At 36.3% G+C, this 288,358-nt stretch overlaps 1 protein-coding gene and 1 long non-coding RNA gene across 3 annotated transcripts; one reads left to right on the forward strand and one right to left on the reverse strand.

Annotated features, from left to right (window-relative positions):
- Positions 1-9,966: 9,966 nt before the first annotated feature.
- On the reverse strand, positions 9,967-203,551 carry KCNH8 (potassium voltage-gated channel subfamily H member 8). 2 transcript variants are annotated; one of them, XM_074861298.1, is made up of 17 exons: positions 203,433-203,551; positions 143,696-143,929; positions 126,043-126,174; positions 110,000-110,127; positions 107,138-107,378; positions 87,751-87,908; positions 85,586-85,627; positions 82,242-82,449; positions 57,487-57,684; positions 52,806-53,005; positions 50,756-51,005; positions 46,201-46,415; positions 30,996-31,034; positions 28,910-29,265; positions 25,045-25,151; positions 23,881-23,957; positions 9,967-12,035 (listed from the first exon to the last, which is right to left on the reverse strand). In XM_074861298.1, exons 1-17 carry the CDS (start codon positions 203,506-203,508, stop codon positions 11,328-11,330), a joined length of 3,369 nt encoding a protein of 1,122 aa, XP_074717399.1. In that variant the 5' UTR covers positions 203,509-203,551; the 3' UTR covers positions 9,967-11,327. The 2 variants fall into 2 exon arrangements, with proteins under 2 accessions (XP_074717399.1, XP_074717409.1); XM_074861308.1 differs by lacking the exon at positions 85,586-85,627.
- On the forward strand, positions 20,879-57,078 carry LOC141940439 (uncharacterized). The gene is made up of 5 exons (XR_012627988.1): positions 20,879-21,009; positions 40,195-40,288; positions 46,607-46,658; positions 55,435-55,506; positions 56,980-57,078. It is a non-coding gene; the product is annotated as an uncharacterized LOC141940439 (long non-coding RNA).
- Positions 203,552-288,358: the final 84,807 nt, after the last annotated feature.

Below are 288,358 nucleotides of genomic sequence, written 5' to 3' on the forward strand. Positions count from 1 at the left end.
CACAGTGAGCTGTACTCAGCATACTTCTGTAGCATGTGAGTTTGTCAGAATTTCATGTTTTATGAGTGCATGAAATAAATTTCTTTATCTGTCTTTAAGTTATTAGTGTATGACTTTTAGCCCACCAGTTTGAGTGGAAGTCTAATTCTGGTGGTTTTGAACGTTGCATATGGCTGCTTTTGAGGCACATCAATATCATCACTAGTTCAGCCTTGCAGCCTAAAGAATTACAAGTACAAAGCAGAAGAAAGATATCAATTTTCTCATTATCTGAAACAGAGGCTGTGTTAGCTTCAATATGGAAACCATAAAGCCTGCTGATGGATAGTGATGTTTTCTCTTTGGTGAGCTGGAGAACATACAGTTAAGCAACATTTTTTCTCATGGGAAACAACTAATGTGAAGGAGAAAAATGCACTGAAGGTATGGAACAGAATAACCCAGGATTTAGGAGAAAAAGTAGAAAACGCACAAAACTGCTTTTAGGAGAATGTAAGCTAACAAACTGGAATGCAAATTAAGCTTGACAATAATCTATAATAGGTGTGGATTCCCACTGAGGAGCTCCAAGTGGCCTGCAGGTCTTTCTCATTCTTGCGCTGTTTTGTGGCAGTCATACTTGCTAAGGCAAGTTGGGCTTTTCATAGAAGAAAATGGTTCCTATGAAGATTTCTAAAAAACACTTTAATGTAGATTTAATACATGTACTTGATACCTGTTCAAGGGCAATATATGTCTTATAGATATCTGTAAATATTAAACACAAATCAGAAAGAAAAAGAATACTAAAAATTGATTATAAATAGGATTTTCCTAATATGAAATGGAAGCTGAACACCAGAAATAATTTTTCCTTATGGTAAACACTACTGAGCAGTAGTATAATTCAGGTGAACATTGAAGAGTAATTATTATGGATGCCCATAAAAGCATTCTGTCTCCCATTTAGGTCATTTACGCTGCGGTGGTGATATTTATATGGCAGACCTTGTGCAAAAAAACCCAAAACCAGGGCCCAAGATCAAGAAAACTATGACCTGGGGGGAGAAGCCTTTCAGAGTAGTTGCATTTTGATGTACCCTAAACAGCAAGGCAACTGAAGGCACATCCTGGGTTTCTGTCATTGCCTTCCTGTGAGTCGTTAGCTGAAAACAAGGATGTTGGAATTCTTGTCTGTTTGATTTTTGTTACTGATGCTAACCAGGGAAGAATTCAGCTCTAAAAACTTAAACCCTGAGGTTAATTTTGTATCACAGAGAGCCCTTGTATCCACCCCATCTTCAGGATAATGCCTACAGGTTGCTGTTGAGCCTTATAGTTAGTAAGCTCTTGCAATCCTTTTCCTGGGTGGTGGTGATTCTTTCCCTGCCTTGCAGTTAGTCTCTGGCTTCGGTTGTTGTTTTACAGGTTTTTCTTGTTAAATGTTTCCCAGCCGGCAATGAATCATTGTGTGCTACTTTGTCTGCTTTCCACTGTTCTGAGGGCTTGTTTATTTATTAGTAAGAACAATAACAAACAGAAATGCACGGCCTTTTCATAGTCATTATGTGCAAAGCACATTGTTCCAGGCTACCTTGCACCTGTGTCATAAATTAAGTCTGTAACAGACACTTAACATACATACAGTGAAAAACAAAACTAGTGTTTTATTGGTTTCAATTTAAAAATAATATATTTACACTCTGTGTGGATCAGCATCTTTAATATTTGGGTGAAGTTCTGAATAGGACAATGAAAGCCTTTTATCCTGCACTTAAAACATTTATTTTATGCTGATGTTACATGACAGAATTTACACAAGATAAAACAAAACAAGCTCAGAATCAGAAAAGCTGCCCCTGCAGAAAGGAAAAAAGGCTATTTCTAAGTCACCACATTCTGGTTTAAACCAAACAATAGTGGGAAAGTAGAAAGTGAAAATGGATTCACATAAATATTAAGAATTAAGAGTTCACTCAGGAAAGTTCAGGCTGGATGAAAGTCATAGCCTGGCTGGAGAACTACAATAAAACTGTAGTTAAGGAAAAAAAGATTGGTTTCTGCCACTGACGTTTATGACTGTAAAAAAAATTAAATGTTCTTTTACTCTGTAGAACTCAGCTTAGAGCTGGCAAGGGACCCTAGAAATATTGGGAACTTGTCATAAACTCTCTAGTCTAGACTTGGATATGGCTGGAAAGTTCAGTGCTGTTATTGGTGAGAGAGAGAACTGGGAACTGTTTTCACTAAGGAAAACTTTCACTTCTCAAATATAGTTTAGAGAACAAATGCCACTAACAGTGGTAGACAAAAAACATTCCGGAGAGATGACAGCAGGCAGATTTAATCACCAAATGGTCTCTGAAAATACAAGAGGAAGGTCCTGTATCAGGTCTATTTTAGACTTTTAACAGGGGCATTGCAGAAGGTAACCTTGGACCAAATGACCACATGTAGAGAGTTTAAATTAAATGGAAAATAAAAGTCTGAAAGGGTATGCATATGACAGTCTGAAGTTAGTTGAACCCAAGTTGCTCAAGGGTATGAATACTGAGGAGGCCTTGCTTTTCTTCACATAAAAGATATAACAAAATATCTAGACTCTGTATTCCTAGAAAGAGGACAATGTTTTTAGAAACAGGCTCCAGTATTAACATCATCCATTCACACAAGCAATTGTGACTATGTTAGCCTATTCAGTATCATCTGGCAAAATAGATAAAAGGGAGTTATCAAACTCTCTTTACAATCTGAATAAATTCAATATTTTTAACATGAAGGTTGTCTGTAAATAACTGTAAAGGACATCATTGCTGCTGATTTGAGCAGAACCTGTTCCCATTCCCAAAGCTGCCAGCTCTTTCCTTACCCCCCTGAATGCCTTAGTCTATATTAACTCATACGAAGGTCATGCTGAGAGGCATTATTTGACATACTCTTTCCTTTTTTTCCCCAGTGTGTTTAGTTTTCACTACAGTGTTTCACAAGCTATAGTTTGTTTCTGGTTTCGGATAGGGCCTGAGGTCTTTCTACTACTGCTTGCACGATGATTGGGGGAAAGGGTGTAGAAGAAGGGCAGGCACAGGATGTAAAATGTCTCTCAAGGACTTTGCTTGGAAGGCTGACTGTAGCAGCATTGAGGCTTGGACAGCTGTACATGCAGAGTCAGCAGAGGTACTGTGTTGCTAGGACACATTGCCTGCCTTCTTATCTCTGAAAATACCTGACAGAGGCAAAGTTTATCCTCACAGGCACTAGAATGCATGGGTATTGTCCAGATGTGATTTTTATGTCTGATAGCTGGTTAAGGAAAAGGGCTGCTCTGCTGTTGTTGCTAACCTGGGATTGCAGGTGCAATACGAACCTTACGCAAGTCCTTCAGAGGCTACATTTTCTTCCACCTTGCACACATGAAAAGTGTAATTAATTATCAAACTGACTGGCATAATTCAAGCACCTGCTCTCAGAAACTTAACAAGCACAATTAGAAAAACTGCTGTGCTGTATAGCTCAGACCACAGATAACCCTCCCATAAGTCTTTGTAGGTAACCTATTTTTGTACAAAGCATAGTGCTGGGAGTCCTTCAGCATTAGTGCTTGCAAAAACTTTCTGCTTTCCTTAGGGCTCTGTTCCCTGGTGCAGCTGCCTGCTGCTCCCCTGCCGCGGAGCAGGTGGGGAAACTGCTTCTGCCCGGTGCCGCCAGGCTGGGCGGAGGGGTCTGTGCCCAGGCAGACAGGTGCACTGCTCCTGCCTCTCCACAAGCTGTTGCAGGACCTTGGATAAATTTTTCATGCTCGTTTTTCTCCTTTATGTGCTACTCCTTGTTTTGTTAGGTTGAAAGCTCTCTGAACTTCATATTATTCACATATACTGTGATGAATACAATGGATCCCTGAACTCTTTTAGGCACTCCAGTTTCTATCACAATGTGAATAATTGCTAAACTAAGCTCCATACAATGCCATTTATCATCAAATATAATTTTCTTATTGAAGCAAAGGGCGACCAGTGCTTCAAAAGACTGTGTGCTATGGCTGTAGTGAGGATATTGTCAAATGTCCCTGAGAGTTTTTACAATTCTCTTGTTTTATTTTTTTGCTAATAAGTAGATTTTTTATAACAGCCAGTTGCTGAAAGGCTCTGTTCTTACCAACAGTTGAAAGAATACTTATGTTTACATACTGGTTTGCAGAAATAGGCAGCTTCTCACCTTGGGTGCTCTATACTTGTCATATTGCTGTCATTCATTAAGATAATTTAGTCCTAAAAGAGATTATTAAGGATATTAAAAAATAATTAATGTTTTACAAAAGGCTACCCAGCATTTTTCTTTTTAAAAAAAAAGCTTTGCCTATTGTTATAAGGTGGTGAATAAGGAAGATTTGCCTTATGTCTGATATGTTAGAAGTATCAGTAGCTAGATATACATTCATCAGAGATTCTGTGGCACAATCTGTAGTGCAAACAGGCAGTTTTCTATAGAGAAAAATAAGGAGGTGATCATATTTTTTTAAACCTGCAATAGCTGCTTGACAAGCCTGACCCTGTAACATTTTAAAATACTGTTATGAGACAGTGTAGCATTTGGAGAATGTATGTGTTGGGGTTTGTTTTTTTTTTTTCCTCCACATCTATTAGATTTCATTGCAAGCAAAGGCACAGAAGAGGACTTTGCCATTTGTTTTTTGAAAACAATTTCAGACTGATGTGAGTAAGAAGAAAAATATTTTCATTTGTGTGGTTATAATTTTCCTTTCCTTTCCTATAAACAAGTCTAATACAAGAAACCCATACATTTTTCATATACTGTAGGCTTTAAAATTCTGTTTAACAGCCATTTGCGTGGTTACTGAAATAATGTTGAAATTTTCCTAGTAAGAATGTGAGCTGTATTTCTGTGGATCAGTGCTGTGTAGGGGTGGAAAAAAAAATTCAGCAACACTAGATATATGTGTTAAGTTACAATATCATGGAAGGAAACTCAGGAAGTAAATGATTGACAATGTTTGCCTTTAAGAAGGCATAATTAATCTGTAAAGTTAGTGGACTTGTGGTTCCAGTTTTTCTCATGGTGCTACTGTTTTTGTCCTGTGTCTGACTGCAGAGTCAAAAAGAAACTGGTGTGTGGGATTTCACTGTTTGTACATAGGGTGGTTAACACTGTTTTTCTTTTCTTCTTCTTGAAGGAAGCTTTGATTTTTAGAGCAAGAAGCAAAATCTTTAAGGTGCCTCATGAAGAAAAAATTCTCTAAGTATGTGCATTTTAAGTGACTACACAGTTATCTTGTGTTTTATTAGGGCAAGCAAAGGAAGAAGTAGTCCAACTGATTGCGCAAAGAGATCAGAGGTAGAATATACAAAAAGTAAGGTATCAGAACCGTTACCATGTAGCCCAGGACAGGGTCAATACATACATATAACATCACCCACTACATGTGAAATGTGAAATTTAAGTGCAGATAAGATACACATTTGGAAATTTGCACTGACTGTCCTAAATCCTTACAATGTGTGGACTGCTAAATGTGAAGACTTGTGAGTTTTTAATGTAAAAAAATCCTTCTTTATCTTTGCATGTTTCCCTGAGAAATCTGCTGCTTTTTGATTTACTTCCATAATTGTTTTATAAGACCCTAGGATTCATCTGCACAAACTCTAATTTTGCCTGTTTCTGAGCATTTTTTTTGTGATGCTTGTAATGCCTAAGTGTCCTTAGTGCAGTAGTTCCTACAGTTGTGATTTATGACAGTGTTAAGTAACTCTTTGCACTACTCTGGCACTTACATTTTGGCAGAAATCAACTGTAACAGGTCAAAGGCAAGTAAAAAAAAAAGAATGAATTTGAAGAGTTCTCTGAAGTTGTAACTTTTAGGGACCCTATCAGAATATTTTGAATATGTGAGGTTGATAACACAACGTCAAGGATGAGAAAATCAGAAAACTGAGGAAACGTGTTTCTTTTCAATGCTCCTCATAACCCAGTTAGTAGAAGCATTTATTCCATCTGAGATTAATTCTGTTGATATTTTATCCTATAGTTAGATAAATACTAACCATTTATCATTGTAGTACATCATTTGTACAATTTGGTGTCATTGAAGATAAAGATCTTTACTATTGTTTTGTTCTACCTTTCCTCTGTTGTGCTGAGCTGTTTGTAGTGTATAAGACCTTTGGATTTACCATGGCAAATGTTAACAGGTTCCTGAAGAGCTGTGGAGAGAGAATAAATTCAAATGACGATCTCTTTTACATAAATGCCAAGACTTAAAACACACCATCAAGACATAAATGTACGATTACATACTAAATCATGAACATTAAAACAACTTGAAAGAGGAGGGTACTGCTTCTCCTCTTGCACAATTTTTGTGGTTCTGAGTTCTAATTGAAATGAGTCTTCTAACTCTTAACCTTCATTAACTTGCTTCTTTGAGAGATTTCCAAAGTCTGGGAGACTTCTGGTATCAAGGTACATACGAAATAAAATTCTCTTTTAATCAGCCACTTTCTCTAAAAAAAAGATTCAGATCTGTGACACTTTGGTTTTGAAGCAGGAAATTGCTGTTTCTTGTGGTTGTTGCCACTGACAGTGAATGGTAGGATAAATACAGGGACTCTGGGAAGACAAGTTTATGAAGTACAGAGGTCAGTGGTTGGTCTGGGAATGGTGATATGACTTTTATGCTCATCTAGGAAGGTAGAAGACCAATTTTGTATGTGGTATCATCTAACAAACTTGCAGCTATCCATTTTTTTTAAATATAATTTGACTATTTTGATGACTTGCAGATACTGACGGACATGGGCTTAGGTTTCTTGTCATAGGTTATCTGATTTTCTGAGTCAAGTGAGGACTAAATACTATGATGTAGGCTGCTGGAATTAGTGACTACTGTGCAAATTCCCCTTACTGAGTTGGGGGATGGAGCCAGGAAACCAGGCACCAGCCTTTTCCCTTTTCTTATTGCTCACCCCATTGTTGCCTAAATTCCCAGCTGTAGGCTCATTCTTTCATTGCTGAGGTAAGTTAGAAACATTTTGCTAGAAAATGGGAATGTGACTGCACTTTCTGTGGTAGGTCCAGCAGCATGAAATATCTGCAATGTGTCCCACTGAGACGGTTGTGAGAAGCAAGTGCTTTTAGGTTAAGGAGAGAAGATGCAGAAAATGTTGAGAACAGGTTTGCTTCATTCCAAAACTTAATTTGTGAAACACAGGATTTTTTACAAGCTACCAGGTGGGGCTATTGACACAGTGTGTTACAAAATTGCCTCATAAAATAAAATGTTTTGAAATCTCATGTGCGGTTAGCAGATGGACTAATTAGAGAGTAAATTATTTGTGGTAGATAACCAACCAATGGGTCAAAGCAAGGTTATCACAAGAGATGGGTATGATTTTTAAAAAAAATGATGGAATTTTTTCAGAATTTGTGATAAGCTGTGTTTCTTAAATTGAATCTAGTAGTTATTGTGACAACACAAATACACATCTTTAAAAATAGATCTGAAGGTATAAAAACAGAAGACAGGGGAAAATTAATGGGGGATTCTACTTTTTTTTTTTTTTTTCCCCTTTTTTTAATGCCTCATTTGTTTTGGTGTGTGTTTTTTTTTCCCAACACCTTTTTTTCCCTATTGTCAATGGAGTCAACTTCAGCATTGTGAGAAGGTAATAGTGTGTGAGATTGAGGTTACAGATTGGTGATTTACTGCCTGAATCTTGACACTGACCAAATCTGCTGTCCTACTGCATGACAGTATGGTAGCCACTTAGTTAATTAGTGGCAGGCCTAGAATGTTTATTTATAGGAAAATGACCAGGAAATGAGCAAAGAAATGGCTGAGTTTGGTGGTGTTATAAATGGCATATAAAAGAGAATGGGTGAGGAATAAAAAGAGAGGGAAAAGAAATAAACAGAGATTACAGTTACTGTACAGAAGAAGAAACTAACAATGATGGAAATTGCAAGAAAGGAACAAAATGTAGCAAATTTAGGAAGTAAACTGCTGCAGAATTAGATGGGCAGAACAATCCTGAGAGAAAAATGAATTCTAGTTTTTATTTTTCTAAAGCTTAGTGCAAAAAGGAATACAGTAATTCGTCTGAGCTGGGCTGCTGAATGTTAGGGTGTGGGATGCTTGTATTGATGTTCACAAGAGTACTTTTGAGAGTAATACTTGAGTATTAAGTGGTTGTTGCTTTAAGCCCAGAAATCCTCCATGGCTATGCTGTGTGTAGAACTATTCTGCTCATAGTTATCTTGTTTGGAAATTACTGTTCTGTTCCAAATGTATGTGCCCTTCCCATTTGTCCCTATGAATTTTCATTTTACCTTCAGAACTGATATTTGCTGAATTGGTTGCCAGATATTGTCCAAAAAAAGCTGCTTGCGGGATTCTTTTCCTAAGGCTTTCATAATATAATGGTGTCAGAAAGTTTAAAATAGAACCACCATTCAAATCCAGATTTCTATTTTGGTGACCTTCTTTTTTCCTTACTTGGTTTTGGCCTGGCATGAACTTTCCTGTCCTAAGTTCCTTGAGCTTTCCCTGGAAGGCAGTACACTCACTTGTATGATGCCCATTTTACAGACTCTGCAATCCAGGTAATGGCTATGTATGTTCATTGAAACTATGGCCAATACAAATGGCACAATGTTTGCCAACTTTGTTTAGGATATATTTGACACTTGCAGAAACAAGGAACTACTTAGGACAGATATCTGGGTGCTGTTTCTTCTCAATTACCACACATGCATTTTTTTATTCAAGAGTTAGATGTACAACAGTAAAGTTATGGCTACTCAACCAAAGTGGCTTTTTGTTTCCACTAACCTTTGTATAAGACTAACACAAAAACTCCAGAACAAAAAGCATCCAGTTTTAATCTCACGACACTAGTGTTTATACTGGAAAAGAAAAAACAATGCCAAAACTTCAAAGCATATACATAATGGTTTATGTATTGTTTATAAAATGAGAAAGCAAACACTGCTCCCAATTTATATACGTAATGGAAATTATTAAATGATATTGGGAAGTAAACGTGGTAGACACATAGCATGTTTGTGCAGTCCCAGTCAGTGTCTGGGATATGGTGAGCTTAGATTAACCTCTGCATTTCATTAATGCAATAGTTTGGAGGCAGGTTACCTTGTGTGGCATGAAGAAGGTGGCAGTGAAGAATCAGGATTTGCAGACAGCTGTGCTGCATGTGCCCGTGCATCCCAAGGAACCAGCATCTGCGCTTGATGAGGAGGGCAAGAGAGGGGCATGGCTATACAGTGTGCTGGCCAGCTGCTGAGGCGAGGTGGTGCCGTATTGCCACCGAGCTTCTGGCTGCTCTACCAGGACCTCATCTCCGCTGCCCCACGTTAGGCAGCTCCTGACTTCGGGCCAGCGTGCGCCTGCCCTGGGTGTGGGGGCCAGGCAGCCTCCGCCAGTCTCATCCTCCTGCCTTGCGGCAGGGTGGCTGATGGCAGATTGCTAAAGACGAGCCAGGATTGTTTGCAGAAATACCATAGACCTTTATTAGCTAGTATTTGTAATGAATATTTTAAGATTTCTGGGTTATGCCTTATTTAATCAGCACTAATCTATTTAGCCTTAAACTAAGTAAGAACTGGAATAGAGGGGAAGTAAGAAACCCTATATATAAACGCTCATGTTGAAGTGTAGACACACTGACAAAATTCAGGCAGCTGAAAATGAGAGATGACATTTTGTCCTTAATTTGTACCAGTGGGAAAAAGGATGTAAATTGGGCACAGAATATCAGCTGGGATTTGTGTTCCCACACACATCTAAATGTTAACAATGAACTTAGTCTTTGAAGCTTTCAGAAAAAAAAACCCTCTTAAGTTAAACAAAAATCTGTGCGCTGTAAAAATTTTAATTTGATAACAGTCACCAGTTTGCATTAATTATTAAACATAACAATTTACGTCTCCATTTTAGAACATTTATTTTGGGTTGTAAATATGTTCTTTTAGAAAGCTTGCTAAAGAACATGCAAATGTGGTGTATACTGGGCATCTTTAAATATATAAATCAAAATTCCAACGCAAAGCAGTAGCTCTGGTTACACTGTAGCAATATAAGTTTCTAATACATTAAATACTGAAAAAACCCTTCAAATTTCCTTTGGGCATTAAATAATTTGTCAAACCTATAGTCTCTTTTTTTTTGACTAAAGGTCAAAGCTAATTTTTACATTTGTAAGTAAAAAATCAACAAATAAATAACGGTTTAAAACTTATTTCTTTGATTCTGACTAGACCATTGTAATTTTCTCCTTTAATATTCCTTAATTTGCTCAATGGTTTTCATCCTTCTTAATTTCCTTGTCTACATATAAAATTCCAAAACAGGGATGTGTAGTAAAATGTTGACTTGGTCTTACCAATAATAGTGCAAACCAAGGGTACTTAATGTTATCAGTATAACAATTCACTTTTTAACTAGTGATAGCTGACTTAGTATGGGATACAACATTCCAGCTGTTTTATTTTTTTTAAATAAAATAATACCTTAATTTATTTGTATTCCACCAGCATGAATACATTCATTGCAAATTGCATGCACATAAAAGGGAATCCATTTGTAAACTACATAATATCTTAACAATAAATAGTATTTGATCTAATACATGATGGTAGTGCATTTCTTGTTAAAACTGCAAGCTTTTACCAAAATGAAAACAAACTCTTATTCTCCTTATAAATATTTTAAATATTTTTAAGTATGTTTCATAACAAGTATATAAAAATAGTATTTTTAGATAAATTAAGAGGTTTCATTTACATGACAAACAACGTGCAACAACTAACCACTCTCTACCAGCTCTATTTGTTTGATTGTCTAGATGACATGCAGGGATAATTGTCCCTTTGCCTTCACAGAACTGACAAACAGATCAGCAGGACCCACGGTCACCTGAAGCAAACAGTGCCATAGACATTGTTTGGGAACAACAGTCAGACACCCAGGGAAAACCTTTGCTTCGATGAACAAAAGCCACCCAAGATAGTTCTTTTGTCCTAGACTTCCAGCTGCTCTGACCCTCAGGGTCTTTGGACTATCACAAAAGTCTGCCAAACAGACCAGTAAGTTATATTTGTATATAAAATGCTTTTCAACATGCTTCTAGAATCTAGAATTTTTTTTTCCTATAGTATGAACCAGCAATACCTTTTCTTACTTTCTATAAATCTGAATTTTCATGTTTGTAAGTTTCCACAATCGCCAGAGAAAAGGTCAAATAAATCAGTCATGCAGTACTCTCTAAATTTAAAACTGGCAGCTGTGGAACATGCTTTGAGTACTGCTTCACTGTCTCTCATTATACGTCTATGGCTTGGTAATCTTTATCTTTAATATCCCTTGTGCTTGTCACAATGTCTATTGGGAAACCTGGGGTCTGTGCAGAAACTATTCCGGCTGTTCCTTCCAGGTCCCATGATCCCGGCAGGTTCTCAAGGCTTAGTGAGCTGATTGCTCCTTGGCTAAAGCTACCTTCCTCAGATCTGCTGGGGAGCACGAGGTGTAACGATGTCTCTGATGAAGAGCATACTGAAGAAGAAAGAGTTGCTGAAATAGACTGAAGAGGAGTCAAGGTAGTGTCTGAATGGGGAGAGGTGCATCTTAAAAATTGCAAATTGTCTTTCTGAATTACCTGATACTGGGAGGGGGAATTGTGAAGGCCTGGTGTATAATAAAATTCACCGTCCATAGAATTTTGCAGGTTGGGTTCAGTTCTTTGGGGACTGCTGCCTACAGAGGACAGATCTGTATTCCAAATGTCACATAACGTGTTGCCACGGCAAAGTTGTGCTTTGGTGCAAGTAAAGTTCCCAGCTTGCATGTGCGTGCAAGGTTGTGTAGTCCAAGCCATTCGAGACTGCAGACTTTCCAGGGTGGGACTTCGAGATATGCCGTGCACAGCACAGAACCCTGGAGGCTTCTGGGATGTGAGCAGGTTCTCCAGAAGGTCCATCATGTTCTTCATATTCTTACTTAATTGAGAGACTTCTTGAGTTAAAGTTGTCACCTGTTATGGCAGGGCAAAACATTACAGTATTTATGCAGTTATGCCTGAAACACACACATACATACCTTTTTTCTTTGTAACAATATCAGCTTTGATCTGTGGTACAGTGTCTTTATTTTAAAGAAATATACTAATATATGTGTGGGAAATAGTGCATCCATCTGCCTTACCACAGCTACATGTTACACTTCCTGTGGCATATTGAAATAATTAAATTGGCTCAATTAAAATGTATGATGGAAACACTGTAGGCATAATTCACCTGATTTTAAATGATACTCTGCATATAAGGAATGGCCTTAGAGTCAGAACTGAGATGATTTCCAGTGGCAGTATGACATCAATAGCTTCTTGATCAATCATTAAATGTTTCAATGCACAAACATTTTTTATTAACCGATTTTATACTCATGAATGATACAAAACTGAGGTCGTATGAAATCTTGTTCAGAAATACACGTGCCATCTTTATAGTAAAATAAAAGAAACCCATACACGAAGTTGTCGGATGCAAGTAATGTATGGAAAATCTGGTGGACTACTACTAAAAACAAAAAAAAAAAAAAAAAAGAAAAGAAAAGGGAAACTCTAAAATCCACTTGCTACCTCTAAAAATTTAAACAGAATAAAGCCTATGAAACAGTTTCCTTCTATTTAGTTGTGTTTACACTTGAAAGGTATTCCATATAACACTGAGAGAGACAGTAATCCATACCATAGATTACTCTGATGTGTATGCAAAAGAAAGAATCATATTTTGTATTAGTGTATTAGACCTTTTTTTTTTTTTTAAAAAAAAAAAAAACAAACACTGATAGCATTCAGCTAATTACATGAATTACATGAAGTCTTTAATGTCCCCAAAACTGCTGGTTTGGGTGGGGGTCAGATTAACAAGTTCTAAATCTATGTCTTAAAGTAAATTGATATATGAACATTAACAGATATGTTCTTTAGGACATTATAAGGACATGTTGGGAAATGAAAAGCCTAACTCAAAACACAGAAGTGACCCACTCACTATTTCAAATGTGTTTGTCTTTCTTTTTCCCTTCTTAAGGAAAAGTTTGTAGGAATTTCAAATCAGTCAATTATTTTTAATAAAGAGAAATGAACCCATCAAGAGTTAGAAATGAACTTTGTCTCCGTGGTAGCTAATCAATCTATTTTAGGTCAAACCACTGTCGTTACCGTTAAAATAGAGCTTCTCACACTGACGCTGGTGAAAATACTCTGTTGAAAAAAGACATGACTGCACATTTATCTTCAGAACAATAAACCACTTGTCAAAAAGAAAAAAGGCTAATTCAGGGGGGCTTTCTTTGCCCTGAAGTAAAGACACCACGGATTAGGTGCCCTACACACATTAATTTTCATGTAATCAGAAATAGAAATACAATTTTCATTTTTCTGACAGGATAGTTCCAAAGAAGTCTGCTGGAAAGACATTTCAGGATGAGTTTGACTGTGTTACTACAGGCACAGTAATTTTAAAGAAATTCTGAGTTAGAAGGAAGCTCCAATACAGCTCCTATACATCTATTAGTTTCTCTCTGAGCTAAGAGTTCAAACCCATCATATTGTTCAATAATTTTGTTAACACTGCCCTTGGAGGGAAAATGCTTAAAGGGAGGAGGCTCTTGAGCAGAACATAACAGGATCTCTCTCTGTCTCTCTCCCCACCTCTTTCTCTGCCTTGTTACCTAATTAAGTTATGCTAGATAGAAAATAACCATGAAATCTTCTGCCAGCTGAGATTAAACTTCGAATGCCTGGTAGGTCACTTGAACTTCAGTTAATGTAAGGGATTAAAATATGTTAGAAAAGTGATCTGTGAACAGGCTTCCCATGGTGTCAGAGCAGCCAGATAAGGTTCTTGGTACTGTCAGAGTGTAAGAAAACACACTGTGAGATTTCTGGACAAATCAACCATGCAAGAACTTCTGTACTCCATTGGGAACTGGGAGATGGCATTGCAAAACCTCCAAAAGCTTATTTGGGAAGAAAGGGGAAGAAAGGACAACAAAACCCATGGCTAGCTAGATTCAGTGGTCATCAGTTCTTTTTAGGATCATCACTGGCCCCTCCTAACAGATAAAGCACCTTTGTTTTCTGTGCCTAGTTTCCCAACTTGCATCCATTTTACAGGGCTTTCTGCAGTCATGCAGAAAGGAAGATATGCTACCTTATGACTATGCATCTTTACCCAAACTATGAACGCTGTATGAAAATATCTGCAACTTTAAAATATCTTGCTTGGTTTGGTCCATGTTTTTCTCTTCTGTTTCTGGTTACTTAAAGGCTTTTTAAAAGTTTAATTATTCTTTAACATGTTTCTTTTGCCAATTCATTGAGACAAAACAGCAAAAATCAATCCCAGCATCAGTACTTGTGGCAGTCCTGAATTTCTGTTCATTACAACTTGCTCTAGTGCCCAGATACTATTTTTGATATATCAGCTAGTTCTTAGAGTGCTATATTCTCATAAGCTTGCTCTCACACAGTCATAGGAACTGATAAACCAGCCTTTGATGTATGCTTTAATAGTTTCCAGTAGTATGCTAGTTTAAGATCCAAAGTAATTATGCCAAACTTCATTAGAAATTGAGCACCATTTAGTGAGATCTATTTGGACCAATACTGCTTGACACATAGGCAAAGCAAATATGTAATTCTCTGGATAATTTAAAACCTTTTCTGGACTTTAGAAACTGTTAGTCTTACTGGATTAAACATCCAATACCTGTACTATTAATTACCATCTATCTCTATATTATTATATACTTACATAGCATACTATTACTGTTACTATCAATACTATACTGTTTATGCTGTCCTTTTTACACCCTGTGGAGATTCTTGAGCAGATGAAAATAAACAGGTGTAACAGGGACCAATTTTATCAATAATGCTAACAATTTCACAGTGCTCCAGAATGTGCAAAAGAACGAAGATTAAAAGCAAAAGAAATTTTGAGTCTATGAAACAGAAATTAAAAGCAGTGCAGTTTCGTCCCGAGTGAAAGGTCTAATTCCTTGCATGCTGGTAAGGCTATTCTCTTTTCATGAGTTCAGTGATTATCACCAGGCAATACAAATAGTTGTACAAATGGTTCCCACTGTGCTAGGCAGACAGCTTTAAAATAATCTGTTAGATCCCAAATATAATTGAAATGCTGCCTTAACAGTTTCTAGGATTTGGAAAAGATACTGCAATATTTCCTGGTGTAGAAACTGGGATTTATACAGATTTAGCTTGAATTAGCAAGAGGTACTTGGTACTAAGGCTGGTCAAAAGCAATGCTCTGGTACCTTTTTAGCAGACCTGTTATAAAGAAAGAATATATTTCAAAACAGAGGTTAAAAAAAAAGATTATTTTTTTTTTTTAAACACATGGACTTTAATAATAACACTTTCTGATGCCCTGACCAATATAAGTTTTAGTAGTTGTATTTTGCATTTTCAAATTACTTCAGCAGTTTCAGTAGGAAGAGTATTTTTCTTTACTACCAGTATTAAACTGTTTTGCAGTTTGAATACTTTGTTCCATGTAGTTAAGTATGAATGGGGTGATTGTATTTAAATCTTTCTATAAAAGGGATGAAAAGCTCTATATAATGTAAGATGATGATGGTGATTGTGGCTTTGTTTAAATAGTATTGGCTAAACAGTTTTCTTTGTTTGTCTATTACATATTCCAGCATTTAAATTTTTTTAATATTATATTTTCTACTAGAATACCTATCTGCAATAAGCATCTTTTTTTCTGATTAGAAGCCTAATACATTGGTATTTTTTTCTCTCTGTGGTTTACTCCCTTTTGCAATTCAAGATTCACCCAGACATCTTCCTACCATGACTCTTTCTGAACACCCAAAAGTGAAGAAGAAAATTTGCTTCTTGAGAAATGGAAGTTGTATTTTGGCAATGCGGGGAAGCTGCCTGGTTTGCATTGTATATGGCAGCTTCTCTGTTCCCTTGCTTGGTGTTTCATTGGTTCTTCTATTCTGGTGCTTCATAAAGTCAGGGAGACTTTCAGCCAGAATGAGTTGTCTTTCAAGGCTCAGATTAACGAGCTGCTGATACTCTGTTTCCCAGTAACTGCATTGTTGACTCAATGAATAAAATGAGAACTGAGCTGAGACAGACTTTTTCCTGATCATCTATCAGCATCTCTGTGACCATTGGTGGTATGGTGACAAACATTTCTGATTTAATGGCACTTTAGGAATAAAGCTAGTTGCAAAAGAAAAAAACCAACACCCAGTATAGCGAATCTGAGTTCAGATTAAATATATAGGATTTGTGCAATGATGTGATGGTTCAGTTTCAGTGAAATCAGAAATCTGGAAGGTTGTGAAACTGGCTTTATCCTGTAGGAGTAGAAGAAAATTTGTTGGTTTCTCTGCTGACTCACGAGCCAGCTCTCAGGTAGTTCCAGGGCAACCAGTCTGTCTGAGTAAATTAGGATGCTGAGATTACTACTGTTGCTATTAAACAAGTAAGGACAGAACAGAAAAGTATAAAGGACTAGATAATTTAAGTGTATTCAAGTCAACAGGGGTCCCATGAAATTCAGTCTAGAAAAAGGGTTGCAAAACTGCAGTTCTAATAATAATTTGTGGCTCTTCATTGTTGGATGTGGATGCTGCCTTCAGGTTGGCATAGAACCGGGACAGTGTCAGCATGATGGTGGCAATAGGAAAAACAGGTTTGGAAATTACTGCTTCAAGAATTTCAGAAAGTATCAGGGACAAACTCTGACTCTCTAGCTACTGACTGATAGCAAATGGAGGATTGTGGAAATCCCAGGTGGCTGGGAGAAGAGAAGCTGTTAAAGTGTACAGTTGAAAGAAAGCCTGAGATTGTACATATGATATCGGGCAAAAATTAAGGAAACAATTTCTATAAGCATCTAAAGGAATAGTTAAAAGAGATCAGGCAACATATATTTCTCAAGAATAAACCATGGCAAAACAATGTAATTCTCTTCTTTAATTGAAAATCTAGTTTAATAGATAAGAAGAAACTGTAGATGTAATATGTATCTTGTCCAAAGACTTCTCAGATGTTACTGTCCACGTGACGCTCTTCTAAACCAACTAAGAAAATATGACTGAGATGTAATCACCATGTGTTGGATTCATACGTGACTGGAATGATTTATGATCAATGTTTTGCTGTCATCCATGGACATTTCAAGCCATTCTTTTTAGCAGCCTATCCTGATTGTTTTCATTTAATATTTATTTTTAATGGCTAAATGGAATTCATGTTCACTTTTAAATATCAGTAATATGAATTTCAAAAAAGATAAATGTTTAACATTACATTTGAAAAGAAAATGTCAGAGACATGAATATAAGCATAATATTCTCCCTATGCAGAGTATTATAGAAAAATATCTGTGGAGTTTTGCTGAATCACACTTTGCAGTCATTGATCATGCTCCCAGGATATATCAGCATCATTTTTTATTGGACACAGGAAGAAGGTTCTCTTCACCAGGAATTACTTATGCTGGTGCAGCTTGATATCATGTACTTTGTCAGTGACTTAAAAGATCTAACCAAAGACAACCCAAAAGAAAATGCTACCAGTGAAGAGTTTTAGAAAATGTGATGAGCAAAGAAAGAAGGAATTTTGTTTATAGAGATCTGCTGGAACAGTATGCTGGTTTTAGAAGGAGAATGGCAATCAGCTTTTTCTTATATCTTGTAGGCATAAGACAAAAAGCAGTGAATTTGCATACCAACAGAGGTTTACATTTAGATGTTGAAAAATAGATCTTTTCAGTACAGGAAGGTTTTGAAATGCCTGTTAGAGAGTTAACAGGATAATTGTCATCTGTCATGGTAGTAACATTTTTTTATTCAAATCTGAAGTCAGATTTTGGTGCCCAGTTGATTTTTACACTTCATGGCTTTCTCTCTTGATTAATTTCTTTGTCTCGGGTGCCTTTCCACGAAGGAAAAGTGCAAGAGAGACACCACAGCGTGTAGGATCTATGCTATGTATGTGTCGTATGTCCTGCTTAAAAAAGAAATTAACCTAAGCTTTAGAGCATCAGCCATTTCTGTTACCTACATCTGCCAATAGCTACTAAGCTAACATTAAAAGAAAGAAGAAATTAGCTGGAAAGACTACTCTACAATCACCAAAGTACAAGAGCAGAGAGAGAGACAAAACAACAACAAGGTAGGAGAATGTCAGTGCTAAAAGGAAAATATATTTTTACAAATCTCAGTAGAAAAAAAATGTGTTTACTGGGTATTTATGGTTTAGAAAGCTTTTATTTCTTAGCACAAATAATACTAGGCTTTATGTCTTGACGTTTATGCTAAAATTACGTAGATAAAATCCAAAATGGATACATTAGTTATTATTTGTTTTCATCATCAATAAATGTCATTAGTTCATTTTTTGCCACATTTTTCTTGATTAAAGGATGTTTTCCAAAGTGAATTGTTGGGATAGCCTTGCTGCAAAATAATTTCTCTCATGTGATAATATTGTTATGATCTTGTTACAAAGAACATGTTTTCAATTACTGTAAGTCAGGGGAGTTCTTTATATGAGTTCTCAAGCTGCAAACTGAACTTCAACAGTACATCCCCTATGTAAAACTGATGGCCTGATTAAATTTACCAAATTTTCTTCATTGGCAGTGATTATAAAATGACTGTTTCCTTCGTGTGCATACATTTTTAGTATTAAGAAATATGTTTTGCCTTGAAAAAAGAATGTTTTTTTCTTGTCCTGAGAGGAGAATGAGATTGATTTTTGGCAGCTGGATGTGAAATATGTTTTAAAATAATCTATTTATAGAATTTCTTTAGGTGATTTGGAAAATAAACATATTTATTTAGGATTGTTCCTTTTGTTAGGTAAATGTCCCTGTGAATGCATTTTCTCTGTTCTGAATAAGTGCCAAATGCTTAGAGTATTTTAAGCACTTGCATCTAAAAAACCCAAAATTAAGAATAGCTGAATTTCCACTAAGTGCTCCAACATGCAGCTAAATAGAAGGCAATTTTCTAGTATGAAACCTGACCCTATTCATATTTTCTCATGTTTGTTTGTTTTCCACTTGAATGGGAGAAATGTGAGCGCTCTGTTCATTATACTGTTTTAGTACTGTAAAAGCGGGGTCTACTGATGTGGTAAAATATGAAATCAGACACCAGATTCTGAAGCTGAAAGAGGCTGCACTGGAGCTGGGTCATATATGGGAAAAACAGGGGACATGATAAAGAAATCTGAGTTTGTCTGCATGTACTGCATGAGATGTCCTGTGTATCTGAGCCTGAAATCCTGTACCTGTGTATTTGGATGGAGAATATGTACAAATTATAGGAGAAAAAATATGACTAAAATTTGGGTATTTTCTTATTTTTAACTGGTCTATGTTTTAAATAATTCAGATTTGGGTTTTGCATGTTGAATCAGAGTAGAAGTATTTCCATGCTTTTTTCATACAATTGCATTCAAATGATGGCGAAAAGCCTAGTAGGATACAGACAATGGGACAGTGATAGGCAGGTGCTTTAATCTAGATTTATGTCCATCTGTATATCTCAGAAAGTCTGCTTAGTGGTTTCCTATTTTACTTCCGGGCTCCTTAGTAGTTATGTATGATTGCACCAGATAAATGGTGCCTCTGAAAAAATGCTGAATGTTTAGATGCACTCATGTGATCAGTCTTTGCAGAAAAATGCATTGAGTTGTACAGATCTCTGCAAAGGAAGGATGCATGCTTGTAGGGCAGAAGACCTATTCCTAAATTCTCACTCTGCCTAATTAGGAGCAGGTCTTTGAATCAAGCTTCCTCGAGCTCAGAAATTGTGTCATGTTGCTGGGTATTCAGTCACTTAGTCTTGAAACTATTGCTTAAATAATTGCATTTTTGCAGGAGAACCAGAACCTTAACTCTCTTGCCTGTCACATACTGAACTATAATGAAAGTCATGCCTTTATTATTCAGTGATTATTTAGACTAAGTGGAATGGGAAAATAGGGTAGGAGATTAAGTAGTCCTATGCCACTCCACCTTGCAATACTGAACATAAGAGAAATTCCCTTTTATCAGCTTGCATCTCATTCAGGCTCAAAATGAGAAGTGAGGTTATGTGAGTGAATGAAGAAGCTGGGTAACTGGCTGAGCAGCCAAACCATGGAGCTATACAATAGGAATCTGGGTTGCGCTCAAATTTCTCTTGCATTGCCTAACAAACTGGTAGCGCTAACTTTGGAGCCTACCCTTCTTAGAGGAAGTGTGTGCATCCATTATTCCTAAAGTTAATATGTAACAAACTTTGAGAAGTATAATCAAGGCTCTGTCTTCTGTTAGTCCCATTCTTAGGTAAATGAACTTTCCTTTGGATTATGTAGGGAATGTCATACGCCTAAAATACTGCCAAGAGCTCCACTGGATATCTAAGCTGGGTATAGCTTGTTTTGTAGTTTTATCTCTGGGGAAACTATTTTTTTATTTGATTTGCTTTGCTAACAACAGACTGTATTGAATGTTTGAATGGGAAAATGCATGTCTTTGTTCCTCCAATAAACAGCTGAAATGGTTTTAAGCTAACTAGTGAACTGTTGTAATACGATTGCCTTTCATGAAAGCACTTATTTTTGCATTTGTTGATTGACTTCTGATCTCCACTGGAAAATGTATTAATGATAGTGTTTGCTGCTGTTGGCTACTTGTGACCTGTTTTCTTATATTTTCTTTTTCAGGAGGAGGCTGCATGTCTTAAAGGAGGAGTTAATTTCTAATTCTGCTGGTATTTTAACTACTGCTAGAAGTCTGCTGCAGCATCAGTCATAATCTTCCATTAATGGTCATCATCGAGTGATGGAATGATGAAAGCACTGGGGTCTACAAGTGTTGTTCAGTACTTAATGTAACAACAAAAACCCCAAGGAACAGCTAGTGTATTCCACCAAGGCTACTCATAGGCTTATTTGGGTAAGTGCCAAGTCGGTACTGTCAGTTCAGAAACTCCAGATGGAGCATGTTTGATACATGTAGAATATGCAATTAAGAAGCCTTATAGTTGTGCAGTTTTTTCAACATAAATTTTGATCCATGGGAGGACTTGGAGGATACCCATCTGTCTCTGGGATTTGAGCCCGGAATGTTAACTATGAAATCTAAATCTACACCAGTTTAGAATTGCTCCTCATGCTTTTTTTTTTTTTTTTTTTAATATCCCAGTCCAATATTTGTTCATATTGTGTGCCCATGCATTGTTGCATTGAATTGAGAATTCTTATCTATATAAATGTTTCTATGTTTAAAACTCTTGCGTGGTTAGAATGCAGAACATTGTTTTCTTTGCTAGGGGACTTAGAAAACAAAAAATGAGCTTGAAAAGTAGAGAATACTCCTTCACAGTACTGCAAGGCACCAACTACAATCTTCATCTTAAACATGACTACACTAACGTAGATGTACTCTATGTAATGTACTCTATACAGCATGGAGTAAATTAATGTTAGAGATACTGCAAAGCTGAATATAAATGTTCCCTTAAGTTCCTTGACTAAGTCTGATGTGTTTCCCAGAGTGTAGCGTTTTCTGTAGTCATTCATGTAGCCTCATGTAGCTCTGTAATCTCCTATAAATTCTATGAGGTTCTGTAATCAGAGAAAGGTATCTTTCTCTGCTGTGACTAAGCAATAGGTACACCTATTTTCAGATTTTTTTCAACCTTATCATGTTATTGTATCTTCTGGTTGCATTATTATTAATGCAATGATGTAAATCAATTCATGTGTTGCCAAAAGATGTCTAAACCTACCAAAACCTTATTTGGCTTTCAGTTTTAGTACTTAGCATTCTGTGTTGGTGCAGGCCCCAGTCAGTTATGCAGTGTGAAAATAAACTCTGTTTCACACACCCAAGACTCCAGAAGTTGGTGGTACTCTAAATTTCCAGAGATCCTCTTACTTACGGACTCCTAATATCTGCTCAACAGACAGAGACTATAGATGAGCCCTCTTCTGTCACACTCCTGTGGAAAGAAGAGAAGGACCTGCTGGGGATGACTTCTTTTTGTCTGACAACCTAATGGTTAACTTGTTTAATCAAGAATTAGTGGTTCAAATCTGTCTCATTCCCAGGAGAGACTGCAGAAGTCTTGGGAGGTAAACACCTCTTATTTCAAGTGAAGTCTCACAGGTAGCATACTATGTGGAAAAAATAGATGGATCCCCCCTCCTCAATTTGAAATAAAAGAGTGACCCATATTCAGAACAGTGAAAACTTTGTCTCTGGATTTTGGATTCTGTTTCCCTGTGTGGAAACTTTAGCGTTTTACTTCATGTGGTCGTATTCCCTTTTTTCTGTTAGTGTGAGCAAGCAAGTTGCATGATATTTTGTTCAGGTAGTGTTTTAGTAGGGAAAAATGAAGATTGTACATGGAACGAAATGACCTTCATTGTGGGTTTGTTTTTTTTTCTTCTTTTGTTTAACATACTGCCCTGCTCCAAGATTTATTTATTGTTTTTCACTAGAGAAGCAATGATAAGCCCAGAACTATTGCAGTTCAAATGTTTGGTTAATCCACAAGATGCCTGCCTTAGCACATCTGCCACTGTGATGTATTTTCTAATTGCCTCTTGCAGATAACCACGTAATGCATCTTCATATTTTAAAAATACCTGTCCTCTTCAAAGTCAAAAGGGATGAAACAATATGACTTGTCTGTTTCAAAAATATTCCATAGGAAATATAATTTTCTATAATAATAGTGTTGTCAATGAACATCTTGGAGATATCTTTGAGTTCTTTGACCAAGCCTTATAAGAAACTGTAGTCAATGGGGCATGAGACTTTTGTCAGTTTGACATACAAATGAGGTGATGCATTCATAGCGACTAACTAACCATGCATTCAGTCTTAGCTTAGGACATTTAAATTATCTGACCAAGTTAACCTGAGCCAGGATGTAAGAGATTTACAAGCCCAATACGTCGTGTATGGAAATAAAGAATAAATAATACACAATATAGAAGGAAAAATAAAATAAAACTTGACATTTCTTGTAACCAAAGAGATCAGAAAAAAGAAGTGAAACTGTGTGGTTGGACTTATTTAAATGTTTCCTCATGTGGAGAACAATTGTCTCTAATCTTTTCATACTGAAAGACAGATTATGCTGGGAACAGATTTTATTCTTGCAGTATAACTGTGAAGTTAAAGTCTGATGCTTTCATCTTGTTAGCCAAAGTACTGCAATACTTTAGCCAGAGAACATTTCCTCTTCAGTGTCAGAATGGTAGTCGATTATAGGTTTGAAGTTATTAGACGGGAAGAACAGGAAGCACCACTGAACAATACTGACCCTACATTCCTCAGGTCATACTGCTTGAGCAGGAATGGATGAACTTCTGTTTCATTCTAAATAGGCATAGGTAACGTTTGATGTGAATTTGAAGATGACTGGATTTTCATTTCTTTCAAGGAAACTCTCCAAAAGCATAGCATTCACCAAAACAAAAAGAATTGAAAGAAGGGGCTTGGAGAAAGAATGAGAGGAAAGAAAGAAATAGAAGCATGTACAGAAGGGAATAAATCCTAAGATTAAATACACTAACTATGCTAACCTCACTTTGTTTTTAGCTCTAGCACATGACACAAACTTTTATATAGCTTTCATGTAGAAAATTAATCTGGAAAGAGTTATAAGCCTCAAACTGCCCTAAAGGTAGGAACCCCATCCAGTTTTGCAAACTCGTTTGTCACACATTTATCATATTCCCAAATTTTCTGAGTTTTCTTCAGCATTTCTTGAATCACTGTTAATATCCTCCAACCCCCACAAAAGCTCATTACCTCATCATTAAGCCTGCTGATCTGCTGTTTGGTCTCTTCTGCTTTGATAACAAGCACAGCAGCACCAATTTCAGCATCTGAAAATAATTCAAATGCATGTAAATGAGAAAAGTATAATAATTTGAAAACAGCAATGCTATTATTGCACTTATCCAATGCTTTAAATTTAAACTGAGTTTGCACTTGGATAGAATGAAAATAAAATATTGTGTTTAATGTTCAGTGCATAATGTGTAAGAAAATTGTGATGAATAAATTTCATACTGCTCTCTTCAGTCTGAACCTGAAAGGACTGAAAATGACAGCCATGGTGCCAAACGTATGACATGTCATCTGTTTTTAAAAATCCTAGATATAATTAAACTTCCATTATTTTTTTCTGTTTGGCTTTAAGAGGATCAAAATGTGTCCTAATAGCCTCCATGCAAAAGGTACATAACTATGTGAGGACTGTTTACTTGTAAAAGAGGGGATGTTGGAAACAGTCTGAACTGCACTGATTGTGTCACTTCAGCATCAGTCCACTGGTCCCTCCCCTCTGTCTCTTTCTTCCTCTCTTTTTTTTTTTTTTCTTTCCACGTTGACATGCTCTATTCCTCTGTGGTGCTATTTTATCAACCTTTTCAGAGTGTAGGTCATTTAAGACTTCCTAAAACCTCTTGCTATTCAAGGTTTTCACTCTTTTACTTCTAAAAATCTAGGTACTTTCATACTCCTCCACTTCTGTAAATAGTTTTAACAAAAATTGAGAGCCAAGTTTGCATATGGTTCTTTATGATTTTTTTAAAAATTTTATTTGGTATTAGAATATTTTTATGTTGAATTTTGTCCTTGTGTTTAGTACCTTCCATGCCCAAAGGTTTGGGAGCATAAGGCTCCTGGCTGATCCTACAATACTACTAGTAAAGTATAATGCATGAAAATACAGTACTCTTTGCAAGCTGTTTTATCATGACTTTCTGCTAGCAGGAAAACAACAAATGGCCTTCAGGACCCTGTTGTATTTTTCTACAGTACTGGTTGTGATACTGAAATGGTACTGAAAGTAGGGATATACATTAAATACATTTATGCCATTTCTGAGAATCAAAGAAACAAAGGGGAACAAAAAGCAGTTATGAAAACTGTTTTCTCTAAAGAGTGATTTTTCCAGGCAAAACTTACCTCCAATTGTAGGAGATAACCTGGATTCCTGCCTGAGCTGATCAGAGCCAAAGTCAAAGTTTTGGCTTTCCTCATTATGGTTTCCATCTTCAATCCCATCAACAATTCTGTTGAGAAAAATAGGAGTGATGGAGCAGTTTCATAAACAGTTTCATAAACAACACATTCATAATTATGTTGTCAAAATTACTCCTAAAGGGCACATTTTTAAGCAATGGCAAATTTTGAACAACATTGAGTTTAGAGAAAAGTAAAAGCTATTATACTGGTGTACCTTCTTGTGAGTCACTAAAGATTAAACCTACTGTTAGAGGAAGGAATGTGAGGCCAAATAGAATTAAATTGAAGTTTCAAAATTTTCATGACTTCTGCAGTATATCCTGGGTCCTAACAAAACCTGTATTGAATACAGTTTGCTTTTCGTATCTAAAGTAATCTGTTGCCATTATTCTTCACAAACTAAAGATGCTTCACTATGGTCTTGGAAAGTTTAAACCTCCTTGCACAGAACAGTCAGCCTCTTATATTAAGCTTACTTATGCAGAGCCCAAGCCTGAACATAATGTATTTATGAAAGCATCTCTGTAAACTACAGTCAAAATTGTTGTTGCCATGCAAATAGCTATTCCCAAATTCGGTTCAAACTAACTAGCTCAGACAGAGAAGTCTTGTTTGCAAACTGGGTATAGGAAGATGTGTAGACCAGCCTGCAATGTTCCAGGTATATTGGTATTGGATCTAACTACTAGAAAAAACATTTTTGTCAGTTATTTCTACTCATGCATTGCAGCTGACCTCCAATTTGCAGTGTCAAGAGATCCAAAGAAAAAAAAAATGAAGCATTTTATACAGTAATCAAGTGCTGCATACTAAGAATAGAAAACTGGTATTGGATTGAGGAATCAATACATATTATTAAAATATATAATTATGAATACTTTTTGTTCTTATTTATCATAAATTGTGCTATAAAGAGAACAGTTTTAAAGTCAACGGAAGTGACTCAGAAAATTGCCAACTGACAGACATGGAGCATTAATTTCTTGTTTTGTCCAGGCACAAGATTCAGAATTTGTCTTAAAGTAGGCAGATGAGTTAAATACTAATCTGGAAGGGCTAAAGCAGACAGTTCTTGGCCTCTTAGTCAATAGTGATAACTGTGATGATGGAAGTTAAACTTTCCATCTAATAAGGATATTCTCAAGCAAACCTCTTGACTGGAAATATTTGGAGAAACAAAAAACAGACAATACAGAGATATCTGAAATGTATTTGGCTTGAAAGACCCACATAACTTAGAGCTCTGTGCATGTACCATATATTGTATTTCTTGGCTCTTCGTGTGGGTTTAGGGCTCTGTGTCATGTCTGAGTGTTCATGATGCTGACTGGATGTTACTAGATTTCACTCTAATCTTATCCAGTCTCTGGGAGGAAATGAGACTCAAATGTGGTGCTTGAGCTGCTCTGGCCTATACTGTTATCTGCAGCTGAAAACCTGAATGATTACTTTGTTTGAAATTTGCTATAAAACCTATTTAATGTCATCTGGCCTCAGTGCTTCAAAAAGTAAATTTTAAACACCGATATCCCTTTTGTAGAGATTTCTAATTATATAAAATGCTAACATTTTAACTGCCTTTAAAGCACATGGGAAAACCTACTCAGACGTGACTTAGAATTTATAGATGCTGTATTATTTAAAGTGTTTAAAGACTCAGACTAAAAAGAAACCATAGTAGCAAAAAGAGCTAGTTCTGGACAGCCAAAAGACAGACTTCTATGTGGGAAACATGTAACAGGCATTCATATGCTTATTCATATACAAGGAACTGGCTGTGGAGTGATGTAATCAAGTGAGTTGAAAACATGAGGGGACAAAAGTAATTGGTAAGTCTCACCCCTTTCTGAATAAGCTATTGTACAGCCCTGAATTTTCCCCTGAAGACAGACACCTCCACTTGTAGAAGCCAAAATGTCAGGAAAGATTAACATGTGACCTCTTCTATCCAGTTCATCAGGGCTAGAGTGCACTCATCCATGTGGGTCTGAGGAGATTCAAATGCATAAATGCCTCCTCCTAGGACTGCCTTTATTATCACTTACACTTCCTTCCTTTTGATGCTCTTCTACTTCATAGGTAGTACCCAAAAGTGATTGGGAAGACTGTGATTGTATCTTAAAAGTTAGGATGCTGGCTTCAGTTCCTTGCACCAAGAAGTATTCGAATAATTTACCCTGTCTCTGTGCTCTGTTGCCTTAACTGTGGTGTACAAGGAAAGGACATGAAGCACCACTGAAGAGTTCTGGTTGCTTACTCTAGGGAACATCCACAGTGAAACAAATTTGTTAAGCAGACAAAGTATGTTCTCCTGACAAATGTCGTTATACGCCTCACAACTGCACTGACTGGACATTTCAACTAGAGTCTTGCCTTCCCCTTACACCACTGTCCAACAGCAAAACAAAAGCAAGGATCTTAATTAAGGTCTTATTTTCTCTTTAATACTTAAGAAGAAATATTTAAGGGTCTTTTTAAAGTGGTTTTAAATTGTCAGTTTAAATGTTCTAATAATATAAACTCATTCTGGAACATAATATGAAAGTGTTTTGGCTGGAAAACAAAGTCTTAAAAACACATATGTCTTGGGCCAATTTTCCAGTCTAATAACGGGATTATTCTGCAGTTATGAAATTATGAATGGAAATAGGAAATAAGAATATATCTAAAAATACTTGTTTCACATTCACTTTTGCAGCCCTGGGTGCCAATGTCTGGCTGCATATATTCAGAACAATAATGAGCAAGAATACATTTCAGTAGAAAATATGAAAGGGAGCTTTTCCCAGAATTACCACTTGTTATGCAAATGATAATGACCTTTACTCATAGCTGACCTGAACCAAATTCATATGAGATCTACAAAAGAAATGAGAAAATATCCACTATGCATTTCAATTTTGCTGGTGTAGAAGGTGGTTTTCCATGCATTATCTTCCCCTGTATTGACAAAACTAAAATCAGTTTGTATCCTTGTTCTTGAACATGTAAAATACTTCAAATTATAGAAACCAAAACTTGAACTGGAAGGTCAACTGCTGCAGCTCCTCATATGTGAAGAAGTGATTGTGTTTTCTATAAAGAACTGATCCCAAAACTCTTGGTTAATAATTAATTATTACATTGCAGCAATTTAGAAATAAGGTACATAAATCATCTTACAACATACAAGTAAAAAATTAAAATGTTAAAAATTATACACTAATAATACTGTAATAATAATACTATTACATGACTTGTTTATGTTAAAAGTCACAGCAAAACAGATTTTCTCAACTTCATGTTTACTCTCTACATAACTTGCATTATCTTGTTTCTTTTCTCTAATGTAAAAAAACCTCTAAATATTTTCTAAAATTGCCAGGCAATAGTTTTCCATTATAGTCCTCTACTCCAGTAATTTTTGTATTTGCACTGCTATGCTGTATTATTATCTACTTGCTTTCTAAATTGCTGTCTCTCTGATGGACTTGGAATGTTTCATGGTGCTATTGTGGCAATGCGTATTATTATAGATGGACAAAATGATACCATAAACCCAGATTATTCAAATAGTCATTTTCGTAATTGCTCAATACTTTCCCTTTTTACTGGCAGAAATATTTTATTTTGCAATAAAGTCCTAAAGTCATAACATTCTGTGTAGCGTGTAATAGTTCCTACAATAAGAGGACTGTTCCTTCTGTGTGGGATGAACAAAAGTATCAACTATTAAAGAAAAAGAAATATTTTATATTGTTATAATCATGATATTTTTAATAGGAGTTACATGACAGAGAAGAAAATAACCATTTATAACTATTACCTTGGACTCAGGTCAGGTGGACCACTGGTGGTCAGTGCTGAAAGGTGTAACTTAAGGTTTTTCTCCTTCCTTCTGGAGTAGTAATGGAGCTCCATTTCGTGCTTGGTTCTTGAGGGGTTTGAACTGCAAGCATGGATGGGTGAATGAAAGGGCACTGCGCCTGAGGCCAACTGCTTCAAGTTTCTTCCTAGGTGGCTTTTATTGCTTCCAGCCTTCTTCTGCTGAGAACAATTTGTGCTTCTTGTATGGACTGGTGAAAGGGTGCTACTCTCTTCTTCTCCCTCCTCATCCTCGTCTTCATCTTCCACAATTGAAGGGAGTCTCTTCTTTATATTTCCATTTCCCTTGAGCTCTGTCTAAAATAGCAGATAATACATACTAGCGTAAAATTCAGAGCCTGATGTTGCAGAAACACAATTTCTTCTGGTGTTCATCCTAGAACAAATCCAGATCTAGCACAGCTTTCATTTCTCATTAGATATAGCTCTTTTGGAACTTTTCCATAGCTTCCCTCCCCAACTATGGCTATATGCGCATATGTGAGAAAAATACAAACAAATTGAGGTCACTAGTGATATAGCCAGTGAACTCACTCCAATACGTTTTGTTACCAAGAGAGATTATATGACTAGTTTTTACAAGCCATGTACCATATGTACACTTGAGTAGACAACTCTTGCTTTACTGAGGCATTGTTTGTTTTGAATGTTATGCTCTCAGGCTCCTGGTGGACCAAGGGAAAGAACTGAGGCTGGTAATTCATATAATTACACATTTTCATATAGAATCATTTATAATCTATAAATAGCATTAACACCAGTTCAGCTCAAGCCCAAATGTCCTCTGTATCCTTCTTGGTTGTTGTAACTGAAACCACTGCTGGGATAGTAGGCAGATTTTTCAGTTTATACAAAGTCCCATTAATGCACCAGTGGTGTGACAGTGTCATCTTCAGAGCTGAGCATTGAAAAGCAGAGCTATATCTGTTTTTCTAAAAAAAATACAATTTAAATGCTTGATGTTGGAACCAAGGCAATTTAGAGGCAACATAGACATCGGTTCTGTACTTTATGTACTAATTAAAGCACGTTGTAAGAGAGCAATATAGTTTGTTACTGTTTCATGGTAACAAAATACACTGGTCATGAGTGCTAAGATATGCCAACATGGAGTTCACATTAGGATCAGACCATAAATCAAAAATATTTCCATTTATTGACATGGTACAACTTACTGTATTTATTGGAAGTAGGTGAATGGACTAAGGCAGAATCAGGTTCCAGATCAAATTAGCAAATTCCACACATCTCAGTGAAGAGTACAGCCAAATGCAACTTCCTGGCTTCAGAAAAGGTTGCTATTCAGTTTTTCAGGCTACTTCTCTTAATCAAGCTTGATTAAGGCACTGTTAACTTTAGATAGAAAACCCCAGATGAACTTGTATAGTCAAATTTCACACATTCAGGCCAAGTAAGATTGTCTGGGTGGAAATGCAGATTTGGGGAGTTTATCCAAATGTTCTCAGCCCCTATTAGTACCTGCTTAAACATTTTGCAGCATGGGTTTAATTTTGCTGTGTTCTACAGCACACTTCTATTGAGTAAATTATTTTCTCTTATACATTGGCAGATTTAGTGACCTAAGTCCTTTCCATCTGAGATGTATGAAAGGGTAATAATTTAAAATAGTGGCAAAAGACCTGTCCATATAAAATATAACAGCCTTGTTGTCAACCATAATAGTCATCTGAAGGCTGTTATGATGATTAAATTGTACAGGACCTGGCACTGATGCAGCCTATACTCTACAGAACATGAGCGTTACCCATATTCAAAACTTTGGTTTGGGTAACCATGTATTTAAAATGCAGGTGCCATATTAGGATAACCAAATCCAGCACCTGGAAAAAAACATCATAAGCTGATACTCATAAAATGGACAGTGGCAGAACTATCTGCAGGATGCTATTTAAAGTCTCATTCTGAAACCACAGAAGTCAGTTGGAATTTTTCCAGCTTTGCTCTGGCCATAACTGTGTGCATGTGTCAAAGTCAAGCTTGACATATTTAAAATGTGACTAACGTACCTGAGATAATGTAGACTTGTTTGATAATTTTGATATTACCTGAAAGAAACAAAACAAAAAAGGAGTAAATATGTGCATCTGCACAGAATTGGCTTCCAAGAGCATACAAACATCTAAACCGAAACATTTATGTTGATACAAGAAAAGAATCTCATGATAAAACATCTGTATTAAATTAAATGGTGACATAACACTGAACTAAGGACACGCCTTCGAAACAGATGCTGTGAGAAAAAGAAACAAAAAGTTTTATTTTTATTGAAAAGATAGTTCCTGCAAAAATAACATTTTACTTTAAAAAAAAGTTGGGACAATTCTCCAAACCTGTGAATGAATGTAGATGGGTGAATGTTCGCCTGGTGAGTTTCAGTGCTGGTTTGATGAAAACCCATGCAGGAACGGTGCTCTGATTTGGCCCTATCTCTTTGTACCTTTAGCTCCTGTGCCAGCCTAGTCCTTACAGATGATCTAACTAACTGTAGCATATCTGGGGAATTTTCAAAGGCAGTAATAGGACTGAAGCAAGTAGGCCCCAATATATAATCCCAAGGGAGATACATGGCTAACAGCTGTTCAAGACCATGATAGTTTTCCTTCTTGGATTAAACAGAAAGCAAAAGAAAAGAAAAGGAAGAAATAAAAATCATGCAAGTTTAATGTGTAACTCTTCTAATAAAATATACGGAAACTGCTGAGTAATATCTGTTAGGACCATTCTGTTGTTTATTTGAATATCCACACCTTGACCACAGGCAAGTCTCTTGACAGCCTACATGCTGTATTAGTAGGAAAATTTTAGTCTGCCAGGTAGAATTTTCAAAAGTGATTTTCAGCTTTCCTAAACCCACACATCAGGATAAAAAGTGCTTAACACCCATCAATTTTAAATTTGAAGCATTGGTTTATTTTTATCCAAACTCAGGAAGAAGAAGTAAAGCCTTTCTGGAAGTCATTAGGATTCCAAGTTTGTTTGATAAAAGTTTTCAGAATTCCTATATACATAAATTTTAGGCACAGATTTGGAAAAAAGTAATTGTGTTGGTTTGGGTTGTTTTGTTTTGTTTTCTTCTTCACAAGTCTTTCAGGTTAACCTGTAAACTGTTTTATAGTTGCTCATAGAAGTGAAGGTACTAGTAGTGGTATAATATACAAATACACAATATTTAAGTTTGTGTAAGCAGAAATCCTACTCCAAAACAACCAAGCCAGTCACAGGTGTATCAGCAATAACACTCTAATAACTGCTAAACAGAACAACTGCAATAATTAGGCTATGTAAATAGAATAACTGCTGTGTTCTTCCCGCATAAGATAAAGTAGTAGATAATATCAGCAGAGGATGAGATCTCAGATACTGAAATATCCCAGCTTTCACTATAATCTATACCAACTGAAGAAACACCATCTCCTTCAAGATTCAGGAGAACAGGAAACTGGAAATGTACTAAGATATTAAAGTCAAAATTAGGAAGTACTAATGGCCCACTTTGCACATATGTTTAACAGGATTAATTTACAAGAGTGCCCAGAATTTTGGGGCATCGGTTTGCTTGGCTTCTAGGCACAGGTGCAGTATGAATGTTAAATAGCAGCCTTAATTAAAACTCCAAGCTAATCTCAAATATTAGCAGCTTCACAAAAAAGATCTTAGAAAGTATGGATTTGCCTGTTGAAGGCTTTAGAAGTGACTTGTCATTTGTAGTTTGTAATGTGGGTGAAGATTTCTCACTTTTTTTTTTTTTTTTTTCCTGAGCACATGTGTTAATCCTGATTGTACATCTTGAAAACAGAGACAAAGAAAACATTATATGGGTGTCTCCTAGATGTCCTGGTTGCATTTCCCACAGCCCTGCTGGGGTCTTTCAGCTGGGCTGGGCTTTCAGCTCCATGACCAGTTGGTAGCACTGTGCCTGGTCTGCAGGACCTCTCTGCTGCCCATCAACACAGCAGCCACAGCCAGCCACCCATCCATCCTTCTCCGCTCTCAGCATTACCCTCGCTGGTCGCTGCAGCAGTGAGAAACTGGCTGTGGAAGAAATGGGGTTACTGGCAGCACTTTGTAGCCTTATGACCTTATCAAGAAAAAGATAAAGGGATTTTTGAAGGCAGGTTGCTTTTTGCAAGGAGGGGATGGAGTGTCCTCAGCAGAAAGGGTAGCAGGGAAGGAGGAAAGGTATGAACAGGGAGCATGTGACATGAGAAACTGCTCATCAGACTTCTTCCATTTCCCCAAACTGACCCCTTTAATCCACTGGGGACAATTTCAGTCTGATAAACTGAGATTTTTTAGATAAACTCTGGACCTAGAAACTGTCTTTTCCATAGCACAGAACCCACAGTAAATAGTGTTGTAATTGCTTCTATATTAATACACTGCAGCCATATTTATCATTTGTAACTTTGAACACCATATCTTGCACACATAAAACAGGGGCCTGGACTTTATGGCTTGGTAGTTGAAAGCTGGTAAAAGAAACTATAATTAATCTGTGACCAGAGAGAATTCTCAAGAGTTTTGCTTTTAAACCTTCTCCAGCAACTCCACTCTCTCTCTTTCTCTCTCTCTCTCTGCAAAAATACCATTCTCAAAGAGAAAAGATGAACAAGAACATTGACAAGGCCAGTCATAGAGCAGTAAATTTGAAGACCTCACCATGCACATAGCTTTAGCTCTGTCAAAATGTAGTATCAAAGTAAATAATTACGAGGTGCTGTCCTAGCTTCTGATCTGCTAAAAATCTTTTATTTAGAGCAACACAATGGTGTAGCCTTCTATAAAATGGTTTGCTTTCTTATGCAAAAAGAAAGAGGATACAAAATAGCTCACATGCTAGTCTTTTAAAAAGAAGTACAACTCTTAAAGAATAAGGGCTGCTGAAAGAAAAACAGGTATTTCCCCTGCTATGCATTAGGAAAAAACCAGGAAGACTAATGTTAGCATGAGTTATGTGAAATACTGTCAAAGAGTCTAATTCAATTTTAATTTCAGCCCTGGTGGCTCTTTATGTCTTGTGAAACCAGCTATTAAATTTAGTTTCACAAGACAAAACAATAATAGATACCAAAAGCAGATTCATATTGAATTCTTCTATGGATGTAATCTCAAATCTATAATCTTGTAATTGTTTAATATGTTAATATATACATCTTAAAAATTCAATAATATTTATCATTGCTTATTACAAGCACAGAAACAACATTTCCCTATCTGAAAACACTGGTGGTTTGCTGTTGAAAATCAGTGATCTGAAGATTTTTCCAGGATCAAGAGACAGCAGTCTTTAACAGAAGAATTTGTACCAGGAATTGTGGCCAAACCAGTTAATTAGCTGTACAATACTTCAAGATTAATTCCAATTATAAAACCCTAAAAAGAGAAATATAGATATACAGCTAAATTTGAGATTAATACATTAAATGTCCAGGTAAGTAAATTTGCATTTTGCAGCTCCAAAGAATGTTTTTATTGGCCTAATTCCTGTTGCCTTCACAGGAAGTAAGAACAAGAATAGAAATATAATTTCACTGATTTGCTTTTAAGTCTTGAGTCCTAAAACATATGAATAATTCTTTGTATCTGGGGAGTCAAAACAATAAAATACAGATTCAGGAAAGGATTTGAAATCAAACTAGAATATTAATGTTCTTAGTCAACATTTGGAAACAGGAAAAACCCATTTAGGAGCATTGGCAGTGTGGGGGAAATAACACATGCCATATGTTCTATTCTTTGCAAATTTATTGTATGGTAATGGAAAAGAGGCAAGTACATAACAAGGGATTATTGTAGCACTGAAATGAGTTGTAGCACTTAATGCTTCATGTGTGTTCAGGCCTCAGTTTTCCACAATCAGAAATTTTTCAATGAAATATCAGAAATCCTTTAAATCACAAAAGACTCAATCAGTCACAAAGAGTTTATCAGGTTAGATATAATTGTTTTATATCTACATCTACTGAGCAATTTACCCTTTCTTTTTTTTTTCCTATATTTTCTCAGGTTTATTCTTATCTCTTCTCCTTGCTTAATGAACAGATAAAGAAAATGTATTTTGTGGAACAGATGCTTTCAGCATTCTCTGATCCCACTTAGAGTATAGAGTATATTGCATTAGCAGCAAAAGTTGAACAGCAGATCTATCACCAGTATTTTATTCTAGGTGACCAATAACTGTGAATTGCCATGAGCTCTGCAACCTTCTGTTAAGTCATTATCCTACATCATGCCTATCTTTTGAATAAATTATTGTAGCCTGTGAAGTTAGGACAAATGTTCAGTAATTGGCTGGTTGTGGTTAGCTTTGGATAAGTTTTTTGCAAACAAACAGTTTCTTGGATTCAAATTTCTCACATAAGCTTTTATATTTAGTATGAAAAGTTTACTTTTCATATATTTCTTTAAAACCTGGATGTTAATTTCACTGCACTCATTAGCAAAAATTTTCAATTATACTTCGATTGTTTTGTTAACAATACAGGATCTATTGCATTTTCTGTTAAAGAGGTGTCACAGAAACAAAACCAAACCCCTCTGTCACTTGGTCCAAATCAAAGATCGAATAAATAGTGAATGTGGATGTTATAATTTGTCATATTTACTTCTATATTCTTACTTACCTCTCCCCCACCCCAAAACAAGAGAAGAAAGTAGGGTCGCAGACTGCTCTGAACATACATTTTTCATAGCAAACGTGTGCCAATAAGAATTAAAAAAAAAAATATTAATGAAGAGACTGTCAATAATGTCAAAAGACAAAAGGAGGAATTGTTAAACTAGACCTGGTACTGACTTTACATTGGTCTTGAAGGTTGCATTTTTGGAAAAGCTTGCAGATTACTACAGACAAAAGATATAGTGGAGAAAACTTTGATATTCCTACAGTTTGATTACAGTCATGTAAAGATTTACTTAATATTAATAGAAATGACAATGAATGCTAATAGCTTTCAAGGCAATAAAACTTATCTTAACTTCATACAACTCTAATATTTCGGAGAGTCATAAATATTTGCAGGACTGGCCCGGTGGATTGATATCCAATTACACTTCTCAACTGGAGGCTATAGATACTGTGGAAGAGTTGTTTTTAAGCATGTAGTGTTAGCTTTATCTTTAAATGGAACTCCATACTACTTCTTATGTAAATATGTTTATCTAACTTCAGAGAGGCTATTAAAAAGAGAAGAGGAATGCAATGAATTGGATCTTGAAAAATATTCTCCTATTGAGTTTTATTACCTGCCAATTGCCTACTTTCAAGCATCCCCAATGTTGCCCAGCTATTTTGCCAGCACTCAGAGGCTGAATCAATGGGATGAATGTTAATAAGTGAGGACAGGAACACGTCTGTGGAGAATTTGTAAGGAAGTCAAGCTTTATCTGGCTTTCAGGGTAAACGTTACAAAGAAGGCAGGGACAAGCACAACCTGTTTCCTTATTTTAAAATCTATTGGGTTTTTTTTCCTCAGAAACATTGCTTCTAAATAATGAATATTTTGCTTTTTGGGTGGCAACTTGATCAGTAGATTAATCTCTAGTCAATTCTCCCAGAAGGAAGAAAAGTGCAAATTGAGCACACATTTGGCCCCTAGACATATTCAGAGCTAAAACTTTGGGGAAGATGGCAAACATACAGTAACTGTGAAAGTGATTCACATAATTTCACCTCAGGGCAAGAAGCCATGTCTTGACATGTGAAGATGTCAGCAGAAGTTTAAGTATATAACATTATTAAGTAAGAGAGCCATCATAATTTCCTTCCCCTGAGATGCAATTTGTGTTTTCTATATACGTATAATACAGAAAAGCTGAAGGCGTAGCTTTTTGGAGCTCTTGGAAGCTTTGTCACTCAAGAAGTTCTGCATGGGTTAGAAACTAAGACACCATGGACTCTCAATAAGTGAAAAAAATTGCTTCAGTTTTCAAAGTACTGTGATATAAAACCAAACACAGTGTTAGAGAAATCCAGTAACAGTTTTCCTGAAGGAATGAACATAGTGTGATTATCAATGGTGCCTGTCCCTGAACACTTACTATATATGTAGTACCATACTGTATGTACAGTATATATGTATATACTGTATGTATATATTTGCTACTACAATCATGTTATTATTTATCACAACACTGAAAAAGTGATCTATATGTCTTAGGTAGGAATTGCATTTTCAGCAGAACTCTAGTTACACTTATGTAGGCAGGTTCTGTAGCTCTGGTTTTACTGAGTGAAGCTATAGATGATTAAAAAGAACAATATGCTGGTATATTTGGTTTTATATCAGTAAAATCTTAGACTGAATTTGTACATAAATAATTTATGGTTTTCATTTTTATATGCTTTCATATCTTTGAGCAGAAGGGTGGGTCTAGATGATCATCAGAGGTCCCTTCCAAGCTCAGCTATTCTACTATTCTATGATGTTTAAAAAAGTTACACTAGAATGTTACCAGCTCAATAAAATTGAGAACACATACTTGTATTCATGTAGAATGCCAACTTGATACACAAATTGCACTGATTATAGTCAGTTTGCTTAAAGACTACATCATATTTAATTTCACACATTTCAGCACATATCCTGAGGTTATGATGACTCTGTAAGTGATATAGTAACTTTACCATATAAGCCAGTCTGACATGCTCATTCAATCTCAAGGTAGTCTGTGCCTCCAGAACCATTGTTCTTATAGAAGAAATTGTGATAAGTATTATCATTTCCGTCATAAGTTAGTCTTTTCACAGAATAATAAAAGGATAGGTTACTGCAAGAATGCTTCTAAATTTAAGGCCACTATCTGGTCATTAGTTTATCAATGCAAAATAAAATCCACCCTCTAATTCATATTTTAAGGTTAAGAAATAATAAGATTAATTTCATTTTCCATTTTTTCCAATCTAGAGACAAAAATATAATATTAATATTGTAAAAGTTACATTATCATATTTCCTAAGACACAGTGAAGCATATTGGAAAAAGTTATCATCTAGCATCCCTGTGTAATTAAAATAGAAATATGTTAGATTCCAAGGCAATACTCTCTGAAAGCCAGGAGCTTTTCCTGGCTAAAATTCTGTTTGACACAGTGTTCTATACCCTCCTCATACCACAGTATAAAAACATCAATAAGCTGCTTTGCTAGCCTGGATTTTTTTTACAACATGTAACCCTCTGGTTAAGCTTTATAATCTGATGCAGAAAGCAATAATCCCAGGAACTGAAATGAATGAGAGAGTGTTCAAAAGAACTCAAAAGCTAAAATTAGAAGCAAAATTTTGTCACTTATTTAAACATTTTAATTCTAGTTACAATGAAAATTGTTTGCATTTGTCAAGAAAGTGCTACGGTCCAACTGTGAAAATCCTAATTTTATACATGCATTATATAGTCTTGTTATAAATAATGTGTGACTAGTAATCATAATTCCTGTCCCATTCACAAAAGTAAGAGTGACCACAGGGGTGGGAATTTTGGGATGGGTCACATGTATGTAACATATTTCCAGACAAAACTAAATGGGTTATTTTCCTCTCCTCTCCTTTGGCCTCTTCCACATCTCATGGGATTCATCCTTACAGCCAATTGTCTATTTGTTTTAGGTGAAAAATGGAAAACACTTGTAAAACACAAGAACTAATGAAAAAACAATTAATGAATAAGATCAATAAAAGTTGTGGAGGGATGAATATTCTAACTGGAAAATGACCACAAATCAGAAGAATAAACTATAAGAGAGACAAAACCAGACATTATAGGTGGCTGTGTGGTGTTATTTTGAAAAAATGTTAGAATAACTGAAGGCTACAGAAATGAAACAGGAACATACCAGCAAAAAGAATTCTTCAGGTAAAGATACTAGGAAAGAAAATGAAAAGACCACCAAGCCTGCAAGAGAACAGTCATACCAGTCTGTCCTTTTTGAATTACATGTTTCCTTATTGCATTATTTCTCAGCGGTGTACCATATTGAAGGATATATTAGAAACATGATAGTAAGATGATTATCTTGAGGGTTACTGAGTGAACTGATGGCTCAGAGGCACCACGCATCATGCTCACCAATGACTGCAAGTAAACAAGCTTTATGAGTTAGCAGACAACAGAAAGGAGTGAAACCTGGCTCGCACTATAGCTCCAGGTCAGCACCACTCCGGTGCTGAGTGAAGCAGGTAATTGCCAGGTTGAGGGAATGGAGGAAGGACTGACTGTAACACTGCATGGGGAGGAGGATATTGCAGCAGAATCAACTGTCTGAAACTAGCATCCGCCTTTAAATAGCAAAGATCCACCAAAACCTGCTTAATGTCATGAATACAGGTAGGAGACTGTGAAATATCTTGCGGAGAGCTAGATGACCAAAGCTCATTACCAAACTGCTTCTCATTCATTTAAAATCAGAAATTAAGTGTAAAACAGGTGAATGAACTGCTCTGGTTTTTGCCAGTAGTCACACGCTTCTACAGCTTGCAGTACTGTTACTTGTTCCATAAAAATATAGATGTTGAGCTGTGTAAGTGATGTTGTATGAGTGCTGCTTTGTTCAGCAATTGAGTAATTTATTTTGAGAAGATGGATAGGGGGAGAGAGAGGGAAGAAGGAAAAAAAAATTCCAGATGGCCCCAGATGCATGGATAAAAATCTGAGTTGCTTGTAAAATGCGAAAGAGCACTGAGCAATATTTCACAGCAGCACTGATTGCAGAGTAGTCCATGTGCAGAGGCAGGTAAGAGACCTACTCCCATGAACGCATCAGGGGTCATGTCTCAAAGAGAATTATATGTACCCAGTTTTAAAATTATTTTACTTTTTGATAGCATGAGGAGCACCTTCCTTCCTATTCTATAATTGCCGAGATGAGACTTTTGCAGACTCCGTCTCATATCAAAAGAGGTATAAAGAAGAAATGGAAATATGGTGGCTGACTGGCAGAAAGCAGTGGACGCACAGCCATCAGCCACTTAGGGTCTCTAATAGATCAACGGGAATTTGTTGTGTGTTGCTGCCAAGTGCACATGGACTAAAGAAAAAGATGATGAATGGGAATCTAAGGTGTTTTGTTTTGTTTTCAGAATAATCATGCAGATAAAGTGTTAGACTTATGTTACTTTAGGTGATTTATTCACTTCTATATTCCACCTGTTGTAGTAATTCTTGTAAAAACACAAAAATTGTCATCGACTGACGGTCTCCTGTTTTGCAGAATTTATACCTACTGTGCCACAGACAATAAACACCAGTGAGTTACAGCTGCAGTAATAGTACATGATCTTCTGCCAGATGACCTGTTGACAAAGGTGGGTGCTTAACTGCATATAAGTTTGTTTAAAAATGACAAGTTTTCCTCATAGTTATCCAACCCCACTTGAAGTGATATAGTGGAGCTTTTTAACTTTTCTAAGGTAAGCCACTTTTTTCTACACAGCTGCTGGGTAACGTGGCAAAACCCTCTTCTCTATTAAAAAGGTGGTTGGAATTATTTGGGAAATCTTCTATGGAAATTATTTATTATGAAAAATATTTTGCAATCTCTGATTGTCCTGCAGTGTACACGATGAGCTATGATCTAGGCTGGGGTAGAGGAATTGTGACTAAGTGTAGCAGTGTAGTAAGAGCTGGTGTGGAAATTAATTTTTTCAGTGCATAGGTTTTATTATAAAAACATAGGTAATACCCAAGATATAACATTTTTTTGGCTCTGAAAGTTAAACACATCAATAAGTAATTATGTGACTGAAGTTTCTATCAGGTTTTCTTATCTTACAACACTTTCCAAAATTAAAAGCAACTATTTTAAAAAAAATGCTTATTTTTTCCTTAATATCTATAGAATTGCAAATAGGATGACTTTGATTTGTTTCTTTAATGCAAAATACTATTTATTAAGCAGACAATAAAGATGCATTAAAAAAATCAGAAATGTCATGCTATTTCCATTGCTGATTCATAATAGATAATCAAATATGTAACAGATAGAATTCCTTCTGAGTTATTACTATATTGGAAAGCAGCATTCATAAATTCAACAGACCTATATTAGAATATTTAGAAAAAGCATGACTAAAGAGGCAAGAATAAATGTATGTCAAATACATAATCTACTAGCTGAAAAACAGACAGTGGCTAGGCAGACTTTCAGCTGAATTTTGTGCTGCATTCAAAAATTCCTGTAGGCATTTTTTCTGCCTACAGGAGCAATACCACCAGTTGGCACAAAGAAAGATTAAAGTATAGAAATAAACCAATTAAAAAGAAATAAGGTGGAATTACATTATGGCCTTAAAATACTTGTTTAATGCTTAGCTGGAATGAACCAGAACACTCAGCATATTTTAGATTAGAATTTGTAGATATTTTTCTTCCCAAACTGTGCTCTCTGTTTTATGCTCCAGAGCTTAGAGCATTTTTCACCTTTAAGAACAATTGGTTTGGCCAGTTTTCAGGTTTCCCAGTAGAAGATGAGGAACATCCCTTGTAATTTATTTAGTATTGCTAATAGCAACCTGATCTTTATTATATTAAAACCCCCCACAACTCAATCATTAAAATTTAATAAATTCTAAACACCAGCCTCTCTAAAGGACAAGAATTAAACCCTGTTTTGTCAGACAATGTCTTTCTGGGGGAAAAAAAAATATTCTTTGTTTTTTATGGCTTCTTGGTTGCCTTTTAAAATTTCTCTATTTATTTTATTATCGAGGAGCCCGGCTAAGCTACAGTAAGACTCAGTGTTCCCAACTGGAGGAAGAATCTACTACTTTTCTTGTGCAATCTTTATCATTATGTTTCATTTACACTGCAGATGCACTGAAGGAAGCAGTCCTCCCCCCTGCTTCAGAGACGGAGTATTTTAATTTTAAAGAGTAGCTTCTCCTTTGGGGGAAGGGAAGTTCTTGTAAGAGGCAGAACACTACTTTTAAGGCTACAAAAGGAAAAGTAGATTCTTATTAATTACAAGTCCTGTCTACAAACACAGATATTTGAATCTTCAGTCATATAAACTTTTCTTTTTGAAAATGACAGGTATTGATAGAGCTCTAATGAGTCAAAGATAGTGCCTGCATGGGTCTTATCTTCCTTTGGGACTTCATTACAACTTGAGGGATGGCATAGATATCAAGGAGGCCTCCTGTTCTTTGTATCAGTCTGGCTGTAACCAACCCTTGGGGTTTTTTTGCTGAATAATGATGTCTACACTCTAGACATTTCTGTGTGGACACAAGAAATAATCAGAAACAATAAACTGTTACCAAGCCCACAAAGATATTGTGCAAATATTTACCTATTCTGAGTTTCTCATAGGATAATTCAGAGTTATGAACATCTGCTACTTCTCTCTAAATATATAAAATAGTACATTTTCCAGGGCTAGTGGATAGCAAAATAATTTTCTTTTTTCTCATATAATTGTATTATGTGTTGTAAGAACCTTCTTATGAGTGCCTAGCTTTATCAAACCAGATATCTGACTCTCCCACTGCCTGCTATATATGCAGCCTGTATATAGTGCAAAATGATATAGGTTGGGTGAGGCGAGTGTCAAAACCTGTGTCACTTAGCAAACTCTTTAATGGCTATGACATCATAGTCACAGATCTAGAAAAAGTGGTTGAAACACCTGAATGGCTGAATTGTTTTAATGTCACAACTCCAGCTACAAATTATCTTTTTCTAACTGTCCTCAAATAATTGAGTACATTTACAAAAACAGTTACAAGTTTCTTGAGCAAAATGCAGCCAAGAAAGCAAAGGACAGAATGTATATATATAATCAATGTAAAGACATTTTTCCTAATTCACATCTCACTGTGATAGGAATATATAAAAAGATGGCATAATAGCACTGCCAGTGTGATTGCTCACACATTAATGGTTATAATCATAAATCACTTAATGATTGCTGGGTTTAGAGCTGTCATGAGGAACCACCGAAGCTTTATTTCCCTGGTTTCGTGTCTTTGCGTTTCTCTATCTGTTACTCATTAGAGGTTGAAATAGTTACATGATTGCCAGCTCCTGTACTTAAAATCTCCTGAGTTTTTCTTCCAAGATTGCTTAAGCAACACTTTCAATCTTTTTGTAACCAGCTATAAACAGCTACAGTTTCTACTTGTTACTGGGAAATCTCCTTACAGATCCTCCTTGTTTACTGAAAAGTGGCATGGCTATGGAAGTCCTGGAGCCTTTTCCACCATTACACCTTACTTGGATTTTAATGTAGATGGAGCACATCATTATATATGCTTTTAGACTTGCAAATGAACCAGGAAAACAAATTTTGAAAGTTTTCCTAGAGATTTCTGTGTGGGTAGGGTAGTTACATGATCTAGTGCTTAAGTATCCAACTTTGACACTCCGGGATCAGGAAACTCTTGATGACTTTTGGCCCTTTTTGATCCACTTAATTTTAATTCAGTTCAAATCTCTCATTCAGTTTTGTGTGCAATGAACAGTTCAAACAGCACAAGGAAGGGGATAATGGATCATCAGGACTGCATCTTTCTGCAGCTTCACTTTTTTAATGCTGGCTTAAAGTGTTAGGATATCTACAACCTAAGGCAGTTTTGGTAGACTGAAAATGCAATAATTTAAGTCAGGACTGAAAGGCACCTGGCAAGTGGAGAAATTCATGCTATTTCAATCTGTAGTTTTACCTGACCCTAAACTGAAAGGCACTTGACAAGTCATAGTGGGGAAATGAATGCTATTTCACTTCACCTGACCCTAAATACTGCTGCTGATCCATTTTCAGAAGCATTAAATTCATATTCAATTGCAAATTTGCAGTTATTTAAAACATCCAAGGAAAAAGAGAGTGAGAAACTGACTTATTCAAATGAATCAATCTCCTGTTTAACTATGGAAGAGCTCTCCAAACCCAAAATTTCCATAAAGCTGCAGAAGTCATAGACACTTGCAAAAATAAAATCTCCCTGTTTTAGGAAGAGAGAGATCAAGATACAGTGTCACAGCTGTCAAACTCTCCCATAGCACCATTCCCAAGAAATAATGCTGTATTAAAAAAAATATTTTTTTTAATGTTCATATTTTCATACCCACAAACTGTACTTCTGAAAATATTCTTACTATTCTATGAGAGTAAACCACCAGATAACTCTGAAATTATTTCTGCTTGCAAATTATATTCATGAAGACATGGTATTTTCTAGGTGAAGCAGAGAGAGTGGTTGACCAGGCACACTTCCTACTGACATAGATATCTTCTCTCATTTGTTGAGCCTTCTTTTTGGCCACTTTATTCCTGCTCTTTATCCTTATTGATAAATAAAATAATTGGATAAGAAATGAGAGACACATGACTGAGGTTGGTTCTGCTGCAAGAGAAATACTAGTGGAGGGCATAGTTAACCCAAGGATGTAGAGAAAGTGACACTATGATAATCTGTCTTGGGTTCTTGATATTTGCCTGTGACATTGGATGCTACTCAGTGTCAGGATCTTTTTTTCTTTTTTCCTTTTAATTTTAAGATAATGGATTATACCATGACAGTACAGTGTGTATTCACAAATGCTGTAAATATTTTCCTCTTTAAAGCAGAAAAGGTGCTTGGATATGTCCTGCACTGCTTTAAACCCCATCCTCCACAGTGTGTGTGAGGATGTTCTTTTCCTGTCTGCACACTCACCTTTGAGGCTGGTGTAGATTTGCTCCCAGCAGGAGAGTCTGTACATCACCCAGCTGACTTTAATTGGGAAGAGTTGTCCCTGATTTTATAAAAGCTGAATGTGTATGCAGCTGAGATGGTGATCCTCAGATTTGTCATACAGAAAAGCATGAAGCAATACATTGTGGTGGTTCACCAGGGTCCATAACAAAAATGGAGAGGAGCATGCAATCAGCTTCAGACCCTATCTTTACATGGAGTTATACTCCTTTTCAGATTAAGCATTCCCCCCCAAGGAAAATGCGTTGGTTATAAAACTAATCTTCATGTTCTCAGAACAGATGTGTACTCTCTCAGCTGCTGTCTTCAGCAGCAGGAAGTCTGGGGACATTGCAAGAGGCAAACAAATGAGATGCCCTGATAGTTTTCCTTTCTACAAGTTTGCATTTATATCTTTACACCTTTCTACTGCAGTTGTTTATAGAGCATTGCTGTGGAAACACTGGTGCCAAAGTACACCTAGTGAGAAGCTTTTTATAGAAAAATCAGCCTATATCTTGTGTTCACTGGGTGTTTGAGCTGAAAAAGGACACATGAGTGGGCATGAGCAGGGAAGACATAGTGCTGGAGTGGTGTGCACACAGGGCATCCATTGACACTTCTTCTCACAAACCAGCCAAGCAACAGGCCACTCTAGTGAGTGCTTGCCTACACTACACAGAGGACAACAGCCACACAGGGTATGGAGTTTTTAAACTCTGCAGCTCTTTGTGGTGTCTGCCCAAACAGATAACCTTTTTTGCCCTTTACGGTTCCTTGGCAGTACATTCATCTCCTGACTTGATAGTGTGTTTTCAATGTTACTTCTCTCTGTGTATAAGGAGAAGCACAATACAAGGACAAATACCTGAACTGTTAAATACCAACCTAAAAGTTTGGCTATCACTATCTTCATACACTCATACGGTTAAGTCGGAAAAAGAAAGCTGTCATAAAGCTTTTCATTATTAAAATCTGAATATATATATATTACTACATAATATCAGTAAAAGCACTTTGGTAAGTCTATACTGAAGTCTTTTGTCAATGCTTTATCTGGAATTTCTTGTTCACATTAAACTGCTCATTTAAATGGAAAAACACATTTTAGTTAGTGTGATGAAAAACAATTGTTTCTCATTTTCAATGTGTGTGACGACATTCTTAACAACGAAGTAATAATCAGTGATCTATGAAATTAATGTTCATTAGGCTGGCACACAAGCTTCTAGAAAAAGTATAAAAATAACAAAATATTAAATAAGAATGTTCTCTCATAGGTGATGTTTTCTATGGAAAAATGAGAAGCAGAGAACATGCTCACTGTTTATGATCTGATCAGTTGATAAACAATTCATGTTTATGAATTGTTGAATTTTTGAATTATGCATTATGAATGACTGAATTATCAAACAAATTGAATGAGTGGTCCTTTTAACATAATCTGTGTATTTCTTTACCGTAGCAAAATTATGAGAACTGGCTAAAGTATGAGAAACATCTTAAAGTTAACAAGAGCTGCAGAGACCTTTAAAGATACTTACATCACTTTCATGGCCTTCTCTTAGATTGTATGTGAGATCATGCTGTATATCTTCAACAAACTTGTGAGCATACTCTGGGTAAAGGTCAAGCACTTCAAAGAGGCCTTTGAGGATAATGCATTGGAGGTCACAGTACGTTAGAGCTTTAACATCTGCATTTGTTTTAATAACTTGATCCCTAATGGATAGGTTTGCTCCAATTAAATCTCCTTTACCTAAAAGAAAACATGAAAATAATCATCTTCAAAGCACAAATTCTTTACTCCTTTTTTGAATCATAACTCTATTTCAACATAATTGCTAAATCTTAAATCCCATTGTTACCACTGTATTGTTTAATTAATAACATTCTAAAGGATCTTTGACTAAAAGCTGTCTTTTTTTTTTTTTTTTTTTTTTTTTGCAGGTGCAATCTTATATGTAATTAATTGAAGGTACAAAGACTAATTTCCAGACAGGTAACTACCTGATTTAAGGGAGCAATCAAGTAAATACGCATAAAATTAAGATTTACACTGGTAATTAATAGCAGGTGAGACTTTGTTTTCCAAAAAGCAAACATTATAGCTACACTTCATAATATATCTTAGTTGTATAGGCTATTAATACATGTGTAGCTCAATGGCACTTCTCCCAAGAGAAAAGAATGAATTCTTAAGCTATTATATTTTCATTTATGGGCAAGAGTGCCTTGGAATACTGAATGTATTAAAACCCACAACTGACCATATATTTAAAAGCACAAAAATTGTATAATGAGAAGCTTTCACAAACATCTGATCTGAGGTATAAAGCAGTCATTGAAGGAGAGGTCTTCCCCAAAATTTAAGGCAGATGGTCTTTGTTAAAGACCCAGACAGTGTGATGGAGTGCATTCTTGGCAAGTTTATGGGCAACATCAAATTAGGGAGAGTGGTTGATATGCTTAAGGGCAAAGCTGCTATTCAGAGGGACTTCAATGAATGAGAAAAGGACTAACAGGAACCTCAACAAAAACAAATGCCAAGGCCTACACCTGAGATGGAAATCGTCCCTGCAACTGTATGGGCTGAGGACTGACCAGCTGGAAGGCAGGTCTCTGGGAAAGGACCTCGGGGTCCTTGTGAACAACAAGCTGAACATGAGCCAACAATGTGCCTTTGCAGCAAAAAAGTCCAAGAACCTCTTGTGCAGCATTAACAAGAGCATCAGCAAGTCCCAGGAAGTGACTCTTTCCACCTATATGTCGCTTCTCATACCACAGCTGGAGTACTGTGTCCAGTTTTGGGCTTCCCAGTACAAAACAGAATATTGACATAGTAGAGTGAGTCCAGAAGAGGCCACTAAGATGAGCAGGGACTGGAGAACATAATCTACAAGGAAAGGCTGAAAAAACTGCATATTGTTCCGCCTTAAGAAGAGAAAGCAAAGGAAGGGTATTATTACTGCCTTCAATAGCCTAGGGAAAAAGTGTAGAGAAAACAGAGCTAAACTCCTCTTCAGGGTGTACAGTGCGACAGAATGTACTGGGCACAAGTTGTAACAAAATAAATTGTGATTAGAAATCAGGAAATGAAAGTCACCGGGAGGCTGGTCAAACAGGTTGCCCAGAGAGGCTGTGGAATCGCCATCCTTGGAGATGTTCAAAATTTGCCTGGATGTGGCCCTGAGGAAGCTGAGCTAAATTAGCTTTAAGCAGGTTTAAGTTAGCTGGCTTCCAGAGGTTCCTTCCAAACTTACATTATCCTGTGATTAATAAGACTGTAAAATCTGAAAATCGACCCAGCATGTGATTCCAACTGAATATTACACAGGAAATGGTGAAATTGAAGGGTAAGTTAAACTAAGCAGCCAACTATACCCAAAGCTGCTTAAATAAGACAATTTTATACTTGAAAATACTACTTGTAATTTGTTCTATTTACAAGGATCTTTAACAACTTTCTCAAAAGAGCTTATCATAAACCCAGAATAGGGAGGGATTTTATTTTATGCTAGGAATATACATACATTCATGCTACTTTGGGGTTTCTTAAAAATTGCAATTGGTATAAATGAGAACTCGTATTAGTTTAGGGAAAGATAAATCTGATAGATGGCAATAACATTTGTCACTGCTCTTGAAATGATGCAATTCTTACATAATCAAATACAATGTGAAGCTAAGCATTAATTTACTTTTAGTAAAATTAGTAAATTTAGATTTATTATACTGAGTAGAGAGCTGGCAATGTTAATCTGTTGCTGGCTGTGTAAATATGGACAAGAGAAAAAATATTTCAAATATGCCAAAACCGATCTTTAAACACCTTAATTAGAAACTTTTTAGGCATATGAACCTAAGGCATTAGTATCAATAATGCATAAATAATTCAGAAAAAATGTTAGAGTTGTATTTGATTGTAGTTACAGTGTTTGATGAAATGATGTCATCCTGAAAGACACTACAATTGATCTGGTAATGCTAATGTATGTTTCTTTCCAAATGAAAATCATGTAACAAAGGCTGTAGGTAGTAAACTGAAGTTTCATGTAGAATTACAGCAGCAGTAAAATTATTGGACCTTGAATATCAACATTTGTTACATAAACAGAATCATGTAAGTTATTCTTAGTAGCTCTTTCTTTTTCATTGGAGAATAAAGTCACTTATAAATGTTTATGCAGACACATCTATTTGCTAATATATCTGGGACATGTGGTCAAAGTTATACATTTATTTTTATGGATATCTTTTAAATCACTTATGGCTAATATTTTTAAATAAATCTAAGATGTATACTGAAATGGTACATAACTTATATTAAAACATATTTTCCTATAAAAGATATTCTAATCATCATTATTAGATATCAAGTAATAGTCTCAAGGGGAACCAAACAGCTGTATTTAATCAGAGCATTTCATTGTATTTTTGCTGTATTGCTTGTTAGTGAGAATGGTTCAGTAAACAAAAACTAATCCACTAGAATTATAATCATGACAGAATTATAAAATAATGGTCTGGGAACTGTAAGTAACCCAGCATTGTCAGGGAAAAAAACTGCTCTCGGATTTACATCACATCAGTAACACAGTTTCTCATAGGGACCTACAGGTTTGATGCATTCACCTTCTTCTGGTGTTAATTAGGTTTAAATGGTGAAGCACCCATCCACCATAATGAAACATTATTTCATTGTATTATGTTTATGTTTTTGCATTACAATTTCATTAACTTTTCTCAGAAATCCATGAATCTCTTTCTTCTTGTTTTCATTGTCACCATTACACAATGGTGCTTTCATTAACATTTTCAGAAGTACCTGAAAATGGAATCATTAATGAAATCATAATTCCAATGGGGGCAGCTCTTGACCTTTTGCTATATTTAAGCTTAGGCTTTTTCTAAGCCATATTTTATAGCTTTGCTATCTGATATAATAAAATCGAGGCATTCAAAAACTTCCTAATTACAAATGAGTGATAGAGTGATGTGGGCTGTCAATCTAATGGAATTAAGGAGTTATGAAACAAATAGGACATGTATCACATTTATATTCTAAAAAAAGACCAATCAAATGCATGCTGGTAAAATAAAGGAAATTCAATTACAGAAGACCAGAAGCTTGCATTATCAACAGTCTAGTGCAATCCTACAAAACAGGAAGGAAAGAAAAAAGGAAATGTTCTTTTTAACTCTGCTTTATAAGAACATTAAAAGTTATTAGAAAGAACAATACATTTAAATCTAAAGAGGTATTAAAATCATAATAAAATAATTCTTTACGCTTAGAGCAAAATTTTATATTTTACTTTAGCAAAATACTTTATAAGCATTAACTCAGACAAGTCTAATCATACTTTAGCTGAAGATAAAGGGAATCTGTTTCATAGGCATTAGATTGAGGCCAATCACTGAAATTTACAGATAGAGATGCTTAACCCTAGATAAGTCAAAGCAGTCATCTAGCAAACAAATAATCAAAATTTATTAGAACAGAACTTCTGGCCTTTCTCTGTTCTAATATACTAGATGACTGCTGGCAGCACCAATTAGTGTCAAGAAGTAACTCTGTGGGGAGCAGAGCCAATAATGCTTGGTTTTCATCACATAGATGTCCTGAAAGGGGTGTTAATATACATGCCTCAAAGAATGAGAGTAGGCTCACATTGCTTTCTTTCATTTGGGAGCATTAGTGGGAGCACTGCCTGGCCACTAATTTTCATGAAAGATTTAGGAACTAATAACCTCTGAGGCGTCAATACTGTCATCAAATTTAGTTGAAAGCAGCAATTTGTATCAAAAGCTAGCAAGTACCTCCTTACATGCAAAGGAGAGAGATTAAATATAAGAAAACCAGGATATAAGTGAAATATTGCACAGCTAACACTTTAGCAATTGAAATCTCCTTAGGACAAAAGATAGGAAAGTTTTAACTAAAAAAAAAATAAAATCAGGGATGTCCATAGAGTATGAAAAACAGATTAAAATCAGAACAAATTATTTCTCATCAGACTCTCATCAGTTAGTAGTGAAGGTCCTCCTACATTGGAGGACCATTCTTTTTCTTTGAAGCTATGATTAGGAGCATACCAAGAATCGCCAGCACCGTGCTGTCCTTCAGGACTTCCATGGAACCTGAGCACACAAAGTAGATCGCTTGCAGGGCATCTCCCTGACGGAGGAGGTATTCCCCAGGAGCACAGAAGGAGGTTTTGATATGCAGAGACAGAGACCTGAGGCAACCACGGCTGGCACACTCAAAAAGAGAGAGCTGAAAAATCTCCTTGTTCAAGTGCATGGTGATGTCTGAACGTAGCTCATCTGGGAAGTCTTTTAAAAGCTGTCCAAAAAAAGAGACAAAGGGGTGAAAAAGAGAAAAAGTGTAAAGTAATTTGTTTCCTCTTTTGCAGAAGTGATCCGATTTAGTAGTGCTGCACATGTCATACTGATGCAAAGATTTTCCTTTGATGAGACATGTGCTATGTCTTAATAACTCTTTATGCTGATAAACACTGATAAATTCCAGGAAAAACATGAATTAAAATATGCCTTTATACAAAAACAAGGGAAAAACTTCGACACCACTGTGTATAGGAATTCTCCCTAATGCACAAGTTCTTCTCAGCTGTTAGAACACAGTAGGCTGTTTGTGTGTATTACTACTTCTTCTGTGATAAAACCACTGGAAGAGGAATAACTCAGAAAAATTTCTAAGATCTTTTTTTTTGTGGGTTTTTTGTTCTTTTTTTGATGATGCAATTGGACAGTGAAGGAGATGTGGAAAAGGAATGGAGACAAGGTGCATGTTTAGTGGGAGAAACTATAGAAACTAAAAGACCGTAAAGTCTTCCTATTTTTCCTTTATCTTAATTTCAGGGAAATGCAGCCTAGCCAACACATAATGATATCTATATAAGTTTTACAGAAGATCTGCTGCAGGATGGCAAAATTGAGAGAAGACATGTAACTGATCAAATCATCTTTCCTTTTGTCAAGGCACCACAAAAATTTCAGGTGGAGCTTTTTAAAAAAAATAATGTTTAATGGTGCTCTGAACCGTGCAAGCTGCAGGCCCACAATCATAGTTTTCTTTGTAGTTTGAGGGGATCTGGCATCTGAGCAATGCAATCAGCAAACACTTGACCAAGTGAACTTAGACAAGGCAGTTTGTGGATGGAAGGCAAATCATGAAATACTGATGTTCTCTCCAGAGGTTGCTGTTGTAGTACGCCAGTCACTCACTTTCAGTGCAGCTAAAGGTACAGAAGCTGAAGGTGATCCTTAACCAAATCTGGGAAAGCTTTGACATCTAAGTGGCTTTTGTACCTTTGTAAATCTTACTAGACTACTTGTGTTGCTAGGATGCTGGTGAAAATCTCATTCTTTGTGCTGTGCACACCACAAAAAGAATTTATCAGGAAAAGAATGTTCTCAAACCCAAATCTTTCTGCTTATTTCCACATTATCTTTAGAGGCCACTGAGTTTTATAATGGCATATATAACAAGAACTCTGAAGGGAATGGTTCTTTCAAATAACACTCCAGCTGAGAGAAGCTGTTTTTTCTTATGGAGTATAGTAATATATAACCTGGATAAGTCATTTAAAACAAACAAGCAAAGACACAACCAGAAGTCTGTCTTTTGAATTCACTCGTGTTACATTCTGCAATATTTTAAAAAAAAATATAGGGAAATGAATAATAAAAAAATTCAGGCTAAACCACTTGTTTACAGTATTGCAAAGAATAAAAGAAAATGAAGGAGGTAGGAAAGGGCAGTAAAGAAGTGCCTCCTTTAAAAAAGACTGAAAAAACCCAGTAGATTTTTTTTTGGTGAAAGGCAAAACTGCTCACTAGGGTGTTTCTGCTGGCATCATCCAAAAGGTTTCTGATGAATGCTTCTTCAGCATTTCAGAATTATGGAGGACTTTGAATTTTTAATATATGATATGATGTTCTAAACCGGATTTTTCAACAGTATGCTCTCTTCCTGGGATAACGCAGCTTTATTTTTAAGCATGCTCTTTTTTATATGTAACTTCACACATAATGCAGCATCACAAATGGAAAACTACCCCCCTCCCTGACTCTAAGTCCATAGTCAAAACCATCAAACATACAACCTCCCTGGTTTGGTTACCTCATTGGAATCAATTCCATTATTGACAGACCACGTGGTTTGGAAATATTCAAGCATCCTTTGCTTTAGCTGCTGTGGCAGGTGATGGACACGTATAAAGTCCTTCAGATCCTTGGTTCTTGTGTGATAAAGGGACCATCTGGAGTACATCCTCTGAATTATGGCAGTCACATTGCCAAACACCAAGGCATGCATCAGAGCTAGGGAGGACAGAAATTATGTGCAGTGTGGAGTGACTTGTTGATCATTAAAACATAACACAGAAAATAAACAGGATCTTCACAGAAAACCAGTTTGCTGATTGAGAAATAAAAGAAAGTTTTTGAATATAAGGCTCCACGAGTAATATAAAGTAGTGTTCATATGATTATTCATTTCTATTTTTTGTGTCACTAGCAGTCACAGTCATGGGACAGGGTATAACTACGACTTATGCTATCTAGTCAGGGTATGAAGCAAAAGAATGCCCAAGTCAAATTAATTTCATAGTCTAAGAAAAAAGGAAAACAGATGAACATATGTAGGCAGGCATGTTCAGGAAATAATGAGAAACTATTAATCAGTATGTAAACTAGACTGAAACGATCAGTTAGCAACTACATAGAATGTAATAAATTTCAGAGAAATCATATAAATAAAAAGTTACTGATGGGGACCATATGTAGTGGAATGAGATTGCAAACAACATTTAGAGATGTATCATATTCTGGGGAATAAGATGTTAAAAAGAAAAGACAGAAAAAACCCATTGTAAAGCAGAAATTCAGGTTAAAAAAAAAGATACATTCAAACTGACAAGCTAATTTCTTATATTGCTTGAGAAGGTCGAATGTGGTGTGAAATTGTTTATCAGAAAGCTCTGACATCCTGGAGCTTGTCTACAATTAGAGACCAGCTTGGGAATAAAAAGACCAGAAGCAAAATTGAAGAAATGCTTACAGATACAGGTCGTTTGGGTTTGTCTGTGCAGAAATGTTCTTGCTGATTATCAGTGGGAAAAATCACTGCTAGATTGTCTGTCATGTGGTATTGATCTGAGGTATATAGTACACACATTTACAAATTGTTTATTGAAAAAACTATTAAAGAGCTTGATCACTACTCTTAAGGGACATCTATCTTTATAGTTCTTGAAAGAAAGCAGACTCACTCCTCAGAGTGGCAAAGAAATTGGTTTATAAACAAGAGAAACAAGATGTTGACCGTGTATAGCAATTTACAGAAGTCCAGTGTGAATGAAGAGAGACAAGGGGGAACAGTAGGAGGAAAGCATGCGTTTTGGTGGTTAGTAATGTTTTTACATGATAAAAACAGGCAGAAAATTCTTTAGTTTGGAGTGTTGAAAATTTTTACAGGGTGAGTAAAACCCAAAGGAGCTAGTGATAATATCTATGTCTTTATTGTGAAGGGAGTTCAAAAAAACAGATAAAGCACTGCAGTGTGATGTAGTTTCACAGTACAGTATGCATCCCTATAGAGGTGATCCAATGGTATGATTAAGTCACTGCAAGTCCATTAGTAAAGGAAGGTAAATGAAAAGCAAGGCAGAAAGAAAAGGCTCAGATATGAATATTAGAAAAAAAGTAAACATAATTGGAAATGTATTTCTAAGAATAATCAGCTGGATTAACCAGGTGTTGTTCCTGATGGTGCAGTGAATTGTTAAGTCATTAATGTCAGAACCTTGGACAACAAAATGTGAGGGACTGGTATAATGCTAGATACAGGATATTATAATAAGAAATATGGCAGCTAGGGCTGAAAAAATTCAGCTAAATAGACTAAAAAGATACTGTAGCCTCTTTGAGGATGTAATAATTTAAAAAGCGGGAGGGAGGGGGTATAAAGCATTAGTTGGAGTATTGATACATATGTAAAAATCACATGTGATAAATCTCCCAACAGGGTCCAAGGTTAGGAGCTGGACAGTGTAGAGGTCTCTATGACATGATTGTAGGCACAAAGATCATCAAGAATTTTATTATTATGGGAGAATCTGTCTTTGCATATGTACATTGGAAGACAGCTCCTACTGATGATGACAAGTTGTTCCTGGCTGTGATAGGCATTAGATTTCTTTATCAAATAACGACAGACCCACCCTACTTTCTGTAAGAAATCCATTAATCCAATCCTATAAAACCAAGTAGGACAAGTTAAAAACTTCTAGGAACTGTATTTCATAAAGTGGCCTTGATTTTAATGGATATTTTAAATTACATTTTTGTTGCTTAGGGGGAACAGAGGAACACCTCTGATACCAGAAAGGACTTGAGCTACTAGAATGGGCCTCCAGTCTCATAAATACAAAACTGCACATTCTTTGCTCAAAAAATATGGAGAATACAAGACAGCACAGGGTATGGTCATCTGCAGGAGGACAGATTTGATTAATATTTTACAGACACTGGGTATGCTAGGAATTCTGGTTATTTTAACAAGTAACTTTTCTTTCCAACTTGAAGAAGAAATACTGTATAGAATAAGATGTTTTATCTTCACAATATTACTTGTCTTAAATTGTAATTTAAAATTCATGCAAAATAAAAATTAAAACCAAGAGGCAGGTAAAAATCAAACAAGAATATTATGTTATCTGTTAAATTAACACTTTTTTTTTTTTTCCCAGCTTCAAATTTCTTTAAGGTTGCAATAAATTCACTTCATTCTTTCAACTTGCAGTGACAGTGACATTAAAGAGGTACAGACAAACTACTAATAAACTAAATCACACTGTCCATTACACCTGAAATTTTGTAAAGTAATGGCTTATTCTAAAAACTGTAAAAAACCTTGATTTTTCTCAAGACATCACTTTCTACTAGTGATTTTTAAAATTAAATATCAGTCAAAACTATCCATCAAAACATGTTTTAAGAAATGAAAATGTATTATGCCCTAAAGTATACAGACTAGTACTTCCATTTCTAACAGAGTTTTCTGAGGCGTGCTCACCAATCTGTGCTGTATGATGATAACTCTTTCTTCAAGTTTCCTTGCTCTCCTGATTTTCTTAGAGTGTCTAAAATACAATTTCTGAAGAAAATACCTGCAAACCAACCTGTTCTGCTTTCTTACCTGGATGTCTCTTGTTCACCGGACCCTCCCAAATGTCATCTGGTAGAAGTCATTCTTCTACCTGCTTGCCTATGAGTAATTTTCCCTTTAAGTTTTCAGTTCCCTCTTACTATATTCAGTTGACTAATTCTTCACAATTTTTTCAGGGCACAAGCATATTAGTTCTATAACTCAATAATATAAGAAATGAAAAAGAAACTGCTACAACTGGACTATTAAGTTTGTGAAAGCTCTGCCATATCAAAGTGAATTAAATATTCATCATTGCCTTACACAGGATATCTCTTGATTTCTTGATAGAAATGAAAACCCCTTCCTTCATTCCAACAGATTTTATGTAGAGGTCACATTGTAATTTAAAACTATAATTTTGTGCTACCAGCAAAAGCAATTAATGAGCTGCTTGTGTTTTTGTGACATTGTCAAAATCAAAATGATATCATTCGTGGATGATTCAATTATTGCCACTCATTTTCAGGACTGGGAAAAATGACAATAATTCATTGATGCTGCAAATATATAGTTTACGATTCATTCATTGTGTTCCTGGCTTTCAAGTGTCAAGTTGCCAATTTATTTTTTCCCAGAAAAATTTATTCTGCAAAGCTGACAACCAGTGCCTTACTGACTAGCCCTGGAGAAATACCTACTAGTATTTCCAGAACAATTGGACAAGCAGAAAAAAAAAGAATGAGTGGGGCAGTGATCTAGCAGTGATTTGCTTTTACCCTTCACACCTACTGTGACATCGTTGAGCTGTTTGATGTACACAATATGACATAGGACAACTGATTTATTTGGGAGAGGAAGATGAAGGTAAGGAGAGAGCTGCAGGTACTTTCTCTAGTGGCCTTGATTTACCAAACTCTGCAGGTGCCACCAGCTGTCTGGTTGTGCCTGGGTGCCTCAGCAGAAAGGAGGTGACCATAAATGAGCACTTGGCTTTCTCCAACAGTATGACTAGGTAATTAACATAAATAAAAATACTACTAAGAGCTCCAAATATGACAAAAACATTGCATTTTGATTCTAATCTGAAGCAGTGATGTGGTAAAATTTACTTATTGATAATTAAACTGCTTTTTATTCATGATAGAGTCACCTATGGTCCACCAAACAGTCCTCCTGGCTCTGTCCTGTCTCTGTTGCCTTCTCTCTGGTCCGGTCTTTCAGATGAGGATACGCACCAGCTCACAGCCAGATTCACCTGTGGGCTGCCCGCCTTTCATCGCCATCATTCCCAGGGATGCCATGGAGACTGAACTGGAGCTGAACATGCACCTATTACCTGTCTGAGTGGAAAAGCGCCTGGCATGTAACCAAAATCCCCTGGCACATAGCTGGGCCGTACTCACCAACAATAATGTGAGTTTGCATTTTACTGGGGGACAACTGTCTTTTGTCGCCATAGTGATCAAAAGGTTAGAAATATGTCTGCTTAAGAGAGTGTAAAGCCAATAAAATTATTTCCTTCTTTGCCATTTTAAATTAAACTTTCTGTTGTGTTTTTTCTTTTAAAGAAAGTTAGCAAAATTTCAGCTCTTGTTTTACTTGTGCTTACCCTCCCAAAATGTTTTACATGATGCTTAGCATTTGTACCTACCCCCAATCAGCATTGTGCAAATGGAGAAGATCTTTTCAGCATCAGTATTAGCTGAAACATTTCCAAACCCAACACTGGTGAGGCTGCTGAGGGTGAAATATAGGGCAGCTATATAGGCACTTCTGATTGATGGGCCTCCTAGTGTATTATTCTCATAGTAAGGAGACTCAATACGTTTTCCTAGCTCATGAAGCCAACCTGAAAAACAAAGCATAAAAAAACCTATTAAGGAATACTGACACCATGAAAACTACACGTTCTGTAAAACAGAATAATTCTAAAAAAAAAAAAAAAATTATTTAGAAGACACCATATTCTTCACACATTTCCAAGAATAAAAGAACATTAAACTGTAGGAATTTATATAGCATGCTATGAATTGTGTCTCTGGAGTATTTGTTTTATTTCTGATAAGAACTGTATTTCTGTATGGAAATCAAGTGGTTTTGAATTGCATATTACAGGTCTAATTAGATAATTCACAAAATCCATTAAGGCACTGAAAAGAAAAAATCATCACCTAATAACACTGCAGCAAGAATGCAATATCATTTTGATTCTTTCCATTAATTAATGTTTGGAAAGATTTTTGAGACTCTAAGACTAAATTGTTATAATAATTACATATTTAGAGCTTTTTACATGTTTCTTTTTACAGTAGAAAAGATTCAAATAACTAAACATAACTTACAAACCAGAATTAATTTTCAAAAGATGCTTCAGTAAGTATTTTCTAAATTGTTCATTTAATCTTTCCTTTCATTATGCTAAATGAGTCTATGTGTGCTAGAGAAAGTAGAATTAGTTACTGCCTCATAGATATTTAAAAAAACAATAACAAGCCAACAAAAAGACCCCAAAGCAACAAACCAGGGAAAAGCATGGAGTTCCTCTTTTGGAAAAGGAAAACAAACAACCTGAATGAATTGCATAAACCCAATGCTTCATAAAAATCAAGATAGGGGAAAAAAAAAGAGATAAAAATCCATTTGCATGCCCGGTTTTGCCTGTTAAGCAGTTTGCTTGGGAGACTGGGAATCTTTCCTGGATATTCAGGGAGAACTGCCAAACCAAAATATTCCTGGTAGGCAGAGTTTTACTTTAGAAACATTGGTTGGGGGTTCCCCTGTTGTAAGTTGAGACCTGACAGACTGAATCACCTCATGAAGCTTATTCTCTCTCCAGTTCAGTCAGCATCCATTTCTTCATTTTGGATGAATCCAAGTATGAACTGGGGGAAACCCCCTTGTGCAGAATATCTGCAAAATTAGGGGGCAGATTTAAAGTATCTGTCCCAAGACTTCCAATCAAGTTGGAGAAAAAGTCTGTAGGAATTTAGCACCTACAGCAGACTTGTTGACCATGGCTGCTGCCATCCTCAACTCCATACTCTCTTGCATGCTCTCCTACAGAGAAAGCTAAGCCAGGAGGGCTGGGTAATGACAGCGTAAGGTCTAGCCATGACCCTGCTGACCCTATGCAGCCTAGTGAATTTAATCAAAAGCATAAATGAAAGCGTTCTGCATTGTCATAAGATGGCTGTACTGAGTGGGCTGGTTTACCTTGCCAACAGACAAGAAAGCATATGAATATCTACTTGATTTTGCCTTGATAGAAAGTATTAATCATGAAGCTATTTTATATTTGTGGCTCCCAATTATTTAAAATGAAAGAAAAGCAAAACCAAAAAAAAAAAAAAAAAAAAAAAAAAAGCCTAACTGAAGCAATACCAGTTCTGGCAGAGAGTAGATGGAGTTTAAAAAATTCTACCTAAATCTAATGTTCATTCAATAATAAAGTTATAAAGTTCAGTGACAGTTCTTGAAAATATTCTAGTCCTATGAAGAAGTGTAAAGCTGAAACACATAAGTTATTTTAAATACTTGTATCTTATGCGTGAATGCTGAAATAATGCCTCTTAGGAGAAAATCTCTTTCCTGAGCGCATTCTAAAAGCCACTAATTCTTGGCCTCTTATTCCCATTTTTCTGCCTTTTGTTATCTGAATGAATTTCACATTCATTGTTCCTCATGGTCATATTGCATCTGACTGCAAGTTTCTCTACCTCAGTTTCAGCTATCAAACAACAACAAAAAAATATTTACCTATTGTAACTTCATATAAAACATATATGGCCTCACTTTTAGACTAATATATATTCAATGCTATCCAGAAAAGGTGGATGACTCCATTCTTTAATTGATGTTTTCTCCTTTACAACACACTTTATGTTCAAGGTTATCAAACAAAACACCCAACCCTACTGAAAAATCATTGCTTCTAAAGGATGCATTACTGCTAATAAAGGTAAAGTACAAAAAATAAATGCCTACATTGTATCAAACAATAGAAGCCCCTATAATATCTCTTAATATAATTCTACTACCAAACTACCAAATACAATATTAGCATTTTACAGTTGCTAACAAGAACTTCTGCCAGGGTACCAGTATTTGAGATGAGCTCAGCACTCTGTGCCCAGTTCCATGGCATAACTGAGGGTCAGACAAATGATCTCAATCAGCAAGATGAATGGCTTATCACTGAGCTACAACAGTAGCAGTTAGCAATTATTAGCAATTGTTAACATTTGCTAAAAAAAATGTCCACTATATAAAGAAAAACTATTAGGAAACTTTCTTTAGAGATGGACCGTGAGATTTGGAACAGAAAATGTATATCTGAGAGTGAAAACCTAATAAATATATTCCCCTGATTTGTAGATAAGGACATGTTTACAGCTTCTTATTTCTATTCTGGTTTTTAGAGATGATCCTAATCAGGACCTTTTGAAGAAATTATATAGGATGAGGTTTCAGCCAAAGTATTTAAAATGCTGCAAGATCTTCCAGATCAACTATACTTAGATTTTTGTTGACAGCACTACATCTTTTTCCATTTGGGGGTAGAGAAAATATACTGTTGGCTGTAAATACTTTCATTAGCCAATGGAAACAGTCTTGAGATAGCACGATTGACTAATGCCTTTTACTTTTTTGGTTTCTGTAGGTAACAGCTCTCAGCAGATTTTCTGGCAGACTTGAGTAATTAATTTCTGCCCTCAGGGTAGAAGAGAAAAATAAATATACCTTGTAGTCAGAAGGAGCTTCCTAGAATTTAGCCTTATGAATTCTGTCTGGTTCTGAATTAACATTATCTAGATATAGCTCTGTGACTTTGAAAACGTTTTAAAGTACCAATTAGCGTAATTAAGAGGAAGACTTTTCAATGGGAAAAAGAGCACTTAAGTAATCAAGTCCCATTGGAAAAGACAGTAGGAATTGGATATCTAGCTCCTTTAGGCTACTTTGAAAAATGCTGGAAGAATTTGTATTGAGTTTCATTTACCTGTATTTGGGAAGATCTCAAGTACCAGCATAAACATAAACAAGCATTTAAGCATCTGTAGATGTCATACTTTATAACTTAATGTAAAACACATTATCTCATCTTACTGGACAACCAGAAACTCAGTCTTCCCTCAGTCTGGTGCTCGCACTTCACTGAGCAGGCACATTGCTCCCTATAATTTGCAGATTCATTCTATGCTACTACTTAGATTTTCCTTATATGCCAGACACTTAACATACCAAAATCCTGTCTGGTGTTTCAACAAGTTAGAAAATAGTTGCATTTTCTAATGCATTAATTACCTACAGTGTTTATTCTATAAAACAGCCAAACATTTTTTTCCAGTTAAAAAGTAGACCAAAACTTTCTGGTTTACTCTGGACTACTGCATCAGGAAGTGCAAAGCAGTATGGATGAGGAGTATCTCTTAGAGCATCCCTGAATGCCTAAAAGCAGGAATGGTTCTCCAATAGACCAGTGGTGATGATGTTAGAACAGAAAGAATGGGACAAAAGCCCACCTTCTCTCAGCTGTTGTTACGTATCAAATTCAGGGACTTTAGTTACTCCCTGGGGAAATGTGAAGGTAGAAAAGCTTATCTGCTCCCGCATCGTCACCTTTTTGTGTTTAAAGAGTATTTGAACCTCATTTAGGGCCAGACCATACTCAGCTCTCTCATGCTAGTGAGCAAAGAGAGTAATCAATGTTATGCTGATAGTAGGGAAGAGAATATGTAGTTCTGGGGTAAACTAAAGGACACTGTCAACTGTGCTTTATCTATAAGGGCTATGTTTCAGGCTGACTTATGTTTTTCTGGCTTGACTAAAAAACTTTGGAGCTCTAAATGAAAGCACAAAAGATGGCAATGTCTTTATTACATGCCACATCTTCTTTATACTTCTTCAAAACCTACAACTCTACCTCATGAAATAGCAGGTGATACTAAACCATCTAAAACCACACAAAACCTACAAATACTGGAAAACAAAAGGCAAAAACTACAAAGAAATCACCAAACACTGAAAAACAACAAAAAAAAAAGTACTGAACTGGAGCATATACAGCCTTCTGATATAAATAGATTACAACTTTTAACACTGAAGTCTATGTTTTATGCCTACTAATGTGTGTTACAGTGAACAGTTTAGGGTCATCAAGGAAAAGATAAAAACTATACAAGAGAAATTAGATTCTTTGTCACTGGAATGCATTTTTAAATGAAAATCACCATGTCTCCTGATTGCTCTGTTGGCTCCCACTGCAGCAGTCCCTGGTCACTGCCGATTACTCCTCATTTCAGATATAGAGTCAGGCAGCAAGGAGCTGTAAATTTGCATGGGAAACCACTCCACCCTTTCATTGCACAGCTGCACACTTCCCTCTGCAAACGATCATCCCATATTTCCATTTTTAATGGGGGAAAACTGTTTCAAAGATCCCACTGATCTCAATGAAACCAAGATTTTAGCTTTTATCTCTCTCTACTCTATGTCCGTGAAATATTAACCTCCAAAAAATAAACCTTAGGGCAAAACAGTTGCTAAGATAGAACAAATAGGCAAATTCCCTTCTTTTCAGGTAAAACCAATTGTGATTACAGTCTCTGTGAGATACATGTCCAAATCACTTCCATCAAGTGTCCGTGTTGCTTCTTCAGAAGAGCATTTGAGGAGGGGAGAACAGAGCTAATATATAAGATAAGATGTTACCATCATTTTGTATAAGAGTATAATGAATATATTCTACCTTATCAAACCCTAATTATAATTCATTAGACAGTAAAACATTAGCTTTGCTTTTAAGACTGCTTCCAAAGAATTTTGCACAGTTACTCTCTAGTTGTTTCTGACTGATACAATGCATTCAAAATTTAGAGGTATACAAGAAGACGGAATCATTTTACTACTTCTAGTGTGCGTGACTCTGCATTATCAAATAATAGTTGCCTCTCTTCTCATGGTGATTACTCATTTAAGGTATTCAATTTCTCAAGATCCTGAAAGCCTTTTTTATCCCTGCCTAGCCAAAATGTTTTTGACATCTGAAAATTTTTCCTGCCAAATCATTTGCATTTTTTCCCCAGATTATTAATACACTAAACAGCACCATCCCTACTACTTAATCCTGTGGAACATCACTGTTACCCTTTCATTGTCACAAAACCTGACCATTTGTTTACAGGTTTGATCTATAATGGAATTTTACCTGTTATGTTAGAAGGGGCTCACAGGTACCCAAGCAGATGGTTTAAGGATTAAAGACCCCCAAGAGATGACAGGAGTAATCATAATTTGAAGCACTGCTTCTCGAGGACTGTAAATGTGGCAGACCTTATTGCACCAGGTCACAAATAAAACATGAATCAGGCTTTTCTTTCACACAGATTATAAAAAATATGTGCTAAAAATAGAAAACCACACAACCCTGAAGATGTCGTACAGCTGCAGGTTCTAGGAGTGTGAAAACACAGTTCCATCATGTATGCCCAAATGCCACAATTGCACAATAGTAAAATACAGGACATGAGTTTATGCGCTTTTCAAAATGAAGATAATAAATAAATGTTATATGTGTAAGAAGAAACCCGAGGTGCATCTATATGATGTGTCAACAAATACAGGCTACAAAAGAACAACTCTGTCTATATTTGAAGAAGAGAATTAGCTGGCATTCAAAATAAGTAAAAGTTAAGTGACAGTGCATGAAATTTAGACTAGAAAGACGTCAATATTAGTACAACAGACACAAGCATAATAGCTGCATGACAATGAAGAAGCAATAGGATTAATCTACTCCCCTTGCTCTTCATTTTGCTAACACACTTTTCTGCAAACAGTAGACACCCAAAGTTACAAAGAAAACAAATACGATAAAGGAAAGACATTAACATTTTTCTCAAGCACTGAAACTCTGCTTAAAAATATTAAAGCCATTCCCAAAATAATTTATTCTCAAAATATGTTTCTTATTTTTGCATTCTAAAGTATGGTCCTTAATGGAGTATATTCTTTATTATGATGTCTTTATTTATTTATCTTAAACTAGAAAGACACATAACACGCATATGAATGAGACTGATAGTGTGACAGAACTAGAGGAACATCTACTGCAGTCAAATCAACGTGGTCAAATTTTGTGGAGGGAAATTCTTGACATGGCATAGAAGAGAAATAGATTTAACTTGGACTATATAAACCAGCTTTATCTCAACTGCCTGCGGCTGGACTCCTTGCAAACAATGTCAATAAATGCAAAATTTTAAATGAAAAGAAAAATGGTCAAGAGTTTCAAAACCATGCCCTTCTCAGAAACAAACCTTGATGAGACGTCTCTCCAAAATTATACATGAGGATTCATGAGCAGCAAATTTTAGGATCCTTGTTGTATTAGAAATTAAGTGGACACTAGGAATGGATAGATTCAATAAAAATGCCATTTGACTTCCATTTCAGAGAAACTGGGTAGAATTTTTATTACATCTCTTCCCAAATTAACAAATGAATTAAGAAATGGGCATGAGCCAAAATCCAAGGTACAAATGTGCTCCTAATAATGCTGAGATCTGGACCATATCTTTTCATCTAGTTAATTTCTTCATTATGGATCAACTAAAAAACTCAGGATTTGACCATATGTCAGATGAAATTGTAATTCTCTGCCAGACTTTGGTAATTCTACCACTGATTTTCTAGCATCTGTAACATCATCCAGAGAAAGTTTGAACTTGGGTATAGTAAAGTCAGAAAAGAAAAAAAAAGATAAAAATTGAAGGCCCATGTATGCCCCACTGCTCCATGAAGCTTGCACACTCAAGATACATCAGCCTCTGCAGTCAAAGGCACGTAGCTGAAATTGTTACTTTCATATCTGGTTCCTTCTGAATGCGTGCCTTAAATGACGGAGTACCCTTTGCTGATACATTGACTGGTGTTCTTCTTGGACACTGATCTAGAGGAAACTGTATCTTTCTATAGATCCTTAGGGAAAGTTTTTAACTATCTAGAGACATACAGTGAAGCAGATGTTTTAAAGAATTTTAAAATCCATGGAGTTTTTCAAACTAAATGCATACTCCCTTTGGTTAGAGCATTTTTAGATACAAGCTTAACCTTTCCCAGGTTTACCAAAAATTAATTTGAAAGGTGACATCCTATGTAATTCTTTTGTAAGACTGACTAATACCCTTTGTAAATAAATTGGCTGTTGTATTTCTGATTGAATATATACTTAGAAGCTATCGTAAAAATAATTACATTTTGTAGAGCTTTAACTCATGTAACTCGACAAAGTCATAACAAGATATTGACCCATTGTGCTCACTGAAAATGAAGTTTTCATGGCGCAATAAATATTCAATGAACTAAGTAGTTTCAGTAAGGAGAGGTGCTCAATCAAGGGATTAAAAAAAGAAAAAAATCTAAAATCTAATTATAATGTTGCTGATAACAAAAACACAGCTGAGCCCACAGAAGTGCTGAAAACGTGACAATTAAGCTTTAATTATCTGACAAAACTCAACTCTAAATTGCAAGTATCCCTGCTTAGAATAAGAAAGTAAAATTTTTGTATTCTCATGGTAAAATGTCCCCTTGAAGATACTGACAAAATTCCTTTGTGGGGAGCATTTAATTTCTTGTCATCAGCAAGGTGTGGTCTGTTAAATAATTTACATTTTCATTTGGAAGGCCATAAGTGCAAGGAGAGATGCTTTTTATCCTATAGGAAGCTTGTAATCCACTCCAGTGATGGTACTATAGGTGCATGGATTATAATGTGATTTCCAAAGTCTCTATGGTTGATCACTCCTGGACATGTTCATAGCTTGTAAGTGGTAGAGCAATAGGACTGATATGAAATACTTGTAATGCTATAACTTTATTAGAAAATGATGGAATGATATATGTTAAAAAATATTTGGTTAGTCATAAGTAAGAACAGGATAGAGTTTTGCAGCTCTTCCACCTAATGCAAAATGCTACATAAACACTTCACAAAATACAGCATACATGAATTACCAACAGCTTCATACGTTTCAAGTCCCAGTTTCTAGCCAGAACCTATGTTTATGCATTAAACATTTCCAGATGAAGTCCTATCTTCTTTTGTCTGCAAAGTAAGGTTTTGCTATTTTTACTTTTTCTTCTACTAGGCTGGACAAATCCCTGAGGACCAGCCCAGACACAGTTCAAAAGTCAGAGCCCCAAATATTTCTTAAGATGGTAGATAGTTCATGTGAGTTAGCTACTTACATTTCTCCTTCACCATGTGGCAAAAAACTCTCTTTCCAGGTAAGTTATTTTATGCCTACAACTACAGTATATTCTAGTGAGAGGAAAGAAGGGAGTGATATGGGGGGAGACATGTCTTTTTGAGTGGAGCTCCAAGACAGTCTCCAAAAATCTAGCTGGTGTTCTGCATGACTGTAGAGATTCTCCAATATACCTTCTCAATAGTCTCATAGTATAACAGAATAAAGATTTCCCTTACAGTAGAGATATGTTTATTCCAAGGTAGAGACCTGACTATATTACATATAAGAACTATGTACAAGAATTTTAAGAACTAGCTCAGCAGATCTGCAAGGAACACAGTCTTTTTGATATTTTATGATAATTCTCTAAACATTTATACTTACTGTTACATAGAAGCTCCAGCGTACATGATAAGTGCACCTGCACTCCTGCAGAACTAGGTCATAAATTCCTTCAGTCTCATTTATCAGGCAGTAGGTAAATTTAGAAAAGAAATGTACTGGAAACTCTTCTCTGTGGTAGGCATATACAGCTCTTCTCAACAGTAATTTATCAGATGGCTATATTTGGATTTGTGGGAGATTTAAATCCTTGCTTTTGCCAGTCAGCAGTTCTTTTTCTCTTCCCCACATCATCGAAAGGACAAGATAGGGATATTTTCAACATCCACTTTCCATGACTTTCCATGACTGTGGCAGTCAATACTAAGAATACCCTATAAACAGCTCTAATGCCATTAATATTTTTGTAGTGAAGACAAATGCCTTCTAGATTTTTTTAAATTATCCTGGTTTGTCCCTCTCCAAAAAACCCCAACACTTTTTTTTAGGGTTCTTAAACTGAAAGAAATTAGTAACATAAGTAAATTAACTGCTTTTTTGTAATATTGTAAATGTTCATTTAATTTTTAGATTACAGGTAAAACATACAAGTCTAAACATATAACTAATTTAAGAAATAAAATTGCAAGCATATTAGAAATATATAAATCATTTGCAAATCATCCCCTTTAAGGAGATGGTCACACTGTCACTTCACAAATAGTCTCAGCATTTAACATTACTGCTCCCTAGGCAAACTGGCTGTTACTGTCTTTTTCCAGACTATCAGATTTCCTGCAGCTAAACTTGGAATTATAAATGTTAGTGCTTCTAGTCCATTCAGTACAAAGAGCATGTCTATCTATGCCCTCTTTGCTTCCCTGGGCTCCATCAGTCAGTATCCATCTGTTAGAGTTTGTCTTATCTTATATTTAGAGTGTAACACCCTTTTGGGCAAGAGCAGCCTTTTTATCCTGTGTTAATTCAGCAATGAAGACAAGAGGGTCTTGACCCATAACTAGGATCCCAAGTGCTGTTGTAATAAAATTAATGATAATGACTTTCTTTTTATGTGGTCAGCTAAAGTGTTAGAAACCTGCTTTGCATTTTTCTGTGTTTGGAGTTCAAATCATCCCAAAAAAGGGTTTGAGCTTCTACAGGTGATACATTCCTGTCTTTTTAAAGAAATAAATACCCTAGTCCATTAGCAATACAGATTAAATCAAAATAAAACCTTTATTATCAAAATATGCAAAAAAAATCCCACAAACCAAAACCTTGAAGAACATCAGTTTTAAGGTTGCTAGCAAAACTTTTGGACTGTATGTGTGCAGTATGGCATAGCTGGTAAATTAATCTCACCTCTGCCCTGATGTTCTCACCTGCTCAGGTCTCACCATCAAAAAAACTCAGGCTAAAGTCATTCAGTACTTCATTTACATCAATTTCTCAGTCCTAAGAGTAAGTATATTAACAGTCCTGAATCAGAATCTGCAAATAGTTTGTCCTGGGGGCAATAACAGTGCTAATCAGTACCTTAAAATCTCTGCAAAAGAAAGTATTATTTATTTGCAAGAGCAAGATATCAAGAGGACTATATTTCTTATAAAAGCAGTGAAATATGCTACACATATTTTCATACTGCCTGTTTAACCACCAGCGATCTGCGAGAGTGGAGCTGTTTACTTCTAGACTCCTCTGTAAGAGTTCTCTCTCCTTCTCAAAGCTGAGTAATGCAATTGGGGGTCCCTGACAGTCAATACTTTCCCCTCTCCTGCCATCTCCCCCAGTCCAGCAATCAAGACAATTTTCAGCAGCTTCTACCCATTCAAATGCAGCCTCACAACTTGGTGAAACAGGGGCAGATGCCTCAGCATATCAGCCATTTCCTTTAGTAGGTCTAATTACAAATGAAAAGGTAATTGCAGAATTGCCACAAAAACATGTTAGTTTCCATCTGACTGGCCTGCATAATCACACAGGGACATAGGACATCACATAGGACAGTATGGAGTTCAGTTCAGGTCAACATAGACTGTTGCAGTCTACATGACATGCATTTCTCCTTGTCTTCTATGCTAATAACACCTATGTTAGTTAGAGAACACTTAAGTATGCTAACCCTCACTACAATTCTCTCATTGCTTGCTCCATAGATTTCACAATATTGTCTTTTTCTTCTGCATTCTTAACTAAGGAGCCACTCACTGTGTTGCTTCCTGGACCAGGACGCTGCCCCAGTCACACAGCCATACAATAAACAATATCAACAATTTATCTGCTCTTGTCGTGTCTTAATTTCCTAGTCCTTGAATCTACAAACTAATTAATATTTTTCATCATAATTTTTTCTGTATCATTTGAATCAGGGAAGTTGAGATACAAACATATTTGGCTTTTGTGAGGGGAAAATCAACAAGAAAATCAAAAAAAAAAATCAACAATTTTACTCTAGATTTTATCTTAACATAATAGCAAACCAAGAATTTGCAATGTAATGAAGGATTGATGTAAAAAAGGAATAAAAAGTAAAGAAGAAAGCTGGTGTCTTAATGGGAAAGCACACTATGTATTTAAAGTTACAGCAGTTCTGAAATAAAACATCTGTGTTTGCAGATCTGACAGGTCTTTTTTGAAGTGCGTGACATAAGGAAATCCTAAGCATTAACATTTTTATCTATAGCTATCTTAGATCTGACAATGAAAAATTATTTAGTGTAATTAGATATAATTAGTTTTACAGAATCTGGCTTGTGTAAAACTTTATAGACTGTAGAATGCCATGACATACTCTCACAACTCCATATCGGTTTCTTTTACTGAAAGCAGTTCTAGTTAACTTTAAGCATTGTCACCTGAAAGTACAAAAGAAGCACAAATATTTTCCAAGGTATGTGAAAATGGAAGAAAGTCTGGAAAGAAGACAGTCTTGATAATTTCTCATTTTTATATGGAAATGATTTTCTATTCTATTAGCAGGAAAACCTTTCTTTTATCAAGCACCTGCTCTGTTAAAGGGCAGAGAAAAGGATAAATAAATAGAAAATAGTAATATACACAAAGGACATTTCTACTTTAAAAATGTAAGGCATGTTTGTGCTACAGAAGTAAAGAAAAGCAGTTTTAGTCATTATGGGATGTCTATGGAATGTAATATGGCATTCTAACACCCAAGGATCTCTACCTATGTGATGGGGCTGAAATGCAGTCCAATCAAATATTGAATCAGCTGCTGAAAAGATTTCAAAATATATAGCAAAGGCTTTGTGGGTTTAAACTGGATTGAGACACTGTAACTTGAACAGCCAAGCCATGAGCTTTGAAACCAGAAGCAGAAATCTCTGAGAAATCCTAACAAAACTTCCTATTACATCCATGTGTAAGAAACACTGATGTTTTAGCAAACTGGTACAAAGCTCTCCAAGGAGGGTAGTGTAACCCTAGAACAAGCTACCCAAAGAGATGGAAGCCTCTCCAGCCTTGCTAGTTTTCAGGACTTGGAGGGAGCAAGCTGTGTCTGACATGATTTAGTACTGATGATAGTCCTTGCTTCAGCTAGTTGACTGGACTAAATAAACCCCAGAGGTTCTTTCCAGCCAACATTTCTACAATTCAAAGTATAGCCGTTAAGGGTTAAAGACTCTGATGTAATTTCTAATTGACTGAGCAAGGCTTTCACGCACATTTGCACCTTTCAATAAATTATACTCTATGGTATTCCTATTACAGAAGCCATGTGGAAAGATCATGGTGTTTTACCTCTTAGAAGTACTCCCTTTTATTGGGTGTATACTGAGCAGATTTTCCCCCTACGTTGTGGTACTAAGAATTTCTATTACGGCTGTAGAAATTGGTCCAGATACAGCTTTTCCACTGAGATAAAAACTGCTTTGTGGAATTAATGAACAATATGTAGGTAATCTGTGGTTAGACACAGCAGGACACTTTCAACTTTGTCAAATCTCAGGGGCTTCATCCACACACCAGATTTTTACTTTTCACTTAAAAATTGTCCAAAATTTTTGTCCTAGGTACAAAATCTTGGAAATGTATTAATAACTACATAAAAATCTCAGACTCCCTTTAATAAGGTACTTTCATCCCTATTTTTTTGGGGCTGTAAATCCAATGGGGTATCTCAGTCCTGGGGTATTTTATGATTGCTAGAACGGTTCAATCAGAAGGCAAAGTACAGTGTATAAAGGAAAATATATTTTAATCAAGAAACTAAGCCTGTAGAAAAGAACAGCAGGAAAGAATGGCAGAATAAAACCTACTAAGGCCCAAAGTAGCTGAAATACAAATCAATGTTAAACTAAAAGCAAGGGAAATATTTCAGTTCAGTTCAAGAAATGACACTTTGGTTTGGCACAGCTCCATCATAAAAATAGTGTTTTGGATTCTCAAATACAAAATTTAATGATTTCCACAAAATTAATTTCTATAGATATTCTAAAATTTAAATTTATATTTTAAATCCTGACAAGGTCTGGTATACACAGGTCTGAAGTGAGGGATGTTTATAAAGAAAACCTTTCCTAGAAAGTATGTTTTACATATAAAGCAAGCAGAAAAATAGGGCCAGATTTTCACACAAGCATTTACAAGACCTTCATTTGTAAGTGTAGGTCTTTACCACGTGCCGACATGTTTCCACACACACTTCCAGCCCATGTCTAGGTGATTACAGCTGTGTATATAAAACCTCCTTGCAACAGTTCAATTTCTCTGTGTCTATTCTAACAGACTGACAAACAAGTAGAAAAACTACGTGCCTCTGCTTGTATTGTACTAAAAATTGTGCATAATGGATCATCTGCAAATAGGATTTCCTCTTCAAAAACTAGGAGAACTTTCCCTCCTCAATTATACTTATGCAAAAGTGTAACCCGATCAGATAAAAGAAAAATTTTTCTTTCATAAATATTTCACACTACAAGCTTCTCCAAACTGGGCCTCATATATAGTATTCTACACCAGAATTGTTTTAACCATTCAGGTAAGGTATTCAGCAGACTTTAAAGAAATATTTTTGGTGGTTTTGAAACAAATAAGCACATTTATTCACTACAATTTCTTCATGATTTTAGTGAATTTATCTATTTTGGTTCTTATAAGGCTGGAAATTTTGTACCTCAAACATTAATGTGTGGAAAAAGTACACATTGTGTATACAATAAAAGCATTACTTTTACTGAGGGATAAAACTCAAGAGGATTCAAAAACATTGAAAATACTGAGAAGCATTCTAGTGTAAGGCATTCTCCTGGGGTTTAAAATTTCTGTTTCAACTGCCTTAGAATACTTCATCGCTGTGAAATGCTTCACTGTTGCAGTACCTCCTTGTCTTTTTCAAAGGATATACAATGTAACAAGTGCAGTTTGTAATTATGTTTTGGAAAGTTTCATAGTTCAAAGTAATTGTCTTATTTTGGTCATTTATTTTATTTTTATTTATTATTCATGTATGACAGGCCAGGGGCTAATTATTTAATGTAAGTGCTGCAAGATTTTAACGCTTAGTGATATGGTGTAGTTGAGAATGATCAGTGTTAGGTTAATGGTTGGACTAGATGATCTTCAAGGTCTTTTCCAACCCAGATGATTCTGTGATTCTGTGAAGAAAGAATCCAAACTAGTTGACTGAGTCTTTAAAATACTGATGTCCCTAAATGCTTCATAAGAGTGGTAATCATAAACCATTTCCTTCATATATTAACTAGAAATTATTTTTCAGCCAGATTAATTCACTTCCCCTCTCCCAGATATCCAGAATAGACAGGTGAGTATATGGGAGTGTACGTTCTACATAACACTGGACCTTCAATACAGACACCCCAGGTCAACAAAGCATTATAATTCATTTTACTAGTTTGAAGATGTCAGCACTCATGTGTGACATAACTGTATTTTTTTAGTTCTTTTTCTTAGAGTTGTCTCTTAAAAACCAGAAAGAACCATAGTTCCAAAGTAACTGGTTTTGTTATTACCAGTGGCAAAAAATTAAGAAAGCTGATAATCAAAGACATAAAGTAGACTGAAAGAGAGATTAAAATCAAACATTCAGGTACAGAGATGACAGATTGAAATGAACAACTGATCATGGCTAGTGAATGATGTGCTGTGCAATTTAGTGAGCATGAAGTTCTTTCCTCCCCTGCAAGGATTCATAAATTTGCACATGCCAGTTCTAACCTGATGGATGTGTGCATTTGGAGCGGTGAAACTAAACTAATATTTTGTAGTAGAACATAGTTTTCTTGGCCAAGAGCCTTGGAAATTTACAAGTACTCTTTCTGGCAGTGAAGAGGATCCACTTAGTTCTACCAGTGCAACAAACAAACTGAACTGCTGTTTCCACCCTCAACAGAGGTGATGAGAATGGACCAGGTTGTGCTGAGGATCTGGGCTGAACCTTGCCGCCTAACTGGCAACACCAGATCAGGTGTCAACTGAAGACTTTCCCAAAACCCCATGAGTAGTTCATTACTATGAGCTCTTATTAGGCTGAACACTTGTTGAAATTACTAGAAGCTGTTTTCTCATAGGTCCAGACTCAGACTCCAAAGGGTAGGTCTGGAATCCAGAAGTATGTACTTGTACCTGCATGCACTGACCATGTACATGACCTGGGTTCAAAACTTGATCATTCCTTAGCATTATAATTTTGCCCCATGTGTTTTGTTAACTGATCTACCTGACAGCCCCAGTACCTGGAGATCTGTGATCATACAAAATCTCAGCTTTCATAACTTCTTAAAATTATGTTCCTGGTTGTCAATGTTGCTAAGAATATGTTGAAAATAGGAATCTCAGAGGGTTCAAAAGCAGACTGACAAATACACATTTTAAAAATCTCATTTTTTTTATACTTCTTTTCGTTCTGTTTTTTGAATGCTTGGATTTGGTAAAAACTGCTCATGTCACATTCAAAACCAAATTTATTAATTCTCTAGCAGAAGCAAATGTTGTACAGAGACAGACTTGGGATGATCTGGGATCATTAGTAATTAAGAGAATTCATATATGAAAAAGAAAAATAAAATCCAAGCCTCTATCTCAAATTTGATACCACCTCTTTTGGCACATCTAGCCATTTAAGTCATTAAACTGCTTTGCAAAAACTTCACAATACCTAAATATTTACCTGCTTCTACAACACATTATGAGGATTAATGTAATATGAAATTATTAAGAGTTAACTAATTATTGCTTTAACAAATTAGATATTATATTAACCAAGAACGGGAGTAATGACACTGATTTTTCCAATATGACTTCTACTGTTACTTACTCCATGGTTATGCTGGGTCCAAGAGCACCAGAAACTTGTGTTTGTTCACTAACATACATTATTTGAGGAAGAACTAGCAGATACACATACCTAAAAATAGTCTTTTTCCCAAAAAGAGGATAGCCGGAGTTTTAACCTGAATAAATGTACTAATGCCACAAGTATCTGTTGTCAAGGATATATATACTTAAATCTGCAACTTCAGAATTCCTGGCAGAATTGCTCAAGACCTTAAGAAAACTAACAAAGACTGCCTTAGGTTTCTTAGCATAAACTTGGAAAAACCTTCCTGGCACCGAAAACTTTCCAAGCTGTTGAAACTCAAGAGAATTACATTGTCAAGAGGGCAATGACTCTACATGGATATTGCAGCTTGATGCTGACTTACAAAACTCTGACAAGACCGAAGCTACCAGAGGGCCACAGAGGACTTAGACAGAATTTAGGAAACCAAGCTCAAGAGTCTAACCTAAAGTTTGCATCTAAGTCATTAGACACCTTCATTTGGATAGTATGTATCAGCCAACTTCTGCATCAGGCCAGAAATGCTACCATCTTTGCATAATTAAGACACACAGAGCATCTATCCTATCTGCACCCCATGGGGATCCTTCAGTCACCTTGCCCCTTCATCTAAATCCCCTGAAGGACTCAATAGGGAAGGTAGTTGTGAACTCTTGTTCTTCCTCTCTCACCCATCACTGCATAGCTCTAGGAAATTTAATTGCAAAAGAGTATGTGGATTGTCATTACACCTATTACCTCACTGGTAAAAAGAAACATGAAAGACTTTGTACCTCTGTTCTTCTCATCCTTGAAGAGTCCAAGACTTCATCTCTAATTTCACCTGGACACTGGAGACTCTGAGTGGAGACTCAGGCATTGGTCATTCCTCTGTTGAAATCACATCAATTTGGGAAGAAAAAAAACCAACTAGGACTCAGGGAAGAGAGCTGCCCAGGAAAAATGCTGTGTGAAGTAACCCATATATCAGGATATGGTGCTCTCTTAAATAGATTTGCCTTGTACCCGTATCTTCCATGTTTTAGACACAAGTTCCAGTGCCTGAACCCCATGCTGAAGAAAAGTGAAATTCAGTAACAATGCCTCTCCCTCCTTCTGTGGCCAAAAGAAATCAGCAGTCTCTTGTTTTGTTTTTCACCAGAACAACATACTTCATATCTGTGCTCTGGATGGAGACAAACCCCAAGCTGCTTGCGCAGACTCAGAGGAGTGCATAAACTTCTGCAGAAAGGGGCAATCCTTACTGGCACAGGTACAAACACAGGTAAACTTTCAGAAAACTAAACACTGCTAGATTTACCAGTTTGGATCAACACTATTGGAGGGATTCCTATGTTAAATTCCATTATGTGAAACATACATGTTCTTCGGTACCTGGAAAAGGACTTATAACTTCCCTGCAGCCCAACATAAGGCATACAAAACTTGAGTGAAAGGCCCTGAAGGCAAAAGCCTATTTTCAGCATTTCCTACTGGTTCCACCCAGGTGTTATGCAGAACCTCATTCTGCACCTAAATCTGCCACCCATTGCCTTGAGAGTTAATTCAGGGTATAAATCCTTCACTGCGAGCCAGGCATCCAAGTCCCATTAAAGGCTCTGACTGCAAGCGTGTGATAAACAAAGTGTGTGTGTGTGTGTGTGAAGTTTTCTATTGCCATGTATGTGAAAGTACAGTGGTTCAGTCATGACTGAGTTCTTCACAGAATCACAGAATTGACTAGGTTGGAAAAGACCTTGAAGATCATCCAGTCCAACCATCAACCCAACATTAACAGTTGCCAACTACACCATATCCCTCAACGCTATGTCGACTCTACTCTTAAACACCTCCAGGGATGGGGACTCCACCACCTCCCTGGACAGCCCATTCCAACACTTAACAACATGTTCTGTAAAGAAATGCTTCCTAATATCCAGTCTAAACCTTCCCTGGCGCAACTTGAGGCCATTCCCTCTCGTTCTATCACTTTTTACTTGGTTAAAGAGACTCATCCCCAGTTCTCTGCAACCTCCTTTCAGGTAGTTGTAGAGGGCGATGAGGTCTCCCCTCAGCCTCCTCTTCTCCAGACTAAACAACCCCAGTTCCCTCAGCTGCTCCTCGTACGACATGTGCTCCAGACCCTGCACCAGCTTCGTTGCCCTTCTTTGGACAAGCTCGAGTAATTCAATGTCCTTTTTGTAGTGAGGGGCCCAAAACTGAACACAGTAATTGAGGTGTGGCCTCACCAGCGCCGAGTACAGGGGTAAGATCACTTCCCTGTCCCTGCTGGCCACGCTATTTCTGATGCAAGCCAGGATACCATTGGCCTTCTTGGCCACCTGGGCACACTGCTGGCTCATGTTCAGCCGGCTGTCAATCAACCCCCCCAGGTCCCTCTCTGACTGGCAGCTCTCCAGCCACTCCTCCCCAAGCCTGTAGCGCTGTTGGGGGTTGTTGTGGCCGAAGTGCAGCACCCGGCATTTGACCTTATTGAAACTCATACAGTTGGCCTTAGCCCATCACTCCAGCCTGTACAGGTCTCTCTGCAGACCTTCCCTACCCTCGAGCAGATCAACACTCCCACCCAACTTGGTGTCATCTGCAAACTTACTGAGGGTGCACTCAATCCCCTCGTCTAGGTCATCAATAAAGATGTTAAACAAGAGTGGCCCCAAAACCGAGCCCTAGGGGACACCACTCATGACCGGCCGCCAACCGGATTTAACTCCGTTCACCACAAGTTTTTGGGCCCGGCCATCCAGACAGAGTTTTACCCAGAAAAGTCTGTGCCCATCCAAGCCGAGAGCAGCCAGTTTCGCCAGGAGAATGCTGTGGGAAATGGTGTCAAAGGCCTTATTGAAGTCAAAGTAAACAACATCCACAGCCTTTCCCTCATCCAATAAGCAGGTCTCCCTGTCGTAGAGGGAAATCAGGTTTGTCAAGCAGGACCTGCCTTTCATAAACCCATGCTGACTGGGCCTGATCATGTCCTGCATGTGTTGTGTGATAGTACTCAGGATGAGCTGCTCCATCAGCTTCCCAGGCACCGAAGTCAAGCTGACAAGCCTGTAATTTCCCAGATCATCCTTCCGACCCTTCTTATATATGGGTGTCACACTGGCCAATTTCCAATCTGTCGGGACCTCCCCAGTCAGCCAGGACTGCTGGTAAATGATGGAAAGTGGCTTGGTGAGCACCCCAGCCAGCTCCTTCAACACCCTTGGGTGTATCTCATCCAGTCCCATAGACTTGTGTATGTCTATGTGATGCAGTAGGTCACTGACTGTCTCCTTATTTTCTTATTTTCACAAGTACTGTAAATTACAAAGCTAATACAAAATGAGTAAAATCCTGAGATGAGAGTAGAGGTATTTTATTGAAATAAAGATTTAAATAACTAAAGAATAACCTTTACAGACCTGATGTTAAAACTTCTCCCAGAGTAAACACATATAGTTTATTTTCTATAAAAGCACAGTTGGGTTTTTTTTATTTTAATTTTTTTTAATTTTGCTTTGATAACAACTCCTCCATAGTCAGAATGTAATGAGTGGTACTGTGCATGGACTAATAAAAAGTTACAGCTGAATTTCTGGTGGACAGGAAGGAATTTTTTTTGAGACAATTACACAAATTATACCTGACAGCTTTGACTATCTAAGGGAACCAGCATCTTTACTCCTGGCCTTCTCCTAATCTCCTCACTACACTCAAGATAGCTGAGTTTCAACAGCTCATATAGTTCACAGAATGAATGCCTTTAGCAACAGGAAACATTTTCAATACTATGTCTTTCCCCTAGAGACAGATCGAAAAGTCATTTCTCATATTTGATAAGAACTTGAACGGGAATTGCATGGTATATACTAATTCAAAACAGCAGACAGCAAAAAAAAAACTTATGCCTAAATCTGATACCAGTTAAACCTATAGAAATGAGAGCCAGTGTCTTGAAGTCAATGGAATTAGGGTGGTAGGGTCAGCCAGGAACCTCGACACAGTCTAGTCTCTACTCTGTGTCAGCTAAAGGAAAGTTAATCTTATTTTTACAGATTGCTGAAAATCATGCCGTGTCTCAGGGAAACATCTGTTTCACCAGTGAGGACAAATGAGGGGAACAAGGTGGAATGTAACAGAGAGGGATCTGAAAAAGCTAGAAGGAAAAAACAGGACAAGGACTGTACCACTGTCTCAGGTGGGTGGGAATGACCAGTCCAGGAGTCATGTTTTCATCAGATGTTAAGAGTCAAGCTGTTGCACATGGAACAATTGTTTCCTGAGATAGGAGAACTTGCTGAGGTAAAGGTTTCTAGCACCTGAAAACAGTGCCCATACTGGATATCTTCCAAATACCTCATGTAATCAGTTAAAATAGCAGTTCTAAAATTAAGAGATCCAGATTTTAACATTATCCCAATGCCACCACGCCATGACCGTTCATGAATAATATTCCCAGACACTACATCTTTCTCATCGTGCAACCATGTGGCTAAATTTGTGAATGTAACAATGTTTGAAGATTATTTGCAATAAGAATGTTGCCTGAATAAGGAAAAAAAAAAAAAAAAAGAAAAAAAAGAAAGAGTTATAATTAGTCCCAGCAAGAACTAAGCAAATACAGTTTTCGGTTCTGGGTATTTTCATAGGGAGAACTTTATCACTCCCATTGCCCCAGTCGAAAAGCAAATTAAGCACCTCATTTGTTTAAATTAGCCAGAGAAATAGATACACAGAAACAAATGCTACTCCCACTAAAATCAATGTTGTGAGATCTGGGCTATGGTGCATATCTGATGGCACAGCAAGGTCCAAAGTATTATGTTAACAGTAGTGCAGCTTCAAAACGTTTGCTTTAAGTGTTAGCAAAACCGTGGTCTTGAAATCTGTGCCGCAGGCTTTCTGAGCAAGCACTAAATGGAGTAAGGAGGTTGCTAAAAGCTTTTTTCTCCCTCTGCCTCTCACCCCAAAAATAGAAGAAAACATAAAAAGCAAAGAAATCTTTTCATTCCAGGCATGGTTTTCCTTTCTTAGAACAAACCCATCCCTGTATGTCAGCTATTGTATGCATTGCAGCATCCATACCCAGGGTACCAGATTTTCAAGCGGACACCACCTGAGCCACTCCAGTGAAGAATAAAAAGCATACTTTCCAAGGGGAAGACACACTCCTTTTAATAAAAATGTATAGGAATTCTATTTTTTACATTGTATTTTTTAATGCAGCCAGTTAGGAAGCCTCCTAATGCCTGGAATGAACTTTGTATAAGATCTACTGATGGAAACTTGAGTCTCTAGTTTTGGTATTAATGTAATAAAATTCAAAATCTAAAAATTAAAACCTGTAAATACAAGAGTAAGGTTCATACTCTACTGCTTTGTCTGCAGTAAGAAATCTCTTTTACATGCACTCCAAAACTGCACAAAAATTTCCAATTGAGGCCTTCATACAGAAGGAACAGAATATCCTCTGTCTTACAATAATACTACCTTTATTATACCCCAACCAAGATTTCTCCTGTGTGCATTGTTTGTGATTTAATATGATCTCCAAATCTCATTTTACTTTGCTTAATCACTCATACCCTAAATCTCATCTAACGTTCTCCCCTCAATATATCACCTACATGGATGCCGTGAGGTGTAGCAGACTGGTCATTTAAAGTTTTCTTAATGTGAAAAGAAAGGCTAGTTAAATATTATGAGCTGAGTATCACCAGAGCGAACATTATAACACACAGAGGGCCAAGACTTAACTTCATCGTGTTTCACCAGCAAGTAGTTTGCATGTGGAGAGCAATAGCATCCACACTGATTGAAGAAATTACATAATCTTATTTTTCTGCTCATATGTGTGACACGTAAGCTTAAACAGAAATTTTATCAGCACTGAAGTGGTCTTTACAAAATAATGGTTCATACCAGGTATATGGAGTTTTCTGATCTCTTTTTTTAAAACCAGTTTCTAATAATTTAATATTTTAAACCTCTTACCGTTAAAAACGTAAAGCAAACCCAAACAAATCCCCAAACCATAAAATATTTAACTTAGTGCTAGAGATAACTTTAGAAATAACCATTCTGACAGATAGAGAACTAATATCTATAGAAGTTTTGCAGGAGTCGTTGCAGTATAATTTTTATTATACATTTGCATCATCTAAATATTTTAGAGACTATTCACAAAGGTGGTAGAACAGCTTCCCAGAAAAAAATGCAAAACCACACTTTTGGAAAAAACTGAAATAAAACCAGGCTGTAAGCTCAACAGTGAAGTCCTTTTGCCAGGTAGGACGCTAAAGTCTAAGAGTACACACCGCTAAGAAGTGCCTTGGCCCATCTGATGGGGAGGTGCATTGCCTGCACCTGTCAAGGGAAGGTCACCAAGTCTCACGTTGAGATGAGCCAGTGCTGAAAGGCTGTTAAGGAGCAGTTCCTGCTAGAAAGCCTGCTAGAAGATGATCAGTGCATGATAACTCAGATACAACACTCTTCACTGAGATGCAAATGGGACTTCAGTGAAATGGCTCTGTTCTAGATAAACTGGGATTTGCTCTAATGAGGTTGTTGAGACACTTGTTTACTACTGCCATTGCCTAAGAGAGGACAAAACGGAGGGGTGAAAGTCAATGTTTTTGTAGCAATAAATGCCAAAAGCCCCAGGGGACGTGAGGAGAATTTCCTGAATGCAGCCTTGGCTCAGGGAAAAGGAAGAGGAACAGGCTGCATGGGGAGCTCAGCCGGGAGCCCCACCTGGGGAGCAAGGATGGAGCCCATCTTCATCATTGGGACTGCAATGAATGCTCTGAAATCAGCTATCATTTATGGCCTACATAAGCTAACAATGTGTCTTAGCTACTTCCTGCCAGAGAGACTCTTCTTTTTGTTATTATTATTATTATTATCTGGATTTGTTTTTCTGTTAGCAGTATTTGACCAATTTGTGCACAGTGGGCTTTCTTTGTATATTCTTGCCTACAGCTGCAGTCTTTTCTTTGAGAGGTTTACACTCTATGAGGAGTTCAGCAGCTGGTCACAGACCTGGTTTACAAAGGGAAGGAGAAATAAACAACCAACTAGAAGAATAAAAAGACTCCATAAAGCTTTCAGTAACCTATGAACAAACTGGAGAGATGTATTTATTGGGCTTTCTTCTTTTCCTCTTCCTGACCCAGCATCCTCACCTCATCTGAAGTCAGGCACCTTTAACATACTTGTCATTTTTCCTTCAGACTTATTGTTATTAGACGATATTTAGATAGATGACAATGGGGTTAAGAGAGAAGAAAGAAATTAAAGAAAATAAGAATAGGGAATACTGCAGTCTGAATGCACCTCATTGAGCCTTCGTTCACAGGTATTTGCCTGCCTATATCCCCCACACCAAATTTTTTCTGTTGGGAACCTCTATTTCACCATTAGATACTCTTTTTTTTATGAGAGACACATGTGTGCATTCTTTTCTTCTCACAGATAAGTTACATACTCTAAATCATTCATATGCTTTTAAATCATGTCTTTAGTGTCTAACAGCATAAAGAAAACTAGCAGGGCTTCCCCCTTCCAATTAATTTTATCACTGTCCTTGTTTCTTCTCCTGCTTCAGTGAACACATAATAGATTTAGGCTAAGATAAATACAAGTAGAATTAAAAAGATAGACCACAAGGAACCAGAAAGAAAAGGGAGAAAAAGGGTTGCTTGACGTTGATATGACATCTGAGAAAGACAGCAAGAGAAATGCACCTCTACAGTAAAGCCAGAATGACTCACGTGGGAAGATGTGGAGTATCAGCTGTTGCACTAGTGGGTAACACACCTTGAACAGTGTACAAGTACCTGGTGATGCCAGGCTCTTATACAAGGTGTATTGTTTCCCCATTGTACCACCACACATGGGTACAATCCTTAGAAATAATAATAAACCTTAAACAAAAAGGAAAACCTTAAAATCTAGAGTCAATCTGGAACACTCAATGAAATCAGAATGAAGGCTGGGGTGGAAACTAAACATTGGATCAAAATTGAACTTTCGAAAACCATCTCTCCATTGATAAACACCTCGTCTGCTGTGCAAAAGACCAAAGCTTGCAAACCAGCCAGACAATATTTCCAAAGGGAGTTCTTAACTTGAAGGCATTTCAGGGCCTATCTTTCAATGTACAGTAAGGAATAATCAGCACACTCGAGGGAATGCCTCTGTTGAAGAATTTGCCTAATTTGCAAAAACAGGATGAACTTTCTCATCTACTCTTTTACACAGTATATCTAGCCCTTTCCTATCCAGATCCTCAATTCCCCAAACATTGAATCACTCTTAAAAATCTTGTTGTTTTCTACTTTTCCCATTTTCTTTTCATTTTAACCCTCTTTTTAGATTGACCTGAAATTCAGACCACCAATCTCTTCCTTTTTTCTACAAACATCACTAAATAATTGTATAAGATTAAACAAAAAAGGAAATATTGATTGACTTATATATGTGGTTTTATATATTTACATACATATATATGTGTATGGTGGAAAGAAAACTTACCTATGTCCCAGGTAAGGGGGTTATTCTGTTCCATCTCCCTTTTCCCTATGACATACCAAATGCAGGCCATCCAGTGAGCAAGCAAGGCAAACATGGACATGAGAAGCGTGAGAACTATTGTGCTGTGCTGGGAGTAACGATCCAACTTCTGAAGGAGACGCAAGAGACGTAGCAACCGCACTGTCTTTAGGAGGTGGACAAGGGAAACCTAGGAGAACAGGGAGAGAAAGCAACTTGTCAGCAGTTGACTTCTATCACACAGTTCTCTTGTTTCAATGAAAGGAAAGTCTATCTTCTAAAGCTCTATGAATTTTTGCCCACTCTTTATTCAGTTACATAGCTGCATATTATGCTTAGATTAAAGCTTAAGACAGCAGAGAATAATACAGATGGTTAAAAAAAAAAAGTATTTGAGTTTGTTGTGTACATACATATTTACTACTCCTGACTTAAACCAAACAAATTTAAAATACTGGGAGATCTTTCATTTTGTCTTTTTTTCATGCAGGCTTCTTTCAGATTTAATTTAAAAATCTGTGTTTGTGAAAAAAATGGATCCTTCCCTGCTCTAGAAGAGAAGCATAATTGTCAAACTGACCAATGTTCATTTGATTCCAATATGAAACTACAAAATAAACATCTTCAAGCACATGATGATTTTCAGTTTCTGTTAACAGCCAAACAGTAGGCCTAATTCAACTATATATGAGATGAAACCAGCTTAATAATTAAGCCTGGAAGAGACAATAACATATAGTAGATATTTTGCAGAACAAGGAAGCAGAGAAGTGAGTGGAGAATCAGATTTGTTCTTCAGATTTAAACCTGTGTTCAGGGGCCTGGGCACATTTTACTGGTTTGTATTAGAACTTCTAATACTACTTCTGAAATTTCTTACCTAAAATATTATTGCTTTTCAAGTGTATGGGGTAAAAGCAACACCTAATCTGCTCAGCACGCTAAGTGTACATCAGTTTATGAAGTGCATAGGCTTTGGCCTCAGGGGAGGTGCAGCAATGCACAGAGTGAGCAGTCTCTGGATGACCTCATTCCCTCCAGAGCATCCTCTAACCTACGCCCACACCAGAGTGTGCACAGCTCCCAGTTTTGCACATCCTTTTGCTTTTGCTAATCCAGAATAACCTGAAATTAAGCCTTTCTGTTTATGTTACCAAAACTAATAATCTGAAATATAAATTTTATGTGTGTGTATTCACTAACAGGTTGACTGATAAATTCTGTAACATGGGGTATTTTAGATTTATTCATGAAGACTTAACAATTCATTGATTTTATTCCAGTCTCAGGAATTAAGCGGGTGGGAAACCTGTAAAAGAGAAAATAAAAAAAAAACTACAAACATTCTTTTTTTTTTTTGCTACTACAGTTTTGATAGTGCATAAGTAATTCTCCCACAAGCTTCTTTATGCAGCATTTACTGTCCTTTATGTCTTTTTTTTTTTTTTTTTTCTCAAGAACCTTTACATTTCTTCTCATGTACATAGCAGGGGAAGAAAGAAATCAACAAAAACATGACACTTATTTAAAATACTTTGAAGTTCACTGCTGTCAGGAATAAGATTTGACATTAGAGCACACAAACAGTTACAAGGTCTTCTCTTTTTGCATTTCTTTTATCCATCTTGTGTCATCTACAATAAGTCGGTGAAATTAGTTATGTCTGTGGCTTTAAGCACAAGGATATCTGCAATTCTGGGGCAGAAGGCTGTAAAATATTTGAAGGAATTGCCATGTTTGCATTAATATGATCATATAACTCTTAAAATATAATTATTCTAATTGAATGCCATAGCACTATACCAACTGCCTCTTTTTCTGTGGTAATTCATTTCCCAAAGTCTCCTTTTCTTCTCTCACATCAGCTTGCTTGAATCAAACATGGTTCTGGTTGCACTCTTAAGATAAAGGGGTCCCTATTCATGACTGACTCTTCCAGGTGTTTTAGTAATATATAAACATAGTTATAATGATTGTATACATAATGATTGTATACGTGCTATGGAGCCTTCATCTTTACATGGGTGCCTATGTTCTACTACATCACAACCAAATAATGATGACTTAGGTGAAATGATTTTTTTATTAGATTTTCACAAATAAGAAACTTCAAAAGGTCCATTACAATAAGTGTGCCCTGCCACTTATCACTTGTGACTAAATTCTGACAATTTTTAGTAAGTTACAGAACATTGATAGATACAGAAACAGTGAATCAGATATCATAATGTTCTTTTTAACATGGAGACATGTTTCATTTTAAGGCCTAAAGACCACCTCATTTCAAAATAATTTCTGCATAAATTTAAACATAGTTGTAATTAATCTTATGTAATTACACTGAATTTTCTCATTAGTCATGCTAAACACTCTTCTTGTATTGTGTCTAATCTGTCATTGCAAGACCTGAAATGCCATCAGGCAGCTTTCTTTTCTATGTCACAAATTTAGAAAGACAAAATGAGGATTCAGCACTCTTATTTGTGCCTGCATAGGTTTTGCTTTGCCCACAGATATAAAACCATATAAATTTTCCATTTGGTTAATCATTTTAGACTAGCTGGGTTAACCTTTTTCTGTCAAAATGACAGAACTTTTTCTAAACCTAACACAAACTCAATCATAGCATAATGTTGAGAAGTACTGAGAAATAAAGTTGCTACAAACTAGTGATGAAATTCTCTGCTTGAAAGAATCATCTCCCACAGCAAAAAGGAATTAATAAGGAAACGTGATACATTTTAAGAAATTACTAGTGGTAGGGATCTTTAATCCTTTTTGTCTGCTTGGTTAATTGGTTTTCCTCAAAAAATTATACTCTTGCTCTATAACCACCAATAGTTACTCAGAGAGGAGCAGGTTCAATCATGATAACTTAATGGGCTGTTTTTCACTTTGGCAGCATTTCACACCACATTTCCACAGATTCAGGGATTCTTTACGTCAAATGAATACACGGATGGAAGGAGCTGGGGTCTCAGCAGGCACTGAGGTAAGGCAGGAACGTCTCAGACCTCCCAAGAGTCACCCATTTAGTGACAGGGCAAAATCCCTGCAAGGTGTAAAGGCAGCAGAGCCAACTCATACAGTTTCACATTTTTTCTTTCAAAATATCTCCAAGGATGGCGAGAGACTCCACAGCTTTTTCACGCACTCTAACTCCACAAATCTCCAACGGGAGGATGACATTTATGTGCCATACATACCTATGTATGTATGGCACTATACCTATAGCTTGCAGAATTTAGAGCATCCCTAAAGGTTTGGCCTTTGTGCCGGGGCCTGAACAGCAAAGGAGTGAGATGCTCCCTGATGCCCCTTCTCACCGTTCTGTTGAGGCAACATCTGAGAGTCGATGGAGTGAAAATCTGAGAACAGACATGAGGAAATGGCTTATTAAATCATAAAGTCTGAAAACAGTGGAATGTGATTAACACCTCCCCCCATTCTTGAAACAGTTGATAATCATTGTTATCTTGAGGATTATATTAACAGTTGTCAAGTTTTGCCTCGATGGGAAATATGATATAGTAAGGCACTGTGTTCCCATCAAGGAATCATATAGTGAACAAAACAACTGAGTTTGTTGGGGTGAATGCAGAGTGCAGACTCCCAAACTCTGGATTTGCTCTGAGTTACCAGAGGTAAGAGAGGGTTGGCCCTTGACTCTCTATTATTTAGTGGTCTTTACATATAGCAGTTAGCTCTCAAAGTTGGGCCAAAGCAAATGAAGGAAGCAGATTGGATCTTGAAAAAACTTTTAACAAGGTATTTCACTCTTGGAGCATTCAGGGAGCTATGCCTGTCAGTCAGTCTTAATTTTGAGATCAACATGGCTATCTATTGTTTTTTAATTGGGGCTTAGTGTTAGGACTTAATCTAACATTAATTGCCTCATTAAGGATCCACTGCTAACAGAGGGACATTTTGGTGCCCCTGGATATTCTTAGTCACCATATTAGTTATCTTATTCAGTAAAAAGTTTAAAAGTACAACAGACAGGAGATGTGTATTAATCATATTATAGTAGCATTTTTGATATTGTGACATTTTAACTGTAAAAATAATAATTAGCTAATACTTTCTTTTCCAGAATTCAGCATGGGACATATATCAGTCTTCCCAATGAAAAAAACAAAAGAAAAAAGAGCAATTTTGGTTTTTTAATTTTCTCCTTGAAGGAAAAGATCAGACCTGGTTCATTTAATGAAAAATACTTAATGGACATTAAACCAATACAGTTTGGCTGTTTGGTTTTAATGTAAGGGATAAACTGAGATAGTAGTATATTTAAATAAATTACCCAACAGTTATAAAAAACCAGTAATTTAAGAACGTGGAACTCTTAACTGTCTGGTTTTAAAAGCACCAGATTGATGGTTCTTAATGTAGCAAATGGAGTGAAAAGGAAGATCATTGAAGGCAATGGAACAAAATGATAAAATCAAACATACCTTACATGGGAGGCTTCCTGACTAGTGTTTTTCTACGTTTTGTTTTTGATATGTGTCTATCCTATCATCTATGTACTTGTCTGTAATTCACATTTAATGAAAATGGGATTAAGTGCATCTGTTTACAAAAGATCAGAATTCTGAGAATTAGAAAGTGACAGCTTAAAAGCCTAAGTCTGTTATGTGAAAAATCCACAAAATTGAGAAACCTTTGCCAACATTTTTTCCCAAAATTAAACTTTCTGATTTGGAGGGGGAGGGGTGTTTGGGATTTTGTTTGTTTGTTTGCTGTATTTTTGTTTAGTAGATTCTTACTCTACCAAACCTAATAGGGCTATCAGAAGAAAAACCTTTGACTTAGCATAAGTAAATCAATACAAATGTAACCCATCATGACTGTGACATCACCAGAAGTTAGACCCACACATTTTGCAAAGCACCTTAAGCATTTTGTCATTATATTCCTAAAAAAGATGAGTTGAAATCAAAGCCAAAGTTAAATGAGAATTGTAAGTAATAGATGTTAGAACACACAAAAATTAATGATCATACTGTAATTTTTTGACTAGAATGCCCAGAGGTATAGAGAAAGAAGATCCCTGGATGAGTAAAGAATGCTGACCATAACAATAATTTACTTTGCCACAGTAACAATTTATAAGTCTTGAAAAATTAAGGATTAAATTTATGCAGCATAAATAGCAAAAGCCATAGGGAATTGTATTTCAGTATGGTAAGTAAACATGAAGCTAACGCAGGTCCAACTGTTTACAATGTAAGAATAATTGAATAAAAAAACCCAGTACATATGTGTCTTTCACGATAATAAATGGCCACTTTGACACTCAATCTTGCAATACTTTTAATTAAAATGTATAATACATTGTATTCCTTCCTTCAGCATCCATTGTGAAAATACACTACAGAGCTGAAAAAAACACCAAAGTTAATTCAGCTTTAGTCTTCAGATCTGGAAAAAACCCCCAATGAACCCCTCTTGAAAAAAGAACAATTAAAAAAGACAGGTTAGTACTTACCACAGTGACATTGAAAGCATAAAGAAGATCGAAAGGAAGTGCAGCAATTAAATCAATGATAAACCAGGTAGTCACGTAGTGGATACAAATAGATCTTGCTTCAAATATAACTTGGCCAGACTTGCTGACATATGTTGTTCGGAAATTTAAAATAATATCTGCTTGACAAAGAATGAACAGAATCAGAGACAATGATTTCTTGATTCCTGGGGATAACACCAGGAATTGTTTCTCTTATGCATGGCAAAAAACCAGATGAAGAATCTAATACAGAAACAGATAAAATATAGTGGTAAGAGATCAACATACACAGAGTTAAACTAATTGATGCACGAAGTTTTTTGTAAGGAGCAAAAAGAATGTTTAAAGCATTTAAAACTCACTGATTTCAAAGGGAGTTTGAATTAAAAAAAAACCCAACAGTCACATTGCTCCTTAAACAGCACCAAATATTTGTATTTCTCTTAATGAAAAATGAGGGTATGACTGCTGTGCATAAAACCTATTTACATTTCTTTTAAGATAAAAAAATCATTAATTACTTTATTTAAAAGGTGTAATTGAAACTTTCTTTTAGTCATAACTGTCCAGCATAGAGAACAAACGTCATGCTCAAGGATAACTGTTTGTTTATCAACAGAAACGTGCTGAACTCACTTGAAAAAAAAGGCTTTTAGACTACAGTGGAGATCACAGAAGTGATATGAATTGCTTGGTGGCTTGTGCATTTTGTATGTTCCTATCTAACATTCCAGGATGAGTGTCTTTCAATACGAGATATACTTTTGACATGTCTTGCTAAAGCACATTAACACTCAAAGAAAAGCTCAGGTCTTGACAACAGAGTCTCAATTATTTTCACGTCCTACAAGACAAAGACTATAATCTGTCCTCGAGCTATGCACCCAGTTTCTACTAACATTAGTGAGAACTATGTGTATAACTTTTACAATGTCAGAAAAGAGTGCAGCCAACCATCAAGACTGGTGTTTTACAGCAAGATAATTAGCCTGCTGCCTTGCAAATTGTAATGCCTCATGCTGAAGACCATCTCATAAAAGAGAAAGAAGTGATCCCAAGTGTTAGGAAGACATTCAGAGTGTGATTGACTTTTTTCCTCATTAAAAACTAGCAACGGCAGGGTGATGGTCTTGGCAGCCTGAAAGCCAGTGGACTCTCTTTAATATCCAAGTTATGAGAGGCAGCTTCCTAGATGCTAGTCCAGTGTGTAACAGACTTGTCAACTGTGTTATCTGTAATCTAGGTAGCCTATTACTAAGCGTTACAAGGAGGGAACTGCACTCCCTGTGACGTCTGCCTCTGTCTATGGCAGCAATGGCAGCACTGACTCGATTCTGTCTGCTAGATGATGTCCAATAAGATACACCTTCAGCTGCCTCTTCTACACTCTGCTCTTGTAGGGAGGTAACAGCAGCAGCTGCTGGGGGATGGCTCTGCATCATATACAGCATGGAGCATGCAGATGTTTGGGAAGTGTTTGCTGCCCAAACAGATGTTTCTCACAGTCTCTGGGGAAGGGGACACAGAAATGACAAATGGAAGCACCTACAACTGAAATTCAGCCTCTTGCCCACTAGCAGGCTAAAGGTATAGGAACATGAGGTCTGTCTTGCAAATGGAAATAAACACAGAATATAAGAATTTCATAGCCTCAGTCTATTCAAGGGATTTTTTTTTTTTTTTTAATCTTTGGATGCAAATATCTCCTTTCCTCACAGCTAGTTTCTTGTATATTATATAAACTTGCTCCAATTCAGCACATACCTGGAAAAAACACAAGCTATGAAGTCCTAAAAATCAAGCATACCTCAACTTTTGCCTCTTCATAATTAAAATACAATGAACACTAACAGTACTGGTATTGTAACTTAGTTTTGATGCAAATGAAGTTAGATCTAAAAAGTGGGAAGTAGTAGGAGTAGTAGATTCATCTGCTCTTGGTTTTGTAGGTAAGTTTCTGGGACTTGAGAACTACTTTTTCTGCTATACTCACATGAGAATGAATGACTAATTTCTGATATACATTTTATCCTGCATTTTTCATTCAGTGTATGAGAAATGTCTGCAAAAACCAGCACGTATGAACAGACTCCCCCCAGAAAGCAAAATTGGAGGATAGATTTTCCAGAACATGAGACACAAAGCATTGCTACCACTAGAGCCATAAAAAGACCAGTGGGTGAGCTTTGTCCCATTTGCAAGCTTTTGTACAACCTAGACAGCAAAATGCAAAAATGAACATTAAAAGATTTTTTCCCCTATGATATATTTGAAAATCAAAAATCTGAAAATTGAAACTTTATGCTTATATAGAACATGTACACTGAAAATGGAATAAATAAATATTTATGCAGCTCTCTTTAAATGAAGCAGATTTTATTAGGTTCTGATTGTTAGGTATTTTTCCCCTTTCCTGAATTTTCCTGTTTATCAAGAACATTGTTTTTTACCTTTCCCGTGTTTTCTCTTTTTTTATTGTAGCTTTTTTCTGTGCCGTACTTCTGAAATAAGATGGCTTTGCAAATGACACTTTTCAATAATAGTCTAGTGAGGACAGCCAGCACACAGACTTACAGTAAAGGAGAGTACTGTAAAGCAGAGCAAAAGTATCTGACCAGGTTCATCTTAACTGAGTAAATCAAAGATTTAAGATGATCTGACACATTATAAAAGCTCAATGGAAAATGCTGCCTCATTGAGAGGGCATGGATTGCCACTAGTCTATATTAAAGCATTCTTTCACTTCCAGAATTTTATTTTAGAATCTTCCGGTACTAAAAGAACATTAAAAATAGAATTTGTTTGACTCTCACTGCACCAGGATAGCATTGGAGAGTGTTACCTACATGACTCAAATGCTTAGGGCTAACATTGTCTACATTAGGACCAGGCAGATCCACTATTTTATAACTTCTTTTTCATGTCTTATGAACATAGATACTCAAATAGAGCAGCCACACAATCCATGGAGAAATTACTGTTGAAGTCCTATAATAGAGTTCACACTATTTTTCTTACAAAGGAGTTTGAAAATTAAATCCATCCACCTATTAATTTTACTTAGTCGCTTACACTTAATTTTAAATATAATGGAGTAGCTGACACTCAGACAAATTACTAAGTCTTATCCAGGTTTGACCAGGAGATCTGTTGATGTCACTTGATATCCATGACAGCATTTCCATCTTAAGAACAGCAATATCAAACTTTCTTTCTTTTAGTGTACTTGTAGAGATGCTTTCCTCCATGTTTGCTGTGATGTGCTACTTGCACATCATGATGATGGAAGCTATGAAGAATTGGAGTTAAAGATCTCTACATATCTGGGGGACAAGGTATAGAATGTTTGCCTAAAGCACTGCCAAACATTGGTATAATGTTTTACAAAGTGTCAATTTTACCAACTTGTTTAATTCTACACAGATTTTCATTGACATACACATTTTGTGAATTTATATTATGTTAGATGATGCACTGAACCATAAAAGGGTCTGATGAAATTCATAGCTGCTATAAAACAGTCATGTTTCATTATATACACTTGATATTTTTTCTTCTTAACTGAAAAAAACCCAACCAGGTTTCAAAGTTTCATCTCCCTAGAGTTTTTCTTAAAGTTTTTGTAACCTAATCAGAGAAGCACTTCTGTGATAGATCAGCTTCTACAAAATATTAATTAGACTTTCAATTATCATGCAGTAAGACAAATGCACGTTTAATCATTTTCACTGCCATATGCATATTTCATATATGTATTCCTCACCCTTAAAGAAAGGATAATTCTGTTGTATACGTTTAAAATCTTATAACAAATAGATGTTAATAGTTCCAGTTCTAAAACATTTTGGTATTTCATGTACTAATTTCAAGTTCTTCAATGTGGATAGTAGAAATTATTTTTCAGCTATATTTGATCCTGTCTTTCACTTTTATGCCTGTTCTACTTTGGCAGTGAAACAGGCACAAACAAAAAATGTATGCATTTTTGCAAGGACAACTTATGTCTACAAAGGAGAGATCAATTACTGAAAAACATTGTCTATTCATATTATGTAGGATGCTAAACACAACATCACAGGTGCCTCCAATTTCAGATATATTATGGTTGTTCTATAAGCTTAGTAATAAAAATTCCTGACAGTTTCTAAAAAATAATAACTACGTAACATGAGATTAGACAAAGGTCTTTTCCAACCTGAATGATTCTATGATTCTAATTTGGGATAAATTAGTGTTGCAATCTATTGTAATGGGGGTTAAAAAATTTATTACTGTTTGGATCTGGAGAACATAATCTTATCATATATTGACACTGTGAAAATATGACATAATCTAAGATGTGCCCTTGAAAGTGTAAAAGAAACTTTTTTGAAGACCCCAAGGGTTTTGTCAACATATATGTTTGGAACAAATTTTGAGCATGAATTAACATTCAAGACATTAAAGAAAAATAATAAGGCTTCCAAGTTAAAAAAAAAAAACAAACCAAAACAAACCAACCAAACAAAACCTCACGAAGTTTTAAGATACAAAATAACCCAGAAAATGTAACTGAAATGCAGAAAAGATCGGTGACCATCAAAATTTCAATTTTGAAAGTGAGAACAAAATGTAATTAAATTTAAATGACTAAAAAAACCTGAAGATGTATACAGAGTATTATAGTCCACTTCCCTCTTATTTTCTAAAAAGAAGAAAACTAAAACTCTGGTTTTGGAATGAAGTAGGAAAATTTATCACTCAAAATGATGCTGTAGATGGCACAGAAGTTTATCATATAACAAAGGAGGCATTGGACATTTCAAGGAGATTTTGAAGACAAAGTTCCACCTAATATTCTAAGTAGAACTTGCTGAGAGCAACTTTCTGAATCACCAGTATTAACTTCTAATAAAATCTCTGAAAATTGGAGAAATGCCAAGGAAATAGAATTTGGCACGATAATTTTAATAATGGGGGGGACACAATGACACAGGCCACTAAAAGTGATGATCCAGAAAACAGTTCATTTGTTAATCACAAGAAAAGCAGATCATTCTATCATATATGTTAAATATACAGTAATAACAATACATTTTAAAGTGTAACTAATGCCGTAAGTTCATGGAGAGTGTGAAATCAACACACTGTCTTTTGCTAAGAAAATGATATGGTTTTGATATAGCTAGCAAGTTGATTGTCACAGAATACTTAGATGTGATAAATTATTTCAATCTGTATCATCCTAATTTGAAGGTTTGCATTAAATAGAACGTGGGACACATAAAACAAAAGAAAAATCTGTCTTTCTGTTCAGTTTCAAAATGTTGTTACTATGGGTTTGTTTATAAACAAAACTGTTTCTAGATGATTCATCTTGGCTGATTAAGTTCACACTGATACAGTAGTTTTTAACAAAGAAAATGGATGACTATGGCCAATTCAAATCCAAATATAAAATGGGTCAAATATCTCTGTATGATAGGCAAAACACATCTAATACCCAAGAAGGGAAAAGATATCTGTAGAAGGGGAGATTCTGGCTTGGAAAACAAGGACACCAGAAGAGATTTCTAATAGCTAAGAGATTTCTACTAGGTAAGAGTGTTGGTATGGGCTTAGTACAAAGAGGTGGCAAAACCAAGAATATCACCTGTGAATAGAAAACAGTTCATGATTTTGGTGAAACAACTACAGCCATACAACTCTAGCACCCACACCTCAAGACAAACGAAAAGACAAAGAGAAGAATTGCAAAGAACTGCCTGGACTTCACTTTACATGATGTTATAAATTCAACTTTCTTGGATTACTCAGCTCCAGAATTCTAACAGAACTGACTTCTACTTGTTTTCATCTACTGATAGGCTTCTTAGGCAAAATAGACTACACTGGGCAGACATTGACTTTAGGTAAATTAATTTTGGAAATCAGATGTGGCTTAGCAAATGAGGTGATGAACTTGCATCATTTGGATTCACATCAAACACTCATACTGTATAACACAATGTACTAAAGATATCTAATTTATGTTCAAGCACACAGCACTTAGATATATGGACTCATATAACTTATTTACGTGAGGTGAAAATATATATATGTAGATGTGCTAGGGAGAAGAAAGGCAGGTTTGACTGTCATGATCATCCTCTGCAGCATTGGGTTACTCTGTTTTCTCTTTCATTTCATAGCTTTAGGGGGAAAAAGGACTGATTTGCATTTCTCCCTACATGTTCTTTAGGTAGGCTACACTAAGACTGGGTAAAGATCTTCAAGAATGTTAAATATTATACTCAAGAAGCAATTCTTCCCCCCACTGGTACACTACTGAGGCAAAGAGAAGAGGTAGAGAGAGCACAGAGAGATCATGTTGGATCATTCCCTTGAGGTGTCAGAAAACATTTCTTTAGGATGCTTTTTGATCAAATGCCCAGTTCTAATGCCAGATCTGGGTCTAGAAAAGAATTACTTCCCAGGTTTCACAGGCAGAAATGTTTTGTGCTGTTTCTTGCAGTTTGAAGCTAGACAGTCTGCTGTGATAATTTGAAACATACCAGTTAACCTATACACTGCTAGTAGTGGATCTATGGTATTTCTGACAGCTTGATCCCTGCCATTTCCTCTCTTTTACCCATTAGAGTTGAGTCTCCTAAATTAATTAAATCTTTGGGGGAGTTCTTGTTGTTTTGGCACAGTGTTGATCCTTCAAATTTTTCAAGCTTTAGTGCATAAGCCTTAACACGAGTGACCTGGACACATACCAGAGGCTATCTGGTTCCATGCACTGTCGTCTTGCAGATTATAGTTGGTTCATGTTTTTAGAACTACTGTTTTAATGCAACAAAATCCTCAAGCTGAATAGAACATATAAGTAAAATTGGAGATATAGAGTTAGTTGGTTACTATACATGTTTACAGATCAGTATGGTAGCACCAGCCACATACATAACTTTCACACAGATTTGCTTGATATAGGTAAGAAAGAAAGATAAGGATATTTGCATCACTAGTACTTTGAAACCTCTCATTCTCATTTGTTTCAGAAACCTCAGTGTGTAGTTATCAAAGTTAGAAAAAGGATTTTCTTACTTATTGCACATTAGCGTTTGTGAAACATCTAAAGCTTTAACAGAAAAAGAGATAACTACTTGCTTTAAACTCCCCTAAGCCATCCAGTACACCAAAGGCTTATCAATGTGCATATGGAATTCACTGTTCAAGATTGAAGAGATTAGAGGGTTTTCTGCACCCTTTCTGCCTTCTTATCAAAGCAATTTAGGAAAACATCCCCAGACAACATTTATATACATAAAATTGAACAGGAAATGCTAAGTGCTTCTTTCTGCATCCAACTCATTAGATAAAAAACCAGAGGGAGGTAGGTAAGTGTGATCCATCTTTTATTTCTTGGCAGTTTTCTGAGCTGTACTTGGGTATAAAGAGTTTCTTCATCTGGGCAACCTTATTTACAGCTTAATTGCTGTGCTAAAGTACTTACCAAGAAAGCTGTAAAGGAAAAAAAAAAACCAAAACCAACCAGAGCTCCTGAGGCAAGATACTTCTAAAAGCACAAAAAAACCTTTAACTCAAATTTAGAAATATCTGTTTCTCCTGAGACATTTCATTATTTTTAGGAATTACATGTTCCAGAGTCTTCTGGGGCATGCTGTTTAAAAAGTGGAACATTAACTTTTTTTTTTTCTTTTTTAAAATAAATGTTTTCTTATCATTAAGACTTTGAACAACTAGAATGGTAAGCAAGTTGAGGCAACAAAAAGTAGTTAAAGATCAAAAAATGGTACAATAATCCATTCTGAAAGTACGCATGGATTATGTAATATATATTGGAAATTGTTTGTGAATTTTACTGAGCACTAGATCCTACCTATAACAACACTAACTTATCAAAGAACAATTTGAAATTCAACATGAGCATCAATGTTGTGAAGCTTTGGGGATTCCAGATAACACCACAGCATCAAAACTAATGATTTTCATTACTGCTGAATTTGTGTTCCAAATGCCCTGAGATGAGGTGGGCTTTAACCTTTTCCTACAGCATGAAGGGCAACAATTTTTTAGGTTACAGCTGTAAACCAGGCAACAGGGACATGTAATCTCTGAGCTGATTACTAAATTGTACATAAAATGACTTCAATATCTTTGGACAATTAGTGGGTCAGAAATTTTCTACAAGAGGTATATTTGAATATCTTTAAGTATGCTCTAACAACAAACTTCTGTCTGTGCAAGCTTCATATTTAAAGCTGTGTTTGATGTTTGTTTTAGACTGGGACAAGAACTACATACAATCTCTTTTCTGTTTTAGCAGCTCTCATAACACAATTAACAAATCATTAACAATAAGCATTATTACTATAGAAAAAAAATTCTGAAGTTATCTCACTGTGAATTTTTTCCATGTAAGCTGCAAAAGCATATTTTAAATGATCTTGCAAGCTACATAGAACATGCCACATGCTCAGGAAAACAGAATAGGGGACATAAATAATGTCTCTGACATGAGCAATGTCATTAGAAAGTTACCTAAAACTAAAGCAAGAGTAACAGCAGAAAATATAAACTGGCTCACTTACTGCATTCTGTGCAGAAACACAGCACACACATATCTAAAATATCATCTTTATACTTGATGCAGAGAGGAAGGAAAGGGTGAAGCCTCTCTATTCTTGTCTTCATTAGGAAAAAAAGCTGTGTTCTTATTTCAAGTTAGATAATTCAATTTCAGTTAAAATTAGACAGCAAAAAGTCAAAGTTCAAGAGAATTAAAGCTCAAGATAAAGTTTAGACTATCCTATTGACTTTAAGAAAGGCCATGAAGTCATGTATAAACTACAAGGTGCCTTTTTTTTCCACAGATTTTTACTGTGTTTTAGCATAGATACACCTGGTTTGTTAACAAACATCCATGCATTTTAAGCCAGCCCTGACATGTGTTGCAGACTTTTGCTCCTTTACCACTTACTGCTGTGCAGGTGAGCCTGTGAGTTTAACAGAAGCAAAGTGTGTCAGTCCGCAAAGCAACAAGTAATTTTGTTGCTATCAAACCCAAAGGTTAACTTGACCTGACAGCACTCAATAGGGAGAACCCAAGATCTCCAATTTTAACAGACTTGGAACAAGCAATCATATCACCCATGCAGCTCCCTTGCCCCTCACTTCCAACGATTTAAATAGAGCTTTTTCCCCAGTTATTTCAGCTCTAATTTCCACACCCAAGTCAGGCAGAATCACTTCATATTAAGAAAAATTCAATGGCAAATCAATGGCCAGCCACCCTCAGAAAGACTGCTCTGCTTTGTCTGCCTAGGCAAATCTCTTGCCTCTCTATCCCCTCATATTCTCTATTACATGCCTACTGCTTTCACCCTACATCCTCCAGCACTGCTCCGCTGTTATGTCCAAACACAGGTTTCTGCTTCATGCACCCTCTGAACACATGTGCCTGTTGATGCAATTCCTTTCTGCTTTTCCAGTCCTGCTCCTCATTCTCTCTAGCCTGCAGATCCAATCACCTTCCCCTACCAACCCCACACAAGGCAAACCAGAAGCTCTGTTAGGCACTGAGTCCCTAAGGTGCATCCAGAGAAAATAAACAGTGAATCTCATAAAACCATTTGGTACAATCAACCTCAAACTTAAACCTTGACTCTGATTTATCTTCTGGTGGGATCCCATGGCTACCTAGCTCAATCTGCATGGATTCTCTCAGACTATTATTTCCACTACTGATAAGATATGGGAACACATCCTTTTCTTTTAAAAAATGAATTCTTGTAAGAAATGTGATATCTCTAAAACTTGTACAAAGTTACGCTGACAGATTAAAGAAAATGAATTTGTATAAAAACAAAACCCAGTTTTTATAGCTATGAAACTGTCTACATTAAATAATGCTATCTATATGCAGTTGCAGTTCCTAATTTATTTATATATTTTGCTCCAATTAAACTCTTACACAGTATCCACAGCAGTGACCATCAGCAGGCTGAGACCAACATTAGCCTAATGTCTTCCAAGTTTTCAATTACCATGGATACATGCTTTTGTTATATTTTCATTCTAAATTTCTGAAGCCAATAGCATGATCTAACTGAAAAGCTCTAACATTCCTTTCCTTATTTGAGTGTTCTAATGGATTTTACTCACCTATTTGTGACTATTTCCTTTTTCACAAGCTTCCACTGTGAAAATCCATGCCCTAGCGATGCTCAGTTCCCATGAAAAGACAACTTCATTCATAGTTGGGCATAAATGAACTAGGAATTCTTAGCAAGTCTGTAGAGTTTTGGAACCGTTTGGTGACCTCTCTTGAATTAAAGCTCTGCAGGACATGTCACATCCTTTACCAAGCCATCCTTTTCTAGATTTCTGTCATGTTCACATTCACACACAGACAGTGAGTAGTATGAAAACACCAATTTAAACTGGTGCTCAACAAAAGGCAAAAAAGATTACATTACATAAAAAAAAATGGAGGCTCTACTCAGTGTATAATGCAGATTGCAACCCTAAATTATATAAAAAGAGAAACCTATAAACTGATATTCACCAAGCTATCCTACTAATCCTTAAGATGTTTTCCAGAATAATACACCTTTTCCAATTTCAAAAGCACAACACATGTTTAGTATAATCTCAATTTCTTTGCCTATAAACAGGATAATTTTACCTGGAACAGCTGATTTTCCTGTGCCAACATTTTTTTATTCTCTTGATTTTTTAAAAATAATTCCTGATGGGATTAGACATATTATCAAACTACAGCAGAATAACAATTCAGGATTAGTCAGATGATTCAATAACTGTCTGTGGCACACTTTTGGATTGCAGCAAATGCTAGGTAATATAACTCAGTTTACCTCTCTTTTACTGTGAACTAAATGAAGCTGAAAAATCCTGCACCTTTAGGGCAAGTAGTATACATATAAGCAGTAACTAGGGTATTGGGTGTGCATGATTTTTTATTAGACTACAGTAATTCAATCCTGTGCTTGAGACCTAGATGATTTAGGTATATTAACCCCATTGATTTTCAGAGCAGACAGTTTCCTACACCACCTCCCTCTCCTAGATGGTACAACTGTCTCTTCTGTTATATCTTCTATTTTTTTCATCTTCCTTTATGTGATTTTACATTGATTGTCTTTAGCTAGCAATACTTTCCCCAAAGGCCAAGCTCTTTGATCTATCTGATTATTTGAGCCAATGTTATTTAATTATATATGGATAATGGTATTAGAATCTGGCCAGAGAGCTTTAGAAAAGATTCCAGGAAATATTAGTGCTACATTGCTTGAAGAACAATTTATCTGTCCCTATATAAACTCTTATTTTTTCTTTTCTACTGCTGCTATAACACTAGATGTTTCTAGTAAATCTCCTAGGAAAAATTTATTCAAATGGAAGTGTGATTTTTCAACTCAGCATATCCCCTCAAAATGTCTATTACCATGATTAGCTTGATGATTTTCTTTTTGATGCTGACATGATAAGGTGAGGGAGATGATATTGGTTTTATATAGGAAAGGAAAGTAATTCTTATTTTACACCTGTTGCTTAGGAATCCGGGCTATTATGAAGTCAAATAAAGTTTACAAGAAAAAAAAACAACAGAGATTAAGTAATAAAAAACCTAAATGTAGGGAGTTTATATAATAAATACATAATATATAAAAAAAATATAATCTATAAATAATAATATATAACAAAATAATGAGTTTTTATAACAGCCTGTTGCAGCTGCTGAAGGAAAAGCATTTTTTTTCCTAAGAAAGGTATAACAAATGGTGAACAGATACTAAATAAAAATCAATCCTAATTAAGAATCAGCAGGTAGTAACATTTTAAACCATTAGTACTGAACACTTAAGATGCACTTCTGCAGGTAGATGAAAAAAATACAAAAAGAAATATGTCATTTACAAGCCATAGATGAGTAGAGTTGTGGATTCTCCTTTCTCTGAGGTCTTTGAAGAAGAGCTGATGTTCTTCAGGAAAACGTTTTAGTCAAACACAGTTTATTGGAATTAATATTAATACCTGGATTAAACATAATGTCTATTAAATATAATGTCTTAGGATTGAACTAGATGGTCAAAATTTTTCTTTCTTATCAGAATCTTTACGAACTGAAAGGTCATATAAAACTACATATAACTGAAATCTCAGATGTATTGTGTTGAATATGTAAGAGTGAGAAGGAAGCAGCCAGCCTAAATTTTATAGTGTTAGAAATTAAAGAAAGTATCCCAGATACAAAGTGTAGGTCGCAGTGGACTTGAAATCTAAAAAGGAATATCAAAAGCCACCATTGTACCACCAGGATGGTATTTTGTTAAATAGAAGAATTTGTTCTCTTCCATAGTTTAAACAGAAAAAAAGTCTTATTGAAGAACATGATCATTAAAGAAAATTACGTAAAAGGATTAGAATAAATCCTTAAGCAACAGTACATTTTAAATGATAAAACTTGACTAGCAATTATACCTCTCCCTCCTAATTTTTCCTTGGGTGCAACACCCAGTAGCATTTTCTCCTGGGCATTAGCACCTGGAAATAACCCGGTTTGATTGGTGTGGGAAGTCACAGAGGTTGGGAACCTCATTTCAGAGACACATTCCACCTCCATTCAAAGAAGCTCTTTTTTAGAGGTCTTGTGGCTTTAGCTGGATGACTAACATTCAGGTGAACATCAGAAACATAGTTTAAAGCTACAGATTCTTAAAATCCTCAGCACAGGGATACCTCATTCATGTAATATGATGGACCTCTGGAAAAAAGCTCCTGCTAATGTAGAATCAATATAATTCATAGGCTTTGTTCTGTTAAACTGACCATTGAATACACTAAGCTGTTTTACCAGTCAAATTTCTCCAGTGAAAAGAGCTTATTTACAATTGGACACCAAGTTGCTTGTCACTACAGCACATGAGGAGTGACATGGTCCCTATTCTAAGGCAGTGCTATGACATATGTTCTCAGCCTTGCTCCTTTACAGTTTGACAACCAACATTATCTTTAGTGGTTTCAGTGGAGCAAGATCTATTCTCAGGTATTGTGGATCATAGCAGAACTGATTCATAAAATCCATCTGTAACTGACAGACTGATTTGCTCTTCCTTACTATTTGTTCTTACAATGGAATGTAATGGAGTATTGAAGTCACACCCAAGAGGAAGTACTGTTTTACTTGGGCAAATTATCCATTAATATAAACCCCTGAAATCTGAAGACATTAGTAGTTTGGATGGCTATTGTGGTAACAAAAGACACTCCCTCCAGGAGTGCAGTATGGTCAGTGTTACTGCACTAGCATGGTATGCTCTACCAAACACCATACTTAGGCTGCTGTAGCCATTATGGTGGGCGTGCTGGGACACACAAAATGACCAGCACACCAAACTTAAAACAGATGTTTTAACTGCAACCTTCTGCTGTGCTGAGAGCCCATGGATTCAAATCCCAATACCATGAAATTGCACAAAAGGCCACAAACTTAAAAAAATAAAAAGTCACATTCTTTTATCTGCTTCCTTGATTTTCAGCCCTTTGGGTTCACCTTTTCAAGTTGCTCTCCTTAACTATGAGGGTGATAAACAGGGATTAGCTAATCTCAGTTTTATAGTAGTTGGTACTCCAGAAAAGCATCACATATTGTGACCTTTACAATAACATACTGGCAAGATTTTCTCTTTTATAAACTGTGCTCTACCATTTAAAACCAGACTCAATTCATGAACATATTGAGTAACTAAAATATATTATGCTGACTTTTCTACTAAGGAAGATACAGACTTTGGAGTCTTGAAATAAAAGCGAAGAACTAAAAATACTTCTGAAAAATGGACTGCTACCTCTGCTTTTAAAAGAAGCTAGTATTTGTGACTGCAGAAGTGTGACAGTTTCTACATGTGTAATTTTCTTAATAGAACCTGCAGAAATAGGGCAGAAAGAAACAATTCCAAACAGTGAAGAAACATCAGTCATATGATTTAACTTTTAAATAAATTCAATGTGTGTGAAGTAAATGTAGTTGTTAGGTATTTCATGAACACAGTTCACTTTACACAGATGCTGGAGACAACAATGAAAAGATCAAACAAGTAAAACATTCAGTGGGCAATGGGGCAACTGCTTCGTGCGCTTAAAATTTTTTTACCAATTCCAAGGGGAAAACCTGAAATATTTTTCTCAGAAATTCCCTCATGCAGCTTGACAACAATTCACATAGGACATTAATCATAAATCATAAAAAAATATGAAGAAGACCACATGAAAGCTCACAAAAAATATGTAAACTATATTAAGCTTCTAAGCATTTCCTTAGAAATTACCTAAATGGTTAATTAAAAGACTTTAATCTTATTGAAAAATATAGTGCTGTTTCACCATTGTGTTATAAGATAGTAAACCAAAATGCAAACTTTGTCTGATTGTAGCTGTAATGTGAGTCAGTCACACTCTAGAACAGGGGAGTTTTAACTCTTCATACCTTTTGAAAGAAAGCATAGCAGAGTGAAAATTATGTACAAAACTATTACTACAGCGTTTCCCAATGTGTGGATTGACTATTGGTGAAATAAATGATTTGTCACACTTTTTTTTTTTTTACAGTAGCACCACACTTTAGCCAAAAAAAGATGACAAGTCAGTTCTTAAGTGATTTCCACTTGTAAGTACTCAGAAGCCTATCACTCTGATGTTACAAGCCTTATTGTGAAATAGGAAGTAGGAAAGAAAAACAATCTCTCTGAAGGGATTCATTTAGGACAGACGAGAAGTGGAACAGTGACTATATTTGCCAGAAGCACAGATGCAGAATATCTTGACCCATCTATAAGCTGCCTACAGAGCTGTCCCCAGAATAGTAAGGAATTACATATGGCAAATGCTGCATATTTCAACCTATACTCATGAGGCTCCCATCATCTTACATGTGTTTTTTAAAAGGCCTTTATCCTGTATAATCTACTTGCTTTGTATTAGGTATTCCTTCACAACAACATATTTCAGAATGGAGCCTGTTCAGTACTTCTTTAAGTGCTTGTTTCTTGGATTTTGCCTTTAACTTTGATGGTACATGGCACAATACTTAGGATCCCTTCTTGCAACCAGTGGTTTAAGTCAATGTCATTCATTTTGGCAGCAGGAAAAGCAGGAATGCTCAGACGAGCAGCTTTCTTGTCTTAAACGTAAGGTATCTCCCAAATTCAGGAGTAGTAAGCAACATTTTGGGGCAATGATTTCTTAAAACTTTGGTTAGATCTACAAGCATCCATATTTTCATTCTATGATAAACTGGCTGATGATGTGTACAATGACATCACATCTCTGCAAATGAAGAGAAGGAGTCATCAGAGCTAATACAAGTCAAATTTTCAACGTGCCTCCATTATCATAATATTTATCTTCATCCACCTGAAGATACAGAAATATTTCCATGGAAATTATCACTTCTAAATTATTGTGGCTAATGCTTGTCCGATTTATGTCCAGGTGAATGTTCCTGTGCTTGGAAATAGCATCTTGTATGCAGACTAGCATCTGGACTCCTTACAATGTTATGTAAGGAAGGCTACTGGAAAAATTTCTATCAATACAGTGGTCTTGCCAACTTCAGTTTGACAGTTTGAGTGAGAATCTTTATGAAATGTATTACTGCTTTCAACATAAACATTTTGTACTGTTTATTACTAGGTAATCCATAGTCCATGAACAACTTATTATGACCTCCCCTTCTTAGTATTACGTGTATGAACAATGTCACCCTATCCAGTTTCATGTTTTGTTCATATTTGTTCACAGATGAGACCATCTGGTGCTCAGAGATGCATTCCCAGAGATATATTCAAACCACTCCCATGGTGTCTACTTGAATTTTAACATATTAGGGTCTGAAAGCACCCATATTTCTAAAATATGGTTCAAAACACTGCCATTTCCTTTCAAAATGCACAAGTCCTCTTAGATGTGAGGTCGCCTAGACACAGATATTGATTTACATGACCTTTTGTGCACTTACAAAGACATGAAATGGTAATCATTATTATAATGAAAAAGAACATGACAGAAAAAAATAAAACAAACCTTTGCGTTTAAAACAACCTAATAAAATCTATAGCGTTTAATATTACGTCATCTGAGTCCAACAAATTTTGTTTAACATATATTATTTTCAATACAATAATATGCACACTTGAATGACTGTGTAAGTCATGAATGATGATACTAATTTTTACTGGGTTTGTACCATATCTTTAAATCTCTACATATTAAACATCTGAGATTCAAGGGCTTCACATCATTTAAGACAGTTTTGGGAAGATTTTGAGTCATTTACATTTGTGATAGACACTAATGGGCCAAGTCATCTCTTTAATCTACAGTATCGTGCAAAACAAATCACAGCTTTAGGGCTTCTAAACATGCTACTTTAAAAAACTGAAATTGCTGATAAAACACTTTGTAAACGAGAGAGAGAGAGATACATAGGAAGAGAAGCAATCTTAGTAACCATGATTAAATTTCTCTCTTGAAAGTGCAAACCATAGATAAAGTCTTCAGACAGGAGTGTCTGTGGGGAGAGTGGGGGAAGGGATGAGTATGGGGTTTTTTCTACAGGTAGGCAAAGGAGTACATTGCAGAAAATCACTTAAAATTACTGTTACCAGTATGTTTCTGAAAGTATAATTTTATAGATATAATTAGTATCCAGGGTTCTCTGTCTTCCACTAGAAACTGGATGATCCACAAATAGAAAATTAAAATTAAAAGTTAAAGGTCACTTATTTGTATAGCTCATCTCTCTATAGTTGTACCTTGCTACCTTAGGAGACAAAATACACAGATGTTTTTGGTCTCGTCCAGAAAAAAATGTATTACCATTGCCCCAAAAGCCTATACATACTTTCTCTGAACCAGCGCATTGATCTGAACTCCTGTTGAAGACATCTTATTCAAATAGACCTGTGAGTGAGTCTGAGCATTTAGCAGTAAAGCACTGATAATTTTTCTGGTAATGTTACTTTCTTCAGTTAAGGTGTTCAATAATTTAAAAATGCAGAAGAAAAGAAAAAGAAAGGCAGTATCTGAAAACTGGAATGAAACAATTGCAGACAGAAAAGCACTATACTGGATAGTTACGGAAGAGTAAAAGTCATGCAATCAGATTATTACTAATAAAGTAGAATGAAATTAGAAAGAGATTCTCCCAGATTTTCTCTCCAAAAGAGAGAAAACTTTACAAATATTATAGAAAAGTAATCAAGATCCATTATGCTTAGAAATATGGAAACTTTAGCAGCCCAGACATACCTACCTACAAATGAAGAACTTAGCTACTGCCCATGTATATTAAGGGGCATAAACTTTGAAGTAAATAGTGCAATAAAGCAGGTAATATCACTCACCAGCTGAAACATTTTTAAAGATTTTTTTTTATGTGTTTACTTAAATAGACTAATGTTAAAAGTTTTTCTCTCCACCTCTTAATGATTTTAGGGTATTGAAACAGTGAAAAATTTCTAAAACTAAACTAGTATTACATTATAATTGCATGGAGGAAGCAAAAGATTTATTTACAGGGGTATTTTAGAGAAAGTACACTCAAACATCACATCACAGAAGTTATCAAAGCACTAGCATATACAGGATACATCAAGTGAAAAATATTTTAACTTAATTTGAGAAGCCTTAATTATGTTCCCTCTCCAACCTCTTCCCCAAAGATAACACAAAGTGGGTTATTATCATTGTTTATCTTCTGTTTATGTTTTAGAGAACTTTAAAGGCTAAAGCAGTTAAACCTCTAGTTAGATGTGCTCTTTTCTCATAAATAATTTAATTCAGATCAACACTTTTATAAGCACTCCAAGTCAGGAGAACACTTCCATATGTATTTTTATCATGCTTAAGCATATGCTGACTCATAAATTGGATAAGCCTAAAAGTTTTTTTTTAGCTACTAGATTTATTCAAACTCTTCTACTTAAAGGAAACCCTTAGCCTCTACCCTATTTTGTCCCTTGAACTGATGTGCAGACATCTCTCCCTTTTATTGTCATATCTTTGCTCCCTTTGCTAACACAGTTAAAAATGAAGAGCTTGTCAAGTCCAAATAAGATTTTATGCAAGTTATGTGTTTATTCTATGTTCTGAGAAATCAGACTAAAATCAAAGCAGACTCTTTTTCTCCAATCCATGATTACAGAGTTGTGATACCTCAGTCCACGATTACAGAGCATAATACAGCTGAAGGCCCCATCTCAGATAGATGTCCCCACTGACTTTGAGGCAGTAGCATCATAAAAAGAATTTGACTCAACACTTCTCTTTGACTTTTCTCAGAGCACATAGATCAACCATCAGAGATGCTCTTGTCAGAGCCACAGTGGAACAATGCCCTGAATCTTATGCTTGAATTTACGTACGCTGTCAATCTTACGACTTTCAATATAGTTACGCATGTTCTGAGACATATTCATTCAACATTTTAATAGAAAAGGGAGCATTGAGAGGTGACTATAAACACACTATTTTCTTTAAATTCACTGCAGAGATTTAAATCCAGTGTAAGAATGTCTTAAAAATACTCTATAAACCTTTCCCCAGAGCCACGAATTTAAAAACAGATAACAACTTCAGAAACAATTATTTTGGGGAAAATTGATCCATTATTAAAGCTATTGGGGAGGAATATTGGTATGCTAGAGTCCAGTTTCTTACACAAAGAAACAGAAAAAAGGTAATACAAGGCTTTACTACAAGGCCACTATAAATGATGACCTTGTTCTTTCAGTTCTTTAAAGGTATAAGGATTAAATGGATCATTGAAATAAAACGTTTAGAGAATGGACCAGATGATAAGCTACAATCTCTTAAATTCTATCCAGTTATCAGTATAGCATATTCATATTGCACTTTTGTATTATTGTGGTATGAATTTTAATCTTATGTCATCAGTGTTTAAAATCTAGTGATTTTCAACTTGTGGTCCATGGGTCTTCTAAGCATTTGTGAATGATAATAGAAAAAAAAGTACATTATGAACAACACTGTAGTAAATTCAGGGCACATCCCTACATTGGGAAAGTTTTAGGCATCCACAGGGTGAAACAATGGTTTTCAACCATTCTTGAGATCAAAGGTCCCTTTTGAGTAACAGCAGGACTACCTGAATCAATTTAAATTAAAAAGGGAAAAAAAAAGGTGATCTAAAGTTCAGATAAAATCTCAAACTATACAGCTATAATTGATTTTCTTTAAAATCATGAAAGTGATGATTATTTCCTTTTCTATATTATATATTCTGTGAAAGCCTTAAATGTCAAAAAGAATTCCCAAACAAACCCCAAGCATATCTTACCAATGATAAAAAGAATTTCCACTGCAATGTCACTGACAGTTGTGCTTCGAGTTGTAGACAGCTCATCATGGCCAATAAAGCAAACGTTATAAGGTACAGTCACAGCAACATAAAACGTTGCCAGTAAAATAAGCCAGTCCCAGCCAGCTTTAAAAGTGCTAAAATGCAACAGTATGAATTTGGATTTTTTTGCATCTGAAACTTTGTATTCTGGAAATGCTGGTTTATCTACAAAAACATTCTGAAAAAGAGAGAAAAAACTGAAATGAGACAAAACAATAATTTGATCATACAGACACATTTCTTCCAATACAGCCATTAGTTTTGGGGTTTTTTTTAAAGCATAATGAAATATGACATCGTCATATTCGGGCAAGAACTAATGCTATTTTTTTTCTAATGTGGTCCTCACACTCACTTAGACAGATGGTTCTGTTGATGGAATAACTTTTGTGAATGTTGGGGCAGGAAGAGCATTAATAAGGAACATATTAAATAGAATGAGGAGGGAACTGAATCTGGCAAACTATTTCTTCCTCTGCTGGGTGAATTCTGACTAAAGAGCAGTGTTTTTCTGCTGGACAGATAGGTTAAAGTTTTGTGTACATAGGACATAGTACTGCAAAAGGGAATAAATGCATAGAAAGGAACAGATGGTGCTGAAGACAAAACATCCTTCGTGGACACATTTTAGAGCTGTGAGAAGGTTGTTTCATACTAACTCTAGCCTGGTTCTAGAATACCTCTCAGTACTTAGAGCACCTCTCCTGGTTTAGTTTTATCTGAGGGAATCCAGTTAATGTGCCTGAGACTGCTACGAACCAAAGTACAATTAGTGGGAATAACTTTTTGATTCTCTTTAAAATTGCACTCTTAATCTAAACCAAAATACTAATGTAGACCTACCATAATACAGCTCCAGAACTACCTACCTTCACTGTTAGACTATACTTAGCTTTGTCATGTGTCTCAAGTCTTTGTCATCTAACCAGCAAAGGTCTTTGTAACAAAGACTTCAGTCTTAAGCATGTTTTATAAATTCTTAGCTTTCATCTTTCAGTTTTAACAAAAACATCTACCCTCCTGAAAAGCAGCATGTGGTACATGAACTGTCTTACATTATTTACTAAAAAAATTCTTGCTCACTGTCATTGTGCTCCTTGTTAATGCTGTTCCAATAATGAAGAACCTCACAAAATAATACTGTGTGTTCAGAAAGCTAAGATTACTATGAATATAAAGACAACAACTGCATGACCGCAGACTTAATTATATTTGCCTTGCCTGTCACAGCCTTTCTCTTTGTGTGTTTCTTTTGAAATACTGATGTCCTTGCCTTCTCCATTCTTGATTCTCATTCATGAATCTTAGGAGCTGAACTCTCATTGTTGTTATCATCAGCCCATTTTTAATTGCAGAGAAGAAAATGTTCCTCTTATGACTTCCAATTCATAGCTCTAAAAGTCTAGGCACTAAAGGTAGTAAATTAGTCTGACAACAAATGTTTTAAACCAGTATAAATTCATCTGCACTAGGATTTTGACAGTACAGCAAAGTCACCAAAAGCTATTTAAAACTCATATTCCTGAAAAATATTACTATACTATGAAAATATCACCAGAAGATGTGGTCATATTTTGCAGATTTTTTTAAAAAAATTATACTTTTTAAACATTTAACATTTTAAAAATTTGTTAGCTTTTAAAACTTTTTCAAACATTTAACATGTTTTAACATTTAACATTTACATACAGTGGAAGTGACTGTATGTCCTTTGAGGCATATACCACCTGTGTATTTTCATGTTGTTAATCTATACCAAGATTTTTCTGCTTTTAATTTCTAATATAATAATATCTAGGGGAATGTATCTGCACTGCTACATTATTTTGGTAACCAATAAAAGGAACATGCCCAGCGGCAGATCATCTTTTCAAGGGTGTTCATGATCTATACCCTTTGGCTACTTTTTCCATTGTCTGTTTTCCATCCTCCCTTTAACCACAAAAAAACCCCAAACCAAAACTAAAATAAAGACCATTTTCTTCTTGTGGCCCTGTCAAAGATTTTAGATTTTTGATGCTAATGATCTACAAACAAGAAACTAAATACTGTTTTGAGATTTGAAGAAAAACTGTATCTTTTTGCCATCACTGTCTAATAACTATAGGCTCTCACTGTTGGAACAGGCTCTCAGATATTATTCTAACATTTTTATATGTACATACTGATTTCATATGCATTTATAGTTTTCTTCTGCATTAACTTTTCTCCTGAAACATAGTTCCATGGAACAGGAGAGTTATCCTTTCTCCTGAGCATATTTCTTTATAAGTCTTTCTGCTGCTATATTTTTGGGTTTGTCTATTGTTTGATTTGGTTTTTGCAACATTCACGGGGTGTTTATGAACTTACTGATTAAAACTGGAGAAATTCCCATGAAAAGTTGCCTAAATGAAGTGTGACCTTCCAGAGCTTACACAGCATAGAGATTTTCAGCTAGAGGTAATACCTTGAGTTTCTTCATTATTTTTTGGCAAAGAGTAATTATTGAAATGAAATAATTGGGATTATAATATAAATTGGAATCTAAAATTAAGTTCTGAGCAATTTTATAATGTGGCTTTCCTGGGGTTAAATATCTGTTTACAGTATGGCTAAATACACTGTCTTGCTATATGAAGTGTAACAAATACCATAGTAGGCATGAACTGCATTTTACTCCTTTTGTTACCATAAAATTATGACTAGGATATTTCTCAGGTACTCACTGACCTTCTACAACACACTTTTGGTTGTTTTTTTTTTTTTAAAAGACAGTACGAAGAGTAAATTTTTGAAAAAGAGAAGAATTACACCTACATTATTTAATTTTAATTTGTTCTTCTCTCTTCTTTGTAGATGTCCAGAGATATGATAAAGTACAGCTCTGCTCCGTCTTCTTGCTGACTCAAAATGTGACCCCGCTCTTCCTCTTCCTTTCCATTTTTCTGCAGAATAGAAGTGATAGTCCATTAAACACTGGGAAATGGCACTTTAACCTTTGTGAGCTGAACTACTGACATTTTAGACTTTGGTAGAAACAGGGCTAGATGTAAACATTATACACGCCTTTCTTTAGTTTTGCTTAATCTTTTGCATTTAAGAAAACAAAATTGCTCTCCTGAAGGGCAAATAAAAATCACTATAAAGCTTTAACTGTCAAATGCCTTCACGCAACTCAGAAGCAATTAATTGCAACATATGATTTCATAGATCAGAAAAATGTACTCTCTACTGTTTCAGAAAATGAAATAGTGCCTACTGACCAGAGGTAAGCACGACCACTTAAGGTGTTCCTAGTCTCTCTTTTATTTCAGGGAAAGAAAAACAAAAATAAATTTCATGATGTACTTTTTAAAAACTATCTGACTTGTACTAGGCTTCCATTATGTCACAATATGCTAATTTGCAAGCTTGCTCATTAGTAATATCCAGTTCTTATATTCACATGTTTAGATTTCTTTTCCTACCACATGGTCACTGGCATAATCACTTGACACATTCTTTGGTGACATGAAATCCATTAAGAGTAAAGACTGAGCACTGTTTTGGAAAGGTCTGTGGTTTTTCCATCTATTCAGATGTCTGTAATTGTCAGCCATGGGATCAAATTTTGTTCTTGCTTATACAGCGGTAAATTCAAAGTACCTCCAGTGACTCTGATGGAATTACAGTGAATTGATGACAGAGTAAATGAAAGCAGACATTTTGTGACGTGTCAGGATTAAGAAAAAAAAGAATTATGGGAATAAAGGAAAAAGCTGTCTGTCAAACAGTTTAATTAAAGTCAATTCAATGCATACAAATTAAGGGGGGAAAAAAACCCAAAAACCAATTAGCAGAGCCAGAAATTAACAAGCAAAATAGCTACATCTTGACACCTGCCTAGAAAAGCAAGAAAGATTTGAATTACAGAAGACTGATGTATTTTTGGCTCTGCAACACAAAACCATACATAACAAAAAGTGTAGGAAGCTAAACTTTCCAAACTTTTCAGTGAAGAATGTTTCATGTAATTAATGAAAGAGCTCTATCCAGTTGAGGATTTTTTACATGTCAGTAAGGAGAAGAAGGGGGGGGTGGGTGGGGTGTGAGAAAAAACCCACCAAAAACAGGAAGGAAAAAATGTTGCACTGCAAAACCAAATAGGTACTCGAAAGTTGGAGGAGGCAGATGAAGAAGCCCTATACTTCCCCATCTCCAACTTGGATGCCTGCAGGTGGTTTAAAGTGCTACAACACCTACAGGTGCCAGCTACAATGAAGAAAGATAAAACAAAAGGGACTATTTCAGAATATACTCAATTAAATGAACATTTTTTAAAAAAAAATTATCTCTCAACCATTAAACCATTTAAAACTCAAACTAAATTTTGAAAGTGTTCTTAAATTTTGGGTGAGATTAAAGTGCTTATCTGTTTCTCGAGCAAAAATGAATTTAAGTCTATTGAATTGGGTCTCCACTGTAATATTGGACAGCTGTAGTAGCCTGTTTTTCTCATATGACTTTGAAATTCCCTTTAAAGCTATTAACAGGCCTCTCTTTCTTCCCTTTCTCAACCTAAACTGCCATTTTGGATTAGGCCATTCAGTTTACTGCCTCCCAAAGTAGTCAATAAAATATGCTTCATATCTGCTGTGAGGAAGGCTGAGAAAGTGGGCAAATACCTTTTCCAAGTTTCTGGCCAGCAATGCTTTCACGACTCTTTAGCTAAAGGCTTCATTCTCACAATGTCTCATATCTAATACCTCTCCATGTCCTCAGCCTACAAAGCACAAGATAGTCCATCCTGGTAGGTGGTAGATATAACAGCCTAGGCGATGTGATGTGTTGTGAGACCCACAGTGAGCCATGTTGCAGAAGACAGGCATGGTGCCTTCAGGTAGAGTTTCTTTGAGTACTTTCAGCAGCCCCAACAATACAGGGCTCCTCCTGTGTGGAAGCGGAGCTCTCTACCTCTAGTCAAGCTTGAAGGCCTTCTCTTTACCCCTTCTAGATCTCCTGCATACTTTTAAGTAGCTCCTTTTTTGAGAATAGCATGTAACCTTCTAGATATGGATACACAATTGCCTGACCAATAGTGTAATAATGCCTTCAGTTCTTTTCTTAATAACTCCTAACCTCAGATTTGTCATTTTCTTATATGCTGAGCAGTGAGCTGAAAGCTGTCCATAACTCCATCTCTTTCCAGAAAGGCAATAATTACTATGGAGAGAGTCAATTCAGTTAAAGTTTCTTTTTTTCCAATATATTTATTGAGTTTTCATTTTCTGTTCACTCTTTAAATAAAAACAAGTTCCTAGTAAGATTTTAAATTTTATGTGCCAGCATTCTGATAATGTTTTGCTTTAGATGGATCCCATCTCTCCTACACAGGTTTAGCATTCCAGCCACTAAGGATTCTGTAGTCATTAACTTGCTCAGGCTGTGGGGTTTGATATGGTACTTAGAACCATAGTAGTTGCATATTTGCACAGCAAGTGACTTCCATCACATGCTGATTCCAATATTTGCAAAGGATTAATGCCACTTCTATGCTAATATTGGAAGTCACTCAACTCCTAGAGACTGAAAAGCGTGGATAAAAAAGGAAAGCATGACATTCATTATGAAGTAATAGTATTTTTCTTTTTAAACAGAAATACTAAAGATTTTTTATTGTAGTTATTAGCAGTGAAAAAAATATGAGTGGCCTGTGCACATAAGATGCCATCAGACAGTGCCATCACTGGAGCATGTGAATAAATCAGTGAATTTGTGCATTGTCCTGTTTTCTGATTTTCACAGTACCTTTAGGAAAAGAGGCAATCCTGATCCTTAGTAAACTACGTTGTTCACCAGGTGAACCTTTGTATGTGTGAGATTATTGTCTGTAACCTTCATTCCTTTCCTGTCATACTCTGTTTACAGATCACTATTCTGAAGGAGACAGTTTATTTTTTATAAACATCCAATTGTTTCTTTCTGGTTCTTAAAAAAAATGTAGGTACCCAACAGACTTGGTTTTGTCTTTCCATGGCTGATCTTAGCTAAAATTTACCCTGTGCTTAAAATCAAAAGGATTTATCATCTCCCCAAATACTGTGAAAATTCATTGTTCTAAAGAAATCTCAGATTTTGGGGTCTATTTCCTGGCACTTCTACACACCCCTTCCTGTGTGTGGATAATCCCCCACCCCAAAGAGCTCTTAAAAAGGATGCTTTGCAATTTAGTCTTGACCCCCATTTTCTTTGATCAGAAAAGTGATAATACATTTTTTAACTCTTCTTGCTGTTCTTCCATGTTGTATTTTCTTTCAAATGAGATTAGGTATAGCACCACAACCATCACACATGACAGTCTCAGAATTCTTTTCTAAGAAAAGAAACTAACAATGCCACCTCTTTGTCAATCCTTACATTAGTCTCATAACAGCTTAAGACTTCTTACAATCTTGTAAAGGAAGGCTGCAGTGAAAAAAAGCATAATCAGACACAAATGCCTTTGTAACAGTTGACTTTCCTGTTTGCGTTTTCATAAGAACATGAGGCACCATTCTTACACTTAGAGTTAATAGCAAGTGTAGGCATAACCCTTTTCTTGTCCCTTTGGAAAAAATAAAACCTACTCCTTAGGTATAAATAAGAAAAATAAACCCCCATAACTTCTGATAAGCTCTACTAGGTATATGCTGCCCTAGCAATGAAGAACTGTAAACTCAACTTTACTGACCAAAGTAAAATGAAATCTATGTCTGTTCTCCTTCAAAGCATATCAGAGTAGTCAGAGCATAGCGTCGGATATAGTCCAGAATACTTCATGGTTTATAATGTTCTCATTCCCCAGATAAAGTATGATACATTTAAACCCTTGAAATGTAAAATAATGTGTTTAATCATCAAATGGGACATAAGGCTTATACTGTTCTTTCAGTCATGAAGTTCAGGTGGCAACAAATAAAACATATCACAAGTCCTTCCTGAGGCAGAGCCAGAGGGGTGCTCAACTCACGGTCAAGGGAGCCCATTGTAGCCTTCCAGCTCCTAGGGATCTTCCTTCTCAGGACAGCTGAGAGTGTGACAGGAACTGGCTCATGGCCCAGGAACTCTTCCACAGGCACAGGCAAACTGCACCTGAATAGCACCCTGCTCTTGTTCTAGGTGTCCAGGCTCATGCTTGGCTGCAATTGCACAGGCATAGGAGCTTCCTTGGAAAGTAAATCCATCACATACAAACAGAACCACCATAATCTTGTATAGTGCACTCAAGCTGTCTACACTGAGTAACTCTGATGTGCCTCAGAAGCATTATGCTCACTCCATAGCAGACAAGCTGTGGCACGAGAGAGACCATGAAATGCATCGCTTTACAAATACTGAAATAAGCTAACCTTCATTGGCCAGAAAGGTTGTACATTATTGACAAAAAATGTCTCAGCCTTGGTATGTTTCTCAATTTTTCACTTCATTAATTTGTATCCTTTCAAAAGAACTACCTTCACTTTTTCCTCAAGTTATACATTATCACAAAGAAATATGCATTAATTACTACTTAGGTTTTCCTCTGGCATGAATACCCAACACACTCTTGTAAGCAATCATGTCCCAGTCTGATCATGGATCATTACCACAGTAAGTTTACTGTTCAAGTGTGTATGGAAGTGAAAGAGAAAATTAATGTCTAACATTTCTTTCATAGTACACAGGAAAATCTGAGAGATTTACCTGTTTTTACTAAAGCAATCATAAATTTAGGGAATGAATAAAAGCAAGCAGCACCTCTCAAATTTAACCCAAAACACAATATACAGACAATATGTGAATGAGGTAGAGAAGGGCGAGGTAAAGTAGTTTGAGGGATTAGTCCTGGAAATACATGCACACCTGAGTAACTTTATTCGCAGAAATTATTTTTACCAAAAAACAATGTGACAGTTATCCTAAAGGCTGTGAGGCTGCAGACTTGGACCTCTTAGCAGTATTTCTGGAATTTTTTTCACTCCTTTGAGTACAGTAGCCATTGAAAAGATGGAGTTCACTACTAGGGACAAGACCATAACCTTTCGCAGCTTTTTCACATGTTCACAACCACATTGGCTCCATGCTCAAGGTTATGCGCCAGCCCAAACTACTTGATTGCCAGGGCTGTCCTGTTTGCTTGCCAGACTTAGGGTAAGACACATTGACTGTCCTCCCTCTTCAAACAGCATAAATATGACTATTTCAAGTCATGACATGCAGCAAACCTGACTGTCCATGTGGGCAAAAATAGGAAAGATAGTACAAATGTAGCTATCTTTAAATGTTTTGCAAGGAAGAGTTCTGAAGAAAAGCAGAGAGCAACAGTCAGATGGCTCCAGATTTACATGGACAGTCACCACTACAGTGTCTGTTATCTGGAAAAAAAATTATTTTTTAGCTTTATTTAATAGTGTAGTGCATATTTTTATAAATAGATTTGCATAAAATAATGAGATTACTTCTTCTTAGCTCTTTTAAAATAATGAGATTATTTCTTCTTCGCTCTTTTGAGGTCCATGAGCAAGTATGAGGAATAAATAGTTAACATTTTTATTCTACTAACATTTTACTCAGAGGACTGGATAAGTTGACAGAGTAGCTAAGGACATTTTTGTTTATTTCATTGTTTACAAAGCTGAAGTCAATCATAAGATGAAACAACAGGTAATGGCAGCTCCCAACTAAGAAAATTTACCACAGAAATAATATCCTTATGAAAGTATGAACTAGATTTCCTTTTGAACAACAACAAAAAGTAGAACAGGGTAAATGGACTTTCTTCATTGCTAAGAAGTATCCAGATATGGACAGACTTGGAAGAGATCCATGATGCTGCTCCATGTACATGCTGGAGCACTGTGAAAAGGCATAGTAACCAGGTTAATACTGTGACTTCACACTATTGCTGGTTGGACCCTTCCGTCCTCAAAACACAGAGGGAGCAGCATGTTCACGTACCTGCATGATCTCTCCTACTGCTGTATTCTGAAATCAGGCAGGGAAATAAACCTCCCCCATTACCTTTCCTGTGTATTTCTCTAGGATGTCATAACCCAGCACTCGACCCAATTGCACAATGAGATGTTGTTACCTGGGATATCTTACAAGTACTGAACTGTTCCTTTTTGGTCCTGGGTTCAATGAACCGTTCACTAAAGAATTTCTCCATCATTTATTAATCTTATAACTCTAGCTATAAAAGGCATCCTGTAAGAAGTGGAATCAAGATTTTTTTATCCTTTTAATATGTCTTGGGAAACCCTCATCACTTGCATCATAAGGTAAGGAAAACCACAGCAGAAAGTGTGACCTCTGCATAGACACCCATCAATAGCCCGCATGCCATAAAATAAAAACAATGATGTCTACAGAAAACACAATGTTACTTAATCATATCCAGTATCATTAATGCAAAATACACTTCATAGTCAGGCCTCAAAAACACCGAAAAAAACACCCAAGGAAATTCCAACGGAGGCAACTGGGGTAAAGCGATACAAAAGGACTCTGAATGAACACAAAAAACCCTTCAAAAACAGATTGTATGGAAGCCTGGTATAAATTGTTCTAAACTTTTTAAAACCTTTAGCTAACTTTCCGATATTATTCTCTAGGGGACAGCACACCAGCAGTTGTCAATAAAGAGAGAACTGATAAAAGTTCTTGCTTTGGTATTAATGACAGAATAAAAGCACTACCATGGGTAACAGGCTGCAGGAGGTCTGTTGGTTGCATGACACACTCTTTCTGTCAACAATCACCAAATATTCACAGAACTGTTAGCTGTGTGGTGCATCCAGGCTATCCTCTAGCTGCTTTTTCATTCTGTTGACTGATTAACTGATTCAATAAGATGTACTTAATGCACATAGTAGCTGAAAAGCTGTAAACATTATTACGGAATATTTTTTAAAGGGACCAATTTTACACAGAACCAATTGTATGATTTTCATAATTTTAATATTGTGCCTTCAAAGAAAATTCAGCTTTGAACAGGCAGAGAAAAGAAGCAATAGTATACATTACTACTACTGTTTCATGGATCAGAAAGACCTTTAAACAGTAGTATGCTTATGAGATAAAAAAGTCTTAACCACATTTTGGGTTGATGACTCTTCCATCATTACAAAAACGAGGGTAGGGGGGAAAAGACACACACAGACCAGAAGAAGGGATTTTTCTCCACCTCCATTTTGATGGTTGATGGGTGTGCACTCATAAATAAATAAATAAATTTTCTTTTTTAGATGCCAGTATTTGGGCCTATCTCATAAAATTCAGAATTAAAAAAAAAAAAAATTCCAAGTAGACACACCTTTCTTCAACTACTTCTAATAGACTGAGAATCAGTAGAAAACTCTGAAGGTGAATTGACTTTAAGTTATTTCCCCATTTAAAAAACCTTCTCCCAGGTTTTACCTAAAAAGTTACAGAATCTCTTATAATGAAGTAAAATATTCCAAATCAAAAATAACTATTTGATAATTGTGTAAAGTTTATTTACCAGCTTATTACTACACAAGTAGAGTCACCTCACAAATGGAAAAATTGTCATTTTTATTACGCCACCAAATCTGAAACATGTCTATTGATTTAACTGAAGTGAGTGGTCATATGTAGCTCTTGCAGAACAAAATGTAGTGTTGAATTTGCATCTGTATCATCACTTATTCTTTCAGCTGTTTTTTGATGTGACTCATCTCCTGGAACAGGTTGTATTTCCCACAGTGAATGCTAGCTTATGGCAAAGTGATATGCTTATTTATCATTATGAACAAGAACATGACTGTAATAATACAGAGAATGTTTGAAATATTTTTTTTAAAAAAGCCCTAGATCTTAAATATTTCCAGTTATGGATGTAGTATTTAAGGACATAATCCCACTTAACCTAAAGGTTTTATTTTTTTCTTTAATTCCATTAATTAAATCACATACTTTATTTACTGATATTTTGTCCTCCAGAATATTTGAGGAAGGTTATTTGTAATCTGAGGTGATCATAATGTCACAATCATTGATCTTTGCACAAATTAATTAAAAAACATTTTTCAGAGAATTTGGCGATAAACTATAACTTTGCTCATTTAAGTGAAAATATGAATATATACACCTGAATAATTTCTAATTTGTAGTGAAAACAAGTCTTCTGTCTTGTTTTCTTAATATATCTATCTGCAATTCAGAACCATATCAGTCACCTATAAAAATGTTTTGTGGTCAGTGCAACTTGCCCTGAGTTAAAACAAGGAGGAAAAACAGCTTTTAAAAAAAATTTAGTTTAAAGAGCTAAGACATATAAAAGTTCAAAGACCTATAATGTCTGTGTATACGTTTCATGCAGTCATTGAAACATCCAGAAAGTATCTCTGATTATCTCTCAAAAAATGGTATTTTCAGACTATGAAAGTGACTTGCCATAAACCAAAACTGTTCTACGACCTTAGTTATGCAAGGTAGGATGGATGGTTGGCAGATGTAAAACTGTCTTTGCTACAGCTAGGCAAAACTCACCTGTAATAAGTCTTATTTGCTGAGTCTTTATAAGACCTCAGAGTTGCTCTGAGGAGCTACGGCATGAACTACATTCAGTATAACTGCAATTACAGGTGAATTCTGCAAATAATCCAGGTCCCCTTATTTGTGTTTCTGAACACAAACTACATACGCACTATTCATTTTAGTCCTCATGGTCTCTTAATAAAATGTAAGATACCAGGCTGTGCCTAGGCATGTGAAAATCTTTAAAGATATGTCTTCATTTTCAGATTTTTTCCACAGCAATAAGACATTTATGTACAAAGGTTTGCAAACCCTCTTCCTCCTCAAAAATCCCTTCCTCTACCCCTCAAAAACCCACCCCCCACAACACAACTCTGAAGAGCTTTTCTAGTTGACAACATACATACTAAACATATTCCCTGTTTCTTCCATGCTTTCTGTTGTCAGTCTCATATTGTTGAGCTAGCAAACTCTAAAAGGAAAACCTGAAGATATTTTCCACTAAGTTTGCCATCAACTTAGTCCAACAAAAAGAAAAGTACCAAAATTAGAAACAAAACAAAAACCCTAAACAACTCTACTCCCCCCCCCCCCCCCCCCCCCCAGTTTGATAACTTGGTTTCTAGGAAAATCTAGAGGTGATTGCATGAGTTTATCTAGGAACTCGTGAATCAATGAACTATTTGGTTGTTAATGCATATATTCTCTCATCCTTCCAGGATATCCCAGAATATGGTCTGCTTCTCTGCATTTGCTCAAGAATCAGAGTTTGCTTTTTCTCATTTTCACTCCATACATACCACAAAGGACAATTTCCCCTCACTTTCAGAGCGTACCCTGTTCCTCTCTGAGAGTTGCTGGAATGGAACTGCCCCTCAGTTAACACTTGGAAAAAAGGCCATAAAGATTGATATGTCTCAAAAGGCTCAGGGCTCAAATACAACTTCTCTGCTTGCATAAGATGATGGAAAGGAGAGAGGGAGAGCATCTATGTGCTCACATGTATCTGCAGGAACAGGGAGTAGAAAGGCAGCTCTATTTTCATCCCCTAAATTTTTAACACTCATGCACTGACCAGGAGGAAAGAAATTTTTCTATACTGAGGGCAGAAGAGATGCAGACCCTTCCTACTCTGATGGTCAGCCAGCAGTAAAGTCATCCTACAGAAGATGTAACTGAGTCATTGAAGAATATAGGCATCTCCAATACATTCTTCCTTCAGGCAGTGGGAAAATTGGACTAAAACGGTGCTTCTATCCCACCTCCTCCATCAGTAGAACTTCATGGTACCTGATGCACCCTGAAACAATTTATCTGCTTTGAATACTGTACATCTAAGTGACTGTACATCCTCTTCTCAATATCCTGCCTCCTGACAGGTGTAAGGAACTTTAAACCAAAAAGTTGTGCCCTGAATATTCACTTCTGTAGCTTGAACTGAGACAGTAATTAAACAGAATAAATCAATGTACACATTGAGAATTTCTTAGAAGAAGAGCTCATCCCTGCCCCCAACAGACATTTTTTACATAAAAATCTGGAATCCAAATGTTTGGCACATGTTATTTCACTTCTGGCACACTGAAAAGAACAACACCTCCCTCCAACAAATGATGCATAATCAAAATAAATCTGTTTTCTTAGAAATTTGTATAGACCTAAGGATTAATAAGAAGCCAGAAAAAGCTAGCCAGTTAAACCATAACACTGCACGTTAGTTTAATCCATGGTGGGAAAGGGTGTAGTCCAACTTTTAATTAATATTATTAGAGTAAAAGTGTCCTTGCCAATAGGTAGGCCAACTTGGCAAGGAGCTCTTCAAACTAGGAACAATATGGGAAGAAGATGACGACCACATAGAAGTGAGGAAGCGGTGAGATGAACTGATAAGTGGCTGGACTGCTGGACTCAGAGGGTTGTGATCTGCAGTATAAAGTCCAGCTGGATGTCACTCAATAGCATTATGATTGGGGCACTGATGCTATGGCAAATTCATTAATGACCTAGAAAATGGGAAAGAGTATGCTCTTGGCAAGTTTACAGATGCTACAATTTGGGAGCGAGGAGTTGTTACATCAGATGTTTGTGCTGCAAGAAGCTTCAGAGGGACCTTGACAGGCTGGATAAATGAGACAACAGGAACCTGATTGAGTTCAACAGAGGAAGGTGCAAAGTCCTGCACCTGGGAAGAATAAACCCATGCACTAGGAGAGGCTGGGGGACAACCAACTGTCAAACAGATTGCCGGGCAAGGACCCGAAGGTCCTAGTAGACACCAAGTTTAACATGAGCCAGCAATGCCTTGTGGCAAAGGTGGCCAACGGCATTGCAGTTTGCATTGGGAAGAACGCCGATAGTAGGTTAAAGGGAGGTGATTCTTCCCCTCTACAACACTGGTGAGACACATCTGTTGTGCTGGGTCTAGGTCTGGGCTCCTCAGTGCAAGAGAAACAGGGACATATTAGAACACATCCAGTAAATGGCCATAGAGATGATCAGGTGTTTGAAACATCTGACATAGGAGGAGAGGCTGAGAGAGCTGGGACTGTTCAGCCTGGAGCAGAGAAGCCTCAGGGAGGGATCTGATCAATGTGTATAAATACGTGATGGGGGGACATAAAAGTGACAAAGCCAGCATCTTCTCAGTGGTGCCCCATGAAAGGACAAGAGGCAATGGGCACAAAAATTAAATATGTGAAATTCGTTTAAATATAAGAAAAAGATTTATTTACGTTGTGAGCAGTCAAACACTGGAACAGGCTGCCCAGAGAAGTTGATTCTCCATCTTTCTTGATATTTGGCACCCATCTCGACATGGTCTTCTAGTTGACCCAGCTTTAAGTAGGGGGCACTGGAGCAGACAATCTCCAGAGATGCCTTCCCACCTCAACTGTTTTGTGACTCTGTGTTTACTATATATTGCACACATTTTTATAATAATAATGGAATAAAGTTGAGTAAATCTGTCCTAAGATAATTGTTTTCAAAGAGATAAAAATTTTCCCAAAGAAAAAAACAACAAATAGATTAACAATGAAGGCTGAAGGAAACTTTTCAGAATGAGTCGAATTCAACAGGGGAATTTTAACAATAATTGTAACAGTACTACTCTACTCCTATATAACCCAAATTATTATATATTTGCATACAGATTAGAGATATAAAAGTAGTCACAGACTAATTTAATTTCTTATTTCCCTACTTGGATTCTTGTAATCTCACTAACTTCCAGCACATGTCCAAGTGCACTATGGAAAGTTCATATGCAGAAATGTAGAAACACTGACCCAGCCATACCATATTGGAGTCCAGATTTGGAGGCTGGTGTTTTCAGTTTAATCAGTTTTCCCCCAAAAGGACAATGGAACTCTTAACCTGTTTACTAAAATATAGCTCATTGTAAGTTAGGATGCTAAAATAAATCTCCTATAAAACTGATTAAGAAACAGTTTCAGAAGGAATAATTGTATTTATAAAGAAAGACTTTTCCTGTATGTTGGAAGACCATCAATTTGATTCAAGAGCCCAAGTTTAGGAAGAAAAGCTGTTGAGTTGTTTTCCACAACAGTAAATGATTATAGGTATTATTAAGCAGATGGAAAGCAGAGTGAATTTCTACAATAATTTTATAGTTAGGGGAAACCTGTATTGTTGAAAGCATATTACCAATACTGAAAAGCTGAGGCCCCTAAGAACACTGCAATTAAAAGAGGCGTGAGGGTGGAGGAGGGGGATAGTAAATTAACTTAAAAAAACCCAAAACCAAACCAAACTGAAGAAGCCATATGAGAGTTGGTGACTGTCACAACACTTCTTAAAGACTGCCAAGTTTCTCAGGCATGTGCTTTTGCATTTTTCTTATATGAAAGTCTTAGGACAAAGTCTGCTCTTCCATTGGTTGATAGGGCTGATTTCACTGGAAACTTTTATACAGAAGAGGAACAGAAAAAAATTCTGTTAAATTTGTATTTAGAATGAGACATTCAAAAGAAAAGGTCACAGACAACATCTGACATTTGGTCTGGGTAAAGCAAAATCAGGCAAAAAAGTGGATTTTTGCAAGGTGCATTGACACAAAGGAGCAACTGAAGTTGTGTGAACAGATGAGATAAAATAGATAAGAAAATGCAGCAAATCAAAGTAGTATCAACTCCTGAGGTCTGCAAAAGTAAAAAGACAATCCACAAGAAAAGACGTGCCATAAAATCAGGAGATAACTGAAGGTGTCATTGTGAAAGTGCAAGGAGAACGAGATTTTACAGAAGAAACAGATGGTATCAAAGGTAGGAAAGAAATGAAAAGAGTGAGTCTGGAGAAGACTTTTGGAGGCACAGCCAGTGCCAGTGTATTACCATATAGTGTTGGTGGAGTGCCAAGGGGTCCATGGAAGACTTAGGAGAAAAGCGACATGAAGGAATTTTTTTAGAAAAACTTTCTAAAAAGTTTAAAAATTAAAGGGAGATGGAATATGACTATTAATGTTCCATACAAATTATAAAAGTCTTTTATGGGCAGAAAAGATGAGAGATAGACTGAAACAAAACCATTAATACAACAGACTTGCATGGGCAGAAGAACTTCACACTGAGCATGTTTGTATCTAAGCTCTCCTTCTCATACACAATCTAACTGCAAAAGATATGCCAAAAAACTCAATAGAAAACTACACATAATGGCAATTATCTTATAGCAAGAGCTGGCTTTCAACTCCAAGTTTACAAATTAGCTGATGTTTGAAAGGACAAATTCAGTAATCTTAAAAAAATATAAAATTATCTTTTTTGCAATATTAACTGTGAAAATAATATCCAGCAATGTGTATCAATCACTTTGCAGTGGATGTTAATCACTGAACATTAAAAAAGTTCTTTAATACCTTCAAGTAAAACGCAAACTCAATTTTCTGTTAGTATGAGGAGCATCCTACATGCCTGAAGGTAGTTGTGGTCTAAGTAAAGAAGAACCAGTTACTTCCAGAAGTTAAACGCTCTGAATTTCATATACTGAAGCAGTTGCATAGATTGTACTGGGAATTCTCTCTTGACAATGATGGGATGATGTTCACCACTGGAGGACTAGTGAATCAACCTTCATAGGAGGAATTTGAATGTTACTAGACGAGAAAACATACCATTATTTTTATATAGCCTGGTACATTTACATAAAATTAAAATGCTGGAATTGTTTGTAAATATTTTGAATAAATGGTTAAACCTTGTTTCTTATCTCACTATGTTATATGAAACAATGTAATCTGGTAAAGCCCCACACTAAGTGCTACTTTCTGTTGCCATGATGCAAACAATGATTGCCATGGTTTTAAAATTAGTATAAAGGGAAGGTACAACCAAGTTTCAGGATTGCGCTCTAAAGAGTACATTATGAAATACAACCAAATGCCAATTTCCATAAGCTTATTGAATGGGCATTTGCTGGTGTACTGTAGCTCTGCATAGGCGTGTTCCTCTGTCAGTACAGAGTAGGAGGAGTATTAATTTTTAAATGTGCAACAACAAACATGAGTTAAAATATGTTTAGATTTACTATTTGACACGAACCCACATCAAAAGCTGAAGATCATTTTAATCCACCCTAAAATAAGCACACAGCTGTAAAATATTTATTAGATAAACAATAGCTGTCATTTTACAAGTAATCAGTGATATACCTATTTCAAGTCATCACTGGCATACTAAATGTGATTTCTCACTGAGTGTATCCTGAAAATTTGCATCTCTCATAAGGTAAATCATTAACCTTGATAGCACAGATGTTCTGACAATCTCTCTTCTACATGGCTCCACATATCATGTTTTAATAAATTAATTTCTTAAAACTTTGATAAGAATAAGGTTTTTTGAGGCTTAAGGAGAAACTAGATAAAATATATTTTATGTTTTAACTATTTTACTTTGAGATGAAGTAACTGGTTGAAATTGGATGTAAGGAAAAGCTGCAAAATGTACTTGTGTGCTACTTCAAAGTCTTTCTTCAGTCTTCCAGCTCAGAAATTCTCAAAAATGTTCAGTGCAAAAAGTGAAGGATGTAATAAAAAACGCTGCAGCATTCAGGGCTTGAAAAGTAAGACAAAAGTGAAACTGTTTGTGCAAATGTACAAAAGAGGCAGAGATTGTTAGCATAAACTTGATTTATGAATATGCAGAAGCACAGGGAAGCATAATATTTTCTGGTTTAATGTACTAAAATGTTGTAAAAGAATGCTGAATTACATTTCTCTGTAACTGAATATAACTATTTTATTGGAAAGCGAGTATTTAAAATCAGAAAAATCTGAATGTTAATTGTTCCCCTACTTCAGAAACCCACAAGGAGAAAAGGAGCCATTAGGCTGTATCTATGTTGCTTCTGAGATATGCAGACATCATATGGCTATCACAGGGTAAAAAATTTAAATAAATCCCAGAGTAGTACCAGACTGGAAAACTCAACAGTAATGAAATTTTACAGAATTCTGAGTTATTCTTTCTGTCTACAGATAAACGTTTTCTAGACAGTTTGTTTGACACTGAAAAATTGCAAACCTAAAGTCTTGTTTCATTATACCTTTACAAAATCTAAACCTGGAATAAGTTCACTGCCTTTGATACACAACACAGGCCAATACTGACTGCATAACCTCCATCCTCCCAAGCTGTCTTTGCTTTGTGTTAGCAGAATTTAGTAAAACTTGACTATACTATACAGTCAAAATTATTTTATGGCAGCTATGAATCATTATCATACCACAATCTCTTTCCAAATTCATGAAAGAATCCTTGTGTTCTTTCCTTTCAGAAGCAAATAGATGTGAGAACGTATTCCTTACACTATTGGGTATTTCTAAAAACATATAAATCTTATAATTTCATATAATGTAATGAAAATTAGATGACACAAGAATAGTCATGTTTCTCAACAGGTAAAATAATTTCTAAAGTTGCATGCTTTTCGCATGAAAAAATGAAAAAAATGCATTCATTCATCTCTCAGACATGCTGAAATCAGATTCACAGAAGGAATGGTTGAAAGGTCTAGCTTTTCCAAAATGTACCTCCGTAAATCCAGAAAGTAAATAAATTAAATCATAGTGCAGTAAAACAAATTAAATTTTGAGGACAAAGTACTTTGTCCCCTGAAGTCCATGTTTACACAATGTGGACCAGTATGTAAATAAAAAAAATTACAAATAAGAACTTCAACAGATTGATTATTTATCCTTCTATGTCATGTATTAATTTATTCTTTGGAAAGCTAGGAGGTCTCCATATTGAAAAGTGTACACAAGAGTGAGATTTCATATAGGTGTGACTCTCAAAAACTTATCAGTGTTGGTTCTTATCAATGTTGCAATTCACACAAACCTTCCTTTTTGTCTTCTGCAGCAATCTTCACTTTCGTGTCTGTTATATCTTTGAAAGAGGCCAGAAAGAGTACTACATCTCCTTTTTCATTCTTTATAGGAACAATATCCAGTAGGCACCAGAATGAAGACCCTGCAAGGATAAAGAACAAATTTAATTCAAACAGCTGTCTTTTTGCACAGAGATAAAAAAAAAAAAAAAAAAAAAAAAAAAAAAAAAGTGAATTACTAAATCTACAACTAATGTAATTCTAAAAAATTCTTATTTAGGAGGTCAGTAGTCAGGGAATCACAGATGTTCAGCTCATGTAAATCTCTTTGCATCATTGGCTGAAGCTCAGTAATACTGCTTTCTCTAGAAGCAAGGCATTAATTTAAATGCAAAATTTATCTACAGGGATCATTAATAGAGTTTAATGAAGCTGCTTACTCCCCTGAAACCATGCTCTTCTTTGAATTCTCAACTGATGTTGCTTATTTTACTGGAATAGCTTTCACTTTGTTAACTTGACATCTGAAGCTTACATGTTTACTATAGAATCATTCTACCTTAATCATCTGACTTGATACTCATTAAAACCTCTTGACAGAAGACCTGATAGTCAGAGCATCATCCCACTAATTCAAAGGTATTTAAACTAATCAGACATCAGATTTAGAATAGAAATAGAATTAACTCCTTGCATCTTACAGATGGTGTGGTTTATAATACCACACATCATCTGTAAAATTAATATCAGCTATCTTCCTTACTGTCTGTAAAGTTCACCTTGCTAAGACTTAGACAATGCTGAGTTTGCCAATATTTTTAATTCATGTTAACCTTTCTCTGCCCACACCTGCTACATAATTATACGCCTTAAAAATAAATTGTTTCTGTTGTCACTGATTGTGTCATGTCCTGTTTGCAAGGTATGTTGTTCAATTCCAAGTTTGCTGTTAATGCAGACCACTCAGAAGAGAATAAATGCCTAGGTGCTGGTAAAGCACTGGAAGTATAACAGAGATCTCCGCAAACATCCTAGATCCCAATCCCATCCGTTCTGGGATAATTCAGCCCAGTGTCAGGCTTTTGTCTTTTTCAGGTTTTTTGTCTATCCACACTAATTACCTTCACCCATCGTCAGCTGACTAATATTATTTATGAGATATATAAGTACTGCTACAGAATTACTTTTAGTTTTAAATTTCTTTTTTGGACATGTCTTTACACTTTGACAATCATGTTCCTTTCCAACATACTATTTTTGGCATTCATTTACAAGCACAAGTCTATTTTCATTCATATACAGGAGCAGGAATAGTTCCCTGAATCACTGAAGCCACAGCTGACTACTGGCAAATGATCAGCTAAGCTTTGGAGGGGTCCTTAGGAAGGAGCAAGTAGATTAGTCACTTCCTACTCTATTCTCTATCTTCTGAACTCTGCAATTTTGAAAATGAACTGGACACACCAAGATCCCAATTCAGCTTTCTAATCTAAATTTCCAACTGGAAGTTCCCTGACTGCCTGTTGAAGGATGTAGGCAAGCATGGCAGGTGAAACAGCAGCTTCCATTTTGAAGGACCACCACAGTTGAAGGTAGAAAAGTATGCTTCAAAGGAAATTCATCTGGGCCTCTCTGTCCTGGTCAAACTTTCCAAGAGTCAGTCAGGCAGCTTTGAGAGTAACATTACTAGTTAAATCATCAGGTAAAGCTTCCACTTAAGGTATTTAAAAATGGGACATGGAGAATTGGGAACAGGAGGAAAGAAGACTGGAGAAGGAGAGAAAGATCATGGGAAGAAGCAGACTGGCTTAATATTGGGTTTAAATATTCTCATTTTGATGTTGAAGACAGAGCAAGCAAAGAAGCCCTTCTTTTAAAAGAAGGTAGAAATTATATCAGAAACAAGATATTTTATTGTTCCTTCTTCCTTTTTAATTTTCCATTCTTAATTAATTTTTTGTGCAGATTTGACTCTTTTATCAAAACTTATGGGAAAACCTGCTCAGTGGTGTTACTGTCAGAAATGTTAGAGAGCGCCACCACCCTACCCATCTGAAGTGATATATTCAAAGATAAGAAGCATTAAGAAATTTTACTTTCCTGTTTAAAAATAGAATCACAGACCTCTACAGAATATCATTATACTTTATATACATTATAATATCTTATACTGGCCAAATTCTTACTTGTAAAATTACATTCTGCCTGGCTGCATTCTAGCAGTAGTTTCAGTTGGACAATAAGTCACTCTCAACTCCTTCTTCTAAACAACACCAATAGCTGCAATGTTCTTTTAAACAGCTGTTTTAATCTCCTCCAGAAGTAGAGGCATATTTTACCCTTTTCAATTGTTTCATGTCTTTTCTACACACACACACACACAAATTACTCATTAAGACTGCTTCTGGAAGAAACTTGTAGACATCAGCCACGTTCAAACAAACCTAACTCATTTATGCTAAGAAGCACATCTGGTAATATTATCTGAAATGATAGATCTGTAGGTTTAAGGAAGTTATTGTAAAATGGTTCATCATCAAAAATTGAGACAAATCCATTTAACATTTCATGTTTTAATGCATTCACTCTTGTACAATGAAGTGCATTTGAATTCTTTGCAGGTGAACACAGGTCACTGAAATTGTTCCGCATCCTGTCACCATTTAATGTCATTTGCTGTTTCTCTTCGATCATATTTTCTCTCATTACCTGTCCTCATTCTCCTCCTCTGTAAATATGTCTGAAAATATTTTGAATAGGCAAAGCAAATATGCATAAAAAATTGTATGCACCACTAAAGAAAAGACATATCCAATACATGCACAGGCTACTTCTCTCCTGAAGAGTTCCAGGCTATGGCATGGTGGAGCTGCCAGTCTCGGCATTACTTATATACTCCATCTTCAGAAGACCCAATCTGAGCTTGTTGGTTTGTTTTTTTGTTTTTCTACCTTTACTCTGAAAGGAGTAAATGAATATGATGTACTCTTCAGGACTAGAGGAGATGATCCAGTTTAGGTCAGGATTAGGTCAATATGTGCTTGCACTCTGTGAAGAACAGAAGGGTGGTATCTTTCATTATTGAGGAGCATTCTTGGAAAAATACACTGATCCAGTGCAATCCATTGCATAGCTTTTACTGAATGCCAGCATCATATAATAAGCCAAAAGGAGAACTTTCTACTCATTTAAAAAAAAAAAAAAAAAAAAAGAAATGCCCTATTTTGTTACAGTTCTTTTGAGTGCGCTCATCTGTGAGAGAGAAATTCCTGCCTTGCTTCAGATGGTGCAAACAAAGGTCTTCTGTATTGTCAAGAGTTGTCTATCAAATAAATTTGTTTTGGAGGTTTATTTATATACAGACTCTCTTTATTGCTCCAAGTCACCACTCTTGAAGAAAGACTCTAATCTTTATACTGCATTATGAACTGAAGGTTTAAAATATATTTTAATATCCTCAAGGCTTATGTAAGCACATCACAGGGAAGGAGAAAAGAGACCAAATGAAGCATAATCTTATCACAAAGCAATTTGACTATAGTCCACCTTTTATATATACATAAAAAAGAGAGTGGTTTATGGTCACTCTTTCAACCACGCTTTCTACCTTTCCTCGCTCCGACAGCTAGAAGTCTGTCCACAGAGTGAAATCAAAACAAAGGTCAACAGACCAAGGAATTTAAAAGGCACATTTTATACAAAACCCTGCCATCAAAATGCCAATAGCTTTCAGAGCCACTCATTCCTTTCACTAGAAAATAAGACCTGCCTAAATGAAGGAACAGACTCAGACCATTAGCCCTATTGGTGAGCAATGTGTACTCACCGTACAATAATACTCACTCAATCTTTGGTCATGCCCACCCTAGACAAAGCCCAATGAAATACTCGGAATGGAAATCTTTAGTGGATATTTGGGTATTGCAGGGTCATCATAATATAGAAATGGAATGGGATTATTGATAACCAGCTAATTTAATTATTTAACAAAATAACTATGTTCTGCACACATCTAGTCAAAATTTTAATTGAGCTTTTCTGCAGTAAGTATCTTCTTAGCCACACATATTCCTGTGAATTACTTGGAACCAGTGATACTGATGCAAAGCTATATTCTCATTTTGCTCTTGACAGTCTGGGAGTAGTTTTGTTCAGGCAGACAAGCCTAAGGCTTCCTTTTTTTGCCATGTGTCAAACGTCAGTGGTTATATCCACTTCCAGACCTTCACTTCCTCAGGATCTTGCTTGCCACACCACTCTCCAGACAGACACTGAACCAGCTTGTATTGTGTCTTCCATCACTCAAGGGCAGGAAATAACAAATGAACAAATTCCTGTGATTTATCTCCACCTCTCTGTGGTAAGAAGAGGGATTAAGGTGCAGAGCTCTTTCACAAAGCTCTACATCTGCATTTAATATTCCAGACTAACCAAATGTAGTGTTTCATAGTCTAAGAAACCAAGTACCTGAAGAAAAAAATGAAAGTTTAAATGTTTTGCATATTAGATACGCATATTAGTCTTATGACACCAAACAATCACTCTTCAAGGAATAATCATGATGATATATATGCATAAGAGGGCAGAATTAGGCTGTACAAGGCGTCATAAATCTGGCACATTTGTTTGTTTCAGTACTTGACTAAGTAAACTAAATGTTCTTTTAAATAGATGCAAATCAAACCTTAAAAAAAAAAGGAAAACACACCACCATATTTCCAGGAATTTACTATGTAAAAGGCAAAGATAAAAATATTTTCACATAGATAGCTCTAATAACTTGTCAACAAGGTTGATGCTAAATCTTCAGCATTGCAACACAGTCTCATTGACAGAGTTACTTTCAGTTAGCAAAATAAACCGGCTGTTGGATACATGATATTGCCAGAGAAGTTTTAGCCTCATCATTTCCACTTTCCCACTGCAGACTCTAAGACTGACAGACCAGGATGACAAAGATTTTGCCTAGGGAAACCAGACTCTCTCTTTCATTAGTTTACCCAAAGTTTTCCAGCATCACTGATAACATTTTGTTTTGAATGTTCTGTGGTTTTGACAAGGTGTCAACAGTTTGTTGAGAAGTACAAAGTGCAAACAAGAAAACAATGCTTTAAAAAAAAATGCAACTGAACTAAACAGAAAGGGAAAGGAGATGAAAGAAAAAGTATAGCTATAATTAGAGTACTTTCTCTCTTGTAAATATCCCAACTTTGACAACGATCAATTAACACACCTAATGAAAATTTTTGCTGCTTTAAGCAAATGAACACCTCATTCTTCTCCATCAACTCTGCAGAAATCACATATATGTATTAACAAAATCTATCATTTTTTTTTCCCTTGAATTCTGCTCCTGTAGATGACAGCCTGTGTGCTTTAGCCTAGTGACAGTTTTTGGTCTGACAAAATTGCAAGAAAACTAACAACACATAAGGGCTATTAGGTAATTGACTTATATGGTCACTGATGGTTGTGTTAACACTTTCATAGGACTAGTAAAGAAAGCTCAAGAACTTGTTTCCCCAGGCTCTGTACGGCCAACAGATCATGCCTGTATCCTGCAAGTGACTCTCCCTACAATTTTAACAGCCAGTGTAAATCCATTCCAAAATATCTTAAACCAGAATACAGCGATATCCCAAGAACGAGGTAGAAGAAAGGTGATACATAAGATACCTCAATAACAAAGCAAAAATTGCATTTCAGTATGAATTAGAAGGTGTTAATTCTGCAGAGCTGATTTAGAAACTTCCATAAAAAATATGTCTACATGCCTCTGTATAGGCTATGGAGTACTACATGAAATTATTCAAATTTATTATATCTCATCAGAAAATGGGCAAATCCCTCCTTCATGTGTTTCCACCCTCTTTTTTTGTGCCCAACTACTTCAACCTACGCTGTGTCCTCTCTACTGCCAGGTGACTCAGCGACTCGTATGTCATGTTACCCATCATGTCTAACTTCTGCCATCACTGCCATGATGGAGAGAGGGAGAGAGGGAAAGGATGTTCTAAGAGAAGACACTTTTCAGCACAGCAATCTCCTATCCTTGGCTCTCCTGAAAACTGCCATTGTTAAGCAGAGAGAGGCTTAACTTGCCACCTCAAAGTCTCCGTTTATTACTATGTGAACACAGAGTACCTCTATTACAGCAGGTCCTAGTTTGAGTGTGTGACTCTTCCAACCTTAGTGTCCTGTACATTTTTTGTATGCAACCACTAAGTACAGTCTGCAGTGCACATTTTATGCAAACTAATTTATGAGCTCCAGCACATCTACATTTCAGCTTGGTTTACTCAGCTTTCCTGTCTCTCTTTATAACTCCACTATCTTTCCTACTTAATGAAACTCCGTTTCAAAATCCTCTAGCTACATTTGAGTTTTCATTGCACAAAAATAGAGAAGCTAAGCAATGCTTGTTAAAACCATGTGACATACATTATCCTTATGTGTACTACTTACTTTTTGTCTGCTCTAATTTCCTTTTCCTATCTCCATCCAGATTAGAAAAGACAACTGCATTTAAGGAGATAAATACTTCCCTGATGTAATACATTTACCAGGTTAAATTTATAACAATTAGTAAAATACACAGGATTATCTAAAAACTCAGTTAAATGAATGAAATGCATTCTGTTTAAATGCAAAAAGCTTCAGGGCAGATTCATATCAGACTGCAACTTGCTTTTCCTCCACCTCCAATTATCATTACTCTGTCATAGTCATAATAATACAAGGCATTCAGCATTTGTCAGCTAAATCCTGGGAAAGTACTAATTGAGACAGTCTATGTAGATGAATATCCAATATCTATAGTTAAAGTGGGAAAAAAACCTCAACAAAACAAAACAAAACCAACAAAAACCAAAACAAAATACTGTTTCTTCAATATCTTTGTATGGACTATTTCAGAAAAGTCAGGCTCAATCCTTCCTGAGCAGTCTAGTCTTTACTGTCTTCAGCTGAATTCTGCTTTTTTCATTGCTTTGAGTTGAGCAGTCCCACAATGAATAAAGTTTGCTTTCCCTTGATTACTATATTTTTGAAACCTATTGTTAAAACTGTGCTTACAACCTATGGTCCTTACTCCTTTTGGAGTTTCAGAGATTCTAATCCAACATGTAGATGTAATCACAGTAGTAAATATGATTTCTCAGTGTACTGAGGGATGTACTTCTGTCCCTTGAAAAAAAAAAGCAAGAAATTTTCTTAAGCTAGGATGATCTCTCGTATACATATATGTATGTATATGTGCATACATATTTACATATATACACATATATATTAAAACCCACATATTTATACACACATTTTTTTTTATGTCTCTTGGTTTCTTCCCGTAAGCTACCTAATCTTTTTGAAACAGTGTCTGATATTTTGGTATCAAAGGAGTTGTAGCCCACATTCATCTAAACACAACTATGTTTTCAAATGACGTTATTTTGCTTTTAAGCTCATTATTTTATTCTCTTAAAGAGAAGCTTCAAAAATAACATGACATTTCCTGTAAGCAAAAACACAGCAATACCAAAACAGACCACTACATTCACAAAGAAAATTTTCCACTTTCTAGTTTCAAATAACAAGTGATAACAATATAAATAAAAATATCTTTGTGTAAGATATTTTCATGACCCTGATTCTGGTGTCTCTGGCAGTGGCAGCCCCTAGAAACAGAAGGTCTGGTGTCTGCAGAATGGGAGGTCTCCCAGCGCTAGGAGAGGTGCTGGTCAAAGTCTCATGCTTATTCATATAGCTTTCAACAGACATTACATGGAGAAAGGGGATTCTGCTGATTAGTTTTCCACTTACGTTGCAAAGCTCTACTTTAGAAACCGATAATTTATTTTCCACTGTTTTTTCCACGAGGTTAGGTCAGAGAAGTTTTATGTTTAATAAGACCATCAGTGCCTCTATAGTTGCTGTCTATTATATTTTAGCTTTATTTATTAATATTAATCAGCAGTTTTCAGCAAGTTTGAGGATTTTCTGTTGAGCTTATGATTCAAGAACTTTAACTTGCACTTGACATGCTGCCCACTGGCACCTTTCTGGAAGGAAGGGGCTAAAGTTGGGACCTGAGAAGGGGTCAAGTCGTGGATTGGGATTGATTCCTCCATCTTGTCAGGTTCAAGTTTTTTGTACAGAAGGGTTTTGAAACACATGCTGAGTAATTACATAACACTGTAGAGAGGATTAATCTTCCCACTTCACCACTTGAATCCATGTAAGCACATGCTGTAAACAGACTCCGAGCCTGCCCACTGAAAAGAATTACAGTAACCCTGTCAGATTCTAACCTTTTAATTACTTAACTGCTCTATAAAATCAGACTGCTTTTGCAATTCCCAAGCCAAATTAGTGAGAGGGTTCAACAGACAGTGCTAATATGAGCCTCCTGCTGCTCTTTCTAAAAACTATGGACCTAATGCAAGAAACTCACTGCAACTGTCAACACAGGAGATGGCAACTAGTCTGCACCATGATCCAGTATGTGGATTTGGGGATCATGAAAAATATAAGGAAATGTCAGGAGGAGGGAGGCAGATAGTCATCAGGAGAAATGATCTTTCTTTAACCAAAGAACAGCCTAATTCATGGTGAAGCACAGGGACACAAGTCAACTTTTAGCTAAAGCTTGATTTAAACCTCATAAAAATAAAAGGCAGTCTATCAGCAGCCTCAGTGTGGCCATTAAATTGTGAGAAAATTTGAAGAGTGACCAGTCTGATGTAGTACAAACATCCCACTAAAAAATAAATACCTACATCTCTTCCTAAAAATGAATGTGTAAAAAGTAGCATAATCAAATATATCCTAAAAAAATTAAAAAGTGCATACAGCATTACTAACAGTCATTCATATTAAGTGCAGCTGGAAGCCCAGAATGCCTGTGTGGACACACTAATCTGTAAACATCTGTAAGCAATGAAGGGTCCGTCACTTTGTAACAATGCAGTAAGCAGCAGGAAACTCTCATACAGATTTATTTACTTATCAATGTGTTTCTAGGAGAACAAATCTTTTCTCAGTGAATTACGCTTTTAATAAATCATGTTGTTATTGAAAGAAGCTATTAGTCAATGTCATCGTGAGTGCCACCAGAACAAAGTATCACCGCTGTCAGTTAGTAAGGAACAGTCTTGTTGATGTCTCATTAAATTACAGCAAAAGATCTCAGCTGTTTTAGATCACATTGCACACAGGGGATTTTACTGCTTTTTTTTTTTTTTTTTTTTTTTTTTCCTTCTTCTAACTGAAGTTCATCCCCTTATTTGTCTCCTCACAGGCTTTTGCTGACTGCTTCACCCATGGCTCTGCAGAGTTTACGTCAGGGCTCTCTGGAGGAGCAGAAGTCTGCCCAGTCTTCCTCTTCTGCTGCAGAAGCTGGGACTGTCTCTAAAACATTTACACAATTCAAGGCTACATATTACCTTTCATCAGAGGATGTGGGTAAATCAGATGAAGTCTCTGAAGAGGAAAGGAGCCAAAAAATTCCCTCTTCTGTGAAACAGAGGAAAATAAGGACATGCCTTCTGTCTACATCCACAACCACACTGCTTTTTTAAGAGAAGGATTTCCCCAAGATCAATGAAACTTCCTCATGCCTACTGAGCTATATGGAAGCGGGGAAGAAAAAAGAAAGAAAAAGGAAGAAGGAAAAATGAAAAAAAAAAGATGATGTATTTATAAATATAAAAATAATTGTTTATGGCTCATGTAATTGCAATTAGATATTGACTAATATTAGATATTCTGTTGGAGGGAAAACACAACAAGGCATAAGCAATCCAGGAGGTTCCTGGAATGCATCGATGATAACTTCCTTCTCCAAGTGATAGAAGAGCCAATAAGGAGAGGTGCTATGTTGGACCTTGTTCTCACCAACAAGGAGGGTCTGATGCAGAGCGTGAAGCTCAAGGGCAGCCTTGGCTGCAGTGACCATGAAATAGCAGAGTTCAAGATCCTCAGGGCAGTGAGGAGGGCACACAGCAAGCTCACTACCTTGAACTTCACAGAAGAGCAGGCTTTGGCCTCTTCAGGGATCTGCTTGGTAGAGTACCAATTGGTTAAAGACCTGGAGGGAAGAGGGGCCCAAGAACTTTGGTTTGTATTCAAGAATCACCTTCTCCAAGCTCAGGAGCAATGCATCCCAACAAAGAGGAAGTCAGGTAAGAATGACAGGAAGCCCGCATGGATGAACAAGGAGCTCCTGGACAAACACAAACATAAAAAGGAAGCCTGCAGAGGGTAGAAGCAAGGACAGAAAGCCTGTAAGGAATACAGAGAAACTGTCTGAGCAGCCAAGGATCAGTTTAGAAAGGCCAAGTAGAACTAAATTAGTATTAAATCTGGCCAGGGATGTCAACAAGGAAAACAAGTAAAGCTTCTACAGGTAAATCGGTGATAAAAAGGAAGGCTAAGGAAAATGTGGGCCATCTCCAGAAGGAAGCAGGAGACTTGGTTATGGGGATATGGAGAAGGCTGAGGTACTCTTATGACTTTTTTGCCTCAGTCTTCACTGGCAAGCACTCAAGCCACACCACCCAAGACACAGAAGGTGAAGGTGGGGACTGGGAGAATGAAGAACTGACCACTGTAGGAGAAGATCAGGTTTGAGACCATCTAAGGAACCTGAAGGTGCACAAGACCATGGGACCTGAAGAGATGCATCCGCAGGTCCTGAGGGAACTGGTGAAGTGGCCAAGCCACTATCCATCATATTTGAGAAGTCATGGCAGTCTGATGAAGTTTCTGCTGACTGGAAAGGAGGAAACATAACCCCCATTTTTTAAAAGGGAACAAAAGGAAGACCCAGGGAACTACAGGCCAGTCAGTCTCACCTCTGTGCCCAGCAAGATCATGGAGTGGATCCTCCTGGAAACTCTGCTAGGGCACATGGAAAATAAGGAAATGATGGGTGACAGCCAACATGGCTTCACTAAGGACAAATCGTGCCTGACAAATCTGATGATCTTCTACAATGAGGTAACAGCATTCGTGGATAAGGGTAGAGCAACTGACATCATCTACCTGGACTTCTGCAAAGCATCTGACGCTGTAGTGCACAACATCCTTGTCTCCAAATTGGAGAGACATGGATTTGACAGATGGACCACTCGGTGGATAAGGAATTGGCTGGATGGTCGCACTCAAAGAGTTGTGCTCAACAGCTCAATGTCCAAGTGGAGAGCAGTGACAAGTGGCATTCCTCAGGGGTCAGTATTGGGACTGGCGCTGTTTAACATCTTTGTTGGTGATGCAGACAGTGGGATTGAGGGCACCTTCAGCAAGTTTGCTGATGACAACAAGCTGTGTGGTGCGGTCGACACGCTGGAGGAAAGGGATGTGCCATCCAGAGGGACCTGGACAGGCTGGAGAGGTGGGCCCGTGTGAACCTCATGAAGTTCAACAAGGCCAAGTGCAAGGTCCTGGACAAGGGTTGGGGCAATCCCAAGCACAAATACAGGCTGGGCAATGAGTGGATTGAGAGCAGCCCTGCAGAGAAGGGCTTGGGGGTATGGGTGGATGGAAAACTGACTATGAGCCAGCAACGTGTGCTTGCAGCCCAGAAAACCAACCATATTCTAGGCTGCATCAAGAGAAGTGTGGCCAGCAGGTCGAGGGAGGGGATTCTCCCCCGCTACTCCATCTCCTGAGACCCCACCTGCAGTGCTGTGTCTAGTTCTGGGGACCCCAACCTAAGAATGACATGGACCTGTTGGAGGAGGTCCACGAGGATGATCAAGGGGCTGGAGCATCTCCCCTATGAGGATGGGCTGAGAGTTGCAGTGGTTCAGCCTAGAGAAGAGAAGGCTCTAAGGCCTTCTTTAAGTACTTCTTTAAGTGCTGGCCTTCCAATACTTAAAGTGGGCCTACAGGAAAGATGGGGAGGGACTCTTTATCAGGGAGCGTCATGATAGGATGAGGGGTAGTGGTTTTAAACTGAAAGAGGGTAGATTTAGATTAGATATAAGGACTAAATTCTTCACTGTGAGGGTGGTGAGACACTGAAACAGGTTGACCAGAGAAGTTATGGATGCCCCCTCCCTGGAAGTGTTCAAGGCCAGGTTGGATGGGGCTTTGAGCAACCTGGTCTAGTGGAAGGTGTCCCTGCCCGTGGCAGCGGTGTTGAAACTGGATGATCTTTAAGGTCCCTTCCAACACAAACCACTCTATGATCCTATGATTATCATTATATCAATTTTTCAGTATTACTTGCTCTTCTTATTCCCCTCCTCCTGTATTTTGTACTATAATTTAGATAATGTGAGCAACCCAGCCACAAAAGCTTTTTAGCTTTTTTATTTTTAGGCCATGTTTTCAAGGCAGGGCAGGAGTGAGATCACATTGCTATGAACTATCCTGTCAAGTAACTTCTCAAGGGACTTCCTCTACATTGGTAACTAGACGTCACTAAAAAATTGATTTTTCCGTATGGAATTTTTTTTTTTTTTCAATTAGAAAATTCTATTAAATGCCTCTTCTCTAACTGCTGGGCTTGAAGTTTCCCAAAGACATGGTGGATTTCAGGAGATTGTTAAAGCAGGAAGTCAGTTCATATTAAAAAGGTACCATATGACTTCCATGCTTCAAAATGCTACAGGATATTTTCAGACAACCATTAAAAGTAGGTATTTAAATTTCTTGTTGGAAAAAAGGGATACAATTTCTGCAATGAGAAAATATTTTTTGTAAAGAAAAGCTTTAAGAAAACCCAATTTTGTTTCATTTTAAAGGAAATTAATTTTCCTTAAATTTCTTTAAAATTAATTAAATCTTCTATAATTTTAAATAAGATTAAACTCATCATCTAAAAAAGCTTGCTTTGTTTGCTTAGCGCAAGTCATGTATTAACTGCAAATAATGTAATGTAGTCTTTGTTATCCTGTAGCCAAATTATTCAACTGCAACTGTGGCAGAAGCTATAGATGATGCCTCATGGCTTGAGGCTTATTTCATTTGCCTGTGCCTGTCATTGCAGCTTATATGAGAACGCTATTACACCAAGACTTCAAATGGCCTTTTGCTGATGATATCCAGTAACTCAATCAGAGGCTCTACCTTTCACCCTTTCTCCTCTCATATTCCACTCATCTGAAATAATACCTTGGTGTTGACCTTCCAGATAAGGATACACAGTTATTAAAACACATATTCTCCTACACTGATGAAAAGAGCCCAAATACCTTGATTTAATTCTACTGACTCTTAAATTCGTGACTTTGTAAGTTACTTAGCAAATCTTTAAAGGCCAAGAACTACAAGACACATGCCCAAGACATACCTCAGAAAGTGTTTAAATTGGTTTACACATAGAAAGTGACAAAGAGTCCCTTGAGTCCCTGTTGTCTACCACAAATCAAGCAAACTCTGCTTGCAGCCGAGTCCTAAGGCAACTTGTGATGGTGGTCCCAGCAATACCCACTTGCTCCAGTCCTCTTACAGCAGAGATTTTTAATTGCCCTCAAAAGCCTAAGCAAACAGCCCTGTTGCTGGGGTGCACAGATACAATGGAGACCACAGTAAAGCCTCTCAAACATCTGTAAGTCAGAAGTAGCCATCGCTGATTACATAGTCTTTCACACAAGTTACACATACACAGAAAGATGTCAATTTCCTTTCAATGAAGGAAGGTTGTAGGACTACTGCAGGTCTTAAGAGCATATGTGGAAGAACAGACCTCTCTTAAAATACTACAAACTGATTTTTGAGACATAGGAAATGAGTCTGATGGGGTCATAAGGGAACCAAGGTATGACCTTCTCAGCAACTGAAGATGAAGAGCTTAGACTGGACTAAGTCAATGATTATAGGGCTTATTGTAGCATGATTTTAGGCTGTAACAGAAAAAGAAAAAATCCACACTGCTGCTTATTTGTACATCAGTTTGGGGAACTGTGAAGACCTCATTCTACATGTACTTGTTATTGACAAATTTCTGCAGTGGTTTGGCACAAAGAAAAAGAATGGTTTCTCTAATTGCAGTTCCTCAGCATAGTGTCCATCTGCTTTTAGATTACTCTAAAAAAGAGATCCAGTGAGTTCTTTTCTCACAACTCACTTGAATTCAAAAAGTTTACTTTGTGTTTTCATTATCATAACTGACAACTTTAATTTGTTGCAGGTGTTTTAAAGAAAGTGTAGAAATAATAAGAGGAAAAAAAGTTTACATAGCTTAACTGATTTTTTTAATTTTAAAACTTTCTGAAGATGGCAACAATCATAAAATTCCTTGTCTCTTGCTAGTTTCCTTTTGTATTTGCCTTCAAAAACCCAATATAGTTCTGATGAATGAAAATTTAGAAACTGAATGAGGAATCAGATTAAATGCTGAAACTGTGATGAAAAGTGTATTTTGAGTGGGATTTTCAAAAGACATCTCTCTCTGAAGCTGCTTCCATAGTTCTGTGCTAATATGGTAGAAGATATCCTGGATGAGAAGGTACAGCCAGCTTATCCTATTCTAAGGATTCATTAAAATTTCAAAAGGAAAAACACATATAGAGAAAAGTTCCTACCCACTACTAGTTGTTCCAGGAGGATTGTTTTCTAGTTTGGTCAGAACACAACCGCTGAAGATCATCCTTCTGTTAAGATCCAAACCCAAATGACGACGACAATGAAATCCTGCATTTTATCCTCCAGACAGGTAATCCGTTTTATTCAGCTTCCTACCTAACTCCTTGCATGCCACTCTTACTTGCTGCAGTGTCAGCTCAGAGTAGTCTGGAACTTCCATGAAATTGCATGTGGGTTGCTGGAGTTGCTTTAGTTATAACAATCATTCCTTTAACTAACAATTACTGAGGAGAAGTGCTATGTGGCTTCTTTAAATGATGGTTAAGTAACTGTGAAGGGCCCCATATTCAAGCTTACTAAATTCAGATCAAAACTAGTAAGAGCTTTAAGTCCCAAGCTTGAATCACTGCTTGTTTAGAGTGAATAATCTAATTTAATGTTAAAAACTAAATCAGTTTTAAACTAAGTTTAAATAAAATTCAAAATACTAAAAAATGTGACAATTAAGAAATCAACCCATATTCGGTTTTGGAAGCTTGAATTTCTTTCCAAAAAGATAAGACACAGACAGGGGAAAAAGAAGAAAAAAAGATTAATTACAAATTTCAAGCTTCTACATTTTAGATCAAATACAGAAGAAACTGTGAATAAGTTATTTTGTTCATACATCCATTTCCCTCATAGTTATTTCTTATCATAATGTTGTACTCATTATTAAGTTTTAAGAAGTATGCTGAGAGACGTCAATCTTTTCTGTGAGCTCAGAATTATCCCGGAAGCTGAACTTCTATCCCTGAAGATATCCGTGAAAGTGTTCATTTGGTCTTGTAGTTAGGCTTACAGAGCAAGGCTGTACCTCTGAAGTGTGGACTAAAGCCAGATACCTAGTTTCACTCTAAAGTCCTAAAGGGGACAGTGAAATGTAACCTGGTGATGAATAGACATGGTTAGTTATTTGTCTCCCACTGACCCATGATCCTGGCATTACACTAGACACTAGCCTAACTGACAATTATTTTCAATATCAGGTAAGCCCGAACGTATCCACACAGTCATTTTGGGGCCATAATTCCCAAAGTTCTTACATTTTTAAAACATTTCTCTGCAACAAAGACATTTTATTTTTCTTTTTTTTCCTGTCAATGTTGAATAAGCCTAACAGCTTTAGAAGTTCAATTTTTCTTCTAAAAAAACCCAAACTCAAAACATTTAGCTAAAATGGATGATTTACCAAATTTGGTGTCTGTACTTTGCAGCTCTGTTGAAAAAACAAGATTATTTTTTAAGATAATTTTTTCTTCTATTCAAGAACAGTCTCATGTTATTTTAATACCTATTTATTTCTGTTTCCCAGTGGTACAGAAATACATGAAAATGAAAAACATAATAGGCAGTCTGGGAAATTTATTCATACTCAGAAAATGTCTTGGAATGGCTTCCAGTCAAATTATACACAGGGATGCAAATAGGATGGATTGTGGGAATTCTTTTATCCTAAACAATTTCTCTTTATCTATTTATCTGTGGTTCAGCTGCTTCACTGAAAAGCAAATTGACCTGTAATCTCTTTCTGCCTGCATTAATCATATCTATTATAGGTTTGAAACACCCCTTCATAGTGAAAAGGAATTACAATTTATCATTCAGGACCAAGACAGTTAAATAAATAAAAGAAGTAAAGCTAAAACATACACATACATTGAAATATCTTCTCGCCGTGCCCACTTATCATGATAAAATACTGGAGAAAAACAGCTCATCTTTCCAGATTAAGATCATTTTTTCCCTATATTCAGTCATGATTTACAAATTTGAAACTACTTTCTTTGAATATCCTTCCTGAAACATGAGTTCAAGGAACTACGGGAGTATCTTCTAAATTCTAAAACCCAACAAACAACAAACACACACACCCCAGGTCTTCCCAAAAAGACAAGAGGAGGCAACATTTAGCAGCATCTTCAGAGTCACTTCAAAATTTCATACTGTGAAAAACAGAGGTCATGAAGACAAGCCAACTAAGCAACATTTCTATGTATGTCAGGGAAAGTGAAGCTGCCTTCTCTTAACACACTAGATCACTGACTACCTTCTTGTCAATACACAGTTATTACTTTTGGAAAATAACTTTTTAAACTATTTAATGTAATAGTAATAATATTTGAGACGAAATGTTTCATTAGTAAAGAAGAGCACAAGTAGGCTCTATGAGGAAAACATGTGGCCTAAACATATGCCTAGAAATTCCAGCCATACAATGAAACAGAAGGTGATACCCCACAGGCACCCATGGATCCATTGAGCCCATGGATCATTAAGCACATGTGAAGGCTCCTATGGCACTGGGGTGGTTGCAATCCTGTCAGTATCTCACAGTTAGTGTCACCTATTTGAGGATCACATGAATAATAGCAGTGTAAATGCTTACCAAATAGATACACTGAAGTAGCCCGATATAAATGAAACAAGTTGATAAGTGTGCATCATGGGGTGCTTTCTTCCATGGCTCACTCATCCTGACTTTGAAATGGTCCTTATAAATGCCTTACCACAAGAGTGAAAGCTTTGGCGGTACAACTTGAAATTTACCGAAGCCTGGAAACTTTTTTATGTGACAACACATACGTAAACATAAATTTTACTTAGAGTACTTAACCACTTTTGAAATTCATTATTATTGTGTTTATATATAGTGACTGTGGAGAACAAGTCACTTGGATCATTCAAACCTCTGAGCATTTTATTTATGGGACTGAAAATTTTACATAGCCACTGTCTACCTTATGGTGAGTATTTTTTAAATTACAGTTTCACAAGAAGGGGTAAGAACTTCAATATACGAAAAAGTAGAAAATGCAACGTCATACTGAGTGCAGGTAATACAGTGTCTCACAATGCAGTTTAGGAACCTGAATTTCTTTTATGCGGCTTTATAACTTGTCATATACCTATGTAAAATCAGTAACACTAACATAAACATAGTTTCAATGTGTACACAACTGTCTTTATTCAAATCTAATCTTGTAGGTCTGATTATGGACATAAAAAATCATTACACAGAAATGCATATTGTATATTATATGCATGAATACTAAGTTTCATTCTTTGGGACTAACAAAACAGGAAAGAAAATCTTACCATTCTTCTTATAGAACATGATTTCTCCTTTGAATTCTACCTTCTCCTCCAATGATTTCTCAATTTGAAGAATCATCTGCTCATTTGTTTCAGCACCAAGTAAAAATTTACAGCTGCAGCTCTTCTGCATGACTTCAGTTCGTGCAAATCCAGCAAGCTCACAGAAGCCATCTGAGCAGTAAACAATAGGGAATCCCTTAGCCACCTGAGCATTTGCAAGAATGAAGTTGCTATCTGTAGAAGAACACAAAAGTAAAACATGAATTACAGTCTGAATTCTATATCATTTGACATAAGACTTCCTTTAGCTCCATAGGAAGGCACAAATGGACATACATTTAAAAGCAAAGTCCCAATTGCCTGCAAACAAGAATGTAACTTCTGTTTTTAGACCATTAGTCTAAAATGAAATCAAGTCTAACAGTCCACGGAACACCTTGATACAATGGTTCCTCATGGATATGTACAGCTTGCCTCATTACATCCCCAAGCAATAATTTATAACTGCCTCTGAGATGGATATTAGCACATTAAAACAATGACTTGACCAAAGACTGGTGTCAAACATGGCAGCTTTTGAGAAATTTCAAAGGTGCTGTGTTATGTTGCCACTCAGACTACTTTGCAGTCTGAACAGACACAGCTATATCTTAAAAAAAATCTAATCCCTCTATGCTCTCAATAAGCTAAAGCTAACCTTTATCAACACTCAAACTAATTTCTATTATATAATTTTGCAAGGGAATCCTTAAAAGTAAGGTTGAAGGACATTTGGAAGCTACATGGAATTGTTTGTCCTTTGTTTTCTCTTTTTCTTTTTTTTTTTTTTTTTTGTGTGAGGGAAAAAGATTTAATCTAAAAGCACTATCAGCTGTCTTCCAGAGCCCCAACATACTTCTCCCCTATGAAAGAGGCATATCAAACATTCACCATCCTGTTACACCTTAATGCACTTTATAATTTTCCAGTGTGTGTAAGATGCAACTATCATGTATGATAAATTCAAGAACTGACACGGACATCAATCAACAAAAAACAATGTTCTAAATTGAGTTCAAATCTTTGCCAAATTTTGCAGCCTAATAGCTCATTTCCACCCCTTTCTGAAGTGTCTTTGAAGGTTTTGTGCCTTAGAGTCTCATCTTCAGTTTACGTCAGCAGCTCTAGCACTTTATAGTTTTTTTAAATTAGCATGGAGATCCTTTCCAAATAATATATGAAGTTTTCACATAGTTTTTTTGTGCATATTTCCTTATCTTGAAGTGAAAAAAAAAAAAGTTTTATGGTAGGAATCTGTCTACATTTCACATTGACAGAGGAAAGACTATTTTTTTGCCTATTGCTTATTAAGGAATGTTTACCTTACAGCTTGCTAGCGGGAGTTTAGGAGCAGTCTAGTCCCAAGACAGATACCTCTCATTTTTCAGAACTATGTGCATGTGGATTCATGTGTATGTATTAAGGGAAAATACTATTAACTAACTGAGAATCCGCTGATAAATATTCATAAATTTAAAGAGAAAAAATGAACTATTTTAATGGAAAACTCAGGCTGATATGCCTAATCCCCATACAGGGATATATTATTCATGAATGGGGAAAGGAGGAACAGAATTCATAAACTAAAATAGAGGAAAAATAGGTCTGTTTCAGCCTTAACTGTCACAAGAGTTCTACATCCATGAAATTCCAGCAACTTCAGCTATGTTACTCTTTATTTACCCAAGGGATAAAATACTATGGCTGATACTGCTAAGATTTCAGTATTTTAAAGGTAATGCTGAGGTTTATTAAATGATCGATTTGCTCTTCAGACTTTATTTCAATTACTCACCTTTTGCTTAAATCTAATTAAAGTCTTTCAATAAATGATTGTTATATTAAAACAGATTTTTCTCATTTACAAAATAGTGTGATTTAAAAATGCATTCTGGTTCAGTACAGAGGTTGACTTAGCCTATCATTTTTATTTGCCTAACTAAGGAATAAGTATTACCATTCATGCACTGACATGATACTCCCCCTGTCAACACAAAACAAAATCCCAACACCACCAGAAGAATTAAAATCATATGCTTGCAGTGCAGTTTAATGACAGTGTTGCATCGTAAAACCTGCGGTTCATACTTTCCAAATGCATCTGTAAGCTATCAAATGAATTTACTCCTGGGTTTCTTATTGTTTAAGATATAATTATGTGACACAAAGACTTTTTTTTTTTTTTTTTTAAATTCTAATTGTTGTAAATTGCATGAGACAGAATATGAAATACCAAAAGGACAGAAAGGGTAAGGAGGATGTTCTCAGAATGCAGGAGTGTTTGAATATAATCATGAACAGGAATACACTGGATCTTGCAAAGCATATCATGATTTTATGAAAAATTTAAGATGGCTAAACTCTACTGTCAGAGTTTGTACATCAAAACAAACCCAGAATACTTTTGGTTACTTTAACATTCATAGAAGAAGATAATTTACTTTGAAAAGCCAATCCAGTGCCAGCTAGAATAATTAACATCAGCAGATGTCTGATAAGGCTTGTAAGACTAATTTTGCTGAACTTTGAGTACAACAGTAAAGCACCATCTTCAGGAAAATACAATCAGAAATATATTTCTGTTTTTCTTGAGCTTGAAGTTCAAATCAAATGATGAAAGATGTGCTTACAATCCCAAACTAGTAGACTAAGGGACATATTTAAATAATATATTGAAAAAATTCCTTGTAATATTTAAGGATCAAGCAACATAATTTTGTCCAATAATTACCTGTTTCACCAAATTCTTCAGTATAATATTTATTAAGTGATAATTAACATTTACCTATTACACAAAACATTTGAAAAAAAAATCTTAAAATATACTGGTTAAGTTTATTTACTTCTGTAATTTATTTTCATAGCTTGGAATCTTTTATATCACTTGCTATTCGTAGTGCACATGAAGCACCATAAAATATTTCAAAAAACAAGAAATGAGAGTGAAATTTTATCATTCAGGCTTCAGTGTGACACAAATAAAAACCCCATCATTTAATTCTATGATCTTCAGTGATAGCTACCTGGATCTTAAAATCCAGAGTAGGAAGAATGAAATTTTTTTTAGAATAATTTATTAGAAATCCATGGACTGGAAGACAGCACTTTTGCTTATCTTTGAACTTACAGTAGGAAAGTTGCAATGAGTGGTACAAACTTATTGGTCTGTATATTTTGGTATGTTTATGTGTAGATTGTGACACTTCCATTATAATAAAGATGACTTTGAATTCCATATTATTCCTTTCAGTATATCAGCCTGAATATTAAGCTCTTTTATTCAGGTTGATTGATCAGGAGACAGAACTAGATTACTGATAGGGTGTTTTGTTGGTTGTTTTTCTTTTCTAGAGAAGAAAACACATTCAAACTAAAATTACGATCTATTGAGAAAGATGTAACCTTGAGCCTCTGGGACTGTTTCAGAGTACAGGGCCTTTGCAACAACAGAGAACTGCTGCAAATCTGCATACGATCTAAAAGAACAGATTTTGACAAAACCATGAGTAGCACTCTTCAGTTCAGAAATTAAGGGCTGTAGGTCTGTGCGAAATAAATAAAATTATTCAAATTATGTATTTGTATATTAGCTTTCGATAAAAATACTTGGATGTATGTTCAAGCCTGCATGTGATGTGTAAAGGATGATTTAAAAGTGCTTCTGAAAGATGAGATAAGAAGCCTAGACAAAAAAAATCCAACAACATTCACAAAGTTTTCCTTCAGCAGTAAATCAGCAGAGATGGATTAATATTACAGAGGTATTGCACAACTCTTCAGCACAATTTAAAAGCAGATTTGTTTCAGCCATGCTTCTTTTCCTTTAAGCTCATTTTCTATGAAGATCAAATGACTTTTTCACATGAAAATTCGAAGGAGGACTATTAGGAGCTTGCATGCCTGCATTTGCTTTGGAAGCAGGACATATTGGAGTGGATAGGACATTTATCAACAGAAGACTTGCATGGTTTCCAGAAACCTCTGCCAGACATATAGCATAAACTTGGAGACAATTAGAGGAGCTGAACCAGAACCATGCTAACTACACCTTCAATCACAGGCTTACACACCGTCACCCTGTTTCAATGACCTCATACCCAAAAATTATAACCTAAGAAACAGAACAAATTTATATCACATGCCATCTGATACAGAGAGATAGGTTTGTTAAACATCCCATGACAGAGTTTTAGAATTGAGATAATTAAAGGGAAAAGGCTATTATGCAATTCTCTCTTCATAATTAATGTACACAATTTATCTGACTGTTTGTAATGAGACCATGTTACAATTAAAGTCAGCACTCCCTTGATAAATCTTGCTGTCATCTTATTTAGTGAAAAATTACAAAAGGGTTTTTTCTTTAATACTGTAGTTATGACTGCTATAAATCTCATCGTCGTGCTTCCCCAGCTCTTGTAACAGTTCTTTTCAATCAAAGCCTAGATGGTTTCTGCAAGTCTTCATCTTTATCAGTGAAGAGAACATCTGAGTTCTTGTGCAACTCAGCACAGCCAACCATCATTATAATTTTAAATATTAAATTACTTATGAATTAAAAAGGAAGAAAACCTACAAAAGAAAAAAATCCCTAGCAATCAAAGAAGCTGCATTAATTAAACAAGTGACTCACATAGTTACTCTATCAAATAAAGAACGGTCCGTAATTCTTCTGGATCAAAGGTTTTACTACATTTAGGTTTGATTCCATAGTTTCTACATGGGCAACTTAACAAGAGAAGTCTCATCCCAGGTTCATGCAAATTACTGTTACAGAGAACATGACCACATTAACAGTTAAGATTGCCTAATTGAATGATTAAAATAGCATATGAAAACATTTAGCTTTATATCAGCACATTTATCTGCAAGTGAGTTTAATTAGAGTTCAAGCTCATTTAAAAACTACAGTCCTTTGAATCTGATTGAGACCAAAATGATTTTAAAATGCATACACTTCCAAATATTAAAGTTCCTCTTGAAAATCTCAGTGTAGTCAACTGGGTCACTAGTGTGAGGTTAAGATTTATCCAGATCTGGGTGAATCAGCAAAAAAAAAAAACGTTGATTATACCAGTACCTCTTCTCACTCTTCACTAAAAAAATACTGTATATTCCAGTGAATTTACAGTAGTACAGTAAAAGGTAGAATTATTATGTAAGAAACTACAAGTATGGACTGATGAACAAAGGACCCATCAGTGTAAACTGTATAATTGATTTAATTGGCAAAGTAATTTCAAATAAAGGCTGACACTACAAGGAAATGTATCAATAAAATTGGGTAACAGTTACAAATTCAGAGTATAAAACAATATTTGAAGTACCTAGCTCTATGGACTCAGTTCAAGGGTGAGCTGCCATAGTTCCCACTTAACCAGCATTGATTGTCAAAATGAATTCCCATTATGTAGAAAAGTTCTGAATTAATCAGCTAAGAAATCATTTGCATTTACAATAATATTTAGTCTGACAGTGAAAATGCTTTCCTGCATACAATATTTATAGCTATAAAAAGAGTTAATCTCTGATGTAGTTCACCATAGAGACATTCAAGCAGAACTTGGGCATCTGGATGCTAAATCATCTCCTAGTCTTGATAAACACAGATCATAAGCCGTTTAAGAGACTGAGTGTTAAACAAACTTGAACCCAGCCTTCAGTGCCGTTACTGCATCAGGTCAATACTGGAAAAATGATTGCAGCTTTCTTTATGAACAAAGTACCTATTCCTAGAACAAAGCAGATCAAAAAGCCAGACAGTATCAGAGGGAAACAAAATAAAAAACAAAAGCAAAAATAACCCTCATGGTGAATAGACTCCTGGGATTTGGGGTGGGGAGGAGAAGAAAAATAAATAATTTGCTCCTTCATTACAAATCTCTGTACATGTTCCCATTGCTTTTCTAATCCCAATTTCATTTGCATCCACCTGAACTCCAAAGTATAAGGAATGAGAAGGACTTTGTTCAAATAGTGGCAACGCTGTTACTGCTCATTTAACAATAAGTGCAGTTGTAATGGATGAACTATAGTAAAGGAGAGGAACTTTTAGCAGAGATGGCTTTGAAGTTCTTCAAAATTAAACTCCACTAGCAGAAGCAGACATCTATATCTTTTCCTCAGGAGGAACTAGTCTAATATATGTCTTTTTACTTTTTTCCTGATATTTGCCAGGAATTACAAATTCACATTACATATATTATGTGCAACAAAAATTTAAATCCAATATATGAAGTTGAATCAAGGTTGCTATAAAATATCTATTTTCCCACCTTTAAGCTGCGTTGATTTTGACAAAATGTAATTTTTCAGTAAAAAAAATTACATTCTATTTGACCAGATTTATTTGCATTATTGATTGTGCAGTGACTGCCAGCACACAGTGCTGATATAACTAAAAAAGCTATATTGCAGTTGTCAAATATTTAAATGCTAGCATGCAGTTTTATATGCATTGAAATGTTGGAAGTGAAACAGCACTTGTCAGTGGAAAAGACAGAGAAAAGAAGACATTAGCAGTGAAGAGAAACTGCAATTTATGAGTCGTCAGCACATTGTAACCACGCGGTGTCACCCAGAAGTTTCTCAATGGGAACTGAAGCTGCTTGTTTACCTGGCAGAACTGAACCCTCTATCCCTGACAAGGGAGTTCAGCTGTTGTTTGGTGTTTTCTGCAGGTGCCCACTGGAGAGCAGAGTGCACAGATTCCCACCTCCAAAGGAAACATGTTTTGCAATTTCTCCAGTGAAATACATGGAAATTTTAAGTTCATCCACCAGGCAGAAGGGCCATTTGTGTAACCCAGCTATATTTAATTTGCTGGTTTTTTCCAGACTGTTCTGTTGATTTAAAATTCACCTAGAATGGTCGAAATGGAATTGCTATAAGTGAAACGAACACATTGCATTCTCATACGCTCAAATCATATAGCCTAATGACTTAGGAGCCTGGGATCATGACTTGGTTTCAAGCATTCAACTAAGAGAAAGGTTTGCAGATGAACAGTCCTGAACAAAAACATTTTCAAAGACAGGAGCCACATCCTTGTCAAACATTTACCAATATGATTCTGTCCACATCCTTTATCACTTGTCTGAAATAGGAATGAAATGAGGAGTTGAAAGCTGGTTTGTTTATAGCTGTTTTAAGCACTATGTCACCTACTCACAACTGGTGCTCAGTTTACAGACATACCAGACTTTCACCATTGCATAATATTTTGTGGGTTTAGTGTCCTACACATGCCTTTAAAAAGTATCATGCCTGATGAACCTGTTTGTAATACTACTGCAGTGGATAGCCCTTTGTGTATTTGTCTTCAATGTATGTACTGCTACTGATGTTGCAATATATCTGAGCAGCCACATGTTACGGATGCTGTTAACAGAGCTAGTAGCAGAGTACAGGAAATAGATTAATGAGCTGTTATTCCTGCACACCTGAGGGGAAGAACTTAAGCTAGAAATTTTGAACCTAGTGTGAAATGCCTTTAAAAGATCATGTTCCTGCCTCTTTGAAAGCTGATGCTCCTTTCACCTTATGAGACTATGTTGGTTATGGAGTGGTAGCTCAGGGGCTTGGAAAATATCCTGATGCCAACTATACTGGAAATAAGGAATTGGATTTCCTTACAATGTGATGATTTGGGGTTGAAGAACTATTTACCTACTATTGAGAAAGTTTCATCTTATCACTTGAAATGAGTAGATTCTGTGGAAATTTGTTTCCCCTTTGGAAGTGACCATGGAAAAAACCACTGTGGTACAGCAGATGATATACACAAAAGAAAGTTGCAGTAATTGCATAAAGAAAATATTTTCATCATGGAAATATAAAGGGATCCGAGTGCAAAGAGAGTGCAAAAACTTCATGGTCCTTCCCTTGCTGCTACCATGTAAGGCCAGTTGAATCTGCTTACTGTCCACATGTTGAGCACAGGGAACTTTCAGCCATTATTTGCAAAAAGAATGAAGGACAACAAATTACACTTGAAGCCCTGGAAGTGGCCATGGAAGAAACTGAGAACAGGCTATGGCCTCTGGATGCTAGAGACTCCAGTGAGACACAAGTCATAAATGTACTAATTCTCTGGCAACAGTGGGGCATCTCACACCACTGTTCCTCACCTGAACAAAATGATCTGTGCTCAAAACAGACCCAGACCCAGCTCTGGGTTTAATTTTAAGGCAAAGGGACAGTAGTCATCCTTCCTCAGCACCATCTATATAGTGCAGCACTTGCACTCCACAGGGAGTGATGCAGCATCCTCAACTTTTCACCCATCACTATCACAGATGCATCTGGTCCTGCACATAGTAACAGCACAGAGCTTTTGCATGCAGTTTTCATTTCCACATGTGAGATACCCAAATAACAATATCCATACCTTTCTTATGTCAAAAACTACTGGCTGTGCAAATATCCCATGTTGCTATTATATTCTCTGAATAAGAAACATTCATCATTTCATACAAGCGCTGTACTACCCCAAAGTTGTTACTCAAAGAAGCTCAAAGCTTCTTTTCATGTATGTTAGCTCATACACATGATTTAGGGACAGTTCACTGTCACTTTAACAATCCTCTATGACCCTCATGACAATTTCATGCCAGCTTGTGGTGACTTCTACTGTATTGACAGAACCCTTTTGTACTGTATATGCAGGTGGATTCTAATTGTTGAGTAAATGTACCTAACCTTGTCCATGTCTTTCCTTCTTGCAAATAAAGGGCAAAGAACATCTGTAGGTGAGATACTGTAGAACTAATTTCTTAGGTGAAAATTATACTAAGGAAAGAGAGAAAAGGTACAGGCTTTTGTTGCTGGTTTTGTTGGTTTTCTTTTTATTCCAACAAAATAAGGTGCATGAAATAAGAGTCTGACCTCATGAATTATACTGTGGTGTAGCAAAATCACTCCATTTCAGACCTCCCTGTATGTGTAAATATGAGTAAACAGGGTCATCACACATATTGTGCACAACAGCATAAATAAACTTTCTTAAGTTACAATAGCAATAATGATAACTCTCTGAAAGATTTAGGAGAAAACTTCACAAAATCTACAATTGCTGTTTTAATATAACAAACAAAATGTGTGAAACCTGGCCTGTTAAAACAAATATTCTCACACAAGCAGAGAAGACATACGGTATAGTGGATTTACATCGAAATAGTAAAAAATATGCAGTACTTTAAGCACCACGGTACCTTATTCTTGGTAATGCTATGGGACTGCTACTTACAGCCCTGTAATCCTTACCTGCACTGTTGAGGCAGTGTTTTCAGAGCCTCTGTAGTATTACTTTTCCTTTATTCTTCTCATATCCTTGATCTTATATTGTCATTCTCATGGCCATGCACCTGCAAGCCTGAATAGTGGTTCTCACAGGAAGCACCTATCACTGATCTAAGAATGACCCCTTCATTCCCCTTGTCTCCTTTTCTCACGTTGTAGATTTTGTTTATTAGAGAGAACCAAAACACTGTGCACAACCAAGTAAATAATAGTAATTTAAGTATTCAGTAATTATTAACCTGTAATAGGTGTACACACAAGCTTAACAAACAATAAATACACATCACTGCCAGCTAATTCATGTATCACAGTCAGCGCTAATGATATCATTTAACGGGAAAAACCAGTGGGGAGTGGTGGTTAGAGGAGATCCTGGTAAAAGTGTATAGCACTAGGGGAAAACAAGGTGAAAAAACCATCTTCCTCACTGACACCTGCTGCACTGGAGTAATGCCCAGAGCTCTTCTAGGGATCCTGTCACTGCTTCTCCCAGCTGGCCACTGGAGAGAGTTTTCCTTTTCCCTTTGCACTCTCTCTCTCCTTTGTTGTTTTACCCTTCTTCTAAATCAGCTTTTCAGAGTCAATATATGGTGTCAGCTGTGGGCTCCACTACAAAACCTCTGTGTACATAAGCCTGTCTCAACATCTTTTGTGCAACACAAAACTTCCTACCCATTCCCTACTCTCATCCTCTGCTCTTGCCTATGCAGGTTTTCTCAGTCCGTCATGCTTTTTGTGTCACCCAGCTGGCCTCATCAACTGATGCAGTAAAGAAGTGTTCTTTTTATTTTATTTTATTTTTTTTTAAACTTGCATTAAAGTCCTGCTGGATTAGCAGGCTGAATCCTATGGTCATATGAGCTCAGAACTTCAGTGCAAGGGACAGCGGGGAGAGAAGCATGGAGGAGGAGGAGGAAGTGACAGCATGGGACCTCTCCCTTTAGAGGTCAGTAGGTGGTTGGCGAATTTTGCTAATTCTTTGTATGCTAACAAATGTAACCCAGTTTGTGTCACAGTGGCCTGTGGTAGGGAGCAATCTGGGGAGCAGTTCAAGGACGCAATACTCCAGAGAAAGGGCTTCTTCTAGCAAACATGTCAGAACATGAGTGCTGCTGCACTGTTTTCTATATTAATGTGGACTCCTGTGCAGGATTCACATCAGTGGAAAACTGAGAAGCCACAGCAGGAGCCAAAAAGAAAATATGTTTCAGGGAAGAATGAAGTCTCTCATCAAGGCAATCATCCAAGCACTAAATAACAAGCCAACATCTGACACAGTAATAAATTGGGATTCATTCAGAAGAGAGGAAAAAGTCTCCCAACTCTTTTAGAACACTTCCAGGCTTTACTTTTTAAAATTTTTTTCTCTTTCATAAAACTTTCAAATAGTTTTTAACCTTAGCTTAGATGGAAAGACCCTTCAGAGGCCTGCCCAAGAACTTCACTTGCTTCAGGAAAAGCTAATCAGCCTTCTCTCTCTCAGGAAAGACAGATATTGCCTATTGCCTGAATTTCCCACTCTCCTAACAAAGGCTTGGATATTAAAGTAAGCAAGACTCACTTCTTTTCACTCCAGGAGATGGAAGAAATGGAGAGGCAGAACTCTGAAACTTGGTTCTGTTCCCCTTTTTAATTGTTATTTATTTCATTCCTCACTAGTTGGAGGTGTTAGCATACTTCTGTCAGTATTATCATCTACTTGCACTTTGTTAGATTCTTCTGTTCTATGGCATTTTATAAGCCTAAATTGTAAACCAAAATGTAACTTAAGAGACAATAAAGAGTTGGAGAGGGAAAAAAAATAAAAAGAAGAGGAATTCAGAAAAGACAATTGCTATCAACATAATTATCTTGACATTTCTAAAGGATGCTGTGGGATACAGTTGTCTGCACTGGTCAGATCATTAACCTCTTTGGCCTTACTTCCTCACTCTACTTCACTAAAGAAATTCCAAGGGGAAAATTACATAAACACTATTTTTTAAATAATATTAAAATGTTTTTAGTATCAATACCATCACAAGAAGTAATCTTTTTCAATAATATCTTGAAGTTTATTTTTCAATATATAGAAATGTTCAGTTGGTTATACTCCTTCAAAATTAATTGGAATACTGTCATAGGATTAAGTTTTGGGTTTTGCAAACCTGACCAAGAGAAGCAATTCCCCATCTTTCTAACCCACCAATTAATCCACTATATTTCAAAGGGTTCTTCAGAAGCAGGAAATATATTGGTTATTTCTCTGAAAGTACTACTAACTTTCAATTAACATTTAAATTAACTTTTAAAAATACCTTTTTCATACAACCTCTGCTTCAAGAAGGGCATGTCTTAAAAAAAATTAGTTGAATAACAAAACATGTATGAAATGCAAAAATTTAAACTGATATAATGAAGTTTCAAATAAAACGATTTTCACAAAGTTTTTTTGCGGCCTTATAAAAAAAACCTAAAAGTAATAATGATAAGCTATTTCTGTTTACCATTTCATACGACATAGTAATAAAAATGTAAAAGAGTACACAGGGAAGAAAATCAATTAAGAAAAGAAATAAAGAAAACAATTTCCCAAAGCTTTTGTTCTTCTCAGGATAGAGCCTCAATAATAGACTGACATTTTTGCAGCATGCAAGAAAAGTAAACATGCTTGGACCTCTGGAGAGTAATACACTGGTGATATTTCAGGAAAGGATTTTCAGTGTGGCTTTTTTTGCCCCACACTTTTCATAAATTACTAGATTGGTAAAGTATGAATGGCATTTAGAGGACAAAAATCCATGCCATAGTCCCTACATTTCCTTCTTCAGAGGCACTCTCAACAATTTCTTTTAGGTATGGAAGTCATCCAGGTCCTCTGCTTTAAACTACTGAGAAGCTTATTTCTCATCCATTTACCCATGTTGTGGCCTCCACTGCTATTGCAGTCCCCAGAACTATCACTATTTCTTTGAGCAGTCTGAATCCCTAAGAAAGGGGATTTATGTTGATTTTTATGGTAGCTGTCTCTGACTGGATTTAGGAAATAGGAACTAATTAGAGTGGAATAGAAATAGCATTTGCCTCAAACTTTAATTAAGCAAGGATCTGAGATTCACATATTCTTGATCTTCATTTTACTATGAAGTACATGTTGTACACATGTACTATGTTGTCCACACTTTTACTATGAAGTACACATAACACACAAAGGTTAATCACATTGACCTCTGCCTTCACAGCATTTAACAACTACTCTTCCTGAACAATTTTTTCTTCCGTTTAGGCTTTCCTAGAAAAGAATGAGTAGTCTTGTTCACAGTTTGCGCTCCTTGATCTTATCCCGGTCTTCAAGAGATACAACAAAAACATAATCTGCTATCAGATATATGCCCACAGTTGAAAACTGAATAACCTAGCAATCATCTGTACAAATTTCAGCTTCCACAAGAAAGGAATGTTTCATATCTTCTTTTGTAAAGAGAGGTAATCTTAGGGATTTAACTTTACAAATATATTCCTGTACCACGTCACCATGTTTTCGATTAAAATCTTGTAATGTTCAAATTTTTCAATATATTTTGTATGCAATAATTTGAATGTTTAAAACTTCTGTTAATTAGTTGTTGCTCCATTTCTTACTAACATGATAGGCATTTTCAGGCACTGCTCTTAGTTATGCTGTTTCACACTTGAAGAAGTGGGAGCTGATGCTAATTGAGACAGTCCTATTCAGCTGGTAAAACTAATGACTCAGTCTTACTTCACTTTCTGTAACTAAAACTAAATTAGAAGAGACAAATGACTCATTTTTTTTTTCGTTTCCAAACCCAGTATGATTTGTTTCTAAAAAAATCTTTAAAAAAAAAAAAAAAATCAATATTTAGCCAAACACTTCTGTCATTACATGGCATGTAGGCGAGATTTGTATTGATCATGACAAGATATTTCTGTAACTGAGATGTTTCATTTCCTAAAGGGTTTTCTCTCTGCAAAATGACAAGTAAACAGAGAACACATTCATAACAAGATTAATATGCAATTTATAAAATATTTCAAGAATATTATAATTCACAAGAAGCCTGTTTCTCAGTCATGAGACAGATGTGTCCCATTGATGTCTCGCTGCGTTCAGCACCCCATATCTTAGAACGCAGAATTACTGATGGTTAACTGACACCATTAGTGATGTATCGCCTGGTGCTTTCACCCGGTGTGCAGGCCAGCTTTGTTTTGAAAGCAAGATGAGGTGCATGCACGCTTACTGGTTGGATTTGTGTTTTCTGTATTTGGTATCAAACTTTAGGAATATTTGCATGGAAAAAAAACATAAGTAGGCCTTTCACAAAACAAGTCTACTATAGAAGCTCCTTAACTATTAGCTGTGAGAGAACTAAAATATGGGGTTTTTTAAATGGCATTTACAGTTCCTAACCACCAACTTTTTTACTGCATTCCACTGCAGATCATATTCATAACTTCTTTCCTTATGCTACAGAATTTAAATCCTCTTCCTTCTCTACTGCAGTACTCCTTACTCCTTGCATACACCCCCTCACAGTTCTCCCAGTTCCTCTCTTTCTTCTTCAGGTCCCTATCTATTTTACTTTGCTTTCAGATCCCACATGAAGAGTCAGAGCACATTTTCCTGGCCTGCCAAGGTGTGCTTGCTGGTTGGTCTGCTGGCACAACCGGAGCTGGACACCTTCCACCTAAGAGACACGGGTAAGCCAAGTGGAACTTCTTCCCAGGTGCTGAGAGCCAAGCAAATGGCTTGAAATATTTTATGTGGGTTCTGGTTGTTTCTTCTGCAGGCCTATTGCGCAAATTTACTATTTCTTAAATCATACAGCAAGTTCCCAAGTTTATTTTCTGGGGAAGGGGGAGGGGAACCGACAGACTATAGTACAGCAAACATCTTGTTTTCTTGGAACCAGGACAAAAAGAAGTACATGCCATGACTATATTAATTTCAATCCTCTCAGAATTTTAGGATGATGCAATGGTATTGCATCATGAAAATAGTGAAAGTGAAAATCTCTAAACAAACTCTGTTTTATTGATATAGATTTAGATCAGTACAGAATCAGTAAAAATAGCATTCTGATCCAGAGTATGCATCCATACTTTTTACTGAGATTGTTAAAATATGCTCAGTTTTTGCTAATCTGAAGGCTTTTATTTTAGTTCACCACTGCACAGTATTTTTGCATAGTATAAGAATCCAGGGTATATACTTTTGTAATTTTGCTGGCCAGAAGAGCCCAGATCAGATGTGACTATCCTCAGAATATTTGTCTACAAGCGGATACTTTTTTTTCATATTATACTTGTAAACTATTTCAGTCACTGGGCTTTTAGGGTGATTTATCTTTTTTAATGTTTAAAAGTTGTGATTTGTGATTTTTCTTCCCTTGGGATGCTAATCTGCTCAAAATCAAGTGCCACTTTTAATGGTTAAAAGACAGCATATCCATAACTAGAAAGTAATAGCTAAAATAGAAACTCTCAAGCTTGCTATTGACTGGTGATGTAAATTCTGGTTATATTCCTTCATAGGATTCATGCAGCAGCAGTGAGAGCACTGGCATCGAAGCACCCCTTTGTTCCCATCATTATTATTATTTCCCCCTACCCCCCCCCCCCTTTTTTTTTACTTGATTTTCAAACTGCTCCAAAAGTTGTCTCTAGACCTATCATCTTATATTGTCTGTCACAACATACATTTAAAAAGGTTATTCTTGTGAATATGATATTAGAAACCTAGGATTAAAGTCTACACTTTCACTTCCCACAATTATTTATCATGTAATAGATGCTGAGTGTGTCTGAAAATCTTCAGTAGAATGGATCCTAATAAAATCTTGTTCAGGTGCAACCTGTTTGACCTTTCATGATGTTTCTTTGGAGTTTGCAAGCATGCACAGCAAAATCAAGATATAAAAAAGAGAATAAAGCTCTGTTATTGCTACTTAAATTTACTTTACTACTTAATGTAAAGGAGAGAAGCAAGCTGGGAGGGGGGAACCAAACAAAAAACCTTTCCTGATATGCATCATCATGACCTCCCCTTGATTTCCTAAAGAAACAAGTTAATAATGAGAAGGAATGAATGTCATTTTAACCAATATATGTTTTTTCCTCTTTCAAAAAAGGGTTTATCATCTTCATCCTTAGATATATGTATTTAAAATCTCATTTTTCATGCTCTCAGTTACTCTGGTACATCTCCAGGGCAACTCATGTGACAGTAATAAATTTACCTTACTCTAGAAGAGATGGAAATCTGGAAACTTAAATTAAGCTTCAGTACTTTTGAGAAGTATTTCAGTTGAATTCAACACTTTTTCCCTAGTAGCTGGAGATTAGATTTTGATTTTAATAACAATCATTTTCATGTCATAGAAAATATTTTCTGTGCAGACTCAAGAAGAGACAATAATTTTAGGATCACAGTCTAACAATTAGCCAATATTATTAAAGTATAATATTGTTATCAAAGAGAAACAGCAAAACAGTAACTAAGGCAATAATAATTTTAGGTTGCTGTTAATTTGAATGTCAATAAATAGAATTTGTTTCTAAACTTCCATATTCTCTCTTTTCTAAACTGTTTTATTCCATTTTAGAACAGATGTTACATTATTTATTCTCTTTACTATTTTTAGCTTGTTGTTGTTCATTTTTTAAATTCCTTCTCCCTGCAAAACAATGGTGCCAAACAACATTCAGATGTCAGTCTGAAAATATCTGACAAGCTTAAAACATGCGTTGATAGGTTGTCATCTTTATCTGTTTAGGGGAGAAAGTACAACAGTATCAAACAGAAAAACTGTTTGGTAAATTAATAACCTTTGAAGATTTATAAACTCTAAAAGAAAAGCAACACCAGTGACACGTCTAAAAGTGCATTAATAGACTGTTAAAACAGATAAAAGCCTTTTGTAACTTTTGCAATTCCATTTATAATATGGTTTTTCCAATAACTAAGATGTCAAGCATTACATAAATTTTGGATTGGAATGTTTGTGTCTTTTGGGATCTCCTCTGCAATTGCATGCTGAATAATAACTCTCTTGTTTCAATTTCTTAAAAATTCCAATATTTTGTCTCCAAAACTGTAACTAAATCAACATTTTCCCTGACACCAGAGCAGAAGTTAATTCAACTTCTTCACTCCTACAGGTGTCAAACCTCTGCAATATTGCATCTTTCTGCAAATCACTAACAGCAGAAAAAATAAAGGGACTTTGGAGAGCTAGGCCATATCCTTCATTACTACCAATGCATCCTTTTTACAAGAAAAGAGGTGGCAGGACTTTTGATGGGTTTTGTTAAGTGACCTGTGTCTGGATGAAACTGTGCTGTCTGAGCTAACTGTGCTCCACCACACAAGGTCTGCTGGATGAGACTGGTTGTTTAATACTCAGTCCACAGGTCTGATTATTAAAGATTATTTTGCAGTTTTAGCAGCTGTTCTTTCACTAGAAATTAAGTAAAACAGAACTGAAGTAAACAGAAAATTCAAAACTAATCAAAACACAATTATAGTAGATTTGTGCTTGAGAATCAGTGCTCAGACTGAATTACATCAAAATGGGTTTCAGTCTTCCCAAATAAATCACTGGATTCCTCTGGATTATTATATTTGGTGTGGGGGTGTTTGAATTTTTTTTGCTTTGGGGGTTGGGATTTTTTTATTTCACGTGGGATAGACTGATACTTCTTCTTTCCTTCTCGTGCTTATTTTACTGTTCTAATTTCTAATATCTCCCCTTCATTCCACACTTTCTCACTAATTTTTCTCATTTATTGTTTCTTATTTATTTTCTCCAGCTCCATATTGCTAACTCAAGCCATTTTCCATTCCCACATTCCCAGTCAGAAGATTACTGAACAAGGATGCAAAGGCACTGCCTGCAACTGAGCTGAAAACTAGAAGATAAACACTGAAGTTAGTGTTTGTGGACTATATTTGAGCTTGGAAATTAATTGTTTGTGACCTATTTCTGCAGCCAGTTATACTGTGAATTACAACATTTTCTGAGAGCGAAGAGTAAGTAACCTTCCTCACAGCCAACTGTTTTATCCACTAATAAAACAACAGTTCTGTGTTATGCATACAGGATGTGAGACAGCTTTCCTTACCAATAATTACCCACTCTTCTCTCTTGCAAGTAGATTGTCATCTTGAAGAGATTCATCAAGACTGGAGAAAGCTGAATGAAGTTAATACCTTGCTTTAAGCTACAGGAAATGAGACATTGTGCTCAACCTCAAGATTAAAAGAATAAGTAGAACACCCTTAACTGAAGTTGGGTCAAACAGAAAATGTGTTCTTACATTTCATCAAACATAGAAAGAAATAAGTTATAATTAAACAGTCACTATATTACTTGCAACAACTACTTACCAATTATTTAAGAATATTTACCAAGTCAGCTAATAAAAACTTGTAGGAATGCAACAATTATCTGCATTAAAATGAGTGATATAAGCAGAGGTATCAAACTGGCAAAGTCTTGACCACAGCAGCCCATTTCTGAATGATCAGACTGCCCGCTATGTATGAAGAGAAGTAGAGGACAGGCAGGACATCCCTACTCTAAAACTGACATCTTTTTGTTCTAGATTTAATTCTATGAATGAATGAAATTAGAGTTGTTCAGTCAATTAAGTATGCATTTATTACATATTCTACCTTGTCAGTTCTGATTTAAAAGCAATGCTTATGGTGGGGCTGCATTTATTAAGTGTGGTTTGAAAGCGGTCTCTAGACACAGTGTGTAATTCAAGTTTGTTACACCATAGAAGCATAAACCTGAGTGGCAACAAGAGGCATATGTAAAAGAGTCACAGTAGTGATTGTCAATTATAACTCCAACAGCGAGCTTGAGACAAGATTTAAACTGGAAACTCACAGAAAAAGCCCTGTACCCCTATGGAATGGAGCACCCTCAGAACAAAGAGCCAATTTTGTAAGAAATGCTGGAGTCTGGAAATACAGATTTTGTTCCACATGAGAAGCCTCCCTCCGACTCCAAAGTAAAAAATAAGACTTGCATATGTCTTTGCCCTGATTGCCTTCCTCCTTTTTCCCCATAATCAGAAGCTGAGAAGACGGGACACTCATCTGACATGCAGGATTTGATCTCAAAGAGGTTGTATCTGTAAATACCTGAATTATCAGTGTATGTATTCAATTTCTGTCTCTCAGTCTTGTCTGTTCCACTTAAAAAGTAATATTCACTGAGTTAGAGAGCGACTGAACCACAGTCATCAATATCCCAGGGTATTGTGCATTTTGGGTCTGAGTCACCCCTAACTCTTCCGATTTCTCCAGAAATTTTATGTAGAGACTAATGGACTGACTAAATTGTCTCTGGGAGTTTTCAAAGCCCAGTATTCTTTAAGTCATTCCATACAAATCTCCTTCTTTCAACTGGATTTTATTGTGACTATTATCCCAGTAGCAACACCGTAATTCAGGATAGTAGACATGGGCATTTTTCTTTGCCGAGGTCTCAGAACAGAAAGTATTCCTTCCAACTTCAACCACTTTCTAATATTCAGACTTGTTGTAAAATGCTAGCTACATTTAAAAGAAAACTAACCCCCCCCCAATCTTTTACATCTGTAGCCTAACATCACTCAACTTTTCCTCTTTGTTTTTGGCTGAATATTTTAACTGGAATGAAACAGGGATCACTTATTCTTTTTTTTTTTTTTTCCTCAAAGATACACAAGAAGCTGTCTTATACATATAATAGCATTATTTTTAATTAACAATGACATCACCATAGCTTAAAATGTTCTAATAATTGGAACAAAGGACAATTTTGTCTGCCTTTTAAATGATGTCCTTCTGTGGCATGGCTGCTACTGCAGACTCCTCTTTATCCTGCACAAGTCTGACTCTCCAAACTTCTGGACCACAATGGAATATTTATTAATAGATTCCAGAATTAATTAGCTTGTATTTATACAGTGTTTTGAAAGAGAAAAGCATTACACAGATATTGATGCTACAAGTAATTATGAATAAAACCCATCTTTCTTAAGATTTGATGTTAATTCCCTGATGCCTGGCATGCAGCATAATTATTTCTACAAAGCTCAAGCTTTTTGTAGTCTGGAGAACAGAAAATGTTACCAAAACCAGACTTATATAGTACTGTATTGTTTATATCTTCTAGTTCTATTCTTCTAGACAGAGTCACAGATGAGCATCTCCTCAGACTTAATAAACACAGGATTTTAGAAAAAATGAAGGCAACAGTTAATCATAGACCAAACTTTCTTGCTCAGCTTAGCAATGAAGCAGATCTCGGGGCTCAGAGGTCAATGGCACAGCACATTTCTTATTCATACAGCTACCACCTATTCATTTAGCTTCCACCCCAAAAAAAGAGCAAATCCACAAACAAAACAAAACAAACAAACAAACAAGTGAAAGCCCTAAGCAACAAATGTCAAGGTAGTCGCATTCTTACTACCTATTGAGAACAAACCTTATTCCTGTATCTTTCTTTGGCACTACATGTGAAAACAGAAGTTGGTTTGGGCCAAAACAGTATCACGAAGCATATTAACTATCATACAGTATAGGATAAAAGCTTGTACCTCGGCCATGTTTAGGAATTTTGTCTAAGTCTATACTGATAAATAAAACAAACCAATTAAAGGTACCAATGCCAAGTACTAAGCAGTCAACAGTAGTCACAAAATCATTGCCAAATCTATCAGTTTTTTGTGTCAACAACCATTGATTGCAGCTAGTTAGAGGTCCCTCCGCGATATGAAGATTAGCTCTATACATACACTATTTATTCTATGGTATACATTCCATAAATACTTAATGAGTAAGGCAAATCTTTTACCACACTGCCTTGACCTTGTCTTGTTCTATCAGAAAGGTCTAGAAGATCTGAGTAATGTTAGAGACACACTGTGAGATTTTAACAGGGAATTTTACACTGCGTTAAATTTATAAAGGTACAAAACTAGGAAAATCGAGGAAACTGTAGGAACAGAAAGAGCACTATTTTGTCTGGCAAAGTAAAGACTGAGAAGACATATAGCTTCTGTGTGTGAGAAAGAGCATGTAAATGGGGTAAGGAAAGATAGGAACTATAAAAACATTTTATCTTTATTTATGTAGTTATGCATTGGAAAATTTATCCTGATTTCCATCAAAAGTCAGGCTCAGGAGAAGCCTCAGAGCGTGTAAAGGGACAATACCCTCTCTGAAACAGAACACCACCTCTCTCACAAACCCAGCTTGAAGATTAAGCTGAAAAAAATTTAAAGAGATTACATGATGTGTTGTCTGCAATAGTAAAATACTTTGTCCAGTGACTCAGGAAATCCCTTCTAATTCTAAATTCCTATTCCTTTTGAAACTGCTAAATACAAAAAAATTATGAGCTCAAATCCTAGTCCTGCTGAAGTAAATGTGACACAGGACAGAGGTGCTGGGAACATCAGCCCTGAGATGGGAAAATTGGGATGTTTCTACCTGTCTTACCAAGGTGAATATTGTGGGGATCCAGGCAGTACTCTTCTAGTACCATATTTTGATTGAGACAAATAAAACATTTTAACTAAATATTTGGGGTTGTGCTACCTGTTATTTATGGAAATTTGTTAGAACATTTTCAACAAATTATTGCCAATATCAATAAAGACTTTCACATTTTTAAACATATAGTCAGTGTTTTTCCATTTCAGATTTCTTATAACGGCAGATAAAAACATTCCTTTCTTGTCCCTAGTTGCCATCAAAACAGTGAAACTTCAAAAATATTTTCTTGGTAGTATTTTACATTAGTATCTGCTAATATCTGTTCCATTAGCACCTGCTCTAACATCACTAATTTTAGGAAAAGAATGAAAAAGGACAAAAAAGGACTACATCATGTATTAGCAGCTTTGGAGATATATATAGTCTGTAAAAATACATACAGTAAATTTTTATCTGCTTCACCTCTGAGTTATCAACAGCCTTAGCTCTTAAGACTGTGAATATTTAATTTCCATCATGTCCATTGATCTCTTTTCATTAATTGCTGTGTAAATTTGCATCAACAGTACATTTTCATTTACAATGGCATTTGGAGATGATCTATAGGGTGAAATAGTTCCATGCTACTTTAGTCACATGCTAAGAAAACCAATAATAGTTATCATTTCCCTTCTTCCAAATGCAAAAATAGTTTTGCCAACTTAGTCTTCAAAAGCTGCTATGATAGATTATCTTTAAACTTTGTAAACTCTTATGCAAGAATGACAGATAAATTGCAAAGCACACATGTGTAAGGTAAATTCCTATCTTTAGGAAGATAGAAACGAATAATTTTGAGAACTTGCTAGTAGTTCAGGTATGGTCAAACCATTAGGACTGATTTGAATCCACAAAAAAAAAAAAAAAAAAATTCCTACCACACAGTATTTTAAATCACTAGAGATTAGGGAAGCAAGAATTTAGCAGTCTAAAATTTTCAGTTATGGAGAACAGGAAAGTACAAAGTAGCCTGCAAAAATACTTATGGGGTTTTACATTAAATGCTTCAAAGGTGAAACGAGCACACTGAAAGATGGAGAGTTCAATTTCTATAAAATTTTTGATAGGAATGTCTCTTTAACAACATAAAAAAGAGAAAAAGCCTCCTAAGTACCCCTTGACAAATGTATCTATTGTACACTTAAAAGCAAGGGCAGGAGGCGTCATGAAATCTATTGCAAGAACCAAGACAGTAACAACAAGCATTTAAAAGTTTATCAGTTTTTATATGAATTATTTCCAATTTCTGTCTTATGAAATGAATATTATAAACAGAGACTTCAGGATTCCATGTGCTTGTCACCCATATTACAGTATTTTCTGACATATTTGTATATCAGAATCTGTTAAGCTATTTTTTTCCCCTAATACTAAGGGGAAAAGGTACTAAGTCATATACCTGAAAGAAAAGGCAGACTATATATATTCACTACACTTCTAAAAATGTCCATTCCTCAAACCATGGTTAAATCTCATCTGACTAAATGTACTTCATATCTGAAGTATACATCTGGTCTCCTTTTATAGTTGGAAGGACAATGGGTGTTTCCTGGTCATGATTAATCTCTTTTAATGTAGATGTCAAAAATAAGTCAGATAAATCATGCCCTGAAGTTGTTTATTTCTATCCGTTAACTACAAAGATAGAAGATGGCTCAACTGCAGGTGGGTAGTTGGGTCAGAGAAGCAGCATACTCCAAAAAGTTATGGAAAACCAGAGGTCAGCTGCCATTTATTAATCCACTCCACTGTTTGAGAAGTTAAACCAAGGTCTATGAAAAGCTGTATAATGAATTAAAGTAAGGTTGATGTGGTAGAGGGCATTTTGTTTGTTTTTTTCTTCCACTAAGCTCCTTCTCTCCCATAGGATCTCACAACTTTTACATCAGGTAAAATGTCATCATGTCATAATTTTAAAGCCAAATATTAAAACATGGTATTAATACCAATACCCAGGCATATAAATCCATTATCCAGAAATGTTTCAAAATTTTTTGTTATGAAAAACGACTTTAAATTCCAGCCTTTGAAAAGTTAAGCTCCATTTTGTGCCTTCTCATTCCAAATGTTTCCTTACAGAGCATACCTGTCTAAACATTTCAGTATTCCTTTATTCCACTATAAATTCAAAAGGTGATTCAAACACCCCCTGACTTGAGGCCTCCTGTGACTTTGTCCTGGAACAAGCATTCAACACAGGACCCAGACTCTATTGAACAGCACCAGCTAACATGCATGGTCGTGCTTGCTGGTTCATAGTAATTGCCTCACATGGTTAACTGCAAGGAAAACTCCTGTCCACCCTGGACAACCAGTTCCTCTCCTCCAGGGGACTCCACACAGGCATAGCACTTCAACATCACATTGGTAAGGAAGTATTCAAGTAATCTCCAAATTAGGGTTTATTCTTGAGCAAGTACCAGTGGTCGAACCTTACCCAGTACAGCCCTGCTCTTCTATACACAGTCATTCTCACGAGTCATCTTCCATGATTCATGTTGTTTATAAATATGGGTAGAAATTCTGAATGTGCCGTTGTGTAAAACTATTTGCAGAACAGGCCCTGAATAAAATGTTTTCTTACAGACACTACCGACAGATAGTATCTACTAGTCAGATCTGACAAGTTAAAACACTAGTTATACATGGCCTTGTTTGTTATGTACTGTGACTTATCTTGACTAAGTTTTCTGAAAATAAGTTAATTTAAAAGGTTGACTTGAATGAAGCTAGGGATTTTGATATATAAATAAAGGGACTTTTCCTGTATGTAAAAAACAACATACATCTGAGAAGTATGAGTACAAGAAGTTAAACTGATAGACAGGCTGGACTTGGCAAAGTTAAGAAGACTGGAGAAAAAAAAAAAATCTTTTATTTGGTTAGCATCACATGTTCTACTAGTAACATAAGATCAAGTTTCTGCCTTGACTTCCCACTGTGTCCTACAGGATGCAGTAAACTTCAGGTTGTGTCGCATGGACCATATCTTGGCTTTCCCAACAGTCTAGAAAGTAGATTGGCTATTGAGAACACATTGGCAACACATTCCCTTTTCTGTCCTTAAATACTTTTAACACCTAAGGCTATTCCTGAGATACACCAGCAGCCTGAAATTCTAAAATTCACTCAATTAAAGAGAACACTAAAAATAACGGGTTAAATAATTTAAAACCAGTATATAGAAGGTACAACTTTTATGTTGTTTATAAAATAATCAAAATACCATACAGCTTGAAAGATTTCATAAGCTTCTTCTAAATTGCAACCTTTACATTCCAAGTTCTGCTACCTAACCTTGTATCTCACATTGCAATCTCCAACATACTAATAGCCTCTGGAGACTAAGACGTGACCACTTTGATATGTATTTGCAATTCTCCTTGACAGAGTCACAACAATAGTTTTCAGTTGTTTCTTGGCTGCCTATTTTCTCATTTAGAGAAACAGAATTTATGGCCACAATTATGTCATGCACTGAAGCAGCTTTGTAGAGATGTAGCTAATACGCTTAGGCAGCCATTAGAGGCACTCCCAGATCTCTAAAAGATGACTTAGAGGTAAAAGAATAAACTCTAACTCTCTCTTGCAGTTGGTGCAGGCACCACTTCAGAAAAAAGAAAAACCATTGGCAACTCCCTTCTGTCAGGCCTAATGCAACTTCATAGGAATATGTGTACGATTTATTAGCTGTTAATACAAAACAGAAACTTAAAAACTATTTGGATCTATTATAAGTGGAAAAAACAGCACCCCAAAATTCATGAGTATGAGAAACATACCTTTTATTTTTACAGTCCTTTAACACATCTGAACAGCGGCTGGGTATCTAGAAATCTTTTAACTTTGTAACTATAAAATTAGGACAGAAATTAAACATCTATGTGCATATTTGGTATAATAATAACATACGCATTATTTCTACATCTATTCACAAATAATCTCTAAATCAGTTTTGCCTTTTAATCCCTTTCATATTTCATCCCCCTCCAAATACTTACTAACTCCTCCCTGCCACCAAAATAATCAAAACAAAAACCAGAAGTCATGCTCAGAAACCATATGCAATTAAAAAAAGCTACTAAGCGTAATATACATCTTTTCTAGCACAAACTGCACCTACAAACTAACACCTACAAGCCAAAGAGGAGGGAAAGCCTGGATGAATCACGCTCTGGAAACACCTAACTCAGAACAGTATGTACCATCCTTTGAAAGTACTTCTCACTTTTCACTAATGACTGAGCTTTATACTTTTTAGATATTAGGGTGAAATAAGTTACATTCTAAAGTTCTAATAGATCAACAAATCTTGCAGTTTGACTAAAATATGGGCAGGGTTTTTTTTTTTTAAATCTGGAACACAAAAAAAATTAAAATAGTGAATGAAAAACTGGAGAACTCATGATTCATACACAATTTTTGGAGATAATACTTCAAATCCATGAAATCCACGTTGGAAAATTTCAAGGCAGTTTCAGCAGTTTATGCTATTATAGTATGAGATTGCAATAAAAAAAACCCCTCAAGTCTTGTCAAGTCTTGTTTTAATGTCACCATGAGTCAAGATTTATAGGGAGGAAATTAATTCACTGCAAGTCCACACTCGCTGACAATTCTTGTTGCAATGTAAGAGTACAATAGCAATAATAATTTCAGTGGAAGCCTATAAAGACTCCTTTATAATGAAATGAAATGTCAATGTAAGGTATATTACAGTTAAAAAATGCAAAGGAAATTAAAGCAAATAAAATCCATGTAAAAGTTATTATTAGAGTTCACAGGTAAATCTGCATATATAATCCATCCTTATTCTTCTGGTTATATATCACAAAGCATAGATTTACCATAATCTTAAGGAATACACCAGCTGAACAGGAACCTTCTACCTCACCCCTCTGAACAGGGGCTGCATTCATGTATATCATGTGTGATACAGCCTATATAGTGTTTAACTATGAAATTTGTGTAGATCAGCATGATGGGAAAGACTTCAATGTTATCTGATAATCATTGAGAAGACATTTTCTAGTTTATGATTGAATACAAATGCAAGCAGCTTTCAAAAATTAACTTCTCAGCAAAAAAAATATTTATAGATGATCATCACCTGTTTTTGTTTGAATGAAATTCCCTTCCTATTTACTTAACATACAGTCTACAACTAGATGCCAGATTTTGCCTGCTGCTGCCCAGGCAAGATTTCCTCTATTGACTCTGAAGCAAATACTAACTGGGTCAATAATGACAGCCCACAGGCTTCTATCCCAGACAGAAAAGGTGCTTGAAGGGAGCATAACAAAGTGGAAGATTATAGCTATGTGATGTAAATTTTCAGCAGGTGTTGAACAGCTAACATAAACATCCTTTAAACTGCTCTGATTTACATCAAGGCCATAACAGCAGCACTCTAAGAATCCTGATTGACTGCATATGGCTTTTAAATTGTGATTAGGAGAACAGTTGTCTTGGTCCTGCTAAACTGGCTATTTAGAATTCAGGTAGTAGTCACAAGACCTAAAGAAACAGTTCAGAAAAGAGACAGCACCTATGTGGCACCACAAAGCAATCCATAATGGCATGGTAACTTGATCTTAAAGAGAAATGTCAAAAAAGGATAATGAAAGAGCAACCCAGAAAAAAATACTAATGCATTGAAATGAATATGCTCAGACATGTCAATTCTTATCCTATTTCAATAATTTTTTAATTTTAAAAATGAAAGATTTTATTCAGTATTATATTTTCCTACAATATACCATGCCATAATCAGAAAAGCAGTAAGTGCACATAAGGAGAAAAATAAAATACTCCTATTAGCTTCAACTCAGTGGAATTATGATATAATTAATCTAAAAGTAGATGTAAACAAGATCCCATAAGCAAGCATCTGCAGACCTGTATTCCCTTTCCTTGGAGCAAAATGGTCTGAAAACAAGAGAAGATTCATTAGAATCAGATGCTGAAAACTGAACATGGAACTTGGCAGGTCTTGAGAACTCAGCAGCATCCTGAAGACTTTACCGTTCTATGGCAAATGAGGTATGAAGGGGAAGGGTGTTTATTTCATATAAATAAAATGCAAGAGTATTACAGCAAATGTTATAACACTAACACAGAATACTGAATACATAATAATGTTGAATAGGATTTCTATCTATTTTTAAAAGGTTGTTTATACTGTTCCAGAAGAGAAACTTATTTTTAGACACAGTGTTGATGAATGCAGCCCGACTGGCAAAGCAAGACAAGGACACCCACTGTCTCATTCTGATCACTATGACCAATTTCTTTCAGTGTCAACACATGTGGGTAAATTAATCTTTTTATAATATTATTTCTTTTCCTTCCAATTGCTTAAACTACAAGTTTCTCAGGGCCCTGCCAGTCCCTTAAGACATGCTTGGATTGTATTTACCACAGTGGGTTGTCTTTCCCATTTTATTATGTGACACTACTGCAGTATATCACTAGTATTTCTGTCCAGAAGACTCATTTGAAGATATAGCAATGTCATAGCTTCCTTATTCTCGTATTTCAGAACACCAATGTAATCTTATTTCCCTCTAGAGTTGGGAAAAATGCTTAAAACAATTATCCCTTTGGAAATGCCTGTCTAGTCACAAATTATCTACCCATAAACATAGTTATTTAAAACCACAAAGAAATTAAATAATTCATTGAAATGTAATTTAATTTCATATTTATGCATTGTTCATGAATGGCTTTCTGTGACTGCATAGCTGCCACTTTTATTAACATATCTCAATTCTATATTGAGATATCCTAACTTGCTGCTAAGGACACGAGCATAAAGATACATTGTACATCGATACTTGGAAAAACTTAACAGTTTGAAGAGAAGTTTAAATTAGGGATGAAAGAATAAATTTCCAAACTCAAATTCTAAGTTTCCTAATGAAATAATTTTTAAAAAAATAAAATAAATGGTCTAATTTTAACTATTCAGAAACAGCACAGAAAGTAATTTAACAAATGTGTAAATCACAACTGATATACAGCAAGGGTGACAGGCAGCATTGCAACTTAGTGATGCCAACTCAATACTTTTTCAAAACTACTCTTTGGCTTTCAGTAGGACACATTAATAACTTATATCTATAGACAGAAGTGATTTTGTGATGTGCTTTAAACATAAAATTTTACTTCTAATATTTGTATTCTTGAAATCTGACATTGACCTTCATGCTCAGTTTCATTTTCACTCTCTTGACATAAAGACAGACCCATTCACATACTGGACCTGCAAAAACTTACTCATTCCTCTTTCTTACAAAAATTGAGTGTTTCTCTTTTTCCCTTTGGCTCCAAATTGTTATTATTCAATGTGACAAAAAGGCTCGTCTTCTCAAGTACATGCATTGTCATAAGTAAATATTCAGCAGTTACACAGGAGTCTTACCATTCACTTTTCAACCTGATCATTGCCATCAAGAACCAATGTGATAAGGTGACATGAGAAGCCTGTCTTAGAGAGGTTTGTGGTATGAAATTAAGTAAGGAAAAACAATCAGAAGAGGAAAAAACCCAACTCTCTTCTGCTGTGCCGTTTATTAGTGTGTTTATTTTATTTGCAAGTAATTGTCTTTAAAATAATCACAAAAGGCGCCTTAAACTTAGGCTATTTAATCTTGCACACTTCCGCAAAGAAGCTGCTAATAACATGTACAAATGAAGAAATGTGGGAGTTTGATAGACACCAGAATAATCTCCAGTAGATTGAACTGAATGCTTTTATTAAAAGGGTCACATTTTATTGAATTTTATATTTGAGATGTGGATTCAGAAGAAACCTCTTTTTATACCTTTATAAGAAAGAACCTCAAAGACATGACTTGAAACTACTGCCACAAAGCTTATCCCTAAACCCAGATCAAATTCTATTGTATATGTCATGGAAAAATCCATTATTGGTAGGTGAAACACAGTGAAGGAGTTTGCCTTGAATTAATAAATTAATTAAAGATTTAATTATGCAACAATTTCCTACAGTCATGTTCCCTCCTGAGCTGTGATGTTTTTCTGACTAGAACAGGAGTGCAACATTCAGTTAGCCTGATCCAATCCTGTTCTCCATGTTTTTTAAACAAATATACCAGGACTGTGCTCACACATTTATCTCCCACATATTTCCTTAAAGACACCGAGGAATAAAAATAAAATCCTCATAACAAGCTGCATATTCAGTTGTTTGGGCTGGTGGAGTATGGCCTTTGGTTCACAGACTAACCCCAGGTAGTGATGAAGGGATATTTGCCACAGGCTGAATCAATCTGTTCCAGCAGCCACTGGAGTATTTTGAAATGGTCTGGTCTTTTACAAATCAAGCTAATCCTTTTTCTTTTGAAAAGTCAGCACCTCTTTTCCAACAAGGTCTGTTATCCTAACAGAAAGACATTAGGGAAAGGCTTGACACTTACAATCTGATCTAGATCAATTACTGCAGGGCTTTGAGTGTTTACGAATCTCCAAGACCACTAAGATCTCTAAGATCACTTTAACACAGTCATCCATAGCACTTCATCCATTTTCCATGCCTACATGTGAAACGTATCCTTTTCTGAACAACAGCTAAAATTGATCAGGCTATTTACAATTCCTGAAAGAATGTCTTTGGACCAAAGCCTCCACCTAAATATTTCATTACACAGCTACTTCTCTAAACATGGCATCAAATGTTTTATAGTAGGTAAGAGGCAGATACTGTTGTTTTCTAAACATTTATTCTCCTTACAATGAAGCAAATCTTCTATCCACATGATATTATTTCTTTCTCCTGCACGACATAACCCCTTACAGTCACTCTTGAATTTTTTCAAAGAAAAACATACTCTCAAAGTCAAACCCACGAAATTTTTATATAATGTGAACATTTTTGAAGGGAGTTTTCCTCCTTTTCAATATAGTAAATCTTCCAAGAGATCATTTAGTAATAAATGTGGTAATTATGGAGTTTCTCAAAATCTTCACTATCCTTCAACTACAAAGATACATCTTCGTATATCTGTTTTTTTAAGTAACATTAACAATAGCACCTCACAAACACACCTCCTAAAGACTGGTAGCAAACCTTACCTCTGCAACAGGCTGTTTATATTCTTTGTAAAAGTTAAGGCTACACAGTTATTTATTTGAATCCTGTTCATATAGCTTTTGTATATTAACTAGTCAGTGCCAAAAGATAAAAACTTCATACAAAAAGGCATTTCATACATTCATACATAAGAGCCATAATGGAGTCGTTATGAATGCCTGCAGAGTTGGAAAGGCAGTGCTTGAGCCTACTGAACTTCTGAAAGGACCTGTATAAACAAACTCCAGCACAGCCTTGCCTGTTGCTCTGTTTGGAACACAAGATCTCCTAGTGACACCATCACAAATACACATTTTCTGATACTATGATGCAAACTTCACCAAAAATAACGTTTAGCATGTCTATTCACTGTCTCTCATGTCTCAGCTGCTACGATGCAAAAGTATCTCTTCTACCTTGGAGTTCAGCACTTCCTAAATACTTGACTGCCCAGTGGAAATATTAATGTCTTTTACTTTTTTTTTTTTTCCCCTCCCTCTTTCTACCTGGTTCTAACAGCATGGTAGAAGATGTAGAAACTCAAGGCTATCTATTCAGTGTTCCTTGTACCAGCACAACCCATTTTTCATACCAAACTGGATAAGCCATATTTTTATGCCTCCAAAGCGTCTCTACGTGAATTGGCTGATGATGTTGTTGATTAAAGGATGAGGTTTATGGATTTATATTTACCTTCCTTATTTAATCTTGCATGCTTCAAGAAGATGACAGAAATATATGAATTTAACAATTTCTACTAAATAAAATCTAACAACCCCCCTAAATATTAATGCAGTTATCTATAAAACCCCCTAAAATCTAGCTAAAATGTAAACCTAGTAATTTTTACAAACCTCAAAATGCCAGACCTTTCAAACATCTTTTAGAAAGTCAATGAATGCAGTGATTATGCCCTAATCTTAAAACCTCAAGTATTACTTTAGGCTTTGCATGGTGCTTTTCTGCTCTGTGTTTTACCAAGGCAGTTTCCAGTAGCTGTTTTCCTATCCATGCCAGCCAGTGTAGGACCATTCCAGTTGCTGCTCATTTCCTCTACTTATGCCAGGATGCAGAAGCACAGAGCTTAACATTTGAAGAGAAGCAGAGACAGATTCCACTGCCAAAAAGAAATTAAATGAAATCTGAACAGACTAAATCCTGCTCCTAACAGCAGACATATTTCCCATTTTCTTCAATGGAACTGTGAATACCTGTGCTTTGTCTAGTGCTTACATTCATTATATTTGTAATCATTACTGCATATGCTATATATCTAAGAATATGTGTAGGGACGTTTACTGGGAACTCAGAGACACAAAATCTTGTTTGCATGAGTATGCATGACTCTCTCACATGTCAGTTTGCAGATTTAAGCTTTTTACTAGGTACTCACAGAAAATTTTAAATAAAATTTATTTGAATCCCATGTAAACAAGTTCCACTGAAAAATAATTAAGTTGTACCAACATAAAACTGTCATGAAAGCTTAATCAAAAGCCACTAATTTCTAATGTGTTTTTCCATTGTTCTGACTTCATCTTTTGCATTTACATCATTGCTGACAGTTTGCTATTCAGCATAATAGATATGTCAGTGTCCTTATTTCCACCTTTTCTAAACCAGTAATTTGAGAACAGGCAGATCTAGAAGAATCTAGTCCTTAAATTTACATTGTGTACATGTCTGAAAAAAAGTCCATTTGGGATAAAATGAAGAAACAATGAAAGGAAGTAATGAAGGCAATGGAACAAATCATACTTTATTTCTGCATCAAAATGACTATGTTTAGAACATATACAAAATGCTTTTTTTCCTTTTAAAACAGAGGTTTACTCAGCTGAAAATGACATAAACAGTTTTGTTTGGTTTACCAAAATAATTTTCAGCAATATTGTTTTAATTCTAACATATCTTTAAGTCTAAAAAAAGTGTTAAGATTTTTAAATACCCTATAGAATCTAAATAGAGATACTGTTTGTTTATGACTTTCTACAGCCACATTCTTCACTGTGACCATACATCCAAATGTCTGAAGGGAAAATGAGTTATTCCCTTACTTATCCTTTTAAAATTAATGTGTTCCTTACCATGTCTTTCATTTCATTTTTTCAATTCCTTTAAAATAAACTCTTACGAGTTTAGCTCAGTATGCTGGGACTATACTTTCTTCAGAAACTCATTTTCTTAACTACGCTCTTCAGTTATTAGTAATCATTGTGTCAGGTCACAGATTTATAGCCTTTCTGCTCAAAACTAACAAAGCCAGAATGAAACATTTTACGTACCTTCCCATGACTTACAAGCATGATGTGAAAAAGTAACATCAAGTTCATAGATTAATATTTATCCATATCTCACTCCTGGGACCATAACACTTCAGTTTTAGGCAACATGTTATAGTAAGAAAATGAATACTATATTCCATCTATTTTATGATCGTTTTACATGTATCTTGACAGATAATCAGGATGATTACTTTAATTTACACTGAATATGCAAATAGATCTGGCAATAACTACATTTGAAGTGTTCTGTGTTGCAATTAGAGCAGGGTGAAAACCACAACAAATTTGCTTTGATTATTTCCTCAAACTTAAAAATAAATGGGCCATATTCTGCATTCCTCCTTCACACTGAATTGGATTTGCACCTTGCAATTCTCAGTTCCCCTTGTGTAACAGGCAGCAATAACTACACCAAGCAGGTCAGAGCACTTAGTATGTGTTCCTCCAAGATAAACCTGGTTTCCATCATCCCTTTTATCTGGGATTTATGGAAGAAAGCAGAGGATAGGAAAGAAAGATGTGCCAACCCCTTTTCTTTTTTTCCTCAGTCACAGTCAGTGATATATGATAGAGAAAAGAGCTGTCAAGGCTTCAGTTGCTCCTTACTATTTTTCTCCAACTACCTGCCTGCCTCTACACCAGAAAAGCAGTACCCCAGAAGCAGCTGCTTTTGTTCCTCCAGGATTCTAATGGGAGTAATGGAAGAGACCATGATGGGTAGAAACAGAGCTCCACATAGATTATTTACTACCATCGCCCATCCTCATAATTTCTGGCTTAGCGTACGTCTGCTCTGAAAAAGACTTCACTGAAATGAAGGGAGTTATCAATGGCATAAGGTAGTAGAGTCATTATAAAATGATCAGTACCAAATTGTTGCCTTCCTTCCAGAATCTGTCTTTACACAGCAAAACCATGACCTCTTGTCTCAATCTGCAGAAAAAGCACTTGAGCACTCCTCACCACTTCCCTACAAAGTTCACTGAAGGTAGATTAAAATACGTTGGCTGATTTTGCACAGAAACATATCAAGAACACTAATAAGATCCATTATGCTGGCTGCACTGTGAAGATACTAATCACCCCCAAGAGAGTACAAACACTGTAAATCAACATGGCTGTTTGTGCAATAATCATTAGACCATGGCTTAACGGAACGGTTGCAGACTCTGGCCCTGTTATTATTTGTGAAACTGAAATTCATTTAAAATTATTCTCCAGCAGAGTTAGCTTGCTGGAATTATACATGAAATACAGACTCCCTTGACCTGAAAAAAAATTTTTGTCCCTTTCTACAGAAATGTCATGTGTGCTTCAAGTAAACATAGCTTATCTCACCCTACACAGCTGGAACCATGAACATAATGACTGAGAAGCTGTGAATTCCTCAGTCACACTGGTGATCAGGTACTTGGGCCCTGCCCTGGGACAGAGACAAAAATTGCAGATAAATTAGGCCTGATCTTGCTAATGGCTATGCCTGTAAGGAACCTTCCCAAAGTCACAATCAAGGTCAGGAAGATAAACAAAATAGGCCCAAGTGTGGAACTTCTCAAATAATGTGTGTACAGTATGATCTGATCACAGGTGTTTCACATGCAGTTAAACAAAAAAAAAAGAAAAAGTTGTATTTGATGAACATTGGTTTTACTGTGAATTGTTCATCCAGAGAGTTGTCTCTGTTCTCACAGTAATCCAGAGAAATAAAATATCCGTTTACTAAACTGAAGCTGAACTGGCAACCAGCAGTGTTCCAAGATAGCTTCTGTCTCTGCATATTGCCAGGGAAATTTCCACAAATAAGCTTTTAAAAGCTATCTTGAATGCTGAGGTAGTTAGCTATGACAGTGGCTAGTGTGTGACTCAAAACCTCAACTGTATGGAAAGGAAATGAAAGAAACAAAACAAAATAATTGAAAATTAACTCCCATAAACAAGTCTTTTTTTTAAAAAAAGCAACTTGACTAACGTAAGTCTTGGTTTTTTTTAAAAAAGCATCTTGCTCTAAAAAGGGAGAGAATTTCACTGAATTTCGAGTATTCAAAAATATAATGAATCACAGCAACATATAGACAGATTAGAAGCCATGTTAATCTCCATTAATGTTTAGAACCTACTCAAATCTATGTATTTATAACTATTAATAATTATATTCCTTAAAGTGTGTTTTCGCAGACTTTTTACCTTCTTCAAAAGATTATATACCAAAGCAGAATACTTCTGTGATAAATTACTTTCTATTAAACTTATTTTTAAAAGTATATTAATAGAAATAAAATCTAATCCAAGTTATATATTCATAAGTACACACATTCACTTTCTGAACAAATCTTTGTATCCATATCTAAATGAAACAAAAATAACTATATACAACATGGACTAAAAACTATCATAATAATTTTTCTTGTTTGGAAACTCTTTTGTCATTTAGGACTCTCTAGTTCTAAATCTAGTAGATGAATCTGAAGCAGAAAATGACCATTCTGTTATCTATTTATCTTCATTTTGACACAGATTCTTAAACTTCATATAATTACTTGTATTTATTATGACCTATCTACCATCTATACAGCTATCACAGAAACACTAACACACCACAGAAGGCTGCTCTGTTGATGGCAGGGTGTCTCCAATTTCCACCTGCTATACTGTATTAAAATAGATAAGAGAGTATTAAATACATCAGCAACACTACTTACTGTAATTGCCGTGGGGATGTTATTCCATCATTACTGAGACATACCACAGTGCAGAAGATAACCCAGCGTATGCCAGAAAAATGTTTTTGACATGTTCTGTAACTGAAGCTAAGCCTAGCAAAAACTAAACTACAAACAACAAGAAGAACAATAAGTAACAAGTGCCCCTGAGCCACTTTGCATAAACTTGAACTAATTCCATATACTGGTTGAATTTTGTGGTTGGTGTCATCCCAGAGACTGTGACCATAAAAGGGAAATATTCTTGAAAACAGAATTTTCATTTTGAAGGTGAAAGGATTTAAAAAGACACAAGTTTTTTAAACTTTTCCATAAAAGCCTTAAACAATGTGTTATAACTCTCCATTTTTTTTTCTGTTTTGTGGGGGTTTTTTGGTTTTTTTTTTCTTTTTAAAAATCTGTTAGGCTCCCAAAATTAAAGAATCTATTATTTACACAGCCTCACTTCAAATATTTAATACAAACTCCTTTATTTGAAATGAAGTTATAAATTGTACATATATATTTATACATACATAAACAATAAAGATCTAGTCATCAAATTCTGATCTTGCTGAAAGCAGTACAAACCCTGAATAACTCAAACAGCAAAGTTTAATAATATGGAGTTAAATAATATGGAAAAGTTAAAAAGACAATCAGCCAACTATATTAGGAAGACCATCTTTTTTGGGGGTAAAAAAATACAAATTTAACTGCCAAAAAATTAATATCTAATATCTTCTAATTGAAATAATGGGAAACAATATCTATATTACAAAGCTCCACATTTCAAAAAACAAAGGTATGTAAATTGAGTACACATAATCTAGCAAACCAAAGGCTTAGGCCACAATCAGGAAGGAAAAAAAATCTCATCCCTTAATGCAATGTCCTTCCTCTTCCACTCAAGTAGAAATTAAAGAAAAAAAAAAAAGACACAAAATTTTGACATACACTTTCTGTCAAGGTTTTGCTTAAGTCCTTTCCTAAATCAGGGCTTTGGTAAGCAATTTAAGCACAAGAAATGTGATTTATCATCCCTAAGATGTCCTTTTTCCCTTGGGATCTGAAATACATACAGAGACCCATTGTAAATCTCCCTGAAGACAGATGAGTGGGAAGATGCTTGGTCTGATGATAAAGCAGAACAAAAAGAAAAACAACTGTGTGAGAGATGTCAGTGCTGATAATAAGGGCACTTATCAAAGGAACCAAATTGCTGAACAAAATTTGAAAACCAGCATTTGGGATATAGAGTAAAGGATGCACGTTCTGACAGAATAATCATAACCCTACTTCATTTTTTAAAAATGCAGGATTTTGCTATGCTTTTCAATGCAATCAATCCCCCCATTTACCATGCATATAGCACTATCTGGTAGAGAAATATTGCTATATTCAAGAATCTCTTATACATCTGGATATTTTTTACTGCAATTTGTGGAAACACTGAGAAGGATAATTTCAATTTATTGCAAGTTCTTGTTACTCCTTTCAGCATTGAAAAACTCTTAATAAATAGAATATCTTTGTAATGGTTTTTCTACACTATAATTAAGCTAAATATATAATCTAACTGCACAGAAAAGTAGAAGGTGCACAGTGTTGCCTTAATTTCCAGAGGCATGTCTTACCTATCACATATAAAGACACACATGACAATAAACAGGAATGATTGGGTAGTGACAAACAACTGGAGTATTTGGAGTCCTGCATGTCATTAAAGTGAAAGGTATGTCACAATCCTGGTTTTCAGCAGTAGTGTACCATAAATTAGACATGGCATTATTTGGTGGTAACTGCAGTTTATTCAATAAAAGCATAATATATGCATCCTTAATGACATGCGTGCTGCAAGATATTTCAACATTTTTTGTTCTCTACTAAAATCAATTTTCTCCATGCCATTTAATGGGGCTGAAAGACTCCAGAACATAATCATATGTGATATTTAGGAAAACTTGACTCACAGCTTTGTGTGAGACTTTCAGCTATATTTTCTGGGATCTTTTTCTGACTATGGCATAATACACCCTTCCAATTCCATTATTTCTAGTCAAAAATTAAAAAATAAAATTAAGGCATTAAATGGCTGGTCAAGAAGTGTCAAATGGCTTTATAAATATCTGACAGTACACATAGATTTAATCATAGACTCATAGAATGGTTTGGGATGGAAGGGACCTTAAAGATCACCTAGTTCCAACCCCCCTGCCATGGGCAGGGACACTTTCCACTAGGATCATAGTAAAAGATAGACACAAATAGCAATACACACTAAAAATAAGCATGTGGTCACAGCAGTTGACATACTTCATTACCTCTACCTTTTCTTCTATCCATCACCTTTTTTCCTTAATTCTACAGTATCTATTCTAGGCATCTTGTTTTATTTTCCTCTGCCTATGTTGTTTATAATAATTTGTCATACACCTTTTTGTCTCTGCTTCTAGTTTGAATTGTTTTAAATTTTGTATCATTTAAAACATGTAAACATGAAGAGAAACTATTGAAACCATCAGCATGTTTTCAGGGAGAACACGTTACAGTCTACAGAATTTCAGAAGTGAACGGAACTTAATATCACTGGAAGAGACAACAAGGGATTTTTTTCATTAAGAAGTTCTCCATATAAAATATACATAAGAAATCTAAATAGTTAGTGACAAAGAAACGCTCAGGATTCACATTCACAAAACAAAATGAAAACTATCTTCTATGATAAGTTAATAAAGTAAGAAACAATTAAGTTACATTTTTAATCAATATTTGAGCAGAATGATTTTTTTTTAATGCTACTTTTTGCATTTTGATATGTGTATCATCTGGCAATAACACACCCAAAAAAGTTTGCATGAAATATTGCACAAAGCACTGCTAGTCAACAGTATGATCTTCAGAAGTGGAATATATATCAATTTTTTCCTTAAGTTGATTTACTAATAGTGTAGTTATATTTTTACCTAGCACCCCAATAGATTGAAAGAGCAATTATAGTTACGGTCTGCATTTACAACTAACAATGCCTGAGAATACTCTTTTGTTTCTGTTTATTAAACTTCCATTCTGTCTCGTTACTACATCAGCTTGTAGGTGTTGCAAAGGTGGGTACAATTTTTACACATTTTTGTTGCATATATTTATCAATGTTTCAAAATGTTACTCTGCAAGTTATGCATGCTCATTCATGTCAGACATGCATTATTTATTAAAAGTCTGTATAATGATAGATTATTTATACTCTGATATTTATGACACATCTTGATCTGAAAGCCTGTATGAAATTGTCCAAGAAACAGCAGAAATAACAACACTTAACATGAAAGCCTATTATTAAAAATGGATGGCAAACAAGGCTTATAGTATTAAGTGATTAAAAAAATAAATAGGTATTTTCTCCTACTGCCTTGCAAATAGAAATCTGACTTTCAGGTTCGCCATTCAGGGTTTAATATGTATTTTTCTGGCTGCACATGGACATAGGAGTTTTTTAATATTTCTGTGTGAACAATAAGCTATTGCTGAGCTGCAGTGTCCTGTGGATACTTATGCTTCCTCAGAGGCTTTAAAGGTTAAGATCTAAATAAATGCGAACTTCTGAAATTTATCCCCAGGAAATAATTATTTCCTTTACAATTCAAAAGATATTTTTCTTGGTAAGATTATGCAAAAGCTTATTTTTATGTGTTTTAAAGATCTTTTTAGTGAAAACTTAAGAGAAAGTGAGAAAACTTGGTGAGAACATATTAAGACAGTCTTCTAGTGCCAGCATTCACATGGTTTATACACAAACACTTAAAGAGTGGGCTTGGACAAACTTATACAGCTCAAAAGAAGTGAAGAGCCTAAGCCCCAGCCCACAATGAGTTGGGAGTCAGCAGGGTTTAGTATGCTTCTTTATCAGCAAGTAACCAATTAAGTTCTTCCTAAGCAAGAACAATGGATGTGGTAACTGAACAACAGCCGGACTGACAGTTAGATATGTGGGTGGAAAGCACGTGGGTCACAGAAAGTAACGTTTGTAATCATGCACTTCACTGTCCATGTACACCCATGCAAAAGTGAAAAAGGCATCATACATATGGAAGGATACACTGAATAGTATGAAATAGTTTCAGAAGTATGAAATACTTTCACAAGTCAAAGAAAGGAAGAAAAAAGAAAATCCATGTTCCAGGAACAGGCCTTCTAATAGGTCAATCATAGCAGGATTTCTTTACATTGAGTTTCTGGAAGAGTAACATGCATGCATTTTCAGCTTAAGCCTTGACAATCTTTAGCAAATAAAAGGCTCTGGTCTTCCATCTATTTACTTCACTGATCTGTCCCATCTATCCATCACTGACTCCTACAAAGGGAGTGTGGAGTATTCACACAAAGAGATTGTGGCTGGCTATATAAGTTAGAAAGAAAGAAAACATTAAGTCCTTTATAAGTTTAATGAAGTAGCTAGAAGCAAAAAAGAGAAAGGAAAAAAAAAAAAAAAAGAAGTTACAGGATAGTTTGTTTCTTTTTGTGATGTTTAAAAAAATTGCTTTGCGTTCAGAAAGAATGGATAAATCCAATTTGAAAAAATGTAGAAGCAGACAATAAAAGAGTATTTGAGGCACAAAATGGTAAGAAGTAATAGTAACACCATGGATAAAATCCATCAATGCAACATGTGGATTACCACCCTCAGAAAACACAAAGTCTCCTGTGCATATTACTCTGGTCTCACTAGACTAAGCTTGATATGTTGCTACAGGATGTCAACACAGTCTTGCCAATGTTTCCTGCCATTCAAGGCCTGGTGAGCACCTGCTGTACCAGATCTCCATGCCCACTCTGTCTCCTTTGCAGATTATGTGGACATGGAAGGTCACCTTGGTTAGTGCAAGGCACCCATGGCATGTGAAACAGACTACAGGTACTATAGAGTGCTCACATAGGCACATTAGGTTTTGACTAAATTAAAGGACATATAAGAGACCTATTCAGACCACACCTCGGTTTTTAATGCACACTCATTAATAAGAGACATAAGTTAGTTTGACTTAAAGTAATAATAACGTTACAAAACACAGGCATCAGATACTCCCTGTGAACCTACTGGCTATGTATTTGCACAATATAAATGAAACACCTACACAGCTGCAAGCAGTATCAAAAGAGAGATGAAGAAGACATTCCCATGGAAAATATTCTAGCTTAGAAAGATCTTATCTGCGAGCTACATTTTCAGCTCTCTTACCTTTTTGAAGGGTGCACTTGCAAGTTCCTGAGAAACAGTGATGGAGAGCATGCAGTGACAGGCAGGTGGTATTTCAAACCTGACAGGGCTTACTCTGAAAAGGCATACGGTTTATTGGGTGCTCAGTGCTCCTTCTGTTTTTCTGGGAAAAGAGGTTTTTCTTTCATGATTAATACTATGTGAAGCATTGTTACAGGACTGCTCTGTTCCACTGTAATCTCCCAACGGCCTGTGGGATTACAAATTAACATGAGGTAAATGGTAAACAACAACCCAATCGCTCCTGACCCACTTACACTTTCTTGTAACCTACAGTGTGCAGCTTCCTATGATCATTTGTTTCTACATCCATTCTATTTAACTATCTCTGCACTGAAAGACAAGGGTAATACTGGGGTTTTGATTTTCAATTTAACTTCATTAAGAACTGAATCAAGTTCATACCTAGTGAAAATCAGTGCAGCCCTGTGAAATACTTTCCCCAGTTTTAATTTGGACAACAGCTTTCAATACATCTAACTCTGCAGAAGTTAACCAGTAGATTTAAGTTCAAATATCAATACTAACTTGGTTTGTCTGAAACAGCATGTTATACTTCAACTGTTTTCAAATTGTATCACTGCAGGGGTTAGAACTTGCTGTAACATTTATATATTTATATAAATGCAACATTTACAGAGAGAGATTTTTTTTTTTGTAATAGATCAATATTCTTTAATGATTTAACTTCACAACTACCTTCCTGCATGCTCCCTTTTGTCCCATCAAACTTCAGGCATTTATTCCTTACTTCCCTGCCCTAATCATTGGAGAGAAGGACACTTTTCAGATGGCAAAAACACCATCTGGAGCTGCCTGTACCTTTCCCATGTCTGGCAATCCATTTAGGAAGTACGTTCATAATAAAGACACTGAAACATTTGGTCCTCCAGAAGTTTCAAATTTTAATTTAAAATTGACTTCACTCCTTAGACTTATCTGAAAATTACAGGTGAATATTCTCAAGAATGAAGTCACTTCTAAAAAATAATTCACTACAAGCTATAAATTGCATGCTGACTCATCAGAGATGGATGATCATGTATAAACTTTCTATCGGTGTTTTGAGAACTGACAGGAGGGTTTGTTCCTTATTATTCAATTTCCACACATGGAAGTATAAATACAGGCCAAGCCAATCAAACTCTCCTATTTTTACTCCCTATTAATAAAGGTCTGGCATTCTACAATCATCAAATCTGAAGGAAAAATTGGAACCCACATCCTTATAATATTAACAAGTATTTTTGTGATACTGATTTTTATGTTATAAATGCATGTTATAACTACATAGCTTTTCCTAACAGTGGATAAAAGTATTTTAAAATACTTAATGGTATACAAGGTGGTTCAGTTTACGTGGAAACTACTTCAATAGCATTTTTAACATTGCATGGAACAACAGACTGTAGTAAGTACATGATGTTCTGACACTGCACACCAGATAATGTTACTATCTTAGGAAGAAATGATTTTTATGGGGATAACTCACTAAAGACTGAATGATTGATTAGAAGTATCTTACAATGTGCAATTCACTGGTCATTAGATTAGTAGTTATTTTAGTATTTAAGAAAATACAAGGAGAAACCAAACTAAGATCCCCATCACTAAACCAGTTAAGTTCATACTCCTTAAGTATATTTTTAGGCAAAAAGAAAACACTACTCAGCAACACTAAAGACATTAAATAACTGAATATATAGTCCAACCTGGTTTAATTATCAGAAAATTCATTATGTGCATATTAAGACTGCTACCTATACCACACATACCTAAAAAAGCCTTCTCATACTCACATGGGTTAAATTTATGGATACAAATTTGCCTCCTTTCTCAAGTGTCACAGCTATCACCATCTGCTTCATTTTGTGTACTAATATATGATTTAGCTGGAACTGTGTAAAAATGAATGTTGCTAGATAACTCCTTTAAGCATCATTTATTTCTAAACTGTTTCAAGCAAATAAATTATTCCAGTTAACTTAGGCAGTAATTTCTATTGATGAAATTAGCTCAAGTTCCATCTGCTTCAGGCAGATGCATGGGAAAAAAATGCAAGACAAAACCCAAAATGGTCTTGCTTTTGACCACTCTATTCCACTCTCTACATCAGTTCTTTTGAGAGAAAGAGGTGTAATTCTGGAGGTGTTATACAAGATCCTTCCATAAAAGCAGAAAAAAGGTAACAGAAAAATTGGTTCCACTATTTCCAGATGTGACAGATTTGAGAGAATCTGTTAAAAGATTCTTATAATAAGTTTTATGCACTTATGAAGGGTAGTTATACTGTCTATTTTAGATCTCTAATTAAAATGCACCCAAGAAACACTAAAGATTAGGAATACAAGATTCCCTCTGCAGTCAAAAGAGAGAAAAGCACTTTCCCCTACTCCATTCTGTAAATAACTTAAACCAGTTAAGGAAAAAAAAAAAAAGACTTCCAAATTCACCATACCTTTCAGAGTTTCTTTCATCAGGAAGGTGAATCCAGTGAAATCACTCAAAGCCTACTCCTAAATATCCAATTGACACAACGCCCATCTTCAGTTCTTCTACTCACACTTGTGAGAGGGGCATTGACTGAGAAATTTGTTAGCAAAAAGGGAGTAAGGCAGTTCTAAGAAAAGGCTCATATCTAAAATAGCAAGAAGGACAACTAGCATATATGACTATTATACATATTCTTGGTATTTCAACCAATTAATTTCTTCTCTCACAACAGTAGATTCAGAATTACTGTATCAAGCATTTCTTTCAGGATACTGAAGGCAAATACAGCTGAATTTGGAAATCATCACCACAGAGTCAGATAAGGGTCTATTTCAGAGTGTTATAAAGGGTGGTACTTAAGCTGCTGTGGATTGCCTATGTTTGCTGAATCTCTCAAGAAAGTTTTAACCTGTTGAGGCTTTTTGTAATAAAGAAAACAGAACATAAGTGAACGTGTTCCCCATGCACATCTGATTCCCCCAGTCTTTTCCCTTCTCAAAGCTAAATCCTTGTTTTCAGGGGGATCCCCTGAACACCTGTTTTCATCAGTATTTAACAGAGAGGAAGAGATCTGAAGGGTGTTGAGATGTTATAAGCTTCATAAAACAGCCAGGAAAGAAATGATTCATGCCTCGTTTTTGCAAGGCTTCAGTGTCATCTTGACTTTATTGGATTTCAGAAAATTCATATAGGAGTTCAACTGCAAGAGGAAACAAGGCTTCCTTGGTTCTTTGGCACACAAAATCATTTATTCCCCCTTTCACATGCTTGCAAGAGATAAAGTATCAGATACAAAAATCTCTCTTCAACAAATTTTAAATGTTAGAATTTCAGCACCTTATGAAATTAAGCAACAAAAAATATTAATTAAAAAAAAAAGGATTATACAATTTACTAGATGCCCCTTTGATTTAATACCACTATCACTGCTTATTAAAAGTGACCAGTTCAGGGCTAGGGTCTAAAGGTTCACATTTCTCCTCGCTGAGTTTATATTCCAGTTATGGAGAAAAACCCAAGCTATTGCTGTAGTTCCCATAAGACACCTAGAAAAAGTCTCAATATTCAAACAGTTAGCCTGGTGAACAAGTAAGCAACTGAACTTCGAGGACAGCTCTCTCATACTTTACAAAAGGAATTTTCCAGCAGATCTGAGCTGAGTCAAGAACTGTCTTGGGAGAAAGGCACGTTGGGCTGCTAATGCCTAGTCTGAGAGGAGGAACCACAAAAGATACTACCTTGAAGAAACAAATTAGATAAGGTAATGGCTAAAGTACTAGGAGGTTCTGATCTTGATGCTTTAGAAAACAGGAAGATACACCATGACACTTTAGAGTATTCATAGAAGTTATATTTTTGTTTTCAGTAGATTGAAAACAAATTCAGCTGTGACTTAGGAAATTGAGTCAATACTGGTAAAAACCACTGTTGACTCCTCATGTCCTCCTGATGCTTCACAAAGTGTGCTAGAACACAACATAGCAATCCTGAAGTTATGAAATAACAGGAATGTCAATGTGATATAGAAATTAATTATTGCCACATTTTTATTGATGTTAGGCGTGTTTGGATTATCTTCTTTTAGTTTTGGGTCTTCTTTTTAAAGATTTATGCAATTTTCTTTTAAATTTTGGTCTGAAAGTTGCATTAATTAGAAAAACTTTTTGGAAAGTAGGAAGTACATTTTTATAGGATTGTTTTTTTCTTCTAGACATTTAAAACAACATCTATATGAAAAGTTTTTGTCTTGCTGACTGAGCATTAATGTTGTGAAAGATAAGCGTTGCAAGTAAAGATAGAATTCCTCTTCACGGACATGCTGTTTCATCATAGTGTAGGTTGTTACAAATCCCTTGTCGTGAAAAATCCTCTTCCTCCAAGTCTGTGATTGAGAACATTCCAAGATTAGAAAAAGAGAGATATTTTGTGTTTCTAATGCAGGATGAGTTTCTGCAACCTAGACTATTTAGCTCTGTGCTTTGTTGCTTCAGGTTTGTCACCAGTATAGTTTAAACTAAGTTTAACATTTTCTGCTGGCCTGGACTTGGTAGGATATCTTTTGATGAGAGTAATTTTGGAAATACAGGATAAGGATGGAAGCACACTTCTTGTGTATAATAACCCATTCACATAAAGTAACTATCCTACAAAAAGAATTAAGAGTGTGAAATACACCCCTTTCATGGCAAGAATGGGATAGATACGGTGCAAGGGTGGCTTCTGGTTGTGGAAGTCTCATAATTGTAACTCTGGAAGTAGTTTGCACTTGTGGAAATAAGATACATCCCTCATTTTTCTAAATTCTCTATTTCCCTTTTGTTGCAATTATCCAGTCCTCTACCACTGTACTTGAGCAACTGAACTACTTAGGTCCTGCTAGAGATCCTGAAACAATTTTGATCGTCATGACCTTTCTTGAGTAACAAAATATAAAAGGTTTCTAAAATTTCCTTCTTTTAGCTTAAAAGCTGATAATATTGCAAAATTGATCCAAAATTTCAGATAATTAAAAACCAAAGATAAATGTTTTGGTTCAGAACCACAGGAATTTTTTTGGTTTTGTTTTCCATAATAACTCCATATGCTTGATTATAAGTGCAAGTATAAATTCATTTGGGAAGCACTGGGAATTTAACAACAATAACAAACATATCCCTTAGTTTGTAGTAGCAGTACTGGCAGAAAGGAATAGAATTTCTATGGATATCATTTGTATTATTTCTGGGGACTTACCTTCTTGGTAATACAGAGAACAGCTATTGGCTCTTGCCTCATAATCTCAGCACACAGGCCTGAATATCACACAGTGCCATACTTCAGACTCCTTCCTGTCAGGTGCCCACATTGTATATGTAGCTGCCTGCCCTGATATTTGATCTGTTAATCACGTACTAATCTGGCACATGGGTTCCTGGAACAAAAGAGGCATTGGTGCTTCCCTGAAGCGGAACAGCATGCTACGCAGTTGGACTGAGTTTGTCTGGAGAACACTTCCCACTTTGCATCTTCAGCCCGAGAGATATTCCATGTCATGTGGCCCAAGATGGCATTGTCTTATGTAACAAAGAAGATAGTGGTGAGGTCTGTCAAAAAGCAAAGTTTTGGTGTTTTTTCACAGCCAAGCTATCAGAACACTTACTGCAGCATTTTATTGCCACAAACTTTGCTTGCCAAGCCTGTAAAGCTATCAGGAAGCACCTGCTTTCAAAAACAAACTATTCTGTTATTATATTTAGTTTATTGTGCCATTCACAAACTCTCCCTCGAAGCCACGAATTAACCATGATAAATGAACACCAAAACATTCAAGTGCTATGCAAACAGCTACAATATTCTGAACATTAAAACAGATGAAATAAAGTCCCTGTGCTCTGCACAGCAATATGTTAAAGTTTAATAGCTAGAAAAACAGCAACTATCAAACTAAGAAACACCATTACAAAGATTCTTTCTCATTAACTTCACTTTAGAAAAGTATTTTCATTAGAATTACTATGTACATTTTAATTAAACATAAGTAATCAATTTTATGTATGCCTGAGCATCAACAAGGTTAGGAGACAATACCTTCATGCTTTAAATATAAAAAAACTGTTTCTCTCCCTTAATTCTTTCTCATCTTCTAAAGTCATCCCCACACAGAATGTGTAAAGGTGGCTGAAAATATCTCATAACCTTTAGTTTTACCCCTGGAAGTATTTTTTTTCAATGACAGTTTGTATAAAAGGACATATCATCCACATCAGGCTGGGGAAAAAACCTACTGTAATTCCCCCAATTAATTCTAACCTCTTAGCTTTACTTGTACTTACTTCACTCATCTCCCAAAACTTGGCTTATTAAGAACTATCCATTACGGTGTTGGTCACACAGTATTTCTGTTGTTGGGCTTTCTGGCCTTTGTCTTTCTTCCTTTCAGTAGGAAGACCCTGCCTACAAAGAATTCATAAAAGGGAAATGTGTTTTAAAAAGCAGAATAAGAGTAAAAGGTGAATGAATGACTATAGTTCCAGATTATTTATTTATTTATGTGGCTAATAATTCCCTGAACTTGGTTTCCTGGAAGAGACATTCCTTGTGCTATTCATTTGTCACTTGTGAGACTGTCAGTTGGACTATTTACCTATACTTTGCACCTTACTTAACGATGCATATATTGACTGTTTTTCTTTCCCCCCATGACTGTTTTCTGCATTGGAATAAATCTTTTCCTTGTCTCGTGATTTCTGTGAGTGATTACACCTATTTATATAAAGTTCTTACTTCAGTAATTTGTTATATCTCAGGTGAGATTGATACCACATCAAGTTATGATTATTTATGTTTAAAAAACAAATTCAAAAACAGACATCAGGAATTAGTAATGTTAAAATTATTCACCATAAAAAGACACAAACAGAAGGCCTGCAGCTGCCCTGACAGTTCAAGCAATCATCCCCAGAAGACTCTCTTCAGCAAAAAGATGAATACATGAACTATTTCTCCTAACTAAAGCATGATTTCTTCTGTAATTAAAGCAGGTTATCACCTGCATACATGTTTCTGTATTTATAAACATGTTACATACAAAGTATTGAAAGGTCTAGATAATTGGTTTTCTGAATATACTGCTGGGGTCAAAAGGAAGCACATCTCTAATCCATAATTATTTTGTTTAGTTAGTACAAAAGCGGTGGAAAAAGAGCAATTCAGAGAGCTCCAACTGGATCCAGGCAACAAAGTCTGTGCATTTCTCCAAGAGTTACTGCTTCCACTATCTGCTTCGCTTATTAGCTCTGAGTTGCAAATGAAACCAAAACCCCAGGTCCCCATCTGGATCCTGCTCATAGCAGTATGAAAACAGCTCAACAGCTGCCTGTTTTATTTGTATAGGAATTATGACTAATGAGCTTAAATGTTTGAAGTAATTTCCACCTGTCCATCCTGGCTCTTGCTGATCGCTGCTTCTGCTGCAGGGATCGATCAGCTGCCTGGGGAAGCAGCACTGAATTGCTGGGATTCACAGCCCCACGCATGGAGTTAAGGTGGGACTGTTCATTGCCAGGATGCAATCTGCAGCTGCTTGGTCAGATCCAATCCACCCCAAGGGTACAGGGGGGAAATTCTGGGAGCAAGGCAGGACAGACGGCAAACATGAGAAACACATCAGACTTTCAGACATACTATAAGAAAGTTTATGAAAAATAAGATCATGTGCTATCCAGTCATCCACATGTAAAAAACCTAAAATCAGTTAAAACAAAAAAACCCCCAATGCTGGTTCCTCATTACCCTTATAAAATTAGTCATTTATACAGGTAGTCTTTTATAAAAAAAAGTAATAACAAGTTGCCATAGTCAATTCTCACTGTGATTTTTCACTACGTCAGCTACCTAACTTACTTCTAGTTGCTTCTTTCCCCCATATCAACCAGCTAGAAGTGACAATATGTTGAAATGAAGACTTTAATTCATTGGTTTTAGTGGTTAAACATTCACCAAGAAGATAATGAAGACATGTTGGTCTATGACACCCAAGAACTGCCAGATGGCCTAGTGCTAGGTAGGACCACAGGTAATTTGTTCTCTGAGAAGAAAGAAGACAGTGCTTTTAATCCTCTTGTGACTATACTCATTCACAGTAAGCTTTCCCTGGCCACATTCTGCACCGAAGTGAAGCTTCCTACAGTGCTACTGCCATTTAGTTCATTCCAAAGCACTACCTGCTGCTCACTCAGCAATCCCATCAGTCAACCACTGCTTCTCCACAGCTGCTCCCTCCCTTTCTCTTTCTTGGCCAAAGATGACTTGTAGATTTTACCACAAAAGACTACCTCTTCCCTCTGAAAATCAATCACCACTCCATCTCATGCTGGAAGTAAAATTAAAAAAAACCAAACCAAACAGTTTTGTTTGGTTTTTTTTTTTTATTTAAGGTCACTTATGATCTATTTTTTTCTTAAGGCTTTTAATACATCTTAAAGGAGAATAGCCTGCTTTTTCAAAATTCACGTCACTTACGGCTACTGGCTACTAATATGAAAATGAGTTAACAAATAATTATCTGTAATTGCTAATGAATTTGAAGGCAAAAATCACAGATTCAGAGAGAGAAAAATTACAAGCTGTCATAAGGATGTCAAAGCTATTGGAAATAGTTGGGTGCAAACCTGCACCCTACCAGAAGAAAATCTGAAAGTAGGCTTTAACCAGTTGTGCTAGTTTTGGCTGGGGTAGAGTTAATTTTCTCCATAGTAGCTAGTATGGGGCTATATTTTGGATTTGTGCCGAAAACAGTGTCGATAATGCAAGGATGTTTTTGTTATTGCTGAACCGTGCTTACACAGTGTCAAGGTTTTTTCTGCCTCTCACACCACCCCACCAGTGAGTAGGATGGGACTGCACAAGAAGCTGGGAGGGGACACAGCAGGGACAGCTGACTTCAACTGACCACTGGAATATTCCATACCATATGACATCATGCTCAGCAATAAAAAACTGGGGGAAGGAAGGAGGAGGAAGGTGGGGATGTTTGGAGTTCATGGCATTTTGTCTTCCCAAGTAACCTTTACACATGGTGGAGCCCTGCTGTCCTGGAGATGGTTGAACATCCGACTGTCGATGGGAAGTGGTGAATGAATTCCTTTGTTTGCTTTGCTTGGGTGCATGGCTTTTGCATTACTTATTAGACTGTCATTATCTCAACTCACAAGTTCTCACTTTTCTGATTGTCTCCCCCATCCCACTAGGGTGGAGTGAGGCTTAGTTGCCAGCTGAGGTTAAACCACAACACCAGCACAAACTTTAGCACACCTGTAAGCGTGAAAAGGATGAATCCTCCATTTTTTGTCTCATACTGCACTGCAATGAGTTCACATAACTGATGTGGGGCCATCAAGCCTACCACACTTTTCCTTAGAGAAGGACTCAATGTAGTATGATATAAGAGCCATTGTCTGCCTAGTTCCAGGCAAGAATTTGCTGGTAACAGATATATGGAGCACATTGTGCTCTAACCACTCTTGGATGCATGTTCTACAAGGCAGTATCAGCAGAACCATCCTCCTGATAAATTCTAAAAATCTCATATAAGTCTACTTTCACAAAAAAAGTTTTAGGTAAATATTTCTGTAAAAATATATAAAAATAATTAAGATATTCAGGATGTCTAATGCATCCTGCTTTCTGTTTCCAGTGAAGAAGCAGCTCTTCAACACAACTAAGAACTGACTTGGCCATATTGTATTGTGGCACAGCTCTGTTTTTAAAAAGGCCATTAAAGCTGCAATATCTTTTAAAATTGCAAACACCAATTTACAGTAAGACTTTGAATAGCCCACAAAATATAGTGTCTAACTGCACTATTATCTCACCCTTTACCTTCCATGATGACCAACTTCTATATTACTGAAACAGTCACAACATTTACCTATAGATTTTCCTCTGAAATTCAGTGATCCTGTCAACTTTCTTTATTCTTGGCAAATGTGTAGCTCAACCTCTACCATTTTTATTAATGGTGCTTTTCTACTTGAACTTTTAATTACTGAAATATCTAACATTGTTCTATAACAGCAGGTTTCATGAGGTGTGTGCTTCTTCCCACTGTTGAAGTGGAAAAGTCCAAACTCCTAGCCTCAAGACCTTTCAAATCTATAAAGAAACAATCCAGTTTAGTAAATGCAATGACTGTCTTACCTCATAAACGTAATTCATATATACAAAAGAAAGACATAGATTAAAATATTGTGTATTTTCATTTGGTTCTTTAAAAAAAAAAAATCAACTTATTGCTGATATATCATGATTATTATTGACTTGTTGAAGTTTTTACCCACCAAAGAAGGTGGTTTGGTCTTCCTCAAAGAAGTTTGTTTTTCCTACAAAAATATTTTCCTCTAAAACAACATAGTATTCCCATTATGTTTCTTATCATTGTTAATTCCAAAATGTTAGAAAAGGCACAATTTATGCAAAAGCATACTCTTTTCATCTCAAGAGATATCTGACATTTAGGAAAAAAAAAAAAAAAAAAAAAAGCTTTTTGTCTTAGGACAAGTTTGCCATTCTAAAAACATCCCATAAATGGCAAAATGACCAGGTTAGAGTTCTCTTTCATACATTTGGAATAAGATGTCTAGTCACGTATCATAACAAGCTCTTGAGGGAGATAGAAGGCAAAAAGAAAAGGGCACCATAAAAAGCTGTAGTAATGAGTTTCAGGTCCATGTCGTCCAGATGAATCTTTCTGTATTTCTATAGATTCAAATCGAAGGAAAAGCAAAGTAACCTTGGTAACTTTCAACCCTTAAAAGTCTCAAGAGCTGCAACCTGGACTCCTGGAAGTCATAAGTAATGCCTAAAGAAAAAGCCAATTCAGTGCTGGCACACTGGAAGCTGTTTTCTCTTCAAAAGGGAAAAATTACAGCTTTGTATAATACAACCTCAAAACTGCCTACATCCCCCCAAAGGTAATACATCTAAATACTGACAGTTATTTCCTCTATTGATCTCGCACTAATTTTTCTTTATGGTAAAATTAAAAAGGAATGATATGTTAAATGTCTTTATTAAAGAAAATTAAAGTTAGACTGTGTCACAGTTGTTTTTCTTCCATTTCTTCTTTTGACACAGGAAAGGTCTAACTCAGATTCAATGCATCAATGTATTTACATCTTTATTACTGACCTATTTTAAAAAATAAAAAAGAATCATTTTGTGACAACAAATTTTCTTCAGGTTCTTTTGCCGATTTGTTGGATCTATGTGCAGTTTTCTACTTTAAAAGTTGTGTTAACTTCTTTTAACTATATCACTAAATACTGTGAATTCTAAAGGACATAATTTCCTGACATTTCATGTTTTGTCTTTAAGAGTATATAAATTCATATTTCCTGAAAGATAGATGAAAACTTTAGTATTTCTATTTTGTGCTCAGTACTAAGGAAAATCTTTCATACTCAGTGCATTAATATTTTTGGAATGCCTGTACTAGAAAAATAGGAAAAGATAAGGTGCTACTTGAAAAGGTCATTTAAGGTTTTGGACCAAACTCCTCATTCTTTTGCCTAAATGAACTTGCTGAAATTGTATCAGTATCTTAAGTGGAATACATCTACAGTCACTCTAAGAAAGAGGCCAACTTTAGTTGCAAAAACGTTAAAAGCCATTGCAGGGATTTGCAAAATTCTGTAACACCATGGTAATACTTGTACCTAAACAATTCTCACTGAAGTCCAAACTTTGATTATCACAGGAATAAATTTCATATCGGCTTCAATGAAAGTAGAGGTAGGCCAAAAAAAAAAAAAAAAAGAAAGAAATTGGCTTATTTTCTTTCATTTTGAGCAAAAAAATGACTTTGCATGTTGTCAGTTTGCCATTACAAAATTCTGTGAAAAACCTGAATGGTAATGGCTGTTGTTTTACTTGTATTTTCAATACTTTTCCTAATGTCTCAAAGATGGACAAACTCAGCTATAGAACCAGTTACCTCCTTCATTCCATTTGAGAGGGAACATTTTGGAAATCTTTTAGGACAGTTCCCATGGCTACCCTCATTATTGCTTATTTGCATTCTTCCTTACACAGAATAAGGGTGTTCCCATCAGAGTTCACTGATCTTCATAAAAAAGCAGTGCTTCTTTAAGGATAAAATGCAGCAGATTTCTGAATGTTTTTTATATAACCTGATGAAAAACATTAATGGAAAATAATTAAACTGGCCATGAACTCTCAAAAATATGTTCTGCTGAAAAACATCTCTTGAAGACCCAGGGACAACTGGCTCAACCTAAGTTTCTCTCAGGAGATCAGAAAGCTCTGGATCTAGTCTTAAGCAGCCACTGAAAATAGAACAGGTAACTTGTGAGGAGGGGGAAAAAATCCCAAGCCAATCAACCAAACAAAATCCAACAACAAACAAACCACCCTTCCCTGAAAAGGGGAAAACCATTGTAACATCATAAGATAGCGGACCACGTTTCTTAAAACAAATCCTGCATCTAAGATCAACAGGGAAGACAAGGTGTTTCTCCATAACGCAACTGTCTTCAGCTGTCCTTCAAGTGATTGACAGCTCAGTCTTAAGCTTTACGGATGCTCAGAAAATATTTAATGTCAAGTTCAATGTTGAATACGTTAGTATTTTAAGAACAACACCTGTTCCAAAGCCTTTGAATACTATTATCAGTCCCAGAAAACAGAAGGAACCATAAGCACTTGGCAATAAAAACTCCAAAAGAAGATTTTTCTTACTGTTGAGGATGTCTGTCTCCTGTCTGCAGTTTGAGAATGCTTTTTTTGATTCTTTATCTCTCTCCCCTTTCTTTTTATTTTCTTTCTTATTTGTTTATTTTTAGACTGAGTGGGCAGGAAACAACATTACTTTCGGAGCAGGTTGTTCCTTAATTGCTCTTCACTTCTAATCACTTTAACAAAAGGTAAGGTAAGCTAGCTTGTGAAAATGCAGAACTACTGTAGCAATTGCCTGCATTCACCTTTTCCAGGCTATAGCTGATATAATACACGCAACTTTCCTTTCAAAAATATATTACATCAGAGTGGTACTAACAGTAATTAATGCTCTGTAAACCCATACTTTTCCTGATTTATTGTAAAATATTCATGCATATATATTTGATTACACTTCTACATGTGCTTGAGGCAGTGGTTTTGTTGTTTCTATTCTGTTGCTCTGAACAATAATCTGAGAACATTTTCTTTGCATCCAAAAAGACTGGGAATGTATATAAAATTGCTACCTGCATAAAAAGATAAACCCAGGATAAAATAGAAGTTGAATATATAGCAATAATAACGATGAATCTATTTTCAGAGCAAACCTATTTACTCACTGAAATTTTATCGGAGAAGAAAATAGTATCATACATTTGGAGAAGAAAAAGAAGTTAGACTTACAGAACATCTCCAGTAAGAATCCTGGTAATCATCCAAGATTTAGAAACCCTCTAAAGAGTTGCTTCTGTAATCCATTGACAAAGTATACATTCATTCAAATATATGTCACTTCAAGTATACAGATTTGTTTTGATCACTGCATTGAGTCTGAGGTTTCTTAGGCTCACATATAAAATTATACCCAGAAACAATAAAGAGGATAATATTCTTGTATTATTAAAAAATCCCTTATTTAATGGCTGTTTTCCACTCTTAAATTTCAAGTGCTCATCTTGAATTCAAATACAGAGTTCACTTCTGAAATAAGTGTGGGCCACCAGTCTAACTTTACATTTACTAGCATTAATCTAGAACCTTAGGTTTAAACGTGGTGTGCTTAATGAGTTATAACCTTCTGAATGGATGCACTGCAGGATTGTGATTCTAACTTTTTTATGTCTAGCGAAAAACAAGAGAACACCACCTGACAGTTCAAATACATCAGTATTTTCTCTAGCAGTAACATCATCTCTGATTAAAACATACAGTAATAATGATTTTTCATGATTTTAAATAATAATCCAGTGACTGGATATTAAAAATGGTACCTGCACACTTTTTTTTCCTTGAACCAGATCCTTAGGACCAGAACTCAAGAATTAGTTAAGAAATGTGGTCTTAAAATTCTCTGAACCCCTCCAATTCTGTGTCTTTCTGGTCCAACTTCAGTTCAAGTTAGAATCAGAAGGTAGTACAGCTGTTGAAAACAAAGATCATCCAAATAAAACAACCTTAAATTATGACGTTCCACACCCCCAACACTTGTGCCGAAAGGAGAGGAAAAGATTTTTCAAGTAGCTGCTTAATCTAGCCTATGGTTACTTCCAGTGAGGAGCAAGAGTACAACACAGATTCCAACATCTGACCCCTGATTTATATTCAAAATCACATTTGCCTTTTTTTAGTAACAGAGCTAGAGTGAGCTGTGACACAGGCTATGTATTATAGAGACAAGTACAGAAAGGAAAACACTTGCTTTCTTTGTGCTCTGAGCTGAGCACAAGCAAGATTTTTTTCTTGTGTTGACAGTATACTTTTGCAGTGACAAATACATGATTCATTCAAAACAACACATTATTTGCTTATCCAAGGATATAAGCAAAAGGGCAAAATGAGTCTGCATGACAGAAGACCAAGTATATATGTATCTTTGAAAATTTTCCTCTGGCTGACTAGCAATCTCTAGCAGAAAGAGCTAGACCACCCTCACTGCATCTCCCCTCCTTCAGAGGGAGTTTGACAGGCCACCAGCTTTTCCACTGTCACTGCTTGGAAGTCTCTGATGTTGATCAGTGTCTATCATAGTTTGAGTCTTTCACCCTTCTTTGGTCGCAGGTTTTTGTCTTTGGGAGGTGGACCATTGTGATCCTAGAGTCTGATCATAACATCCTCCCCCTGGGAAAGCTCAGCTGATGTTTCCCTACGCCTGACACTGCTGCAATTCCTTGAGTCCATTTTGGGAGAGAACCACTTGAGTAGCATCAGTAGCCAAGAAGTATTTTGCTGCTTTTGAAGTTTTTACGATAACCATGTTATGGTTAAGCAGCATACTGACTAGTCTAAAGAGGATAAAGTTCAACCTAATGAGACACAGAATTTGACAACAAAGTTCCAGAAAGCGTTAGTGCACTGGCTCAACCTAGCAGACCTCACCAGTTTGTTTATGAGAGATAAAAGCAAGTGATGGGGGTGGGGGCGGTGGGTAGAGGGAGCAGGGGAGGAATCTGCCCCTGCAATCTGGGAAGATCGCTGCATACAAAGGCTTTCAGTTCTGTACCAACTGCTGATTATGCAAAAGAGACAACCTGGTTCTACCCATGATGCCAGTGGAAGTAAACATCTCAAATGTGATGACAGCGTAAATCTGTATGTTCCCATCAGGTACCTTTCAATCACCCCTTAAGGGCAACTAAAGCAACTGGAAAACTGAATCCATCTGAACGGTAGGCACCAAAAAAAAAGTTATGAAAATTGCTGCTTAGGTACAAAGTTCTGTTCGTTAACACTTGAGCAAGTTTTTAATTAGAAAACATATCTGAATGTAGTTGTACTACAAATAGAGAATTATCAAATTATCACCATTGACAGTGAGCAAGAAAGAATTAACTCGGCTTGATCTTCAGATTAGGCTGATCATACAAGATTGTGTTGATAAGGATGTGGAAGTACACACTTAATTTGGAAACTGATCATATTTGATAGACAGAAGAGATAATTATAGAACTTCAGCTGTCATTTTATAGCATAACCATACACAAAATCATTATACTTTTAAAAATACAAATTAATGAGGCCATTTGCTAATCTCTTAGCTTTGCTCTCTGAGCAAGTGCCACAAATTTTCAGAAAAACACACCTCTAGTGTGGATTTAATCTATTGAAATAAATAAAGTGTACATATAGAATATTTATTTTTACATATATATATATGAAAGCAATAGGACATAATTTCCTACCATGCAACAATTTCTGAATGCTTCGCCTTATCTAAGTAAGAATGATAAGTAAAAATGTGCAAATTTTCCATTCAAAAGATTGAAGTAAAATTTAGTTTCATAATATTGTGGAGGGTGGGGGGAAGGTGTTAACTATAGGCTTATATTTTAAATAGCTTTCCCAATTTAAAATAATATTTTGTCTTAAAAATCTGAAAAAAACCCCAACAAACCTCCCAAAAACCCCAAACCACAACCTACTGATTTGAAAACATGTACATTTGTTTTCTGAATAAGCAATAACTACATAACCACATTGCTAACAGAGATGGCAAAAAGTGTTTGGATGACCTGATGCGTAGTTATCAAGGGGGAAAAGTGGTCTTTGAGAAAGCATTGACTTAAATTACGATGTCAGGAACACAAAAGACAGTTCAGAGTTGTAAGAAGGTGAAGGTATAATAGCACATGGGCAGATCTAAGAGCTCTATCATGGAAATCCAGATAGGCAAACCCTTAATGCTGTTCTTCCACATATGCATCACAGGTAATGGAAACTTTGCAGGAGATCTCCTGCACAGCTAAGAGTCACCCCAACAGTAATCTAATTCTTTGTTTAGCATATATTCTCTGGTTTCATATGTAAAGAATATGTATGTGTAACATACATATAATAGAAAAAAATCTACTGTGAGAATTCCGAGCAGTTGAAGTAACTGTCAAGCAGTTCTCTATGTTTTTTTGAGATATGCAATTTTTCATAATGTGATTTATAGTTGCTAATTAGACATAAATCATTGCAATAGTAAAATTAAAAGACTTATGTGAATGAATTTTTGAAAAGTTCTGTGCAAAGCAAAGCATATTTTCTAATATTATCTGGAATCCCTTCTTGCACTGTTGCCCAGAATCAGAATTATCCCTCTTCTGGATTAAAGATGCATTGGTGGATTAGTCTATCACTGATGACAACATAATATATCCTTCCCAGAGGCTTAAAATGAAAGGTCTGTTAACTACAGACTATGTTAAAACAACAACCAAAAAAAAAAGAAATCCCTTTGACACAAAACCGTATTTTAACATTTAAATATCATCATGTGTGAGGTCAAAGTAGTTTGTGAAATACAGCCTCAGGTTCAGTGCCGTGTATCAGTTCTATTCCTTTCACAGACCGTACCACCTATAAAACTAGTAAGACAAGGGACCAATTCCTGCAAGGATTAGCCATCAGTATTCTAGCTTTAGCTACCTGAACAACCTCAGGAATACTACCTGGACAATATAAATGAAAACAAAATTTGCTTTAATGTTTCTACTTGATGCTCAGATATGTATACACAAATTACAAAACTTCTTTAGCTGAAATTTTGTTGTCAGTTGAAGAAGCAATCATTTTATATTTAAATTTAGCATTTTTAATGAAAAAATATGTTGTATCAAAGCAGCAAAAGAGGTGAGCTATTTCTGAAGATTTTCAGTTGAGCTATGGTGTGTATTCTTATACATAACTTTGTTTCAGAGAACATTGAGTTGATTCATTGTTTTACTCTAACACTCTAAAAGAGATGTTATGTTATTCTGTAAATTAAGAGACATGCTACCAGTTTTCCACAGAATAGTACATCCTCCAAAGTTTTATTAGATGTAGGACCACATAGTTCATAAAAAGTCTTCCCTTGTGAACTTCTGGGAATATTTCACATGCTGATAGTCATACAATGAGGACTTCCAGAATAGGGCTGTTTAATATTTAAGCCAAATTCTGAAACACTAGCTAAAAAGAAAAATTTCACTGCCTGTAATAAAATATAGTGTGCTGTATTTTCTGGAAGTACTTAAATACCTAATTGCGTTCTTCTTAAATTACATCCCAGGAAAAAGTATATGAGTTGTTAGCATTAGAGATTTCAAAGTCAGACCCTGGGGTCTGTTTCTTCTTGTTCAAGAGAACATTGGCCCAGTTGACTTCATGAAGGTTAGTAGAATTACTGGTTTAAAAAGGTAGCTACGTTTGGCTATAGAATTCAGCTAAGCAATAAACTTTCTACCACACTTGTCTGTTGGTGTCACTGAAAACACAGGGATTAGACATTTTTCTAGTGTTTATTTAATAAAAGACCTGCATGTCATCATTAATGCTGCTTGCTAAATTGAATTTTTGAAGAACAATATAGAATCTACGAAATGTTTGTGTGTACTGCTCGCAGGCTGTGTGCTCCATCCTTTGGAAGGAAGCCATTGTAAAGGAGGAGAGTCCTGAGCACAAAGCAGGGAAGAATTGCTTTTCTGGCAAATGACAGTGTCAGCAACAAAACTCTTACTAGAGCTGCATGCTTCAATATGCAGTAAATAATACTGATATGCTTTATATAAATAAAAGGGTGGAGGATGAAGGAAAAGGACTCTGAGCTCTGTAGTCAAAGGAATTTAAAGGTACATCTAAGTAATCTTAGGAAGGATTGCTTTATAATGAAGTATCAGTTACATACAGCCCTGAATCATAATTAGCTACATATCCTCAGAGTAGCAGAGCAGTTATAATGCAGTTCTGTGCTTCTCCGCAATTGATCTCAGTGACTATATCATTTTCTTGGCATTTTACAACTTACTGATCCAGTAATCACAGTTCCGTTGTCTTAACCACACACTAACTGAACCATTGAGAAAACGCTAATAGATACTCAGTCAAGAAGATGTCAAACCATTAGATTGCAACCTTTTCAGTCAAGAAACAGCAGACAGCAACTCAAATCTGAGTTTGTTTTTCCTCCACGCTGGATGTCTGGCTTTTTTTTTTTTTTTTTTTTTTTAAAGGGAATTAAAGGGAAGGGAGTTCGTTTCAGCCCAAATCGACTCTCTCTCCCCCCTCCTGTTATTTTCTTTAGTATGTGTGAGCCCCATTAAGGAGGAAACAAAACTCAAGACACGGGCAACCCCTAACCGCCAGCCGTAGGGGAGCAAGACAACTTCCCGCAGGGGAGGCAGCGCCTTGCGGGGCAGCTGCCGAGCGCGGCCGCGGGCGGCGGGACCCGCGTGGGGCCGGGCCCCGTCCATGGTGCTGCAGCCGGACGCCGCTGCCAGCGCCGCGGCCGCTGAAGGGCCCGTCCACCCTCCCTCCCTCAACACCCGGCAACAGCTGCTGCCACTGCTGAGCCCGAATTACAGCAATTCGGTTTTTCGGGAGGTTTAAGAGCGGGGCTGGGGGTAATAAAGACAAAAAACCCCCAAAAAACTCCCCAGAGCTCCTGCCCAGGCTCTGAAGCCTGCCTCTCCCGGCTGCCAGGGGCGCGGGGCGGGCGGGGAGCCCCAGCCCAAGGCACAACTTTCCTGCAGAGATCCTGGCTCCAGCAGCTGCCCCGGCCCTCCCGGAGCCCCCGCGCAGGGGGTCGGGAGAAGAGGGGACCCAGCGCCCTCGTCACCTGCAGAGCTGTGGAGGAGCCAGGCGGGAGAACGGGAGAGGCTGGAAGCTGCCTCGCCTCGCCTCCCCCTCCTCACTGCCAGCTTCTAGTGCCACGGAAACCCCCGGAGGGCGAAGGGGAGGGGAGAGGAGGCTCCCATCGCCTGCACAGTGCCCCCCGCGCATCCCCCTCCCCGGGCGCCCGCAGCCGCCGCCCGCCGCCCAGCCCGAACTCACGTGTGCCGTCAAACCGGGTGGCGATGGTGTCGAGGAAGGTGTTCTGGGGTGCCAGTAATCCCTTCATAACCGGCATTTTTCCAGCCCGGTGTGAGGTTCCCCATCAAAGTTTGCCTACGAGGGTGGTTCGAGAAGAAAGTGCAGAGGGCGCCCGGGGGAAGGGAGGGAGGGAGGGAGAGGGCGGAGGGAGGGCGGGAGGGAAGGATGGAGAGGAGGAGGAGGAGGATGGGGATGCCGCCGCGCCGCCTCCGGCGCCGGGAGCCCCCCGCTCGTCAGCCCCGGTACCGCTGGGCGCTCCCGCCCCGCCCAGGGGCGCCGCACCCCTCCCTCGCCCCCCCCAAAATCAAGGGGGGTGGGGGGCAGGGGGTGCCGGCAGAGAGCAGCCGTGCGAGGTGGGGAGCTGCGGGGAGGGCAGGGAGAGGGGGGAAAGCGACCTTCAGCTGCCTGCGGCGGGAGCGGGGGGGGCAACGCGGGATCGCGCGGCCGCCCCGGGGCTGCCGGTGCCGCCTCCCCCCCCCAGCCCGGCCCGGCCCGGCCAGCTCTCGGCTCTGCACGTCAGAGGCTTCCTCGGCTGGAGGCACGGTGAGATCACCTGCACCCTGCTTCGTGAGCAAGTTTTGCAGGGTCAGGCACGGGATGTGGCTTTGCTGGAAGGAGTGGCACGGGGCTGGCGCGGGTAGCAAAGTCCCCCCGTAGGTGCTCACCGGGGAGCGAGACTAGAACGTGGAGAACGTTCCACCGGGTGTGTGGTCTGGCGCCTTATTTGCATGTTGAGGCTATTTTGTTTACTAAAGGGACTGGCATTTTCAACTTCATTGTGAATATTTCCTAGATCCTTTTTTTTAGAAATCCCGCCCTGAAAAGTTCCTGGAAGAAATAAATTATTTTTTTGCCAACCAAAGAGAGAATCAAGACTTAGATGCTAGCCTAGGAAGTCTAAATAAGGAGGTCTGTGTAAATTAAAAAATAATTAAAAAATTAAAATAAAAATGAAGAAGCAAGCACACCAGCTGCTCCCACATTGGGATAACTTGCTCAGGCTGGTACTGTGGCTTTTCAAATGCTGCCAAATAATGCCCCATGGAACAGTCATTTCACTTACTGTAGCAGCAATGCAAAACTTCGCTATGGTTTTTCAGAACTAAAAGACACTTGAAAAGAAGTGTGAGTACACTCCCTAATATACAAAGACACTGTGCATTATGGAGGGGAAGCCTGTTGGTCTCTTGCTATTTTACAGTATTGCTATTCTTATTTCTTGCTATTCACATTTATTTCAGGTTCTCCCTTTCTCCGGATGGATAGAGGGCTTTGATTTCCACTTTTTAGGATAAGCAGCACAGAGGGAGACTCCAGGAAGGACAAAAGAGGTATTTCTTTACAACAGATAATGAAAAGGAAAAAAAAAAAAAAAACAAAAAAAAACCAACAAATCAAAACCTCAGAAAATGCTGATGCATAGGTTTTACAACACAATATAAAATCTACCAACAGTAACCCCACCTTGGCTCTGAAGAACACAGCAGTATTTTACTGAGATCATGAATCTGTCCAATTGTCCTTGTACTGGAAGCCTGTACAAAATAGTTGATATAGAGCTGCTAGCTCAGTTTTCAGAAGTGGCATGTGAAAAGGGAGTCTGTCTTACAGTCACTATTGTTTTGGAAGTCTCTAAGATCTCACAGTACTATGAGTTTCTTAGCTGATAAACGTCAAATTCATGGCAGGATTTTAACTTCATTGGGAATCACTAGACTTGTCCTTATAACATACAATTTTTGATGCTGAATGCCAGGAATTGTTAATTTTCTTTTTCAAAATTATTCTCACATCTTCCAGTTCAATATAAGCAGAACACCAAAACTAATTTTCTTGATAGCTTTCCATTTCGTCTCAGTGGCAGGTATGATACTCGTAGTTAGGTTTGATGGTACAGCATGTCCCTACTGGTGAAATAAAGAAAATTCTATTCCACCACTTGCAAAATCCAGAAGAGCATGATCAGATTTTCACTCTGTCAAAGTGCAGCAGAGGTTATTAAGGTAAATCTGAACCTTTGAAATCTGCCAAGGGACTTGCATATGATGTAGCCTGTGCCCTGTGGATGTGTTTCAGCTTACATTCTTTTCTATGACCTGCCCCAAACACTATTTAAGTAGGGATACAGTGAAGGAGAAAGGAATATATTCTCAACCCTACTACGGGCATTCAGGAGACAGTAACCTGTGTATACATTTAAAGATAGATATATATTTCTCAATTTTGACTCACCAAAAACTGTCACAAAGAGGGGAAAAAAAAATTATACCATTTTCCAGGGGAGTCAAATTGCCATCTAATGTGCCAGCCCATAAGTGGCTAATACTATACTTCCTCACACACAACACAAAGTCTGATCTGTAAATAGAATGTTGTTTTGAGGGCTTTGTGACATAACATCTTCAGTTCTTTATTAAGAGTCAATGGAGATTTCTTAGGAACCATGACGGAAAATGTTTCAATAAAGCCTTAGGACTTACCCTGGGTCAAAACGTAACCCCAAACAATTACACAAATACACACCCCAGAAAGGATGGATATCTGCCAGAGGAGTTATGTGGCATGTTTCATGTTGATAATGGTGAACACAAATTACAGTTATTGAAATGTATGCATCACTGGTCAGGAGGAGGTGATAGCAGCAGCAGTGAAATCTCTACCAACAATGAACACCTAGTGATGCACAAGAGGGAAGAACAATACCAAATTCCTTATAAGGAGATCATGCTGAAGGTCTCTACAACTGTGAGAATTTCAGGAAAGAGGAAGTTTGCTGTGCTTTACAAATACTTGCAATCATGGCATACCATTATAATTTGGTTATGACAATAGCTGTGTACTATGAACAATTAAGCATTTAAAAAAATTATGTTTGTGTTCTACATACCACAAAACCCCCAAACTTTTCTGAAGTAGAACTAATGAAACATTTTACAAAAATTATGCACACAACAAAAAGCCTCAAACTACAGAAGAAGAGAAACTGAAGTGTAGCATCCATTTTGCTCTTGAATTTGGCATATTCTACAACTTTTTACTCATAAGAGTAATCCTCCTTAATACTGACTGGTACTTAACTTCAGAGAGTTAATTGCAAAACACAGAAGCATTAAGTCTGGAGCAGTTCAAAGCAGACAAATTTAGCAGGTTAAAATTTCATTTTGCTGAGAACAGAAAGTTCAGGAAAGCAGAGTCAGAACAGCTGAGAGTATTTAAAAGAGAGGTGAAGGAGCAGCTGAAAATTTGTAGTCAAGTCCTGGAAAATTATTTCTTAAGATTTTAGCAAAATGCAAACTAGGGACTCTGAATAGTCTGAAATAGTTGGTGGGGGGGGTGGGGTGGGGGGGGTGGGGTGTGTGTGTGTTAATCTTTTTTTTTCCTCTTTTTTTTTTTATGTTTAAGAAAAGGTAAAATACAAAACCAGATGAATTTTAAACTTGCTTCAGGAAATCAGCTTTCAACTCTTCTACATTAATTTAGAATTTGAGTATCTGGGATATCTGGACACTGTCTCTAAAAGATTATGTGATTTTGCTGGCAAGGACAGATAAACAAGAGTTGAAATCTAACTTTGATTTTTGTATATAAATCCATACCCACTCCCTGTATTCCTCTCTGTTTACTGTGGAGCATTTTGCTGAATTCAAAATGTAAAAAATCTATAACAAGACAATATCAAAGCTGAGAGACTAGGGACTAATAGCACTGCTTCTATACTTCAGGTTGCCATTAACATCTACATTGAAAACAAAATTTAGTCATGGGTTTGCAGTTTAGACTAGAATTACGGTCTGAAAAATTAAGGTTTGTTGCTCCAAAGCACTCAACAATATGTAAAATATAATCTCAGCCATACGTTTCCTCCTACTTATCCATAGCTACTTGGGCATTCAGCGTAGCACATGACATTCTGAGGCACTGTATAATCTTTGTAGATATTGTTTATCACCCAGAAATGAGAGCATGGGCAGTGAGTTTTGCACAGAACATATGCAAGGAGCAGCACGTTGTTACATTTTCTGGTCATAACTGCACACCTCCTTTTCTTCATTTTTAAATTAACCGAAAACACATTTTCCAAGTTTCTGGATTAATATTCCACACTACCACAAATTATCTCATAATACAAGAAGTTAGGAGCTGCTTATTTCTTCCCTGACATAAGCAAGTAACCTCAGTTTACCTGCTACAGTTATGTAAATGAAAACAGTTAGTGAAAAACAAATTAACAATCAGAAAGGACTGCCTGCAGTTTACTTTTGTACTTGAGATTACCACCCACTTATTTGTTTGTTAACCTGGGCATCCAATGGAAAAAAAAAAAAGGAATTATGAAAGAGTCTGAAAAGACTAGGAAAGGGCAAAGAATGGCAACCTGCTGTTCATCCGCCATGAACAGGCTAATTTAGTCTGAAGTAGTGTGTGTTAAAGAGTATTATCCTAATAAATGACCATTGAGCATAAAGAAATGCTGGACCCTTTCTTTCATTGTGCATAAGCCAATGGAACTTCTCAAGAATAAAGCTGCATAATTGAAGCTCTGCCAAGTCAGGGACAGTCTGGGTCAAAGTTTAAATACAATGATACCACCTCTGTCTCAGGAGGTGACTAAGTTGTTATAGACTGGGAAAGCTTGTGAGAAAAAGGGTTACAATCCTTGCCTCGTTAGTATGATCTTCCCCCACTATCTGCCATTAGTCACAGTGAAGAAATTATATTGGGTTAGACAGACCCTTGGTCTGACCCAGTAAAGGCTGCTCATATATTATGTGGGTTACACAGGCCTACATGTAATTACATATCTGCCAGCAATTCCTACTACAAGAGCATCTTTTCTATTGTATAAAATTTTACCAAACATGACAATCTGCTTCAGAGAGAACATATCTCTGGAACGTTTCAGCTAAAATAATAATTTAAAAAATTCTGCCATTTTCAAGATTCAAGAGAGGAGGAAAAGTACAGGTCAAGAAATCTCAGCAAATAAAGGACCAACGCACTGGAACATAACGTAAAGGAGGAGGCATGCTAGGCAATGGGCCTGGGACACGATTAGTAATTAGGATGAAACAGATGAGGGCAAATGGGAAGTAGATGTTGGAGTAAGGAAAAGCCAGAGCTCTGCAGGGAACCTGGAAACCCTTGAGGCCTTTGACAGAAAATAAAATTCAGGAGAAGCAAAAACCAAAAAGATCATTAGGAAATATATCCCAGCTGAATTAAACTCAATGGGAACAAGATAGAAGATGAGCAGCAGGAGATGAAGCAGAGCAGCTCTGAAACAATGGGGCAAAACACCAGGAACAGGGTGAAAAGTCAGAAGGGAAATGAGCTGACTAGCTAAACAGAAAGACATGGGGGAAATACAGGATTGGATCAAGGACAGTTTGGCGAGGAAAGGGTCAAACATGTGAAGCACAGGGGAAGAAAGTAGAATCCATACATCACTACTTGGAATGAAGTTAAAGTTTCAACCTCACTTTTTCTCTGTTGCTGGCAAGCACCTATGAAACGTTTCGGCAAAAGTCTCCTTTCTTTTTTGTGCTGGTGTAAATAAAGGATGCAAGTGTATCAATGTTCACAGACATGTCATTCACTAATGTACTGAAAAAAATCAGTGTAGTAGATTCAAAAGGTTCTAGTTGTACTGATACCATCAGCATGTTAGCCTGCAATTTACATTATTATAATTACTTTTAAGATGTATAGGAAATCACACACATCATAATGAATAATTCCATTATTCATACTGTTCGACTACATAGAATGATTATGGTCTTTGTATCGTGATTTGGTCTTTGTTCAGTTAGAAATCTCATCATTCATTCATTCACATACCAAGGTCTTGAGTGTACATCAGATTTGTATAAAGAGGAGATGCTGCCTCATTTCTTCTGGAAAGTAGAAGGTGAAACAAGACCTGAAAGCTAATCTTGTTGTCAAACAAAAAAAAAAAAATGAGTCAAAGGTGAATAGACTATATCAGATCTCAAAATTAATAAGGTTATAAAATTTCTGTTTCTGTCCCCACTTTTCTATCCATAAAAGCAGGATTATAGCTCTCATCTCTAAGGACTGTGTGGCTATTGCTAATTTTGTTACACAAACAAGTTCCACAAAAACATTCAATAAAGCTAGAAACAAATTAACAGTTTTCATTCAAGAGATGTTTGGACAATGTTCAGAAAGTTATGGAACCACATTTCAAATAAGGAATTACAAGACACTGAATTGTTCTATCATTAATTGAGCACCATCATGTGGGAAAAAATAATAATTGTTGTTTATAGGAAAAATATTGCTTAAAGGAGAAAGGTACCTCTATGCACAGAATTAGCACCCAAAGCTGCATAAGCAATATCTAGTTTGAATCAAGTTTGTTTCCCACCAGAAAACAAAACAAAACCCCCCACCAAACTATGCCCAAGCCCTCAAAAACCCACCCCCAAAACAACCTACACTTCCAGAGGTGAAGCTGAAGCTTATTGTTAACTAAATGGGAACGGAAGTTTTCTTCTCAAAAATCTATGCAAGAAAATAGAGATGAAGTTGGATTTGGACGAGACTGGAGCACTGCAATAGCTTATTTGTGTATTTCTTGGATATGAAAGACATGGCATGCCTGTTTACCTCACTGTGGCACTGAAGGTAACATCGATGTTAAAGGATCTTGTAGATTATTCTACAGCTCAAAACAATGTTGCTGTTTCTGTTCTCCTGTTAAGTGTTATTTTTGTTCCCAGTTCTTTCCTTTGAATAATTAGTGAACACAAATATAGCTGCTGAGAATTTTCTTTATAGTATCACAACTTCATTTATTTATGATTTGGAGTTTAAAACTACTTCATTATAAAAAATAATCTGTTACCTTTTGCCTGTTCACATTCAAAGAGTACAAAACCAGAATTATTTGCAAGGTAAAATTGTGCTCAGTGAAAGCAAAGGAGAATTCAGACTAAAAGTGTAAGAAGTGATACTGTTTGTATAGGAGCTATAGTAGGATGCTTTGAATAAAGACAGTACTTATAAGCATAGCTCTAGCTATGGGATTTTCTCTTAAGCCTTAAGCATGATCTTCCTACATGCAGATGTAAGAAGTAGTTCTTCCCACAGATCCACAGAAGTTAATTAGAAATTATGCTTCCACGGAGATATCCCCTGAACACTGGGAAATAAGCATCTAAATTTCCTGTCAGTGGAACTTCAGTTTAGTATGATCACTTTTCAAACACCATTATTAAAATACAACTCAGAAGACAGCACAAATTCCTTCACAAGTACACCTATTTTTAAATGATTAAACTGGATAAGTGGAAAATAATTTCTTCTGTTCCCTAGCTGATATTTTTGGAACAAAATTCATATTGGGCTTAAGCTTCCTCAATATCACTAAAATAACTCGCATGATTCAGTGGTATTCTTCATGACTTACAACAGTGGAATAAAAAGGAGGTTCAGACCCACCAACTGTTTTTACTTTAATAGTATTTCTGACTTGCAAAACACGCCAGGTAATGCTTAAAGTAATAAACAGTACAGCTATGCTAGTGCTTATCAGTGTTGTGGTGCTAATTCGAATTAAGATTTTGATCGCCATATATGAAGTAACATGAGACCAGTAAATGACAGCAACATTGTTTTTTATAAATCACTGCAAATCACAAAGGACTAGCAAGACACAGAAAACTCAAAAGGAAACAGAGACTAGTATTTCACTAGGTGTCATCTTCAATTTTGTTTTCAGTGAAATTGCTTTGACAGAGGATTCATTAATAAAAAGCCTGGGTGACTACTGGTTTTTATTCCCTCTTATCTCTTGGATTTTACTACATTTAAAAAAATGAAAAATCTCATATTAAAATGTAAGATTAATAGCTAAAACCTGTTAGATAACATTCAGGAATTCCATGCTTGTAATGTACAAGTATTTCTATTGCTTCACACAGAAATTAGTGCTATGATGATGAATGTATTTTTAATAGACATTTAAAATTAATACATAAATTAGACCTGACAGTTTTTCTACAAAAACATCTTATCAGAAAGACATAGGTCCAAGTTCTTAGACATTGAAGTTTTTTATGGTAAATATGGATACCACTCAATTATATGGCTTGTTTTGGGTGTGAAGTAAACAGTAAAAATACATTGTCTCAAAGCTGCAATTAGCAAGCTTCACAGAAATCAACAGCGATAATTGAAGTCAGATAATAAGTTTTACTTTAGGAAGTTTTCAACAAGGAAAACTAAGGGGTTTTTCCCCATTATATAGTTATAGCCAATGTATTTTGTAGTATCTTTCATAACATCTAAACAATAACTGGACTATGTTTGTGAATTTCAGTTCTTTTAGAATTCAGGGTTAATACTCGTGGCAGGTCAAATGCAACTTCTACCTCAATACAACTTGTATGTGACTTTAAAGGGCATATACTTTAAAGGTGTCCTGAGGTCTTTAATCTTTGCCATAGAAGACTGTAAATACAATGATCACAGAAATAAAAAAAAGCGTGTTTGATGTATCTTTAAAATGTCATAACTAGCAGCTTAAAAACTTCCATAAAATATTAGAGAAAGATGTGTTTATCTCCAAAATATATTTCCATCAATCCAAAATACCTGTCCGTGAAGTGTAAATGCCCTTTAAAAAAAAAGGCAATTTATTAGTAAAAATACAGCGTCACCAACATCAAATATTTTGCCAAGAGTTAGTTGCAAGTTATTTGCCATCTTGACATCTCTACTGAAAACAGAGGGGGTTGTTTGTTCCTCTTCCAACCCCCACCCCTTTGCAATTTTCAAATACAGCCTGCAGTTTATTTTCCATCTTTTTATCAGACATCATTATTGTCATTCTTTATTCAGGAGTCTGAGTATAGGTACAGTGGTATGGTTACCAAAGAGAGAAATCCACAAAAAACTAATGATCTATCTTAATGGCTAGATACCTAAAAATAAGTAATACCGGTATTTCAAGACACACAGCAAAAAGGATTAACTACAGCGTGTTAAAGCTACATTAACCAGAGCCAACTATCTCCCAGTACATACAAAATTGTTCTTTAGTCTTTCAAATTTACAAGCAAACCTATGAAATTTTATTTTACATCATAGCTGCTTTCTTACTCCCCAAACACAAGTATCTACACACATACAAACCCCCTCACACCACAGGTATTATATGTATGTATGGTACCAAAAAAATATTTACAAATATATTTTATGAATATATGAGAGTGTGTGCGTATAGTCACGTATAAAGCAACTTGCAATCAGAATGGTGTAAATAATTTATTACTGGTTAGTTGGTCAAGCTGAAAAGTTTGAAGACAAAGCAGGGAGGGTTGTCCTATGATAATCTTTCATGTCTCATTTGACTAATTGAGGCAATAGTAAATTTGTCAGCACTCTGAGTGTAATAACCCCTTGTCTCCTAGTTGAAGAATGAAAAGAGGATGAGAAAAAGAAAAATACTAATTTTAAAATAATTGAAATGGGTTAGTCTTATTTCAAGAATCCTTGCATGAACTAGAATAGGTGAAATTAGTACAGATATTGCAATATGTATGTCCTTTCTGAAAGATGGGAAAATTAATAGGAACCATTTTCCATAGCTTTTAGAAAAAAGTTAAGTTCAGGTTATATGACTATTATACCAATGATCATCACATTTTTCTTCTCACTTAAGTCAATTACATGATAGTTCAAAAAGAAAAAACCACAACCCTAAACTAAAAACACAAATCCCTTTGAATGCGCATTAAATCCTATTTCTACATTAGAAGTACTTCAGAAGACAACAGATAAACTGTAAGTAATTAAGGAACAAGATGGTAACCTGATCCACCAAGAGTATAACAGATCAGCCTTAATACTGATTAATCTGCTTTTTAATCTTCTCTAACTCATCAACTACTTTTCCATCGTAATAAGAGTTTCATTAGTTGTTCTCCTCATGAGGCCATTTAAACATGAGAACTAGTAAGATACTTCTTCAGTCAGACTTCATGTTTTTCTACTTAGAATATACTCTATAACTTTACAAATAAATTACCTCTGTTTTCATTATTAGAAAAACTCTTCTGTTAGTTTGGAAAGATTTTCTGAACTATGTGTGTTCACTAAATACACACTGAGTTAGACATTTGTGAAGAGAGACACTGCAAAGGGATAGAGAGAGAAAAGGAACATTGCAGGAAAAAAAGCACTATTGTTAGTTTGGAGGAAAAAAAAAAACACAACAGGCATTATTGGCAAAGAAATCCTAAGCAGGAAGATAGAGAAGGAAAATTAGAAGGAAACTTCCAGTAGTTGAAAGTTACCTTGCTTGGCACAGGAATAGGCTTTTAACTAAATCTGTGGTGCAACATATGCAACATAAGGCAAAAGGGGTCTAAGTAGGAGGAAATAACATCTATGGAGAGAGGAGTGAGCAGCACACCAGGTCTAAGAAGGAATAGCAGGAGATTCAGGCAATGCTTAGTTGTGCAGAGTCCAGGAACAAAAAAAAAAAAAACCAAACCAAACTACCACCCCCACCCCCCCAAAAAAAAAGGGAAAATTGCAGTATTTTTGTCTGTAACTGAACTAATTTCAAAAATATGGAATTCAGGATTAAGATGAGTTTTATGCTGTAATCACATCCATTTTGTTTTTGTGTGTTCTTCGGGGCTGAAACAAAAGGTTATTTTTGGACTTTGGCTGAAGAAATCAGTCTTAAACTCCAGTCAGCTCCAAAATAGGTTGTACTAGTACACACAACACTTTCATCTTAGAGAATCCTTGCTTTTATTTAGATTTTGATCTTTCTCAATTATTTCAGTATTTGCAAGAATTTCAGATCTCAGGTGTGTAAATCCTCTGTTAGCTTATCTTCTGTATAAAATACTTTATATATTTCTACACGTTCCATCTATATACAGTGCCTCTGCTCTGATCCTACAATAGATCCAAGCAAGTAAAGCCTTAAGTATGCACAGCTCTCTGTGCATAGCAAAATTAGTATAGTATAATAGCTAAGTGTAAGGATTAGACTGGGGATCACATTATAGGATTAGGGCAAATATATATGCAATGGATTTTTTAGGAAATGACCAGCCTTGCAGTAGATGCAGTCTCAGAGTCCTATTTATAGTATAATCTACTTCCTAGTCAGGTTAAATTAATATCCTTATCCTTTTTGCATATACTAGTTGGCATATTCTTGGTAGAATTTTCAAGCAGAATTTTTTATGTAGGATGGCATTTGCTGTTACAGTGCAGTTTAAGACTCGATACAGAATTTGTGTCAGCGCTTTTTTTCCCAGGAAGAGCTGAAATTAAATCATTAAAACATAGATAATGCAGACATTGTCCTGAGAAGACTCACAGCTTCTTCCAGTCTCATAACAACAAGCAAGCACACTAAAACCCATGGACACTTCATAAGCCTTTTTGGGAGGTTTTCTAGCCATGTAAAAGATTTTTCCATGTTCTTCTGAAACACATTTATTTCCCAAGAACAAGAAGGTTATTTTTCTGCTTGGACTAAAAACCTGTTCAGATTATTTAATCCCAAACCTTATTTTGTTTCACACCAAGTGACAGAAATCTATGATCACCTTCGTATTATTTGATCTAGCATCAAATAGCAGAAGATCATTCTACCTTTAGCAATACAGTGGGAACAAATGATGTGGAATCAAATCCAGGGTGAGCTGAAATATGCAGCTTGAAATTCAAGATTTGAACAGAATTCATTTTCCCACCTTTCAGTACCATTTTTCTAGTGAAGCTGGTCTACCAGGTTACCCGTAGAACTAGCAGCAATCAAAAGTCTTACAAAGATTAAGGATCACAACTTTACTCAAGTGAACTATCAAATATATCAGTGTTATGAGCAGGTATTTTTTTATATATCCCCAATATCTAATCATGTGTCAGAAGAAGAGGAACTTTCACAATTAAGGCCTAGGTATTGTGAATTTCTATATCTATCATCTGCTTTGTTTGAAGCTGAATATACATGTAAACATGCAGCTGCAGTTTATGGTGTGTATTTTATCTGAATGGTATTACCTTACGATTTCTATAAGTGAATTTAACATTACTAAAATGTATTCTCCAAATAAACTCCTAAATTCTTATAATCTAAACAGCTGTATTCTCATTAGAAATTGTGGTCAGATATTTACTAGACAGGGTAACAAACAGATATTATTTATGCTCTGTAAGTGGTTGGATAGAGATTTTTCTAGCTAGAATAGCAGAACATCATAGAACTTACTACTCTGGGCAGAGAATAACTACAATAGTTTTGTTCTGACATTACAAAGAATTTTAATTTGTTATATTCTTTTAACAGTTGAAAGAAGCACTTTGTTATTTTCTCTCTTAAATTCAAACTATATAGTTTGTAGCTTATATTTTATGATAAACTGTATGGAAGATGAACACTTGCACAATTTGTAAAGAACTGACACGTGATAACTGTTGCAGAAACTGTGTTCCAGGAAGTTTATTTCAGTTACAAGAAAAAAAGGCATTATTATAACAAAAAATGAGTGATTAGCCCACAAAAATGCCTGCTGATAAAGTCCAAGGATTGTACTGATATATCTGGTAAACTAGAAAATCGAGCATTTGGAAGTCAACACACCAATAGTAGGTTATTAGGCAAGTAAAATGAGAGTCTAAATGGCTTATTCTATTATCTTCTTTTAAGCCTCATTGTGGCAACTGAAGCTCATTTCCTCAGTGGGAATGCAAGACCCCATAAACAACCATCAGTCACACATTCCCAAGATTCATGGCTCCATCAGTGTGATATCTTGTTCTCCTAATTCTCGTCTTCACAATTCTCTTTACATCTCTACCTGCCCAGCCTTTCATGTGAACCTGAGACCAAACACACTCCGCAGTGTTGGGATAAAACAAGAGTTCACCTATCCCTGACATGGTCTAAGAGTGGAAGACACTTTATTTACCCAATGTGGTTTCAACAGTTGTTGGAGCCAACATTACCCCAGAGTACCTGCTTGTGACCAACTAATTACTTGTCTGAAGAACCTCAGCAAGAATTCATGGTTGGTTCCTCCTCCCCTCATTCCAGCTACACTTTTCCTTTACTTCTCTATGCCTCCATATTTTCCTCAAAATCTAGATTGTTATTCACAACTTCCTAACTGTCTACAGAATTAATCTGCCCTCTTTGGCAAGACAACTTGGTAAAGTTGATCATTTGAATTGATAAAGTGGTTCTCAGAGAGATTTATTTTAATAAGTTTTGACTAATCCTGTTGTTCTTCACAAACATTTAATTCAAAACACTGAATGCATCTTCCAAGTTTGTGATATTTGCATATTTGAGTACATTTCCAGACTCTGGTATGAATATTCTATATTTGTCATAGCTGCTAAATACTGATGTCCTTATCTTGATAAGTCCAACCTCCTTCAACTTCACATAGTAACAAAGTTATTCTAACACCTCTGATTTCTGGACCTCTTATGCTGTCTAAAACAGGACAAAACACAAGATTGAATTTGGACTTTAACATCCTTTAAATCAGAACAGAGGCCACCATGACATTTTGGATTACATATTACCTTCTTATTTTCTTACCGTGAAGAAGATATGCAATAATTTTTGCAATTTCTTTTTGCTAACCTTTGGAGTATTTGTACCTTCATTAAAGCATTTTGTGACTAATAGGAGAGAATTATTAGATGGATTTGGATTTCTCCCTCTCCTTGTATCACTGTTTATTGACTAAAATAAAGTGCAAGGATCAGCTTCAGCCTTTTCAAACTTCAATTAAGTTCAGGTAAAACAGAGTTCAAGGTACTAACAGCTAAAGACCAAGTTACAACGGTTTTTAGTGGTTTAAAGAGGAGGTAGGACAGGTACAGGATTTCCAGAAATGTTTAATTACCTGTGTAATTTTGCCTCCTCTTTTTGCTGTAAATGCCATCATATGTTTGAGAAGGTGTTCTCACTTTCTCTTCCCCTATGCATGAGGGAAATTATTTACAGCCATCAGGACCCTTCTTCTCTTTCACCTAGATCTTAGTATCTCCCCAATTCCCCTACATAATCCATTCCTTCATCTTTACTTATCCAGCCCATTTTGACAAAGATGGCCGAGATGGGCTGCTCTCGGGAGCAGCTTTCAGGGCAAGTCTGTTAAATGTAAAAGTTCATTAGATAGCAGGAATGAGGAGTTAGGGGCAGTAAACTCTCCAGCCATCCAGAAGCTGAAGGAGGATGCAGTCAGATGCTAAACAGTTTGGAATTCTGGCCCCCAAGTCATATATGATCTGGGCCCTTATTTTCCAGTATCATAATGTCACTAAAAGAGCAGCCTTACCATAGGTAGCACATGAAACACTTTCAATGAGAATAAAAGAAGCATGTGGAAGAAGATTGTGGAAAGAACTTAAAAAAATAAAAATCTGTGAAATATTAATTAGCACAAACTGTTTCCTCAAGTGAAAATACAACCTGCTGATTGATATCTTTCATATACTTTTAGATTATGGAAGTGTGGTACAAAAGGTAGGAAATTAATTTTACAGCTAGCTATACCTCCATTTACATAGTTTAATCGGGCAATATGGTACTATGAATCTTATAACTAGCTGAAATGTATTCAAATTAATATTTTCACTGACTACAGTTTGAGTTGCAGGAAAACACCTTAAATATGCATATTTTGTCCCAAACACTTCAATACAGTGATATACATGGCTGTTGCAAGTATTCTGAGTACAACTCATGCTATGGTAAGTGCAGGGGTTTTTTTAACTGATTTTTTTAAAAATTAGCTTGAAATTAATGCTCTAGTCCTTTGGAATCAATGCTATAGTCCTATAAGCACAAGCTTATGTTCTCCAGAGCTGATCCAGCAGAACACTTAAAACATATACTAATATAAGACTGGTAATATGCTTAACATTAAGCTCTGGTTTAGTGAAATGCTTTTAGCACTTGTTCAAGTGTATTTTGGAAGATAAGCATACTGAAGTATTAAACTTTCACCACATATTTTTCCAGGACTGTGGTCAATGTTTGCCTCCAGCCATAGCATGACCTGGTTACTGACATGTTTGAAAACTCCTGAATAGACAGAAAGTCCAGCTTCTCTGCTGGTGAAATTGCACTGATGACACTGGAGTTACAACATAGCTTCCATCCCATGGCTTTAAACATTGCACAACATACAGATTTTGTAAATTTGCACTGGATCTATATACAGCCACTGTCACCTCAGGTGTTATGGACTTGAATCAAATGAATGTTTAAAAGTTTAGGATCTGGGTTTAGATGGGCTTTCAGAGCCAGAACCAAAACTCAAAGAAAAAAAAGAAAATAATTTTTTTTTTTTTTTAAAAAAGTAGCTGCCCAGACTTGCTTGATATATTAAATTTCTGCCTAGAATAATTATGATACATCAACCTATCTGTAGTTTATCTGGCTTTGAAAACTAATAATTTTTAGATGTACATGGAAATTTTTTTTTAGAGAAGGATACATTTTTCTTAGCAGTTTTATTTATATGCTGTTAATCCAACAATCCATTCTGTTTCCTTAAAATCTTAAGGAGGTTCTTACAGCAACTCTTATGTAGCAGTTTAATTTGGTAGAAGATAAACACAATACTTCGAACTATGGTCTGGACATAAAATTGACACTAATGTTTTTTCTCCCTTATGCACTTCATAGTTGGCCTCATGACAATCCATTCCATGTTTCCTTCATTATTATTCTCACCCTTTATACAGCCTAGGTATATTGAAATTCCCAGGCCCTGTTTCTAACTATATTTTATCTTATTTCCCAATTATGTTATGTATGGTAAATTAGTAAAGACTAAACATGAACAGGAAGGTATGATTATAGTTGAGGTGTGCTGTTCTGATTCACCAAACACTGTTTCTAACATTAGCAAGGCTTCATCTGCAATACTGAACAGCATGTAACTCAGTGTTATTGTTTATTACTGAATGTGCAAGTGATATATTTCAGAGGCATCAGTAATGAAGCAGACTGGAGAGACAGCAACATCCCAAATGCATTGGCCCAAGACCTATCAGCTTACAGCAGCACTTTCCTTTCAGAAGTATAAATACTGGGATAAAACTGTGCCATATAAATTCTTTCATAAAGCTGTTTCTCCATAGCCCAAATTCAGGTGGTGACATAAGTATGTGAATCACGTTAAGCAAATAAGTTATTATAATGAAGTTAAACACACAATTTATATCAAACTAGTGTTTAAACACCCTTTATGTCTTTGTATGTTTTCATGTAACATTTAAAAAGGCTTGAATTTTAACCACCTATTAAGACAGAGCTGCTCTCATATGCAAAATCTAAGCAATCAGCTTAAAGAGAAAAGATTAGACAGTAAATGAAATATTTTTATGTTGAGCACCCATGTGATTTTGAATATTACAAAAGCTGCTTATTTGTATCACAAGGGCCAGATACACAAAAACATTTAAGCACTGAGTATTCTTCCTTTTCAGCATGATACAATTATCATATTAGAAAGAATGAGCAGCTGTTAGGTAAATCTGTCCTGGCACAAATCCATACAAATAAATAGATACTAAAATCAATAAAAGAGGTACCTCACCCAGTCTATATCACTGAGTTTCAAATGTCACCTACTGATAGTAGTCCCCGTTCAAACCTGAGTGAGCACAGGTATTTCACAGAACACTCTTCAGGGTCCCTGAGCAATCTATACTTAAATTTTACTGAAAGTGTATTTCTACACACACCCCCCCACCAATTTTAAAAAAAATAATAAAAAAGTAGATGCTAAAGGAGTCCCTAGAACCTTTCCTGAGTCTGAAATAAGGACCTCTACTCAAAGTCAGAGGGATAGTGGTGAAGTATATTAAAATCTTACAGTAACAGCTTCAGTTACTGATCCAATTTCTCTGTTATCCACTCCAAGACTTATACCAATCAGTTTCCTTCTGCATTATCACTTTGGACCATCAGTAACTCTTCTCCTTTCAAAAGTTTATTTTGGATTCTTTCCATTAAACACATCTGAGTTTTTCTGACTTGTTTCTACCTAAGCACATAACCTGACACTTTGTGATACTGAATGAGATGACTTAAGAATAGTGCATTGATGTTAATGATGAATTTCCTTCCTTTTACTGCTCCAAATCATAACTTGAACAGCTTTTCAATCTAATTTTCAGGATTAATTATTTTTGCTTCCCACTGACACTGTAGGCAGAACACGATGAGTGAGAGATCTGGAACCAATCCAGCTTCTAAGAAGAGCCTTCAATAATTTTTTTTCAACTCTCCCGGTTTATAAATGTCTACTTCTAGTCTTACAAGACGAATTTGAAACTCAGATTTCAACTAGCACTTTCACTATATAGTACTCACACACATTCCTGTTTACTTCAAGCAAAAAAAGTCCTTCCTTGCTAATACTGCACATGAGTACAAGTAGAAAAGAGACTGTAAGAACTTTCTAGACCAAGTGATAACACATGTTAATGAGCCTACTATTCACTATGTTAAAGTAGGATGCCACCTACTGCTTAATACCAGGAATTAAAAATAAGATAAACTAATGTCCTAACGTCATAACCCAAGAACACTCATGACTGTTTTGTAATGCTGTTGCACTAGTCCAGTTCTCACTAAAAAGCTTCACATCTAGCTTACAAAGTAAAAATTCGTAATGTATGACTTCTACTGCTGGAGGAGTGGTATTCTTTATAGTTAATTGAAGAACACATGCACAAAAAAGGCAGGTTTTTCCTTATGGAAAGTAGCATTACTTTGTAACACAAAACCAGTTTTTAACTGCAAGTTTGGTCTTCAGTTCACTGAAGTTAGTAGAGGCAGTCATTGGCTTTGTATCAAATCCCTACCAACAGTGGGCAACTCTATGACGCTTGCTTTGATATCTAAAAGTTTGATACTGTTTGAAAACAAAACAAAACAACAACAAACAAACCCAAAGAAAAAGATAGCTGCAGTCTATCAATTCAGCCTTGGGAGTTTACTTTAAGCTTCAAAAGCCAGCTACCGACACATAGATATGTACATAAATGTTTGCAGTGTTCCTAACTGCACAGTATTCTGTAAGTCTTTACTCTGCCTTTACTCATATAACATAAGAAAAAAAAAAAATCCGTTACTACTATAGCAAACAAATTAAGAGAAAACTAGCCAAAGCAAGCAAAACCAGCTTAAGAAGTTCTTGACTTGGTGCTCCTTCCAACCACTCTGGAAGAGTTTCAGCCTCCTCAGTTTTCCCAATAGAATTTGTTGAGTAGCTGCTCAGTAAATCAGATCAGAAACTCATCTAGATTCAGAGCAATCTTCCAACACCAGGTTTCTTTTCCTACTCGTATAGCTCCTCTGATCCACATTATATTGTAACCCTGACAACATCTGTGCCAGAACAGTGCCGGGGCTGGGGGGAAGGATCCGTAGCACGAGATCTGGTGGTGCAGGGACTTCTGAAGACAGTTTTGCTGCCAGAGGCAGTGCACAGTGTAATTCCTCAAAGTTCTCCTCTGCTTACAAATTGAAATAAAACAGACGTTTCCATGCCATTTTAATTACATGCTACCTCTTCTACTCAGGAAAGACCCACGGTAATTGGACAAACATTTTATATCTTTTATGCGAGAGGGAGTTGTTGAGCAGAGCATGGGAAGAACACAGACTTCCCGCTTCCACTTGTGATTGAGTGCAATTCCTCAGCACAATATTTGCATATTTGCCAGAGATTAAGGTTTATAAAGGAAAATAATTACTGATTTAGAGGATGGAGAATTAAATTAAGAATTTTCCTAGGATGCTCAGACCATTTTGAAGCTTTTTTGTTGCTGGCCTTAAGGGATGTGTGTGTGCAGGAAAGTACTTTGCCACTGACTTCAACTAGTTTTAAACCAGGTTATGTTACATCTGTAACAGAGTCAGATAACATCTCTTATTTAAATAAAAAAATTAAAAAAAAAAAAAACAAACAGAACCAAATAATGTATACTGAAAGAATGACTTTAAGCCACTTAAAAGTTCTGATGCTCACTGCGTGAACTGACTTATTAAGAAATACAACAGGTTGAAATTTTATTAAACTTCACAATGCAAAAACATAGCCCATTTGTTCTGGGTTATTAATCAAGACCTTAAGAAAAGGATGCAAAGCCTCTTTTGGGGGAAGCAAGGCATTAAATTACAGCTTCACTGTAATGTCAAGTACATCTTAGCCATCCAACAGCTTGGTCCAGAGAATCCAAGAAACGACAGTTCTTCCTACGTGATATATAATTAATTTATTAAGCACATCATGATGACCTTCCATCTATCACATGCTTTAATTACGAAGCACTCACAAAGTTCCAAAAAACATACCACAGCTTGTAAATTCTCCAACAATGAACCCTATGTCTTTCACTTTGAAATTATTGGTGCTCTAATGAGTCAAGATATCGTCATCATTAGTCTACCATCTAATCACCTACCACACTGAATCCTCAATCCCTCAGGTCATTTAGAGACCTTTTTGTTTCAGTTGCATAATTGCAATAATTAAACTTCATATTTCTGGTCCCTTATAGTGTTGCTTTATCCTGCAGTGCTTTCCTTCAGGGGTAAAGTGGGAACACTTGCATAACTGCATTGCTTTGTCAGGAGCAGTCTTCTCACTGTTGTGTTGGATGGGGTTGACCATGCATGTTTCCTCAGAATCTACCCAAAAACGTGACTTCTGATGATATTATCAAGAGAATACCATTATAAACACATGCATAAAGGGACCAGAAGTGATATACCAGAAAACACTGCATGAAACTGTTGAGTGAAACAACCTTACTGCTCAGCTGTTTGACAGCAAGAGTTGGCTGAAAAGACACACTCCTGTGAATATGGGAGTTCAAAAACTCAGGGTAGGCCTCCTGTACATCATGCAGTTTTATAGGTAGTTATGTTTAATCCAAGGAGTGAGCTTTAGGAGATTAGTAGTGGAAGAATTCCAAATACTGACTGTCAGATTGAAAACTACGATGAAGAAACCTAGCAAGCAGCTTAATCACCCCATCCTAATTACTGAAATCAATAGAAATTATGACAATGAACTGATGTATTTACTTCCGATGGGCATGAATCACAAAAACATTTCCAGCAAAGCCTTTTTTTTCTGGTCGGGAATCTGAATTTATGGGGGGAAATAACCCAAACCCCAAATGTTTTGCCACATTACCTCAACAATAATTTTGTTTACCCCCTAAAAACCATTGTTTCAGAAGTGAGAAGTTTTCCTATATCTAGTGCTAGATGGTTTCCCTTGTCAAAATTAGGAATTTTGAACATTGAAAATATTCCATTAAAATCTTATCTACGGCTTAAAATATTTTCATCATTGCCTTTCAGAGACAGAGTATTTAACTGGCATTTATACTTTGAAGGCTTTATTCATAACCTCTTTTAAGGAAGAGGTCAGAGGAATGGTTTTTTTTCCAGATAGCTCTTTATTAATTCCCTCACTGCTTTATTCTCTCTCACATCCACCTTACCCTTTACTTAGCATGGCCTTTCATGTGTCCTGCAAACAGAAAGGGTGACCCTAAAACAGAAATCCACATGTGGACTTAACTTAAAGAAACAGCATCCAAACACTTTAAAACATGCTTCGACCCACTCCAGGCCTAAGGTAGTGCTGAGTTAACCTTGCCCAAAGGTACAGCACTGCTTGAGTTTAGATCAGAGGGACAGACATTTCAGTTGGTTTTGTCATATCATGTTCTTTGTATGTGGCATCTGATGAAGTGCAAGTCTTACTTATCAATCAAGAATTAGTAAGTCTTATTTCACACTGTAAATGCAAAACCAAGCCAGTAACAGAAACAAGCTGTTCAATAGAGAATTAGCAAGTCTAGCACATATTCAGGTGCCCCACTTGGAAAACTTGGGTTATATATTACAACTCCAAACTATTAACTTTCTACCACACATGTCTAAAAGCTTTTCTTAGCTAAATTGTTGCAATACTTATGGTTTAAGTAGGATTAATGGGGTTCAGGAAAAAAACGCTACACACAGATTTTTATAACACCGCTTCTACGGGTGTTCTTTCAGCCAGACTGAAGACTTCCAGCGTTTTTTTCCTGCTGCCCATAGCTCCTTCATGAATGACGATAAAGACTGATGACACAAGGATTTCAACTAACCCGTCAGTGAAAACATTTTCCACGTCCCGGCCGCCGATGTGGCGCGATCCCCCCCTAGCGCACCCTGGGCCGCACTGCAGCCGCCGGCCGCGACACGCCCCCGCCCCCCCCCCCCGCTCCCCCCGGCGGTGGCAAAAGGCCTTTGCCCCCCTCGGGCCGGGTCTCGGCCGCGGTTTAACCCCAGGCAGCGATTCGGCACCACGCAGCCTCTCGCTCCTTCCTCCCCGCTCCCAGTGCGATGGGGGGATAATGGGAAAAAAAGTAGAACTCGTGGGTTGAGAGAAGAATATTTTAATAACTGAAGTAGAATATAATAATGATAATTGTAACAAAAAAGAACATAACAAAAAGAGAAATAAAAACCAGGAGAAGACAAGCTTTCCTGTAGGTCCCATTTAAGTACTGGAAGGCCGCTATAAGGTCTCCTTGGAGCCTTCTCCAGGCTGAACAACCCCAACTCTCTCAGCCTGTCCTCACAGGGGAGGTGCTCCAGCCCCCTGATCATCTTCATGGCCTCCTCTGGGCCCACTCTAGCAGGTCCATGTCTTTCTTATGTTGGGGTCCCCAGAGCTGGACACAGTACTCTGGGGGGGTCTCACAAGAGCGGAGTAGTGGGGGGAGAATCCCCTTCCTTGACCTTCTGGCCACACTTCTCTTGATGCAGCCCAGGATACAGTTGGCTGTCTGGGCCACAAGCACACATTGCTGGCTCATAGTCAGTTTTTCATCCAGCCGTAACCCCAAGTCCTTCCTCTGCAGGGCTGCTCTCAATCCCCTCATCGCCCAGTCTTTATTTGCGCTTGGGATTGCCCCAATCCACGTGCAGGACCTTGTACTTGGCCTTGCTGAACTTCATGAGGTTTGCATGGTCCCACCTCTCCAGCCTGTCCAGGTCCCTCTGGATGACACATCCCTTCCCTCCAGAGTGTTGACTGCACCACACAGCTTGGTGTCATCGGCAAACTCACCGAGGGTGCCCTCAATCCCGCTGTCCATGTCACCAACAAAGATGTTAAACAGCACCAGTCCCAATACTGACCCCTGAGAAACACCACTTGTCACTGCTCTCCACTTGGACATTGAGCCAGTGACTGCAACTCTGGGAGTGCAACCATTGAGACAATTCCCTATCCACCGAGTGGTCCATCCATCAAATCCATGTCTCTCCAATTTAGAGACAAGGATGTCATGTGGCAGGACAGTGTCAAAAGCTTTGCACAAGTCCAGGTAAATTATGTCAGTTGCTCTTCCCTTGTTCACCAACACTGTAGTCCCATCATAGAAGGCCACCAAATTTGTCAGGCATGATTTGCACTTAGTGAGACCATGTTGGCTGCCACCCATCACCTCCTTATTTTCCATGGGCCTTAGCATAGTTTCCAGGAGGATCTGCTCCATGACCACAGAGGTGAGACTGACTGGCCTGTAGTTCCCTGGGTCTTTTTTCCTTTTTTAAAAAGGGGGGTTATGTTTCCCCTTTTCCATTCAGTGGCAACTTCACTGGACAGCCACGACTTCTCAAATATGATGGATAGTGCCTTGACCACTTCATCCACCAGTTCCCTCAGGACCCACAGATGCATCTCCTCAGGTCCCATGGACTTGTGCACCTTCGGGTTCCTTAGATGTTCTCAAACCTGGTCTTCTATGATATATACATGGTATATTCACTGCAGCTGCCTTGTGACAATGCAAGAGAGGAAGTTGAAAATTCAGTCTAATTTGGCCTTTTAAATGTCATTTCTAGCAACTTTATCTAGCACCTAAAGTGTAGGCATCAGGTTATCTTTCCCCTCTTTATTATGAGAAGGATGAAGGAGTTGTACAAAAGGAAAATGATTGATTTTAAGGTAGGATTAATGCAAAGAGTGACAAGAGAATGGCAATGAAGGGACCTCAACATGCTGGAGAAAAGGGTTGACAGGAACATCATGAAGCTCAGCAAGGGGATATCCCAAGTCCCCCATGAAGGGAAGAATAACCCCATGCACCATGACACACTGAGGGGTGGCAAGTATGTGCACCAGCACCAATCAGCTGGAAAGCAGTTCTGCAGAGACCAGCCTTAGGGTACAGGTGGACAACAAGCTGATCATGACCCAGCAATGTGCCTTTGTACCCTGGGCCAACAGTATCCTGTGCTGTATTAGGAAGAACATTGCCAGCAGATTGAGGGAGGCGATTCTCTCCTTCTGCTCAACACAGACCACACCTGCACTGCTGGTCCAGATCTGGACTCCCAAATGCAAGAAAGTTGAACTTACTAGAGCAAGTCCAGCAAAGAACTACAAACGCAATCAAGCTTGGAGCATATGATACGTGAGCAGAGGCCAAGTGAGATTATACTGTTCATCCTGGATAAAAGAAGGCTTGGGAGGTGGGGAATGGAAGGGCGGGGAGAGAAAAGCTTGTCAAATGTGTGTAAATACCCAATGGGAGGGAATGAATAAGAGGGAGCCAGACTTTTCTCGGTACGCAATGACAGGACCAGACACAATGGGCACAAATTAAAACACATGGAATTCCATCTGAATAGAAGCAAAAATCTGGTTTGTTTGGGGTTTGTTTTGTGGTTTTTTTATTATTTTACAGACGGCCAAACAGGTTGTGGAGTCTCTATCTTTGGAGATATTAAAAATCCAACTTCATGCTGTCCTAGGCTAGTCTGCTTCCCTTGACCTTGCTTGAGCAAGAAGGTTGGACTAGATGATCTCAGGAGATCACTTCCAATTTAAAAGATGCTTGGATAATTGCTAGCTCCAACTGGTACTGGCTGCTTCTAAATTCTGACCAAAAAAAAAAGTGGCACCTCCCCCTTTAGGAGGCTGATTATGTCTTGTACTTCTGCACATAGGTTATCTATATTGGGAAAACTGGGGGGCTTGGGAGCCAGAGAGAAGGTGAAGGTCCTGACTGGAGAAAAGAGCCTGGAGATCAAGGAATGAATGGAAACAAGTGCCAGCAGAATGGCCTCTGGGACCTTGGCCAGTAATGTCCAGGGCTGGTAGTTGTAAGCAGCTGCACAGCACAAACCAACAAATCTTTCTCCCTGACCCACCTAGACCTGCAGCCAACTCGCTGATGAGAAGTACAAGTCAAGACCTAGTGAATATAACATGGGATGGGGGGAAAGTGAGTGTCTGAGATACTAAGTAGGGTAAAAGCTCTAATCTCATTGTTTCTTAATCTCTTTGCATCCACAGCACTGCTTAGAGTGTTCTACATTGGTGAGGAGTGGCTTATGACTACATATCTCAATCACTACCATACAGCAAGCAGTATCTGCCTGGGACCTAGGAAGGTCTCTGGTACCTTGTGGTCATCTTTCCAATCTGATGCCTATACTAAAGGAGCAAAGGCAGGCCTAACACCTCCACATGACAGGTAAATGAATCTGAGGGCATCACCCTCAGAAGAACATGCGATTAACACAGAGTTAGCCTCAGCCAGCCTCCCACAGGCAGACTATGTTTACCTGTGAGTCTACCCTAGAGTTATTGTGCACAGAACAGGAAGCAGAACACCTGCCATATTTTTCTGTCATTTCCTACAGCCAAAGGAGGCCCAACACACTACGCAAACCTTCATTTACCGATTCTACAAGTCTCTCTCTCCTCTGCAGCTCACTTTTTTTTTGTCTCATAGTACCTCTTGTATTATTTAAGCACACTTGCACATATTTGCTCCTGAATTAATGATGTCCATCTTGGATGCTCCATTGACAGCTCCTCCAACATTTCCAAATTTTTCTTCTGTATTTTCTCATGATTGTAAAATACTTTCAACTTAACCACAAAACCATTTCCTTCAAAATTAACCCCTTTTAAGCATCATGACAAAGGTAGGTCTAGAAGCCCAGACAACTACAACAGGTGTGTTTGTGCAGCAGTCAGAAATAACAGATTTTATTTATCAATTAGTATCTGACAACTTCAGAATTAAGCAAAAATATAGGAACACAGCAGCAAGATTCCATTTCTGTTATCTACAGTCTCCTTTCTCTTCTCTTTTTTAATGCTCTCAAATACTTGATTTTTTCCATATTAGACTGTTTTCCTTGGAACAAGAGTCTTATTTATCTAAGTACTTATGAAATACTTGGACATTCAGATAAGAATCTTTATGTGCGCATATGAAAAACAATTCAGATTATAATGAAAACAAGATTTAACAGGTTCCTGACTTGTGGGCAACTAAGATTGGTGGCCCATACTTTCAATTTAAGATTAATAAATGCTGTAAGGAATTACATAAACTTCATAATTAAAGGGTTTTTTTGGGCAAACTGGCAGATTTAAAATTTTTTTAAAAGTGCTGTTTCTTATTATTTCACTCATTGTGGACTTTTGCCACCTGTAAAATGAATTATTATTCTTTTGATATAAAGACTCTATTCTCAGAAAAAGCTACCTCAGGATGTGTACATACAAGTCTTACCAACTAAGAAAAGGTACTATAAATAGTGCTTACATTTTAGGGGCATGAAGTAGCTCTTGCAAACTCAGCCCTGATAGTTGAGTGGTTACTATGGCTACTTCAGGATTGATTTTAAGCATGAGTCCAACCTTATGCTTGAGCTCACACTCATCTCATACAAGTTATTTGGACATAAGCCCAGACTGTGGTGAGGAACAAATCCTGTTTCCATGGTACCCTTTAGCACAGGTCCAAGCATGCATTTGTCTACAGTGAAGAGCAGTGGCACAGGAACAGTAGTACTTACTCAGTCCATATCTCCCATGACATCCTAAAAAATGCCCCTGTATGACTGAGGTAGTGGAAACAAGCCCAGAAACCGCACATGACTAAGGCAGTAAAAACAAGATTGTCTTGTCTTCTCACTAGAAGCATGTGCCATCAGGTCCTTCCAAAATGGCACTCCACAATACTTATGCCACCATGATCTGGACACCTGTGGGTGCCGACCCCAGAGCAAATCATACTTCCCCCAGTCTTGTGCCTGTGCCTTAACAAATAGACATACTGATTTATCAAAATGAAGTTGCTCAACGATTGCCTGAAAAGACTTTGTGGAGAAACTATGAAAGAAGGATTTCTGGAAGGTGTGCAAGATAAGAGCATGAGGGAGTGAAGTGTTAAAATATATTTAAATCCAAGGAAAGTTTATGAAATATATACAGTACCAGTACTTATTCTGACACTAGTGGCAATTAGGCACAATAGGAATTAGTGGGGATAGGCACAAGCAGGAAACCACATTTGTGCTGGAACACATTGAAAACTGTAAAATGAGGCTTTGAAGGTCTATAGGACAATGAAAAGCTTTGCCGTTGTTTCTTCCTATTAAAGGCTTACCAGCCTTCCACCTTCCCTTTGCTGCTAAAGGGATGCCAGGACAGTTTTGGCACACTTAAAAATACATACACATATGTGGAAAAAGTCTATGTGTAATTTTCATTCCAGGGAGAGAAAAAACCCCACACTATTAGTGACATGTGGCCTGATAGGAATCATATTGTTCATGACTGGAAGGCACACAGAAACAGGTGCAGTGTGAAAATAAATATCTTGTTTTCTCATTTCACAGCTAAGATAAAAAGGTAAATTTCACTGTTATTTTGAAAATACTGAAATTTTTTTTTTAAAAAAAACAACTTCAGCAGCCATGAAAAGTGGTGGGTTTTTTTTCTCCCCTCCTGTCTTTGCCAAGCTTAGAGTTTGATTCACATGAGATAATTGCAAAACACAAAATAAAATGCTACCTGAAATATCTCTTTGAATGGCAATCCATAAAGTTACAGGGAGAAATTAATCTCTAGCTACTTCAAGTAAAACACATATCTTCCTAAATGTTAATCCTTCTGTACATCGATAGTAGAGTGGGTTTTTCGGTGATCATTTTAATCACAGTGCACTCTTTAACACGTGGCATACACACACCTAAATATTTAATTCCTACTATGATCATGTCTACACAGGTGTTTTTAAAAGAAATCTATCTTACAGCATTATAAAACTGAAGCATTAGTTTCCAGAACAAGAATAATAAATATTCATCCTTTAATAAGAGTCCCTGTGAAAGTTGTGAACGAATTAGTTAAGCCATGCCAGTTTGCTGTATCACCTGCTTCTCCCCAATAGCTAGCTGAAGGAATTTGGAAGAACTGGTTTGACAACATTAGCACAAAGCAGGAGTAAGTGCGTGAGAGGAATCAATATGAATTGCACTGACAACAATTAGTTTTACAATCTAAATCCAATAGTTCCTGCATAATGCTTCAACCCAGCTTCTAATAGCTCAAAAAAAGCCAAAACAAAATATCCTTTTGCTTCGCTATTACAATCGAATCAACCATTTATCACAGTACCCTGCTAAACTGACAAAAAAGTTAATCTCACCTTTATATGCCTTCATGATGTTAAAATATTTAAAGCTGCTGTCTGTCTGCCTCTGTAACACTGTCTCTGCACACGCCCAGCCAGATCCACAGCTGGTGGAAATCAATCCAGCTGCACTGAGGCAAATGGAGCCTTATTGATCTGCACCAGGTGAGGACCATTACAGCCAGTGGAGCCACACTGACAAACTCTGCTGAGAGGCCATATCTGCCATCACACTATAACCACATGCAAGAAACATGTGCAAGAACACTCTCAGTCCTGTCTTTGGCTCAGAAGACTTCAGTTACTGAATGCCAATCAGATAACAAAAGTGATGCGTTTGCTTTGTCTGAAATGAAGTATTCTGAAAAATAGATTTTTGATATGTCATACCTTCTCAAAAATAAGTTTTACTTCATTCTTAAGACCTTTCTAAAGGCTGACATGACAACAGTATGTAGAGTGAAACATCATAAAATATTGCAAGCACTAAAAAAAAATATCATTGACAAGCATAATTCTTGAGTAAACTTCCATCTAGGAGTATATTGAGGCTTTAAGTAGTATTTAATATTACTTAACTCATTTTTAAACATCTGAACACAAACTGTAAATGCAGTCTAAAAATCTTTAGAAAACCCACAACTGAATGTTTTCCATAGAGAAGAGACTTTCTACTGCATGACAGTCAATTTAAATGTCTGTCTGTATTTTTTTTCTTTCATTAAGTGGTAATTCAGCTCTTCATCTTTTCCGATTTTCTTTACTCACTTTCAGGCAATTACTGTTAGGGGCTCTGATGTTAATGAGTTATACACAGCATATTTAGAAATGAAATACGCTTTTAGAGTATGAAGCTAAGTTAATGGAAGCATCAACCTGAATAGATGCAAAAGCCAGACATCTTTGATATCAGTGCTTGATTGATTTTATAAGTCAGGTGTTCATATGAATAAGTAACCCTTACTTAGCTCAAGGAGCATTTTGACAAGAAATTTGCACTGATGAGCTATAAAGGCAGCCTTTTTATAAGACTCTGCTTTGCTTTGTCCCTCATATTTTTGATCTTGTTTGCTTTCACTCTTAAGTAATATAAATCCTTAATATCATGGCAGATCTATATATTACCATAAAAGCTTTTGTATAGCTACTTATAAAATCTTTACAAATTAAGAAACATGTGAAACTATTGATGTGAAAAGCATGACCCTACTTCTGAAAATATTAGACTTTATGTATAAAGGGTTCTTTATCATCTTCTCTTGATTGTTGCAATGAAACACAGCTAACAAGTGTTGACCAAGTATTTTCCAGTGAGTTCAAGAGTTTACATTTAAAGTCATCTCATTTTTAAATAGTCTTCTGTCCATTCTTTATTTAATTTGACTAAAGGCATTAGAAAACACTATTTCAATAATAAAATACAATTTATTGTAAGCAACATAATACTTAAAACCAAAAGCTTGATCTATATTACTAAACACGTAAACTCTCAGAGTTTTAACTACATCAAAACTAAGATAACCAGATTTTGCAGCTTACTCCCTTGTTTGTGAGCTTCATCTTCTTCTTCTGATTAAGCTAAATCCCTAATCTGAAATTAAATTAGTATATTAAAGACTTAAAGTCAACTGAAAATTGTTACTCTGTCCCCAAATAATTCTATTTATTTATCACATGGAAGAGACACATAAGGACGTGCTTTGGGTGTACAGCCACAGAGACTGAATGTGAACAGGGAAAAAAGCCAAAATTTCATTTTATTATAAAATATTTTCTCCTACTGTGAGCAGGAAGAATTCTAGTCTTCACTGCAAATACTGAGTAAGTTCTTCTCCTTCCCCATCCCAGGTCTTTTTGAGGAAGCAATATTATCCAAAACACTCACATAATCATGTCTATGTTCTAGAATTATTAGCCAAGATCAGAAAATTTGTGGAAGGAGAAACTAAATAGATGAGATACGATCTTGTGGTTAACAATATATATAAAAATACCAAAACAACTTACCTATAGAAGTTGTAGACTTTCTACCCCTTGAGATCTTTAATCCAAAATTATCTGTAAAAAGAAACCACAGCAAACAAACAAAAAAGTAGAAAAGCAGGGAACAAAACAGTCACCTAAACATAAGGCCACATTAATTCAATTTATAACTTTTTACAGAAACACTTTCACCTGTTGAGGACTCCACTGTCTTTTGAGGCAATTAGTGGCACTGTTCACTAAGGGTGTGTTAGGCAAGAATCACCTGATGAATCGATAAGGTCTGTGCTAATGTGCAGGTGGCTCACATTAATAGAAGAATCCCTCTGGTTTGCAAATCTGTTAAACTATCACAATGTGTGTTACCAAGACAATATTCTATGTAGCCATCAGGTGTCACTCTATGTAATCAAACACAAAAAATAAAAATTAAATCTGTCTCCTGGCTTTCAGTTTAAAAATGTTGCTTTTAAAAAATATTTTAAGAAATTTCCCTGAGCCCGGCTCTTGTGAAGTGAAAATGGTTTTTATATGATATCAAGAATGCTTGAATTTAGCCTGACTTCTGGCAATGGTGGGTTACACAGCCAAGACTGGTTCATTGCCAGAGGCAGGGAAGGGAGACTGACTTTCTAGATTATGGTTTTGCCTTTGAGTTTATTTATTTTATTTTATCTTATCTTATGTGATAGAGTAAATCAGGTTTCAGAACACTTCGAAGTAGAAACACCACAATCACAACATAAAGTATTAATCTAGAATATGCTTTTTCTGGTTATTCATGTTTGTTCAAAAAACTGTGTAAGTATCTGCTAGGCAGACTTCTTCCCTAGACTAAGTAACACCAATCTACAGTACTTCAATGTGATGCTAAATGTGATTTTACCTGTTCCCTCACAACCAATATTAACATTGATTTATGTACTCTAGGCAATTTAACCCTAACTTCAGTTAAGTGTATACTGTGAAGTAATCCCACACCTCTGTGAAGTATTCCCAAATCTGTGACCATGCAACTACAGCTGTAAAGCATGTATAGAAACTGGGTAACATTAAGTGAAAAACAGTATTTGATCTACTAAATGGCATATCATCCAAGATTTTGCAGATAAACACCTAGGATTTCAGCTCTGTCTGCAGCTATATTATAAAGAGCAGAAAAAGGCTTTAAGCACTCATGCCATTTCAATCCATCCAAGCTCCATCTCATGAAACAGAGGTTCATCTGCAAGATGCAAGTTGAAAATACTTTGATTGTTACTTTGGTAATAATACTAAGTAGTGCATTGAGTTATAACACTCAATTCCAAGGTGTTTCTTTTTCTGTTTATGCATCAACCAATGAATCTTACCCCAAAGTTTCAGATAAGCAGTATTCATGCAGTGGTCCTAGTATGGAAACTAGCACGCCCAGCAGACTAGCTGTTATGCATTTGTAACAGGTCAGGACCAAGAAGCATGGTTATTGGCAGCCACTATCAACTCTACCTGGTAACAGCCCCCTTACACCTCTGTCCTTCTAATGCAACTTCAGATATTAATAATCTGGAAGACTTTTCTTGGCAGAAAAGAAATCTCCAGAAAGGGGAAAATCTTCAGAGTCCAGGCATAGAGAAGTCTGAATTCATATATATCCTCTGATGCAGGAAAGTCTACACAATATCTGTTCCGCAACTCCAACATGGAGAACAAAAGGGTAGCTGAGCATTACAAAGAGAGATTGCTTCTCCATCTGCACTGCCTAGCAGCAGCACCTGATGTAGTCTCTAGAGCAGCAACATTGCCACAATTCACCACTACAAACCAGGGTGAGATGCTGGCACATCTGAGTCTAGTGGAGCTCTGACTTTAGCAAGGCCAGAATTCAGCCCAGGTTCTTGCTGCCTCAAGAGACATGAAAGTGTGCTCACAGATATGAAGTACAGACATTTATACTACCACAAGCTGTAGTTTGTATTTTTATTTTGAAGGCAGAGTCTTATGGAAACCTATTGGATGCTCATGCATTATTAATTTTCTTCAGCTATAAAAATATAAAATGGAATGTACAATAACATGTTGTTTATTGCTTATGCCTGTGTGATGCTCAGAAACTCGGATCTCCTGCCAGACACTTACAAGCAGAACTGTTCCACTTCATGCTGATGACACTGCTCCATCAAACAGCACTAATCAAATTGCCCAGGGCCTTCCAAACAAACTGTTAAACTGCATCATCAGAAAATAGTCAAATGGTACTGCCCATCTTAGTTTTATACTGACAGTGTGAATTGGAAAGTCTCCAAATATATTATAAAAATATAATAGGTTCTGCAGATTTGCTTCTGAAATTCCAGCCATGTTACATCACTGTCCTTAAATGAATGGCAGCTGATAGCTATCACAATATTTAGAGGTTTATAAAGAAAAATGTTCCACTTTAAAGGTAGCAATGTGTTAGCATCAGATTTTAACATGCTTAATGACAAAGATTCCTGCTTATCTAGAAAAGTTGCTAATACCGATCTGCTGGTTACTCTAAACATTTCACAGTAATTAAAAAAATTACTTCATTCCAAAGAACAAATGCACTCTGGTTTTCTCAGTTCAGTACCACAGAAATATTAGGTTTTGTGCTAACAGAAGATCACCTTTGTACTGTTAAGTTTTGGATTTGTTTAGTTTCCTTTCAAGCAAGTGTTTCAGTTGATACCACTGATGTAGAGGAGTAAAGCTGCCCTTATGCACCTGTTTCTCTCATTGATGAAAAAAGGCAGGCTTTTTTTTAGTTAGTTGATCATCTCCTTCTTGGTAGTTGTCAGTCTTACCTGTGTCTTCTGCTTTGCCTCACAGCTTTGGCAGTATTTTCAAGAAGATGAAGAAGGAGCAGCTGGTAGGATGAAGCTGTCAGAGGCAGGCAGCTTTCAGACGGGAGAAAGGCATCACAAGCTGTACTCCAGGAAACTGGGAGGTGTTAAAACAGAGGAGAGATATTCGTACATGTCTTCTCAAGGATCACTAATGACCTTGAATAACAGGAGAAGATTAAGAGCCTTTCTGTAATATAGATTTCCCATTTGGAGTGGGTGACAAGGTTTTGTGAGGATGGTATTCTTATTTCATGCAATGTATGTATCCAGTTGCTAGCAGAACCTTTAAGTTATACTGTTGGCCAAGCCTATATTAACGAGTAGTGTCATACTTTATGAACAGACCTGCAGAGCCAAACAGTTGATGCTAAACACCTGACATCAACATTATATGTGTCCTATGCCTGAATACCTGTTGAGAGTGCATGAGATGTACATTAGGGATCACAGCTTCCACTTTAGTTCCAACCGAAAGCATGAACCACTCCAAAATGCAAGCAAAAGCCTGGTAAGTGGGGATTATTGGGTGATTCATTGCAAAAGCATGCTCCTGAGCTGAACAAAAATGCTACTGTAGTTGTGCCCTTTGAAAGCCTTTTCATGTTTTAGCCTCCCAAACTCTATAAGCACTCAAGAAACAAACTGATATCTCAAAAAAATGAAACAAACATATTCTATCTTTCAGATTCACCATGTGTCATACACATTGCCAGGGATGACTTCCCAAACCTGAACTTACTTGGCCCTATCTAACACTCAGTTCAGAATTTTGCTTGAATGTGGTCAGTAAAACAAGTAAACATACCAATATTTAGGTGTTAGAAGTGTGTTACATGCTGTAAAATAGTTGCAGGTGCATCCGTATTTTTCGCCATTTTATTTGTCACCGATTTTCCTAGGTGAAGATAATGAATGCAATATAAGAAGCGGCAACAGAGAAGTCTAGATAGGTCCTGGCATACTGTGGGCAGGTGTTGTGTATACTTTTGCAATTAGCTTTGACAATGCACCTTGATCCTTGTTTGCAGAATTTCCGTTCTTCTAGGGTTGTACATCTCTGAGCACAGGCTGCCATCTAAGCTACTGTGTTATCATGGTGTGGATACATGAGGAGTGCTGGGAATCACTTCCTGGTAGCAGATAGTGATGGATCATCAGTTTTAGCACATGCAAATTAGTCTTTTTTATTATTTATTTATTTAGGCATGCAGGAAATAGATGCAATTATAAAAAAGCCATGGGTAGCAGAATGATAGACCATCAATAGCTATTTGCCCTGAGCCATGGAATATTGCACCTGGGCTAAACTCTAATCTGGTAACTCCCCTAACATATCTTTAGTATCTCAGATATCTTTAATGAAGAACACATAATAATTATCTTTGCTATGCTTACTGAAGTTTTTTAAAAACAAACTATGCTTTTAGACAGCCTTTTATTTGAAAATAAGAACATCAAACTATATATATATATATACTAAGAGGTTAAATAGAAAACTTGACTTCTCCTTCAGTACCAATATATCAACAGTTTAGCAGAATCATTGGGAAGCGGGGAAGAAAAAAATTTTTAATTAATTGCAATACATTTTAAAAAATTGACTTACCAGGTCTCTCCTAGATTTGTTTTGAGTGTATCTACAAATGTCATGTGTTTTTTATGTACAGGCTGGTATGGCCAGACTCCCACAGAACGGAGTGAGGTTCCACAAGTTTTAAGTGTCCAGGAAGAGAATGGCTAATATTAGTGTCTGCATATGTGTTTTCTCTATTTCTGTCTTTAGATATGAAATATGAAAAAAAATAAGAAATACAATCTGCTTTCCCAACATGGCAAAGACAATAATTTCTTCTTTGAAGGAAATTTGGTCAAAATCTTTGAAAATTAAAGTCTTTTCTCACTCGATAGACATGGGCAAAGACTAAGTAAGAATGTCCCATAGTACTGTTATGTGAAGCTCTGTTGTTTCCCACATACATATGTTATCTTATAGACTAGGTGCAAAGATCTGTCACTGGACATACACATTTCTCTGGACAGCCACAGTTCAGCAATACTGTAAAACTACAATATTGTTGCAAAAATAAATATATATAATGCAAGTTTATTTTCATTGTGATTATTATTTTCCCTCATTCATCAGTCTTGTTTTAAGAGAAATCACAGCCATTCTCTTCAACAACTGTACCACTATAGAATGTTATTTACCTGATATTAAAAAAAGACAGATAATCAGAAAAAAATGCACCAAGAAAAAACAAAACACTAAATTTTTTTGTTATCTGTACATGTTCTTTAGTAAATACTTATATACGGATAAGTGTGTATATCAGGACTTATTTGTAAACAATTATAAAGCAGAAAAAAAGGTGAATTTGCAATTGATATCATTCACAGGAAATAATTAAACATCCAGTTTAATAGCATAAGTAACAATATGTAACAGGCATTATTTCAGAACAGTCAAACAAAAATAATCCAAAAAAGCCCCCTGTATTCATAGTGGCAATTCTCTTATGACAACATCACAGGAAAAGGTTGTAATTAATGCAAAAATAAAGCGGACAATCTATTAACATAATCTGAATAAAATCCTCCACAGTTAAATGCAGACACTAAGTGCTAGTATAATACTTTATTAATTAACAAAGTATTTATCCACTGGGAAATGAGGATAAAAGACTGTACACTTTGTCAGACTGCAGAAAAATGTGTTAGCTCTTCATAAGAAATGCATAAAACTCAAACAAAAGAATGATTATCTCTTTAAACCAATTACATTTAATCTCAGAAGAAAAAATGAATAAATCTGTTTCTTCATGTTACTGTGATACACCACTAAAATTACAGACATCAGAGTCTTTTATAGGTTTCAAGGCTAGTATCAAGCTATTCTCTTGAACTGTTAAAAGTATTAGTACACCACACGGAATTTTAAGTTTCAGGATTTATTTAAGTGGAGGAATAGTTTTGTAAATGCATTACTTTAAATGGAGCTGCTTTCTAGGTGAATGAAAGATATGGTGCTTTCTAAAGAGTTTTTGTCACATAACACAGCCATCCTGGTCAGACAACAGTACAGCCTTATCCTAATTACACCAGTAAAATGGCTTACACTTTCCATGTGCTCTGGAAATTTCGCTTTTCCTTCACTTAAACTTCGCAAATGTTACATTTTTAGATAATCAAATTTTAACTAATTGTAAATAATTTCTTACCCATTTTCTGTAAAATACCCCAGGCCTTCCAAACTACAAAGGATTTAAAAATTAAAACAAACACAAGTGAACAACTTAAAAAATCGTAAGAGAAGTTTTACAGAAAATGGGGGAAATTAGAATAGTAAGATAGAAGAGTATTGCTCAATGGGAGACTACAGTCATTAAAACCTTGTGAGTATATGAACTAAACTGTTCTACAATTATTAGTGAATGATTAACAAGATTCTAACATGGCTACTTTCCAGCGCAATTGATTTTCAGAAGTGAAATGGTTTGAGTCCCATTATATACCCTGCTATTCTGAAGCTAATCATCATGACTCTTCCTAGCAACTTCAGAAAGTCCCATCTCAATTTCCGTCCTCTAATCCAGCTGAGAATATTGGAGCTTTGCAAATAAAGAATTCTCTGAAAAGCTGAAAGTCACTTCCTATACATGCTTGCTCAAGGTCCTGCATTGTCCCAGGAATAAGGAAAGGAACAGATTGAAATTTATTCCTGTGCAGATAGCCACTGCATCATTTCAATCTTCCTAAAGCCTTTCATTCATATTATATTATCTTGCATTTACATATATCACATTATTTTAATAAGAAATGCATGAAAATTACCATTTGATTATCCTTTGGAAAAGAAAAAAAAAAGTCTTTTGTGCAACTAATCCAAAAGTTTCTACTCTTGTGTAAAAACTGGCAAATGTTTATTTGGAAAAGATGTTAACATTTTCTGTTAGGAGTTCTAGGTTTGATCCTTCACTCTTCCAGACCATTTGTGGACTCATGTCTCAGCTAGACTGCATCTCCCTTACTGTAATGAAACATCACAGAATTGCATTGTAAAATGCAAAATCTGCTCACAGCGTAAATACTTCAGGGAATAATTTCATCATCAATTTCTGAACCTTAAAGTGTAAAAATAGTCTTGTCATGGAGATCATTTCATCCTGAATGTGTACTGTGAGAAATCTTATACCTTCCTCCAAGGCACTTCTTTCTACCTGGTGGGGCACTTTAATACTACTTATTGTGACAAGATACAAAGCATCCATAATCGATAAGAGATTAATAATTTATTTTCTATTCATGACTACATCTTGACTACATATTACTATCATTTCCCCTTTATGGGATAAAATTCTAGAAACAAAAGGATGAAAAATAAAGACATTCAGATAGGAAAGACAAAACTTTCCTTACAATGAGTAAATGCTGATTTTTCCATTAACATTTCAGTAAACTAATCAAAATTTATTTTTACAAGGGCTCATTGAAAAACTATCAGTGAAAAACTCAAGTAACCTCAAGTTTCTCAAATTGAATGAATTTCTATGAAATTTGAGGTTGTCTGAATTTTTTTCTCATTTGTATTCATAAAAATGCATATATTTGAAATTATCAATCTACTAGATAATTTGAATTTTTCTGCTTTTTGTTCATCTCCTATTATTACTATTGTTACATTTCACAGAAGAAGAAATAGAAACTTTCCCAAAGTTGCAGAATATCTCTTGCTCAGAACCAGAGCTAAAAGTCAGAAAGTCCTAACTGGTCTCAGTGCTTCACATGTAAAATCTTCCTGTAGCAGCATCAATAAATTACAAAAGAGATTCTTGGAAGTTCAGATCCTTATGGAAGGAATGAAAGGATGACTTCTTTTGCCTGAAGCCTTAATACAGAATGGAAATCTCTGCCTATCAATACCTGTTTTGTGTAGCGCACAGTCACAGGCGTGTGCTACTGTCTTTCTCCTAATGTCTTTGCATTTTCAATATCCTTCTGATGCACTTTTATTACATACTTAATGTTGTTACAGGTGCAAAACTGTAATTTCAATATTGAATGCTGTTGCACATGTGCCTCAAAAACACTGAAGGCCAAAACTCTATGCTGCTAACACAGATTGTGGGTCAACAACATTTTTCTTTGCTTGCTAATGCTTTATTGTCTCTTAGTATACATTGAAATAATAATGGTAATTTATGCAGATATTTTGTATGCATAGTAAATAATGAGAAACACCTGCAGAAATTTCCCTCCTTCTCTGAGTTCAGCAACTAATTATATTTTTAAATAATGGCTACCATTGAACACAATTATCCAAATCACTTTAAGTAATGGATTCTTTTAAAGGTGTTTTTGAAAATTTTCACACAGTTTTTAAACAGTCTTTTTATATACTGGATAGGAGACAAAGAACATGGTAAGCAGCTTAGTAACCCAAAAATGTTTTGGCAGCTATAAATCAGACTGTGGGTTTTTTTCAGTCTTCTGCAGTTAGTACTTTGTTGATTTAAAGAAAGGCTAGGATTTCCCCAATACCTTTCCCTCCTGATTAACATTCATGGGTGCTATATATTAAGAACAAACTACAGGAAAAACTAAAATATTGAGCCACTTTAGTTAAAGTGACTGACTCAGCAAATCTCACCTTTCCAAAGGAGAGATTTGAAAGCAGAAGTGGGGATGGAAAATAGCAATTTTATGAATAAGGAATGAGAGTCTAATTTAAGGAGAAGAGTAGACCAAAGGTCTCTGAAGAATAAGGTAACGTCCATTTGTCTGAGAGATACTCATATCTTCATACCTTGCATGTTGAACATTCCTTCCAACTCTCTAAGTAAATGGGACAGAAGTGCTGTTTCTTGCTATACTCTTCTTTGCAAGTAAATAAGCGAAAAAGTGTAAAAGAAAATCACATGACAGCTACAGCAATCAGCTCAGCTCCTGGATTTGATTCTCTATGTCTGCTTGTAAACTACAGAAATGGGTCAGTTTTAATTCAGCACCTCTTTCTCCTGTGTTTCTTCCAAGCTTTCACAAATGATAGAACAAAGAACAAAGCTGTTTTAAATAAAACCGAAAACAGAACACCATCACCCCAAAACAATAAATGAAAACAAAGGATTACCCAAAATCTCTATAGCATTTTCTGCCTCATATTCCCATGTCTAACCAGGAGTTTCCTATATTTCCCAGCACCTGGATAAGCATGTAACTGTAGTTGCCATATTATTCACACCAGACCCACCACCAGGCATCTCAGCAGTGAGTTAATACTGAGTTTTGCAACCCCAAAGATGACAGATCAAGATTAACTCAAAGCCAGGATGCTGGACTATGGAAAAATAATCATACAGGTAAAGGCAGAGGTGGCCCAAACAGGATGGGGAGAAACCTGCATAGTCACAGCTGCAGATTGACTGTTGCTGTGGGGTAGAGGTGGTTACCGTAGAAAAGTCCACCCTAAAGACACTATCTCACAGGTCCTAATCTAATTCAAAGTCACAGCACAAAGGCAGCTCAGTTTTCTGCGGTGCTACTGCTGCTGTTGTGGATCTGTGACCTATGTCTACTATGCTTCAAGGCTTAATAGCCAGTCCCTGACTGTATAGCTCACACTTTGCTGTTCTAGTTGTGTGACTCCAGAGTTGATGGAATTATGTTTTGTGCTGTAAATACAGCTTACCCTTCAACAACATAATGCGCATGAGAAATCTCACGAAACACCCAAATTTCTGGCATCTAACAGACAGAAGTTGAAGAAAAAACAGTAACACCCTAAATTTGAAACACCAGACAAGTTCTGAATTTTAAAACTGTTTGAGGTCACTCCAGCTTGGTCACTTGGACAAGATCATGTCTTACATAAGGCATGGGTGCCCCAGGTTTAAGATTCATCTTTTTAATCTTCTGTTGCTAGTGGAAACAGATATGATGCTCCTGGAGGTGGACAGGGATGACAAAAATTACCATTACAGCCTCAAAGAGGCCTATTTATCCCTAGTATTCCAGGTGCATAGTACAGTGAAAAGGGACAATTAGAGTTAAAAAGCAGGGAAATTAGGATTCAGTTATATGTATGATACTCCTGTATGAAATTAGTTGTTACTCTAACTTATTTCCCTGAAGCTAGACATCCACATCATATAAACGTGGGTACTGATACTTACAGTTTACCTTCTGAAAAGAAATGAAGAATTAACTTCTGAGTTAATCAGCACAAGGATAAAACAGTTTGGAGAAGTATTGACACACCTTCTTTCAGGCTTTATAGTCAGTCTATAAACAGAAATAATTCTTCAAGCCTTTGAATCTGTATCTTGTACCTGCACAAAGCTCCATGGCGTGACTTGCAGAATCATGGCTTTTGCACAATTATTTTCTTATTTTGTACATGCAATATATTTTTACAAACATTACATGAATTCAGTAATGACATTATATTAAAAATGTCAAAAATATTAGAGTGACTCTTTTAAAAATTATATCCATTAATTCAATTTTAAATTTACATTAAAAATCACACCTTATTTTTTTGGTGCAAAATTTCTTACAGTTTGGAAAAGTAACAAAATATTCCACAATATGCCACAATGGAATCCTCCTTTGTAAACAGTGTTAAATTCATTTTAATAGCTGCATTGAATATTTAGCAGTTTAAACCTTTTTTTGATAAATGTGGAAGATTTCATTTCTTGAATTTTATTAATTTTTCTAAAAAGTCTGATCATTGTGCTCCAGACTGAGAGCATTTAGCACAGGATCTTGTCTCTAACAATAGTCAGTAACAGGAGCCCAGAAAAACTGTAAGGATAGGGCAAGCATGCAATGGTACTTCACAGGATACTCCTTCAACTTCCAGGAATCTGTGTCTGAAGATCTGTGTTTTCTATTTCTTAACCCCTAAGCAGTTGTTTTTTTTATGTAGTAGCCTGAACATTTCATTAGCATTTCCATAGTCTTCCACCTGCAGAATCTTTCCAAAACATTTTAAGATGCTAGGATATACTAAAATAATTAGACAAATATTTTTGGTTTCAAACCTAATTCTAAAAATTTCATTATGTCTTTTGCAATTCTGAAATCAAGGCTGATTTTTGTTATCATGTGTGCAAGAATGTCTGTACCATGATAAATTTGGAATGTAAGGGATAACATATCCTAGTTGTCTTGATGTAAGTCAAATACTGAATATCATATCCAGGAAAAATGCCACTTGTCATCTGTCCTCAGTCTTTTTTATATGCATTTGCTAACTGGTTGATTGAACTACGCTTTCTGAAAGAGAGATAACGCCGGGCTTTTGAAATACATCTCTGCAAGAGTGCAGCTCCAACCTAGTCTTGATTTCCAAAAGGAAGCAGGAGAATGTTAAAATTCAGAGCTCAAATAAATTTGCAGTTTAAAAAGAATTTACTTGGGATGAATAGATACAGAAAATACACTGCTAAGTTCACTTCTGTTTTATGTATAGTGTTTTGTGTGGTACTGTACTGACAGGAGAGGGAGAAAGCAACATGATTTTACAGTGGTAGTCAGCATGAGAACTAAATAACACCACTTTAAGGAAGATAAAAGTAGATAAACTTTTCCTGAAATATAGCAGTGGACATTCAAGAGAGATGGAAGGTGCTGTGGGAATAGAATTCCCACACCCACTGCAGGGTACAGGAATTACTTTCCACTTCCAAATCCCAAAACAGGAGACAGGCTTTTATGTCTTGCAGGATTAAACACAATCTCAAAGCTGATGTTAAGTATAACTACAAAATACATGATCCATCATAATCTCATTTGACCATGTTACTTATGTTAACTTGTACTTTAGTGAAATAAAATGCTAGGTTTTTCAGTTAGGATGAGGACTGAATAGGATATTTCAAACAATACATAATATTATTATAAACTGCCTGATAAGTTTCTATCCTCACAGTTTAAATACCTTAAAGAAAAAGAAAAAAGAAAAAGTGCATCTCCTTGCAAGGTGTTGTAGAAAAGACCTGGCATTCCCAGTGCATTTGCAACAGATTTTGATAATGGTGCGTTTTGTAGGGACCATTGTTTCTTCCCTCTGTAAGCAAATATCTTGTGGCTGGTACATGGAAGAAGTAAAATGTATTTTTTTACAAATGCTGTGACTCTCCAGACACATTTCACAAACTGCGGTAGTCCACAACGTCCATGAGAGGGAACTATTGTTTAACAGTTGAAGATTCATATCCCCACTTCAGTTCATTCACTGCAATTTCTCTGCTTATCTGAACCCTGCCAAATGGGATGTTCAGAAAGTAAAAGGACAAATCTCGATCCTCATTAGAATGCTATTTTTGAAAGCTAAACTGTTTTAACTTTTAACAAGAAGGGTACTAAAGATGGTGCTACTAATGGGATTTGGTGTGCTGTGCAGATGGAACCAAGTGACAGGCGCCTGATACCAAACCAGAGACTTGATAGCAATAGACATCATAACAAGAACACATTTGCTGTGTTCAGTGCTTTCTAAGGAAAAAGAAAACTTTTCCCAGGAATATATAAATTTTAAAACATGTCACTTTAAAATAAAGGAAGAAATAAAAAGAATAGCTTGGTATTCATCAGATCAGATTCCTGCTTGACAAGTAACAATAATGATCCGTAACTGTTACAATGTAAACATATGCTGTAAAGTGTTCTTTTTTACAATCTCCCAGACCATTGCAACTGGCAAAATAAAGACTACTGCAGCAGAAGATACATAGAGTGGACTCCTGGAGATTGCAGAGTCTCCTGCTGGATTTTGCCTAGCCCCTACAGTGGCAGAACTACAAAACAAGTTGGAAATATATATGCTTCTTTAGGCTGTTTTTTTTTTTTTTTTGGAGCAAAGAAGACAAATATCTTCATTCATCTCCTGATTTATTAGAGCATTGATGTCCATACCTTTTGTACAATTTGGTAAATGATCAATAGAACTATCCTTCATGCAGGCAGTCTCAGATTGACAGTGGCAGCACGCACAAAAGGCATAATACAAGATTAGGGTTTGGGGTGAATTGACAGTGTAAAGGAACTTCAGTTTTACAGACTAGATTGAAAAGCAGTAAGTAGGTTGATAATGTGGCTGAAATTCAAGAAAGTGAAATCTGTTTGTGAAACTTGTACTGTTAAAATTTTCATTACATAAGCTACACAGAGACATATAAATTTATTTATTTTTTTTTTTTTTACTAACATTGATAGGAAAATTGGTAGGCAAAAAAGAGGAAAGAAGGTTATAGAGTCTGTCCTTTCCTGCCTGCCTAACTTTACATGTATGAGTAGTCCAGCTGAATGTAATTGGTGTAACTCGTATTATCTTGCCTCTAAAGTTAAGAAAAGCTTTGCAGGTTCCAGTTACAATTTTTGTGCATTTTGATTATGCAGCTATTTTTCTGGTATATAAAATGACTCTGAAATAAACACAATAACTCCAGAATTATTTAAATATATGTTGATTTAAAATTCCACACATTTCCTGGCCTTAATTTTGCCCTTTGTCTGAAACTAATAGTCATCAAAATTGCAGTTGCTTAACCGCTGTCTTTAAACAAGAAAACATTCCGCATTTGATTAACAGAGAAACCTCCTCATCAAGATTTTTTTTCTTTTAATATTCTATTTTTTATTCCTTCATTAAAAAAATGCAAGAAAATAGGATGTCTTATAAGTAAAAAAACTAGCACAATTAAGCCCATTCTTAAATTAATTAAATAGCACTGTCCTCCAAACATTTTGTTCAAAAATGTAAAATATCTCAACTTAAAATGCTGTGAATTAACATTTATTTTTTGTATTAAAAAGACTCGGCTTCTCTCTGTGCTTCAAAACTGACATATTGTGCAATAAACAGCAATCAGCCTAAAGATGCTATATTAAACAAACCAAGTTTTGTTTTGCTAAACTAAGCAAAATTAGTTGAATGCCCTAAGTAATAGTTGCTGGTATTTTTTTGTAAATTATTTCTCCACTTGTTTTTGTGTCTATGCATAAATTAAAAATCTGCTGAAATTTATTATTCATCTGAGATGTAATTAATATGCAAAAATATGCAAATTAAGATGCAATTAGGCTTCAATTCTCTAGTGGAATTTTCCATTATAATTTAATACAAAGTAATAGAGTAATTGGTGTCACGTGTAATTACGGTTACTCACGTGTACTTGCAGACGTGAAAATGGTGTGGTATATGTTAGTTATCCTATGCAAATGTACCGTACAGGCTCTTAACACATGGGAACTAGGTAAACAAAGATTGTCTTAAAAAAGAAGTGAGCAATAGTGACCCTTCTTTCTTGTCATGTACTGTCATTTTCAAGAACATGAATAATTTTAATTAATTTTTGTTGTGTTTTTTCCTTAGAATTTATAAACAGGTAGCATGATGCAATACTAGGCTTTCTGGTTTTAATGTCTTCTTTAGGAAATTGTCTTCGGTAAAACAAAAAATGATTATCAAACTGACAAAGATTTGGAGGATCAATGATACACATAACATCAATTTGTCAAGTTTGTAACACAAAATATATTTCCTGTCTTAATGTGATGTACAAGAAGTTTCAGTTATTTTATAATTTGCTACTTCTTACTATACAGCTTTGTACTACAACCTATAATGCAGGCCAGATTAGTATGGTTTGGCTGGAGGTAGAACCTACAAAGAATTGTGGACATGAGTACATAGTGGGTGAGCAAATCATACTGAATTCAAGTTTTCCGAAGTGTTAACATCTGCAGGATCAGCCTCTGAGTTCATATGAACTGTCAATGCAATTGGTTATCTGTGATACTGCAAAATAATTCACAATGCCTTTTAAGTAAATTTTCTGTCCTGAAGTTTAATTCTTGCTTTGCACTTACAGAATTTCAGATATAGCAACAAACTTCTCAAATCACCCAAGTAATCCAAATTTCATAATTTGCCTGATAACTACATATCCTGTAGTATCAAAGCTGTATCAAAAGGACAGCTTACCATGCACTTAAATTCAGAAAAATGATAAAGAAATAAGGAAGGAAAAAAAAAAAACAAAAAAAAACCAAAAAAAACCCCACCAAAAAACAGAACAATGCTTTCCAAATTTTATGGTAACAAAAGAAGAAAACTGAACAAATACAACATGAATTTGCTCTTAGCTCTGACTCTTAACTCATCATTCCCTCACAGCAGCATACACCTTTCATTTTGTAACACCCTAACAGCAACACACATAAGCCAGTCGCACGCGTGCAAAAGAAAAAGAATGATTCCGTTCCAGGTTTTTTTCCTGAGTGCTAAAACATTTTGTACAACCATGTTTTTGTTTTAATGCTATCATATTCTCAAAACCTTTTTTTTCCCCCCGCAGGTTGGAACTTTTCTGTTGTTCATGTTGTAAGTTTAATGCGGATGGATCAATAGGTAGGTAGGTAGGTGGGGTGAAGAGAGGGAAATTGGAATGATTTAACATAATGAGTATAGAGCTTCAGCGTGCCAAACTGGTCTCCTTCTCTTCCTTTTCATTTGCTTCTACTGCCGCTGGCTAATTATTTAAAGGAAAAGGCATCTATGTGAGAAAATAAAATCTACCATTAGTCTCTTGTGCTGCACCCTTCCCTGGCCCCACCCATTCATCCATATGTAGCTTTTCCATTCACTCCCATAATACCACCAATTACTATGCAGTCAGGACCATTCATATTCATATTCACATCTCACTGTGGACATTTAAGCTACACTCTGAGCAACACTCATACCTTAAACTACACCTATTATACAGCTGTTGTACAATTACTGTAAATGAAGTATACAATATGGGTCTCAGCTTGTATAATAATTTGTAATCAGTGATAGGGGAAGAGGGTTTTGTGTACTTCTGCCCTGCGTACCTTTTGGTCTCCTTCTTTCCATCATTCTTGTCTCCCTTCCTCCCCTTGGGCTTGGTTCAATAAAGGCTTATTCTGAGAGACACAATAAAGAGATTCTCATCTTGGGTAAAATAACTTAGCCCTCCTGCAACTACACCAGTTTCTGCCAGCTGAGACAGTCAGCCTGTCTGTCTCAGCACATAACACTGATCTCTTTTGTATCATTCTTTACTGAAATGGACTTACACTTGATTTACACCAAAGATCAGAACAAAATGCGTAACCTACGTGTGATAAGATGATCAGAAGAAAGGTCAAACAGAATCACTATTGGGAGCACTACTAACTAAATTAATGGCCTTTTGTTTGGCTAGTTTTAACTGTTTATAGGGTATTAGCTGCTCCCAGAGGCAAAAGATTATAGACTTGATGGATCAATGCTCTGATCTAGTGGCAAATCTCAGGTTGATAACAAAGGAGAGGAAACTTGGTAGAATATGATGTATGTAGGTCAGCTATCTCACTGGTGGGCTAAAGTTTTCACCACTTTTTCTTTGCAATATTGCCATACTTGTAATTTTATCACTTGAAGTTAGGATGGATTTATCACTGACAAGATGAAAGCCACGTGCACAATGTCTTGAAACAGTTTTGCACTGCAACCTGGTCTATGGTCAACATGAACTGTATTTTGCAGAAAACATAAACCAAGAATTGTTATGGATGGTTTAACATAATTTATTCAGTCTTGGCTAGTTCTGGAAATGTTCTTCAATAACGTGGAAAACCATTTCAGTATCAGTGGATATTTTAAAACTATAGAAACAATTTAAGACTTCCTACTTTATTATGTGCAATGTAACCCTCAGATTCCATCCAATATTTTCCTAAATATTATATTTGTAATATGTGATCCTTCTTCTACACTTACCGCTACATTGTCCTGTCCTCCTGCTGTGCTTATTCTGACCTACAAATCCTATAGATACGGGTAACTTACTCTTCCACCTGTTTTCACAAGACTGTGAATTGACTTTATGGCGACTAGTCACATATATTCTCCTTAGTAACTGTTTGAAACTGTGTAGCCTCAAGATAGGTAATCTGTCTTACTAGTGTTGTAAAAGTCCTGTCATCTAGCATGTTATGTTATTAAATAGAACAGCAATGCTAACAAAATTTTAATAACATTTTAATAGACATTACTATTGCAATTAGAGCAAGCTTTCTTCTTTTCTCCCTTAAAGCAAAAGGTCACAGTCAATATTTCTGGTGCCATCCCATTGGGTACCTTTTAACTGAGTTCTTGTGACGGGTTTTCAGCTGAATAATTGTTGCTTTCCATGCTAGTGCTTCCCTTGTAAGTAGATTTACTGATAGAGTTACTGTAGGTCTTTCCTCCCTCTTGTGTGCCATGTTACAGGGAAGAAGCTGCATCAATGCCCTTTCATCAGCATTTTGTTTATGTACAACTTTGTCTCCCCTCCCCTTCTTTCTCTTTCAAGACTCCTGCTGTTTGCTGTCATAGGAGGGAACAACTGTTTTCCATCAGAGAGTAACCAAAAGATCAGCCTTTCCATTTGTTCCTTTCACACAAGATATTTATTGTATTTCCTTAGGAAGGTGGTTTCTACCACAACATAAAGGACCAAACAGAGATTATTTGCTTGTTGCTGCTGAGGTACTTCTTCACTGATGCACTTGCACAGTGACTGTCATTCTGACATTCATGCACTGATACCAAAGAGTTTAACCGTTTCGTACAAACCTTCATGTTTCTGCAGTGAGGTGGGTTAGTTCAAACAGTTGTCAGCAAGACAGAGAACATTGTCACTTATGGGAAACAAGAACACATATCATTCAAGCTGTTAATGGTTCAGAGTTGTTGTGTTTGCCAGGTATATAAAAAGATACAGTATGAAAAGGGAAAAAACCTCATTCTTACATAACCTTGTAGAAGACAGGTGTTTCAAACGTAGTACGTACCACTGCATCTGCTGCAGTTCAACTATCTCAGATAATTAGAACGTTGAATGTGGCTAGACACCAAACTATCTCCTATGCCTCTAGTAAGGTCTCTCTAGCCCAGGATCAAGATACAATTATACAGAAGCTTTGCTCATTCTGTAGATTAAGAAAGGGCTTCAGATAAAGAAACACTGCTGGTTAAGATAACTCCTCCACAAGTACCAAGAGAAACATTAACATATAATTTGTATTAATAGCTTTTGATGAGCTTTTGAAGACCTACGGTTAATCGGTAAAATAAATGTTCTTAACTGGAGGAATGTTTTGGACCCCAAGTTCTCATCAAGTGATTTACCCACTCCAAACTGATTCTGTCTCTCTGTGTAGGTGCTGGGAAGGAACTGTTTTTAGCTGTTTGATCACGGAAAGAAATGTGGACTGCATCATGGTGCTTAGAAAAGTCAGTCTGATGAGCCGTGGTCTTGGTAGCAGCACCATTTTAAACAGCCTGACTCTTCCCTCTTATCCTTCTGGTCCCCGGCTTAATGTTCCCACACCATCTCTACCCTTCAGCTGTGCAGCCAGTAGCAAGGGAATGTGATGAACTGACAAGGATTAAAAATAACCTGTTAAAAACAATTTGGTTTAACCTGACTGTGTTAGTCATACTGCTGCTAAAAAGAATGTCTCAAATTATATTCCTGCTTCCCCAGGCTCTGCCCCTTTCTACTGTGTCCTCTAAAGAAACCTAGATAGTAGACTTATTTCGTAGTCATTTCAATGGAATCCAGAAGGTGATCCAGATCACAACTGCCACTTTCCTCCTTCCTCAACAGCACTACATCTTGTTGCTCTTCTATTCACATTAACAAATGTCAGGTGTTAAAATGTGTTATCTGAAATATTCCATTTTTACTTTAATGATCTCCTACTCTTATTTTCTGTCTAGGAAGCACTGACTGTCTTGTTAGTCATTCATTGCCATAAAATCCCTCCCTTCATCTTTCCCAGATTCTGCAATAGTCTACAACAGAATTGTAATCTCTGCTTCCAAAGACTATGCAGGTTTGTGTTATGGCCTCACTGACTTGTTTTATATTGCCTTATCTTTTAACTTGATCTTCCTGTTTTGACTTCCCATGAACTGTCCACAGTTTAGGACTAGAGTTATGTAGGACTCTAATGCTGTAAGATCTTAAGTTAAAATTTCCTGGAAGCTTCTGTGCATTTTTAGTATGGGAAAAACAGAGAAAAAAAGAGAGAGATAAAGAGAGAAGAGACCTCAGGTACCAACAGAACAGCCAGCAACCCATGTTTGCAATGCTGAAACAGGAGGGGAGACTGAACTTCAAGTACAACTCCAATCAATATTTAATTACTGATATAGAGTGGAACAAGTTTCAATAGGAAATACAACAAAAATCTGCCCTAGATCTGCTGGGTTGGTGGAGCTCCCCTGAAGACAGAATTTCAACCTATGTCTGGTGTCAGCCCATAGGAGGTTTAACTTTGATGTATTGGGTGACTGCCTACTCTATTTTGTTAGTTTCAGTTGCAGAGCAAGGCTGTAGAGCAACACCTTTCAGAAGAGAAATCCATCCTTACCAAAACTGAAACTTGCATTTCAAGTGAAGAAGGGAGATTTAGAAAGCAAAATGCAAACAAACATAAAAGCAAAACCAAAAAGGTACAAAAAGCTTTCTCAATTGAGAAATTTCTAGTCTGCTTTACGTAAGAACTTTCTTCCCTTCTCCACCCATAACTAAATAGTATGTAACATCTATCTGAGGCCATTTTACTCATTTATTCTGCTGAAAATCTTTATTTTACCACATGCTCAAGACTATTTCCTCTTGCCCAACTGCTGATCACCACTACTACTCTAACAAAGATGCCTTATAACAATTAATTGCTTTGCTTTGTATTATAGCTCATCAACTTGTTGGGAGCTAGGAAAAATGAAATAATGGGGGTCACTTCTGGAAAAATGAGTTTATTTTCATGCCAGCTGCAGAAAATGAGCAAGGCTGGCTTCATGCCAGTTAAAGGGATGCTGTAAGAGGTTTCCTTCTGTTTGCCTGAAGCAAAAATGCCTATCTAAAGAGCTACACATGCACATATACACATGCATGTACATGCATGCAATCTAAAAAAACTATTGTTGTGTAAAATAGGCTAGGTTTTACATCTCTTGCTATATTTTGCCCTCACTTTCCCTCCTTTACTTTTTAACCTTGCATCAAAAACTCATTTTCTCATGTATTTATGCTTTTGAAAATGGTTTATTAATTTAACATAAATACTGTTGCCTTACCCGCCAACAAGTCTTTACAGCTGCTTGACCTGGAAACTAAATGTAATTGAACTAGTCTAGAGTTTGTTTAACATTTTTAGCCTTTTAAAAGCAAGTTTGATCATCTGCTTCATCTGTTTGTGAAACATTAAATGATTAAAAGTTTAGTACAAATGGAAGGAACCACATAGATATTTTCAAGCACTCAGCACCTGTGTACTGATATTTTGACTAATGTGTCTTAAATCCCCAAGAAAGCTGAGCTCTATAGACTTAGCACATTACTTAATGGCAGTATATGTTAAGGTGCTGCCATAAGTCAGTTTGGGAGTAACTGATGACTGGACTCATTATTGAGGAGAGAGGATACAACCTCCTTCTAGCAATGATACACCCTTGAAAATAATTTCCTCACTGAGACGAAAATATCTGTGCAGCAATTGGACACTACACATGCCAATGCCCTTAACTTCCAGTTTTCTGCCATGTATGAAATGCCTGTTTCTTCTTATAATTTCAGGAAATTTGAATCAAGAAATGAAATTATGAGAAAAGAAGAAAAACCTTTTTAATATTGAAATGTGTGAGCCTTAATAACAAAGAAAAAAATAGAGAGTGTAACTGATAAATAAATGAAACAAGGTGTAAAGAAGTATTAATGTTTTCATTATTTCATACTATTTCTGTTCTGTTGCAACTGATTTCCATAATAATATAGTTAGCTCAAAATCTGTCTTTGCATATAAGGTCTCCATAGAAAAAGCAAATGTGAAAATGGCAATATTTTCTACACTTCTTTTCTTTAATAAAACTAACATTTTCAAATCTGCTTTTATTAAAACACAATAAATACCATCAATTTTTGACATGAAATCTCATTACACACTGTAAATATTTATCACTTTGCAGAAAGAAGATTATACATTAGTTCTATTCATTCAATTCAAATCTGAGTAAGAATGAATTCATGTTTTATTTTTCTTCATCTATTTAAAAAGGCCCAGTTGCTGAAAGAAAATGAAAGAAATACTTTTTGTTGCTGCTAACAGATAGGCACAGAGAAAAATCTCAGAGGTAAGTGCTCTGACACACTGTTCCTTGACCCTGCAATTACTCCCTGCAAATGCCATTTATGATTCTCACAAAGTCCCATTGATTTCAAAGGGAGTCAGTTCATGAAGACCTCATTGGAAGAAGAAGATACTAACCTTTCTGCTTCTGGAATTTGGCTTCAAACATGGACTGAGGTTACAAGTGAAAAAAGAAAATCTGATTATTTTATTCTCCTTTTACCTTTGTAACAGAAACACTATTATATTAACCGGTAGAGTTCAGAACACAGAAAAACCTCTGTTCACAAAGCTCAAAATTGGAATAGCAGTGGTGTAACACAGCAGGACAAGGTGAATAGACAGAAAAATTGTGCAAGCCTATGTTATGCCTGTCTGTACTAACCAACACTAGGACTCTTCATTATTCTTTTCATTAAATCTAGTCCCAGGTATTTTAAATCAATGTTTAAGCTTCAAATTTCTAAGTCATGTAAGTGGCATGTTTTCTGAGAAAACCATTCTTGCAGACCTGTTGCTTTTTCAGTTTATGGTTTTACGTAGGTAACAACATAAACCATATCCTGTTGCAGTCTTTGAAAGATTCTGCAGCTATCATCATTTAGTTGCACATGTCCCACCAGTTTCACTCAAATCCTTTGAAGAGTGCTTTTGCTAACCTACATACATGTAAGAACAGAGAAAGTGGGCTTCCTCCCCTTTTTGGGGGCACAGTCTTGCAGAATAAAACAATTTAATTGCATAAAAAGAGCATTTGACACATTGCTCAAGCAATTTCAAATTCTGCAAAAGCCATTCAACCACTCTGATAATAAACAATCAAACAAATAAATAAAATTGAGAAGCTTTCAACCACAATTAAGTCTGATGCCAGCCACATATATAAATCACCATGCATAAGTATAAATTGGGAGAGGAAGGCTGGAGAGCAGCCCTGCAGTAAAGGATCTGGGATGCTGGGCACCAGCAGGCTCAACGTGAGTCAGCAGCACCCTGGCAGCCAGGAGGGCAAACCACATCCTGGGGTGCATCAAACAGCATAACCAGCCAGTCAAGAGGTGATTATCCTGCTGTATTCAGCTTTGGTGCAGCCTCACCTTGAACACTGTGTGCAGTTCTGGGACCCACAATTTAAGAAGGATGTGAAGGCCCCTGAATGCATCCAGAGGCGGGCAACAAATCTGGCGAAAGGGCTGGAATGCATGTCCTGTGAGAAGCAGCTTTGTGTTTTGGGTTTATCTAGTTTAGAGAGAAGGAGTCTGAGGGATGACTTCATTGTTCTCTATGGCTTCTTGTGGAGGGGATGTGGAAAGGGAGGTCCTGATCTCTTCTCCCTGGGATCCAGTCATAGGACATGTGGGAATGGTTCAAAGTTGTGTCAGGGGAGGTTTAGACTGGACATTAGGAAGCATTTCTTTACTGAGTGGGTGGTCAAACACTGGAACAGGCTTCCTAAACAGGTGGTCGATGCCCCAAGTCTGTCAGTGTTTAAGAGGCATTTGGACAATGCCCTTATGTCATGTCCTGTTCAGACAAGGGAGGCAAGTGACTCAGATTCATAAATCCCCAACGGAGTGGAAAATAGTGTGACAAGTCTCAAAGTCCAGACATTTATTAACTTCCCACAATGTACTAATTGGATACACAATAATTGGCTAAGTATATAACCAGTTGTGGCAAGCAATACAGTATGCCTTGCCTTGCTTGATGGTAGTGAAGGAAAAGGGGAAAAAGGAGGGAGATGAAGAGAATAGAGAAATAGAGATCACCAATCTGTGTTCCTGTGTCGATCCCACCAGTGAGGGTTCAAGGAGGCATCTGTCTTCTTCACTTCACTTCACTCTTCAGACCACACCCCCTTGCCCCACCTCGATTTATACACACTTTCCTTGGGTCCATCCCCTAGGTTGACCCACATACCTATGTATCCCATGTATGGAGAGGGGTAAGGTGCTTCATGGGATGATGTAATTAGCATGATCTTGTTAGTCTTCATTAGCATATTCAGGGGTGTTAACTTTAATATGCATTTCATGGATAATGAAGCAAAGGTCATTCACCGGACAGATGGCCCTTGAAATTTGACCAGGTGCACCAGAGCAGAGCCGTTCTGTCTCCACAGGGGTCCCCCCTCCAGCTGCATCCTATGTTATTCGGGCAGCCTTATCAGCTTTGACCTCCACACTATCCACCCATGATTATAGTTTCATTACTTGTGAGTGTTTGAGACATTCCTTAGCTCGGAGGACCTCCACTTCACCTGCTGTCCTTTATCTCTTTCTCAGGCTGTTTTTCTCAGTCTTTGTTTCTCACAGGCCTGTTTCTTTCAGGACCTGTTTTTACAAGTTGTCTCTCACACCTTAATAGCATGCTTTAACTTTAGGTCAGCCTTGAATTTGTCAGGTAGTTGGACTAGATGATCGTTGTAGGTTCCTTCCAACTGAAATAGTCTATTCTACTCTACTCTATTCTATTCTGATAATAAGTTACCTATAATCAAAAGATGAATGTCAAAAAAGAATATATTTCTGAAAGAAGGCTTGAAGTAACACAGAACACTACTAAGTAGAATTTATTTATTTGATAATCATGTGAGAATCTAAAAGAACTATGGATTAATTCAGTCAGAAAGATAACAAAATCTTTTAGCCCATGACTTCATGAGGATTACAGAACTCGTACAATGAAATGAGCCAGGCCTTTTATAGGGATAGCAAAGAGTAAAGGACTTTTTTTCAGTCTTGAACTTCAGTCCTCTGTCTGGCTATTTAGTCTCATAAATTTGTCAAGTCTGTCTGCGATTTGTTTAAGTCCTCTTTTTCTGTTGCTCTTTGAAAGACATACAAACACCGGAGCTATTCCTGTCTTTTAAGAATAAGTTGCAATGAGAAAAGAAAGAGTAAAGGATAATTTAAAGCTTAATGGCATGAGGATTGAGATACTTCCAAACTCCACTTTTGGACTAATGAGAAAGTGAAAACATTTCATCATAGTTTCACCTCCACTGTCCTTTATCTTAGCAGCCTTAGTGTCAGCTATACAAAACATGACTATACTTTCCTAGACCCTAAAAAGCTTAAGAATTTCTTTTTTGCAAAATCAGGAGGAAATGTTAAAAATTATACATGAGCAATCTTAATTCATGGTTTCTCTACATTAAAGTTTCCCTAAAGAGTTATCCTCTTGCAGTTCTGGTCCACCTAAATGTACACAGTCGTGTTATTTCTATGACTTCTGTTGCCATCAATAAAACTTTGAATACTATGTATGAAATGCAGACTTTTGCAATTCACCTATCAAGCAGTAAGAACGTCGGAAAAACACCTTTGACAGATACTGAAAATATGTAAATTCAAGAAATTTTTATGTTCTGATGGGTGTTCCAAATGAAGAAAATAATTTAACTGAATAAATAACCTACAGGTATTTGTTGTGGGCTATTTAAAACTCAGTACCCAGTGTTTCACTATATTTAAAAACTATATTCAATATAGTAACCGGGTAATCAGATCTGCCATTACCATTTGAGTATTTCTTTGAAATGGTGTTTTTTTCATTGAACCACAAATTTCATTTCCAAGCAAGCCTTAGCAATGCATAAATAAATAAAAACTAATTAAAAATAATAATTTAAAAAAAAAACCAACAAAACAACCAGAAATGAGAATATTAGAAACTTCAAATTTAAGTTTCAGTTTTAAAAAATGGATGAATATTTATGTGTAGATGAGTGAGTTTGAATTTTATCTGAACAAGTCTGTCCATCCCTAGTTCTTACAGGCTTGGAGAAAACCCACCTTCATTATTCATATACCTAAACAACTATGTTAACAAGTACTTCTAATTGCCATATGGAACTAGAGCTCTGAGAGAGATATTTATATGAAACAGAAACTGTAGAAAAGGATATTCTTTTCTTTATTAATCTGATGCCAACATTTTGCTAATTAAACCACCACATGTCTCATGTCACTTCCTACGTAGGTCACTGGAAGAGGAGATACATTTGGGCAACCTTAAGGATGAATCCCAGGGGAGCATCCCACAAACGCATGGTATTTAAGCTTGCAAGTTTATTAAACAAATCACAGAATATATTCCAGTCTAAATCACAGACGTGGCATGACACAATTAGAAGATTTATTGATTCTTTGGGCTAGAGATCTCACAGCTTGCACTGGGGGCTCTACACCCACCAGAACCAACAGATTTGCTTCATCACAAGTAATCTTTCTAAACTAGTGCAGGGAAGTTTATAAAGTTGAAACTGCCTGACTTCAACTTTGCTTGTTTTCAACTTTGCTTCTATTTTAACCTAACTATAAACTGAACACATTTTGTATTAGTCCCATGTGTCACCACCCTGAATTATTGGCACCCAGCCTGCAATAACAGAATCACTGTATGAAGCAAAGAAAAAATAAATTGAATAAACAATATTTTCTTCAGACTAGCTACCATCTGCCTGTATTAGAAGTTCTTACCTCTTTATGTAGCACTTCTTTGCTTATTGAGCAACAGTGATCAGAATAATCGTCAGGATCTGTCCACAAATACAAGTTTCTAAAAAAAGGTTGGCTATGTCCTCTGCATTGTATTTCCAATGAAAGATGGTTGATTATATCTGAACTGTATGTTTCCTAGAACTCAATTCAGGTATGAAATGGCTCTTTCCAATAGTTTATTGGAGTTGGCTACTTTCTAGAAAAGTATACAGACATTTCTTTTGAAATTTTTTTTTTTTTTCTTTGTGGCATGCAAAGGTGCCACTGTTTCTGTCAACAGAAAATTTATCTTTATTCAACATTCTATGAAGTTCAGTGAAGGGCCACAACAATGATTAAAGGACTGGAGCACGTCACATATAAGGAAAGACTGAGAGAACTGGGACTGTTTAACCTAGCAAAGAGAAGGCTCAAGGTGGAATCTTATTAGTGTATATAAATACCTGAAGGCGCAAACAGGACAAAGCCAGTCTCTTTTTGGTGGTGGCAATGGGCACAAAGGGCTCCATCTAAACATACGAAAACACTTATTTACTGTGAGAGTGACTGAACTCTGGAACATCTTTGGAGATATTAAAAAAACATCTAGACATGGTCCTGGGTGACTGGCTGTAGGTGGCCCTACTTGAGCAGGTGGGGGTTGAGCCAGAAAACCTCCAGAGGTGCCTGTCAACTTCAAACATTCTGTGATTCTCTGATTCTGTGATTGCATGCTAAAATCTGTCTGTAGTAGAACAAATTGGCTTTCTTAGGCTCCTTCTTTGGATCAAGAGATCCCTGTCAGTTACTCACAGGCAAACAAGTAACATTATCATCAATTTGTCAGCTGAAATATAAATGTTAAAGGCTCACTCTAAATCTGCAGACTGGTGCATGGTCTCATCCATACCAGTGGTCCATGATCACTCTAGCTCTGAGAATAGTCCCTGTCATGGCTATAATTTAACTGAAAGAAACCAATCTTGGCCATCTTGTTTCTCTGATGCAAAAAATGGAAGTCATAATTAGTTAATGTGAACCAAGGTCACATAAATGGTAAAACTTTGTGGTTTAAAGCTGATACCTGTCAAATACCTTTGTGATGGCAACTGACATCACATATGGCTGGAGTGCTTGTGCTGAGGTCTTATTCTCTTTATATAGAGTTTGTGCATTGTGAAAAAAGGTCACTGGCAAAGGCAAATCAGAAGTTCCAAGGACAATAAGAAAAGAGCTAAGGAAAAAAAGCATCCTTCCTTTTACTTTCTATTGCTGTTTAAAAGTGAGGCGCCCTAGAATCAGAGGTAGCTCTAGGCAATTTGGAATGCCTGACTACCCGATACATTTACATCAGCTTTTGACCTCAGTCTCCACAGGATACTAATACAAGGAATAGCATCTTATTTTTAGGCATAAGACACTCTTTTGACTTCATCAGGGATGAAGGGATGTTGCTCTGGATGGAGCAAGTACTTGTGAGTGTGTTTAACTTTAAGCACACAAACAATTCAATTGCTTTCATTTGTGTTCAAAATTAAGAACATTCTGGAGTGCTTTACTAAAATGGATTTCAACATAGAATTTCTGATGGTTCCCGAAAGTCATAACACTGGAAATTCTGAAATGGGGGTACAAGGAGAGAAAAGACACTTTAACTTGATATTTACTTTTCTTGAACTGTTCTCTGAAATAATTGTTAAGCCAGTGTTCTTTTGTTTTCTTTTTTTAAAAAAGAAATATAGCACATCTGCTACATCAAACCAAAATTTTATACATGTGTTTGGAAGGAGGGACTTAACAGATATTTTTTTTAAATTAGTGGGCCTTTTTCATTACATTTCTTTTTTTGACAGTGCCAATCTTCTGAAAATGTGAAGTGGCCATCATCACAAAATTCATTCGAGTCTTTCCCTTTCAAAGTGCTCAATCTATGCAACAAATATCTTGCTTTCTCCTGGGAAGCATTTCCTTTTAAGATGTCAAATTACATGTGAAGGGCTAATTTCCATCTGGAGACCTTATCAGCGAGGATCTTTCTTCTTCACAACCTTGGGAGGGAAATGTTTTCCTCTTCAATAACTTTTTTTTTTTTTTTACATCGGGGCCAGCCTCTAGAGCTGTAAGGAACTGTAAGGATCCAGGCTGCAAAAGCATTTGCACTCATCCTAGGTTCCACTTTAAAGCAAATCTGCAAAAGTGGTTTGTTCATCTTCTCTGAATATTTGAGAATTCCCTCAGGGCGTTTCTAAGTTTTCATGACACATTTTTATGTGGGAAAATTATCAGCCAGTTTTTTATGGTATATGGTATATATGGTTAAGCTACTTTTGTCACAAAACATTAGTTAAGCCATATGGAAGAAGTCATGTCGTATTTCTTCTCTACCCTCAAATACTTAAGACAACATGATATATCAGCCGAAATCAGAAAAAAATTGTGGTTCGTCAGAAACAGAAGCTGCATTTTAGTAATTCTCTAATCTGAGCTTGTATAAATAACGAAGCATACGTTCTTTTAGCCCCTCTGTCTAGCTGATTAGATTGTGTTACAAAAGTATTTTAACAAGTGATTTTGCTTATTGGATTGACAACTAAGTTATGTTGACTTCTAGAAGTCACCTATTCACCAAAATTTTTGAAATCAGCACCTCTGTAACTCCATTTACAGTACAGCCTATTCAGCCTCACCATCTTCCTTCTCTCGTATCTCTGTATATTGCTAGAAAAACAACCCCCACGTGGTCCCCTGCTCTACAATCAAACTTAGTCAAATTCATTCACAGCAAACTCTCATTCTATGTCCCCAATAAAATTAATTCACTGTATTCAGGAGCAAACATAACACATAACATCACTGAGAGCTTAAGTACTGGTCAGAATATTAATTCTACAGTGCTTTCAAAGTACACCTAAAAATGCAGTTTGAAAATCAGTTTTCAACAACAAAACTATCTTTGTGCAAACACTATGATGACTGATAGGAAAAAAACCAAGGAATTCCTATTCAGCTAGCTGTTTTTACTCCCAGTATAATGTCCCAGTTTGATTTTTTTACTTTTGGTCCACATTTTTATTTCCTATTAATGTTCTACAACATATGTCTTTCAATTTACAGCTACTACCTCTGGTATTTCAAATAAATATGTGACAGAAAAAACTGTAAAGTGACTTAGCTTCTTTCGGTACAGAATTAACATAGTCATGTCAAAAAATGACAAAAAAGAAATATACTTTTTCTTTTTATATTGATAACGTGAAGCCAGAAAATTTTGAGGCAATTTTATGACAGCCATATTTTATGACATTATTTTATGTTTTTCTTATTCAAGTCTTTAGAAAATATCTTAAGTGAGGAAAAACAATCAAAGGATTTTCTGTAACACAGTTTCCAGCTTTGAGCTTCTAAAACTAGCTAATCAAACAGTGACCTTATTTTTTAATAGAGGGGGCAATTGAAAATCATTGAACAGACCTACCCCCTAATGATTTTTTTCTCAGACATAATTATAATAATTAGCATTATAAAGTGCTAATTATCTTTGGACACCAAGGACTTACACACCAGAGACAGAGGTCCACATTAAGTAAAGAGGATTTTGCTTTCTTCTGTCACCAATTTTTTTCCCCTTTTGTAAAGAGGTAGAGGACACTTAGTTTATCAGCCCTCCTTTCTGAACCTTCACATTTTATTACTGCTAGATGATTGAGCCCAGTAAAGAAACAGATCTGTTCTTAAAACCAGTGTGGATTCGTCCAGCAGCCAGCATGTCTAGTCTATAGATCTGAACTAACCCAAGCTTATCTCCTCATTTTATTGCACCTTACATTTTCCAGAAGCATTGCAAAGACCTTGGATTATTGTAAAGGGTTACTTCCATCTGACTCAGCCCTGAAGGGATTGGATTAATTTTGTTAGTAGGCAGTATCATTTTCTCATAAATTCTTCCTTATTGATACAGCAAAAGGAAGGTTTCAGTCCCCTCAAGAAGTACCAGACTGATGTTTTTAAGAAGGACTGTATTGCCAACTGCATATGTTTGAAAATCAGGAATGAGAATATCATAATCATGACATAAAAAATAAAAGATTGAGAGTTACTTTTTTTTACTTCCTGTACTGAATCTTACATCTGTCCCTGGCTAAATAATTCTTCTCCTATCCCTTGCACTGGATATCATTGCCTAAAGCATGAACCATTTATCTCTTGCCAAAATTCTCACTCTCTTTTGCTCCAACAGGCTATAAATATTGTTTTATCTGGATTTTCTCCTGCATGTTGCCAGTTCTTCTGCAGTGAGCACTGTTATTTCATTCAGGTGCTATGTTCAGTCCTTCATCCCTCTTCCTCAGACTTTTTTCCAGTGCCTGAAGAGAGACTTTGAGACATGCTTTGTTCTCTCTCATTCTCCCTCAGAATCTGAGCCTCACAAGTATCACATTAAAAGGTGATATTCATATGTGCATATTTTCTTAGTGTCTTAGTGTCTCGCTTAATCATCACAGACGTATTTAAAAGGTTATTCTTGATATACGTACATGTGAGCTGTCTTTAGTGATGACTTTCTGCATGACATATATATAGAATATCTTCTCTTTAAACATAAGCAGGTTATGTATTCCAAAGAAACTGGCAACAGCTCATAGCATGTGTGGTATGGATAGATTGTTTTGGGTATTCAAGGTAGCAAAGAGAATGACTGAAGATGAGTTTGCTCTTGAGAAATATGTTCTGTTTCTGCTACAGAACACCTACTATCCACCTCTCATAATATTATCTGGGCTATCAGCAAGGAGTCAACCTTCTTCTAGCCAGGATGGTATGAAACCTCTCTCTAAACACCAGCTGAAACTTTCTCCAAAAGTATTCGTCAGGCAACTTTGTCTAAATTCCTTCAGGAAAGACTACTTATTCTTCAGACTGTTACATTGTTTCCTTGGGTCTGAACCAATGAACTCAAATTTTGTCTGAATGTTAAAAGTCATATCTGGACTCAGATGAGGACGTCTTTCTTTCCGGGGCTCTGGCTTTTCTTCTATTCCTTTTTTATTACAAGTCATTGTTCAACAGTGATCACATTTGAAAGCAAAGCTGATGAGGAGTTTAATTAGGAGCTCCTGTGAAATCGTATAAAAAAATATTCTCATACTCTCCCACGGTAGGCCTGGCAGAATAGTTTTGAGTACTGTCATACAGCTCTTCTGCTCGTATTGCCTTTGAAGTCAGCTGCACTGGTCATTTAAATTCACTATTATAGCTTTTGATTGGATGACTATGTAAGTATTTTTGGTATATGTATTTTTGGTATATATATTTGTATCTTGAAATTTAAAATTCAGTTTTGTTAATAGCTAGATTTTCTCTAATATAAAATCTTTCTCTGACTCTTCTGTGTGAGAAACAGCTTTGGAGAAAATAAATGGAACAGTGAATGGAGTATAGCCAAATCAAATTTGTTAAAGATCTACAAAATCTCTGCTTAAAATGTATTGCAGTATGCTCAGATCGTCTTTAGCATATGCATCCACTTTTAAGTTCCTTATTCTGGATGTCTGCTGAGTTTGCAAAGGAAATTCATAGCAGTTATTAGGAACTTTGAGTACTGATTGTATGTTGGATCAAGACTTAATATCACCCAGTAGAACAGAAAAGGCATCTTCTAATAGCTAAGACACCCTTTCTTCATATCTGTGTCAAATTTTTTTTTTCCTAATACCTTACTTTTGTCTTGTTGGAAAGGTTTCTTCCTTTTAATAAAAATATGTAAGTACAAACTTAGGGATAAGAGGGAATTAAAGTAATATGATATGAATAGAATACATCACACCAAGCATCTCAAACTGTATACACTCACAGGAGTAATGAAAATTAAATATAACGTCATCATCTACTTCCCATATGAACAATCAAGGGAGTCAAAATCTAGCTAAACCAGCAAGAGTAAATAGTTTAGTGATGAAAAATTGATATAAAAAGTTCACTGAAAATATAAATATCCTCTGGGCTGTCAAAAGCAATCCGTTCAGCTCAATCTGGTAAATCTACTTTTAATGATAATGGCAACAACTTTTCCTTTTTATTACACTTTACATAAATTTATGAGCTTTATCACTTCAAACCAAATAGAATATATTTGTCTCTGCATCAGGGTTTAAAGTTACCATGTGTCCTGGAAGCCTACCTAGAAATACAAGAATACAATGGTGGTTGTAACCCATTTCTGCTAGGAATTAGACTTCTTGTATCATACAACTGCTGCTAATTAAAAGGAAGGAAATGAACATATAAAGACTGCAGCACTTTAAGTGGTATTTTATTTTTCTTAAATAGTTAAAAATACTTATTCATCATGGTTTGTATTTATGGAAAAAATTGCAGTTTAGAATGGTGATTTTTTTAAATTAATGCCTTTTATACTACATTATATTTTTACAAATGACCACTGGTGAATTGGCTGGGACTGTGTTAGCTCAATTCTATAAGTAGTCAGACTTTTGAGGCCTCTGCAGTAGGTGCTGAAAGGTTATTTGTGGTTATTATCTTTCAAATATCTGATTTTTTTTTTTCCATGAAAACTACTGAGGTCAATGGTATGTATCCCAAAATTGAGGACCTATTAATCCATAACTATATATAACACTGCTGGGAACACTTCTAAAGATACTTGGTTCTACTAAAACACAAAGAAAAATATTGGTAAATGTTACATAGCAATAACAAGCCAATGTTCTTAATAACTATGTGTAGTACTAAATTCAAGCCTATTCACATAATTTTTGTAGTTATTTATCTTTTAACAGTGACATTTTGTCAGGACTTGAATTAAAAACTGATCTCTTCATGAGCTCATTTATTATCACACCAATATATTATAGAAAGCATCAGCTACATTTAAGGCTGCAGATGTTTAAGGCTGCAGATATTGCATCACATCCAGCCTGAAAATTAACCCTAATTTCCTTTTTGTATCACCTTTGACCTGCTAAGCTTCACCTACTGATGTTTCAAAAATGTTACTGTTTTGCTCTTCATAATGTTTCTACTCACAAAGCAAGATTACTCTGGTTTACTTATTATCTGGAAGAATGAGAGCATGCATTCCTACTACATTTCTGTCACTATTTCTGGAAATTACAGGTATATCATACACACATTATATTTCATATAGTCATAGTTTATGAGAACCACTGTGATGTTTTTCTGCTTCTATCTTGTTTCCAATCGTTGTCAAATCCAAATGTGCTTAATCAGAAACCTATGTTGCAGTACTATGCAAAATCTGTTATCTCCATTAATTTCTCACAACATCTTAATTTAACCAGCCATCAGGTTTTCCTTTACTTGTTCTATTTTTATCCAGAAATCTTTTGTAATAAAACCCCCCTTCTATTCAGCTACATATTGTGCAGCTTCTCTCAGAATAGCCTTCTGACTTTCCTTTGTATCCAGAATATTTACAGTTAATTTCCACTCTTGAGATAGGAACCTCTTTTTCTTGCTTGCTAATTGTAAAAATCTTTGTTCTGTTTATAGATCTCTGAAATTAATTATTATTGCCCAAGGTCTTCTGTATTTCTTGGTTTTAATTGACATGACTTATGAACTTCTTCAGCTTCAAAATGATTTAAACAAAAATCCCTACTCAGTGAACAGCAAACTTCACAAAGTGTCAGTTTTGACACAACCTGTAAGACAGATACATGGCAAGAGTAGACAAAAGCTGTGGCTGTGGTCACACCAAGCATAATGAAGTTGGTAAATTTATGTTTCAGGTAGACATATGAGCGAGAATCCTCATTCAGTATGGCATGGGACAAAGATTTCTCCCTGTTTTCATGTTCTGAAGCTTATCTAAAGCTGTGCCTGAGTGCAGGCTTGCATCACAGTTTGACTCACAGTCAGCGTGTTTAGATTCATGTTCAGATTCATTCAGCTCAACAGTAGTCCAGGAGAACAGGAGCATTTATTATATGAGGCTTTCTTTCATAAGAAACTTAAGAGTTTGATGCCTTGAATTAGTTACCAATGATGTTCATAACTTTGTAGAAGGCAAAAAAATGAAAATACAATGTGAGACAACTTTCTAAAAACACAGTCAGGGTGCAGTGACTGCCTGGGAGGAGAACTTGAGTAAGAACTTTGGTATTAGAGGAGGTCAGAATGTGCCTTCAAGCATCTTAGCTTTAGGTAATAATTCTGCTTCCACATCCTGTAATGTTGAGACTTCAGGGATGTTTTAAGTTTATCCATAAACAAATTTTAAATATTCTACACCAGGTTAATTTTAAATTAAGAACCAAGAAAAATAAAGACTCCAAGAGACTATAGCTTTCTCAGGCATTAGTCTGATAATACATAAACACACCTGTTGTCTGTGCAGAGTCCTTATATTCAGAAAATACAAAACATCCTACGTAAAATTTGCCACTTTCAGTATTATATATAACACAGAACACAGATTCAGAATCTGTAGGACTTTCACTGTGGCAAACCGATACTATGCGTTTCCCCATTTTCTTTAGCTTCTTTATAGTGGGATTACAAAAAATCAGTCTAAAAATACCCAGGATAGGCCATTTTGGTAATTCCTTTTTCAGTGTTTGTGGAAGAGTGGAGGAGTAGGTGACTGGAAAATAATGTTTCTATTTTTCTGGAATTGGTATTATTTGACCTCAGCTATCTTCCTGGTGGACTGAAAATAAATTTTCTTATTATAAATCTCATATGTACCAAGACAGCCTGAATAGTTATTTCAACAGAGTATGGCAAAATGCCTCAAACGCCCATAGAACTTAAGGATTATATTTGCCAATTAAGGATTTAGGAAGCAAAACCCAAGTAGGAAGTACCAAATGGAATTATTTTACATAGTATAAAAACCATTATGCAATATGGTCATCCTAGCATTGCTCATGGTTCTTTGTGAGAGAAGAAGGTTTTTTTCTAAATATAGATAAAAATGTGCTGCACTTAGCCAATAACTCATGACAGAGAGGTAACATATGCTATCATAATACAGTGGGAGTTGCATGACACAAAGAAAAGATGAGCAATACCACCTTCTAGAGTTACAGCCCCTTATTGCCATTATAAAACATCTTTATTGGAAGGGAAATTGCGTTATTTTGGTAGAAAGAGGAGATGAAGTACTAGAGCAAGTGAAATTTTGCACGGGGAACATTCAAATTTACAACTGAGCAATACCTTTCTATATGTAGCCTTCTGTGTTCATGGTCCATCAGAAGACAGCTGTCTAAGGGTATCCTGCTTGATATGCAAGGCAATGATGGAGTGACATTTTTAACCTCAAAACACAGCACGGTTTTTAAATAAGAAAATTCTTCAGTGCACAACAAGCACTGAAATTCCTGTTTTTATCTCATCTCTCACTTCCCTCGACAGAATTTTTACGAGTGTTTAGTCAGGAAGGATAATTTTACTGTCTGTCACATTTCATTTCAAATAATATAAACTGCTAAAATAGACTCTAGGGCCCAAACTCCCATTGACTTTAAAGGGAGGGGGATTAGGCCCAAGCTGTTATTCTTTTGTTTGTTGAGCAGGAAGCTGAAAATTCATGCCTGGCAATGTTCTTTTGAAATAACGTGTGCCTTCACTTTTAAGCTCTTTGGTTATTATCTGGCTCAAGGCAACTGTACTCTTGCTCCCAACTCCACTAAAGCCCATGATAAAAATCAGTTTTATAATGTGAACCTGAGTACAGCACATGAATTCACTGGTACTCAAGATCAGCCTCAGGGAACGGCACTAAAGTATGCTGGATTTTTACTTTTAACTAGCATACCCAAAAGAACACTAGCTGAAAAATTTTCAACTCTGTCAATGGGTTGGGGGTTATCTTGGCCATTCCTACCTTTTTTCCTAGGTATAAGACTCTGCAAAACTTTAAATGAAGTTTCTGTTGAACAATTCTTTTTTACTCTTTTGCATTTAGCCTCTGAGACAAATTCAAATGACAGAACACAAGATTGCGTAAGAGTAAGTGTGGTGAAGCAGGTTTAAAAAAAAATAATTTTGCATGCTATTAGGAAGGTGTTTTTTATATTGCCTATGCACTTTCACACCGTACTGCCTAGTGTTCAAGGCTAATTCTCCTTTCTGAGTTCTTCTGTAGCCCAATCAGGCTATGCAAATCAAAGACAGACCTAGTGTCAATGCTTGCACAGGCTCTAAAGAACACTTCTGAATAGAGAGAGGTTTTTAAAAAAAACAATGCAATGCTTATCATTTTAACAATTAACTATATAAAAGAAATTCTATTTTAAAAAAAGACAAGATTCAAAAACCACATTGATCTGTGGTCTAGAATTATCGTCACATAAACCCCAGTACCGAGCTTCTCAGCTCTGTACTTTGAATTGTTAAGAGAAGCAGTATTAGCAAATCAATTTCGGCAGCAACAACCTGCCCTCAATTTTTCCTAAAAATAATTAAGGCATGCCACTACACCATCAGGAACCAACACGTTCTCAAGTTCCATAAAAAACAGTGGATCACAAAACCTTTATTTCTGCAAAATCATGAAGACTTTTTTTTCATCAAGCTTTTCTAAACTGAAAGAATCAGAAAAACAACAAGCTTTGTTGAAAAAACAACCTTTATTGACTAGCACAGAAACACCTGCAGCTTGACACATATAATTTAAAGCAACTTACATGAGGATTTATATAGGTCATTTCTGGTTATGTAGGCGTGTGTGGGAGATACTGGCCCTGATACAAATGATAAGCACATCTCACAGTTTTATGTGTACATTGGTCAGCCAACCCATAGAATGACAAAAAAAATGTATAAGAGCAGAGTTAAAAGGCCCTGAGAAAACTTGCAAAACCCCAGGTGCTACATATTTAGGTTACCGTGCCATCTACTTAGGTTTCTATGATCTCTCTAAGTATGGGTAAGTTGTAGGTGTGCGTAGGCTGCAGTCTTCGTAAATCACGGGTATGACTCCAAGCCTCCTCACAGACTTGGTGTGAACCAGCATTCAGCACTCTGAGATATATAATCTCAGAAAGCAAGTACTGAACTCTCTACAAAACTCTTGTTACCACATATGAACGGTAGGATAAATGCATGTTCTACCGCAGATGTGAGATAATACCCATAGCGTGCAGTCAATAGAGACAATATATATAGAAAGCAACGTGGGATGAGTGGTAGGGCGGAGATGCGTTAATTCCGTGTAACGTTCAAGACAAGGTGGTGTGCCATCTTTCCCTTTACCACTAAAAGAACTCAAATAACACTTTGTATTATGCTTTCTATCTGCGTCATGAAGCAAAAGTTTGAAGCAAAAGTTTGGTGAAGGCTCTTTATTTAGAAACATCTCATACTACATATTAAACACAGGCATCTTCTTCTCACAGAGACATGCTCTATCCTGCATTAATCAGAGTTTGTGTATTTATACTCACTTTCACCTGCTGACCTTGTGGTAGATATTTTTGCCCAGTTGTGGTATTCTTGCCTTCAGAACTTATCATCTGCCTGCGGAATTTTGCTCTTAGTTCCCAGATAGTTCAGCTGGAACTCCAGATACTCATCAGAGAGCAAAGAGCTTAAAGATTCATTCTTGGATGAACTGACTAACATGGACTTCCTTAATAAATATTGTTACTACTGTTACATACTATGAGCCAAATACAGCAGACTTTATTTGCTTTTTAGCTCTTGTTCTTGGAAGATGATAGAGGAAGAGAGTTATTACTTATACTGCAGTTGACAGTAGAAAGATTTTTTACCAAAGACCATTTGGGGACATAAAATTATGCAGATATGTATTACAAATTACTTTATTTGTATTTTTATGTGTGATTTATAAAAGGACAGTCTTTTATTATACTGGATTTGATTTTGCTTCATTTAAAATGTCTCTGTGTAACCTGTATGAAAACGTTGACTATACTAAGTCCAAAAGTCCTCATCTCCTATTCCTTATTTAGAAGCACTCCGTATGCCAATCAACAGATTCAAAACAAATATAGTCTCTTATAACAAGCTACATATGAGGGGTCATTTTTTTTTTTTTCTGAAGGGAAAGAGAAGGACTAGAAAGACAAGTAGATTCATGGTCCAAAAGAAACATTTTTTTTTCTTCTCAACCCTTACAACAATGAAGTAATGAACCTGAAGGCTTTTTTTAACAAGCAAGAAGGACGAAAATATAATAAATACAGTGGCTACAGAACTTTCTCATAGTACTCATCATAATGACATAATGGTTATCAGCTGAAAATGTCAGATGGGATATTTAAATGGCAATTGGTTCATGAACACAGATGTCAGCAAAGAACTAACAGATCAGTTCTTAAATGTTGCTAGACTGACCTTATTAATGGCCTTAAACTGAAGTGATTTCATAGTCAGCGCTCCAATGTAGTAATAGTTAATATAAAAATGCTCTGCAGAAATAAGATTGCAGTAGCTCAGACTAATATGAAAAAGTACTGAGCAAGAGAAAAAGCACAATGATACTTCATGCATGGAGCATTCTAGTAAGTAAACTTAGGAATCATGATGGGATTTATTACTCTTTCACGTTCAGCCTGGATAAGTAATGATGTAGTTTCAGGTTACTGCTTCATGTAACAGGAAGCTATCCATGCAGAAAGCATAGCCAAGAATGATATTAAAATGTACATCAGTACAGAGATGGTCAGACTTTTTCTGGATAAACCAGACCATGTGTATCTGCAGTATGTTGTCAACAATGCTAAGACTACACCATTCTCAGTGTTGACTCTCATCATCTGTGCACACTTCCAGTTCCAAAGTTAGTTAATGTGGATCCAGCTACAGACTGGCACCACACACTGTAGGCACATGCTAGCCCAACACATATTTTGCAAACAAATTTTCAGCTGGGGATAGATTTGAGCTGTAAGAGCCAAGTCAGCTGCTCCAGACTTAAGCTGGTTTTAAAACTGTTGCCTTTAAGCATCTTTTTCAGATAATTTCCTTAATGTTTACGATATTTTACATTAATTTTATACTCACAATTTTCAAGTTTTGATTAAAAACTGGGAGGAATATGAAAGTGGAGTAGTTCTCCAAATTGGGACTTTTTTCTGAGATGTCTGAATATTAATTTATTCTGATAGGGCAGCTAATTCAGAAAACAGATATGGACAGACACTGCTAAAAGGAAAGAAGAGACTTTACTGTCATCCTGTCACTTATATATATTGTTCGTATATTTATTCATAATATTTAATATTTAATAATTTTTATTCATAATAAACAAATAAGCAACATCCCAAACAGAAACACACAAAAGTATATTTGTTTGCACTCTAAATTCTAATATCAGAGAAAGAATTATTCTAGTGTTTGAGCTTATTCCATGAGTTTGTGTTTTCAGGGCCAGATTAAAGATACGATAAAGAAGCAACATTTGAAAGTTTCCCACTAGTTCCTGGTTTGGTCGCATAACATAAGACAGATTTCCAAGTCTGCAATGCACATTGCAAGAACAGTTTTAATCACCATTGCTTCTGCTTCTAATATTCAAAAATATTATGTGCAATTGAGATGCTATTGGTGTGTCCAAAAGCTCCTCTCTTTTAGCTGACTATATCAAATGGCCTATTACAAGGACAGATCTCTCCCAATTGGTCTTGCCACTCTTATACTGTTTCTGTCATTTTGGGCTTGTCAGAAAGCCAGTAAACCTTAAACAAGGATTAGTATTAGACATAGAAAAAATATTCCTGGTTTTAACAAAATCAATGTTGTGAGGAAAGTGAGAAATCCCAACTATAATAAATCATATGCTTCTACAGTTATCTGCAATCCAAAATGCCCAAGGTATTTCAGAAACCACAGTGAAATAATCCACAAGGAGTCCAACATCACAGAGAATTAAGGTGTAATATCTCTCCCATTTTACAAATGATCAGTTAGCTCTTATCAGAAGAAAATACAAAATTGACTCAAAATATCCTGGCACGTATTGATAATGCAGTGCTAAGACCTACTACTAAAGAAATGTATGTACTGCTATTATGGAAAGAACAGACAATGTAGGTGCCTGATAGAAAGCAGAAGGGGAAATATTTGCCAGACCCAGGCAGAGAACTCATGGAGTCCCACCTCCAAAGGTAATATTTTGACATACATCCTTTCCTCCACCAGAGATCCTGGGCCATGTTCCATTCTCATGTAGATGTTCCTTGATCTGTGTGAAGCCAACAAGACAGGTGCTCTTGGATGTGAACACAGTCCTTCGTTCTCAAATATAGCTCTCAGTTCATATATAAAGTACTTTTCTAAAGATTCAGGAAAATAGCTGACATTTTCTTTTGCTATCTAAGCAAATGACAATTTATATGTATACTAAGAAGGAAAGGATAGTCTTCTGTCAAAGGTGTAAGCAGTTTCGCTTAAATGTTTATGGTGTCTCAAGACTTAGTAATATATTTCTGTGTTTCCTGTACAGTGATAAGTCAAAGATAAAAGAGACTTTAAGCACTGTTTTGCAAATTCTCATGTGCCTATTTACTCTTCTACCATTGTAAGGAAACAAGAAAAAGAGTAAAGGGTGACACTGGACAAACCTGATCATCTTTAGTGCTTTATTCCTTGATGTATTTTGCTAGAGTATAACAAGGTTTTCAAGAGCAGTCTGTTTCATATTCACATACATTTCAAAATATATAATATTAATTAAAATTAAGAGTGAACACAAAGAACACAGAGCTCATCCATTTTTAAATCAAAATTTACTGACAGTCTTACTGAAATAAATAAGATGATCCTTTTTAACTAGGGCTAATTTGGTAGGAAAAAAATGATAATGAAACAGTTAAACACCAAATGAAAGGGTCAGCTGCTTGCAAGATTAAATGTTAACTGATTTTTATTTTTCTCCTGGGCCTCCACAATGGCAATTTGGAGCAATGCTTTAGAATTACATGCCTTTAAAACTCTGGGCCAAATTCATAGAATCCTAGATTCATAGAATGGTTTGGGTTTGAAAGGAACTTAAACATCATCTCATTCCAACCCCCCTGTGATGGGCAGGGACACCTTCCACTAAGCCAGATTGCTCAAAGTCCCATCCAACCTGGTGTTCAACACTTCCAGAGATGGGATATCCAGAATTTCTCTGAGCATCTTGTTCCAGTGGCTCACCACAGTGAAGAATTTGTCCCCAATATCTAATTTAAATCCACCCTCTTTGAGTTTAAAACTGTTACCCATCATCCTATCACTACACTCCCTGGTAGAGTCCCTCCCCATCTTTCCTGTAGGCCTCCTTTAAGTACTGGAAGGTTGCTATAAGGTCTCCCCAGAGCCTTCTCTTCTCCAGGCTGAACAATCCCAATTTCCTCAGTCTGCTCTCATAAGGGAGGTGCTCCAGTCACCTGATCATCTTCATGGCCCTTCTCTGGACCCGCTCGAGCAGGTCCATGTCTTTCTTGGCATCCCTTCCCTCCAGCATGTCAACCACACCACACAGCTTGGTGTCATCGTCAAACCTGCTGTGTGTGCACTCAATCCCACTGTCCATGTCACGAACAAAGATGTTTAACAACATTGGTCAGAATACCAATCCCTGAGGAACATCACTCATTACTAGTCTTCACTTGGACATTGAGCTGTTGACCACAACTCTTTGAGTGCGACCATCCAGCTAATTCCTTATCCACCGAGTGGTCCATCCATCAAATCCATGTCTTCCCAAATTAAAGACAAGTATGTCATGTGGGACAGTGTCAAATGCTTTGCACAAGTCCAGGTAGATGATGTCAGTTGCTCTTCCCTTATCCACCAATACTGCAACCCCATTGTAGAAGGCCACCAAATTGTCAGGTACAATTTGCCCTTAGTGAAACCATGTTGGCTATCACCGATCACCTCCTTATTTTCCATGTGCCCTACCATAGTTTCCAGGAAGATTTGCTCCATGATCTTGCTGGGCACAGAGGTGAGACTGACTGGCCTGTAGTTCCCTGGGTCTTCCTTTTTTCCCATTTTAAAAATGGGGGTTATATTTCCCCTTTTCCAGTCAGTGGCAACTTCACCAAACTGCCACAACTTCTCAAATATGATGGATAGTGACAGCCACTTCATCCACCAGTTCCCTCAGGACCCATGGGTGAATTTCATCAGGTCCTGTGGACTTGTGCACCTTCAGGTTCTATAGATGGTCTTGAACCTGATCTTCTCCTACAGTGGGCAGTTCTTCATTCTCCCAGTCCCTGCCTGTGCCTTCTGTGACACATTCATTTCACATGTAACTCCACTAAATTAATGAGACTGTATCTGGAATAAATTTGGCCCAAAGGGTTTTTAATATGACCTGAACAGCCAACTACAAATAATACAGTGCCACTTAGTGGCAAGGAAAAATGTTTTCAGTATGTGAGATAGAAAGATTCAGGCACAGATTTTTCCTAGTGCTATTTGATTTGAAATTTTGATACAATCTTATCTGATAGCTTCCAGTTACATTAAGCTCATTATTGCCACAATATTATATGCATCTTTTCATATAAAAATACAAAAATGTCTCCAAAGAGGGAATGAAAGCGAGCCTTTGTAATTAATGTAGCATTAAGAACACTCCTTTCACATTATATCTTCAAATTATAACCATTTTCTAAAAAGGTTAGAATGCCTGTTAAAAGCATAAATATCTTACAGCTATTTTTATTTCTTATGCTTGAGTAACGTATGTGTCACCTTCCTGAGAAATCATCCCTCAAAAAGGCCTACAGTATTTCTTTTGTTTAAGTACATATAGAATTATTTATGGGGAGAGTCACCTATACTTGATAGCATTTTAAATGGTGGTATGTAACTCATTATCCAGTGTAATAATATTCTATTTCCAGGAAAGAATGAGGTAAAGACAAGATGGTATTTCAATAGGAATAATAAAAAATAAGTCCAAAAAGATCCACAATAGATCGTGTGGTCCATCAGCCAGTTGCAAAGAGCATTATACTTCTACAGGAAGAACCACTGCAAAGGACTGTTCATTTTGACAATTTATCTAAAACCAAAGATGAAACGCATTGACACCAATAACAAAAATAAAAACCCTATGTGTATAATGGGAGGAAATTGGTCTCTGTCTTTGAAATACAATGGAGAGCTGAGCAGGAATTCTTGTGACTAATACTTGGTTGTTTATAAGCACTTTTAAATCCACTAAGGCTCATTATCTCTGATTAGGTTAAACAATCCTTTGGCAATCATTTAGCTGCCATTCATGCTTTAATCCTTTCTTTTATACTACCACTGAAACTTGCTATAAGAGGACTTTAGTAATAATTCTGCAATTATATTGTGGATGAGATTTGTACTTTGAATGGGTACAAAATTTATATATACATCTTCAAACATTTAAACTGAAGAGACAAGTGACCATTGCCTATCAGATGTAGATAACACATAAATACTATCCTGTAAAAAGAGGTTTGTAGAATTAAGTTTACATCTAGTAACATTCATATTCATATATACCCAACATTGTTAATTCCAAAACATATTACAGAATGCATAGTACTGAATCACTTGACCTGCAGTAATACCAACCAAGCAGTAATTAACCAGAATCTGTCTTTAAAAGAAAAATAAAATCTCCTACATCACCTACAGAAAAGCTTGTGTTAATATTTACGTAATAAGTGAAAAAATGGTTTTAAAATACTGAGCTACATTTAGTAATGATTAATAAACTAATCTCAACTAAAGTAATTTTTGATGTTTTCTTGATGTGATTTATCTACAAAATATTTAGGGAATTCATTATAGTATTAGAACACTATAATGTTAGATTAAATCAAAGATGATTCACTAGAAAAATATTACATAAGTCAGAAGGCAGCTACATTAATATTTTACTTCAAACCAGGAACAGACTTTTGAAGAAGATGTCCTGACTTCCCCAACTTAATTACTAAAAATCACAGAACTATAAAATAATTAAGATTTGAAGGGTTCTTTGGAGGTCCCCTAGTCCAACACCCTGCTCAGAGCAGGTCCATTTAGATCAAGTTGGCAGTGGTTTTGTCCAGTTAAGTTTTAAAAATCTCAAAAAATGGAGATCCCACAACCTTTCTGGGAAACCTGACACAGTGACTGGCCACCTTCATGATCAGAAAATATTTTTATTTTTATTTAGTTGGAATTTCCAGCTTTCCAACTCCTGTCTGTTGTCTTTTGTCCCAACACTGTGTGAAAAAGACTAGTTCTGTCTTCCCTACAACCACCCTGTATCCAGACAGACAGGAATAAGATTCCTCCCAAACCTGTTCTCCAGGCTTAACAGACCTGGTTTTTTTCAGCCTCTCCTCATACATCATGTGCTCTGGCTTCCTCCATCACACTCACTCCAGCAAATCAATGTATTTCTTCTACTGAAGAGACTAAAATTAACATAGTAATTCAGAAGTGATGTCAGAAGTGCTGAATAGAGAACAATCACTTGTCTTGACCTACTGGCTACCCTCTCACTAATATAGTTCAGCCTCCTTTGCTGCCAAGGTGCACAGCTGACTTGTTCAACCTGTTGTTCACCAGGACCCTCAGGTCCTCCTCTGTAAAGCTACTTTCTAGCCAGTTGTTCCCCAGCCTGCAGTGCCTGTGAGGAGGGAGGAACAGTGCATTTGCCTTTGTTGAGTTTCATGAAGGTCCAGATAGCCTACTTCTCCAGCCTGTTGGAGTTCCTCTGAACAGCAGCCTTACTTTCCAGCATATCAGCTGCTCCCTCCAATTACATATTATCCATAAACTTGCTGAGAGTGCACTCTGTCTCATTGTCCAGGTCATTTATAAAGACATTAAACAGCACTGACCCTAGCATTGATCCTTAAGGGACACCATTAGCTTGACCAGTTGGACTTTCTCCCTCTGATCAACATTCTTTGGGCTAATCATTCCAGACAATTTTCTAGTCATATAATTGCTCACATATCCAGTCCTTATCTCATCAGTGTGGCTAAAAAGATACTGTGGGAGACCATACCAAAGATGTGGCTAAAGTGAAAACATACCCTACCCACCACTGTTCTCTTGACCACAGAGCCAGTCATCTCATCATAGAAGGCAGTCATGCTGTTCAGGCATGAGTTGTCCTTGGTAAATTTTTATTCTTTATTTATTGGGAACAAGATCTTTGCTGTTTATTTCTTCTCCACTTTATTTTTATTGATAAATAAGTGAAAAAGCAAGTAAAATTTCCAAATGTCAAGGCACCCATAAATGGTTTTGCTACCCTGTGTGTCTGGATCTGCTGGAGGAAAAGAATTTTTCTACACTCAATTATAATTTCTTATTTTCAGTTAATAGTCTGAGCTGTGTAAACTTTGATAGAAAACGTCAAATACTGTCTAATTAAAATGGTTCTAAATTTCTCTTTCTATTTTCAGATACCATGTTTGTATCCAAAGAGAATGACCCATTTGTTCTTACAGCCTAAATTTTCCTGCTTATAGGTTAATCATATAGGATTGAGTAAATTTCCCTCACCCACAATAATCTTGTAGAACTCAGTTTTATTTAGTCCTATATCAATGTACCAAAAGGATTAGTTCTTAATTTTATAGATATCTTCTGTTATCCTTAAAAAAGAATCATGATGATTCACTATGCATTCAGTCAGAGCTAGGGGAGTTATACTCATTGATTTGCTGTTTCAGGACATAAAACATGAAAACCTGGGGTTTATTAGTACATGAAAATTCTTTTCAAATTCTTTTCACTTATAATATTCTTGAGGATTTAGGATTTTTTTAGGTGTATTCTATAAACATTAGACGAGCAATTTTCCAGTGTCAACAGGTCTTCTGACCTAGCTTTATATTACAAGGCATACTGATTGATATAATTGATTTAAAATTATTTAACTTTATGCAGTACATCCATATCACCTTAGACAAGTGTGTTTCAATTTAAAGAAAGCCTATTCTCAATGATTTACATGAAACAACACCATGAAAACAAAATAAATAAGCTTTAAAAGTCTGCATTATTCTGAATAAACTTGTGTACCTCTGTGCCATTTGAAACACATTATCTCTTAAGGGAATGTAAGATTTGGAGACCTGTTGGCTGTGATAGGGAGAAAATATTTCCTTCCATTGGTGTTAAGTACATGTGTGTTTAAAGATAGTCTTAATCCCAACATACCTCAGTGTTGCTTTCAAATGAATACAAAATAGGACTACATGAAAACTGTCCAAAGAGTTTTGAGAAGTACATATGCAAGATTAGTAGTTATAATATTCCCTTGGATCTTGAGTTTATGTAACTCAGAACTTCAAACTTTACTTCCTCACCAAACTGAACCGTTTCCAACCTTCAATCATTTTCAGCCTTACAGACTGTACAACTCTAAGCACTTAAGTTTTGTCCTCTACACCTCCCCAACACACTGGAAAATTCTGAAAACTGTTGCAGAACAATATCCATTATTCAATTCTTTAATTAATATCTTTGAATAACACTGTTTCCAACTCAGAAAAGATTATGAGGCTTAAAACCACCTCCGAAATCTTTGACACCATAAGGTAATAAGTTATATTACAGCAGTACACTCAAAATGCAGGCTAAAATTGAAAGTAGAGTGTTTACCCACTAGAAATGTATTCAGAACAGCCATCTCTGGAAAAAGAAAAAGGCACACCAGTGATAGTGGGATGTCAGAAAATCCTTAGAACTGGTTTAACTCAGCTGCAACTAAAGCCATTGATTGTGATGTAAATGAAACAGAGCCAACACTAAATATTTTCAAAGTCTTGCCCTAGTGCCTAAATGTATCATCACTTTTTCAGATCTTGAGATAGTGGACACATAGTACCGATAAACAGAGATGTTCTACCACACCTCAGTCAGAAGACACGACTCACGCATACTCTTTAATTTGAAGGGTCTCTTTGTCTGGAGACACTTGAAAATTAGATAGAAAAAATGTAAGATTTTTAGCTCTCCTTTCAGTAAACAGAACATGTAATTTTAGCAGCATAATTATAGAGAAGCTAAACAGGTGTCATGATACCAGGCCAGGTCATCCGAAATATCTTTAAATACTAACCAAAGCAAAGCAGAGAGAAGATCAAGGCTTAGCTTTCAAGTTACAATTATAAACACAAAATGAGTTCTTAATTTTGTAGATACCAGGTCTGCATACAGCATTAGCCATTTTCCAGTACATTTCCATTAGTAATGTCTTTGCTGATTAGTTTTTTTCTAAATTAGCATGTTTATCCATTAGCATATCAATATTGCTGCCAACCACCCTCTTAATTTTTAGTTTTCTTGTTGCAACAAAAAATTGCCAATAAAAGCAAGCTTTACTCGAAGCCTTAATTAAGTCTAGTACAATTCTTTTTTCTTTCTTTTTTTAAAGCTTTTTTAATAATACTGTGTGATATTTACTCAGATTATAGATTGCTTTGCTCAATAACACCACTCACTTGAATAATCAAAAACTTCATGTTTTGTTTTGGCACCAACACAAACTACAGTATTTTGCATAGTTTGAAGACGTACTAATGAAAGCCTTCCTTAAAAAACAGAAAGTCAGTGTCATCACAGTCAAAATAGTTTTACATAATTTCTGAAGTTTATCTTAAGAGACAGTAACAGGTAAAGAAGAGACTGTTACACATAAACACAGCAAGATCTATTCTGATCTCCTTTACACTGTCCTACAATACTGCTCCCATGTTAACCTGCAGAGATGTTTCTGATCAATGTCTTGTGTGTGAGAGAAGGTCCAGTTCTCCCAAAAGATTCTTTTTGTTCATATTCCTCTTTTTTTATATCATATGTAATTCTATTCATTGTTTTGGTGTGTTCAATTATATTAAAGTCAGTCACAGCAGAATAGCTAACACTATGTTTAACAGAAGTATACAGAGAGCTGGCTTGAACATACAGCAATGCCAGCTTCTACTGTCGACACTGTTATTCAGGACAGATACTCTTGTTTGACATAATTAAATCTTGATGGTAATTATTTCTGCTGATTCCTGGTAGACTGCTGTTACAGATATGCTTATCCACTTTCAAATACACTATCTTATTAAACTAAATGCATGCCAGTAATTGCAAAGCTGTGCTTTTTAAATTTGGGGTTTTCTAAAAGTCTTTTAAAAAATAGAAGATAAAGCTTTTCCTAAAAGGATCCCCTGTGTTTCAAAACCAGGAAAGCTCAGACAGTGCCTGAAACTCCAACACCTGATGAGAGAGAAAGAGAGAAGGCATGTTTTTTGTGTGTACAGTACAGGCTGTTGAGAAGTTTTTGTTTTATAAGTCTGTAGGTAAATTTGTATTAAAGTTATATGAAAATGTTAATTCTCACTGTTTGTTGACATCTTCTTCAAATAACAAGTTCCCCTGAGCCATCTTGCTAATATATTTCATATGAAATGGGTATTTCCTATTTTATTTCGCTGTTTGACAGTGGGAGATGGGAAGACTTCAGATAATGGTCATGCTGAATCATTAATATTTCTTTTTACCTCATAAGGCTGTCAAAAAATGACAAAAAATAAATAAGGAATAAAGTTCAGAACAAGCATAGAAACCAAATACATTCTGAGTTATTTCTGAGACTCCTAAGTTGGATGAGAAAAGTAAGATTAGATCTGCCTCAAATGTCTGACTGTTATTATTAAAGATTACCTTTAAACTTTTCCAGTATTCATATCTAAGAACATAAAATATTTTCACAATACAAGTACATTTACCATGAGCAAATGTTTAAACAAAAGAACTAGGAATCTTAATGAAGCACCCTCAGGAAAATGTTTAAACTTTGCCCTTAAGTTTACTTTGTTCACTAATAGGCTTCTATTTCTAGTACTGAGTAGGAAGGATAGGTTCAATGTGTTAATAAGAAAAAAGTAATAATATTTAATTAATTCTGGCTGAACACACATGGTTTAATATACTTGGCAATATCATTCTATCACATGATATGATAATTTAATGGAACTTTTTTATTTAAATTGCTGGCAAGTTTATGAAATTATAAAGCAAATAGGCCATGCACTTGGGTGTAATTGACTGTATAAATGTGTTTTATACTATACTGTTGGCAAATTAGCCAATCCCTGTCACAGAATCAATTATTATCTAGCTGTATTCTGCAAACACAATAGCAGAAATACAGCATTTTTAGAAAAAAGTACTACAATTGTTAATCTTGCATTGTGCATCTTAAAGTCGGGCAATAAACATTCATATGCTGCATAATCATCTTACAATACCTCTGCTACCAAATGAGTGCACATTTAAAGATTCCTTGTTGTTGAAGGAATTCCTTAACTGGAGGTGGCATCTTTGTTTTTATTTGTCTTTTCCTCTTCAGATCAGTGAAGTGAGTAACACATATGTCAGTGACTCAAAAGATATAAGGCTTGACTACATGACTGAAATTTCCAAAGCTACTTAAGGGATTTGGACACTCAATTTATCTTGGTACTCTAACCCCCACCTAATGACAACTTTGATAACCTGAGAACTGTAGAAAAAACTAGAAGATGCATTCTACATGTTTTTAATGCATGTCATTGTTAAAGAGATCAGTGGGGAATTCTGAATGAACTGGACATTAAAATATTCCTTTCTAGTTCTCATAATAATATGATTAAAGTTATTTGTCTCTTTTATACATCTCCCTACAAGTAGGCCATATCTAAATTATAAGTGGTGTTTAACATAACAACTTCTTGGTGGTGTAAAAATAGAAATAAAGATGAACCCACCACACTAAGGAATTCAAAAACTGCTGTTGAAGTCTATATAAAAAGCATAGTGGTTCTGAGCAAATAAAAGTCAAGAAGTCTGGACTGCCATCTCACCAGCATTTCTCCCTGTTTCTACATCCCAGCTGTGCAAGGACTGGGATCAGCAGTTCTATGGACTGTATGAACTGAGCAGCTACTGAGCAGCAACAAGCAGTTTCACAAGGCAGATGTAACGGTACTTCTGTTCACTGGAAAGAAACTGAGTGCAAACTTGTAGACAGATGGTATAGTTTTACTTATGAATGTTTCCATGTACCCATATGTGGGTTTTTATATTATGATCTGCACTGTAGCTACAAAGTGAAGGATGTTCACTGTCATCCAGGTGCACAGAACTGCAGCTCATGTAAACATCCTTCAACTACTTCATGTACCAAAACAGTTCAGGTATTATAGCAGACTGCACAAGCCCACCAGAACACTGACAGGTTCTTGGCAGCTGAAGCCCACACAGCTATGACTTCAAGACTACAGAGTCTCAGACTAAATGATTTAAAGCTTTCTCAAGGATGCCTGTGCATACCTGTGAACAGATGCATTGTAGATATCCCCAGCACTCTTAATGACATGCACAAAGCAAGTTGTTTAGAGCTTTGAAAGGCTCTGCAATTCTTTAATGTATCTTTACAGCACTTATGTGGGAAAACACCACCATCCAGCTGAGAGTCATCAGAAATATTCTGTTTTTCTAGGGCTCCAAACTCAGCACTCTCAGTCTCAGCTCCATTATTTACCTAGACATTATTTTTTCCATGGAACCAAATTACTGATACCAATTTGAAAACAAATCTGCCAAAAGGGAAGGTATCAACCATGTGCTTCTGTCTTAGAATCAGCCCTACTGAGGACACTCATGAATATATTGTATATTTCTTATTAAAACGAACCGTGATCCAGCTAGCAGTCATCTCAGAATAGTACTGTTTCCTGTACTTTGTAAGCAAAGTACTCATCTACAAGGATCCACTCCTGCATTCTTCGTATTAAAGGTTTAGATCAAAAACTTTCTGACTTCAAGTGCTCTTGGGTATGATGTTCCCATTCAGACTGTGATGGGTTCTGATCTGAACTCAGATCTGAAGTTTGGTCACAGTGTTTGTTCTGGATCCTACTCTCCCATAAATGTTAAAGTTACAAGTCTGAGGTGAAATTCTGTCCAGAGCTTCTCAGACAACAGCTATGAAAAGAGTAGGTTTTGTTTTACTGAAAAAAGTTTAGCAAAAAAGTATGAGACAAATGAAGCAGAAAAGGGGAAAAAAAAAAAAAAAAAAGTGGAAGCTTTCTGATAAAATCAGAATTTGTCAAATTTTTTCTGTATTGTTTTACTTCCTTACTCTGTTTAGTTCCCTCTGATTTCTCCTGGTAAGAATTTATCATCTCTATTTTGTTCAACTTTAATCCCCTTACTTGTTGGTGAGGTAATTTTGAAACCTCATGCCTGAAAATATAACTTTAATTGTATGTAAAGGAAGAAATATATCAAATCTGGGGACCAGAAGCTATACTAAATGTACAACTGAGGTTTTAGAAAGAGCTGCGCCAGTCACGATGACTGAAATGTAAACTTTTGGCTGTGTGAATCATTCTATACCAGGAATCTTGGGGATAATGGCAGCACCCTGGACTATAACTTTTAGATTACAGTATGGTTGGGACATCTTACAGAATAATTTTAAACAGGTTTAAAAAAATATACTGTGAGACTCTTGTCACAAAATATAAATGAGAGATATTAAGGCACAATAGATGCATACAAATGTAAGATCTATATTTCAGATTTTTCTTCTGGGACACAGAAATGAGGTTTGTTTTAACAAATGAGTGAATTAAAAAAATCCTGTTTTCCAATGTCACAGTACGTTTAAAAAAACAACACCACCACTCCCCCAAAAAAGAACAAAAAATCCCCACAAAAAGATCACTGTTTCATTCGATAGAAAACAATGAAGAAATTAATGTAAGGACTCAATGGCAATTACAGAGCTTGGACAAGAAATATCTCAAATAAAAGAAATGAAATGCAAAGAGAATAGCCACATCTTCAGAACATGTTGTGAGCTGCTTTATAATGACATGATAATGTTGTCTCATTAGCCAAGTGCTAGCCGGTACTTGGGACTGTGTAGGTTTGCGTCCTCTAGGAGGAGAGAATGGTAAGTCAGGTGTATTCATTCTTGCTTATTTCCAAAAAACATAGTTATAAAATTCTCTTTCTCTGAGTGCAGTGGGAAAAATCCCACAATAGAGCATATCCTTGTTAACCACATGTAAGTCTGCTCCTCCAGCAACTTCTATGTTCAAGAAGCTCTCTGTGCTCCATTCCAATGCCATTCAGATAATTCAGAGATGGAAAGATTCAGACACATACAGCTACTTTCTGTAATACTTTATTTAACAGACTGTACAGCTTAATTGGAAAAGCAATGAGACACTATCATTGATTCATTATTTCTATTATTTATTAACTGCATTATCCCAGACATAGTCCTAAGCAAGGACTTTGATCATGATCATTTACATAGAACTACGCTGTTTGTCCATAGAAAAAAACTTTTCTCTTGAAAAGGACAAACTTCAGCACACAACATGTCATGATAATCCAGAAGGAAGATTGCAAGATTTGTTCAAGCAGAGAACTGGGATCTTATACTTCATAAAATATTTTTATAACTCTTGGTTTCATGTACACGGTGGAAATAATTTTCAGCAAGAAGATGGTGAAAATTTTAAAAAAAAAACCTAAGGGAATGTAGGTAATTTTGGGGTACATCTTCTGAATATGGTACATATTTGAAAGATTTCTACCAGGAATGAAACACTCTTTCATAGAAGTGTTTCTATTCGATACCGAGATATGAAAAGTGTCTTCCTTTGAAAGCTAGAAAAGAAAAAGAACATAACAATGTGGACATGCTATACATGTGAATGTTCAAGTTCAAATAGTTCATGTTGTGTTTATGTTTCGATGATAAAGCAACAATCTATGAAATTCTGCTTTACGTTTTCTTGTCTTTGAATGAGTGGGAGAGTTATAAATAAAATGTTGTTCAAGGAGGTGTATAAATAAATTGGTATAATTAGGTGTCATAATTAAGGTGCCCATTGCTGTTCCAGACACATTTACATAATTGTCAGTGCTAAAATGGAAATAATTGTTTGTCAGAATTGCTTCTGTTAAGGCTGATAGTTCCTTACTTTGTATAGTTTACTCTAAGTATTTGTTTAGAAAATATTCTAAACTCTGAGCATAAAATGACTACACACGAGTCACAATCTTCACAAGTGAACCAGTGAACAAAATTTACCACCTTGGAATTCAGACAAAATGTCTTCCCTGGTGTCTTGTAATACCTCTTTTGCACAGTGGCCAAACTCTCTGTGCTTTCAATGTCCTGTATGAGATTTGTGCATGATGTGCTCCCAGTTTTGAGCTATTGACATTAACTATGGGTCCAAAGCCACAATTAAATTACAATTAAAAACGGTCCTATAGCAGATGTAGCTTTATTGGGAGCTAAGGGACAGGGAAGGTACAGAATGTTCTGTTCCCTTCGCTATTAATATCATCTCACTTCATATGGTAGAAGAAACTCTCCATCAATATAAGAGTTAGATCCACACCTCTGTGCATAACCAGAGATTTATATTTAAGTAGTCAGCAGATGAACAACTTAAGAAATGAAAGAATGAAATTGGAAGATTTACACTTTATATACACATTATTTATATATGTATATATAGACATGTGTGTTTATTATTTGTATATGTATATATTTAAAGAGATGGTAGAATCATAGAATCATAGATGGAGGTGTATTTCTTCTTTTGAACAGTTTGCTTTTAAGAAAACTGTTCTATCTCTTTTTCTGTAATGCAAGAACAGGTTTGCCATGGACACTAACAAAAAAGAAATTCTGTGTGGTCTCCATTTCTTGCATAATAGTGAAAAAGAGGGCCTTACTGAAGAAATATGCATTCATTTTTTTAATTCTGTTTCTATAAGAATATCATTAAATTTTCATCATTGAAAGTCGAGAATAAACAATCAAAAATCTTTGATTGTTTGGCAAACTCCTTTTCTCACATAAGTATAACAGTAATTAACCTTTTAAAATTTAAACTACCTATCTGACCAGGAAAAAATCTAAATATATACACTTGACCAAATTGTTTTGTGATTTGATTTTTCAATTAAACAATATAATTTCAACATTTGAACATAATATTTACATTATTTCCCATATTTTACAGCTGATCTACTTATAACAATGTCAGTGGTGTTATGAAAAGCCATCAAAGCTAATCTTGATTGACTAAGAATAGGGCTGACATGAGGCTCTTGAATATCCTGCTTCCATGTACAGTCCCTCTAGCTTTAATAGCATTAAGCTTTCTGTGCACTAGAAGATTATCATAATTTTAATAACACCCAAACTAAACCAACTTGAAATTCTCTCAAGTAGTAAAGGTCTTACAAAAAAAAAAGATATGGCATAGAGAAAAAATAGATTTCAGGCACTCTCAAGAACTGTGCTTGCTAGGCCTTTCAGGCTGGTTTTATACAAACAGTTCTATCAGCCCTTCCAAATTACTTCTTGTATCGATTTAGACCTAACTGGACCTACAGTTTTTACTGTGGAAATATGCCAGGTCTCCAGTTTTACAGGCACAGCACTAAAAAAAACTTGTCAGAAAAAAATTTCTTCCAATATCCTTCTAGTGAGCTTTCTACCTGAGAGCCCTCTACAGAGAAGACTTTGCTTCTAGATCTTTCATGCTCAAAATGGGCTTTCATCATCAATTAGAAACAACCTTTTCCCATGAGGAAAGGGAAAGATGAGAAAGAGAAAATGTTTGTAAGGCAAATATCGTTTAACCTATTTTGTAGGTCTTGAAGGTAAGGAACACTTGTGTGGATTTAACTGGAATTTGGACAAGAGAAAACCTAGACAGAGTATTGTCACTTTGTCACAGTAAACAATTTTTAGATGAGAAAGAATGAATCTTTAGGGGAAAATCACAATCAAAAAGAAATACGGCTGAAAACTGGAGGATTATATTTCATTGATCACAGAGATGTTGTCCAAAAGCATCTGGATGTCATCTAGTACAAGGTCCCACTCAGAGTGGGATTATTGCCAACACTTGACCAGGTCAGACATGGTTTTGCCTAGCTGAGCCTTGAAAATCTCCAAGGATGGAGATCCCACGGTCTTTTGGAAACCATTCTAGTTCCATGCCACTCACCCAGATATTTTCCTAATGTCCCACTGGAACCTTCCAAAATGCAACACATGACTCTTTACCCTTGCTATATCATTTGTCAGTACCAAGAATGGCTCCATCATCTTTATAATTCTATTCAAGCAGCTGTAGGCTTCAGTTGGATCTCTCTTTAGCAATCTCTCTACCAGAATAAATAAAACCAGCTCCCTCAGCCTCTCCCAGTAGGTCATGTACATGAGAACCCTGACCATTTTAAGAGGACTCTGCTGGACCCTATCTAATTTCTTCACATCCTTCCTGAACCAGGGGAGCTATGAGCAGGCAGGTACAGCCTCATCAAAATCAGAACCTCTAGATATTTTTTTTTTAACTGTTTATTTGAAACCTAAATCTATTTGGGGTATCTTGACAACGTGAAAGGCACTTCCAATGAGTAACAAAAAATAAGGTAACCTTGTCTGCTTGTCCCTTCATACATTTCTCTGTCACATTCAACTTCATCTGTTTTTTTCTATAGAATTTGAACTTCTATTTCTCTTCCAGATGACTACTTTAAATAGCCACTGGGACAGAAAAAGGACAGTGTTTTCTGAGGTAGGCATGTAAGGAGCTACATACAGTAGATGGTATCATCAGAGGTCTTTGGTGCACAATAGCAGAAGTCATATGATGTGGTCTTTCTCCATTGCTCCTACATGTGCCCAAGGAACTCAGCTCAGATGTTCTTCCCATAAAGTAATTCAACAGCTTCCTACTGTTTAGAACCTTTCAGACAGCAAGAAAAGCAGACACTTTAAAGCAACCCGTTCATTTTACCTGAGCCT

Source organism: Strix uralensis, chromosome 1 (genome assembly GCF_047716275.1).
Source record: "Strix uralensis isolate ZFMK-TIS-50842 chromosome 1, bStrUra1, whole genome shotgun sequence".
Lineage (NCBI taxonomy): Eukaryota > Metazoa > Chordata > Aves > Strigiformes > Strigidae > Strix > Strix uralensis.

Bases quoted from the DNA above. Each gene is read 5' to 3' on its own strand.
- KCNH8 (XM_074861298.1), bottom strand. From the start codon at position 203,508: ATGCCGGTTATGAAGGGATTACTGGCACCCCAGAACACCTTCCTCGAC. The intron at 107,379-109,999 runs GTAGGTGTAATT...TCTCTTTTTCAG, and splicing joins ACAAATTAAAATTAAATAAT to AATGTTTTTGTAGATAAACC. The intron at 87,909-107,137 runs GTAAGATATGCT...TTTGTCAAGCAG, and splicing joins GGAAATTCTTTTTATCATTG to ATATTATTTTAAATTTCCGA.